This window comes from Amblyomma mixtum, chromosome 2 (genome assembly GCF_055824585.1).
Source record: "Amblyomma mixtum isolate Tamu chromosome 2, ASM5582458v1, whole genome shotgun sequence".
NCBI classification, from domain to species: Eukaryota; Metazoa; Arthropoda; class Arachnida; order Ixodida; family Ixodidae; genus Amblyomma; species Amblyomma mixtum.
In genome coordinates this window covers 133,159,017-133,447,374 of record NC_143013.1, presented here as the reverse complement: position 1 = coordinate 133,447,374, position 288,358 = coordinate 133,159,017, and the positions used below count along the sequence as shown (strand labels likewise).

The 288,358-nt window shown below is 47.7% G+C and overlaps 1 protein-coding gene and 1 pseudogene across 1 annotated transcript; one reads left to right on the top strand and one right to left on the bottom strand.

Moving 5' to 3' along the window:
* The first annotated feature begins 73,619 nt into the window (after window positions 1-73,619).
* LOC149360949 (uncharacterized) lies at window positions 73,620-270,613 on the top strand. Its single transcript, XM_089569426.1, has 7 exons — window positions 73,620-73,727; window positions 203,643-203,787; window positions 225,723-225,822; window positions 246,213-246,298; window positions 252,630-252,734; window positions 254,672-254,725; window positions 270,351-270,613. The coding sequence occupies exons 1-7, from the start codon at window positions 73,708-73,710 to the stop codon at window positions 270,498-270,500; spliced, it is 660 nt and encodes a 219-aa protein (XP_089425552.1). The 5' UTR covers window positions 73,620-73,707; the 3' UTR covers window positions 270,501-270,613.
* On the bottom strand, window positions 84,568-92,457 carry LOC149360950 (uncharacterized; annotated as a pseudogene).
* Window positions 270,614-288,358: the final 17,745 nt, after the last annotated feature.

Genomic DNA, 288,358 nt, shown 5'->3' with positions numbered 1-288,358 from the left:
ATTACCTCATTTTACATCATGGTGCTCCCGCCAACCCCTTACCAACCGCGGCCGCGCCAGTCACTCCAAAGTTGTCAGTGGCATACCCCATTCCTGCTCCACCAAACAAGTAGACCACCGCCGTCACCACTCAACAAACGGCCACACTCTCGCCGGTATGATTGCAATGTACGCTTCATCAGACCATCTTGACTGACACATATCTCTCCCATATGTTACATTCGCTTTTAACTCCTCCCGCCGTGACGCTGCCAGTTGTTCAACTTTCTAGCTTTGTTACGGCCACTAGCCTCAATGATCTCTGCAGACCCTGCTTCCTAAATCTGGTTGACCGCCTTCTGAATACAGCCGCGACGCAGTTACATGTTCTGGTTGACCACGCCCTCAAACTCGCCCGCTCCCGGCGGGCGAGTTTGTGGCCTTGGGCGAGCTTCGCGGGCCTCACAGAAGGAATACTACTACCGCCGTCACCGCATGATGTCTTTCTCCCCTGACTTCAATGTCTTCCTTTGAAAGCCATGTCGTACCATCGAAGACACCAAAAACCTCTATTCCGCGATGCTGGCCTGTACACTGTGCCCCATCAGGCCACCCACCATCACCTATGAGATCACACCGACATTTATGGAGACCGCCTTACTTCACGCTCAACATTATATCGTGCATGTCTCGTGTCTTAACCTTACCACTCGCCCTGTCCTGAAACTTCATAATTGGCATCGTATCACTGGCCACGTAACAATATATATCTACGAGCGTCAAGAATGCTGGCGGCACCTGAACGTACACTGTCGAAGTGACGTCCAACGGGAGGTATGATCTGTCTCGGAATTGGAGTGGGCTGGTCCACCCGGATCCGCCAGGACCACATTGGTCTGTAAAGCGAGTGTGTATGAGCGATTGCTTTGAGCACCAAATACTTCGCAAACCTCATTTGAGAACCAGTAGTCCACAGGAGGAAATAGACTTCGGGGGACGCACGTAAGTGGCGGAAGCAATAATGAAGGGAAAGGAATCGTACCCTGAGGAGGCAGAGAAGTGGCCAGATAGGTTATGTAAGGAAATTTTCTGCAACAGTGTAACCCCGGATGGTGCAAGACAGCGCTCAAGGAAGATGAGTCCTTCCTTGGAGTCACGAGAGATGATGAAGATGACTAAAGAGGATCAGTTCTATAAAGTTTGTGGGTAAAACGCGTTCAATCTTTTCTACTCCATTCGCTTGAGAAAGATGCGCTAGATCGGTGCCTAATTTGTTCATCTAAATCGAATACACCTTAAAACGCTTGCGCCGAAACGCACACGCACCTTCCGCATGCACCGAACAGCGCCCTCTGGATGCAGCCGTGAGCCTGCTTCGTAGCGTCTTCCGGAAGGCACGCCCTGCGGCAGGCGGACGCAGAGGAGAACCGGTTGGCACCCTTGGCGCACACGTGCGCGCTGTCGTCGGTGGCCGCCGTGCAGAGGCCCTCGCTGCGCTTGTAGTAGAAGCGGGAGCGGTGAGGCCGCGCGCAGTACGTGTACCACACGGGGCCGCAGCGGCTCCCGTGAAGCTGCGCCCGAATGCCGAGCGTGGAACACGTCAGCGCAACCAGCGATCATTTGTTGCATAACTCGCACACGGCCGGGAAGTGCGATCCCATTTCAGATTTCATCGATACTGGCTGGTGTGCCTCATAGACGGCGGGACATGAGCGGAATTAACCAACCTACGTCAATCCGATTGAGCAATGATCATTATAGAAACATTTCTTGGCGCATCTGCGCATTTACTACGGTTAAGCAACGAATAACAAGCTCAACGACAGCTTTTTAGCAGGCTGTTTGGATAGGGGTGTCTACTACGAATATCCACTCAAGTAGGCAAGTGGCCGTCGGGTAGCATCGGTGCTAAGCTGAAAGGTCGTGTCTGACCCTGCTGTAAGTAAACTGCGATTTCTTCAACATATTTTTTGCTGTGGTCTAAGATCAAAAATCAAAGACTATTAGGCAATAATGGCAAGCCGGTACACAAAGCACTGATTTACGCGAATGACAGTGAGGAAATAGTAGTTCAGTGCTTGTGCACTTCTTCAAATCATCTCTAAGGGAGAGTTCGTAACGCGTGAAAGCTTTTCTGACAAAAAAAATGTTTCGGAGTCAAATACACCGCTTTTACAAGCCAAAATAAGCACAAATCTTGGATCTCGTTTACACTCGCTGCACACGAACGCAGTTGGAAAGTGCATAACATTTCTTGCAGTTATATAAAGCTAACAATATTAATTACAATATTAGATACTAATCATTAGTGGTATCAGATATGGGAGCACAATATGCTAGAGGACAAAGCAAGCTGTAGTGAGGACAATTTCATAAGCCCGCAAATCCCCGTCAAGCATCATTCTAGTCACATACAAAGCGAAACTCCTTCCCAATCAAATATTTCTCCCCGTCCTGAAATGCGAAAAATAATGGCGTCTGCATGTCCCACTCTTCCTTGTCTCGCGCGGTTCATCGCAATACCACAACATTGCCTCTCTTGCTTCCAAAAATCGGTTACGTCGATCGTTTCCAGTGCATGCCTTTTTCACTGAGGTCAGTACTCCTAAATAGGTACAGGTGCGGACATGATTAAGCTGAGAACGCTATATCGTATTAATTGCAATCAGAAGGGTAGCGGATCGGGCTAGTTGTTGCAGATTTGACATTTTCAGAAGCGCTAAAACAACAAGGACGCAGAGGGAACAGACAGGGAAGCGCTCGTCCCTGTCTGTTCCCTCTGCGTCCTTGTTGTTTTAGCGCTTCTGAAAATGTCTAATTGCAATCATACCGTCTCTGTCGGGCATGCAGGAATATTTTTTTTTCATGAGCGGGCGCACTCGCGTCCACTACCAGCTTTGGCATACAAGAGCTCTCAGAGTTAAAATTAGGCCTCGCCTGAAAAAAGAAGGTAACAGCATGCTCCGTTTACTGTTGTCCGCACCCACGCTGTCCCCTCCTAAGAAAGAACCAGCTACTAGTGTGTCTGCAGCTAGAGAGCCAGTGAAACAGCTTCGTTACGCACTTACCCGGCCTCGGTGCAAACGCGGTGTGTGGTGGAGGCCCGAGGCCCGAGCGCTGGATGCCGCAGAGACCGCCGCGGTGTGCGCCACACGGTATTCTCCAGTGGGGCCACCGTCGCGCAAGAAGGGCCTGGCGTACCTGTAGGAGAGCTCGAGGACGACCGCCGAGGCGCTCAGCGTAAAGCCCAGAGCGAGGATGCAGAGAAAAATTCTGAGGCTCCATGGACCCAGCTGCACGCCGCTCGGCGTGCCGACGTCCACGCGAGCCCGGCGTTCGTGACTGCAGCGTGGCGAAAGCGCGCTGGACAGGTGCGTCGAGCGGCTGTTCTTTGCGGCTGTTTTGGGCGTCGGGAGGAACGTCTCCGATGAGGCAGCCAGCATGACCGGCTCTTCTTCTTCTGCTGTCTACAGCCAGCCACGAGCCCACGTGGCTGTACCTTGCTCTTCACCATTTTCTTTTACCGCGATAGCAGCGCGGGAACCTTTTTCTGGCAGATATTAGCTTGGCCCCGGTTTACTGTCTTCTCTTGGCTCTCCTCACTGAACCCCGGCTTATCCCCCATCGTGGGTATGTTCCATGCCACTGAAACAACAGCGCCAATCTTTCTACCGCGTGGAAGGCGTAGATGGCGGACGGCGTTACTGATCCTGTTTCAATCCTACGAAATCATGAATCACCGAAGCGCATTATTTCTGCACACACGAAGGTTATTTGATTTGGTTCTGCATGCAGCGATTCTATTTTCCCTTGAGATTGCTAGAATCAGTCGTTCTGAAATTTGTGCAAACTTTCTTCCCTGGTCACCTCACGAAAGCGCACATCGGCGAGATGACTACTGGATCTCGTTCCCCGACACGTCGAGTGCTACAAGGTAGTGTTCCCTCGCCACTTCGCTTGGACGATGCTTTTACAGGCCCACAGAGCAGCGTGCCTTCATGCGAGACTTCACAGTAATAAACGTGATGCATATCAACCACGTGGCTTCATCGATTAGCAGATAACAGCACATCATAGAGCTCCATTAGTATTACATCCTGCCCTGCACACAACTGCGGACTGCTTGCGTGAAATGGGGCACGAAATGTTGCTCGCAAAGAGAGCTGCAATCCCCTAAAAGAGAACGCGTTCAACGATCTGCGCGCAACTCACCTGAGATGTGTCAGTGTCTTGACCACAACAGCATCGATACTTAGGTGTCACCACGATGTCTGCATTCCAGCGCCTGCACTGATATTAATACGACGTTAATATGGAACTAGCTGCTCTTACGGCGTGGAACTACGATTGTATTCGGACGTCTCTGCAAGTGTTCTAGTCATTGCTTATGGCAGGAGCTTTGTAACGTTGACTTGCTGAACGTACCGCCTGACCAGATGGTTGAGTAGAATGATGTAGCGCTTTCCATCTGGCAACCCTGTGATGAGCTTTCTCCGGTCAAACGGGCCCAAGCAACCGAAGCCGCCGAAGGAGTCCTGGACTAGGGACTCCAGCCATGAAGACTCCCGAGGCCCTAGGACCAGATCACAAACGTTTCGTATCTCCCTCTCTCTTGGCTTACTGAACGGAGTAAGTCAATATCTTTGCTTTCGAGTCACGGAAACTAGGCCACAGCCAGCATGGGCTCAGGCGATGAGCCCCGGGTGGACATGTTCTCTTCGTGCAGCTGCTTCGTCACCCTTTCCAGACACGGTAGGAATGGCGGCGTGGTCTTCTTTGAAGAAACGGCTAGGTAAACATGTAGTAGCGTAATGTCTAAGATGAGAGACCTCGCCCGTACCACTAAAGTATCGCATCGCGGGTGAGCAAGAAGCCATTTGAAAAAAGAAAAAATCAGGACGTAGTGCTTAAGAGAAACTTACAAACAAAACATATAAAAGCTGAAAGGGCTAGGTGTGGAGGTGTTAATGAGTTAGGGTAAGACCTATCTTTTGGATGTAATTTAGGGAATGTTTTGGTATCGTTTTTTCAATGAGAAATAAAAGTAGGGCCTACCTGTGTGCATGCCAGGCCTATAACCAGGCAGACCTCTCCATTATCCATTAAAGTCTCTTTCCTTCCTTCCTTTTCCGTTACTTTATCCTCTCTCGACTGAGCCAAAAACCATGTAACGCAATTAAAATGCTAATTTTTATAACTTTTCTCTCGAGGACTTGATGTAAGGCCTCTTTGACTGCTGTTTCTGTAAATAACATCACTTTGCCTACCTTTGCCTACACATGCCTACCTTTGGTTCAGTATTCGCCCACATGCTTATATAAAGTATAAAGAATAAGCCCTCGGCCTTGTATCGTTTTAAAGATAATGGTACTATCGTAACAAAAACCTTCTTTGGACATAAATGACTAAAGAAAAAGTAACTTTATGAAGATGTTTTTCGCTTTGTCAACATTTACTGACTGTTTGTTTCCTTCAGCGCATTCAGTGAGTACCGATAATCGCAATGCCATGCAAGCGTTCCTACAAAGGCACGCAGTTTGTGTGTTTAGGAGATACCCTCTTAGCCAGAAGTACTGGTTGCATGCCTTGTAGCCCATTTGCCGCTTGAAGACGTCGAAGTCTACATACCGCCCACATAGTACAGCCACTTTTGGGGTGAGGGTATTTCCTGTTTTTCTGGCCCTTTCGAACAATATTTGGGAGCGTATATTAGGTGGGCCATCGTACTGAAGGCCACTCGGTTATAGCCTACCCTAACTTGTGTTTCACTTGTGCCACATCTGTTTCAATATTTTCTACAGCCCGTGAAGGAGTAAGAACATAGATTTTTTTGCAGTGAAATTCAGTTTTGGAATGTCGCTGTCAAAAACTTCGACGAAAAGAAAAATTGAAGAAGAAAAGTGGTATTTTCAACCTCGATGTGAAGAGTGGTATATCATCACTTTGCCGAGAGACAAGGTGATATGTTTAATCTGCCGTCATACTGCGTCTGTGCCGAGGGACTACAACGTGGGATGCCGCTTTATGTTCTGTCATCATAACAAGCTCGGCGCGTTAATACGAAAGATGCTTGACGACAAGGATCAACTGGAGGCGTCACTAGGAGAACAGCAAGAATTTTTACAAAAGCCTGCCAAACAAAAAAAAAGGCGTCACTAGGAGCACAGCAAGAATTTTTAAAAAAGCCTGCCAAAACAAAAAAGCAGTAGTAGAAACGGTTACAGCAAGCTTCAATATTATCTAACTGCCAAATCTTCCAAACCTTTCCCCCATGGTTTATTTGTGAAAAGCTGCATACTTTAAGCCGCAGGCGTTGTCTGTTTCAGCAGGACAAAGGAGTTTAAAAAATATGCCTTTTAGCCAATACGCTTGAGGAAAGAATAACTGAGATAGGCCACGATGCTGATAGCGCCTTAATGAGCCGGTGTCGGGATTTCGAAGCCTTTTCTCTCGCCACTGACGAAAGCACTGACATTACAGATTTAACGCCTAGGGTGCCGTAATCATTAGGGCGCTGTCTAAATCTCAACGTAACAGGACATTATCCCGATGAAAGGCACCACTACAAGATAGTACAACACTTCGGTGTTTGAAGGATTTGTTGAAGGTAATGGCTTGCAGTGGAAGTGGATGGTACGTGCGACAACCGGCGGTGCTCCAACAATGATCGGTAGCAGGAGCGGTCCTGTGGGCCGTTTGCGAACGAAGCTTGACAGGCTCGGGGTCCCAGATTAGTTTATGGCGGTGCACTGAATGTTACACGAAGGAACGCTATGCAGCAAGCCGCTGAATTTCAAATCTCTCATGGACTTTGTGTTCGTTGCAATAAACTTCATTTGTTCAAGAGCGATCAACCACCCAAGTTCACCTCTCTGTTACAAGAGAAGGAACGCAATCATGAGGAGATGCAATACCGCATGGACGGGGCTGGTTGAGCCGCCGAAAAGTGCTGAGGAGATTTCGTGACCTCAGAGACGAAATCGACAGATTCTTGACGGTGAAAAATAAGCCAATGGCTGACCTCTCAAATCACAAGTGGTTTCTTTCCCTTCCATTTCTCAAAGTCATATGTGATCACCTGTACATCTTGAACCTAAAACTTCAGGTAAAGCAGAAACACATAACGATGACAAGACAGGACGTTTGTCCATTTCAGACCAAATTACAACTCTGGCAGCGTCCGATAAAAGTGAATAATCTGGACCACTTTCTAACTCTCAAGTCACCTGGAAGAGTTGCCCAAGACTCTTGCGATGTCTTCGCAGATTTGCTCCGCAGTCTTGAGGAAGAATTCAAAATTCACTTTCAAGACATCCGAAGCCTCGTCCAACAGTTGGAAGTTTTCACTGCGACCTTCCCTGTGCGAGTCGACGGTGTAGTGCCTGAGTTACATATGGAGCTTACTGAACTTCAAGCAAGCAGCACATCACGACCGAAGTTTAAAGACGTAGGCACCAAGCGACAATGTCCTTGCCATGCTCAAAAGCACATGCTTGTGCCAGCCCCTCTTTCTTCTATTGAAACTGAACAAATCTGCTCTGCGTTCAAGGATGACAGACAACCACCAAAAGAAACCATGCGAATAACCTCTACACAAGAAGCAGCTCCGGATATTGCTTCCCTTATCGCTGCTAAGCGTTGTCACACCTCAAGCGAGCAGCAGGCTTAGAACTGAATAGTAACTACTGCGATTAAAACATAAAACCTCTTCTTTCCAAGGCTAATTATAACCGTAGTTTCTTTTATTTAACACACTCCAAGAATGAACAAACCAATTTGCCCGCGGCTCTTAGTCCCCAGCCGCTGCTGAACAGCTACACATGGCGGCGGTCAGACCTGTGACGCCGCAGAGAGTGCTATTATCTTCCTTGTGATGCGGTCTTAGTTTCTCTTATAAGTAAGTATAGAAGCTAAAAGAGTTTTGGAGCTTGGGGACAGTTGCGTTAGCACTCCTTTCCTCGCGTTATCTGGCAAAGAGCTGGCGTTCTTGGCAAGGCGAAAGACTAGATGATTTGCTTCACCTTCGGCATGCGCAAAACGTGTTTTTGTTTTTCTGTCGCGCATCAAGCCATGTATATATATTTTTACACTTCTGCACATAAATATCAGTTGTCAGTCAGCACTGTGTTTGTGTCTTGTGTCTCCTCTTCTTCGTCTGCGTCCTTGGCGCTGTTTTTCTGATGAGCAACCAGCTAGCCCGCACTTCAACGCTTATATATCTACAATGCGCTTTTTCCTTTCAGGAGAATCCGTTTTTGGGAGAAATGGTTCATGACGAAGGGAAAGTAAATGCGCAAAAAGGACGATCACGAGAATAGTCTCCCGTCTTCCTGTCCTGTCTCTTCTCTCGTGATCGTCCTTTTTGCGCACTTGCCTTCCCTTCGCTCTTTCCTGTCACACATGTACTATCGTAGTCCAGTATTGTCAGCTGCAAAGAAAGCCCCCATGATTAAACTACAATCCTAGCCAACAAAAAAGGAAAGTTACGAATACTGTCAAAATTTCTGCTCTGAGATCAGGCAACCGAAGCTGTGAGATGCCTATGAAAGATAGAAGGAGAATGTGGTCTTTGTAATTTATCTTTGCTATGTTTGTTCCACGACGGGTGGGTGAGCGGGATGGCGATTGTGCGATGGTCATGTGGCTGAGTGCCCTGAATATTTAGTACTCCACTTCGAAGTACACAGCATTTAATAAGTGCTTGTGTCGTTTACAAATACTACGTTCTCTTTATTTCTCTACTTAAGCATCTGAAGTTCAATAAAACGTATTTCCTGTTTATTGCCGAGTCATGGCACCACACATAATTGAAGCGCATAAGCAAGATTCCTTCTAGGGTTCTGTAATAATTACAAGCTACGCGCCTTTTATTTTAGCTTGCCATTTAATAAATACAAACCCTAAGAATGAAAGATGTTTGATCCTTTTCGCGAATGTAGCTAAGTGGCAACCTTGGGTCCTAAAGCAATTTAGTACCTTGTCTATTGTTCTTAATGTCTGCTTTCATGTCGTATTGTTCGTTCTCCCTACATTTTTCACATCTGTAATTTCGTTTTGCAGCTGTATTTAATAGTTACTCTCGACAAACGCAGTGTTATTTTCATCTCTGTTCGATACAAATATTGCTTTCTGGAAATTCTTTAAACTGAAATCAATGGCAAGAGTATTTGGTATTGTTTCACTTCTGATTTATTTAGGGCCAGATGGGATGTTAGGTAACAAAAAACAAATTCAATAAAGGATCAGGAACACGTCTCTGTCACCTAGCCAACGTTGTGACAAGAGCACTTGTTTTCCTCTGGGACGCGTACGGTCGATTGCCAAGTCATTGTTTTAATCTTCAACGTCAATCCCTTTTAACGGCTTTTAACTGAGGGACTCTTCAAAGACATTTTTTGAAAACTAATGAGGATATCAAATAAAAATGTTTTAGTTTTAAGAATAAAACTACGGCGTGCATCTCGTGGTCCCTGCGAGAAGCCTCATTTTTGTCACCAGTTCTGTAGCTGCCTTTCGCTCTCTCCTACCACGGAGGAGTTCATGAATTTTCTGCAATTTCTAAAACACGAGGTTTCTCTCAAGTTAATCAAGCTTCACCTTCATTTCCTTTCTGATCTCATTTTCCGCTCTTCGGTAATCGTCTACGGCCGAACTTCAGTTGACTGTAATAGAGGCAGCGCGCTCTGTCGGCGCCAATATCGTTCCTTGGCAGGTCGCTGACAGATGACAGACACCGATCACAGGAACTATAAAGGATAAAGGAACTATAATGAATGCGACGTACACGGTCCCGATGCAGCCGACAGCCTTGCAGTGGACACCTCGTAATCGCCAGCGACACCTACAATGGGCCCAGGACAAGCTTAGCCACGCGCGGTGTCGTCTCCTCGCTGCAGGACTGCGGATGAGATCAGTACTGCCACTCTCCTCTTTCGCGGATTATCCGTTCCTGTTTTCCGGTTCGCCTTTCTTTTTGTCGTATATCTTCCCATCTTCCTTCTATTCCGCCCGAAAGAACGGAAAGGTCAGCCTTGAAGCCCTTATTGAGCCGGCCAGCTTTTCCCTGATGCCCACAGACGGACTCTCGGGGGTCGATGATAGCGCGCATCCCATCGGCACCCGGCGGAAGGAAGTCCGCAGCATTGAAAGGAATTCATTCTCCGTAGCTTGAGTCCAAGAGTCAGTCCATTGGCTTAAATTCTACTTGCTACAAATTTCAATATTTCCAGTCGCTTCGGATTGTCCAGGAAATCAAGAACGCTCAATTTTTATTGCGTTAGTGCTTTCAGCGTAACGCCTTCGACCACGGCAGCCAAAATTGTCATTCCGAAAGAAACATGCGGGCTGGCACGACAAACACGTTTTTCAACTTCGATGACAACTTCGCCGTACTGACCAATACACATTTATTGAACAACGGAGTGTTCCCTTGCAAGCTGTAGGTACGTACAAGCTGTCGAAGAGCCTCCTTTTTAAAACTAATTATAGCGTAAGCTTTGACCTGTGGCAACAACACTCACAGGGCTTTTACGGTTGCAGTCACACACAGTCACTTAGCAAAAATCCGCTGGGTCCCGTTAGTGGCTGTAGGGCAAAGAAGTGGGTCTGCAAAAATTCAAAAACTGCAGATCCAAAACAAAGCTTGCTGATAGAATATTCGTATTTGATGCGAAAGCTCAGGGACCTATTCATTTCCACCATTAGATTAGAATCGAAAACATAGGTGCTCTGGCACCTATGTCATTCAAACATTCGAGGCAAATAGGATACCCGAGGATGGATTCAATAAGCGCTTAGGTTCTGTTCTTCTCATCGAAAGTGCCAGCGTCTGTGTGTAAAGTTCCGATAGCATAACATTTTTATATAGTATATTTTTCACATGACATTACATTTTTGGATGACAGCGCATGGAATGCCCTCTCTGTTTTGTATAACAATTTCTGTTGCAAACACAATTATGTTACTCCAAAGTCAAATATTTTTTCTGCACTGCGTCGCGATATTGCGATTGCGAAAAGGTAGTCGCACTGTTCAAGGAAGTAAGGATTATGTTTTAACCTCTCCCCTTACTAATCTGAACCACGCCTTTAGAGTAAGATTTTCAAGTTCTTCCTTCAGCTAAGGATATGAAGGAAAGAAAACTCCCTCAAATGAATGCACCTAGCTCCGCTCTTAAATATTCGACATTCATTTCAATACTCTAAACTAACTATTCGTGTTCGATTTGTATTCTAGATATTTATGTTCAGCAGCTCCAAAATGAAAACTGACACACGATTTAGTGTGGTTAGGTAAAATGCGATACAGCTGCCCTCACTGTGGTTTTCCCTTACTACAATAAAAAACTTTCACACTTTCTTTGACGAGAATGATTATATTCCAAACAATATGTTTGGCTTTAGAGAATCCTTATCCACACAAGATGTATTGTTAAAGCTTAAATACGAAATTATTGATCCGGACGACAAATTCTGCAACAAAAGTATTTTAGCGCTAGGCCGTAAGTGTGCATTCTCTAATAGAAGAAAGTCCAATATTCTAGACAACTCAAAACAGAGTGTGAAGAATGGACATTTACTCGTATTTACATCAAGTGCTTTTTACAAAACACACAAGCCAACATTAGAATTGCAGATTTTTTGTCCCAGCCAATCCAATGAACACCAAGTGTGCGCCTCAAAGAGGAGTTCTCTCCCCGTTTCTCTTTCACATTGCCCTCATAGAATTCCAGGCCCAACTTGAAGAATTAGGGGTTATTCCGAACGAAATCTATGCAGACGATATCATAACTTGGGCAACCAAGGGTAATTCAGGAAAACTGGAGGAGGTGCTTCAATATCAGCCGCCAGAGTTCAAAATAATGCCGAGGAGTGTGGCTTACGCTCCTCTACTGAAAAACCAGAACTTGTTATATTACATAGAGGGGAAGATGAACCAGTAGAAAACAAAGTACACGACACGGTTCCTCCAGAGGTGAAGACGATGTGAATCCTAGAAATATCAGCCACTTGTTAGAGAGGCAATGCAGCAATGAATAATAAGGTTCCTACGACATGCAAGCAAATAATTCGAATGATCTCTCACACAATTACTAGGAAAAGAACGATTATAGAAAAAGATTGTCTTCACCAAATTCATACTTTTATAATCAGCAGAACGTGCGTGTAGCTGAATGCCTTCGCCTCAGGAAGTCCGATTTAAATATATTTGATGTAACGATGAGAAACGCGCATAAAAAACACAAAATGAAACATCCTCATAACGACTCTTCTAACATCTAACCGCCCTACCACACCAGAACAACTCAAATTGCCCCGAAAGAGTGCAGCTCTAGTTTTAAGGCGAAACATGCATGCGGAGCATCGCTCGGCAAAGAGGGTTGCCAGGCAAGGCGATGAATCAGAGCTCCAATAACTTAGAAGCGCGCCGTATTTGCAGGAAAAAGCACAGCACAAAAAAACAGGACTAAAGAAGTGAACAGACACAGCGTCTGGGCTACTCGGTACACTTCGCAGGAAAAGTCACAGCGCAAAATAGACAGGACTAAAGAAATGGACAGACACAGTGCCCGTGTCTGTCCACTCCTTTAGTCCTGTCTATTTTACTCTGTGCCTTTTCTTGCGAAATGTACCGAGAAGCCCAGACCCTTTAGGGCCTTCTTCGTAGATACCGCGGGCCCCATGGAAGTGATCTGAGAGATCTCGGCAATCCACCAGGGACATGTAGTCAATAGATCAGATTATCTGTCGAAGGAGGAGAAAATGGAGAGGTGAAAGAGCTAGCGATTGCGTTGGCGGCCTCACATCTTACATTATCATACATCAACACAGATTCAGGGACTGCCTGCAGAAACTATACGTGGGGAAGAATTGCACCACTGGCCTGTATAATCCTAGCACAATGCGGACTTTTCGCATTCAATAAACAGCTGTTCTGGGTATCAGGCCACCAGGGGGTAGATTAAAACGAGTGTACACACAACGCCGCCCGAGCATTTCTCCACTGCGATCCCTCCTTCTCCCTCCATGGAGATAGTTACTCCTTTCAGCCTTTGATAACCTATGCCGCAGACCTATATCATATTCTATGGGTCTGCCAGGTTAATAATTCTATAGATTTAGTAGAACAGCCAATGTGGGAAGGCAGCCCTGGAAGGCTCGAACCTCGAGGATCAACGAGCCCTCGTCGAAAGAGGACGAACGGCGGGCTTTGCCAATGGAATCCTGGAATGAGGACCCGACCATCTTCCCCTAATTCTCCCGCCCCATTTTCTTCGCTAAACGTTTTCATTATCATCCTCTCAGATAAAGCTAGATCAGTTCATTAAAAGTGTTAGCATCTCTGTGAAAAGTTCCGGAAACCTTTTTACACAATATATAATCCACGTCACATGATATTTTTGGATGACTGCGCATGGTATGTCATCTCAGACTAGCAAAAAAAGGTAGTCACATCGTTCAGGTAAGCAAAGATTATGTTTTAACCAGGGTGTCGACCCGGAATTCGGGTTCGGTTCAGGTTCACGCCTGTCGGGCTCTTTTCCGGGTTCGACAACGGAGCGGTTCGAACCAGTTCGGACTTGATCGAACTTCTTCTAAAAAAAGTAACACAAAAATTCTGAGTGCAGATAAGTTTTATCAAACTTGTTGTGCTGTTTACTTTCATTTCGCATTTTCGCACGTAAGGAGACTGAAGTGCGCCTTTATTTTGTTTTTCAAAACTACAAACAATCCCTTACTAGCAGCTGTGCTTAATAGGCAGCTAAGTGCGCATCTTTTCCGGACATGTTCGTGACAGAATTTCGTTCTCACTCATCGATTTTCCTTATAATACCTTATGGCTTCTTCAGAAGGCAGATGACAAAGGTTCTGATCGGTTATGACTTCCTCTACTCATATGTATGCAGACTTACCTGTAACCTTTCTTGACATTATTGTACTAAAGCGAGTTCAGCTGATGTGGATTAAATCGCCACATAAACGGTCGCTACACTGCGAACGTGGCCCTTACGAGTTAAGACGTGCCTTCGCATCAAGGGGGCGTTTGTGCCGTGGTCATTGAAGTGCGAGAAACGAGGAACTATAGTGAGCGATGAAATGATATTTCTTTTTGGTCGTGACGCATTGTTCTTTTGGGATGTATTTCAGCACACGCTTAATAAAGACATTGAGATCACGCCTTACACTATTAGATTTCTGCCTCTGATGAAAGGCTCCGAATTCAGTGTGGAACTTTCCATATTAGCAGGAGTGCTTAGCGTGTGAAAAAACCGCTTGATGACTAAACACGTAACGCGGTCAGAGAACAGTGCATTTTAGCACAGGAGGTATATGCTGAGCAAGTTCAACCTCCTGACTGATTGCTTTTTCTCGACGTATGTGCCTTCTGGAATTTTGATCTGTGGACGGAGTAATACTCCGTGATTGCGGCGGTGACGTGATGGTGACGTGAGGCGTCGTATGCAGAGATCGCTGAAATCGAAGCGGTCAAGTACCGCACGAGGAGAATCAGGGAGGAGGTACCGGATATTCCATGCAACAATAATAAAAAATTGATAGGGGATTAGACCTTATATTCATAGGGCCTTATATAAATTGATAGGGGCTTAAACCGAGTAGACCTGCGAAAGCTGGTGCTCATTCTTCAGTTAGAGGGGGTACTTAGGGGTGTGGCATGATATCTTCAGTCGGTTAATGCCCATGTATGCTGAACTGGTAAATCCTACTTAAGATTCATAAGATCCGTATACCATTGCCAGCACAGTGGCGTAGCGGTTAAGCGATGCGCCACTGCACTGGCAGGTGGCTGTTTCTACCCCAGCCACCCGTCGGGATTTTGCGACCCATGTTGCTCTTCCCTAGCAACCTCTCGCGCAGATGGCACGACGCTCGTCCGAACTTATAACCCGAGCTTACGCGAGTTAATCGTGTAAGCTTGGGTGTAAGCTCACCTCTTTTACGAAGTCAGCTGCAGTCACTGAAGGAGTTCTAACCAGGCCGTCTAACAGCTGCTCCTTAACCCCTTTCATCAGGAAGCTCACCTTCCTCTCCCCCGGCATGCCTAGGTCCGCACTTCGGAAGAGTCCCTTCATTTTCTCGACATTTATTTTCACGCTCTCGTTGGGGAGTTGATTTCGGGCCTGCAAAAGCACGCCAGTCTTCTCCTTACGTAACGTGCTGTCCTTGATGACTTGGAGGAACTCTGTTTTGAACGTATCCCACGTTCGATGGTCAGATTCATTGTTTATAAACCAGGTCCTCGCGTAGTCTTTGGGGGCGAAATAAACATGACGCACCTCGCAGTCGGCGCCCCAACAACTGCAGATGGCCACCCGGTCGTACTGGTCCAGCCAGTTTTCGGCGTCCTCGTGGGGTTGACCGTGGAAATGGGGTGTCTCTCGCTGTTGGTGGAGCAGGACCGGCGGGACTGTAGGTGGAAGATTCATTGTGGTAGCACTGGCCCTTCGTGATGGATTAGAAGCAGGAAGCAGTCCAAATTGGGGAGGTAGGCCTCGCAATCGGCGATTGCCCTGGTGGACTGGCGTGTGTACCTTAGGCATTTGTCCGGGGCTTGAACTGCGGCTTGAAGGAGGCGTACGGTACCTTACCGACGTACCCAGCACCTGCACCAACACAACGGCTTTTTTTCAGGTACCTATCCCGGCCGCGGCGGTCGAATTTCTTTGGAGGAGAAATTCTAGAGGCCCGTGTACTGTGCGATGTCAGTGCGCGTTAAAGAACCCCAGGTGGTCGAAATTTCCGGAGCCCTCCACTACGGCGTCTCTCATAGCCTTAGTCGCTTTGGGACGTTAAACACCATAAACCAAACCAAACCTATCTAGTGGTAGTCCACGAAAACAAGAGGGATGATTTTCCACTCTCCGCTTTTCTGCCCGCAAAACCATCGCCTGTCATCCTCTCTTCATCTTCCATCTCCAACTTGCGTTTCCCTCTAGATTTTGTTCTCTCCATTTTGCCACCTGCCAACGTTCTAGGTGGCAACCGAGGCCTTCGCCAGGACACATAACGACTTTTTCGCTAGTGACCCGTCCAGTGCGCTATCTGCCAACCGTGGCAGGTGACGGCTGGCTGGCTTGATCCGCCATCGGTACGGCGCTTTTCGTAGGGCCGGACTCATTTTCATGCACTACTCATATTCCGCAAGCACACATTCTAGCAACGGCCGGTCTGACTCATGTACACCTTGTTGTAAGATACAGGAGTGACATTCCTGACGCCGCACTTGGACTGAACAGATTAGAAGGCGCGCCGTTTACCGCATGTTTTCTGCTGGCTGCCGATATTGCCGTCTTCTACACACAATCTAACGAACGCGTTCAGGCATTTTAGGTGCTTTGAAAAGAACCCTAATATCCAACCGGGAGCCAACGTTCTCGGCGTTTTAGCGTTCCTAACGATGTCATTCCCTTGTGCGCTTACTAAATAGCGTCATTTGCTCTGTGCCATTCTTTTCATGTTAGTCGCAGCTGGCATATATTCTTTTATGTTAGCTGTGTACGGACTTCACAGGGTTCGTGGTAGCAGCCGGTTCCCCTGTCTTCTGCTACCGCAGACTCCTCCCTTTATTGCTCAAATTGCAGGCACAAGCATTCTCACCACCGGTTCTCATGTTGCTTAATGTTACAGCTTTTGCTCGGTTCCCACAGAATGATTTGTGCTCGGCTGCCATATTAAACTCCGTAGACGTAGTCGTCGCCTTTACCACTGCTGTAATCGGGTTATAGAGGCGTCAAAGGGTCGCCCGTAGCTTTGGGTCTCATCGCGCTCATTCTACAAGGGGTCGCACCGTACTTTATGTATTCGGTAATCGTGGGCGGTCAAGAATTTATTTCAAAGTTTTGGAAGGCGTAGTGCAGCGTCAAAGCGTTGGCAGTGGTGGCGCATAATTTGCGCGCTGAACAATGCAGAATTTCTAAATAGGTCAGTATGCAAGCTTTATTTGACGGCGCCAGAATTACGAGAGCCGAGCTTGTAGAAAGCGCTGATCCCGGTTTTATTAGAGCGCAGCCATAAGAACCCATCGATTATATACATCTCGGGTGAGAGAAGCCACCGCTTCATGCTATGGCTTTTTGGATTCGAGAGGGAAAGTAAATTATAGTACTCGCACCGCAGAGCACTATAATTTGCCGCTATCTGGGGCCCCTTCACATATCTTTCTAGCAATGGAGTAATAGAAAAAGAGTTACCTTCCTGGGGACTTTTTCGTCTTCACCGTCGCGAAACAATTCCACGACACACGCCACTAACGGTTCTTTATGCATATGAAATACAATATTGGCACGACAGGCAAACAGGCGCTGCGGTCATTATTTGTCATGTAGTCCGAACACGACCAGTTCGCCACATTAGACAGGTGAAGGATGGCAGGCAGGCATGCGACGAAAGCATCGAAAGCAAATTGTTCATCGAGCGACCTGGTGCCAACACACTTGTGGCACCAGCTTGCTTTATGAACACTAGGCCGCCGCCTGGTGGTGGAAAACACTTATGTACAGATACCCTTCAGGAGGTTATGCATGAGCTGACCCAGAGGGGGTCAGCCCTTACAAGTACTAGGTGGAGGTCCCTAGATCGGGACCCCAGTGGCGTCGGCCGCCGCCCGGGCTCGCGCGACCAAGGCCCGTTGGGCATGCAGGTCAGAGCAGCCGAGCAGGGTCGCCTCCCAGTCCTCCCGGGCTGGGTTGTGGTGAGTGGGAATAGCAGGGTTGGAGGGCAGGCCCACATCATGTGGTAGATGTCCGAAGACTTCTCCGCCATCCAAGAGCCAGGGAAAGGCGTCATGCTAACAAATTATACGACGTTCCAGCAGGACCCCTCGTCTTATCTATGCGTCCATAGAAATTATACAGCCAACCAGGTCGACTTAGACATGCAATTCGAATATTCGAATATTCCTATGTAATGGTGGCCCTCCTCCCACTCCACAAGCAGGACCCACCGTTACACATACTCAATGTATACTGCAATCCGAAATTACCGAATATATCATTCGCGGACCTCTTTAACCGCACGCTGAGAGTTGCGGGTCGGGACCCCTCCTGATTGTGGGCGATTTTAACCCTCCCGCTCGGATGTGGGGTTACTGACGTGAATCGAAGCTGGGACGCAAGTTGGCGGAGCTTGGGTCAACGCTGGGCCTCGGTCTTCGCACTGACCCCGTCCACCCAACTCGTATAGGCAACTCGGTGACTACGGATACATGTCCGGACTTGACCTTCACCCGCAACATTCAGTATGAAGACTGCGCCAACACCGAGGAAACCCTCGGCAGCGAGCATTGCCCCCTGAACTCTATGATTACGGCCCATCCTTTGGCGCGACCAACAACACAAGCCCGACTGCCAGATTGGACCAAGTTCAGGCAAAATTATAACACTGCCACACCCATACATGAGCAAGGCTACCAGTCTTGGCCAGAACAATTGGACTCCGGCCTACACTCCTCCGAAACACAATTCAGCTCTCAGAAGCAGTCTAGGATGTGGACAGCCGCTTGCTCCACCTCTGGGACGCCCGGCATTGCTTCGTCCGTCTGTGGCGCCGGCAAAAGCACAACCGGAAACTTAAAGCTTGCATCGCCGAGCTCACTCAACTAGCGTCTGAGTATGCGGCCCAACTCACCGACTCCAACTGCGACGGCTCGATGCAATACGGCCGTGAGGCAAATGTCAAGCCGAAACACGTGGCGACTCTTTCGCGCCTTAATTCACCCAACGCAGACACGCACGGAAACTCAAAAACACCTGCAAAGAGCAATACCCAGCTTTCAGGGCAACACAACAATTTTCGCACAAGCTCCGGGACCAGTGCTTGTGCACCACCCAGGACCTATGCGGGCCGGCGTACTCTTATGCATGCTCTGAGAACGTTTAGCTGGATCAACCGTTCCAGCTCCATGTCCTGAGGGCGGCCCTGGCAAAAATGAAACGTGGCACTGCTCCGGGTCGCGACAAAATTACAGTCAAATTGTTAGCCAACCTCCCCGACCCGGCATACCTGTCTTTATTGAAATACATTAACTCAATATGGCTTGGGAGAGAGCCACTCCCCATCGACTGGAAGTCCGCCCTGGTCACCTTCATTCCTAAAGCTGGCAAGGCCATCAACACGGACAACCTCCTCCCCATATATCTGACTTCCTGTGTGGGCAAACTCATGGACGCTATGGTACGCGAAAGTTTGACCGAGTTAATGGAATCCAAACACCTTTTTCGCTGAAGCCATGTTCGGGTTTCGCCCACACAGATGTGCACAGGATGCCCTGCTACAACTCAATTGGGCTGTCCTCGACCCCGCCGAATGCCTGCACAATGCCAAGGTCGTACTCGCCTTGGATTTGAAGGGAGCATTCGACAACTTTACCCGCGAGATCATTCTCACCCACCTCTCTCAAACTAACTGCGGCAGAAACGCCTTCCTATACATTCGGCAATTTTTGACCGACTGACGATCTTACATTCGAATCCAGGATAAGGCACATGGCCCTTTTCACTTACCAACCAGGGGTTTCGCCCACACAGATGTGCAGAGGATGTCCTGCTACAACGCAATCGGGCTGTCCTCGACCCCGCCGAATGCCTGCACAATGCCAAGGTCGTACTCGCCTTGGATTTGAAGGGAGCATTCGACAGCTTTACCCGCGAGATCATTCTCACCCACCTCTCTCAAACTAACTGCGGCAGAAACGCCTTCCTATACATTCGGCAATTTTTGACCGACTGACGATCTTACATTCGAATCCAGGATAAGGCACATGGCCCTTTTCACTTACCAACCAGGGGTTTCGCCCACACAGATGTGCAGAGGATGTCCTGCTACAACTCAATCGGGCTGTCCTCGACCCCGCCGAATGCCTGCACAATGCCAAGGTCGTACTCGCCTTGGATTTGAAGGGAGCATTCGACAACTTCACCCGCGAGATCATTCTCACCCACCTCTCTCAAACTAACTGCGGCAGAAACGCCTTCCTATACATTCGGCAATTTTTGACCGACTGACGATCTTACATTCGAATCCAGGATAAGGCACATGGCCCTTTTCACTTACCAACCAGGGGTTTCGCCCACACAGATGTGCAGAGGATGTCCTGCTACAACGCAATCGGGCTGTCCTCGACCCCGCCGAATGCCTGCACAATGCCAAGGTCGTACTCGCCTTGGATTTGAAGGGAGCATTCGACAGCTTTACCCGCGAGATCATTCTCACCCACCTCTCTCAAACTAACTGCGGCAGAAACGCCTTCCTATACATTCGGCAATTTTTGACCGACTGACGATCTTACATTCGAATCCAGGATAAGGCACATGGCCCTTTTCACTTACCAACCAGGGGTTTCGCCCACACAGATGTGCAGAGGATGTCCTGCTACAACTCAATCGGGCTGTCCTCGACCCCGCCGAATGCCTGCACAATGCCAAGGTCGTACTCGCCTTGGATTTGAAGGGAGCATTCGACAACTTTACCCGCGAGATCATTCTCACCCACCTCTCTCAAACTAACTGCGGCAGAAACGCCTTCCTGTACATTCGGCAATTTTTGACCGACTGACGATCTTACATTCGAATCCAGGATAAGGCACATGGCCCTTTTCACTTACCAACCAGGGGTTTCGCCCACACAGATGTGCAGAGGATGTCCTGCTACAACTCAATCGGGCTGTCCTCGACCCCGCCGAATGCCTGCACAATGCCAAGGTCGTACTCGCCTTGGATTTGAAGGGAGCATTCGACAACTTTAGCCGCGAGATCATTCTCACCTACCTCTCTCAAACTAACTGCGGCACAAACGCCTTCCTATACATTCGGCAATTTTTGACCGGCTGACGATCTTACATTCGAATCCAGGATAAGGCACATGGCCCTTTTCACTTACGAACCAGGGGTTTCGCCCACACAGATGTGCACAGGATGTCCTGCTACAACTCAATCGGGCTGTCCTCGACCCCGTCGAATGCCTGCACAATGCCAAGGTCGTACTAGTTTTGGATTTGAAGGGAGCATTCCACAACTTTACCCACGATATCATTCTCACCCACCTCTCTCAAACCAACTGGGGCAGAGGCGCCTTCCAATACATTCGACAATTTTTGACCGACATATGATCTTACATTCGAATCCAGTATAAGGCACATGACCCTTTTCACTTACCAACCAGGGGTACACCACAAGGCGGGGTGCTCTCTCCCTTGTTGTTCAATCTGGCTATGATGCATCTACCGGCCAAGCTGGGCGCAGTCGCCGGTGTGCAGCATGCGCTGTACGCCGATGACATCACCCTGTGAGCCACACAGGGTTTCCTCGGAGACATTGAGGCCAACCTGCTGGAGGCGGCGACCATAGCGGACTGTTATGCTCGCCGCTGCGGCCTCCAATGCTCTCCAATGTCTGAATTTGTGCACAAAAGCCCCTCACCAAAGTGCGCAGCCAAAATTTCATTGTATCTTGAGACAGGTCCAATCCTTGAAACCATCGAAATCCGGGTACTCGGGCTTTTTATACATCAAGACAGATGGTCAGAAACAATCTTGGCCAAACTCCGTCAGGTGGGGAACCAGGTAGTGGACCAGGTGGGCCGCTTGGTCCGTCGGGTTTATAACAAGCGCGGGGGGTTACGATGTAAGGACGCCTTGAGGCCGGCGCATGCATTTGTAACCAGTCGAATTCTATATTCGACTCCATTCCTCCATCTGCGGAAGCAAGACGAGTCATCCTCCGCAAAATTATTAAGCGGGCTGTGGACGTCCCCGCGAACACCTCCAACAAGCGCCTCCTGGGGCTGGGCATAGTGAACACATTTGATGAGCTCTGGGAAGCCCACTTCACCAACCAATACACACGTCTCGAAGACATCGTCGGGTCGCTGCCTCCTAGCCCGACTACACATCCAACACACCACTTTCATGAAAGAGCGCGTACGTATTCCATCCCAGTGAAGATGCGCCCTCCACGTGCGCCCTCTTCCCGCGAACATGAACCGTGACGACCATAATGGCCGGCGCCTGGCGCGGGCGGGAGCCCTGGCCCACGACTATGGATCGAAACCCGGCGTATTCTGCGTGGATGCATCCGGCCCCCACCATGGGCGATGGTACACGGCCGCAGTCGTCCACCAGTCCAAAACAGTGAACGGCCTTAGTTTCCAAGCCCGTGACATAGCACACGCAGAGTAGGTCTCCATTGCGTTGGCTACATCTGATCCTACTTCAAAAACAATTATGTCCGACTCGCGAGGGGCCTGTCGGAACGACGAGAACGGCTGGGTACCGTATCTAGCCTACCGCATTCTCTACAACAGCGTCTACACTGGGGACCCCACTCACCGGCGTATCGTTTGGGTTCCTGCTCGCATGGGCCTTGAGGGAAACGAGGCAGCTGACGCCGCCGCCCGCGCGCTCTCTCACCGGACATTCTCCCCCCCCCCCCACCCCCCACCGACATTCCCCCCGTCCATGGGCCCCTGGCCCGTGAAAGGCGCAGACTGCGCAGCCATCAGCGTTGTCCGCGAGGTCTCTATGTCGTGCTGTCCCTACCTCGATGGACTCCTCGTCGCAAGCTCATCCGGTTCAAAGCATGAAGCTCACCTGCGCGCCCTCTTCCCCCAGCTTGATGATTACGGCCACGTAATCAACCCGAACAAGTTCCTATTCGGCGCCGCTACACTAGTGTTCCTAAGGAATCTTATCCCTAATCTTATCTTATCAAGGGAATTCAAGATTTTCCACCACCGACTTCACTCAAGAGCTTCTAGAATTCTGGGCCTTAACTTTCAACGCCACTTTCATGCTGTGCGCAAACTTCCTGATGTCTTTGACCGGCCTTTTGTCTATCAAAGATCCGACTGCTCTACTTGAATGAGCTGACGACATGCACCTTCATTCACTGCTACCAAGAAGGCACTCGCAGACGCCACCATGCTCATATATCCCGTTCCTGATGCTCCACTTCGTATTGTCACCGATGCATTCCGCATTGCAGTCAGCGCAGTTCTTCGGCAGCACGTCTCTGGTTTTTAGCTGCTTGTTAGCTGACACCACCTGAAAAATACAGCACCTTCTGTCGAAGGCTCCTCGTAACGTGCAAGGTCGTCCACTTCCGTCTCGAACACCGCTCACTGCGGCCAGCGCTCCGCGGACAGCCTCTCTCAGGCGCCTGGGGAACTAGAGGGCAGGCGCAGAGACAGCTGTAGGTGGGGCCTCGGCGGCGTCGTCTGCAATAGCGTGGTGGTTCCGCTGAGATCGCCGAACCGCGCTATCTTTGCGGTGATGTTCCCTTGAGTTTTGCTATGCGCACGTAAATCGAGAGCCGACCGCAGTGCTTGACTGCGCGTGGCTCTGTGCAGCATTTAAGATAGCGGTGGCTTTTGTCCCTGGTGTTTTCGTTGTTGTTACCGTGCAATCAAGCAATTAAGGGCTCTCATGGGTAAATCTTGCGCCATTCGTGAGTCAAAGCTCTTTGCGGTGCCTGCACTGCTGTCTCAGCTACCTCGTGCTGGACAGCCGAATATTTCCGCAACGCAGACGATTGTTTCGAGTTGATGCGCGCCCATCTGTGAGCTGACGAGCTCGAAGCTTGGCGCATCAAAGTCAGCGGTAGGTGGGGCGTGATATTGCACCTTTAAAAAATGAAACCTGAATGCAAAATGGCGTGAATTTGGCCAGTTTCAGAGAAAATCTTTGAAAACGTTTGGGTCTTACCAGAACCGCTGCCCTCGTGCGCAAGGGAATTTGCTTAGCGTATACGCCGCCCAAACTTCTGCCCATCAGCAAAACTGTTTCTTCTTGCCATTCATACAAAAACGTCAAAAAACGTTATAATCGAGCTTTCCGGTCGTTTCATACCGGGTAACCAGTGCACCGAAGAAAAAGAGCCGCGGTGAAATCTTTAACACGCTTTATGGTTTGGTTTATGTGATTAAAATTCCAAGACGACTCAGACTATGAGAGGTGCTGTGTTGACAGTTTCCGGAATTTTGACTGCGTGGGGTTCTTTAACGTCCACTGACATCGCGCAGCACACGGCTTTCTAGCATTCCCCTGCATCAAGGGAGCAGTTGAGCACCAGAACCACGGAGCCAGCGCGGCCGCTGTTTAACACGCTCTAGCATCCCGATGAGTATGCATTGGATCGCCGGGAGCAGTTAGTCGCATATAATTTGACTCCGAATCTAATGCAGTCAGCTCACCTTGTGGAGTCGAGCGGAGTGTAACTCTTTTTCTCGAGTCATTCAGTGATTGGAATATCTGGAGGTCATCTCGTTTTATCGCTGAGCGAGCGAAGGCATGTGTATCGGCAGTGCTTCACGCTTTTCTCGGCTTAACTGTTAAGCACATGCTGAGGCCGCCTTCTTTCTGTCAAATACGAATTTCGCATCATAAGTGACTCGGCTTTGGGTGCATTCTGTTCTTCCTGTGGTCTCGAGTCAAATGCAATTTTTCTTATACATTCGTTGCTTCCAACGTTTGTAAGTGAATGGTACCAGTCGTACAATCATGGCCCTATTCGCTTCATCATCTGCATTTAGCAGCGGTAAGAATCTTGTCTCCTTTTATTGTTGCTACACGATAGCAGGGCAACATTTCATCAGTAGTACTGCAGTCCTTTCTTGGCTCGCAACTGACTATAAGTGCCGAGAGTGCCGGAGGAATAACGGAGGCGTATCATAGACTTATGTTTAAGAGAATACTCTCAGCGGGCAATTTCTGCTATGACAAACCGTCCTCTTCCAAACCTCAATCCCATTATTCAGGCGTACTGGAACGAAGGGCGCATTCAAGATGCCCCTCGACAGCCCCGTCGCCGAGTAACTACAGAAGACAAGGCGATTATGGCAGCCATAGCCGACCGACCGACCTCTTCCGTCCGGGTATACTGCAGGCTGAGCTCGGACTTAGCCGCGTTTCGGCTGCAATGGTCAAGCGCCGCCTCTATGCCGCAGGACTGAAACATAGAACGGCTGCTAGGAAGCCACTTCTGCGTGCGGACAACAAGGCGAAGCGGCTCCAGTTCGCTCAAGAACGGGCTGACTGGTCCGTAGCTGATTGAAAGCGTGTGGTTTTCACTGATCAGTCTTCATTCACGACAAGGTGAGATCAAAGAGTTTGGCGCCCCGTCAACACGCGGTATGTAGCAGCGGTCGTAAAGGAGTAAATTATTTGTCTTTGTATGAATTTACGCGCCACATCTTGCGGTGCTAGTTAGCTGTGATGGTATTTTTAAATTCATTGTAACACCTTCTATTCTGAAGTGGAGCCGTGGTGCAGATAACTGTGTAGTTATCTGCAACAATGCAAGCGTGGGAGTTGGCGAAAGATCTCGGCCACAGTGGTGACATATGAAACTAATGGCCCTTTTCTGAACTCTTTCAGTACTATTACCATGTTAATTTCCAAGGATCTTTATATAACGAAAACAGATTAAAGGATGGTACGGACCGCTGGCGTATAATAATATAAACTTAGCATCTCATCCGGCTTCAATAATAGTTTAGAGTAACAAAACTGCACAAGTTCTTTGCCTCAGATAAATTCAGTATGCTTCGGCCAATATGAGCAAGCAGCCCAAATAATGCAAAGATGTTTCCTTCTTTAGTTAGTGGATGGTGTGGATGATATCGAGCATGGCATTTAGTTCTTTCAGCTAAACGGACACTCGGAACAACGCTATCGCTTTTCGCTTCTAGTAAAAAAATCTATTCCCATGCCTCTTTCTGGGCGGGTATCACCGAAAAACATAATTTTGCAGACGTGATGACGACGGCGATGGCACCAGAAGCGGGATCAAAAGCGAGGAATTAGAAGCGCATGCCGATGTTTGGTGGGCTAGCGTCTTCCAGCCAGCAGCTCGTTGGCTCGGTGTGCCCACTGCTCTAACTGTAACCTTTCGGAACCCACAGTTTAGTGGAGGTGCTGGCTGTTCAGTCGTTCTTCACGCACGATCTGATAGTTTTCGTCAACGCTGGCTACGGTGGTCACATTCGCCAGCCGTCCAAATTTTGGCGCTATGCGACGTGTCTTCAGAGCCCCAAACGTGCGGATGTGTGAGGTTGGAGGCAGTCTGTAAACATCATTGGCAATGCCCTTCAGGAAATGACCAACCATATCTTCCTCAAACATTTGGGACTTGATTGTATCGAGCAGTCTGAGGACGTCCTCGATGTATGTAGTGAATGTTTAGCCGGCTAGCAGTGCCCTGTGAACAAGAGTTTGCTCAGCGCTCTTCTTGCGCTCGACGGAGTCGCCGAAACACTGTTTAAATTTAGCGACAGAGCACCCCAACGTGGTCAGCGTATCATAATGATTTTCGAACCAGATCAGGGCTTTGTTTGTTAGTAAGAAAGCCACGTTGCCTAGTTGAGTGGCAAAGTACCACCGGTTATAACGGCTCTCCCGTTGGTAATGGCTAAGCCGGTCGTCGACATCCTCGCCCGCTGCTCCAGAGAAGGACCGCGGCTCCCGGTATGCTTGGGAAGGTCCGCTGAGAATCGGGGGAGGCCATTCGGCAGCGGTGTTCAGACGAGTGATGGCGTGCCTCCTTAAGCGAATACAAGTGCACGTCACGCCTTCTGGGCTGTTCGTGGAGAAGCAGCTTCCGGTTTTGCTCCGGCGGGCGCCGCCGAATGGGGAAGGGACCGTTGGTTCGGGCCGGTATGTTCAGTCCCTTTAACAAAGCACGACGCCTTTGAGAGAGTACAGATAGTGAGTAAATACAATGAGTGTTTGTACTCCAGTACTTACTCATAATATCACCAAGGCTAAAGAAAGAAATCACCTGTACTTCATTTTTGAACAGGTGTATGCCCCGATTCATCCAAAGAGTACCCGAAAGCGGGCGGAGCTCAGTGGCTGTCTGGGGGGCAATTACAAAGGACGGCCTCGGGCCCTTCGTCAGGATTCACGGCCGATTCACAGCCGAGAGCTATTGCTATATCCTTGACGATGTCGCGTTGTCGTTCCTTGTCGGTTAAGCGTCTCCGCAACCGGATTTCATCCTTCAGCAAGATCGCTCTCCCATCCACATTTCGAGGTTGGCTTTCTTTCCTGCATCAGCGTGGAGTTGTCGTGCTGGAATGGCCACCGCAATCTCTGGACCTGATCATTATTGAAAACATTATTGAACATTATTGTTTTGTTAACATCAAAACAGCGTTGTGCTTCCCCAACCTACACGGCCCATCTGCAGACAACCTGTGGTCTGCAGTTCAAGAGTGCTGAGAGGACCTCAGGGCAATCGCTGAGCTGTGCGACGCATTGTTTGCATCTCTGTCGGGAAGGATGAGGGCCATGATCGAAGCTGACGGAGATGCAACCCGCTTCTAAGCAATCAGTAGTAGTGCCTAAGACATAGCACTAGCGCTCTTAAACGGGTGTTGCTGATGTCTAACAGTCTTTCGCAGGGCTCTTCCCTATCTTTTCTTTTTGGAGACTACCGCCTGGTTCGTTCAGTTTAACAAAGAGTGCAGGACAGTGACCAAAAGGCGAGACACAAGCGCCTAGTGTTATTCTCTTTCATACCCTCTGTTAAACACTGTTGAGTTGAGTTGACATGTTGTAAGCTACAGGTGAGATTAGTCTTGCGGTGTCTGCCGCCAATTGTTCCACCGTAGCGACACTTACGTAAATAAATCACAATCAGGCACCGACCTCACTAACACAAGATTAGTCACACCATGTGGACACTTGGTCCGTGTCCAGTAAGAACTTAATGAAGACGTGAAACCTCCTTTCTACATAATCGGTTCCAGTGCGGGAAAACAATGTCCTGTAGGGAACTATGAAGGACTCCTGCCTTCTGGAGGTAACTTAATAACGCGCACCTTTCTGTGTTGTAAAGTGTACAGCACATTACGTAATGTTCTATATTACCGCACACATCACACCTCTTTCGAAGACGCGGAGAGTTTGTAAATCAGAGCTCATTTTCTGTTCTTTTTTTTACAGTTCCGTCATTTTTGGCCCCGCATATAAAAGTAAACACGTCCGTACTGTTCAATGAAATTTTCTTATTGCAGTACGTTGTAGCCGGTGCGCTCTATAATAGTTTCGTAAAACAGATGATGACACAGACAAAACAGATGGTATGTCCAATCTTTTCAAAGGCTAACAACAACAACAATGACTCATGACAAAGAAGAATATGGCCCTGCGCCTCAGCCGCATTGCTATCGCCACGAATGTCTGTACCCGACCTGGCTGCCCTCGGGCTGTTTTCGCCGCGGTTCATGTCCTCCCAACTCCTTTCAACAAACCCCACCTTACAGCTTTTTTACATGCTTTGCGTCTATCTCTAATACACCATGAATTTTATCATCGGCTTTGTGATGCCCAACTTTGAGCTGATGAAAAGAATCGTGTGAGACGCGGAAATATTCTGGCTGTTCGGCAGGAAGTAGCTGTCCAGAATGTGTCCAGTGTCCAGCACAACAAAGAGCTTTGTCTCATGCATGTAGCAATTTTTAACCACGAGAAATTTTACTTAAGTGATCGTATGAAAAAATAACGAAATAATGGCTGGTTTTTAACTTGGTTAAACCTGGTTAGAAGTGCGAAAGCACTGGCTTAACATGAACCAACCTGATTGAAATAGGAGTTCAACTGGTAATTTGAAGGTCAGCATCGTTTTTGGCATGGTCAATTATGGTGGACATCAATTTTGGTCCTAATCAGACAAGTCAAATTTCGCCAATGGCCCGAGCCAAGTTAGAATGTCAACGTTGTGTTGGGCACGTTCAGTTATAGCCGGAAATCGATTTTGGTCGAAATCTGACAAGCTCAAATTTGGGGGGTGGCATGCGCCTAACTTTGGCAATTCCGCGCGCCAAATTTGATGGTCACCCTCATGTTGAGCACGGTAGGTTTGTGGGTGGCCGGCCCCAATTTGGAGATAATTATGCGTTATGCTTATTTTAACTTGACGTGGCGTCGCTATTGCTAGACAACAGCACAAGAAAGAACGAAAACAAGAACGAAAGATTGACAAGAACCGTGAACTGTGTTGATGAGCGTATAAGTGCTTTCGCACTAACACGAGGAGCAGAGGCCACCGCTACCTTACATGCCTCACAGAGCCACGCGCAGTCAAGCACTGTGGTCGACTCTCGATTTGCGTGCGCATAGCAAAAATTGAGGTAACTTCACCGGAAAGCTAGCGCAGTTGGGCGAGCTCGGCGTACCTACAGCTGTCACTACGCCTGCGGGCTAGTTCCCCAGGCGCCCGAGAGAGGCGCTCCGCGGAGCGCTGGCTGAAGTGAAAAAAAAAGAAAAAAATGAAACGACGAACAAATAGCTTTAATAGTAACCGACACAGACGAAGCAATCGAGAAATGCGCCATGGAAAAGTGGGATTGTAATCACTTAGAACTACTCATCAGTGTTATAATGAAACAAGTAAAAGGAGCAAACCACTGGAGAGGAAAGAGAAAGCCACAAAGCTGGTTGAATATGGAAATTAAGGAGGCCATCGAACAACGACCGGTTGCGTCAAGGGTACACAGAGAAGCAGAAAGGACGCAGTTATCTGAAGAGGAAATAGGCCAAAAATGGGAATCTTACTGACAAAAGAACACACCAAGTTCAGGTCCTCGTCTAGGGTAAAATAAAGCAGTCTTCAAATCACTGGCTGGCTGAAGTTCGCGATGCAAATAAGTGGGACCAAGAGAATTCTGGAACCATATAAGCTGGCTGGGTAAAGCGAATCAAACAAAGGAGGAGCAGATTCAAGATGTTACGGAAAATGTTTAGAGAGAGACGACGCTGTGAACTGCACATAACGTTAGTTATAGCTGCGTCATTTAGGAACAAATATATGGTATTCTCCCCAAATAAGGAAGCAACACAGGGCAGCACAATAGAGAACAGCTTAGAACTGACTAGTCTTAACAGGGAAAAGGCGGAAGCAAAATTCCTAAATCCACATCGGCAGGGACACAAGAAATTATAATTAAGCTGATTAATGAACTTAGCCCAAAAAGCAAGGAAATGCTGATAAAAGCATTGGAGACAGTCATAACAATAAGCAAATTCCGCACAGCTGGAGTCACAGTAAAATGAATTTGATTTATAAAGGGAAAGGAAATAAGATGAACATAAAATTCTTCCGACCGATTACGATAACATCTGTTATACACAGGATGGCATTAAAGGCGGTGAAACTAAAAATTAAGTCATGGGTAGAAAGTAATAGGCTACTAGGAGAACTTCAGAACGAGTTCAGAAGGGGCAGGCGCTTAGATAATAGCCTGTTCTTGCTTACAGAATGCATAGAAATAGCTAAGCCCGAAAGCAGACCTCTGTATTTAGCCTTCCTGGATATAAAAGGTGCATACGACAACTTGAACAGGGAACTTCTGTGGAACATATTAAAAGGTGAAGGTATCAGTCTTGAGGTAACTTATTTTCTACAGGAAATCTACCGTGACAATAAAGCTGAAATTACATGGGATGGAATAAAAAGTACCACAACTGTCGAGTGCACAAAGGATTAAGGCAAGGTTGTCCTCTATCACTGCTGCTGTTCATGCTTTATATGGTAAATATGGAACAAAGGCTACAAGGAAGTAATCTGGGTTATCATCTGTCGTACAGACTAGGCGGAACGGTCGTTGAGCAACGTCCACCGCGTTTAATGTATGCGGACGGTATTCTACTGTTAGCAGATAGCCAGGAAGATTTGCAAACTCTGGTTAATTGTTGTGGAGATGAAGGAGACGCTCTATGTTTCAGTATGAGAGCAACTCAATGAGGTGTGATAATTTTCAACGATACAACTGATCAGGTGCTTGCAATAAAAGGCCATGAAATACCCAGAGTGGCCGAATACAAATACCTCGGGATTTGGCTAAACCAAGGGAACATATACACGGAAAAGCACGAACAGTCTCTTAGGGCACAAAGGCGAAGAGATAGCGGGATAATTAAACATAGGGCATTATGGGGGTACAACAAATATGAAGTGCTGAGAGATATTTGGAAAGGAATAGAGGTAGTGGGACTTACTTTCATTTCATCAAAAAATAGGGAACAGTCTTTCTCGATATCCTCCATTCCTTCTGCTTGGATCTTAAGTAAGTCGACCCCTCAGTTAGGATCTCCAGCGTAAACTTCAGACCCTGGAGGCGAAGCGCAAGAGTCCTGCTGGACGGAAGTAGGTATCCAAGTCTCCTTACTGTTACGTAACCCGAAGTACCGCAGGAGAATATAATTTGAAGTGCTTGCCGGATTGTTTCTGCAGAACATGTGTTCCCCTGGTTACTGTTTCGTGAGAGCGCTTCCATTTGAACTTTGTTAAAAAACTTCAAATTGTATTTGGAAAGCAATAATGGTATCGGAGCTTACTTTCGGGAATGCGGGTCTGTGCTTAAGGGCAGAAGTTCAGTACAGATTAGAACCAGAGAACTGTTGGAAGATTAGCACTAGGTGCCCGTGGCAGAAGCACAAACGAGGCAACACAGGGGTGCATGGGCTGGGCATCGACTGAAGCACGGGAAGCTAAGAGTAAAATACTATATGTATAACGCCTGAGGAAATTGGACGATAAGAGGTGGGCAGCTAAGGTATTTAAATACTCATACAGAAAAAGCGTTGACTCAGAGTGGCGGAAAAGAACTAGGAAACTAACTAGTAAGTATGCCGGACACGAGGACGGAGAAAGAAAGAGCATTAAACGACAGGTTAAAAAGGCGGAAGTTAAAATTTGGATTAATTCAATGGAAAAGAAGCATAGTGTAGAACTATATCGATACTGTAAAAGACAGATCAGGAAGGAATTGTTCTATGATAACTCAAGAGGCAGTGCACTACTCTTTGAAGCTATGTCAGGGTGTCGCAGAACGCGCCGCTACAGAAAGAAAATTAACCGAGATGATGACACATGTGCAGTGTGTGGTAGATCTGTAGAAGCAATTGAACACCTCATACTCAAATGTGATGCTGTCCATCGGGATGTCGATGCAGGCGCAGTCACTCTTCCTGAGGCCCTAGGGTTTAGAGATAACAATGGTTGTAAGTAAATCAAAGGCAGAAGCAAGCAAAAAGCGATTGGAAGACTGGTGGCTGAAAATCAGGGAGGTGACATAATGCTAGAAGTGTAGGAGACCGTAGTTAATGAAAATGGCGAACTTTAACGACAATTTACACCACAGTTAAACAAAAATAAAGAAAAAAGCCGAGTATGATCGCCATCGCCACCATCCCGTTTCAAACGGGACGCTCCTATCTTCCATCTATCCATTAATCCGCCATCCAGCGTCTACTGACAACCCGCTGTGCTTCAATTCGATGGCCTCTAATCGCTTAATGCACTAAGGAGCCCTTACTTTCCGGCTCTCTCCTGCCGCGCTCAGTCGGCGGTAGTGAGACCATTGGCTCTTTCCTTTTTGAGTTTTCACAGAGCAACGGAAGGTCCCAATAACGTCGCTGCGGCCCATCGATCGTCTCTGCTCCAAGTACGGCAACCGCTACAACAATAAACAGGCTCATCGACGTCGCACTGTTTCTCCGTCGCTTATTGTTCCTTCGGCTGCTGCATTGTGCTGCGACGGTATTAAGCAACACGCCTTTCGCCGAGGGCGCACCGAAAAGCTTCGCTCTGCTCAGGCAGCGTCCACAAAAGAGTTCTTTATGTTCCCGCCAACAGCGTGGCGTGCTCATCTAGGCAACAGATACTCATCTGAATTATTAAGTGCACCGCGAGAACTTGACACGACAGCGGCTCGATATAATATCTGTACTGTTCCTTCTTAGTCAAAAACCTTGACATCTTGTCTACCAGCATGTAGTCCCGCTTGTTTTTTGGTTTTAGAAACATGGATTCGGTTTATAAAACGGTATATGCTACATGGATTCAGCGCCACATGGTTCACAACTCACAACCGCAGTACACGAGGAGTTCCGTGATTTCATCATTTCCTTTTCTCGCATTGGCGATCAAAACCTTTATTCCGTCGTTGAAACCAAGTGCGGCAAGCCGACGTCTCTTACAGCTGCCTAAATTCATAGTTCTGGCTGCTTCTCTATGCATTCCGAACAGGAGAACAGGATGTTGGCAGTGTTTTCCGAAATACTAGTCACTAAAAAAGCAAAACTACAAGACTCGTAACTGAAAGATCACCTTCTTTAGTGAACGCTTTCAATTAACATCACAGCCCGTGGTGGCTCAGTGGTTATGGTGCTCGGCTGCTGGCCCAAAAGACGCGGATCCGACCCCGGCCGCGGCGGTTGAATTTCAATGGAGATGATGTCTATGCGATGTCAGTGCACGTTAAGGAACACCAGGTGTCTGAAATTTCCGGATCCCTTCACTACGGCATCCCTCATAGCCTTAGACACTTTGGTACGCTAAACCCCCATAAACCGTTAGCGGGGACTCGAAATACGAGAACTGAAAACGAAAGCAAGTCACTACGTACGAAAGCAGTGAACAATATGTAGTCCTGTAACCCGTGATTGTATTCATTTTTTGTTATCTGTGCTTGTTCCATTCCCCTCAATAATGCCCGCAGGGCCATGAGGGTATTTGAAATAAATAAATAAATAAGTAAGCTTCCCGAAAGCAAACTCTGTATACCGCGACCTGCCGGTGCCGAAGGCCATAGCGATAATACCGAGGCCATGAAATAAAGCGCTCTGAGAAAGCGCGCTTCCCGAGCGTAGTGCTGCCTACAATGAAGAAACAAATGTTTGTCGAAGTTGAGCTTGACGTCCCTCCTCTCGATTTTCTTCATCTGAAGCAGCTATAAAAAGAAAGAAAAAAAACTCCACAGATCGTTGGCTGGCGTAGCCTCTTGCCGTAATGAGTGCGTGTTTCTTATTTTAAACGCTCGATAAGAAATCCAACATCAAACAAGGCGCACGCAAAAGGGGACATAGAGAAGAAGTAGACTGGACGAACGCGAGCGCGACTTGTGGCTGTTGTGAATTTTAATGCCCTACTTCGGCTAAGCACGTGCGCTCTCTTCTAAGAGCGTGAAGTAAACAGCGTGAAAACAAAACGTGACCACAGTTGTTCGCTGAGTTGAAAGTGAACTCAAAATCTTACTTTTATCTTAGGGTTCCACTCTCGGAATCTCACTGCATTTTTAATTTGTGGCGGGGCGCCTGTCAGCAAGTGTAAATCAAAGCTAGATGGGTGGGTCTCTATCTTGAAAACGGAATCCAAATTTCACTTTTATTTTAGGAATCCACTTTCGTCGGATTATGTTTTGCGCTTTTACGTCATATGCCTAAAGGACAGCGGGCGTGCTCATCGGAAGCGCAGTTTTCTCATTCTCATCAATTAGCAGCACTCGTGTTCGTCCGGTCGTTTCCTAGCACTCTACCGCGTTGTGCGCCATGTTCGTGATGGCCTACCGACGAGCCCCGCATTCTGCGCTGCTAATCAAGAAGTCCCCCACAACCAGATTTCTCAGTTTAATGCAAAAGTTGCAACAGTCGCTCACCATAGAAAGCATGAAGAAAAGTGAGCAGAGTCAGGCTCTTTTTTGCGCATTTATTTCTTTATTTACATATTTATTCGCAAAATGCTCGGGCCGAATACATTATAGCGGGGGCGGATGAATATATGTAATAAATAATGAAATTATAAACGCACGTATTACTAACTCCACATGTACAAGATGCAAAGTTGCTTGGGAACTGTAGCAAAAACAAGTAAAAGTCGCGTTGGGTAGAGTCGGTGACAGAAAGAAAACGCAAGACTTAAAAGTTCACTAGTCTTGAAAAAAGCAAAATGGTAAAATGGTCAAGAAGTATTGTTAAATACTTCAGCAGCATACCAAATAATTGAAGGTACTCTTGAAGAGAACGGGTTCTTCGTTGTTTATTAATAATGAAGAACATTTATTCATCACAGCTCAACATTGCGGAAAAAATGAATCGGCGGATGTCGCAGCTTTGCAATGCGATTTGTGACCTTTGTTTTGGTGGTAATAGCCAATAGAGAAATATGTGGCTGGATGAATCAAAAATGACAGGAGACGCGGTAACTACCTGCGGCTAGCAAGTGGCTGAATGTTTAGGTTTAGAGCTGCTTTTCTTTGTGTGGCACTGGCAGCATTTTTATAGTTAGCTAATACAAAACGGACTGATCAATTATTGATGGGTGTAGCGTTTGAGTTAAAGCTGTGGGATGATCCCTCATTGACGACGAATATTCTAAACTTGGTTGAGCAAAAGTTGTATACAGTTGCATTTTCAGTTCAAATGATGGAAGACAAAAATTACGTTCCACACATCCTAAAGTTCTGTTGCTTTGGATGTTATGAATTCTGTGTTTCATTCTCAGACATTTTCCTAGTTATCTGACCACCAACGTAGCAATCTAAAGTTACGGATTCTAAAAGAAGGTTGCTTACGACTCCTCGACATTAACATTACCTTTGCGATCGCCTTTGTACCAACCGAAATAAACAATACATCTAACGGCTTTCTTACTATTCTTTATGAGGGTTTCACAAGTTTGCACACACTCGTGCGACGGACAAAGGAGCGGGTGTAGCTGTATTTATAATGAACGCTTGAACGGTGAAGTAATGGAAAGTTTGCTTCAGCCAATCCGAGATATTCGCCTCACGACTGTCACTACCAGGAATCGCTTTGGTGGTTTTATCGATTTATCGTCCTCCGTGTTTCTTGCCAAGCTTGATTCTACCGCCTTCCCTCTTCCGTTGCAACAATTGAAAAATTTTGGTTATTTCAGTCTGCCGTGCGCAATATAGACCATGCGAGTTCTTCTTAACATTGTATAAAACCTACCTCTTTCCTGTGTGTTCATATATTATTTAATTTCACCACTGTGTACGCTCAAACGGTATCGCGAATTTCATTGTGTTATATTAAGTGTTATGGGACTTTGTTTAGATCATTTTTAACCAAACTTAACTGTCACTTACAGTATTACTTGTATGTTTTTGTTGCTGTGCATATCTTTTGTTTGTTTATTGATTAAAATCCACTCCCCTCTGTAATGTTTTTACCCGGAGGGTAATAATAAATAAAATAAATAATTTTTGCCGCTTGAAGAACACTTCGTCTTACCCGGTGTTATAAACATTAATACCCTTTTTCCTTCATCACGTTTATGGTCCGGTTATCTAATCGTATTGTATCGGTGGTATATAGAACTCACAGTTCTCCAAGCTACACGTGAAGAGATCTTGTAAAATAGTCTGATTGTATCGTTTATTTATCACGTCAGTGCTTTGTAGACATAATATGGCAACAAATTTGGTTGTTATTTTACAAAAAAAAAACTCGCTAATAATTTGTTTGTTTGTTGCTGCCTCGCACGGTCATTTTTCCAACCTTATGCTCAAAAATTAAAATGGAAAACAAATTTTGGTTGCAGACCGTACGGTCAATGCAAAAATTGAAATCACAGTGCGATTGGCAAGAATCTTTTTCTTTTTCGAGATGTTTGCCGTTAAGCATAATGATAGAAAGGGATAAAAAGGTAGAAAAAGTTATGTAAACATGCCTCGCTTAAAAAGTAGCAAAAGTTCTCGATAAAGCGATTATCATGTGTCCACTTGCGATAGTCGCCTGCAACGTGTCATCGCAGTCTTACCTTCCTTAGGAAGCGTCGTCTCACGCAGGCTGTAGCCAGGCAAGTCCACAGCAAGTGTTTTTCGTCACACTGGTCTGGCGCAGCACCACAGTGGGGGCACCTGTCAGTCACTTCTAAACGTTTGTCACGCCACCGGTGACGCACAGACGCAGTCAGAGCAGCTCCTGCCTGAATCCGGCGCAGAAATACCTCCTCCTCCCGAGTGAGACTACGGGGGAGAGGGTACAAACACGGAGGAATTAGAGCGCGGGTTCGCTGACGCAAAGCCTGTTTCTCGGAAACAAGGGACAGGAACGGATCTGGAGGAAGAGAGGAAGGTGGCGGGATGTCTGATGAGTCAAGGTGTGTCATTGTATCCGCATGAATATTATGCGGATCCTGGGCATGGCCGCGAATCCAGTGTATACGCACAGGACAGGGGTATTTCGTGCAAAGTTGATGAATGGATTGTGTAATTTTCAGTGTGCACTGGACAGCCTTAAGCTGCTTAAGGGCGGCAAGGGATCAGTGTAAATGTGAACAATATCGAATGCGGGTACGAGTATAATGGAACGAATTGCACTGTGTATCGCTTGAAGCTCCAAGGCAAGGGGGGGGGGGGGAGTATCCGCGCTATGTGTAACGCGAGACTTAAGATGAGGATGGGAGGGACTGTAAACTGCGGTAACTCCCCTGCAGTGGTGTGTGTGATGCCTCAGTGCATATTATGCACCCTGAAGGTAGATACGCGGCAGATATCGGCGTCGAAGCAGAGGAGTGATTGTTTGGGAGTTGACAGTATTACCATGGAGGAAAAATCGGCAAATGATGAAGCTGAAGCGACATCTTGCGTGCTTTGTTTGCTTCACGCTGGTCGGTGATTTCACTTAATGTATCAAGTTGAGCGTACTCTTGCAGAATGGGTATGGGTGTGACACGAAGGAAGATAAGTTATGGCACGCATAGCCCCCCGATTGATTGATTCAAGGGAGTCCCACTGTCGACGGATGAGGTATAAAAGTGGGCCTGGTACACTATCCGCGGCTGGAGGATGGAGCGCACGAGCTGATGGGCAGTATCAAAACTCGCTCCGCCGATTTACGGGTGGCGTTTAGCCACCGGGTCCCAAATCCAGATGTATGAGAACATGCACATTCTCTACCTGTGGAATTTGAGAATTATCTGTCGTGAAGCTCAAAGGGGCTACTTTCCGTAAGCCAGGTCTGTTTCCAATGCGAACGGAATGATTTATTACACGATAGGTTTAGTTTATGGCGTTTGACGTCCCAAAGCGACTCTGGCTATGAGAGACGCATTACACGATAGGGTCAAACCCAAAAGGGTTAGTCGTGATGTTAAGGCATCCAGCGCTTTCTGGAGTGCCGACTGTTGCACAGTCGGCAAAGACGCGCACAGAAGGCACTTTCTCTAGGGCTCGTGCAAGAGGTATAAAAGTTACCTTAAATAGCTTGGGGGCGAGGACGGAGCCCTGGGGTACACCGCGGTTTGGGGTAAAGTGACCAAAAGGCTTCCCATGGATACGTACACTGAAGGTTCTGGTCGGTAAAAATGAGTAAATTGAGAGGAGAAACCGGTGCGGGATACCGAGAACTTGAAGGATGCCGAGATTGGCAGAGTGAAGGACAATGTGATATGCCTTTTTGATGTCAGTAGCGATCACCGTACGAACAAGATGACTATGGGGATAATTTCAATTCAATTCAATTTATTCTCCAGTTATACACCGGAACGTTAAGTACGTTAATTACGACTGGTTAATTACGTCCGCAATCAAAACAGCAAGACCGTCTAACGTTCCAATTTGAGGGCGGAATCCAATTTGGGATTCTGGATAACAGTCATTCGATTCCAGCCCCCATGACAAGCGAGCTGCTAGAATATGTTCATAGAGCTTGCAGATGGGAGTAAGTGAAATAGGGCGGAGGGCCGAAAGAGCAACTGGTGGCTGGCCTGATTTGGGTATTGGTACAACGATAGAATGTTTCCACTCTCCAGGAATAACTCCAGAATGCCACACCTCATTGAATGTATCAAGGAGGGACTGTAGAGCAGGGCCTTCCAAATTGCGAAACAGCGAGTTAGGTACCGCGTCGTGTCCTGGCGATGTATGAAGGCCAGCAATTCTGCCATGGTAAAATCGGTAGTAACCTCATCGGGGGCTCAGAAATCAATTATATGAGAGAAGGGGTAGGAAGGCGGTCATGATGTGGGAAAAACTGACAGGCTGCCTGTTGCGCAAATGACGCTTCATCCACATTCAGAGCCAAGCGAATGCTTTCGGTATAATCAGCTACTTCAGAAGAGCGCTCCATGGCGTGCAATACCCGCAAAAGATGTCTATTACCTTGTGTAGAAGAGAGGCGGGCACTCCATGCAGCCCAGCGTTGCCTGCTAAGTTGCTTTGAGTAGCGCCGCGCACGTGCAGTAGACCGATCAAGAGCTGGAAGAGCTGAAGGGTCATCTGGATTACGAGAAGCATACTGATCCGCCCGGCGACGAAGAGCCCAGAGATTAAGAAGGCGCGTGTCCGGGTTCGGATCATCCTCATTTACACTAGTGGAGAATGTGTGAGTTGACAAAACAGCCATGAGTGTAGATAGAACAGTAGATGGGTTCAAGGTAGACAACTGATTATCTGTGCGTACGGAAACCCATGATGCAAAGCGCACGCTCGCGGCGTATTTTCCGGAGACGCGAAGGTGTGGTGGAGATTAAAATAGCGCTGTGATCATTGCCCTAGACTTCTTAAACCCCGTGCTCTCCTTAAATATGCATGAGCTATTTCTCTAAGTTTTGAACGACTTCAGGTATGCCGTCCACACGAACTGTCCATATTAAACAATGTAACGCTGGCGTGCACTGCAGTTCTTCCCCGCCGAAGCTCGGGTTCTTGCCTACAAATCAATTGTTCTCCGAATACTAGATTATGCGGTTGCAATTTGGGATATGTTCGCGAAAACAAATATTCATAAAATTGTAAAAATCCAAAAATAGCAGTCCGTTTTCTTTACAATAGTTACGGACGTACATCAGTGACTAACCTTTTGCATAAGACTGGTTTGATACAATTAACCGAAAGAAATCGCGTCTCTCGTCTCAGATTTTTGTACCAATATGTCTACGGTCATTTAAAGATTAACCTTGGTGAATAATATCTTTCTCTTCAGAGTAAAACACTAGGCAGCAACACAATCTGACAATTTACCCCATTTAGCCATCGTAACAATTGCTTCAAATGTTCTTTTTTCCCAAGAACAGTAACAGACTGGAATCGACTTCCCAACTACGAAATTTTACAGAAATCTATGGCATCATTTACTAGAAGTCTAAGTTTTCCTTAATTTCGGCTTTGTTGTTGCATTTCGTCACCTTTCATTTCGTCACTTGTTCACGTCACGTGTTTCATTTCGTATCGTCCCGTGTTGCATTTCGTCACTTTTGACACATGCGCTACGTATTATTTTCTCTGTTTATTGCCGATGAGCGGTTATTCAGTATTATGACTTTTATATCTGAACTTTTTGCCTGAGCTTCGGCACTACATTTGTTCTTGTAATTTTCCTTTTTTTTCATTCATGTACCCACCGCGCTAAAATCTCTTGTGGGATTCCAGTATTTATAAATAAATAAATTAAGAACCTGTATACAGAAGCATATGCACGTTCTGGGTATATGAAAAAAGTTGCGCGTCACATGACGATGATCCGCGAAATCCATGTTTAAATACGCAAAAAACTTCATGTCTTGTATGAAGTTCACAAGGTAAGTAAATTCAGGGTACTGATGTATGTTGCATGGATCGGTAATTCATGAAACTGGACCCATTCATTACAAGGAAATTGTTAGTCCTGACCTGAAAGAAGCGCGTTCGATCCCAGCCGTAGAGGTCGCATTTCGATGGAGGCTAAATTCTGGAGGCCCGTGTGCCGTGCGATATCAGTGCACGTTAAAGAACCCCAGGTGGTAGAAATTATCCGGAGCACTCCACTGCGTCCTTACCGCGGGCCGACATCTCCGCCTTTCCTTTCATTAAATCACTTTCTCTCTCTCTCTCTTGCAGAGCGAAGACCACTTGGGACATTCTATAGAATAACTGCAGATTGGGCTAGTTGGTGTAGATTCATAGTGATGGTTCAACAGCGCAAACACACACAGACCAAGAAGGAGAGAAGACACACACAGCGCTGAACTTACAACTGATTTTTTATTAGGAAGAAGCATGTCATAATATACACACACGAAAACAACACACATGAAAAAACAGCGCACATGCGCAATGTCAACAATCTCATGGTACTAAAAAAGGTAAAAACCGCTTTAAAAGCACGTGTGTATCCACAGAACCACTATCCACTGTGTAGCATTTTCATTTCCCTTACAGATAATGTTACAGACGGCGCACTCACGCACCCTTTATCTTTCCTGTTAATGTGAAAGGCTTCAGCAATTTCCCTAGTGCGCTGGTCAGAATGACGAAACAACACATCAGTATCACCAAAAAACGGCGTGCATTTGCATGTGAAACAATGCTTTGCTAGGTTTGTTTCCTTGTTCTTTAAAGAATTAGCGTGCTCCATGAGCCGCACATTAATACAGCGGCCAGTCTGGCCGATGTAGGTTAGGCCGCAGGACAAGGGGATCTGATAAACTACGCCAGTCTTACAGGGAACATATCTTGTCACATGATTGATGTTGCAAGCATCTCTTCTGCGCCCCTCACGCCTTTTTTGAACCGCCGCTCCCACTCTTTCTAGCTTGTTAGGAGCAGAAAACAGAACTTCTACCCCATGCTTGCTCCACACTTTCTTAATCCGGTGCGACAGCGCGTGGACATACGGCATAACCACTATCTTTCTTCTTCCTTCTTTCGATCCCTTCTGCTGCCCAGACGTGTTTGCAGGCGATTTCAGTGCACGGAGGACTTTGCCTGCACTCGAGACGAGCACTGAATCCGGGAAACCAGCTTCCCTACATCTGTTTGCCTGGGCTAAAAGACTAGACATCATTTTATGACCACAGGATTTCTTCACTGCCATGCCTAAGCATCCCGTAACAATACCACTTTTTACGATCTTAGAATGAAAGGACTTGTAATTTAAAAGGGGCTTTTCACTCCTAGGCGAATACTGCCAATAGACATGATTGGGTTCGAAAGACAACTTTAAATCAAGGAATTGCAAGTCTGTTTCTTGAGGGACTTCATGTGTGAACGTCAGTCCCGACCCATTACGTGCAAAAACATCAAGGACATTTGACACAAATTCCGGATTCACGGACCTAGCTAGCACTAAGAAATCGTCCACGTAACGGAAAATGCGTATGCAGCATCCGGCCAAATCACTCTCAATTTTAATATTTCTTGTATTTCTTGTACATGGGCGTCTTTTATGTGTTACAATTTGGACTTGTCCAACCCAGCGGTTCTTTCTCCGCTTATAGCTGTGTGTATCTGCCGAGCTCGCAGCGCTTCGTGGCACTGTCGGCAAGACATTTGCCCTCAGGATGTACAGGCGCTTTGTGGTTGGCTAATGCCGTCTACGGGACACACCAAGAGAGTTTGCAAGATTCTTCGAAGCGAATGGATGCGCCAGGCAAGATTCTTCAAGGATGTGTTGTGGACAAGATGTGCCAGCGGAACGCCTCGCCATAACCAGCGTGTTTTTCGTGATTGGTGTAGGACCACAGACCAGCTTACTGAATTCTTGTGGAACTTGGTCCGCCCTTCTCTTCCAAAAGCCAAGAGGAATTTGTCAGCCGGAGGGAAGCTTTTGGTACTGGGAGACGTCGCCGTGGATCCCAAGCATGCAGAAACTTTACGCCTAGGACCCAAGTTTTGCCTAGAATCTGGCATGAGAACTGTTGAAAGGTTGGCGCTTGCACGAGATGTGTCTTCCAAAGCCCCAGCTGAAGACAGATCTAAGTGTGAGTCTGAGTGCATTGATGCCGTTTCTAGATGCGCTAGCTCGAAAGGGAAGTTTAAGCAGTTTCGCTCATTAGTCAACTATCTCTGCGATAATCGATTGCGCACTGTCCAGTCAGATAAAGAAGGCTTTTTCGTACTAATGTCGGAGGACCAGTTTTCTGAGAAGGCCCGTGAAGCGGTTATGAAGAACTTCAAAAGTGTTGCTAGGAATCCTGCCCAGTGCAAGCAGAAGGCGGTGACTTTACTTAAGAAGTTAAAGTTAGAAGGTATAGCTAAGAAAGTGAAGGAAAGTGAACGCTCGGTGCTAGAAATTTTCTTTAGTGCTAAGACGCACAAACCTAACGTTCCTTTCCGGGCAATCATCTCGGAGCACAATTCATGGCAGTTGGCTGTGTCTACCTATCTTTGTCGTCACTTGTCGTCACTTCGCGTGAAGGATCCGTTTCTCGTACCCAATTCTGAGGCAGTTGCTGAATTCCTCCGAAATGAGAGCCCGGCACAATGCGCTGGTTTTAGCGTGGATGTGGTTGATTTGTTTTATTCTCTTCCGCACTTTCAAATTATCCAGTATGTTCAGCAATGTATTACGGAGGACAACGATGAATGCCTGTTCCAAAATGAGTGGGGAATTACAATGGCATCCTTTTTAGAACTGTTATCTTACTACTTAAGTAACACGTTTGTTGAGTGGGATGGTCAACTTTATATGCAAAAATCAGGTGTATGCATAGGTGCCAAGGTAGCACCCGTTCTAAGCAACATTTATCTAAGCCGGGTTGATATGAAAATTGAGAGTGATTTGGCCGGATGCTGCATACGCATTTTCCGTTACGTGGACGATTTCTTAGTGCTAGCTAGGTCCGTGAATCCGGAATTTGTGTCAAATGTCCTTGATGTTTTTGCACGTAATGGCTCGGTACTGACGTTCACACATGAAGTCCCTCAAGAAACAGACTTGCAATTCCTTGATTTAAAGTTGTCTTTCGAACCCAATCACGTCTGTTGGCAGTATTCGCCTAGGAGTGAAAAGCCCCTTTTAAATTACAAGTCCTTTCATTCTAAGATCGTAAAAAGTGGTATTGTTACGGGATGCTTAGGCATGACAGTGAAGAAATCTTGTGGTCATAAAATGATGTCTAGTCTTTTAGCCGAGGCAAACAGATGTAGGGAAGCTGGTTTCCCGGATTCAGTGCTCGTCTCGACTGCAGGCAAAGTCCTCCGTGCACTGAAATCGCCTGCAAACACGTCTGGGCAGCAGAAGGGATCGAAAGAAGGAAGAAGAAAGATAGTGGTTATGCCGTATGTCCACGCGCTGTCGCACCGGATTAAGAAAGTGTGGAGCAAGCATGGGGTAGAAGTTCTGTTTTCTGCTCCTAAAAAGCTAGAAAGAGTGGGAGCGGCGGTTCAAAGAAGGCGTGAGGGGCGCAGAAGAGATGCTTGCAACATCAATCATGTGACAAGATATGTTCCCTGTAAGACTGGCGTAGTTTATCAGATCCCCTTGTCCTGCGGCCTAACCTACATCGGCCAGACTGGCCGCTGTATTAATGTGCGGCTCATGGAGCACGCTAATTCTTTAAAGAACAAGGAAACAAACCTAGCAAAGCATTGTTTCACATGCAAATGCAGGCCGTTTTTTGGTGACACTGATGTGTTGTTTCGTCATTCTGACCAGCGCACTAGGGAAATTGCTGAAGCCTTTCACATTAACAGGAAAGATAAAGGGTGCGTGAGTGCGCCATCTGTAACATTATCTGTAAGGGAAATGAAAATGCTACACAGTGGATAGTGGTTCTGTGGATACACACGTGCTTTTAAAGCGGTTTTTACCTTTTTTAGTACAATGAGATTGTTGACATTGCGCATGTGCGCTGTTTTTTCATGTGTGTTGTTTTCGTGTGTGTATATTATGACATGCTTCTTCCTAATAAAAAATCAGTTGTAAGTTCAGCGCTGTGTGTGTCTTCTCTCCTTCTTGGTCTGTGTGTGTTTGCGCTGTTGAACCATCACTACGGGACATTCTAGCAGCGACACGGATGGAACAGGGCCGTGTTGTTTGCTGGTAAAAAAATTTTTCAGCGCTTATTCATTTATTTCCGATGTCTGCTATAGTTGAATTTTCCTTACGCGAGAAAAATTATAAAGCAGTGCTTTCTTTTTTATTATTGCTCCTATTGCTCGGAACATCTCGAAACAAAGGAATGCCAGCGCTCAGATCTTTTGTGCTGTTCAATAGTTAGCCACTACTACTGTTTTTTGTTTGCGCGAAGTGAGAGAAAGCTCACTTGTAAACAGAGTTTAACCAGTGTCACCACAGTGCTAAGCAGAAGTAACTCCGAACGCGCACGACTGGCCGCGTTGAAGGGCATAAGCGAAGTTAAAAAGTATAATGAACGATTTATCGTCGTTAGGCCATATGCTAATCAGGTGCGCTAGCCCTTCCGCTCTCACTTCGGTTTCGGTTTTTGCATCCGTTGCGCACGGATGGAAGTCGGTGAAGAAGACGACATCCAAAGCACAGCGTCAGAGGCGACAGTTAACACGCGGGATGTTCGGCTATGGCGATGCCGCAGGGGTCTAATGCGGTGGCCAATGAAGCCAATAAGATCGCTCCGCTGCGGGTTCAAAATCCACTCGCGACATAACGTGTGTTACTTTAATTTAGTGCATTTGAGGTCATACTTGGTCAGACAGACAGCGGGGAATTTGGTGTGCGGGGGCCTATTGCTAGCACACTAAAAAAAGCGCCAAAATTCAGGGGGCACTTTGACTATCTAAAGCTTGCGAAGAGAAAGCCTTTGCGCGCAACTTTGGCTGCTACTGTTGATGCATCTGTGAAGGCGTCCGTCGCATCCGATTGATGCAAGGCGTCTGGCGAGAGAGCAGTACGCGCGACAGCAGCGCCACCTTATCACATGCGCAGTAAGGCACCAATGAGACGATTTGGATTGGCTAGTCATGACTAATCAGTCGTGACCCATGACTAACTAGTCATGCTTGCTTAATGACTAACTAGTCATGATTAGTTAACCACTAACTAGTCATGACTGGGTAACTAATTAATCATGACCAGTTAGTCATTAACCAATCATGATTAGTTAGCAATTTTCCAATCAAGACTAGTTAGACATCAACAAATTAGTAATGACTAACTAGTCATAACTGGTCAATGACTAGTTAGTCATGAGTAATTAGTTGATGGCTAACTAATCATGACTGAATAATTGCTAACTAATTATGATTGGTTAATGAATAACTAGTCATGATTAATTAGTTGATAACATGGGCCGAGTGTCGAACGCGGGACTATGAGAGGATCAAGCCCGTTTAACGTGCGTTGCCTCTCGCGCCGCACATGGGCTTGTTTTGCATTTCGCCACCATCGACACTCGGCTGCCTCGGCACGCTGTAGTAAATAAATTTATATGCACATGACACGATTACTGAAATTACATGTGACTAGTAATGACTATACTTCGTCTCACAAGATGTTTGCAGCACTACGGAAGGTAGAGCTCTCTCGTCCAATCAGGGCTGCAGAAACGCAGAAAATAGTCCCTCGAATGTTTGAGGAGTGTATGACTATTAATCAAAACAATAAGCATTGCAACTAAAAACATGATTTGGGCAAGTATATTTAAATGGTAGGGAGTGTTTCAATCACTAGTGAAATTACCAGACAAAGCCCGTACGGACACAGCTCTGCGGAGGCCTGCTGCGAGGTAGTGATGCGTCGCCACTTTCCAACATGGCATCGGTCGAGTCTGTTGTGTCTCCTGTGTGCTCTACACAGACAGTGCGCTGTTTCCCCAAGCAGGCGAAGCAGGTGGCTTTAAATGCTCTTGAAGCGCTTCGCGTCGAGTGCGGGGGCAGTTGGAGTACAAATGCGCTCATCAAGAGGACGGCAAAACTCACGCAGGTGAGCGAGCGAACGCTTTACAAGTGGACAACGGAGACGTTGAACGCGGGCCGAGTGTTGAACGCGGGACGATGAGATGATCGAGCCCGTTTAACGTGCGTTGCCTCTCGCGCAGCACATGGGCTTGTTTTGCATTTCGCCACCATCGACACTCGGCTGCCTCGGCACGCTGGAGTAAATAAATTTATATGCACATGACACGATTACTGAAATTTACTGCGACTTGACAACAGACGAACTGATGAGAACAGGTTGCGACAAAAAAAAAACAGTGGGGCTAGTCCCTTTGGAACGGGCGTCCGCCTGTCCAAAAACAAACCAAAAAAAGAATAAAAAGACATCACGCGCCACCTGCTAGAGGTAGAAAGAAGCCACCTGGACATCAGGTGGATCGAGCCACAGGCGCGTAGGAACACACTAATGTAGTGCGCGCCATCCTGATTGGACGAGAGAGCTGTACCTTTCGTATAGTGCTGCAAACATCTTGTGAGACGGAGTATAGTTATGGTTTTCGCTTCAGATGTGACGGACGGACGGAGAGAGTCATGGCCGCAAGTATGTCCCATTAAAGGCTTTCGCCTTAAAATCCAGCGGCGGACTGCACAGTCGCGGCGCTCTTAGTGCAGCGTTAACAACTGACACACGGCTTATTTGCACGAGTCCTTTCGCCCGCTAAACTACACAGCACCGCTGGCATGGGCTGTTCCAGCTATCAGCGAGAAAGGGCAGTCGTGTGTGCCAGAAGACGATCCGCATCTGCTCGGGTTTCTTTTGCCGCTCGCAGCAGGAAATTTTACATCTCATAAAAACCACTGGAGAAGAACATTCAATCTATAGCTCGGCGGGCAGCCGTCTATTTCAAGATCGCCTTTGGCTGTCTGCCTTCGACTCCGAAAACATATCTCTACGTTATAGGAGCAACATTATTAGAGAAGAGCACATTAATTTAGGGCACTTCGGGTCTTCGAAGACACACTACGCAATAAACTCGGGCTTTGCTTTTCGTCTCCATAGAAACGCAGCCAGCGTAACGATGAATTCAGTCCACGAACCCGTGATCACTAAAAAAAGTGCCATCGGGGCGGTTTCGAGGGCATTTAATATTTATAGATCGCGGGCGGTAAAAAGTGATTGATTAAAAACCCAGAGGCAAAGCTAGGTTTATTGCGCGTGTATGCAGCCAATCTCATTCGGTTTTTGGAACTTAGGGGCTATTCACTGACAAGGTCACTGTTCAAAAAGCTGAGCAGTCGGAACCGCCTTAGCTTGTCTTCGTTTTGTGTTTTCCAAACCAATTTCCCAATTTCATCAAGTGTTATTGCGATTTCAGCGCCTTTTCTGGCCAATTTTTGACTTCTGCAGAAGATTACCTTCACACAGCGAGCAGTTTACCTCTTGAGCTGCTGCTGGAAAGGCCCCGAGCCAGAGTCGGGCCTCATGTCGAGCTCGGCGGGCCGCGTGCCCGGGCTCAGTAGAGTGATAATGTGGTGGACCCGGGCTCGGTCCGGGATCAGGCTTTAAGTCTAGGGCTTGGGCCTCGAAATTCTGCCTGTGCAGTGTCCTAATTTGAAAGTGCTGTATGTAGGACGCCTTGGCTGTCTTTCGTACACGTAATTCAAGACAGCGCCATCAATCAAGTCGACAGCATAACAGCTGTATTTCCGATTATAGTCATTGCCACTGTGACAGAGAAGCTTCTGGTGATGATAAATTTCGATTGTGTACGGGCAGCTTTCGCAAAACAGCGTCATGGCACAGGGTAACTTCGCCCATGCGAGATTGGGCCAACAGTCCTTTTCCAGAGCAATTCATCCCACATAAGCCGAGCGCCAGGCCAGAGGAAAGTTCCCACCCATTGAATCCCCGCTGGATACACAGCGACGATAGGCGTTGAATCAGAACTTCCTTGCTGGCTAGTTGGTTTATTTCAAAAAAAGGTAGAACTGCGCTAATAAGGCTGGAGACAGAAACGAAAACGAGAACTGCGCACGTGGTATCGTTTTCGCTTCTGTCTCCAGCCTTATTCGGGCAGTTCTACCTTTTTACTAAGGATTGAACCCAGCAACTCCCGCATGCGACGGGAGTGCTCAAAACACTAGGTCACAGCTGAGGTGGCAGAAGGGCTTTTACGAAGGCCGATGCTTAGGTCATACCAGGGTGATGGCCGTCCTGACGAAATAAGGCAAGTGGTGTTGCCCCACGCTCCCAATATTTCCCAGAGTTTAAATAATGTGGTAAACTGCTGCAATATGCCGGTTGTGTTTTGCAGCTCGTGGAAGTTAACCTGATTGCGCCCCCGTGCCATGTCCGAAGGGAAGCATGTACCGCGGCCGCGTGAAGCGTGATGCTACTCCATACCTCAGATCCTTGTCGGTATTTGTTTATGAATTCCCCTGATCAATGGGAAGGTATACATTGGGCAAGCGAGCCGTTGCAAACATAACCGACTAAGAAGCGCCAGCTTTTAATCAGGAATAAAGCAAGGTCAAGTTTACGCCTGCATTGAAGCGCATTCCTTGAGGCTACGCACAGCAAGCCGTGTCCGCCTTTGCAGGGTAAACCAAAAGTTTTAAGAAGCCAGGACCAGGCGGCACGTGAACTTTGCGTGGCGTTTTTCGTAAGAACGAAAGAATAAATGTGCGAGCGCTCCATCAATCAATTTCTATCAGAACGGATGCAGCTTTTTGGTCTGCGCTTACTCTTTGATTTGGCAGTTTAAGGGTATATAAGAATGTTTGTTCTTCCGAATAAAATCAGTCGCAAGTCTTCACTTGTTGTGTACTTTTCACATCCATGTTTGTGTTGCAAAGTTACTTTTGCGAGAATCGATGATGCATTTCACCAGATTTATATACAGGAACTATGTTTCCTGTCTTCCAGTCATTGGGTAGCGACGCAGAATGGTGGCACTGGGTAAAAATGCGCTGAACAATTTGGAGCTCTATTGCTCTTATTTTTTTTAACTTTATATTAATTAGATGTACTCCGAAGGAAGAACAAAGTTTTAGTTCAGAGATGATAGATTCGATACCAGCAGAGTACGATGGGTGTATTTAGAATAATTCGACTGTGAGCGTTCAGTAAGCTGATCGCTTCTTGAAGACAACGAAAATTATTGAATGAAAGTGTTAGTGAAGAGTGAAGCTCACTACTCCCTGGGTACTGCGTCATCTGATGTGAGTTAAAGTGATATAATTTGTGTCCTTTCTTTCTTTATTCTGTTCCAGAAATTATGGGAGTTCTTTTAACTTTTTTTGGAAGGATAATCTTAAAAACGAGAATTTTGCAATCTTTACAGCCCATGAGTAACAAGGGAAAGCTGCATTGTGTGCTGACCAACGGGCAGGGTTTAGTTTGCTTTGTTCCTTTCTCTTAGAAAGTCCATTGTGGTACATTGGCTTTGTGGTTATGCAAAGCACGCAAAGACGGATATAATTATTAGTCAAGTTTAAGTTTTGTGGTTGAATAAGGTGCAGTTTTGTAGCCCTGACTTCAAAAAATAGCAGGGTGTAAATGTCAGTAAGTGATGCCAATCCTTGAAGTTGTCTTTCCTCCGATTCGTAATGATGTTGAAGAAGTTACATAAAGAAGAACTCGAAAACATTGCAGTATAATGTAAAACATCGTAATCGCTCAGCAGAGGCAAATGTGTTACTGTTGATATAATCGGGTGGTGACATTAAAACGAAATCTCGGAGGGATGGCAACCGATTTGTGACATGTGTGGGTGATGTTAAAAGTATGAATAAGCCAATGCCTGCGCAGGTGTTGAAAACAAAATTGCTGTTCTACTCCATGCGAGCTACTACAACAGAGTTTTCCATTTCAAGACGCTGGTCGCTCAGCTGACAAGTGACAACCTCTTATTTGAACGAGCATTAGCGCTCTTTGCGCGGATGAAACGCAAGTGTACAACGTTAGCTCTTACTAAAACAAATATCGGGCACACGAGAAGGCGTAATCTTGGCCGTAGACCTCAAGGGGGCCTTCGACAACATCGGCCGCAATGCCATTCTCACAGAACTCTCGGCAACAAACTGTGGGGAAAGGATCTTCGCATACGTAAAGGCCTTCCTGTCTAACAGAACAGCAACGATCGGCATCAACAACATTAGGTCAGAAAAGAAAACGACGCCAAACAGAGGGACGCCACAAGGATCCATCATCTCACCTTTGCTCTTTAACATAGCAATGATTGGATTAACTAGGAGACTGAAAAAATTACCGACAATTACGTTACTTCCTAATGCGAAATTTGAGCGCAGCAAATAAGCTGTTTCACCTTTTCGATAGATTGAGGCAAAGAAATCGAGCAACACATGTATGCGCTATCACAGAATTTTTTTTTATTTTTCACACGTATTCCTTTAACAAAGACTCCACTAACAGTTCTTGACAGTCATGAAGGAAGCTTTGTGGTCGGAGAAATAGAGTGATATATGTTCGAATTGGTACACCAATGCTTGATTCTCAAAGACGAGATCTATACAAGTGCCTCGCGAGGTTGTCACAGCCGTGGGACGCGTTACGAGCGAGAGGAACGGGATGTTCTCCCGCATAAGTGTTAGGAAATTGCTGTTTGTCTTTATGTCAACATTAAAGTCCCCCACTACTAACATCGGTGTGGATCGATGGACGGTTAATGCGAGTTGCAGGAAGTGCACGACGTCTTTCGTGAGTGCGGTAGGGGCGAAGTAGGCAGCTACTACCAGCAAGCCGTTGGGCAACTTTGCGGCGCACAGTTCGCCAACTTCATGTGACGTGCCAAACATTTCGACTGGTATTGCAGAGAGACCTGTGCGCAAGTAGATAGCGACTCCCGCCGCTCTGTTGTGGTCTCTGCGAGCACCACAGCAGTATAGGAAATCTACGATTTCGAGAGGCTCTTCGGGATCCATCCAGGTTTCAGCAAAGCAAAGTACAGAGGAATGGCGCAGAATGTGATCGTGGTGTACGTCCTTGGCATGTGCGGCAAGGGAGCGTACGTTAAGAATGTGGTTGTGAATGATGAATCAAGTGCTGCCAGCGAATGACGCGTCCATTGGCTGTCTGCGTGTGTTACTGATGTGTGGTTAACATGTTAAGCTTCGCCTGTAAGAGTGGAACGCGACAGCGTCTTGCAACGCTGCCAGGGAGTCCACAGAACGCCATCGCCAATTCGGCTGTACGCCTTGCTGGACGGTAAATTTATTTTTTTTTTTTGAGGAAAGGAAATGTACCTCTCTCGCATATCTGGGTGGACACCTGCACCTCCCCGTAAGGGAAAGGGGAAAGATGGGAGTGAACGAAGACGCCGTATTAGCTAGACGCGCCTTTGTTCATTCCGAACCATTCAGCTGGCATTACGGAGTGGCTAGCGTGCTCGTATCGCACTCCGGAGACCCTGGTTCGATTCCCCAACTCGACCAATTTCGTTCTCGGTTTTATTGATTTATGCGGTCTAACTAGAAAGGTTAATTAGGCTATTTCATATTTATATTATTGTATTTCTATCCATCGTGTTCTGTCATTAACCTGTCAATTGTTGGAACTGTCTAGGATGTTCGACACAACGTATATGAAACGAGCAACGTCTTACTGAGTGGGGAAGTGCGTGGTATGTGGAGGGAACGCGGCTTCGTACTTATCTGTTTTTTTTCAGCAGCGTCTCCTTCCGCGGACGCTGTTGTCGCTGCGGCGCGCGTCTTTCTTTTCTTTTCTTCTGACCTCTTCATTCTCCTCTATATTAATTAGGCTAATTGATTAATTAAGCAATTAACTAAACTCAGTCCAACTTAGTTGCAGCATCACTATACGATCCCTTTGATTGGTTGCATGGTTACTAGCCAAAGTACAATTGGCCCCATTTGAAATTCGCGCACTGTGACGTCACGAGCATTTCGACCAATTGAAAAGCGTGACATTGGGGGCGGAGCTGGTTACGAGGCCGACGCCGACGCCGACGACGACGCGAAACCCAGGAACGGACGCCAAAGAGCTGCGCTCTAAAACATCAAAGATGTAGAACATTCAGTTTATGCGGACGACATCACAGTGTGGACGACAAAACGATCGACGGGAAACAAGCAAGAAATACTGCAAAGAGCGGCGGATGAGATCGGTCAATTTGCTTTATTTAGCGGGATGCAGTGCTCCCCAGAAAAATCAGAATTTATTAGACTTCACAAAAATAAAGAGGACAGGGGAACGATAGAATTAGAGATAGATGAACAACCCGTAAGGACAAATAAGCTTCGCATCTTGGGAATGTGGCTGCAGGAGAAAGGCAAACAGGACCATACCATCCAGCTCTTGGAACACTCCACGAAACAGATATGCAGGATGTTAAGCCGGAATACGAACAAGAGAAAAGGGGTGAAGGAGCGAGATGCGTTACGGATCACTTCTGCGCTCATCATACCGAGGATGACGTACGCGCTTCCGTACCTACAACCTAATAAAGGGGAAAAGAACAAAATGGAAACATGCATCAGAAGGGCGTATAAGCAAGCCTTAGGCGTCATGACCTGCGCCTCGACAGAGAAGCTGATGAACATGGGGGTGTACGGCAAATATGAGGAGCACAGCGAAACCATGCTCAGATTTCAAATGGAAAGACTTAAAAGAACAGCCGCTGGCCGCGCACTACTGATCAAGCTAGGATACCCGGCAGAAGACGAGGGCGAAGACAAGACAGACATTGACAGCCAAATTAGGAGCACTTTCTTGGTTAAACCAGTGCCCAGAAACATGGACCCGAAGAACCACGAAGGAAGACGGGCGGCGAGATCATTGGAGTTGGACAGGTTCCTAAAGAAGAAACAGATGGTTCTGTATGTTGACGCGTCCAAGTACAGAACGAAGGAAAACGCTAGGGCGGTAGCAGTAGTGAACGCCAATGGGAATATAGTTACTGGTGCATCAGTGCGCACAAGGACAACACAAGCAGCGGAAGAGATCGCCATAGCTCTAGCCCTGACTGAAGCCAATCGGCAGGGACTGAGTTACTGGATAGCCACGGATTCTCAGGCTGCTGCAAGGGCGTACAGAGATGGAAGGATCAGCCGAAAAGCCGCGAGTATCCTTTTCGAACAAAAACAACACAGACATGGATCAAACAGCACAAACATTCAACACACCATCATTTGGGTCCCTGACACTGGGGTTGAGGGAAATCTCATGGCAGACACCGTTGTCCGAGGGTTCACGAACCGGAGGGCGGGTTTGCCGGTGGAACCCTTCAGCACGCCAGAATCTTACGGGGAGGCAATGAAGGCGTTGTTGGGAGCACGCAAGAAGTACTCGGCTCCGGCGGATATCCTCGACAGAGAGCAGGCCACCACGCTCAGACGACTACAAACAGACACCTACCCAAGCAGAGCCATGTATCACAAAATGTGGCCGAGCAGATACGCGAAAGAGTGCGTGTGGTGTGGGGGCTACGCCACAACGTACCACGCCACCTGGGGCTGCGAAAAAAGCCCTTTAATACCAAAGGTAAATAGCCCTAGTCTAGAGCAGTGGGAGGCCCTCCTGGCTGACTCCGACCCGAGCACTCAGCTTATGCTGGTGACGAGGGCCAAGGCAGCGGCGGAGGCCAACGGTATCCTGGACTACGGAAGACCGACCACTGTAGCTTCACATCTATCTATCCCCATCCCCCTACTCCCTAACTCTTCCTTTTGAAAAAAAAAAATAAATGTTTTTACTACTACTACTCACGCATTCGGCAGTAGCAGTCTTCGCCTCCAAACAACGACTCTTGCACAGAAAATGATCTCGAGTTCAGTGGGAGAAGTCAAGGAGCGCAGCGTCTTGGCATAAAGGATTCGGCGGGTCGTCTGTATTAATGTGGACGATATTGCGGCTCTTGGAGATAGTGCGGTGCTCACCGTATTTAGTGGCTCCGGCTGGAATTCACCACCGACCCTCCGTGAGACACCCAGCCACTTATCGAAGCGATACACGTTGTGCATACCGCTTTTGTCGTTGGCTGTATTTTAACAGTCACTGATGACCTTCTATTAAGGCGGAAGCCTTTAATGTCTCATCGTTGTAAGCAGCAGTTGTCGACAGAAATGTTACGCTTTTCAATTGGTCGAAACGGTCGTGACGTCACAGTGCGCGAATTTCAAACGGGGCCAACTGTACTTTGGCTAGTAACCATGGAACCAATTGAAGGGATCGTATAGTGATCCTCCAAGTAAGTGTGACTGAGCTTAGTTAATTGCTTAATTACACAATTAGCCTAATGAACTTCTCTAGTCAGGCCATATAAATAAATAAAACCGAGACGGAAATTGGTCGCGCTCGGGAATCGAACCCCGGTCTTCGGAGTGTGAGACGAGCATGCTAACCACTCGGCCATGCCAGCTTTTTTTTTCTTTATTGCCTGTCTTTGGCTCATGACATTGCACAACAAAAATACACATAACGCTATATACATACGACACTGTCGTGGTCAGCCAGCACGAGACTAGGCTTCGTCAGCTTAAAATTTCGGCCATGCCAGCTCGACGGTTCGGAATGAACAAAGGCGCGTCTAGGGAAAGGCGCGCTCACTCCCATCCTCCTCCCTTCCCTTCCGGCGAGGTTTAGGTGTCCACCGAGATATGAGAGACAGATACATTTCCTTTCCTGAAAAACCAATTTACCGACGAGCGAGGCGTAGAACCGAATGGGCGATGGCGTTCTATGGACTCCCTGGCAGCGTTGCAAGACGCTGTCGTGTTCCACTCTTAGAGGCGAAGCTTAACATCTTAACCACACATCAGTGACCGCACTTTAGGTCAAAAAAAGTGCCCCCCCCCCCCCCTTAATTCTGACAGGTGTCCACCGAGATACTTGAGACAGTTACTGAGTAATTTCCTTTCCTCAAATACAATTTCCATTTTCTTCATTACGGGCCCTCTTTGTCTTTCTTCTTTCACTCCCACTTCCTCCCTTCCTCTATGGTGCGGTACAGGTGTCCACCGAGAAGACAAAGAATTACTGCGCCATTTCCTTTCCTCAAAAAGCGCTGCGTTCAAAGGGCAACGCATCGCGCCGAACGGGTGGTGGCGTTCCGTGGACTCCCTGGCAACGCTACAACACACTGTCGCGTTCCACTCCTAAAGGCGAAGCTTAAGCGTCATTAATTAGCAGTTAATTAGTATTCAGGCATTAATCAATAATTAACCATTAATTAGTAATTTGTGATTACTTAGTAATTAGTACTCAATTATATGTGACGCCACCAGGGCCACAGCAGCAGTCAAAGTGGTGCGGAAAACGCTTTCGCCTCTGCGCACTTTAGACAAAGTGCCCCTGAATCTTTTCATCTGACAACAAGGTCTAATGACGTGTTCTCTTCGTCACCAAGTTCTTCGAAGCGAAGCAGACATCTCAGCCTATCTTTCTTGACGAGAACTTCTGCGTGCAATCCGTGAGAACAGCCCAAATGGACGCCCACACGGTCGCCTTCAAGAAGGACGAATAAAGAAAACCGGCCAAGAGAGCTCGGGCGAGGAAGAGCCCGTGTGTGCGCAGCTGAAGACTCACGCTGGCGGCCATCTCCGGTGCGGCGCAGCGGCAAGGGGAAGTCTGCGCAATCAGTGGGGCCCGCAGCAACTGGAGCTCCGAAGAAATGCACCCAGAAAAGACCCAGCTGTACGTCTGAATTCGCCGCGGTACCACAGGTGCGGAACGCGGGAACGCGCTTCGATTACGACAGCGTTTAAGGTGATGCCTGCACTCAGCGGTTCAACTGCAGCAATGGTCGTCTTTGTGAGCTGTTAGCGCCTGCTTTAGCGAGAACAGCACTGGAGAGTGCAAGTACAATAAAACAAACATATACAAAAGGTATATTGTTATGCGAAGAAGACAACAGAATGGAAAGGGCGCCGAGTTTGCTTCTGTATGGTTTGCGAACTGTTGCCTTTAGATATACGAAACGGGCGGGAAAGATGAGACGGAGGGAACAAAGAGAGCCCTATCCGTGTAGGGCACCATCGCGTGACTGATGTGTCTATAGCAACCTGGTTACGGCCGACGCCTTCAGCAAAAACGTACCACAGCAATGCGCCACGCACATTTTAGGCCAACTGCAACAACATGAGGGAGAACCCCGGGAAGACAGAGCAAAGTGAAGAACGCAAACAATGGAAGAGGAAGCCTAAATCGCGTTAGGCGCCCACAACACATCGGACAAGCGTATTGTTCGCTTATTCTTCAGGAGTGTAGCAAACAGCTGTGCGAAAGTGTGACAGCTGTGTAGAGCACGAAAACCGGTCATTTTCGATGTTCCGACGAACTGCTTTGCTCAATGCAATGGCGCACTATACACAGCATACACAGAATTATGTCGTGACAAGCATGGTTAACATTTCTTTGGGATCGCACAATGTTCTCCGTAGTCATGTGTGCAGCCTAGGGAAGGGTGTCGTTGAAATGCAGCCAGGGTTTCAGAATGAGTTTCCCACCGTTAATTATTACAGCAATTTATTTGCCATGATACACTCTGACTCAGCATTCCTTGTCAGACCATGTGTTCCTCTGAAAAGACGGTATTTGTTGACCATTTCATGCGTACCAACCTTCTAAAAAAATGCACATAAATGAAAAACAGTTCTTTTTTTTTTAACAACGTTGAAATTCGGGCTTGTTGGTTCATACTTCGGAGCAATAGCGCAAACAGGACAAGGAACAAAAGAACGAGTAGACACACACAGCGCTGTGTGTGTATACTCGTTCTTTTGTCCCTTGTCCTGTTTGCTCTATTGCTCCGAAGTTCTTTTTTGCTTCTTGAAGTTAACAATGAGAAACTCCGGTAATAGAACGGAACTTCGCGATGGTAGAATTGGTTAAACTTTAAAAGAAGCCACATGGCGTCATTGTAAACCAAACTCACGACATCCGTATGTGGCGCGCGGTGCTCTGCAAACCAAGCGACGACGAAAGCTGCCCAACTTTCCACTTTTGAGTTTATTTCTTTCGCCTAGAGCCTAACCGTCAGAACATTCACCAGCGGCACCAGCTACCATAGCGCAACCCCCAGACTATACAACAGCTTAGCAAGGGTATCGGTGCTCGTACTCTTGAGGTCGTAGATAGGCTAAAGGAGTTTGCCGGTGAATAAAGTTTTCCAATCCAATCCAATCCCGCACAGCTGCCACCTTCCCCGCTCGATCATGTTCTCCGGGGCACTTGCGGCATGACAGGACGCTGCACGACCACTACTGTAGTTGAGGGCGCGGCTTTTGAACACTCTAAACTCAGACTCCGCGAAATACAATTAAAAAAAAAGTAGTTCGGTGGCTCAATGCTTTGGCACCTAGCTGCTGCTGCCAACGTCGCGGGTTTGATCCCGGTGCGGAGGTTTTATTTAGATGGAGGCACAATGCAGAAACGGCTGCGTCCTCTGCGATGTCAGCGCACGTTAAAGAATCTTAGGTAGTTTGTATTAATCCGGAGTCCATTCCTACGGCACTCCTCACTGCACATCCGTCGCTTCGAGAAGTTAAACCCCACAATTCGGAATTTAATATCAATAAAATCCGCAGAACTAAGCATCTCGGCTTAGCACATCAGCGAGGGCTGATTAATGAGCTTAAAAATACGGTGAAGAAGGTGGGCGGTACGGTAGACTGCGAGCCCTGGGCACCTTCCTTTTGCTGTGAATCGGCCATAGTTTTAGCAGAAATGCAGTTCCTCACCTGGTTGCGAGCTGTGACGTCATGATGTGCGCCGCGCCATCTGCGGCCGACCTTGGCTTCATAACCTGCGGCGCCTCGGCACGGGCTGTACGTGGAATCACCCGGGAAGGCTTTTGTAAAATATTTGTTTTAACGCAATAGCTTTATAGGTCCCGTTGTCCAGAATATGCGGTGTCGGCGATGTCGGCGCTGTGAGCAAAGAATCACGAACATGACTCCGCCAGGTGGTCCCAGAGAGCAACGTAGAAGGAAGGTGGGCCACTTAGGTCACGTGATTACGTGACCTTGCAGCGTCGTCACAACCTGACCTCGGGATAGAGCCGCCGCGGTGGCTCAGTGGTTTTATATATAGTGGCTGGCTTGTTGGTTACACATCTTGACAGCAACAGCACGGTCGGAACGCGGACAAGAAAGACTGACACAAACACCGCGCCTATGTTTGTGTCAGTCTTTCTTGTCCGCGTTCCGACTGCGCTGTTGTTGTGGAGCTCAGTGGTTATGGTGCTCGGCTGCTGGCCCGAAAGACGCGGATTCGATTCCAGCCGTGGCGGTCGAATTTCAATGGAGGCGAAATTCTAAAGAGCCCCGTGTGTACTGTGCGATGTCAGTGCACGTTAAAGAACCCCAGGTGGTCGAAATGTCCGGAGCCCTCCACTACGGCGTCCCTCATAGCCTGAGTCGCTTTGGGGCGTTAAACCCTATAACAACCAACCAACCATCGGATAGAGTGGCCGATGGCAGTTAAGTTAATTATTGGTGGCGCAGGAAGAGCTACCTGGGCCTCATAAGGCCCACCGCTGGGAGCACCTGTCATCGCAGAGGAGTGGCGCATCGCTTAAACGCTGCACCACTGCGCCACGAGGTTTATGAGGACTCCCAGGGATCTATGCATGTAAAGCAGAGAACGACCCTCTGCACATATGGGAATTAACCCACTACGCTGTCGTGTCACACCCTTAAGGCGGAGCTTAAGTGACCCCCCCCCCTCAATGTTTTTTAGATCACTACATGCGAGCACTTCGACTCTAGAGTGGAAACACGCCGATGTCGTAGCTAAACACAAAAAAGGGCTTCGCAATATTATTAACATTTACCGCCAAGTGTCTAATTAGTGTCACTTGTAATGTAAGATTAGGTGTGCGGAAGAGATTAAGGAGTTTGCGGGACAGGGTGGCCGCGGCTGGCAAAAGACAGTTTTAATTGGAGAGACATGGCACAAACCTTTGCCATCCGGTCAGACTGATCGTGATAATGATCTAATGTTCCCGAACGCATGTTTTGCGCTAACCTCACGCAGCACCTGAGGAAATACCCTTCATTAAGTCCTGTGGGCCTACCCGACGGGCCTGTTTGGCCTATAGGTAGTGGTAACGTGTAGTAATTATTTGGGAATCGAACCCGATGGTCAGGGGTTCGCTTCCCACTAATTACCCGAATTTCCTTTACACCGCAATTCCTTCCCTTTATATACTTTTATATTCTAATGACGTCAGAGTAATGTTGCGAACTTCTAATCACCAGTTTTTTAATGTTTTAATCATTTTTCAAATCTACGGGTTCATCTGTGACGTAGCCATCTTTTCGGCTAATCCGGAGTATCGCTGACGCCTATGTCCACGCCGGATTTTCTGTAGATCTGGAGCCTTAAGCTGTCGCGTAAAATGCTGCAACCATACTGCAAGACCGCTAACCGCGAGGCGACGGCCTCGTACGACGGACTGCTCATCTCTGTATCGGCCATATCTTAGATTTTATGACGTAAACCTCACTTGACCCACTGGGCGAAAACCCTTCTTTTGTGTACGGGGCTGAGTTCTGATCGCTCTATCGGCAATGTCTTGGAAGATTTTAAGGCGTTAGCCTTACTTGACCCAGTGAGCGACTGATCTGTGCGTGCGTGCGTGCATGTGCGTTTGAGCGTGTGCGCGCGCGTGTGCGTGTGCGAGCGGGCTTGTGTACGCACGTGCTTGTGTGCGTGTGCGTTTGTGTGTGTGTGAGCGTGTGTGTGATCGTGTGTACGTGTGCGTGCGCGTGTGCGTGAGTGTGTGTGTCCGTGTTAGTATGTGTGTGAGTGTGCGCGTGCGCGTGTGCGTGTGTGCGTACGTGTGTGCGTGTGTGTGTGCGTGTGTGTATGGGCGTGTTTGCGTGGGCGTGCATGAAGGTGTGTGTGTTCGTGTGTTGAGCGTGCGTGTTTCTATATATATATGTGTGTGAGCGTGCGTGTGCGTGTGTGTGTGTGTGTGTGTGTGTGCGTGAACGCGCGTGTGTGTGTGAGCATGCGTGTGTGTTTGTTTGTGTGTGTGAGCGTGCGTGTGCGTGTCTACGTGAGCGCGCGTGTGTGTGTGTGTGTGTGTGAGCATGCGTGTGTGTGTGTGTGTGTTTGTGTGTGTGAGCGTGCGTGTGCGTGTGTACGTGAGCGTGTGTGTTTGTGTGTATGTATGTGTGTGTTAGTGTGTACGTGTGCGTGTGCATGTTTGTGTCTGTGTGCGTGTGTGTTAGTGTGTGTGTATGAGCGTGTGTACGTGTGCGTGCGTGTGTGTGTTTGTGTGTATATATGTGCGTGTGTGTGTGTGAGCGTGCATGTTCGTGTGGATGTGTGTGTGTGTGCGTGTGTGTGTGTTTGTGTATGAGCGTGTGTGCGTGTGTTAGCGTGTGTTAGCGTGCGTGTGTGTGTGAGCGTGTGTGTGTGTGTGTGTGTGCGTGTGCGTGTGTTTGTGTGTGTGTGCGTGTGTGTGTGTGTTAGTGTGTGTGTGAGCGAGCGCGCGTGTGTGTGAGAGCGTGTGTGTGTGTGTGTGCCTTAGTGTGTGTGTGAGCGTGTGTGTGCGTGTGTGTGCGTGTGTGTGTGTGTGTGTGTGTGTGTGTGTGTGTTATTGTGTGAGTGAGCGTGTGTGTGTGTGTGTGTGTGTGTGTGTGTGTGTGTGTGTGTGTGTGTGTGTGTGTGTGTGTGTGTGTGTGTGTGTGTGTGTGTGTGTGTGTGTGTCTCCGTCTCTACTTTGCCACTGTAATACCATAAATTGATGTTGCAGGAACAGCGGTAAATGAATTATAAATAAACAAGCAATAGCTCTACTTGTAATACTAGCCACGAAAGTAAAACGTTCGACAACCGACGCCGTAGCCCAAATGGTAGAGTAGTAGTAGTAGTAGTAGTAGTAGTAGTAGTAGTAGTAGTAGTAGTAGTAGTAGTAGTAGTAGTAGTAGTAGTAGTAGTAGTAGTAGTAGTAGTAGTAGTAGTGGTAGTAGTAGTAGTAGTAGTAGTAGTAGTAGTAGTAGTAGTAGTAGTAGTAGTAGTAGTAGTAGTAGTGGTAGTAGTAGTAGTAGTAGTAGTAGTAGTAGTAGTAGTAGTAGTAGTAGTAGTAGTATCATTAGTAGTCCAAACTTTTATTGTCCAATGGAGAAAGGCAACTCAACCCCTCTGCACGCGGCCAGCCGAGCAGGGGTAGCACCGTACACGACATGCGAAGGCCGTGGTTTTGGATCTCACCGGGGCGATGCGTCTGTCCTTTCTTCTGCATTTGTGAAAGTGCTCGGCGTCTAAAATTATAAAGCTACACTTCCCGGCCCTTGTGTGTAAAGATTTCCACAAGTATTTTAGTGGCACAGAATATCAAATCTCGTAAAGCAATTCATAGATAACAGAAACAATAGTAATATATCGCACTCGCATAGTTTTCAAGAAGGCATTTTTTCTAACTGTATATTTTCATCTCAAATCCTTAAGTATGGAAGCCGGGGGAAGAACACGAGAGCGCTATATAGAATAAATATATAGAACCATCGAGAAGGCCAAAGGTTCGAACAAGAGGCCTAATGTTTATGCAGTGCTTTCGATTAACACCATGGAACTGCTGCATCCAGTCAGTAAGCCTCTTTGTTTGCATTGTTTCGTCTTTAACCACACGGTAGTTCCTGAGGCGGCCACAAACGCATACTTTGTAGCACGCTACATAACGCCAATCTTCGCCTGCGCTTAACCCCCGCTGGTCTGCACAGGTTTCATGAGCCACAAAACATTCCCTGAGTACTGACGGTGGCGCCAAATCCTTTAGCTGATGCAACCGACATCTGGCTAGTTGCCGCTTTACTGCCTCAGTGGACACCGCAATGAGCTACATGAGGCATGATTTGAACCAGGGGCCCTTTTCGTATTCCTGTTCCCTCGACAACTGACTAGACAAAGAATTCCTCTTTTTTTCTTTGCTCCCCTGCTCACCGATGCCCATTGCCATCAGCGGCAGCCGCTGAGTCAAACGCTAGGGAACGGCTTCTTCCTTAAAGGAAAAGAGCTGCTTCTACTAGGTAGCGGTTCCTGTTGCATCAGCTCTCGGTAAATGGCGAACACGAGAGTTGTTCGCGAAGACTAAGCAATAGAATGCGAAATTCGTATCTTTGTTAGAATTCCAAGGATTCAAGTAAGTGCCGACGAAAACGACTCGTGAAATAACTGGCTATGCCTAACGTAAACAGCAGCGCATAGCATTGTGTGGCATAGAGGAGAAAAGAAAACGCAAATTAAATCAACTGCCATGCATGTCGCAGTCCGAAGTACAGTTAGTAATGAAAAGCCTTCCATACCTTGCAAAGGCTTTCTCATGGGTTGCCTGGCAATCAGTTGTATATTTCTAACGTGTCTGATACAGTATACCCTTATTGTTATTCTTGTTGCTCATTGTATCTCATTCATTTAACGTATTTTTGGTTCCTATATTGTTTACTGCGATTAGGAAACATCACTGCTGAATGCATATGCTCTATTTTATGTAATTGGGTCATATAATTCCTTATAGTATATTTTGTCTTCATGCTTTCTTTTGCTGTCTATATTGTTACTTGTTTCTTCAGCTTCATGTCATCAGTCCCAGTGCGTTTTCTCCTGTTGATAAAAGGAGTGGCCATCTCTTCGTATGTTCGCGTAAATAGAAAAAAGAATGTTTTGTAATGGGTTTTTCGGGTACAACGCACAAAGCACAGTTCGACACAAAGCACAAAGCGCGGAACGGCGTTCACCGACAGGCACTGGTTCCAACGGCACCAACAGGAAGCGCGCGCTCGCCGAGAGCAGTCCCGCTGCCGCGCGGACACTTCTTCTTCATCACAATGGCCCCCGGCGAAGGAGGAGCCATCCTGGCTACTCACGGCGTGGTACACATCACGGGTTCGTGGTAGGGCTTGAGGCGGCTGATGTGGACGGTTTCACGGCCACGGCGGCGGTGGTCAGAGGAGGGTGTCAAAGGTTCCACAACGTAGTTCACGGGGGAACTCTGACAGACAACACGGTAGGGGCCGTGATATTTGGTGAGGAACTTGGACGACAGGCCAGGAGGACCAGAAGGGACCCAGAGCCAAACAAGGGAGCCGGCGGGTAGGTGGGCAAAGGGTTGGCCAGAATCACGCCGTTCTTTCTGACGATGTTGGTCGTCAGACGTGAGGGATCGGGCTAGTTGGCGGCATTCTTCGGCGTACTTGGCGATTTCAGAAGCAGGCGAGCAGTCAGATGCGTCAGGATGGTAGGGGAGAATGGTGTCAATCAAGCAGGTAGGTTCGCGTCCATAAAGGAGGAAGAATGGCGAAAACCCTGTAGTAGACTGGACGGCGGTATTGTAGGCGTACGTCACAAATGGGAGTACGAGGTCCCAGTTAGAGTGGTCGGGAGTGACATACATAGTGAGCATGTCACCGAGCGTCCGATTAAACCTTTCGGTCAGCCCGTTCGTCTGAGGATGGTACGCCGTGCTTGTTCTGTGAACTACGCGACATTCTTGTAGAAGCGCCTGAACAACGTCGGATAAAAACACGCGGCCGCGATCGCTGAGAAGCTCGCGGGGAGCACCGTGGCGAAGAACGAGGTTGCGAAGAATGAAGAAAGCGACTTCTCTGGCTGTAGCCGTCGAAAGAGCGGACGTCTCGGCATAGCGCGTAAGATGGTCGACAGCGACGACAATCCAGCGGTGACCAGAAGTAGAAGGCGGCAGAGGCCCATAAAGGTCGATGCCCGCACGATCAAACGGACGGGCAGGACAAGGTAAAGACTGCAATGGCCCGGAAAGGCGCTGCGGTGGTGACTTGCGGCGTTGGCAGTCAAGGCATGAGCGAATATACTTTCGTAGAAAGGTATACATGCCGCGCCAGTAGTACCGGTGCCGAAGGCGCGTGTATGTTTTTAAGAGACCAGCATGGGCGTTCTGGGGTTCGGCATGAAAAGATGTGCAGACTTCAGCACGTAAGTGGCGAGGTATGACAAGCAGCCATTTTCGACCTTCTGGCATAATTCCGGCGATAAAGAAGACCGTCTTGCAAAGTGAAATGGCGGGCTTGACGTCGAAGCGAGCGGGAGGGCGCTGACGTAGTGCGGCCGGAGAGGAGGTGCACGAGAGAGGTTATCCAGGCGTCTTTGCGCTGCTCCAGATGCATGTTTGGAGGGCGTAACGAAGAGAGCACGGGGTCAATGCTAGAGATTGTCGCATCGTTGGCAAGTAGCGGTGAGCGGGAGAGGGCATCGGCGTCAGAGTGCTTGCGTCCGGAACGGTAGATGACTCGAATGTCGTACTCCTGAAGTCGCAGTGCCCAACGACCAAGTCGGCCGGATGGATCCTTCAAGGACGACAGCCAGCATAAAGCATGGTGGTCGGTGACTACGTCGAAGGGGCGGCCGTAGAGATATGGTCGAAATTTGGTTATTGCCCACAAAATGGCCAAACATTCTTTTTCGGACACGGAGTAATTGATCTCGGCTTTAGAAAGTGTGCAGCTGGCATAGGCGACGACATATTCATGAAACCCAGGCTTCCGTTGTGCCAGCACAGCACCAATGCCAATGCCACTAGCATCCGTGTGGATCTCGGTCGGAGCGTCCGGGTCGTAATGGCGAAGTATGGTTGGTGAAGTAAGGAGCCGGCGCATTGTAGCGAAAGCATCATCACATTTGGAGCACCACGACGATAAGGAATTTTGGGCTTGAAGTCGCGTCAAAGGTGAAATGATGGTGGCGAAATTCCGGATGAAGCGGCGAAAATATGAGCATAGACCGATGAAACTCCGCAGTTCTTTGGGCGTGGACGGCTTCGGAAATTCGGCGACCGCACGAAGTTTTGCGGGATCCGGAAGGATGCCGTGTTTAGAGACGACGTGACCGAGGATGGTCAGTTGGCGAACTCCGAAATGGCAAAGCACAGTTCGACACAAAGCACAAAGCGCGGAACGGCGTTCACCGACAGGCACTGGTTCCAACGGCACCAACAGGAAGCGCGCGCTCGCCGAGTGCAGTCCCGCTGCCGCGCGGGCACTTCTTCATCACAGTTTACATGACAGTGTTCTATGAGCACCAATAGCGTTTTTTCTTTGCGCGCCCCTTCACCCTACGGCCATTCCTCTTGATATGCAGTTCCACCATTTTCTTCCCACTTTTGCATAAACCTTGCGTATTGCCAGCTGCTCCCCCTTTTAAATGCTTGTCAAGAAAGTAGTGCACTTTAAACAAGAATCAACCCAAATATGAGTTTAAATGGTTGGCGTCACCATTTAAACTCTCTATGCGGAAGCGTTTACCCCATGAATATAGTGTAAAAATGTATAAAATGACCTATTTTACTCCTTACACTCAATAATGAACAATAAAGGAGGATTCTCCTCCTTATAACTCCCATTTTTAAATGGAGTTTCTTGATCTGAATGCACCTGAAGTCTCCAATGGAGTAAAAAAAAACATTTTGTGCCATCCGCCCCGCCATCTAGCGTCTCGCCTGCTTCTGGTCAGTCGTCTGATAATGGCGGTGAGTGACGACCCCTTGGTTACCATCGTCGCTTGATCTCTACTCACAACTGCTCCTTCACGGGCGCCTGCCGCCGTACAAGATATCGGCTTGTCGCCGTTTTCCGCTACAGTAAGCTACATAATTTAATAATTTAACTGCCCCTTTGAAGCCTACAGTGCTCTAACCATACCTGACGTTCCTTTGTTAGTGCCGCCCTCACCCCCCCCCCCCCTTACAGCCTCCGCTTAGCTTATTTCTCGCAGCTTTTTTCTGTGTGGTTCAAGCGGTGTGTGGCAGCATATTATAATGCGTTGTATGAATGTGTAACTGTGATAAAACATAGTTTTAACATTGAGCTTTAGATTGAGCAGATGAATTTACATTTTTCCTGAGTCATATTCAAAAGCCAAGCTTTAAAGAAGTGAATATGAGAGTAAGCACCGCCATGCCAAACTACCTTCAGGGTGTTTCATTTTCATCGAATTCTGTTCTGGTTTTTAGCCAAATAGAGCGTTGTGAAAACTACCGCGCGACTCCTTTTCAGTTTTGAACTAATCATTCTAATTTTACATTCCTTTATCTACGAACATTCATAACCAAACGAGCTCGTGCAGCAAAAGCAGACGGCAAGCAGACGACTCCTACCGCCTCCGCCTACGCTGCCGCTGGGCTTGCAGACGGCGGAAAGAACGCGTGACGCGGGGTCACTATAGCGTAGCGCTGGTTCCCAAGTTAGGTTGCCGGCAGCCCCCGCAGCTACTGCCTGATTCCGCTGCTGGCACTGCTGCAAGAATGAGCCTGAATGAGGATAAATAAATGTGGCGCCATCTTTGGGCTCTATTTCGGGGGGTAGTAAAATATTCGCTCCTTTGCATTCCTAAGTACCTCCCTTGTAAAAGGGAGTAAATAAATACTCCATTTATATGGAGTAAACAAAAATTCTTTCTGGGTGTGCGCTAGAGGACCAGCCATTTACTACCATTTGGACGTTTTTTTTTATTGTTAACAGCGCATGGCACGCGCCTTCCCATCTCAAAACATGCTCTTTCTCCGTAATAATTGGCTCAACCAGCACTCTGTTGAGTCATGTAAATGCTGCAAATCAAGGCAGTGTGGTGTTGATCGCCATAGTTCTCTGGTACCTTTCCCTGGATGTTTTTTTTTTTTAGCTCCAAATTATTTCGATACCATTCAATACGGCACGACTGATAGCCTATAGTGTTGCTCTACTACGTAACAAATCCAAGCACTTAACCTCAGCGCTTTTCTGTGTCCAGTATATACTACAGCCTCGTCACGAGGACTTTATGACACGTCAATTGCGATAACTGTCTCACTCTGACGGTTACCATCAATGCGCTGTGAGAGATGGGACGAAGAGAGACAGAGAGAAAACTTTTAATTAGATAGATTAATTCACAGGAGCCGGGTGGTCGGGGTCCCTAGTCCAGGGCTCCGGTGGCGGATGCTGATATGCGGACTATCTGGATGATCCAGGCTTGCTGGTCCACGTTGTCGCTAGTCAGGGCCTCCTCCCACTGCTCGTTTGTCGGGTGTGGCACTATTAACTTTGTGTCCGGTTTGTCCTCGTATACCCAAGATGTATGGTAGAGCGTGGGGCTTGCTCCGCACCAAGGACAGTAACTTGGCTATTGTGTCGGTCTGGTCTTGTTCGAAATGTGAATACTTGGATATGTGTTTGTTTGTATTCTCCTCCAGTCAGTGGCATGCCAGGAGGACAGTTGTTTGCGTGGCGGTGAGAAATGTCTTCTTTATAGCCTAAGGTCTTCTAGCCTGTCACCATACAGTCCTAGGATGGGGCGGGGTAGGGATCCACCCAGTTTGTGAGAGCTTGTGATAGATAATTCGATACCTCGTTTCCGCATAGGCCTTCGTGGCCAGATGTCCATGTTATTCTGTGTGAGTGTGAGAGTGTACTTAATTGTGTGCTCGCACTCCCCTGAGGTTTTTCAGGTACTCCCTGCAGGCTTGTTGGGAGTCCGTCACTACGTGTGATGACTTCCTCTGTTGGTCTTGAGTATTGATGGTGATGGCAATGGCCAGTGATAATGCTTCGGCAGGATCTTTGGCACAGATTGAAGCCCTGGTGATTGGCCCCCTATGGTTGTCGACCGGAGCAGTTGCGAACTTGCCTCGTTCGGCATAGGCCCCGATGTCCACATGTACTGCTTCCGCAGTTTTTTTTTTTTTTTTTTTTTGCTGTGCTTTGACACTGGCTCTCCTTCTACCCTTCTACCGCTCGTGATGCATGTGTCTGGGTGTCGGGTTTACATAGATCTTCTCTCTTGCAGGTGTCGGAATTTGGGACTTGCTCTCTAGTTTGTAGTGCCTACCGTAGCCCCAGTTTCGTCTGGATATCCCTACCCGCTTGTGTTGTGGTTAGGCGTTTTTTTTTTGTTTTTTCTTTACCCTCCAGAACCGCCTCCCTGAGCCCATCGAAGGTGTTGTGGGATGAAGAGGTGGAAAGAACAAGAGCCGGTGCTTACCACGCACGGTACAAGCTGTGCTCGTTGCCTCCCACTTGTGCTCGTGGCATTGCAACGACTGGTGTGTCTGGAGGCGCAGACTGCCCCTGTTTGCAAGGCGCGTCCGGTGCAAAATATCTCTCGCGCCCCTAATGCTTGTCACGCACTTACCTTCGTACCGAATTCTAGCGACTTTCTACCGGGTTTAGGAAAAATTATATCATCATCACTATCTTTTATTCCCAACTTATTATTCAGAAATTACAAAACACTTTCAGTACCATTAGCAAAAGATTGTTGACAGGTCCGACAAAAAAAAATAGAATGCAGCCAACAAATTGAAAGCGCAAAAAAACATGTCATCGCGTGAAATGCGAATAAAACTATCGGTGCATTTTTGGCGGCGCCATATTAAAGGATAGACAAATATTCAGCAGGGATGGCAAAAAAAACAACAAAAAAACTGTTTTTTTCTCCAGCAAGCACACCAAAAACATAAATGCCACATTAAATTTTCCGTTACATCCGAATAGAAAGCATGAAATGCGGTGTCACGCAATACACAAATAAACCAAAGAAGGGGTGCAAAAAAAAGGTGATTATTCTAAATGGTACAAAACCGCAAAACAGCGTTCTGCGTTGTGTTATGAGCAAAGTCACAAGTGTGACGGTGCGATGGAGAAAAGCTAAATACAGAAACTTTGTAACCTGTGAACTGTGAACTGTGAACGAAGGAAAAGAACCGGCTTTGCGAGCTCGGCGTTCACTGATCTTCCTACATTGCAGGTATCGTAAGACGAGTAGTTTTCAGCGTGTCGGAGGCACACTTTGAGTGCAAGAGATTATAGTAATGGTTTGGGGTCAATTTCGACCACCAGGGCTATCTCTAACGCGCGCTTACATTGCGCAGAACGGAAGAGTTTTTGCATTTAGCCTCCACCCTGACCGGGATTCGGTCCCGTGACTTTGGGCTTAGTAGCCAATCGCAAACGAACCCTTGCAACGGTTGGCGCTATGTTTTCGCACTGAACGGAATATGGCACGCCAAAAAATTAATTTACTTAATTATATATAGCCCAGCTAAAATAACGACCCTTTTGCAATTACCACCGACCAAAACTTAAATTTGGTCACTCTATAGCATGTTCATTTCCATTCCTTCTGTCTTCACTGTGTAAAATTTAGATTCTATTTTCTTACCGTGACCTTTAATACATTCCACCTCCTTCGCTGACATGCAGACCACGTCAGTTAAAGCTTTTGCAAGTGGAAATAGTGATATTGCTTTCCAGTACTAATCCTACCAAGAACCGCGCTAACGACTTCTGCTGAAGTCATCCTGCACATTCAGTGCTCTCAGTGTTAACAGACAAACGATGAAGGCATGAGGCTGCCTGCGGTCTTACTAATGTTTAGCTATTCGAATGCCTTCAAAAGATAGCAGTGAGACAAGCATTCCTTTTTCCATAGAATTTTACCTAAATACTAAGCAGAAAAACGGGCTCACCAATTTTATATGATTCGCGAGCATCGTTCCAAAGCTCTTGAAGTGCTTCGTTTTTCCAAATGCAGACATAAGGTTTCAGCTCTAATAGAACTCAGTTTCATCCAAGCGCTATCCAGTGAATTTTTTACGCATGTTATTCAAGCCCAAACTCGCACTGAACGCAACACGACACTTAACAATTTTTTTTTATTTTTTTTTATTTACGCTCCTTTTATCATATTCACAACTTTGCATAAAGGCTATTTTGGCTGCGCGAACTGTAAGTGGTTGAAATAACTAGGGGGCTAATTCTTCAATATGACGACTTAAGGAATGCGATGGTTTGCTCTCTTACATTTCATTATTTGTTTTTTTTTTCTCGTTGGCAGTGTCGCTTGTCGTATTAGTCAAATGGATCATTAATATGCAATAAATCTTATTCATAATCCGTTCCCCTTTTTTTGAACAAGAACATTTTTTTTTATTTCATATTTACAGTGCAATTCATGGTTGCAGTGTATATATATACAGCAGGAGGCTCAAAAGGTGAAACTGCAGATAGGCCCGCTTATAGCTTCATGAACAGAGTACAATTAACAGAGTGCTATTCAGAAGAATCCTAGATGAAAAACAAACTGCAAAAGGCAAAAAAAATGCGCAGTAAATGATTGTGATACAGAATTTGCAAGAACAAGACCTTATGAGCATATTAGATATCAAAGGATTCAAACTTGTGGCATTTTTAATTTTTTTTCCACTTGTACAATGACATTAGTGATTTTAGTGAAGGGCGCAAGTTATTCAAGTGCAAATGGAAAACAAACATGTCGGTCGCTTGTCGTAATTAGTCCGTGCTTTATGCAATAAGAAATTGTTCGACAAAGCGAGACGTGTCATATTATTGTTAGTAATTATACTTTCAGGGATGAAATATTTATTGATGATTTAAAAAAGAAAACCAGGACCTGGTATTGTGTATTTATTCAAGGGGCAGGATATGCAGTGAAAGGAACAAAGGTGCAGATGGTTTGATAAAAGAAGAGGAAGGGATGATTCTAGGCGCTTATTTTTGCGCATTAATAAGTCCAGAAAGATGTGTTCTGTAAGCTATAGCTCCTGAAGAGCTATCGCTGTTCTTTAATCTTTGAAACGCCATTCGCCCCGAGGCTTCTGATGCGGGCGTATTTTCTATCATGAATTAATGAATAAAGGTAATGTACGGAAGTCACGCCTCTTCTTAAAAAATTAAATTCTCTTTTCTCCAACGAAAACCAATTACGGTGACACAAGCTCTAAGAGTGCGCTTTCGCTACATGGCCTCAGAGATATGTGGCACTGCTGGCCATCCGCCTTCCGACAGTCCTGATTCCACATGGGATAGATAAACGGAGAAAATAGTAAACGTTAACCTCAACGACAGAATTTATCCTTTGTGCAGTTATTGGGTGGTGTTAACAGATGCTTGAGACAAATAGCAGAAACTTTAGAGAAGTCCGCTCGCCCCTTTCCCGTCCTTTCCATGGCCGTCAGCGACGCATAAAGAGCGTTTCTGACGAGCAGTAGCTCTCGTACACCGCCAGCCGTGGTTTTATCCAAATATTAACCCCCGGATTGCAATCAGAATCTCAGCAGTTTTGGCAGCTGTTTTTTGGTGAAACCTCACATGAAGCGCTACCGGAGTGATTCTCGTTGGTTAGTTATATACCTTGTTTTTCAGCTTGAGGGTAGAAGCAGGTAAAAACAGGGATAATTAATAAGGGCAGTCTTGCGCGGTGCAGGAATAGGTGGAAGGCCTTGAGAGGGAGCCACTACGCACCTACATGAGTTGCAATAGGGGATATTCAAAATTCTGCAAGCGCGCTTTCCCGCGTAACTATGTTGGCCGAGACAAGATGGCTGACCATGTGTTTCTAGCTGAGACAAAGCAAGGAGGACTAGGTCTTGTTTGATTCTCCCAAAATACGTTTTTTGCATTCTATCCGCACAATTAGCCCCTGTCGTGTTGCCCAGGCAGTTTTCGTATATAGAAGTCGGCTACCTTGCCTTTGGCAACATAATAATAAGCTCTATTGTGATACATTCCAGCGGCTAAAAAGACACGGACGAAGGTAGACGAGACAGGACGAACGCCTGTCTCGTCTACCTTCGTCCGTCTTTTTAGCCGCTGGAATGTATCACAATAGTACTACCAACCAACTAGCCCAACTTTCTACGCTTAATAATAAGCTCACTTGCGGAATTTTGAATAACTGCCTAGTGCGTCTTGCCTTGGGCCTGGGGCGTTTGATTATTCTTTTTTTTACTTCCGCTAGACCGTCCTGAAGCAGTAGTGAAAGAGAGACACGTCACCTCCACTAACAACTGAGTTTGACGCCGATGTTGATGTCCCCACACACTGAAGTCCGCCCACGTCGGTCATCCGCGGTACGAAGTGTAGAAAAGGTGCGGAATGCAGCATTTATAATCGCCTTTAACATTTCTAATAAAAGTAAAAGTGACAGCGCTCCGGCAGCGGGTGGCCAGTAAATGAATTACGTGCACTGGAGAGGTTGCTTTGCCTGCAAACTTCTCGAAAGCGCATGTATATTGGAGCGATGTATCCAAAATTTGTTGGGTCACAGCGCCAAAGTTAACTGTGCTCTAGAAATTCTGAACTCTAATATCGATATTACTTACAGTAGGCTACACGCCTCTCGATAATTAAGGAGTCTAACAGTAAGCGTTAAAAAGCTAAGTATTCAGTATTAGTTACCGAGCCTGCTGTTAGCACGTCTTATCTGTATTCTCATATACTACACCGCTGACAATGCAGTGCCGAAAAAGTACTCTTCTAACTCAAAAAGTTTATTTTGAAAAATTTTGTAAAGTCTTAGGTGAAACACACTGTGTGGCTCAGCACGTCCAAGTCCGTCCTACAGAATTCAAAACGACTAATTTTGTTTTCTGATGATTATGGTCTTACTTCGCCTCCTTATCAGCAGTTTGCTAACAAACTTGGTGACCGACTTTTTAACTTCACGCATGCCTTTTTATTTCCTTCCCTTCTGTCAATGATGCCTGTACCTAAACGCGATCAGTTAAGCAGAATAGTGCAACACCAATTTTTTCACGCCGCCAAACATGTCTTTTCATGAGCAGCAAGCTCCATATTTTCTGAAACGATATGACCAGCACGAGCCAAGTCCGACGAAGAGGGAGTGGACATAGAGGAGGTCGATGCTGCGTGCCCTCTCTGTTTTCTCGTGCTCCCTATCTCTGTTTTTCTCCTTTTATCACTCAGTCTGCGCCACGGCAGCACTGAAGTAGTAGCGCACCACACTGCACCAGCAGTCGTCCGTCACTCTCCAGAAATTCGTACAGTCCGCTCCGGTATCGTAAGCGAGGCATCGCACACAAATCAGGAATCGACTCGTACACGTAAACTGTTTCATACTGACAGAAGCATGCATCTTTGAACGAAAAACGCTTCTAAAATCTACTGAGCTGTATTACTGCTCCCTTATTGTCGTTTGTTTCCGTCTATGCGATCGACGAGCCAGAGTTCTGTATCTCCGTGCCACATCTTTTCGGGTACCATTTGTTGCCCGCTTATCTATGAAGTGGGTCCAAACAGTTGACGCGCCTCATTTTTCCCGCCTTTCCGACCGCTGCTCTCCTCCTCCGGCTCAGCCCCGTGGCCGAAAGCGAACCGCAGACGGCTCAAACCGCGCGGCGTCGAACGCGGGTGCGGCCGCCAGAGAGCGGGGTCCATCGACGGGCGGCGCGCAAGAAAAGAACGCCCATCGATCGCGCATGCGCCGCTCTTTTCGTGGTGCGCGTTGTTTACGTCCTCCCCCTCGCGTATCCCTCTCTCGAGGGGGGGGAAAAAGAAATCGTTGCGGCTGCTGAGCCCGGGTGCACAGTCGGATCACGCCATGCCCACCGGAGACAGCATGTGAGTGGCGCTCTTTCACAAGCACGGCGCTTCTCCGCCACGCGCGCAGCCGCTGCCGCACCGCGACCACTCGCGCTGAAGTCGCCATGTGGGTTTCCTGACGTCACACTGATAGCGCTGGTGCCGGTGGAGCGTTCGAATCCCCCGAGGTTCGTCCGGACTTGCACTGTCGGGAACAAAATCTCCGAGACAGGCCAGAACAAAGAGACGCGCATTGGCTTCTTCGTTGCCAGTGGCTCAAGACGACACTTGTGGAGCTAAAGCCGCCCTCGCCTTGCCTAAAGAAGCGCGAGTTAAATGAGACCTTCTTTGGCACACATCGCACCTATTGGTCAAATGTTTAGGGGAAATCCCCAAGCTGAAGTAAAATTTTTCTTTAGCTCCGAAGTTTCTGTGAAAGCTGTTTAACTTTCCTTTGTAGCCGATTATCTGCGCTTGGGTGGATGCCAATGAGTAATTACTTCCTTATTACATCGCACCTATGCTCCCGAATCGCCAAACATGCGTCCTGGAGGCTTTGTCCCGGATTGTACCCAAGTCCTGTTCGTCGTCTATCATTACCGCGATAACATAGGATTTTGTTCCATTTACATTCTTTTTTTTTTCTTTTTGATGTATCTCAGTGGTGCAATACACGCCGCGCCTCTTGCTATCAGCACAGTCTTCCAGTCGAGGTTTCACGCAATCACAGTGGAATAGAATGTTTGGAAAATGGGCTATGCCAACCCGCTGCAGGGTTTTTACCGCAGTTGTTTGTAGTCGCAAATTAGCCGCGTCGTGCACCACTGAAAGTTTCACAATGGCATTCAGCAGGCTGCAGCAGAGTTAACACAGCCCTGCACAGTCCTTGCAAATGCTTCTGTGGAAGCAACTTCTGCAACGCACCTTCACAAATGCACCTTCTTCAATTTCCGTGCCCCACTTCGTTCACTTTCTCCGTCCTCTTAACGGTTTCTGCATCCATGCATGCAGTGAACTTTGAGCTGGCAGCCTGAACCGCTACACGTAAATGTGAATGAGAACAATACGACGCCGAGCGCGCTTAGAATGACCCACTTGAGCCAACTCAACTCGCCTGTCGCTTGCACGCTTTCCACTACTACACATAAATCAACGCAATTTACATAGCTGTAAATATTAATCATTGCTGTATTACTGCTTTTCTTCACCGCACTTCACTCCAAACCTGCGGCTGATCGGTAACATTTAAATAATCACTACAGACTTGGAAACCACGTAAATGTGCGGGGAAGCCCCCGCACATTCACGTCTGTCGCGCACTCCCCTCGTGTCAAGGAAGTAATCAGTAGTAGGAGCTTTAGCTGTTACCCGAACAAAGGCAGATCACAACACGGAATTGTAACGGCAAAAATTTCAATACCTGTACTTGTTTAATGCAGTGAAACATAAAACTGTTGATTTCGTCCGCTGTTGCGATAGGTTAGTAAAATAATGAGCTGCTGTTGCCAACTGCTGCTTATGTGAGTTGCATCCTGCTTTGTTCTGCTTCTTACATTGTTTCGTCTCGTTAAGCCATTGTTGTCAGCGCTCCTCACTGCATAGTGCAGTTAAATGCAGCCCATCCGTCAAGGCTTGCTTTCACCTCAACCAAATCATCGTAGAAGCTCGTCAAACGATGCCATGCACTCCTTGACCCTGTGACAGTTGACCTAATGAGGCATTGTGCAGAAGGTGTTTCTCCAACAAATTTTAACCTAGCTTTCGGATGTTATGCACCAATAGCAAAGTTATTCGAAAACAGGAAAAAAATAGGCTTTTCACTTATAATTATTTTCCTGAATTTTCTTGTGCCGCATGCAAGAGCCACAAAATGTTTTGACACTTTTTATCTCGATTTGCATGCCATCTGTCCATTGACTCGTTTACAAATCCTGCGTAACAAAACGTTTATTGACACGGACGTGTTTGCATAATTGTTGTTTTCGTGCCTGGTTTCAAATGTTTTTAAGTGGTCATTCTGATGTATCTGACCTATTGTGCGATCGTTTAGGCCACTTGGCTGTTGAGGCACACTCAAATAAACATATCTAAACAAAATGCCAAACAAATTATGTGGTAACAATTATTTTATTGCTCCAACTTTGTTCCGTTTGATAATGGAAGGATCTGTGCAGCGACGACCTCGCACCAATGACTTAGACAACAGGAATGCAACGTTATTACGCAGCTCACATCGTCACCGGGTAACCGCTAAACTGTGATCGCATATAATATCGGCATTAAAAAACTGCAGGCGACACTGAAGCTTCGCTTTAAGGGTATGCGCTATTTTCTGCCACAAAAAGTGAAACTTGCTTCCGTTTTAAACTACTGTTTCACGGTATGGGGAACTACCACACTCTCAAACTTAAACAGGTTACATGTAATCCAAAAACGAGCCATAAGAGCATTGCAAGCATCCCCCGCGACGTTACGACAAAACCCCTTTTTAATGCCTTCCACATAACTCAATTCAATTCAATTCATTTATTTCACCACATATTTACATGGTTGGAGCTCTCGGGCAAAAAGCTGTTCGGGGCAGCTTGACGAGGCCCAAGAGACCGTTACAAGGTACAGCAGTGCCGACATATGGTTAAAATATAACAAAAGAAAAAAAAACAATATTATATTCATTATTATATACCAGGAAAAACACGGCTAGTGTTACAATATAAAAACTGACTGTGTACTGAAACATAATACATGTTCAAAAACACAGTCGTAAACGACATAATTACGCAGACATCAGTATTTGATAACAAAACACAATGTGATAATGGACTGACATTTTAGGATTTTATTGTGCGTTTAGAAATCGTTCCCGCAAGTCGCTTCTTGTGGGCCTAGCATCACATTTATACTTGTTTAGCAGTGAGGGGAGGTTATGTTTTAATGACTGGTTCTTATAATTTGTTCGGAAACGAGGAACGTGCCAGTTTTCTGAGTTTCGTGTAGATACTATTGGTTCGTGGCGTTGAAGTGAAGCGGTGGCAATTAAAAAGTCACGAAATGTATTAGACAAAGGGAAGTATGTACGCAAAATCCGGAAGTCATATAATGAAAAGACAGGAATGAGCTTATAGGTTGCGAAAAGCAGGTCAGTATGTGCTAAGTGTTCGTGATTCCCGATGTATCGTGTAATTCTTTTCTGTATTGTAAATATTTTTTGTTTATTTCTATTGGTTGTAGTGCTCCAGACAAGGTTGCAGTAGTTAATATGTTAAGCAAATAAGGCATGGTATATTTGGAGCTTAACGCGTGTCGGAAGGAAAGTGCGGCAACGCGAGACCACTCCAGCTACTGCGGAGATTTTTTTGCATATATTAGCAACATGCATGTCCCAGCTTAACGTGCTGCTAAATGTAACTCCAAGTATTTTAAGTGATTCTACGATATCAATGTTCTGTGCTTCATAGGTTATGACATGATTAGATTGAAACGTCTTATTTTTCACTCTGAATACCATTATTTTAGTTTTGATGGGGTTTATTTTGAGTCCATTGGATTGTGACCAGGAGGATAAATTAATAAAAAAGTCTTCACACTGCTTAATTAACACGTCCGCATCCGGGCCAGCCGTAAGTATAGAACAGTCGTCAGCGTATATGACAAATTTTGCTGATTCACTAATGAGGACAATGTCACTAATAAAAATATTAAACAAGAGGGGTCCTAAGAGGCTTCCTTGAGGTACACCCTTACTAACTGGCAGAAAACTTGATTGGTGTTTTCCCATACATACCATTTGTGTTCTGTTCATTAAGTACGACTTCATTAGTTCAAGAGGTGTTCCGCGAATTCCATACCGGGATAGTTTTGTTATGAGGACGTTGTGGTTAAGACAATCAAATGCTTTTGTGAAATCTACAAAGAGGCCAAGTGTAAAGTAATTTTTCTCAACATTATCTAGAACAAATTCCTTAATTGTCAGTAGCGCAGTTTTGGTCGATTTCCCGGCTCTAAAGCCATGTAATTCTTTGTGGAAAATATTTCGGGCTGTAAAATACTTTAAAAGACGAGCAAACATAATTTTTTCTGCTCCTTTCGAAAAAACTGAAATAATACTTATTGGTCTGTAATTAGTTGGGGTGTTTCTGTCACCACCTTTGTATATGATGGAAACTCTGGATCGCTTCATTTCATCGGGAAAAATTCCAGTTTCAAAAATTAAATTAAAGATATGCACAAGCACCGGCAGAAGTAAATCTAAAACATATTTTATGGGCTTGATTTGTAAGTTGTCGCAGTCTAAAGCAGCAGAATTATTTAGCTGACTGAATGCTGTGTACACTTCCGTTAAGTTAGCTGGCTCGAGGAAAAAGCTGTCAGTTGTGTTGAAGGCAATGTCCTGTTGCTGTGTTGCGGGGTGTATTGTATGACCTATACTGACGAAGTGTTGGTTAAAGTAATCAGCGAGCGACCGGCCAGTATATTCCTGCCCGTCAACAACGATGCTGTCAGAGTGGGAGTGTGAACCACTTCGGCCCAAAACTTTGTTTACGACATTCCAGGCAATGTTACGGTGTTTGCTTGAAACATTAGAGAACAGCTGTTGATAATAAGCGAACTTAGCCCGCCTTAGGTCGGCATTAAGTTTATTTCTGAACTTCCTGAAATTTTGAAGTGATTCTGCAGTGCGCGTGCGCAAAAAAGAGCGGTATAGACTGTTTTTATGGTTTATCATCCGCATGTGATATTTCGTCAGCCATGGTTTCTTTATTTTCTTCGATGGCTTACCAACTTTAAAGGGAAAGTGCTTTGCGTATATATGTGCAAATGTTTTGACAAAAACCGAATACGCCTCTGTCGCGTTTGTTTTCTCAAGTACAAAAGAGCAGTCACAAGCATTTATCTCACTTCTAAATGATTCCATTGCGTCGGGTGTTATGTACTGAAAAGAGAACACTTCCGCAGAAGAATGTTTTTTGGCTTTCGTGTGTTTGGAATAAAACATGAATACAGGGCAATGATCACTCACATCGGACGCGACTGTACCGGCATACTGAACAGCCGTTTCGATATTCGGGATAATTAAATCTAGTGTAGACGCGGTTGATAATGTGATTCGAGTGGCCGTGGAAATTATGTTCCAATACACGATCTATACAATGTCAACTTAATAAAACGATATAGGAGAAGTAATACCTACCGTAATTTTCTTGAAACTTTCTCTCAACTAACACCTAGAGAACACACTCATGCCATAAGGAACCGCGATAAATGGTTCATTCCCCAAATACGTACTAACTATGGACGTCAAATGTTCAGCTACCACTTACCATTATTGCTAAACGATTTGTGTTATTCTTACAAACCAGTATTTTTGCATCTTATTTCTTTTGCTGTTTTTGTCTCTTTCTATCTTTTTTATTTATTTTTTCCGAGTCAGTTGTGTCTCCCTTATTTTTCCTCAAACGCAATTGTTTTTGTTAGTTGCCGCCAATATATGCAATCAAACAAACCTTGAAACCTTGTACGGGGGCGCAGGCGCGCAATCAAGCTCCAGTGACAGCGTTTTGTCTGCGCCCCTAACATCTGGATGATGTAAATAAAGATTTGATTTGATTTGATTTGACTCGTTAGCGCAACAGGTTAATGCCCACATAAGCAGCACCGGCCTTTATCTAATTGACATTCATTGTTCCCTCGAAGTCCTCATACCACTCCTGGTGCAGCGGTTAAGCGATGCGCCTCTGCCCTGCGATGAGAGGCTGCACGGCCACTTGTGGGCCTTGTGCGACCCAGGCTGCCCTTCTTGCGGCCAATAAGTATTTTACTTCCACTTGCCACGGTACACAGTTTGCACACAGTCCGGTGGGCAAGTTGTGATGACGTCACAATATCACGTGACCAACGTGGCCCACCTGCCTCCTATGTTGCTCCTCTGGGTATTTTTCTTGGCTTTTTCGCTCACGGTCGAAGACGCCGCATTTACAGCGACACGACCTTCGCGCTAATACATGCACAGGCCTGGGTAAGAAAACCTACAACTGAAACCCGAAAGCGATATACTTTCGTGCAACGCTGACACCATGTCAGACGGCAAATGCAGTCTGCAATTATAAAAGCTCATGCCACAAAAACTAGCTCCGAACACATTGTACAGAGCTGCAGCGATCTAAGCAGGCATAGCTACCGAGAGATCTAACTGTGCTGCGGAGCGCAAGTTCGCCACCAAGAAAGAAACATACGAAGAAATCGAAGGCTAAGAATTTATTCAGACAAAGCATGGTACAGTTTCCTAGGGCCTAGGCCAAAAGGCAAATGGATGCCGGACAGAGTCTGCGCCTTTCTTTTTCCCATTCGAGAGCACAAGACATTCAGCGCATAAAATAAACATAAAACGAGATGGAAATACAGAGTAGTTGCAGAGTCGAAACTGCAGTATTTCATATTGAACATTTATGTACAATTGGACAAATAGTCTGAGAAACAACAGAATAAAAACTAAAAGAGTGATTATGCCTTGAGGGGCAACAGATACATAGTGTTGCTATTTTTGAAAGCTTTCAATGACTTGCTTTCCTGAATAATGTTTACAGCAGGATGGTGATTGTTTAAAACACTGGAAATCCTGTATCTAACTTTCTGGGTGCCGTAGTTCGTCAGTTTGTAAGTATTTTTTTCTTTATTATACTTAAGATATACATGACAAAAGGCGGTAGGATCGGAATGCACTTGTAGGTAAGTAGCTAACGCTACGTTTTCGTTTAAAACATTCCACAATGTAAGCAATTCGTGTTTTCTAAACAGTGGAGCAGTATGGCTATGGTGCATTACCTATTAGTCGCCAAAATTTCTTTTGCAATAATGATATGTTTTCTATGCCTGTTTTAGGTGCTGTGCCCCAAACAAGAAGACCGTAGTGGAAACGCGAACGTAGTAGTGTGCCGTATAGTTGTTTCTTTAGCCAGATGGGCAAAAGGTCTTTTAATTTATACATGATACCAATGGACGTAGAGATACCAAAGCGAACATTTTCAATGTGAAGTGACCAGTCTAGATGTTCGTGATACGTGACGCCAAGAAATTTATGCGATATTGCACGTTCGATAAATTTATCGCGAAATTGAATTAGTATTTCTTGTTTGATACACTTCTTACGTGCGCGGAATATAATGCACTTAGTTTTTTTAGTGTTTAACTCTAGTTCATTAGTGTGCAGCCACATGGATAAATTTACCAGCCATATATTGGTTTCTACTTGGAGGACTTCCAGAAATTGTCCGCAGATGAATGCATTGGTATCTTCAGCGCACAGTATTATTTTTTTTCGAAGAGGGCACGTTAATTACACCATTTATATAATGCAGAAATAGCAGTGGCCCAAGGATTGATCCTGGCTGAAATCCATAATGTACCTCTGCATTCGTGATATTCGTGTACTGGTGACGATTTGAGAGGTAATTCTTTATTAATGTGAGAGCCGTTCATCTAATGCCTTATTTATATAATTTGTACAATAAAATGGGGTGCTTAATGGATTCGAATGCCTTTTTGAAGTCCAGAAAAACACCTACTGTATATATTTTCTGCTCAAAATTGTCTATTATCCTATCCTTAATTTTTATTACTGCCATTTCAGTAGATTTCTCTTTCTGAAATCCATATTGCTGCTCGGCGATGATGTCGTTTAGCTTGCAGAAGTTTAGTAGTCTGATGTGTGTAACTTCTTCAACTACTTTCGAGAGGATTGGTAGTACCGAAATTGCTCTATAATTAATGATATCATTCATATCGCCTCCCATGCGTATGACGGAGACTTTTGTAATTTTTAATTTTTCTGAAAATATTCCACTACTCAAAATCAGATTGCATACATGCGTAAGTGGCTGACTAATCATGTGATTGATGAATTTTATAGGTTGAACTTTAATGTCATCAGGACCACGTGCACTGCTACTTTTTAAGTTTTTGATTAATGTGCAGATTCCTAATTGTGTAGTTGGAAACATGAACATTAAGCTTTCGATGTTGTATGTGAGATACGTTGTAAAATCACAGTTACTTGCCTGAGATTTACATGAAGCCCCTGTTATGAGAAAGTGCTCATTAAGTTTGTCAGCAAGCGACGCCCCTGTGTAAAGCACACCATTTATAACGAGTTCAAAGATGCCGTCTCTTTCGTTTTTGGACATTAGCTTGTTTACTGTATTCCATACCTGTTGAGGGTTGCAGATATCAGTAAACTTATGTTCGTAATAACTAGTCCTAGCTTTTTTAATAACATAGATCGACTTGTTACGAATTCGTTTATACTCAGTCGAACAGTCCGTTTTTTTTTTCATTATGACAAAAGTGGAAAATAAATAGTCTGTCATGTTTTCTAATTCTTTTCAGAAGGTCGGCATTTATCCATGGCTTTTTGGCTTTTTTACACTTTTTGAATTTTACTTTAGGGAAGGCTTGATTGTAGAGCTCGGTAAAACTTTTAATAAAGACGTCATATGCTGGAACGGGGTCAGACAATGAAAAACATCTTCCCAGTTTGTTTCTACTACTAACTTTCTAAATATTGTGGTCTTAGCTTCATTAATGACTTTGTATGTAATGGTTGCATATGTTTTGGAATGACTATGGGCTGTGAAGTCGGGTTTAAAGAACATGAAAATAGGTAAATGGTCACTAACATCAGCTATTAGTGCACCTGCTTGCCCATAGACTTTTCTGTAGTTTGTAAAACACACATCTAGTAAAGTACGGCACATACCTGCCACTCGTTGATATATCTATTATATTTTCACAACCAAACGAGAGAAAAATATCAAGTACTCTTGGCTGATTAGATTCAAGCTATAAGACATCGATATTGAAATGGCCACAGATAACTACAGGGGACTTAAACTGCATGCACTGTTCTAACATATTTTCAATAAATACTAAAATAAATGGCCTGTGATCCAGAAGGCGGCCTAATACAAGGGCAAATATGGTACCAACACATTTTAGCATGAGACACTCAAAGTGCTGATTTATTACACAAAACTCTTTTATGAGGATGGAATTTAGGTAGTCCATTTTATAAATAGCCACAGCTCCCCCTCTCTTATCATTATGTGAAATTGATACGCATCTCTATTCTGGAAACTGTATAACATCATAATCGTTCGTGAACCAAGTTTCAGCGAAAACTAAAAATTCAATTTCGGGTTACTGCAGTTAGGAGCATTTCCACGGAGTCGTGTTTATTCCGAAGGCTTTGCGCATTGAGATGGAATAAGGAAAGCTTATTTTTTTCTCGTTGACGCTTGGAGTGTTTGAACGCATCAGCATCATGATAAGAATATATGAGCGCGGCTGTCATTTTCAAGGGTGCCGCTATTAGTTACCGCGATGTGCGTACGGCCCGTTACTCAATGTATCTTATCGAGATCGTTTTTCGTCCTAATTCTGATAACTCGGCTGCGGGGGCCGCGACGGACAAACATTTTTCCATTCTTTAACCAGGTAAACTCACACTCTTTTACTTTCGCCATTTTCTTCACTTTCTAGAAGAGCCTCTTGTTGTGTGCTGTCAGGTTTTAATTAAATATTTTAGATTTCGCTTCCTTTAGCTGTCAATTTTTTGCAAGCCATGCGTGTCTTGTTCAACGGAATACGAAGCGTAGGCAACTGCCACGTCTGAAGCGTACAAGAACAGGTGTAACCTTGTTGGAACTCTCCCTCACCTCACTGTCACTACTAGCCCTTTCGTTGACAGTGCTCTCCTTGATAGACCGTGAAAGCAATCGATGAACAGCCTCAACATCTGCCTCGGAAGGCAGCGGAAGTTCGAGCTCAGTGGCCAAGACATTAAGCTTTTCCGCTAGGTTTTCATTATCAGAATGGGGCAGCCCAAGTATTTCTAAATTCTGATGTCTGCCGTACTACTCTAGATCGTTGACTTGATGCCTTAATTCCTGGCTTTACCAGAACCTCGAGTTTTTCCACTCGCTTTCCGAGAGCAAATATGTCATCATCCTGTTGATTCATTTTTGACAAAACTGCGTCGTATTTTGTGGACATTTCCTGCATAGTTTCGCCTTTATGGTTTGCCTTGTACATTAGTTTCTTTTTACTTAATATTTTGTATCTGATGTTGTATTAATTAGATCGTTTTGCACATTTCGTTGTTCTTTGCCCCCTTACTCAATGCCCTTCTGGGCCTGCAGGGTATTATGAATAAATATGATACCATCCACAGTGGCCTTTATCTCGCCTAGTGTGTCATATTTTTTTTACTTAATCTCAAGTACTTCTGTGCGCACGAGACGAATATCAGCAATTTCACTTGCCAGATGCATTTCCGTTTTCTCGCTTGTTTTCTTACCACTAGGGCTGCTTCGAGCCTTAGCTGTTTTATATGTTGGGCATTTCCATGCTTTTTTTTGTATGTGGCTTCATTTAGCCCAAAAGCATTTGTTGGCCGAGTTGGTGTTTTCGATGATCCATAACTACAGCGCAAACGACAGGACAGAGATGAAGAAGGGACACCACACAGCGCTGTGTGGTGTCCCTTCTTCATCTCTGTCCTGTCGTTTGCGCTGTAGTTATGGTTCATCTACCCCAGAACATGTGCCAATATGATACATATGACAACACTCTGAGCACGTTAGAAACACTTCATCCTCAGAAAGCTGTTCGTTGCATGCGAGAGATGTGTCAGCCATTGTTCGATCCTCACGACAGACCGAGCAGTCAGCAGCAGCGGCTACCAGAAAAGATTTGCTAAAGATGCATTTCAGGAAAAACAATAAAAAAAGTAACCAACCAGCAATATAAGGTGATCGTATTAGGGTCCGGATAGCAGCTTCTAGAAAAATTTATTGAAAAAACGAAATACGTAGCTTACAAAGACTCATATAAGAGTCGAGGGAACAGAGGACACGGGCCGTGCTGAAACAGTGTGGTACAAGAGGAATAAGTCTCGAAATTAGAATTTACAAAAATATGCAATCACTTTGTATGAAAGTCATTGATACAAACTGAAATGAAGGGAAACGAAATGAAATAACAGGATAGCAGCGCCTGCGTTGCCGCTGCTGCTGAATGCTTGTGAATCAGGTCCCCGGTGGCGAGCTGCATTTATAGCTGTTGGGTGGTGGCGTCAGGAGCTGCGTTGATATTAGCAGCCAGTTTCCCAGCCACGTTTCCGATAACCAGTCATTCTTCGGTAGCTCATCCGAGCTAGGCGTACGGAATCGGCTCCTGCAATTTAAGGTGCTAGCTGGCAGCAGTACTGATGATGACACCACGTGCTGGCGTTTGCACTGATGTCGGGTATGCAAGAACGATTCCGATGCCCTATTATGCTACATTCGCCCGCACATCACAGCTCGCAGTAAAACAGCCGCTTTCCGGAAGCGGTAACAACATAACAACGCCCCGGACTGCAGGGCGCCGTGCTATGCGCGACCGCTCACGCGTTTGTCTGCGCGTGAGCATGGGTATTGAGAACACGGTTTCTTTCTTTCGTCGCGAAGAGCCGGAGTGCGACGCCTACAGCTTCTGCAGGCACTTTGTAGCTAATCTTGTTTTGCTTCTGCCGGTATCTAGTCGGTCCGTCGCAAGAGAAACCTCGCAACGCAGCAAGCAAAAACTGAGCGGCGGCCGCGCGTCACGCGAGGTGGCTCTGGGATATGCGCTGCTTCTGCGAACCGCTTAGGGCTGATCGTGCGCTCGGGCACGAAGGATTGCTTCACTGTGCGACCTTTGAAATAAACGAACACTTTTTTTTTTTCAGAGCATCAAGGCTATTTGGACCCCTTTTTCCATTTAGGTTTAATGGTGTTTAACGTCTCAAAGTGACTCAGGCTGCGAGGGGCGCCATAGTGAAGGGCTCCGGAAATTTCGACTACCTGGGGTTCTTTGACGTGCACTGGCATCGCACAGTACACGGGCCTCTAGAGTTTCGCCTCCATCGAAATTCGACCGCCACGGCCGGGATCGAACCCGCGTCTTTCGGGTGAGCAGCCGAGCGCCATAACCACTGAGCCACCGCGGCGGGCGGAAGACTTTTTCCAGAACGTTCTCCGAGCTTCAGGTTTTTTCCTCACATTCAACTCCGCGTAAGATAACCGCCTGGCATTCTACATGACCTATATTGTGGGACCAGTGATGTCTACTCCTAAAATGACTCCTGAAAAATTACCCCTTTAACAATCACTTCATTTATACTGTAAATCACATTTAATGCGAAGCAAATGTAAAAGCCAGGAATAACAACATCACCGTCTGACAGTCCCTTGGTACTTTAAGACGCCACAAGATGATTCCGACTCAACTACCGATCAGATGGACGCAATTTCTGCGCAAGCTGACGGTTTTGCGCATCTTTGTGTCGTGAGTGGCATCATCGCAAAATTAGAAAAACGTAAGCCAACATTACTGTCATGCTGTTACCGCATTATTGGCGGTGCGAAGTACAGTGCCGAAAAATCAGAACAATTAAAACGACCGGCCTGGAGTCTGAGCCATTAACTACGCAAGCAGATATAACAGACGTAGAGGCAGCTAACTGCATCATCATCAGCCTGACTACACCCACTGCAGGGCAAAGGCCTCTCCCATGTCTCTCCAATTAACCTTGTCCTTTGGCAGTTGCGGCCAGTTTATCCCCGCAAACTTCTTAATCTCATCTGCGCACCTAATTTTCTGCCGCCCCCTGCAACGTTTGCCTTCTCTTGGAACCCACTCCGTTACCCTTAAGGACCAGCGGTTATCTTTCCTTCGCATTCCATGCCCTGCCCAAGCCCATTTCTTCCTCTTTATTTCTACTAGGATGTCATTAACCCGTGTTTGTTCTCTCACCCACTCCGCTCTCTTCCGATCTTTTAACGTTACACCTATCATTTTCCATTCCATAGCTCGCTGCGTTGTCCTTAACTGAGCTAACTGCATACGAAGATATAAAGCTCTCGCAGTCATTACAGGACTGTGCTCACAACGGTTCACAACCCCGGCGGAGACAATTCTCCTTGTGCGCGAACAGCTCAACACTCACTGTGGAGATCACCTGCTTATTGGGGAAACATCAGCTATCATGGCCTGCCGCATTTGGGATCCCCAAAATACTTCCGGCAGGCCGACTTCACATTATGGTTTCGTCTGCAGTGGCAGAATCAGTGACCGTTAGAATAGCCTTTAGACGTGCTCCTTTACGTAAACCTTCAGGTGTCGTAATTCTCATTGACAACAGCGAACCCTCTTGGTCAAATTCAGCCGTCGTGTCGTTAATCTGGTTGAGCACACTAAAGCATAAGATATTTACGGCGTGCTTACAGTGGCTTCCTCTCCTGCCATCCGGTTCTCTCGCGCGAGACGCTCGGACACGCGTACCATCATTGAGAGTTTCAAAGGACGATACTTTCGCAAAGCATCTTCGGACAACAGCTCCCTTCACTTCGATGCCCTCGGCGCGCCTACCTTGTGAGGTGCAGGCTCTGCTGGGACAGAAAGCCACTTTCTTGAACTGTCTGCGAACCGACTCTGCCTTTGTGGGTGCAGAAAATCTGTTGTGGCGTGTCACCTGCGTGCTCCGGCTGTGCAGTTGTGAACGACTCGTCTCTTGTCCTAGCGTTTTTCAGGAATTCACAGGAACAGCTGGTGAGCGCGTTGTTTTAGCGTCGTAGCAGTAGCAGCAGGAGGCATATCCGGACAATGGTAACCGCAGAAAAGCAGGAAGGTTATAATAGTATTACTGGGGGGTAGCGCAGCACCAGACGGGACAGGCCTCAGTCAGCAGGCACACCGAGCTAAATCACTCCAGCACAAACTGCCACGTCCTCGTCGTCGACGTCCACTGCCGAACGTCCAAAACAACGTCGTCTTCGCCTAGCAACTATGCACCGTAACACTACCCCCCCCCCTCCTCCGCCGGGCGGAAGGAAGCACAGTCCCTGGGCGTCCTAAGGTGGTGGGTTTGGATGGTAGAGCTTAAGACGGGCGACGTGTACGAGCTGTGTGGAGGGGGCCGCACGAGGAGTGTAGGGTTGCAGGGGCGCGATCTCGTAGGTCACATCGCTCAGTTGCCGCAAGACGCGGTAAGGACCCACGTAACGAGGCAGCAACTTCTCACACAGGCCCACATGACGCGCAGAAAGCCAGAGGAGTACGAGGGAGTCGGGAGGGTAATGGGCGTCACGGTGATGAAAGTCGTACCGTCGTTTTTGAGCGAGTTGTGAAGCGTCGAGGCGATCTCGAGCGATTTGGCGGGCGGCGTCAGCGCGGGCAATGGCGTCACAAGCGTAACTGCTGGTACAAGGGTCGTCAGGCAGGAGGCTGTCGAAGGGTAGCAACGGGTCACGGCCAAAGAGCAGGTAGAAGGGGGAGTAGCTGGTGGTGTCATGGCGTGTGGAATTGTAGGCGAACGTCACGAAAGGTAAACTGACGTCCCAGTCACGATGGTGCTCTGAGACATACATAGACAGCATGTCCGTCAGGGTGCGGTTAAGACGCTCAGTAAGGTCGTTGGCCTGAGGATGGTAGGCCGTCGTGAACTTGTGGCGGGTAGAGCATGAGCGCAGAAGGTCGTGGACAACTTTAGAAAGAAAGCAGGGGCCGCGATCCATAAGCAGTTGACGAGGAGCGCCATGAAGTAGGACGACGTCATGGAGAAGAAAGTCGGCGACATCGGAGGCACAGCTGGTAGGGGTAGCACGCGTGATAGCGTACCGGGTAGTGTAATCGGTCGCAACGGCAATCCACTTGTTCCCGGATGTTGATGGGGGGAAAGGACCAAGCAGGTCGAGACCAACTCGGAAAAATGGGTCAGTCGGGATGTCGATGGGCTGAAGCTGGCCACTGGGCGGAAGTGGGGGCGTTTTCCGGCGCTGGCATTGATCGCAAGCAGCAACATAACCGCGGACAGAGCGGTAAAGGCCAGGCCAGAAGAACCGCCTGCGCATGCTGTTGTACGCGCGTGAAACGCCTAGGTGCCCTGCAGTAGGAGCGTCATGAAGTTGGGCAAGTACTGTGGAGCGGAGATGGGTCGGGACGACGAGCAAGAGGTCGGCGCCATCTGGGTGCATATTGCGTCGGTACAAAGTATCGTGATGCAGCACGAACATTCGTAGAACAGCATCGGAAGGGTCGCTGAGGATCGAGGCGGTCGACTATGAGGCGCAGAGATGGATCACGGCGCTGCTCGTCACCATTGTTTAGAAAGTCTAAACAATGGGGAAGGGAACCTAGTTTGGGGGAAGGGAACGTTGTCAAGCCGCAATATTGCGGCTTTTTTTTCCCTCCTCCTCAGCCATGTGATTTTCTTTACATGTCTCGAATAAATTTGACTCGATACGGACAGTACACAGTCGTCGGTATCACGGGTGTGGGAATCAGGAGGATCGACTTGATGGCGGGACAGACAGTCAGCGTCTTGGTGCAGCTGGCCGGACTTGTGGACAACATTAAATGTGCATTCTTGCAAACGCAAGGCCCAGCAACCCAGACGGCCTGTAGGGTCTTTAAGAGAGGACAGCCAACACAAAGCATGGTGGTCCGTAACTACGCAGAAGGGCCTTCCAAACAAATAAGGGCGGAATTTCGTTAACGCCCAAACAAAAGCAAAGCACTCCCGCTCCGTAATGGAGTAGTTACGTTCGGAAGGACAGAGCAGGCGGCTGGCGTAAGCAATCACACGAAAGTGCTCGTGTTGGCGCTGCGCAAGAACGGCGCTAATACCATGGCCACTGGCGTCTGTGCGAAGTTCCGTAGGCGCAGATTGGTCGAAATGGGCCAGCTCAGGTGGAGCAGTGAGGGCCGCAACAAGTGCCGTGAAGGAGCGAGCTTGGTCAAGGCCCCAGGAGAAAGGGACATCCTTCTTCAGGAGGGTGGTAAGGTAACGGGCCGTGTCGGCGAAGTTCGGGATAAACCGGCGAAAATATAAGCAGAGCCCGAGGAAACTGCGCACATCGCTCGACGAACGGGGAGTGGGGAACTCACGAACGGCACGAACTTTGTCAGGGTCGGGCTTTACAACAGACGCATCAACCAAGTGGCCGAGGACCTTAATCTGGCGCTGGCCAAAGGTGCACTTCTTGGAGTTCAGTTGGAGACCAGCGCGACGGAAGACCGCAAGGATAGTAGCAAGGCGGCGTATGTGGCTTTCGAACGTGGAGGAGAAAACGACAACGTCATCTAGGTAGCACAAGCCCGTTGTCCATTTGAAGCCAAGCAGAAGCGAGTCCATCATGCGCTCGAAGGTGGCAGGAGCGTTGCAGAGGCCGAAAGGCATAACTTTGAATTGGTACAGGCCATCGGGGGTGATAAAGGCAGTCTTCTCACGATCCCGTTCGTCAACAGCGATTTGCCAGTAGCCTGAACGGAGATCAATAGACGAAAAGTAGCTGGCACCATGTAGACAGCCGAGGGCGTCATCAATTCTCGGAAGAGGATAGACGTCTTTCTTCGTTACTTGATTAAGATGACGATACTCGACACAGAAGCGCCAGCTGCCATCTTTCTTTTTGACCAACACCACAGGGGATGCCCAAGGGCTGCTAGAAGGCTCGATAATGTTGTTCGCCAGCATCTTGTCCACCTCTGTTTGGATGACATGGAGCTCAGGAAGAGAGACACGATAGGGCCTTCTGTGTATAGGGCTGGCATCGCCCGTATTGATGCGATGGGTCACGACAGAAGTTTGGCCAAGAGGACGGTTCCCGAAATCGAAGACATCACTGTAGGAAGCTAAAAGGGCGCGGAGGACGTTGGCGTGATCAGGTGGCAAATCCGCCGTGATCATTGCAAAAGTAGGGTCCGGGCGTGAAGCGGCCGAGCGGGGAAGAGCATGGAGACCAACGTTAGGCTGAGTTGTTAGAGCAGAAACTGTACATTCAGCCAATGGAACCAGTTCAGCGAGTGCGATGCCACAGGGTAAAACTTGGGGAGAGAGACTGAAGTTCAGAATCGGAAGGTAGGTGCGGTTGCCGGTGATGGTCAGGACTGTGTGTGGAAGGATGACGTTACGCTGGAGGACAACGTCCTCGATTGGGTACGTGACGTAGACACCATCAGGAACGGCGGGAAATGGGGACATAGGGACATAGACTGCAGCGTCACGCGGCAAGCGAGTAAATTCAGCGGCACGTAAGCGAGGCGGCTTGGTATCTGCACTTTCGGAGCAGAGCGGCAAGTCCAAACGAAGAAGGCCAGTGGCGCAATCAATTAGAGCCGCGTGCGTCGTTAAAAAGTCGATGCCGAGGATCACATCGTGGGGGCAATGGTCGAGGACAGTGAACGCGACAGGTGTTGTACGACCGGCAATGCAAACACGCGCAGTGCACAGTCCAACAACGGCAGCAGCACTTCCGTCGGCGACGCGAACGGCTGAGGAAACGGCAGGTGTCACAACCTTCTTCAGACGACGGCGAAACGAGGAGCTCAGGACAGAAATTTGGGCGCCAGTGTCAATAATAGCGGTAACTGGTGCACCGTCCACGCAGATATCGAGAACGTTGCGGCGAGGAACGAGGGTCAGGAGAGGATTTTCGGACCGGGTCATCAATGCAGCATCACCTCCGGGAGCTGCATTGGTTAGTTTTCCGAGTGAGAGCCAGGTAAGGGTGGAGTGGACGGGCGTCGAAATTGCGGAGAACGAGAGCGGCGGATCTGAGGGGAAGGCGAGCGGCTGGACCTTCGCGGGGTCGAAGTGTCGAAAGCGTGTAGAGAATCAGCACGGGAAGACGTCTGGCGTGGTTCGAAGCCGGCACGGCGATCATAATTGGAACTAGGTCCGTAGTCTGCACGACGATCGTAAGTGGAACGAAGGTGAGGTGGTGAAAACCAACGGCTGCGGCAGTGACGGGAAATGTGGCCGACACGCGAACAGGTGAAGCAGATTGGGCGGTCGTCCGGGGTGCGCCAATCCGCAGGATTCCGGTAGCGGTAGCGTGGTAGTATGGTCGGAGTCGGTGAAGCAGCAGCAACTAGTGGAGGGGTGTTTGGCAAACAGGGCGACGCAGACGACAGAACAGAATTGAGGCCCACGTTCGCAAACTCCTGGCGAACGACGGCCTGGATCAGCGCAATCGTAGAGTCGACCGGTTGAGGGGCGAAGGTGACGGGACTCATAGCTTCCAGTTCTCTGCGTACAATTCTAGTTAAATTGGCAGGATGGGACGGTTGTCGCAGTGTTGGCAGTTCTTCGCAGGAGGATGTCGCCGCCGTGTTCGGAAGGCGATCAAAACGAGAAGCAATACGGCGGTGCTTTGCCTGCTCGAATTGCCGGCATACCTGGAGGACGGAGTCGACCGTTGCACAATCTTTACACAGAAGAAGGTTGAATGCATCATCAGCAATCCCTTTCAGGATATGGCCCACCTTGTCGGTCTCTGGCATGGCGCTGTCTACTTTTCGGCACAGAGCGAGGACGTCCTGGATGTACGAGAGGTATGACGCCGTAGACGACTGTGCTCGAGAAGCAAGGTCTTTTTTAGCGCCCAGCTTGCGTCCAATTGGTTTGCCAAATAAGTCTCGGAGCTTTTCTTTGCAGTTGTCCCAAAAAGTGAGGTCTTCCTGATGCGTCTCAAACCAGACGCGCGGCCGTGCCCGCCAGGTAGAAAATAACGTTAGCAAGCATGAAAGTCGCGTCCCAGCGGTTGTGCTTACTGACTCGCTCATACATGGCTAGCCAGTCCTCGATATCGACGTCATCGGTGCCACAAAAGGTGCCCCGGTCGCGAGGCTGCGCCACGACAACGGACGGCGCTGGTGGTGATGCTGCGGCCGGAGGTGGGTTGGACGGCATAGTGATGGATCGAAGCTGACGACCGCTGCGGAGGTCCAGGGCAGGGTCCCGGTGTGACACCCAGCACCTCCACCAAATATTACGGGTGGGGGGGAGGGGGGGGTGTTAGCCCAGCAGCAGACGGGACAGGCCTCTGTCAGAAGGCACACCGAGCTAAATCACTCCAGCACAAACTGCCACGTCCTCGTCGTCGTCCCCTGCCGAACGTCCAAAACAACGTTGTCTTCGCCTAGCAACTATGCACCGTAACAATAGGAGGAGGCGGTTTGGTGAGAGCGGAGGAATAGGAGGAATAAGCGGCCGGAGAGAACAACCCGGAGAATAGTTACTATGGAAGGAGCAGCGTATGGCGAAAGCGGAGCATGTGTTACTGAAAGGGGGTTACCGGGAAAGGCGAGAGCGGAGGGATGCACAACAGGGGGGCTGATTACCGCTTGAACAAACCAGAGCATGCGTGCCGTGGTAGGAAGAGTGAAAGTGTGTGTAGCGAAAGGGGCGGAATGTGGCAGTCTTTCTGCAGCGGCTGCTGCGAAACGCGCCGCCTGACAGGAGGTTCAGCGGCGGTGGCGCCGCACGCCTGGAGCGGCAGACTGGGGACGAGTGCTATTCGTAGAACGATCATGTGTGGATAACTAAAGAGAGTGCTCTATAGCTACATACATATATTCATGTCAACCTCAAATTATTGAGGCGAAAGCTTTCAATGGCTCATACCCGCGGCCAAGGGGACCTCCGGTGTTATGGTGTCTTCCCCGAATAACGCGGCAACTAATCAAGATAGGAAAAAGTTAATGGTAGCATCAGATAGAGGCAATGTAACCCCAACGCCAAGCTTGATGGCTGTAGAGTGATTAGTTAATTCAGTATCGCCAATTATAGCGAAAAAACAAAGAAAACAACCAAATGCGTCGGTATAGCGCGGACGTCGATATAGCGACGGGAGAGGGGGACGTCACACTTGAGGTCGTCATGGTAATGGCGCGCGCGCTGGTGGCGCCACCTGCGCGCGCGCGCATCCCAAGACGCCGCGCAGCTCTCGAGGGAGTCGGTTGCGCGCAACTCTCTCCTCCTAGTGTGTCACCGCACAAATTTACGCTATAATCGCGGTCGGCAAGGCCAAAGGCTTTCGCCTTGCCGCACTTTAGATAGGCAAAGTGCTGCCATAATTTTTTAACTTACTATCGCGCGAAGAGAAAATACCTCAACAGCTGGCGCTGAATCTCGCGCGCCACATTGTCGCAGCCCTGTCGCTTTTTTACAAAGGAAGCTGTCATAACTTTGTTTTAACGATAGAGCCCTACATTCTACCGCATAATTTACAGCGTCCGCCGTAAGACCTCTAATCAGTGAATTAATTGAAATGAACTAAATTCCTTTATTTAATTGGCAGCGACCTGCAGCCGCGCCCTTCTCTCTCCTCCCTTTGCCACCTCCCCCTATAAGTGGAGAGGGGATTATTATCACTCTACCTTTAGGGTAGGTGATAGAAAGGGGGAGTGGGGAGAGAAGAGAGGGAGGTGACGGCGAGACTAGTGTCTGGGGAAGCTTGGCAAGAGAGGAGAAATGCCATTCGGAAGATGGCCGCCACGGGAATAACACACACGGTGGCGGCCGTGGAACGAGGAGGTTATGAGGGTGGTTCCAGGGCATAATGCCGGGCTATATGGCTAAACCAAAGCTATAGCAGCTTTCCCTGATTCATTCATTAAGCCCGTCAGCGTAGCTCTACAAACTTCTAAAGCGATAGCGTTAAGGCTCCCGCGCTATGGGGAAAGCGTCGTCGCCGTCGGCGTTGTGAGTGGAAAATCCCCGGAGAAGCAGCCTAGGTGGTCCACCTAGGTCACGTGACCTCGTGACGTCATCACAGCCTGCCCACCGGATAGTGAGCAGACTCACCACAGTGGCAGGTGGCAGTTGAGTTCATGATTTCGCCAAAGGTTGTTCGGGAAGAGCAGCCTGGGTTGCACAAGGCCCACCGGTGGCAGCGGTGGCAGCGGTGGCATAAAATTTAATTTTATTCCTGTGGTCTCGCGCAGTATTTCCCATCTACTTGCTGCTCCCTAGTGCTCTTCCTTATAGCGGCCTGCGATTCTTGCTGCCTCTTAAATGGTATTTCGCTTTGCTACTTGAAGCTGCAAAACGTTGTCCTGTTGAGAATGCAGCCACAAACAGCCTGCGTTCCAAGCAGAAGTGCAGCTCCACTCTCAGCCAGGAAGTAATAAGTTCCATGTGCATTAGGCTGTCCGCGTTTCTTCGCAAGCTTTTTAACGAAATATGTTTTTTTCCGTGGCAGCGTTCCTCTTTGATGCTCGTGTTGCACGCGTGCGCAGTGCAGCCTGAGTGTTTTGTGAGTCTCATCATCATCATCAGCCTCACTACGCCCGCTACGTCTCTCCAATTAAACCTGTCCTTTTCCAGTTACGGCCACCGTATTCCCGCAAATTTCTTGATCTCATCCGCTCACCTAACTTTCTGCCGCCCCCTGCTACGCTTGCCTTCTCTTGGTATCCACTCCTTTACCCTTAAGGACCCGCGGTTATCCTGCCTTCGCATTACATGCCCTGCCCAAGCCCACTTCTTTCTCTTGATTTCGACCAGGATGTCATTAACCCGCGTTTGTTCCCTCACCCACTCCGCCCGATTCCGATCTCTTAACGTTACACGTATCATTTTCCTTTCCATAGCTCGCTGCGTTGTTCTTAACTTAAGCTGAACCCTCTTTGTTAGCCTCCACGTTTCTGCCCCATAGGTGAATACCGGTAGGATACAGCTGTTGTATACTTTTCTCTTGAGGGGCATTGAAAAACTGCCATTCATGATCTGAGAGAACCTGCCATATGCACTCCACCCCATTCATATTCCTCTAGTTATTACCCTTCATGATCCGTATCAGCGGTCACTACCTGCCCTAAATAGACATATTCTCTTACTACTTCCAGCACCTCGCCACCAGTTGCGAACTGCTGTTCTCTTGCTAGGCTGTTGAATATTACTTTGGTTTTCTGCATGTCTTCACGGGCCCAAGTCTGGAACAAACACCTCTCCCGACCAGAGAAATCTCGACTCGGGAATCGCTCAGTAATGCCGGGCCGACTGGCAAAGTGGATTGCGTAACTTAGCCGCGTGGGCACCGCGCGGTGTTAGCACGGGCTTTCGCTATTTGGCACGTCCCCATCCCAGTTTTAACTGACACTGTGATGCCAGAACTCCTGCCTCCATGATTTGAGATAGTTAGATGTACCCAATGTGCGAGTGGAGATTTGTAGCGGTCTGCGTAAACAGTTGTCATGGCAACGGTATGTAGGCCTATATTGTTGCAAAAGCAACACAACGCGAATCGCCAAGCCATTTCGCGGAGGTGACGAAAGGCCATACTGCGCATGTGCGAGGAGCACTGAAGTCACACGGCGCAGAGCTCGCGCGCCGCCGCCGTCGCTGCTCAGGTGACTCCGAGGTGCCACCGCGCTCGCCAGTTGCGCATGCGCAATAGCGGCGCATAGCTAGCGTGTCGGGGCCGCCGCCGCTGCCACGCTCTCCATCGCCTCTGTGTCTCTCCTGGTTGCTTTCGCAATTCTCCGGATTTAACCAGAGCTAAACCACTGCCTATTTTTTCTTTGTAGCGGCTACGTATAGGGATACTGAGTCGAAATTATGAAAAATTCCAAATTCTTACCATCAGTTTTCTCGAGCACGCATTGCTTGTTTAACGTATTTTCTCGCGGTTAGCGTTATTTTTGTGCACACAGGAGGGAGTGAAATGACGAGGAGAGGAAGAGTTGCCTTAGTTGAGAGCTCCGGAATACTTTCGAGCACCCGGGGATCTTTAAGACGCACCGACGTCGCACAGAACACGGGCCCCTACCGCGTTTTGCCTCCATCGAAACGCGGTCGCCGTGGCTGGCCGGGTTCGGAACGGAGTCTTCGGGCTCAGCAGCCGAGCTCTATGAGCCACAACGGCGGACATGGCGTCATCACTTGGTACACGAATGACATACAGTCCCGTGCTCGGCAGTTGAATCGGAAGCTCCTAGTGTCATTGGAGACAGCTATCGTCATACATTCCCTTTCTGGAAATGAAATGCGAGTGCTTGTCTATACACCGCCCTAACAGCAGTTTCAGCGGCTTCGCTCACCGCAATACCCACAGCGAAAACAGACATGAAGTCAAGATTTTGAGCCGATGAAAAATGTAAGCACTCGCTATCAAACAGCAGCCAGCTAACGTGCAATGGCACGACGTGAAACAGGCTGCGGTTTTGTGCGCATGTGCGGCGCTGTAATTGCGTTGTCGGTCATCCATTCGCGGGCACTTCTCCTAGTGGCAACTGACGCATGTGTAATGCGTTAGCATTGGGAGGGTCTATGCAAGCGAAAATGGCCACCACCGTCACACGTGACGCAGTGCGAACCTTCTGACGTCGCCACAACCTGCCCACCGTGGGGCAGGTCGCAGCCTGCCCCAACGTTTCAGGTGGCAGTTGAATTCATTGATTGGCCCCGAGAGGTTGCAGGGGAACAGCAGCCTGGATCTCACAAGCCTCACCGGTGGCCGTGTTCACAACAGCCACCTGCGGGGCAGGGGCGCACCGCTTAACAGCGGTACCACTAGGCAGGAGCTGCACGATGACTGCCCGCGATCTATGCATGTAACGTAGAGAATGGACAGTTCCGCATATACGGGTATTAACCCATTAAAGCGATAGCGCGATACCCTTGAGGTGCAGGTACGACAGAACCAGAAGCAACAGAAAATGCCAACGCATTCAAACGATCCGCCGACGATCGCCTAACAGTTCTTCTTTTCGTTTCTTTCTTTCCATAGGCTCGCCTTCTAAATTATAAACACAGTAATGTAAAAACGCCCGCTTCCCGACCGTCTGTGACTATTCTTACAGTTTATTTTGCGCGTATCATTTGTTAGTCACGTTTTTTTTTTCGGTCGTCGGGGCGGGAATATTGGCGGCAAAACAGAAGCGCCATCATAATCAAATGACGCACTATGTCTCCCGCGACGTCTGCGCCATGTTCCTGTGCTGGTCCGATATCCGATAGACACATAGGCATTGTCTATCGTGCTTCTGGTAATAGAGCTGGTATCGAATGCGCACCGGACGCTGCTTACACGTTTCGTGATCGAGATCCGAAAACGGCATTGGCCCTAGCAGGCACATTTCGGGCCTTTTGTTATTTCCTCCCCATAAAATATATATGAAGTTCTCTCGAAGAAAGAATGGAGGCAAGAAAGAAAGAAAGAAAGAAAGAAAGAAAGAAAGAAAGAAAGAAAGAAAGGAAGAAAGGAAGGAAGGAAGGAAGGAAATAAAGGAAGAAAGAAAGAAGGAAGGAAAGAAAGGAAGAAAGAAAGACAGAAAGAAAGAAAGAAAGGAAGAAAGAAGGGAAGAAAGAGAGGGAGAGAGAAAGGAAGAAAGAAAGAAAGAGTGAAAGAAAGGAAGAAAGAAAGAAAGAAGGAAAGAAAGAAAGGCAGGAAGAAAGGAAGAAAGAAAGAAAGAAAGTAAGAAAGAAATAAAGGAAGAAATGATGAAAGAAAGAAAGAAAGAAGGAAAGGAAGGAAGAAAGAAAGTAGGAAAGCAAGAAACAAAGAAAGAAAGCAAGAAAGAAAGAAAGGAAGAAAGAAAGAAAGAGAGAAAGAAAGAAAGAAAGAAAGAAAGAGAGAAAGAAAGAAAGGAAGAAAGAAAGAAAGAAAGAAAAAAAGAAAGAAAGAAAGAAAGAAAGAAAGAAGGAAAGAAAGGAACGAAGGAAGAAGGCAAGAAAGAAAGAAAGAAAGGAGGGAAGAAGGAAAGAAAGAAGGAAAGGGAGAAAGAAAGAAACAAATAAAGAGAGAAAGAAAGAAAGGAAGAAAGAAAGAAAGAAAGAAAGAAAGAAAGAAGGAAAGAAAGAAAGAAGGAAAGGAAGAAGGAAAGAAAGAAAGGAATAAAGAGAAAAAGGAAGAAAGAAAGAAAGAAAGAAAGAAAGAAAGAAAGAAAGAAAGAAAGAAAGAAAGAAAGAAAGAAAGGAAGGAAGGAAGGAAGAAAGAAAGGAAGAAAGAAAGAAAGAAAGAAAGAAGGAAAGAAGGAAAGAAGGAAAAGAAGAAAGAAAGAAAGAAAGAAGGAAAGAAAGAAGGAAAGAAGGAAGGAAAGAAAGAAAGAAAGAAAGAAAGCAAGAAAGAAATAAAGAAAGAAAGAAACCGGATGCTATCTAGGCCTATTCGAGAGCAATTGAAATTGCGGGGACGATGCCGACGTCGATGACGCCATTTCATTTTATTTCCTGAAATGTCCCATGCCTGGGGTATTACATAAAGGGTGATAACTAATAAAGAAAACGTTCTTAGAATTGTGCATAATTTGTTACATTTTTATTGAACTTGGATGAGCAGGTTATGGTGGCAATGTCGCCTGGATGGCCGTTCCAGTCTGCAGCTGTGCGGGGAAAAAAGTAATTGGCGAAGGTGACAGTGCGCGAGAGTGGACAGGCCACATCGAAATGATGACTGGTGCGGAGTGATATGCGTGCTGGGGGAAGAAAGATATAAGAAGCGGTGTGCATGGTGCTATTGAAGATTTTATGAAATAAAGATAAGCTGGAAGTGCGACGACGGAGTGATAAGGACGGTAAACCGGATGCCGTTTTCAAGGCAGAAACGCTAATGTCAAAAGCACAGGATGCGTGAATAAACATGGCCGCGCGATTTTGGACGGCCTCATGAGAATTAATGAGATAAGCTTGATGAGGATTCCAAACTGGTAATGCGAATTCCATCTTTGACAGAACGTCGCCGAACGTCGTCCATACCGCTCTAAATTTAAACTGCCTGCAAAATCTTTCTGTGTGAAAATGGCGGAGTACCTTCTAACCAATCATTGTTTTCAGAAGTACTATTTAATGTATCTGCAACTTGCATGCGATGTGAATGATGCCGATTCGCCTGAAATGAAGGAATCATCGGCAAGTTTAGTTTAGTTTAGTTTATGGGGTTTAACGTCCCAAAGCGACTAAGGCTATGAGAGACGCTGTAGTGAAGGGCTCCGGAAATTTCGACCACCTGGGGATCTTTAACGTGCACTGACATCGCACAGTACACGGGCCTCTAGAATTTCTCCTCCATAGAAATTCTAGCCGCCGCGGCCGGGATCGAACCCGCGTCTTTCGGGTCAGCAGCCGAGCACCATAACCGCTGGGCCACCGCGGCGGCTCATCGGCAAGTGTAGCACCCTCACATAAAATTTAGGAGGCACTTTGACGATCTAAAGTTGTCGATGCGAAAGCCTTGCCGCAAAGGAAACGACGACACACGAGGCGGCTATGGGGCGACTTGGATTGGCTAGTCATGACTAATTAGTAATAGCCCATGACTAACTATTCATGATTGGCTAAAGACCAACTAGTCATGAACTAGTAAGTTATGACTAGTTAACGACTAGTTAGTCAGTACTCATTAGTTCACTAACCAGTCATGTCTGGTTGATGACTAACCGACCATGACTAATTATTTGATCACTAACTAGTCATGACTGGTTAATAACTAACCAGTCATGGCTAACCAATCATGACCGACCAGTCATGAATAACTAGTCATGACTGCTCAATGACTAACCAGTAATAACTAACCAGTCGTGACTGGTTAATGACTAGTTAGTCATGACTTGTGACTAGTAATGAGTAGTTACGACTTTCACTTCAGATGTAACGGACAGACGAACAGATCATGGCTGCGAATATGAGCGCTGAAAGGCTTTCGCCTCAAAAAGCTACCAGCTCCCTACGTACTTATTGGTGTACAAGCATCTCGAAGGGTTGAAAGCGCAAGCCAGTTTTAAAGGAATAAGTGATGCGGCGCGCAAGTTTGGCGTAGAAACGAGTGACCTTCCAGTAATCACGTCGGCAATTCTGTAGCGTCGCTGGTACCTGCGCCGCCAACAAAGAAGGCGAAGACCTGCGCCGTCATCAACCCTCGAGGAAATCATAACTACCTGTCCCACTTCTTCAATAAACCGAGGAGGTCTGCAACCACCGCCCGAGTCACACAGCAATGGCACCATTGTAGTGTAGACATGGACTTAATTTCCTACCCGTTCCCCACAAGGTGGCTCTCCTCTCAACTCCAGAAGTGGCAACGTTCTTTCTTCCTGGCTACCACAACGCGCACTAGGCTGTCCAAGGGACATACCACATTTTCTTGTAAGCAGCAACTTTTCATACTGATTTTGCAGGCATCGGCTGAAACTGTGCCCAGACTGTAAATCCTGTGCAACCATACTAGCATGTGAGCATAGAAAATTACGGAATGCTGTTTTCGACGAAGCTGTTCTTCTTTTACGCTAGATGTACGCTAAGCGAGAATTTGTTTTTGTACTGGAACTATTTTCGTGTTATTTCTTTATTAATGGAGATATATACACCCGCCGTCAATTAAACATTTTATTTCATTAATACCTCTCTATGCATCATGGAACATAGACGATCAGTCTAATTATAATTCCTCATATTGCGCAGTGCAACACCATTAATCCTTAGGCAATACAGTTTGGACGCAGTGAAATGAAATTTCTGCTACAAAGCTTGCTCCTATAAACGTCTGACGACACGCAAATGGAATAGCCGATTCTTGAGTGGTCCTTTATTTTTGCTGCGAACTATGTTATTCCTTACTGAGAGGAATAATCGATTATATATTCTCATGAAGCGAGTTGGCATGGGCGAGGATGACGATTTTCGAAAATATTGAGGGATGCCTGGTCTTTCTGAGCTCAGGTCATTTCTCCTCGCACTTCATGACCGGCCGAAAACAGTGCCAGAAGCGGACGTATTACCAGCCCGCCACACCGTCGCCGCCTTTCTCCTACCCTCTCCTTTTCGAATGGAGGCGACATAGTCCCGGTTCGTAACAACCGCCAAACATTAATTTACTAAACGTTGCTTCGATATGCCCTGAATTCACCGCAAGCACTGAACATCTCTTAAATGGTAAAACAGATCGAGCCCCTCCGTGTTACCCCGTGCACGTCCCGACTCAACAATCACCCTGCTCTTCGTAGCATCGCGGGAGTTACAACGCGACATTGCCGCCGACGCCGACTAACAGGCAATCTATTATTAGAGTTTCTTTATTAATAAAATGAAAATGAAAGGAAAATCTGTTGGTAGCCGCGGCATTGGCCATCGAAACCTGAAGCACCTGAGCTGCGACCAGCATGAGTAAACGAAGAGGGAGAGGACAGGAGGAGGGAAAGAAAGGGGAAGCGATATGGAGATAGGATAGGTAACACAAGCAAGGTAATTTTGACGATCTGATATCGTTTTTTCACGGAAAAACTGCTTGAGCGTTTTTACACCCATCAGAATGTTCTTCCTACTGTAATGTTCTGAACAGGGTGTATAGCTTAACGAAATATTGAACGTAAATTTTAAATCCCCCTGCCTACTTGGCACAAAATGGACTCAGTAGCCTCTGTGCGATAAGACACCAATCACCACCGTTATTACCGCCATCTCAAACTGCAACGTATTCGCTCCCGTTGCACTTTCCGCCAGCGTCGCCGAAGCCCTTGGGGCGAATTATGGATTCTCACGAGAGTGCCAGAGCTTCATCATGCCTTCAGTGTTTTCATGATCATCATCAATGGTGCCAGGGGAGAAATCTCGCTTTTGTTGCACGGCGGCCAGTTGAGGCGAGGCGTGCAATCCTGTAGGTCACGTCACTGGGGCGAGTAATAACGACTTCTGGCCGTCGTAGCGCAGCAATAGTTTCTGATGAAGACCGCGTGGAGTGAGCGTTCGCCATAGCCAGACCACATCGCCCTAGGCGTATCGGTGACGTGCCGATGGCGCTCATCGTGGCGCGCCTGAGGCGTTCTTACGAAGGTATATTGTCCGCAGGCGGGCGATACGCCGAGCTACTGCGGCAAAACACACGGTTTGCACGATGCACGAGTCGTGGTTGGCGGGAAAGGCAGGATGGCGTCCAGGGTGTGCGTGGCTGCCGGACGTACAGAAGAAAAAAAAGGGCTGTACCCCGTCGTCTCATGGGTTGCAGTGTTGAAAGTGTAGGTAATAAAAGGCAGTACGGCGTCCCAGTTCTTGTGATCCGAGGCCTCATACATCGAAAGCATGTTGATTAGAGTTTCGTTGATGCGTTCAGTCAAGCAATTAGTTTTGTGGGTGATAAAGCGTGGAGAGGCTGAGGAAAGCTGTTGTGCACAGACGCAGAAACGCCTCCATGACGACCGCAATGCAATGAGGGCATCGGTTCCTTATTCCAGCTCGCAGTAGTACATGGCGTAAAATAACAGTGCGGAGTACAAGGAGCGAGACTTGGTACACGGTGGCCGATGGGCAGACGAGTAAAATGATCGACACAGGCGGCGGTCCTGCAATTGACTTCGGAAAACTGCTCCTCCCAGTCAGAATTCCACGCTACATAATGCCCAGGACGCAACGACCTGCCGCTCATTCCAAAAAGCGTTGAAATTTGGCCGCACAGAAATATGGCTTTGCGTCCCAGCAAGGGCTTAAACCCCAGATTCATCACACTGAAACGGTTGAAAGTTATCAAACAAAGTCGATGCAGGCACAATACTGTAGGCAACCTGGAATATCAATCCAGTAAGGAACTCTGTACTGAAAATAAAATTATTATCGATTTACATAGTTATGCCGAATGGAATTGGGTGCGCTAGCAGTTCGGTTTTCACTTCGGTTTCGGTGTTCAGACCCAGTGTTCACGGATTGCAGTTCTTCGGATAGCGATAATGGGTGAATGTCCATATATGCGGTACTGGTCATTCTCTGCATTCATAGATCCCTGGGCGCCTTTCTATCCCTCCAGGCGCAGTGGTGCAGCGGTCAAGCGACGCGTCACTGCCCTCCGATGGAAGGTGCTGCCATCGGTGGAACCTGGGTTGGGTTGCGATCCAGGTTGCTCTTCCTGAGCGGCCTCTCACGATTAATTGAGCTGCGGCCTAATACGCTGGTCCGGCTGCTCACCTGGCGCTGGGCTGCTGACCCGAAAGACGCGGGTTCGATCCCGGCCGCGTCGGTCCAAGTTTGATGGAGGCGAAATTCTAGAGGCCCGTGTATTATGCGATATCAGTGCACGCTAAAGAGCCCCAGGTGGTCGAAAGACGCGCCTTAAAGAGTAAAATCCAATTTTTCTGAAGTCCTCTCCTCGATGAGACTTTGGGTGCACATTGAGGCAGAGAAGTGAGCAAGCAGCTGGTCACGTGATAACTTTCTTTTAAGGCCAATAAATCAACCTACGTAAATCGTAACTTGACGGAAACAGCACTACTAGCGGTTTTTCGAGGCGATCTACAACTTTTTCATTAACACTTTCGTCCTGAAGTCAATAATTAAAAAGTTAGCTAAATAAACTTAACTAATTAATTAACTTTGAAGAGCGAAAAAAATACTCGAGACTAGGCCACGCAACTATGCGCAACCCTCAGTTGGTTTCACTGGACTATGGACTAGGACACCTTGCCTCTTTTAAAAGTTTGGTTACATTTAGCTGGGACACCCGGTATATATATATATATATATATATATATATATATATATATATAGGTTGCGAAAACGTGAAGTACTAGACTGCTTATAAGAATATATAGCGAAGTATACGCTTCGTTAAAGGAAACAAATTTATTCAACTCGACGTTTCGATCGGAAGACCGATCTTCTTCAGGAAGATCGGTCTTCCGATCGAAACGTCGAGTTGAATAAATTTGTTTTCTTTAACGAAGCGTATACTTCGCTATATATATATATATATATATATATATATATATATATATATAAACGTAATTCGGTTGACACAAGGTAGAACAACAACTTTATTCTAACGTTTCGACCAGGGTCTGGCCTTCGTCAGAGGGATCACTCTGACGAAGGCCAGACCCTGGTCGAAACGTTAGAATAAAGTTTACCGTGTGTCAACCGAATTACGGTTATGTTCCACCGGATCCATCTGATCTTCACCCCCTTCTTACATATATATATATATATATATATATATATATATATATATATATATATATATATATATATATATATATATATATATATATATATATATATATATATATACACACATGGTCTGTTCTGAAAGTAGTAGGACTGGTTTTTTTCCTGGGCGAACGGGCGGACGAGAGGTGGTCTGCGCGTGCAGGATCGTTGAAGGGGGATATTGGGAATGCTGGGAAAAATCGGCAGTCTGCTCTCGGCCGTTGAAGAGAGGAGGTCGCTTGTACTGTGAACCCCTGTCGAAACGTCTCGTCACGCAGAATCATCGAGCGTTTACTGGATCAACGATACGCGATGAAATTTTGAGCAAGTCTTGGTAAAACGGGCAAATAGACTCACAAAATGATTAAGGAGGCCTACGGTGACGCTTCCATGGGTAGATCAGATGTTTTTTGAGTGGCACAAGCTGTTCCGAGAAGGTAAGGAAAGAGTAGAGGAAGACGACCGCTCCAGACGCCCTTCGACCAGCAAGACCAACGAAAATGTGTAGCGAGTGAAACATTTACTTAGCAGTGATCGTAGAATGAGTATCAAATCAAATCAAAACAAATCAAAGGTTTATTTTGCACTTCATACAAAGAAATGCAGGGCACAGGGACAAAAAAGCTTGTCAGAAGACAGCTTGACAGGGCCCTTGCGCCCTTACAAATTGCTGGCGTACAGTGCAACAAAAAGCATCACTAAGGACTGAAATAACATGACATAATTACCACAATCAAAACAAATTAGGTACACAAAAGAACTACTACAAATATTAAGTTGTTTTGACCTTGAGGAGTGATCAGTTGCAGACACATTTATTAAAAATTCAACAGATACGTCTTAAGTTCGGCCGGTTTCATGCTGTATACATTTACATTTTTTGAGATTAACTCATTTAGAAGCCTGCTTGTACGATTTTCAATGCTGTTCCACCCCTGACTCGTCCTAGAAAACGGAACCAACCATGATTCCTGGTTCCGAAGAGAATATTGCACGTCAGGAGGCCGTTTCAGATTAAATAGCGATAGATATGCCTTATTATTGAATTTCAGGCATGACTTATATCGCGTTATCAGTCGGTAGCTGTACAAGTTAGTGAGCGGTAAAACGTTGTACGCTTGAAAAAGAGGCATTGATGGTGCGTCCCAAGAAGCTCCCGCAACTTGCCGGAGAGCTTTTTTCTGTAATATGTGGATTCTATTAATATTTACCTTTGATGTTGTACTCCAAACTAAAGAGCAGTAGTCTATTTGGGATGAAAAAAGGCAATTATATACCTGAAGTTTAAGCCTTGCAGGTAAGACATGACGGCAGTTACACAGTACTCCAACTACTTTCGCCAAATTAGCAAGGACATAGTTCACATGCGAGTTACATACCAAATGTTCATTAAATATGACACCGAGCACCTTAGTCTCTGGTACAGGTGCAATCTTGTCTGACCCAATATAGAGGTTAAATCTGCAAATTATGCGTTTTCGGGCCACAGTAAAAAGGATTGCCTTAGTCTTTTTAGTGTTAATATGCAGTGAGTTTGCTTGGCTCCGATGGTGTAACGCCTCAAGGGTGGCATTGGCTGCATCATGAAGATCGTCAAGGCTGTCAGACCTTATAAATACGCTCGTGTCGTCTGCATAGATAATGAAGGAAGCATGGTCTGTGATGTTTATGTTGTGTCCCCTTATTGCTTTTGTGTGTGTGCGCCCCCGCATCCTCCTCCTAACGACCACTCGCATCCTCCTCCTAACGACCACTCGCATCCTCCTCCTAACGACCACTCGCATCCTCCTCCTAACGACCACTTGCCCCTCGTCGCACGCTGTCGCCAGATGCCCCCCCATGGTGCGCCCCCGCATCCTCCTCCTGTTTTGGGAAGCCACTCCCTCCCGTGGACGCTTCTCCGCTCCCTCCTTTCTTCGGGCGGCCAGTTCGGCTCCTGCCTCGGTCGACGCTGGTCGCACCCTCATCGGCTTTAAATAAACGAAGTCTTAAAGTACCGTGTGCGTCTTTCGCTGCATTCAACACAGCGACCGGACACGACAGTGGCGACGAGAAAGTGGATTCGACCCGCGCTACGCAACGCTATTGACAAGCCATGGCTACGCGAGGGTTTCCCAATCAGATACCAGAGTTCAACGGCTCATCGTGGTCATCGTGGGTTGGACGCCTTCAGTTCTACTTTGAAGCTAACAACATCACAGACCCAGCCTTGAAGAGGGCCAACCTGCTGACGCTGTGCGGGGAGCAGACCTACGATACTGTCTGCGCCCTTATTCAGCCAAGCACACCAGCGGCAGTGTCTTACGACGACATCGTAAAAGCGCTGCAAAAGCACTACGACCCAAGGCCATCCGAGGTCTACAGCCGGGCTCGCTTCCAACGACGAGATCAACTGGGAGGAGAAACTGTGAGCGCCTACGTAGCCGCGCTCAAGAAGCTCGCTGCCGACTGCAATTTTGGAACGCTGTCGACAACAGCTACCGGGCAGGAGGGAGACGCAGCTTCTTCTGCTAACACCACCATGCTTCCCTTGGACGTGATGTTACGCGACAGATTTGTGTGCGGACTGAGTGACGAGTCACTGCAGCAGCGCCTGTTCGCTGAGAAGGACCTCACATTCAGCAAAGCTTACGACATCGCCGTTCGAGCGGAGAGCGCCGGTCACCAGCAGAGAGGGATTCGCCGGAACACCGAGCCGGTACACCAGACAAGCAACCAGGTGCGCAAGCCTTCTGTTGTTGTAAAATCGGTCAAAAAGGCACAACGCTGCTGGCGGTGTGACGACCAACACAACCCCCAGGGATGTCGATTCCAGTCAGCCACGTGTAATTTTTGCCACAAGCGAGGGCATATCGAAAGAGCATGCATTACGAAACGGAGACTTGCCAAGATAAAGTCACCTTCCCAGCCTAATCACAGCGTCAACGCCTCAGAGAATACGCCGCTATCTGATCTCCATGGAACAACATCAGCAACACCATCTGTGTTGTACGACCTGAACACCATGAATCTCGGCACGCGACCGAAGATTTTTACAGAAGTAAGCGTACATCACCAGCTGATTAAGTTCGAGGTGGACTCCGGCGCAGCCTGTACTCTGATCAGTGAGGACACGTTCCGAACTTCATGGCCATCTGACGCACCCGCCCTGCAACAAGACGACACGCACCTGCGAACGTGGTCAGGACAGAATCTGCCACTATTGGGCTCTGCCAACGTGCAGGTTAACTACAACGACCAGACCCATACGCTACCTCTGCTTGTTGTGAAGGGCACAGGATCAAGCCTTCTAGGGAGAAACTGGTTTTCTCCACTAGGCGTGATGATATGCGGCATACACCAGACGCCGAGCCAGAACATGGTTGAGCAACTGCAAGAGAAATACGAAAGAGTATTCTCGGAAGAGATTCCAGGAAACGAAGGGCCCCCGGTCACACTGGAGTTGTTGGACAACGCGCAACCCAAATTTCTGAAGGCCAGGCCGGTGCCGTTTGCTCTCCGAGATTCAGTTGAAAAAGAGTTGGACAAACTGGAGCAGCAAGGTGTCATCGAGCCGACGCAGCATTCAGAATGGGCCACACCACTTGTCGTAGTTCGCAAGAAGAACGGAACCATACGCCTCTGCGGAGACTACCGGAGCACCGTCAATCTTGCGACTAAAGCGTCCGCTTACCCGCTACCGACACCTGAAGAAGTATTCAGTGTACTACGTGGCGCAAGAGTCTTCAGCACATTGGACCTCACCCAGGCGTATCAGCAGCTGAAGGTGAGCGAGTCAACTGCTGAATTATTGGCAATTAACACACTGAAAGGCTTGTACAAAGTCAAGCGACTGCCTTTTGGCGTAGCTGCAGCCCCGGCCATATTTCAAAAATTCATGGAGACAGTGCTTCAGGGCATCCCAGGAGTTTGTGTCTACCTTGACGATGTCATCATCAGTGGCACTTCCACTGAAGAGCATGCAGTGCGCCTAGAGCTCGTTCTCGAAAGGCTAGCAAACGCTAATTTGTGCATAAGCAAATCGAAGTGCTGTTTTGCGGTGCCAGAGGTGCAATTTCTGGGACACCGAATTGATGCGGAAGGCATTCACCCTACCGAGGACAAAGTGCGAGCGATCACAGAAGCACGAGCTCCAACAAACAAGCAGGAGCTACAGGCTTTTCTCGGACTCTTGACGTTCTACGACCGGTTCTTGGAACAAAGAGCTACCGTGGCCAACGACTTATACCAACTCCTTCGGAAAGATGTGACATGGACATGGTCGCCACGCCATCAGCAGTCATTCGATGCCCTGAAAGACCTGATTCGAAGATGTACAGTCCTCCGCCACTACGACGAAAGGAAGCCTCTGCTTTTGGCTTGCGACGCATCACCGTACGGAGTCGGCGCGGTTCTATCGCAAACTGACGAGCAAGGAAGGGAAGCTCCCATCGCCTTCGCCTCACGTACGTTGTCGCAAGCAGAACGCAACTACGCGCAACTTGACAAAGAAGGGCTAGCCATCGTCTACGCGGCGACACATTTTCACCAGTACATTGCCGGCCGGAAGGTGACCTTTATAACCGATCACCGACCGCTATTGGGCATTCTGGGACCACAAAGGCCTATGCCACCAACTTTGTCTCCGCGAATGACACGTTGGTGCATCAAACTCTCAGCGTACGACTACGCTCTGGTCTACCGCAATGGGAGTAAACATCAAAACGCCGATGCGCTAAGCCGTCTGCCACTAGACGCAACTGTTGACGAACCATTTCCACCAGGAGACGTTCTGATGTTCGAAGCACTGCCAGAACCTCCGCTTACAGCAGGCACAGTTGCAGCATCTACGCAGAAGTGCGCAGCTCTCCGGCTAGTTTACACAGCTGTTCAACAAGGCAACGTGCATAAACTCAAAGGGGACAACTTCGACGCTTACCGCAGGCGAGCTACAGAGTTGAGCACCCATCGCGGCTGCATCATATTTGGGTCCCGAGTTGTGATGCCGAGAGAACTACGCGCACAAGCTATGTCTCTCATCCACGCCGGACATCGGGGCATCGTTGCAATGAAAAAGTGTGCCAGAAGCTACATGTGGTGGCCTGGCATTGACAACGACATCGAAACAGTGGTGCGAGAATGCAAGCCTTGCCAGAGCAGCCGGAGCGCCCCGCCGAAAGCTCCTGTCCCAGAATGGGAAAAGCCAGACACACCATGGCACACACTGCACATTGATTTTGCAGGACCAATTGAGGGCTGCACTTTCCTTGTGGTCGTAGATGCCTACACAAAGTGGCTTGAGATAAGGCAAATGGGACAGACGACTTCGGCAGCAGTCATTGACAACCTCCGATCACTATTTGCAACGTTCGGCCTGCCGCGCAAGGTAGTGTCGGACAACGGAACACCGTTTGTGTCTGCGGAGATCCTCAAGTTTTATCGCGACAACGGGATCTCATCAGTTACATCGGCCCCCTACCACCCAGCGACAAACGGACAAGCCGAGCGCTACGTAGCCGAGCTAAAACGCGCCCTTGAAAGAGATCAGACAGGCTCGCTGCAGCGCCGCCTTGCGCGCTTTCTCTTCAAGCAGCACACGACGGTTCAGAGCACAACAGGCGAGACCCCCTCGAAAATGATGTTCGAGCGTGAAATGCGAACCCAGCTCACAGCCATCCTCCCCGAGCCAAAGGCAGAGACGTTCCGGGAAGAAAAAGCAATTCCGCGCTGCGGCACGCTTAATGAGGGGCAGCGCGTCCTCGCCCGACAGTTTCTGAAAAAGCCACGCTGGGAGGAAGCTACAATTGTCAGACGCATAGGCCTGCGCTCTTGGCTCGTCAACATACATGGCACAGTAGCACGCCGACATCTCAACCAGCTGCGTAGATTTACGACGCCGTCTGAGAGCTGTCCGCCAGCGGAGAGAACACGTGCACCATCTTCCCACATAGCCTGGCACCTCTTCCCGGAAGAAGAGACTTCGCCCAGGACAGACCTAGGAGACACAGCGAACAACAGCCAGCCTACAAGTGTTTCTCCCCCGAGCGCACAAAGCCAGCGCGCCTCCACGCGTGAGCGCCGACCCCCTGCACGATACCAGGCAACTTTCTAAGGGGGAAGGAAGTGTTGTGTCCCCTGATTGCTTTTGTGTGTGTGCGCCCCCGCATCCTCCTCCTAACGACCACTCGCATCCTCCTCCTAACGACCACTCGCATCCTCCTCCTAACGACCACTCGCATCCTCCTCCTAACGACCACTTGCCCCTCGTCGCACGCTGTCGCCAGATGCCCCCCCATGGTGCGCCCCCGCATCCTCCTCCTGTTTTGGGAAGCCACTCCCTCCCGTGGACGCTTCTCCGCTCCCTCCTTTCTTCGGGCGGCCAGTTCGGCTCCTGCCTCGGTCGACGCTGGTCGCACCCTCATCGGCTTTAAATAAACGAAGTCTTAAAGTACCGTGTGCGTCTTTCGCTGCATTCAACACAGCGACCGGACACGACAGTTTACAATATCATTTATATATAAATTGAATAACAAAGGTCCTAAGACACTACCTTGTGGAACACCGGCTTTCAGGAATTCCGGAGTAGAATAGTCCTCATTTATTACGACGGATTGTTGCCTGTTTGTGAGATAAGATTTCAGGAGATTTATTGATACTCCCCGAAAACCATAGTGTTCTAGTTTCGCTAAAAGTGTTTCATGATTCAAAGAGTCAAAGGCTTTTGAGAAGTCTACAAAAATACCAATAATTAGCTCCTTTGCTTCTAAAGATTTTATTATGATTTCCTTTTGTGTTAATAAAGCAAGTTCGGTCGACATTCCTTTTCGAAAACCAAACTGGCATGGGGATATTAAACTGTGTTTTTCGCAAAAGGAATTCATTCTAGTGCAAATAATTTTTTCTAGTCCTTTGGAAAAGGCAGGGAGGACCGAAATTGGCCTATAATTTGAAAAGTTGTTCTTATCACCTGATTTGTATATCACTACGACCTTTGCACGCTTCATGTCTTCTGGAAATATGCCGGATGTCATGGACAGGTTAAAAATGTGGTCAAGAACCGACAAAATGTGTTCTAAAACGAACTTCACTGGTTTTATTTTGAGACCGTCAATGTCTCTAGATTTACTGTTTTTTGATCCGAGAAACGCTGTGCAAATTTCACTACTTGTCGTTGGAGAGAAGAAAGCGCTGTCTTTGTTGGAGGCGCATAAGTACGGAAGGTAGGACATATTATGTTTGCTATCTGCTAGGTTAACGAAATAGGAATTAAAGGCATCTGCTAGAGGCTTTCCTGTAAGAGTATTGCCGTCGCACTGTATTTCTAGAATTGGTTTGCTGGATTTACTTCGATTTAAGAGCAGGTTTAACGTGCTCCACAATTCGTCAGCATGAGCAATGTGAGCTCTTGCGAACAGATTGTTGAAGTACGCACGCTTGGCATTTCGGAGAACGTTCGTGACAGTATTTCTAAATTTTTTAAACTGAACCAGGTCTTCTTTTTTTCTAGATTTGAAAAATTTGGCGTACATGTAGGTTTTCTTGCGTATCATTTCAAGGCACTCGCGCGTAATTCATGGCTTACGTATCTTTTTGCACTTTTTTATTCTTTTCAGGTTTAGGTTTAGGTTTATGGGGTTTAACGTCCCAAAGCGACTGAGGCTATGAGAGACGCCGTAGTGAAGGTCTCCGGAAATTTCGACCACCTGGGGTTGTTTACCGTGCACTGACATCGCACAGTACACGGGCCTCTAGAATTTCTCCTCCAAAAAATTCTAGCCGCCGCGGCCGGGATCGAACCCGCGTCTTTTGGGTCAGCAGCCGAGCACCATAACCGCTGAGCCACCGCGGCGGCTCTTATTCTTTTCAGGGGAAAGACTTTGAATATATGTCAGTGAAAATTGGCATAAACTTCCTGTAAGCGTCATTTACGCAGTTGCAATTGTATACCGGTGCGCAGTCTGCCATAGAAAGCTCGTACTTATATTTGTCAAGAGTATTTGGGGTTATATCTCGTATAAGGAAAGTGTCTGAAGCGGCCAGTGTTTTTTTTTGGTGCAGTTTGTTTTCCAGAACATGTATATCGGTAAATGGTCGCTAAGAGAAGTCTCTATAACACCACACTCTGTATCTAGGTAGCATTGAGTTATGAACATGTCAATGAGGCTCTCAGAGTCTGTTGTAATACGTGTCGGTTCGGTAATGACATTTCTGAAGTTATTTGATTCCAGCAACAACAATAATTCACTAGATGGGCTTCCTTGCTGTAGTATATTGATGTTCAGATCACCTCCTATAACAAGTGCCAGTTTGTTTTCATTCGCATAACTTAAAAGTTTTTCCATAAATTGGAAGAAGCTGCCTTCGTTGCCATTTGGAGGACGATAAAGAACAACGAACAAACTATTTCCACAGTGCACCGACAAGGCTTCATAGTTTACACACGAAATACTAAAAGCTGGAAATATGCTTGCTGAATGGGAATTTTCAATCAGCATCGCCACACCACCACCGCGTCTATTCTGCCTGTTTAGGAAGAAACTCGAATACCCCGGCAGGTTTAGCACATCGTACTCGGATGTATACCAGGTTTCTGTCATCATCAGGACGTGGAACCTAAAAGATAAAGCTGATAGAAAGGCTCTCAGTTCGTCGGGCTTATTCTTCGCTGACTGCATGTTGCAGTGAAAAAAACTGATGTGCTTGCCAACCCCGGGGTAGACGAAATCTTGTTGCTTAATCATTGCAATTCTTTAAGCAATGAGGTAGATACATTGATACATGACTGGAGTTCAGGCATCTTATGAACACATGTATGGTAATCTCGGGACAGCGTGTGGCAACGTTGGAAAGCAAGATGTGCTGAGAAGAAAAAAGTACTACAGCGCTTATTTCGGTGCAAAGAACAAAGGCTCCAGTGTCAATGCATGTATCAAAAAATGCACATTGTTTGCTTGGCTTGATAACGTAAAACGAGTGGTCGCAAGTATACACGTACAAATGAAAATGGGAAGAACGGGCACAGCACTGACAATGCTTATCAAGAGTCGAAGTTGGTGTCAGATAAAAGGTCAGGAGTAAAACAGCTAGGTGCGTTTTACAGTTCACTCTGTTGTAGGTCGCGTCGCTGGCGACTTTGGTACACAAGACGAAGAAAATAAAGCTTCAGGAGGAACTTACAATCTTATCTACGTCAGCTGAGCTGGTAATCCTGATTGACGGAAATTGGTCACTTTCTCGAGCGTAAATTTTGCCATTACGCACCCACACATACTTCCAATGTGCTTCACGTTTGCGCGCCGTTGCGAGGCCCAGGAGCCGTTTCAATTCTGGGCAAAGATGTTCATTCACGAACACCAGCTCTTCTGTTTCGAAACCGAGGTCAGAGCAGTTTAGCCTCAGACGCCGACACTTTTCCAGAAGGCTGTCTCGCAGTTGCCTACGGGCGAACTGAACGATTATGTTTGTCTTGTCAGAGTTCATGATCGGCACGCGGTGAATGACTTCAATGTCAGCAGGAAGCACTGGTACATTAACTTTTTCACCAATTTTTGCGACCAATTCGTGAAGGTTCTCTTCCGCTTTGCGTGGAATGCCCTTTATTTCCACGTTCTTGATTCGAGAATATTGCTCTACTCCAAGGATCCTATCCTCGTGCGTTTTCACCTTACGAGCTAGTTCTTCACACATCGTCTCTAGTTTAGTATTAGCAACTTTCAGCTCCTTGTTTTCAGCTTTAATTTCCTCGTGTTCCGCACTCATGAAGCTTAAACTCTGTTTTATTTCTCTCATTTCCTTCCTAAGTTCTCTTTCGAAGCTCTCCTTAAAATCTTTTAACTCCGCTCGTAGCTCACGTTTCACTTCGTCAACCAATGCAGCTATTTCTTTAGACACCATAGTTCAGGAACAAAATCACAAATTGGCAGCAGTGGCAGCAAAAAAAAAAGAAGAAGCTCGAAATTCGCACAAACCTCCGTGTAAGGGGCGTACTGTAAGTTCGATCGGAGCCTCTTGCTGCCACTGCTGCCACTGCCGCCAAATGCCGGTTTCCGGTGATGCTCGATGTTTTATACCGACGCTGCGATGAAGGGACCAATGGCAGGTGATTCTAGGCAGTCACGAGGCAACCCGTGAAAAGTGCGTCGTGTGTCCGGCGCAGATATGGCACCGTGATATGGCACAGTAGATCTTGAACACCGACAGCCAGCTTCGGTTGAAAGTCGTGTTGCCGGGAATCCTGCGTGTAAGGGGCGTACTGTAAGTTCGATCGGAGCCTCTTGCTGCCACTGCCGCCAAAAAAATGATTGCTGATGACTTGAGCATGCCTCAAACCCAAGTTTTTGAGATCGTGACAGAAACCTTATCCATGAGGGAAGCGTACGCGAAGTTGGTGCCGGGAGTGTTGTCAGAGGAGGAAAAGGCCAACCGGTGGAATTTCTTCATCATGTGAATGAAGACCCCGATTTTTTGGCCAGCACAAGGCGGCAACGCTGCCTCAGCCCCCCTACAGTCTCGACTTGGCCCCGGCAGACTTTTTTCTATTCCCTAGAATAAAATCGACGCTCAAGGGGAAACATTACGGATCGGTAGAGGTGGTTCAACAGGCCGTGATGAGGGAGTTAAACAGCACTCCGCTCAATGCGTTCCTGGAGGCGTACGAAAACTGTGAAACTCATTGGCAGCAGCGTGTAGGTGCGGAAGGGTGCTACCTTGAAAAATTGTAATCGTCTGCACTATTCTCTTGAATAAATTTTGTTTAAAAAAATGAGTCCTACTACTTTCAGAACAGACCATGTATATATATATATATATACAGGCGCGAACGCTTTGGCAGCAGTAGCACGTGTACCAAGTCAGTCCCCGATGGCGTTTAACCAGCCCCACATCCACCAGATTCGCAATTCAAATCCTTCGTCTTCGCTCGTGAGTGTCATTTGACCCCTGAGCAGATGAAGCCCGCCGGGCGAGTTATGTTGTGTCCCGAGAGTGGCATGGATTCAGGCGAGTGACATGTGAGAGTTCAGTTTTGGCGGATCGGCGACCAGTTGCGGTGGGGCGCTCATTCTGGTATGTGAAGTCATTAATTCTGGCCACAACTACATAAGGCCCATCGAAGTGGGCCAGTAACTTTTGGTGCAAGCCGCGGCGCCGGACTGGGCGCCAAAGCCAGACACTATCGCCCGGAGCGTAGACAACATACCGGCGATGGCTATCGTCATTAAAGCGCTTTTGAGAAGCAACGGATCGCAGGCGGACAATCCGACGAGCTTCTTCAGCTAAAGATAGGGTTTCGGCGATACAGAGGTTGTCACTAGGATAAAATGGTAGGATAGTCTCCAGGGTGTTGCGAGGCGGGCGAGCGTAATAAGGGTAGTATGGACTGTATTTGCTATTTTCATGGGCGGAGATATTGAAGGCGTATGGGATGAAGGGGAGTATGGTGTCCCAGTTCTTACGGTCAGAGTCCACATACATGGCAAGCATGTTGGTGAGTGTTCTGTTTATGCGTTCTGTCAAACCGTTCGTCTGTGGGTGAAACGGCTTTGAGCGCCTGTGCACGTAACCGCGCAAAACGTAGCAGCTCTTCAACGATATCAACGAGTCACTCATTACCACTCGCAGTGGTTCATGCCGTAGGAGGACAGAGTTCAGACGAAATTGCGACACTTGATGCGCGGTAGCCGATGGCAGAGCAGCCGTTTCACAATAACGTGTCAGGTAGTCCACACAGCCCACAATCCAGTGATTGCCATTTGGAGATTTGGGAACAGGTCCAAACAGATCAATCCCAACCTGTTCGAAAGGACTGCCGGGAGGCGTCACAGGGTGAAGTAGGCCAGGTGGAGCGGAGGTAGGGCGTCTGTGGCGCTGACACTGCGTACAACCGGCCACACATCGTTCTGTCGTGGAACGCATTTTCGGCCAGTAAAACCGCTCTAGAGCTCGATGGAGCGCACGAGCCGATCCAAGATATCTGGAGGCAGGGTCTTTGTGCATGACACGCCGAATTAAGGAGCACAGAGTTGTTGGAACGACGAGCAGGTATCGTGTGCCCACAAGCGAGTAGTTCTTTTTCCCATCAGACTGTCGCGTATACAAAAACGACCTGTTGCTCACTGGTTGTGCACGGAGGCTAACAGTGGTTGTACAGCACGATCTTCACGCTGCTCAGTTTTACCATGAAGCGAAAGCCAGCGTCTCGGTTCCGCAGACGGCCGTCTCACCGGTCCAATTTCACTTGATTAGCAGGTCATGCGGCGTGTACAAAACCACGGTCCCGCCTACGCGAGATGTCGTCAAGCCAGCGGTGACGACACGCGGCCAATCGGGCGCGGCGGCCGGCCAGGACGCTGACCGGTTACAAAGCGAACCGTCTCGTGGATTCGGCCCCTGACTGCGATCAAACTGACCACTGGGACAGGTGGCAGTTAAATTAATCACTGGTCGCGAGAAGTTCCTCGGGAAAAGCAACCTGGGCCGCACAAGCCACAACGATGGCAATACCTGCCATCGCAGGGTGCGTACGAGGCGTCTGCGAAAAATGTGTCAAATCGCTTGGGGTGATATTTTCAGAAAAGTTTTCCTAGAATGATTACGTGAAGTTTTTTACATCAAAACTGAGTAGGCCTGTAGGGATGTTAAACCGCTGCCGTCTTTCCTTCCAACAGCTGTGAAGCTGCAGTGTTATATAAGACCTTTTTTTATTCCTATAATGTTATTGAGTTTACTGCGATGCAAAACCAATCCGACAAATATGAAGAAAACCTGTCTTGAAGAAAAAAGCCATCCGTCCAGTTCAAGATCAATCATTCTTGGAGCATACAGCGCCATTTTTTTCCTGAAAATAACGTTGTTAAGGAGCAAGATATGTGCTAAAACTACCTTGCACTTACGAAAGGGCTCTTAAAGTTCCTTCAGATATACTTGCAGGTTTAGTTCAACTAAAAGCGCCTTTGATAAACTGTTATTTTTTTCTTTATCAGTCGTTTTGGTTGGTCCCATCATCACGAACTAATTATGGTACAATGATGACTGCGCTAGGGTATAGTACTCCCTTATTATGAGTATAGTACTCCCTTATTAATGATGACTGAACATACTTTACGGCCGCCGCGGTGGCTCCGGGTTTATGGTGCTCGACTGCTGACTCGAAAGACGCGTGTTCGATTCAGGCCGCCGCGGTTGCATTTCGATGGAGGCGAAATTCTAGAGGACCGTGTACTGTGGACGTCCGTGTACGTTGAAGATCCCCAGGTGGTCGAAATTATCCGTAGCCCTCCACTACGACGTCCCTCATAGCCTGAGTCGTTTTCGCAAGTTAAACCCCATAAAACCATAAAACATACGTTACCAAAAATACTGAACCATTGTGAAGCGCAACAAATTAATAATGTTCCACTATCCCACAAAAGTACTACTGAGTTGTACATATTTTCGCTTTATTGGAATTTTGTTTTTTGTTTTCAAACACACTTTTTTCCAGCTCTGGTGCGACATTGGCAGTGCGTGCAGTGTGTCTGGCGTTGTTATTTATACGACCACGGTACGTCCTCTGAGTGGTTTCCGGGCTCATAATTAGGGTGCCTTGCGTCGCGTCGGCTGAAAGTCTGCACTGTGTTTGTGTAGCGCTTGTTTCTCGTTCTTCTGCTGTCGTTTTCTCGCCCAGTTTTTGCAACTTACCAAATCTGCACCAACCATCCTGCCGGAAAATGCTGCTACATTAATATTCGCGATTTTTCAGCGGACAAAGTACTAACAGCTGGCATATTAAAAGTTATCAGAATAATTTTTGGTCGCAAGAGTGCACTTGAAGCTCTTCATAGAACGGCTCTGAAGCCTCCGTAGCTCCGGGATCTTCAAAAAGAAATAAGAACAGAAAGCAGCTAGTGCGGCAGCTCATTAAGGAGAGTTTCGATTCTGTAAATGTCGCTAAAATATTCACGAAGTCCCATTAGAAACCAGCACAGCAGCAGTTCCTTGCAAGAAGGTGCTTTTTTCCCGGTTCTGTGAACATAACGTTTTTAAAGCATTTTTCTTGCGAAATGTAAAAGAGAAAAACCTACAGAGAATGTATACTACATTTGAATCGGAGCGAAACCACGGATTTGTGCTGCGTAGAAGATGACTGTGAGCAGGTAGTGCCGCGGGACGGAGCAGGTGGAAGTTCACGAAGACGACGCTGTCCAATGCACAGCGCGAGAGTGCGGTGCAGTTTAACACGAGGTGTTGTTGTTTGCCATCTTTTCAAAGGGCCCCGCCGCGGTGGCTCAGTGGTTACGGCGCTCGGCTGCTGACCCGAAAGATGCGGGTTCGATCCCGGCCGCGGCGGCTGAATTTCTTGAAGGCGAAATTCTAGAGGCCCGTGTACTGTGCGATGTCAGTGCACGTTAAAGAACCCCAGGTGGTCGAAATTTCCGGAGCCCTTCACTACGGCGTCTCATAGCCTCAGTCGCTTTGGGACGTTAAAACCCCAATAAACCAAACCATTCTTTTCAAAGGCTAACAGCAACAACAACAACACGAGGCGTGTTCGCTGCGGTGTGTTAGGCGAATGTGCATTTCTTCTGCTGCAAAACATTCTTCGTTAAACTGCACACATCTACGTTGCCTGTGAAGGCTAAGGAGATGCTTGCGCCATGGACGGTGAATTGCCGCCTGTGCAGTACACCAGAGACAATTGGCCATTGTTTTATTCTGTGCATTGATGCTGTGCTCTTCTGGGACATATTACAACGAACAATTAAGACAGAAATTGACATCACACCCTACAGCATCCATTTTCTGTCTGTGGAGAAAAACTGAGTTGTGCTATATGATCTATTTATGTTGCTGGAATCTGTGGAAGAGTCGCATGGTGGACCGCCACGACGAATCACCACAGTCGTCGAAATCTTTGTTTCGTGAACGATGCGCCTTGGTTCGGCGAGTATATGCTGCGCTGCAAGAGGCGCCTGGCTCGCTCACCGATCTGGGTGCATGTGCGTGCCTCCCAGACTTTTGATGGTCTGGAAGGTGGGGTAATGTAGCGGTGTGGTGGCCAGGTGTTTTGTGGCGTAAGCATGCTTACATTTTTCTTTTAGGCACTATTTCCAAGCAACACAGAAAAAAAGTGCTGCGATAGCCTAGTGGTCTCGCTGAGCGGCCCTTAAAGGAGATCTGTTCGCTCAGCCGCGGGTTCGACTCCCAGTCATGGATTTTGGTTCAATTTCTTTTTCATGGTTTGACCTCTAACTAAGATGAAGGTCAAATTTACACGGTCCGCGATTGAAGCCCGAGGTCCCGTAGTGAAGCTTTCGCTTTTAAAAAAAAATCCTTCTTTTTCTCTTGCGGCTTTCCGGTGCCCTGCAACGCGCAGCAGCCGAAAATTCTTCACGCAAGACAATGCGCGCCGTGGCAATGAGTACTGCGCCAGGCGGGACAGCGGGCCCATTATTGGAATAGAAGGCTGCCGAAAAAAGCTTCACAGTAACCTGGACCACAGCTGACGGGTGGTCACTCCGTTGCGGCCAACAAGCTCAAAGAAAACGCAGTAAAAGGCGGCAGGTATGATGAGGAAAGCGCCGCATTTCTGGATCAAGACGGCTTACACTCATTCGACTGCGCCGCCACTTGCGGCTTTGTAATGAATTGCCGATGCCCGCTTAAATCACAAAAAGAAAGTTAACAGAAACGAGGCGTGCGTAGGCTGCGCCTCTGCCTAGAAACCGTGTGAAACTTGTCGCAGGGCACGGGCAGTTTTGATTCAGAGTTTCACAACCGGAGAGCGTAGACAAACCTGCCCTAAAGGAACCCTGCACACCGCAGTTCGATGGTGGCGAAATGCAAGGCACCCGTGCACTGCGCGATGCCAGTACAAAGTAAAGAACACCAAGTGGTCGAAATTATGATTGTTAAAAATGTCGCTCGAAGGAGTCCCTAACTCAGAATTCTGTTAGACTAAGCAACTACGGCGGCCCTGTTTAGGAGCCATTTCTGCGCTCAAAACCTGCGTTAAGCAGGGCGGCCCCCACTAGTTGAAATTAATCTGAACTACGGCACCCCCTTCTCTCTTAATTCTTTCTTTCCCTCTTCTTCACTTTCTTTAAGGCGTGGTTGCGGTGTCCACATAGAATTAAGACAGCTACAGCCACTAGCCTTGCCTCGAAGCTAGCTGCCTTTCCTTGCCCCAAAACAAATCTTTTTCACCGCCATTTTGTCTCCTTGTCCTCGCCTCATGGCCCTTTTACCGCCAGCTGCGCCGCACGGCATCTCCAGTGCGGGGCGCTGGAGCACTAGGATACTCTTTGGAGCTCATCTTTATGGCTCTGTTGAACTCGGGAGTCCGCTGCATATAAAAAGAAGTGTTTTATTGTTTTTCCACAGCTTATTCTTTATTAGAACACCACTTCCGCATGTTTTGTTTAAGTAGTCGTTGTTTTAAGCGCACATACGACAGATTCAAACACACTTATCAGAGATTAGCCTCAGATTTAACCATTGATTCGGGGCGCTAGGCTCCGAATCTGGCCTTTACTGCGACGAGAGTGTGTGAGATCTCATCGACGAGAGTGTGTTTCGCGGCGATAAAATGAAAGCAAAGAGGTTGACGTCAGTGACAAAATATATTACGCAACCAGGGCAGAGGTTATTCCTTAAAATCAAGTTTAAAATCAGGATTTATCCGAATAAATGATGCCATTAGGACATTAACTAATGTCTTCAGTTTAGCGTTTTTCCTAAGAAATACGTTACGTCGCTTGACACTTGCTTAGTCGGAGTCGCCTCCCAGTGGTGAGAACGCGAAGGAAGCTCGAGCCCTACGCTACTTTTCCGGTCCAATCAGACGCTCTAGAACAGCAATGGCGCCAAGGGAGGCGATAATGTGGCGTTCGCCAACCTGAAGGCTGCCCGAGTGCTTCGTTCAGACAGTGGCCAAGAGGACATTGTTTGACAGTGCCGCCCGCATGGGCCCCCCTCGCCGTAGAAAATATGAAGTTCTCACCGCTCCATATTTAGCCGTTGAAGCACCACGCAATTTCACGCCCCCCCCCCCCCCCCCCCGACCTCTCCCTCCGGTTACTCACCGCCACCTCACCGCAAATGTCACAGTGGCATCCCTGTTCGGGAAATGTTCTTACAGATTTATGGCAAATTTACTCCTTTTGAAAAGACCACTTAAAATTCAGTGACCGCTACAAGGCCAAATTGAATTTAGATGCGAAATAAAAGGATCCTGGAAATTTCGTCCTTCCAAAATCTTCAATTTCTTCTTTCTACCATGTCCCTCTGGCCTTGTAACCGGTATAATAACACAGGCTAGCGTTTAATCCGACAGGAGCTGATGTCTTCCATCCAAATATGAGACAAAATTTTTCCCCCGGCTTTCTTGCGTCTCAAAAGGGCATCTTTTAAAAAACAAAGCAGCAACGGCTTGAATTTAGAATGCTGATATTTTGAGCTTTCATTGCTTCATCCGGTCCATCTGCGAAAATTTGCTATTTGTCCTTCGTTACAAAGCGGCTGATTTTTTAAAATTCATTACATTTATAAACTGGATGTTCTGCGTTTGTGCCTATTCTTCATCGGCCTGAAGTGTATATTTACTTATGGCAGCGAAAGTTGCCGCTCCCAGCTTTACGCACGCAATCCGCAGTGCCGATGCTCCATCGTATTATGAAAAATACCCAGGGAGCTCATCTCAACAATTTTGCTCGTTTCCCGGCAAATTGAAGAAGGAGACGAATAACCGTTTATTCCGTTCATTATTTTTCGCTTCTCCACCACCTAGTTGTGGTTCTTCGCCTTAGTTATCTAAGCTTCTCTTAAAATTGGAGCTCAGTGCGCGTTCAGGTTATGCAGCGTATCGAAACTGCTACAGTTATGCGCTAATGGTCATACGTCATTTGAATGGGTCAAGAAAGTTCTGGCATTAAACGCTACGAAGCTCTCATCCCAAACACCGCCCTGCCATCGCAACGACTTTGGGTGCGACATCGTTGCACAAATTGTTTCGGAGCTCGAAGTACTAATTTCCTGCAGCTGTTAATGACATGAAGCTGCGATATTTTCTGTTTAGTTACATGCAAAACTTTTTTTTCAGCATTTCGCTTTTTAAATGCCTTTCTTCTCGCCGTTCCTACGGACATCACAATTCTTTATTTTTTTATGGAGATGAATCACTGCTGATGCAGTCTGCTTGTTTCGTTGGTTCTATTGCGGTGCGTCACAATCTGACGCACATTGCGCACACGGCTGTTTTCATGATCACCTTGCCCACTCCTGCATTGGCTACGAATCGGTGACAGCATTCCAGTATGAATAACAAACAAAACAAAGATAAAACGCTAAACTCTGCACGGACGAAGACGAAGACACGCAAAAATTGACGCGACGTCCACCCTTTCGCTGATGCGGATTTCGGTGGCAGCTGGGGTAGGGCGAGATGCTCAAGCCAATCGAAGTGTACAGCAACTCTGGGGAAAGGGGTAGGGAGTGTGTCCGTCACGCACGCTCGCTTACCTATCTGTCCATATCGTGGGCTTTGGCCCAGAGGTGCAATGGATATGACGAGTGTGCCAGCGAAATTGCCTGTAACTGCGTAAGGGAGTAACACAGACAGGAGCGCCAACTCCGCTGAGAATGGGGGTCAGTTCTGCTACAACGGAAAATGCTTGATGGGGCATCTGAAGGGTAGCGCTGCCATTTGGTCCGCAGAACGCTGCCGCGGCGGCGCCACTTCTGCTATTAAGGCGAAAGACTTTGATGCCTCATCGTTGTCGACAGAAGGTTGTCAGCAGAAGCTTGTCAGCAGAGGTGTCACGCTTTTGACGGGTGTCCACCGATATATGTAAGACAGTTACTGCGTAATTTTCTTTCCTCAAATACAATTTTCATTTTCTTCATTACGACCCCTCTTTCCCTTTCTTCTTTCACTCCCACTTCCTCCCTTCCTCTACAAAGGGATGACGGGTGTCCACAGACATGAGAGAATTACTGCGCCATTTCCTTTCCTCAAAAAAGCATTGCGTTCAAAGGGCAAGTCATCACGCCGAACGGGCGGTGGGGTTAGGTGGACTCCCTGGCAGCGCTACAACACGCTGTCGCGTTCCACTCCTAAAGGCGAAGCTTAAGCGTCCTTAATTAGCAGTTAATCAATATTTAGGCATTAATAAATAATTATTCATTAATTAGTTTTTGTGATTACTTAGTACTTAATCATTCATTATGTGTGACGGCATCCAGTGGTGACGTCACCAGTGCCACAGAGGCAGTCAAAGTGGCGCGGAAAACGCTTTCGCCTCTACGCACTTCAGACAGTCAAAGTGCCCCCTGAATTTTTTCCGGGGTCTGTGGTTCCAAACCATGTTTCGAATGCTTTCTCCCTGCAAGCAAGCGCATGCGCCATGGCATGCACCTCGACACCAGGAGTGTTTCGTCAGGTCGCGCCTTCACGTAGAACGGCGAGGTTCTGAACAAGGGGGAAAGCGGGTATGGCGCTCTTAGTTTTGCTCACCATAGTGCGCAGGGATTACGAGCAATGGACGCCTGGCAGCAAAAAGTGGCCTGGCTATAGACGCTTTACAGCGGTGTATCATGGGGGCTGCCATCATTGATCACGTGATCACGCCGCCATTACGCGCCTCCTGACCGCTCGGCGCGGGCCTCGTCGGGAAGGCTGCTGCTTCGGATGGTTCGGTTCCGACATACAGTGCTTCGGCTGGTACCGTCATAAAGGAGTGGAAATACGACACTACGGCTTGACCAAAGCTGCGAAGTGCATGTGAGGCCTTCATTTGATCACTTCTCAAAGTCCGCTGGCTTGCGTACCTACGCAATACGCAGAGCTCGCGCTTGCGTTCTGCGCATGCGCACTACGGTACCCGCAAGCTCCTTGCGTACGTTAAGCCCTTGCGGACGCACAGCTATAACTGCCTTTTTCCACGGCTCCGTCGAGGCGTACACGCCGGCGAATTACGAGGCCCGTAATGTCGCCGTGTTGCCTGTGGCGCCATCTGGTCTCAAACGGAAGAACTGCGTGCTGCAGACGGTCTATACGTCGTGTATCTGATCGCGTTGGCCTCGTTGTCTCACGGCATCTCAATAAGCAAGCAAGCGTTATTTTATTGCGAAAGAATCAACAGCCCCGTGCAGCCGCGGTGGCTCAGTGGTTATGGCGCTCGACTGCTGACCCGAAAAACGCTGGTTCGATCCCGTCCGCCGCGGTCGAATTTCGGTGGAGATGAAATCCTAGAGGCCCGTGTACTGTGCGGTATGTCAGTGCACGTTAAAGCGATGTCAGTATACGTTAACTCATCTAGCGCATTGTGAAGTCCCAATGCCAGACGTTCCTTTGGGGTTTCGGTATGAGGACCTGAGCCGATTTGGGGGCTGTGGGGATGAAGACATCTATTTAATTCTTCCTTGCTGTGAAAGGCGGAGGTATGGGAGACTGTACGTGATCCTTCTGATCACGAAGGCCTGGACGATGCGTGTGAGATCAGCTTCCTTCATTTCCTTATGACAGCTGGCGATACGTTTGATGAGGCGAAGTATTTCTGATACAGTACTGGTAAGCTTGGCTAGTCTTATAGAATTCTTTCGATTGCTTTGAATGAAGATATCCAGCACTGCGATGGCAGGAACTTGAAAGACAAGCTCTTCTCGTGCATAGAGTTGAATGTCTTTAGCTGAGATATGTCTGCTGAGATATGTCTGAGCTGAGATATGTCTGCTTTAGCTTGGCTAATAGGGTCGCACTGTCGTCTTCATGTTGATGGAGGAGGCAGAGAAGGTTGTGGCGCTGAGCCGTTTTGCCGCTGGTAGGAGCTAAAACATAAGGAATTGCCACGTGGATTAATTAGCCCAGATCTAAATATGTTTATCGCCTCGGTGCCTATGAGTTCGGTCGTCGGATGGATTCCCTAAGCACGTGGCCGAATCAGAGCGCTATGGAGTGGGAATACTTGCAGCCATCTCAGAGCACTACGTACCTCCACGAAGCGTCTGCAGTCAATGGAGAATTTTTTCATGTATTTACTATCAGTGGGTAGGCATCACAGAGGGTAGTGAGTGAAAAAAAAAAATAAAGCACAACACGAAAGAAGTGCAGCACCCATAGAGTTTCTTACTATTACCTAGAGGGAAAGCTGGCAAGCCGTCTATGGGAGTTTGCATGGAGACCCCACGTGACCACCTCAGCCACCATGGGCGCTCAAAGCATCATGGGGCGGTGAGCTACTTGTTGCGGAACTGTAACTTTTGGCCAAAAAATAATAAAAAATAAAGCTGTATGATAGCTGCAAACGTCCTAACATTCAATATCTTGTCTAATGATTGCAACAAACGAGCAGAAAAGCATTTAAGTGCAAAGTTTGCCTAAAATAAGACATGACTAGCTTTCCTATTGGCCAAGTGATGAACACTAAAAAAACTAATATTTCGTAATTAACAGGCGCACTTTTAAAAGTAAATATGTTTTCAAAAAAAATGTTGTTGTTTAGATACTTTAAGAGGTTTTTTAATGGCATTTCGGAAGAGTAAAACCTTTTATTGGCGTCGTGTGTCGTCGCGTCTTCACTACTATGGCTTTTGCACACTGCGTTCGCGCGAAAGTCGTCTGCGCACACACGAACTACGTTTTCGGAATGAAACGCCTTAGTACTGCCACTCTGTGTTCCCGAAAAACTACGACTGTTCCGCAACAAGTAGCTCACCGCCCCATGATGCTTTGAGCGTCCATGTTGGCTGAAGTGCAGCGCCGCCAGCTTTCCCTCTAGGTAGTAGTAAGAAACTCTATGGCAGCACCGCTCCAACATATAATCAGTGGCATCGTTGTTAAAGAGGTCGGCATTTGTAATGGAGGCGATGGAGGCGGGGAGGTGTTTTCATTACATGGATGTCTTGGGGATGAATGAGCCGGAATGTAAGTTGGTGCGGCTGCGATTAGGGTTTTGAGTGCCCTAGCTGAACTGCTGAAACAGTGTAGGCCGCTGAGACACCCTGTGTCCTTTTGTCCGGGTACTTTTATTTTTATTTGCAGAAGCGGCGCTTCTATTCGACCTTCGAAACAATCATATCGATCCAGTGGTGACGGCTCCTGTTCTTCACTGACTCTGCACAGCTGATTCCAAGAGAAGAGAAACGTAGCAGGGGGCGGCAGAAAGTTAGGTGGGCGGATGAGACTTATAAGTTTGCGAGGATACGGTGGCCGCAACTGGCAAAGGACAGGGTTCATTGGAGAGACATGGGGGAGGCCTTTGCCCTGCAGCCATCAGCATCATGATTATTACAGCAAAGTATTTCCTCTCAGTAAACATTGATCCTCTAGCTCTTTCTAGCTGCGTCGACAATTTTCCGGCCGAAAAACACACATTTATTGATTAAAAATTGCGTTTGATAATCTTGCAGCCAGTCAGTTCAAACTTGTGACGTCCTTACCTAGAAGGATCGGTTGCTACCATCTTGGAGTAAATGACGATGTAGCTTAGGGTCTGGGATCTGCGCCGAAGAATTTCTGTCGACGCATGCATTTTACTTGCGAAGCGGGCTTGTTATAGCGACACCTGTGTTTTGTTTTTTTGCACTTTCTACCTTATAAAACTTCCTACAACGAGACTATAAAATGGCAATTCTGTGATTGCAACGCGATGCCCTACTAATGTAGGGCAGTTTCCATCTGTCCCGAGTGTCTTTTTAAGGAACTCGCTGCATTTAGAAGGGAAATATTACAGTATAATATTTCTCCCCTATCCTGTTGAAAACGAATGAATTGAATAAATTATGCTCAGATATTGAGAATAAATCCCTCAACGGCATGTCACTCATCGAAGGTTACACGAAGATATCACCCTCGCAATAAACGTCTCATGTCCTTGACGTAACTCGCTTCTGAACGCATTCAGAAAGATTGGGGTAAGGGAGGGGGAGCTTACTTTACGAGCAAACAGGCCGCTGCTATTTGCACGCTGTCCTCACGAAGCGGGGAGATCTCAACTTCTTTGGGGGCCCGTTTTAATCTTTCCAACATTTATTAGGCCCTATTCGTTCAGTTAGCAAACAAGCAAGCCGAAACGGCCGACAGCTGCTTTGTGGTCGCGAACGGGTACCCGGCAAACTTCGAATGCGCCTTCTTTCAGAACTTGACGTGGCCGTCTTGGTTCAATTCGCGTTAATGAATGTCACCTGAGAGACTTATTCGGGCTGTCCGCCCTGGACGCTGTGCAAGCGGAATCGATTGCAGCGCTGTTTGTCGGGACTCGTTTCCACTTTTATTGCGGACAGACTGTCTATCATCATGAATGGTTAAACTACTCAGAATGCAAGCACAAGCAGCTGTCGCATTTTTTTTTACTTCTATTCTGGCACAAGCGCTTAATAGGCTGCTTCAGGCAATACAAACAAACAACACTCGGCACTCCTCGAAACTACGTGGTACATTAACCGCTATAATTTGCTGATGCCTGTCACATTCGGCATTGATACTTCCCGAACATCTCTGTTAGATGTCTAAGGAAACGCGGCACTCTCTGAGGCGTCGTTAGACATTGAATCACCACGAGTCTTTAGCAAGGCTGTCACCTTATCTGTTCTCGCACGAATTGGACAAAGAGAGGCAGTGATTTGTACCACTACTTTTTGGGGTGTCATGCTTCCGCATCTGTGCCATTAGTTGGAGTTGCTTTTAATGTGAATGCCAGCTGCATGCAGGATCGTCCGCTTATAATAAACTCTACATTTATGCTCTATATGCCGCGCACTTGCGAACTAAAGAGAAAGAGCAGACATCACCGGGAGGCCCATGGTTTCAGGCCTCTTGCAAGTGCGCAATACTGTGGACGTCCTGCTTGCGTGACGCAATTCGAAGCTAGGATTTAACTTCATCGCGTGTTCCTGTGCACACCTTAAAAGCGACTTACACAGCACATCACTTGGTAGCTATCAGCGCTGACGTCACAAGCAGTGAATCCAGTGGTGAAGGGCCGCAGCGACGAAGCAGGCAAAAATAGTACTCGCCGCGGTGGTTCACCGCCCATGAGTTGAGCTCCTGAGAATAAGACCGGGGATCGAACCTTGCATGCGGCGGCTGCACTCGGATGGATCAGGAACGCAAAAGGCGACCGCGTGCTCTGCGCGATGTCAGTGCACATTAAAGAATTCCGCAAGGTAGATCAGCAGCTCCACAATACGGCGACTCTTTCACTTTTAATTTTACTCCTTCCATTCTGGCGCAGTTCAGGTGTCCGCACTGCCAGACAGTTAGTGCACCTTTAACTTTCTTATGATCGCGCACACAAAACATCGTCACAAATAATTTGCCCCTGGCTGCCGGAGCCTGTTTGCTAGTCTTTAAAGGGCCACTGACCAGGGTCCGGACATTTTTGAAAAACAAGCCCACTGCATAGATGAGGCATCGAAAATAACCTCTGCAAAATACTAGAGCCATGCGCGCCCCGAAAAGCTGCGAAAATTCAAATCAAAGCCCGTTCGTTCTTTCCTTCCTTCAAAAACGGGCCCGGCCCACTACTCTGCACCCTGCTGACGTCAAGGGGGGCTACTTTCGCTAAAGGCACTCCATTGGTGCATCGTTCTGACTGACGGGAGAAGGTTGGGCGTAGCCTTGGCGTCGCGTCGTCTGCACAAGGCTTTCCGCAGCGCCTTCTGTTCTGGCTCATGCCTACAAACCCGCATGAAGGAACAAAAAAAAAACTGCGGAGGGAGCGTGCGGCGACAGCCTTGAACCCTAGCCATAAAAAGCAAAAAAATAGTAAAACTGAGGGAGTTGGTTCGCCCCCTCCCCTCCCCCCCCGCCGTGATCACGTCACGAGACGCTCTGCGTGCGCGCTCCCTTCTCAGTTTCTTTTCTTCTACGCGAGCCCCCCAAAACAAGGTTTTAATTAGTAGTGCAGCAGAGCCTTTCCCTCGCTCGCCCACATGACCGCTCCGCACACACACCCCTTATCTTTCGTGCATCTTGCGTACGCCTTGACTCCAATGAATGACATATGCTTTGGAGCGGAGAAAAGACACAAACACACAGAACACAAACACGCATGGAGAAAAGCAAACGGCCGGTTGCCGGGTCCGCGCTTCGCCGTGTGTTTCGAACACAACCGATTTCCGCCCCTCCGCTCGTGAAACGGTGGGGAGGCCTAAAGAAAATGAAAAGGTGGCTCGTTAACTGGGAATGACAAACAGATGTATGAAAGGATGCGCTCGCTAACAAGTCTAGGTGGTCGAGCCGATCGCGCCTCTCGATCGTTCAGTGTGCGGAGAAAATGCAAAAACCAAGAAAAGAATTCTATTGAAGGCGGGGCCATGACGTCGCCCTGTGACGCACTCCACAGACACCACGCCTCCGGCTTACACCGGAGAACGAAGGGGTGATTTTGCCTTGCCGAGCCTACTCGACGAGGAGCGGGAGAGAAGAATTTCGAGGAGGGAATGGAAGGAGAGGAGGCTCGCTCAAAGAGAGGTAGAGAGTGTCTGCTGCGCTGGGGTGGGCACGGGGCCTTTAAAGTGGCACTAATAAATTTAACTTCGATTATCGCTTAATGTTGTGGGCAAGCCACCATAATTTAATATATGAGCTCTGATTCGAGCTCGAAATATTTTATTTGGTTTCAAAGCGAAAAGATTACCACAATCCTTGAAGTCAGGCCTGGCACTTCACGCGATGGCACATGGTTTGGTTTAGGTTTTCTTTATTAGGGCTTAACGTCCCAAAGCGACTCAGGCTATGAGGGACGTCGTAGTGGAGGGCTCCTAATCCACACATACATGGCGTCTAAGTCGCATTTTCATATTTCAGGTAGCTCATGCTTCCCTTGTGTTTGCAAAATGATTACCGTTTTAGTTTTCTTACTGAGAGCATCCGCTGCGCGAGCACTTTCGAGCTGCCCGCGTGAGGGCTGGAGGTGGCCAGAGTTCCACCCAGGCAGTCCAGCAATGCTTGAAAGCCGTGGAATCCTTGGGCGTGCGTTGTTTCACCACGTCACGGAGGGTTAGCCGCAGCGCAGTTCGTGGTATTTAGAACGTTAGCTGAGAAGGTTCCGTTTAATTCAGTAGTTTGTGCTCACCATTCTTTTTTTACTTGAAGAGCAAAGCGAAGCGCACAGCCCAGCAGGGATGTCTTTTCAAACGCCCAGAGCAGCCAAAGGACGCTGTGCCTTTAGTTGGCTTTCCACCTTTGCGCGCCTCGAGGGAGTCAAAGCCGTTTGTTCCACATCACGCATTACTATCTCTCTGCCTCGCCTTGGTGCACTGTCATTTCACATGCGGCATTCTTGCACGGGGTAATACCTAGCGCTGCCACATACCTGCTTTCCAGCATATACGAAATCAAGCCATCCGCATCTTGACAAACACCCCTTTGCACTCTAACATTATTTTTATTCTTCATGAAAATAACATCTTATGTATTCATCAATTATTTTTTCATCGTCTTGGCGTTCTTCTTTTTCTATTCATGAACGATCAACTACCTTAAATAATAATTGATCACAGCCTACTAAACAATCTTAATACTACTAGCTTTGCGATAATTGACAATTTTCTACTATCAAACGTATTGGGTACAAATGACTTTTTCCTTTGCCACCACTAAAATTGTTGAATACTTTGCCGTTATCACTGAAATCATGTACGCCCTTTTGTATATTCATAAAATGGATAAAAACTTTTATTTTGGAAGTTTAAAAGTTTTTATAATTTTGTTGCCTTTTTGCGTTCTTTCCGTTATTCTGTACTAATTATCTATCCTAATATTCCTGGTACAATTGCTGACCGCACCGTTTTTGTTCTATTTTTATGTGTGTTACCCGTTCGAGGTCCCGGCAAAGTCAACGAACTACGGAAGTCTGTTGTGCATATCCCTGTGCATGTTTTTCTTTACGCGTATTCAATTCGATTTGATTTCATTCGACATAAAGGCTCGCCCTTTTCTGATTAGTGTCTTGGCGAAATTTTTGCATATGCAGCACCCAGTTGGAGAATACGTGCAATACGCACTTTACGTCAGATCGCCAACTTTGCACTTTGTTTGTGGGACTGTATACGTTCGGTGTCGCGTCATGCAGTATTCCTGCGGGAATGATGGAGCTGTGACACTGTCACGCGGCGACTGATTAGGTCTCGCTTCGCAGGCGAGTACAACGGTGTAATGCTTTGTGCGAGCGTAGGATGTTCGTGCGTTGTCAGAAGGACCTTGCGCTACATTTCTGCGCCATCATCCAGAAAGCTGAAAGACGATAATGGGTCATGATGAAGTTTAGCGCCAAAAACGAGGACAAAGTAGGAGTGAAGACACAACACGAGCGCTTTTTCGCAACTAAAACTTTAATGGAAGAACACATAACATATATACCCATCTCGTGAAGTAAATCAAAAAGAAGAAACATACATGATATGGTCAAGATAAACCTTAGAGGGCGATACATCTGAAGAGTGCTGAGGGTGCAAAAGGTACATAAAGGGTGCAAAAACAGGAAACTTCATGGTCACAATCACAATCACGAAGGCGAAACCAAAATACCAAAAAAAACCAAAAAAACCAAAAAAGGGGGAAAGGAAAAGATATTAATTCCACGTGTGATCCAGGTATGCCAGCTCTTTTTCTGTTAACGAAATGGACGGTGCGCTTATGCATGAATTTCCCTGTCGCGAAATATAAAAAGCCTCGGTAATTTCGCGCTGGAGGCGTTCTCTATGATGTGACAGAATTTCAGCCTGCGCATAAAGTGGATTGCATTTTTTCTTGCACACTGGGCCACATTCCGGCACACAATCCGGCTTGCACTCCTTACATTCTTGGCAATGGTCAACCAAATGCGAGGACTTCGACCCAGAGAGCGATTTCTCGTGTTCTTTTAGCCGCACGTTTACACAACGCCCTGTCTGACCTATGTAGGTCTTGCCACAGGAGACGGGCAGTTCATATACCACACCCGTTTTGCACGGGTTTTTTTGGTTTTTTTTTGGTATTTTGGTTTCGCCTTCGTGATTGTGATTGTGACCATGAAGTTTCCTGTTTTTGCACCCTTTATGTACCTTTTGCACCCTCAGCACTCTTCAGATGTATCGCCCTCTAAGGTTTATCTTGACCATATCATGTATGTTTCTTCTTTTTGATTTACTTCACGAGATGGGTATATATGTTATGTGTTCTTCCATTAAAGTTTTAGTTGCGAAAAAGCGCTCGTGTTGTGTCTTCACTCCTACTTTGTCCTCGTTTTTGGCGCTAAACTTCATCATGAATAAGATTCAACTCGCCCAACTTTCCACCTTACTACGATAATGGGTATATCGATATCGTCTGAGAAAAACGGACCCTTTTTTTGAATTCACTGTTCGAATAACTTCAGCCCTTGCCCCTCGTACATGCACGGGGGGGGGGGGGGGGGGGGGGGGGGGGGGGGCGGGGTTGTTCGGGAACCGGCGAGCTGTCTCGTCGGCCTCCTGGGTGTCTTGGCTGTCTTCGTCATACTGCAGCGCAACATTCTAGCGCGTGAGCGTTAAGATGATGATGCTGTCCTCTGGCTTAATGGCAAGAGCTCGTGAGGCGGAAAATTGGGCGTCGTCGGCGTCGCCACGTTCGCACTTGGGCATTTTTGCGGCGAAGGCAAGCGAAATCCGCTACCGCCGAAATGCTGCCTCGTTCACACTTCCCTTCCACCACGTCGCCGCTTGTCGGCTGCGTGTGGTGTGCGGGTCACACTCATCCGCACACATCGTAAAAACATAGCTGTGTAAACAGCCGCACCAGTAACTAACAGCAAGGTTGATGCTCCTAAAACCTTCCAAAAATTGCGAGACATCGCTTCTTGCTGCTTGACGGAAACGAGCACGCTTGAGTGCATTGACCCATGCGGCGACGGCTGTCTGGAGGATACAATTATCCACAAAAAAAACAGTATCAGCCAGGTCGTCAAGTGCAGCACTTCCAGATGATGTGAAATTACCGGAAAGTCTAATCAATCCTGGGCCTACGACGAAGAATACTTTTTTGAGGTTGTGCCATGTAATGATATTTGTGGTGCACGGTAATGAATTCCCTGCTGTGTAACTTAACGCGCAACACTCCCATTGCCGATGGCGTTCCGCTGGAGCGGAAAAATCCATTATCCGATCAGTTTTAGGAAACGTCTTTATGCTTCAGAGAGAGCGTGCTTGAGATTTCCTCCAAATACCGGCGGCAGTGAATATCTACAGTTGTGGACCCTCAGATGTAATCAAAACCTGCCTGACAATCACCTCAATACAATCGTTCGCTCATGTTCTGACCAGCGTCGTACATATCGCAGCAGATTGCTTTGGTTCACTAGCGAATCACTACCGCACATCTCGGAGTATCTTCACAAGAACGACCACCAGCCGGCGCCGATGCCACCTGCCGGCTGCTCCGACAACGCTTCATCCAACCGCGTGTTCCGCGGCAATTAGGCCGCGACTCAGTTTGTGAGAGAGTAAAGGCTTTTCGCAAGGCCCGTACTGGCCGCGTTTAGTGCCTGTTTTCGGGCCCTGACACGAAACCGTTCTCGCTGCCGCCGCGTTCAGGCACTTCGTTTCGCCTTGTTGGGCTTCGCCTATTACGGCCCCAAAATCAATGCTAGCCGTGCGTTTTTCACCCGTTGGGCATCCTATTTTTGACCGGCTCGGGTCGATAGGCGTCTCCTCCGCGAGTCTGTGTCAGCATAGTGTCAGGCCGAGCCGTCAGCGACGACAGCAGATCCTCGCACGCTGACATGTTACACAACAAGCTTTGCAGCCTCTAAAGCACTGAACAGAGAGACTATACGCGAAGAGCAAAAGCGGCAAGTAATTTGCAAGGCGGTGACAGCGGCCCATCCCTAGAACGAGTGACAGACAGAGGAAAACAAGCCACTGGTTGCCCCAGAGCCTATAAGACAAGCAGAATAGAATGCAAAAATCTCAGCAGCAGACTCTCAGCTGCTATGTAGCAGGGCTGAGATAGTAGTGGCGGTGTTAGGAGTAACAAGATTTAAAATTGACGTCTCTAAGCTCTGTTCTTGACACGTCGTTCCCGAATGTAAACAGAATCCAATGACGTTTCGCTCTTTCGGGAAGCGATTTTCCGGCGCAGCTTCATGGAAAAGAACTCGGGTATAGGATTTGGAGCAAGCAAGGAACAGACGTAACAAGAGCGGCGCGTTCGATCAGGATCGACCTAAGTAAATGTTTTGCTATCTCAAATAGAGAGAAAGGAATTTTAATGAGAGGAAAGGTGGAGAGGTCGGCCGGTGGTAGCATGACCCTGGCCTGCTACTCCACTGTGCTGTCTCAGGTACAGAAAGCGAGTGGGCGTTAGTAACAAAACAGAAACCGAAGGTCAAAAGTCGCATGCCGCACCACTTCATGCACTACTACCTACGTGCAGAGGTGAACACCGTCGGCTAGAGCGCTCGGGAGGTGCTCTGCAGAGGTAAGGAAGTGAAATTTTGAAGCAGGTGCACACTTTCAGCGATAGCACTTGCGCTCGAGCGCATTTGGATAGGCATACAAACCGTGAATACGCATGCACCTTGCCCCTAGAAGAGCAGCTGCGCTACAATTACACTTCAGCGGGTGTGCAGCACACCTCTCGAGCACCGTAGACAAGCGTGCTCACCTGTGTACGTTCACTCCCCACGTCGCTCTGGTTGGATTCAATGTCGCTTACTACGTACGACAGCAAACCAAGCGCCTTTGGAAGACAAGCACCTCTAGGTCGGACCCGAGCCAGGCTGTCCAGTTAGGCTGAGAAAGTGCGACAAAACAGGAGGTCACAGCGCAAGTGTAAACAGCACTGCTCTAGGCTGGCGGAAAGGGGCGGACCGGAGAGGCAGGTGTGATCGGAACTGAGACGTAAAGCGGGCGGAGGTGTTTGTTTTGTAACCACTTCAATCAATTAAATCTTTATTTAAGTCCTACATGAACATGGATAATGCGGAAAAAAGGTGGTGTTTTAAGCAGCTTGACGAGTTCCCATTCCCCGTCAAGTACAAGAACAACAGAGGCGTACAGAATGGAAATAAATAGATACAAAAACATCCTTTGAATTACAGAATAACACACATACTCGCACTCTCCTGAAGCAAATTACAAAACACTTATGAGTCACAAGCCAGAGTTACATGAGATAACAAAAGGATGCACAGGCAGAGCAAAGAAAAATGCAAAACACAAAACAACGAACATCGAATTATAATATTTACGTGACGCACTTTTGAGATACAAAAACATTTTGTGGACCTCACGAGCAGAAAGAGTTATTATATCAGTACCTAGTTGATGGCAGCTGTTTAGAGTTTTCGGAACTAAATAACGCAACATGCCGTCGCCGTAATTGGTTCTATTTTCTTCCAGTATTCTGGATGTCGTGTCGGATATGTGTGTAAATTGAGGCGGATGTCAGCTAGTCGTGCTAAAAGATTAGTATTACATTTTCTTTCATTTTTCAGTGCCTTCCACAGGCGATAACTATGAAAATTGCTCATTTTAATTAAATCAAACTTCTGTATTAAATGAGCTGCAGGATGATCTTTAGCAGCATTTGATAATATTTGTACCATTTTATTTTGGAGTCGCCCTAGCTTCTCAATATTTGTGGATGTAGTGGTGCCCCATATTAGAAAACAGTATGAAATATGCAATAAAAAGAGTAAATGGTAAATTATAAGCCTTGAAAGGATGGGAAGAACATCTTTATGTCGGTACAGCATACCAATTGTTCGTGCTAATTTGGATAGTATCAGATCTATATGTGCGTCCCAAAGCATATGTTCACTGAATATTACGTGTAAGGTTTTGAAGTTGTGAACTGCTTTGATGCGATTGCCATTTAAATAGAGAGAGAAATTCTCTGTGAGCTGTCGGCCGTTTGCTCGGAACATAATCTTGCTATGGTTGATAAGCAATCCGTTGCAGGTGCACGAGTCCTGGAGCTTTATCAGAATCTCATTTACTCGGATAATTAATTTGTCAATGTTATCGTCAATCACAAATGATGTGTCGTCTGCAAAGATAATGAACTTTATAGTTTGTTAGTTTAGTTTATGGGGTTTAACGTACGTCCCAAAGCGACGCAGGCTATGAGAGACGCCGTAGTGAAGAGCTCCGGAAATTTCCACCACCTGGGGTTCTTTAACGAGCACTGACATCGCACAGTACACGGGCCTCTAGAATTTCTCCTCCAAAAAAATTCAACCGCCGCAGCCGGGATCGAACCCGCGTCTTTCGGGTCAGAAGCCGAGCACCATAACCACTGAGCCACCGCGGCGGCAATGAACTTAATAGAAGGGTCAATATTAACGATATCACTAATACACATGTTAAACAAATATAGGCCTAATATACTCCCGTGGGAATATCTCGTTAAGAGGGTTTATTAGACTGTGTAAAATTATTTATAGTTGCATACTGATGGCGGTGACTGAGATATCTTTGCAGAATATTAAGAGCTGTGCCACGGAAACCATTGTGTTGTAATTTTTCTGCGAGTAAGTCACGGTTGAGTCAGTCGAAATCCTTGGTAAAATCGATAAAGATCCCTATGACGAAGTTACTATATATGTTGAAATGCATACTCTTTTTGGTCAAGAAGATCCAATTCGGTGGAGCGCTTTTTACGGAAGCCGATTGGGATTCTGCGTGTGTGTGTGTGTGTGTGTGTCTGCGTGTGTGTGTGTGTGTGTGTGTGTGTGTGTGTGTGTGTGTGTGTGTGTGTGTGTGTGTGTGTGTGTGTGTGTGTGTGTGTGTGTGTGTGTGTGTGTGTGTGTGTGTGTGTGTGTGTGTGTGTGTGTGTGTGTGTGTGTGTGTGCGTGCGTGTGTGTGCATGCGTGCATGTGTGTGTGTGCGTGTGTGCGTGCGTGCGTGCGTGCGTGCGCGCGCGTGTGCGTGTGTACTACATAACCTATCACTGGTCTGTCATGGGGGCGTTCACCTTTGATTTGATACCGGATTGTACAGTTATCCAGTTGGTCACCGTAGAGACCTGGAATAGGCAGACTGCGCGCATTGCGGTGTCATCCATACAAAAAATCACTCCCTTGTCGACACACGCATTCTCCCCGCACACCTCTGTGAATGCGACAGGCTAGTTGTTCACGCGCCACAAACATTGCTCCTGACTTAAGCTGAATGCATCCGTCGACAACGGCTCCTTGTCAAAGGCGTATGTGTCTCCTGAAGTTCCCAATGACAAGACATTACGTTGCATGCGTCCGTCTGAACGCAATCCCTCACTGCAAATGAACGTAAGAAGCAGCTTTAGGAAAAGAAATTCGGCGACCGTGTTCATCACGCACTGGTCTCAAACGCCGAAAAGCTTCCTCACCGTCGGATCAGCATTAAAGCAGAGGCACGCATTGAGAACAGCTTGCGTTTTTCACAGCCATCGCACGCACCGCTGCAGTGCGTCGTGCCCCTCGAGTCTGGCCAACCAAGCAGCGTTACCACACGAGCGGATGTTGAGCCTGAATAGGGAAGCCCTCAGTATACCGCTAGGGGCCAGAGTTCCTCCCCGAAGGGGTCGTAATCTCGCGTGTTCTCCTTTCAAGCGGACTGCCCCGTGTTAGCGACGCGACAGGGACAGATGTCCCTCTCCATGGCCATGCCAAGCGAACAGGTGACGTGACGTGAAATCGGCGGCAAACGGCGAATCCTTGCGTGCAGCTGGCCTCCGGCATTTCGGTCCTCCCACTTGGCAAACAGGCCTGCAAAGTGCGCACGTCATCGATTCACTCGTCAGCGAGCGAGCCGCTGTCAACATCTCTGCCCCGACTGATTGCGCACCTAGTGCCCACCAGCGCTGCCTTACCGGATATCGACCAGCCGTACCTTGGGCACAAGTGTCGCGTGTTAGGATGCGCAGCCAATTTCAAAAATGCGCAGTCCGGCGCGTTTGCTGCTCAGCCTTGTTGCGCGGCTCGTTTTGCAGCGCCACTGTTCCGAACCGCTCGAAGGGGAAAGAAGCTCTTCTTGCATTGGTCCGGAGCCTAGCACTTCTATGAGTGCCGGCAGAGCTCAACTGCGTGCCTTAAAAGCAAACCCCTTCGGCTGTATATTTTTGACAGAGGCTGTACCATAGCGTAGTTCCCATAATACACCGTGTTTTCTCTTCACTACTTACCAGATCAAAGTTTTTTTTTCTATTGTGTTTGTGTCCACAGCTTTATAAGTTCTCCCGTAAGTCCCTGCGTTAGTACAGCGGGTAAGCCCTCACCCTTACGCGTGCCCGCAAAGGCGCGTTCCATTATTGCGCGCGAGAGAGAAACAGTGACGCGAAGCAACCGTTTTTGATGGACTCGTCGCTCCGGCGACTCTCCGGAGGCGATGACCTGCGTCTAGCCATTTGTGACCGAGCAGGCGACAGTGAGCTGGCGGCTGGCGTGCCGGCGCCACTAGTCGCCGTCATTTGGTCCGTCCAGCACAGCGTCTCTCTCACGGGTCTCAAAGAAAGGTCCCGCTTGTTTTATCTTGTTAAAGCAGCATCCCCGACAAAGTCGGAAGGAAAGCTAAAACAACACAAGCGCTCACTTTAAATCAGTTAAATTTTGTAGCAACCATGAAAATAAAAGTGCACAATGAAAGAGGAAGAAAACTTCAGTTTATAGATCGCGTTTTCGGGGCGCCCAGGTGTAATGACTGCGTCCGACGATTGTTATCCCTAGTATAGTTGTAATGACCTTTTTATACGTTTGAGTAAAACTGCCTGCTATATTTGTCTCATGAGTCAGCGACACAGATCCGAAGGAAGGGAGAGGTTTTGCTGTCTCTGCTTTGGGAAACTGAGTGAATGCCATTAGTATGTGAGGATAAGTAGGAGGCTAGTTCATTTCAAATTGTGCATGTTGGGGGATGGCCCTCCGGACATCGATACGTTGTATGCTGCCTGAGCTCATGGTCGAAGCTGTAACGCTCTGCTTAGTGCTTGTTGGAGTAGTGGCCCTTTCCTGCGGAGCAATTTGTGGCTGAAGACGATCGTGCACTGGAGACATTGCAGTCCATTGAGCGGACTGTGTTTCTTCACACGTGGCGTCGTATCCCACTCACTGCGAAGGCTCGGTCATGCTCGCACAGCCCAGCGAGACTGCTTTTCCGTTTCCTAGCCCATCCGTATGATCTAACATCCAGATATTCCCCACTCTCCGCAGTTGTACTCGTTTAAAGTATTGGCTGCTGTCGGTGTTATACGTCGTTATCGATGATGCTACTGCAGGCCTCCTGTGAATCCATAAATATGGTGAGAGGCGGAATGTCTTTATCTAGCGATAGCTCCTGTGAACAGGGCTTTGCAACTTTCGCAACGTGACGACAAACAATACTGCCGCTAATTCTGCTCTGTTTCGCCATTTCCTCTGTTCATTGCTGCCGACACGCGGTCCTCTAACCCTTCGACGCGCCATTTATTTTATTTTGTCGAAATTAAATATTTTTGCACACTAAATAGTGTAGTCAGGCCTTAAGAAAGACAATTTGTTAGTTTTCCAGTGCAAACACTAGGGGTTGCTTTTTTGCAGGGGTGTGGAAAATTTCGTACGAAGTGTCCTAATTCGTGAAAATAGCAACATCAAAATGCGCGACTTGTCAAATTAACGCCCGAAGAATCATGGAAGTAAGTTCTATTTCTATGGTATACATTACGCATGAAATTAGGGAAAAAATAATGTTACTATGGATAGTAAAATATGCCTGCACCAAAATGGCGGACGACGGGCTACCAAGCTAAATGTTTCACGAAATAATATTTGCTGCGTTCATATATGGCATAAAAAAAAACTAGTTTATTTGCGAGATGAAGGATGTGAAATGCACCTGAAGTAAATAAATCACTGCTAGGTGCAGCCCATTCTCAGAAAAAGTTGCGAATTCGCTTCGCACAGAGTTGTGTATACATAGCACGTTAAAGGGTAAATTCTGCTTGCCATGTAGGACTCGGTCACATTCCTCTATTTATTACAGCGCGCAGTAGTTCCTACAAACACTCGAGATTGTTTACGATGCTTCAGGACTTTATCTCAAAAGTTCTTCCCCGTGCCAGCAATGAGCGTGCTGATAGCGACGGGCACTCTTTTCTCCGACGTCCGCAGAGCAGATCTACTGCTATCACCGCCACCGAGCTGTTCCCGGGCATAGGTTCAACCAGAGAACAGTGTGAGTTCCATCTCAATGCCATCCTTGCCTTTGCTGTCACCCAGCCACGCGGCAGTATGTCGTTGGTTTCACCCGTCTTCATGGTATCACTTTTTTAAAGTTTCTGTCACCATTTATGCGACAGACTATGTATATGTAGACATTTCCCCTATTGTTGCGATCTAACTTTCAATTTGTGTTTACGCTTCGTCTCTCTCCATCACCCGGTTCATGGCCAGCGTGTTTGTCTTGTCTGCTATTGCTATACCACATTTGTCATCAGTAAGATTTGCGCCTGAAAAGAAAGTGATAGTTTTCCTGAGGTCTTTTAACAAGTTTTCGGTACCACAGCGTTTCTTTCTTATTTCCTATCTTTAGTTGAGGACACGGATATAGGACAGACAAATATTTGTGGCGTAAGAAAATGGTAGAAATAGTCGTCGTGCAAACGTTTCCAACTAAATAAGCAGTGCCCTAGCACTTGCCATTCGCGGTTTCTTAGAGCCTTTGGTGTCTGGCTGCTGAGCCGTGCGTCGCCATTTCGATCCCGGCCTCAGTTCTTGGATTTCGAAGGACGCGGATTGCTGAAGAGCCCGTATGCTAAGGTTACAGTGGCGTGTGAAGAACCCCAGGTGGTGGAAATTACGCCCTAGCCCTCCATGGACCACAGCGTTGTTCAGTCGCGCAAAGTGAGTCCTTTAGTGAATAGCCACTTCACACTTCCATCGCTAATAGCAAGCTTCTCTTTTCCCCTTGGCGTGTTGATCGCTGCGCTGACGGCTATGTCTGCCGCCTCGTAATGCGCGCGTTTTGGCGGCTGTTTACACGTAGTGGGTCGCCGAAAAGAGGCACAGGGGGCGCCTTGCTCCCTGGACACGCTGTAAAATTAAAGCGGAATTTTTTCATAAATAGTGGCGCAGTCGTACAAAAACGACTTCTCCGTTCTTTCTGTCCAGTCTTCGCTACGTCTAAAAATTATTAATGCGAGTTCATAAGACAAATACCACTGTGCGAAGAAGCACAGCTAGTTCTCTCTACTAAGCATAAGGAGTACCTTATTCTGGTTGACTAGGCAACATGGTGGCTCAGTGGTAATGGTGTTCGGCTGTTGACCCGAAAGACTCGGGTTCAATACCGGCCACGGTGGTCGCATTTCGGTGGAGGCGAAATGCTAGAGGTTCGTGTGCTGTGCGATATCAGTGCGCGTTAAATAACCCCAGATGGTGGAAATTTCCGGAGCCCTACATTGAGGCATCCCTCGTAGCCTCAGTCGCATTGGGAAGTTCAATCCCATAAACCATAAACCATATTCCGGTTCACTAAGTTTCTAAAAAAATATATTTGTAGGCCAGACTTGCAGCTGTGCCACGACTGATTGAAGGACCATGATAAAAGTGCGCACAGGGCCATTGCTGCTTTAACTTACAAATTGTAAATTGTGGGCTTTAAAGGGACACTGGGGACAGCGCTCTCAATTTTTTTTTTTTTTTAGTAAAATCTGATAGTTCAGCATTTCGTGACTTTGTTGTCGCTTCTCCGGCAGCGAAAGGTGCATTAATTGCTAAGAGATTTGGATTCCAATTTTAAAAATTTTTCCCCGCCGCTACAATTCAAGCTCGGGACTCTCTGAGGGTGAAATAAGAGAAAAGTAACGAAAAGTGGCGGAAACGAGGACTCCATTATTGCTGGTGGCGAGCCCTGCGCTCCCGCCCAGCAGCAGCCGAAATAAAATCTACTGCTGGCCGGACCAACGTTTATAGATACTCTACAGACGTTGGGCCGGACGTTGAAGGACCCTTCCAGCCGTCGTCGCTTCGTTTACGTTTGCACCAGCGTTACGATCGATCCTGTCTCCGATTCTGAGAAAGACGTTCTCGCAAAGAACTGCTGCCTGCACTTCAGCGACCTCAACCACACACAGCGTGCGATGCTTTTGAGGGCTGAGGCGGCCTGTCTGGCAAGACAGTCCGATCGCCGAGGAGTCTTCAACGTCGCTGTCATCGCCGAGCAACTGTGACCTCTGATGTGTAGAGACTGGTACATGTGCGCATATTTAAATTCTGAAATAATAGTCATCGAAGGGCTGGTTATGCGGCTGATCTTCTTAGTACGTTTGGTTCGGTTTATGAGGGTTTAACGTCCCAAAGTGACTGAGGCTATGAGGGCCGCCGTAGCGAAGGGCTCCGGAAATTTCGACCACCTGGCCTTCTTGGTGCGCTGACGAAGCGAACACGCCAAGTGGTGCGTTTGCTAACATGGAGGCACGTCGGAAATCAGCTATCCACAGCTTTTTTCCTTGTCGGAGGCGAGTGCCTTTGCGTCAGCTTCCTCTCAGCAGACTTAGAGATGCACTTGGAGGTCCTTTGCTGCTCCGCACTCGTAAATTAAGGCTCGTCAGAAACGAAACCACGCGGGAGCGTGAAGTGCATAGCCGCGAGGGCCGCGAGGCACGCCATGTCATATCGACACTCAGCTGGCCGCCTTTAGTGGCGCCAGTTACAGGTTTTCTTTGGCTTCCAACAATCGGGTTGCTTTTTTTCTCAAAGTACAACTCAGCTTCTCCTTGCTTTGCGCGTTTCATACTTGAATCCCGACCATGGTCAAACCAAGCACACACACCGAAGACCAGAAATGTATGTCTGTGTCTAGCTGCTTATAGCCATGAGATGCCCGTATGGTATGGTGCTAGCTAATCACCAGCAGCCACGTGACCGATGGCCATGTCCACTTGACCTTTGACCTTGACCTTTAAAGCTGAGATTCGCATCACCTCATGTGACGTTATAGATGACGTAGCAATGACGTCACACCATTCTTCGCTATAAATACCGCCGGCTTTGCTTTCGCTTGTCTACTAGGTTCAGCCGGGTTTAACCTCGGCTAATTTTTTTTGCCTTCCTCTTGGGCCAAAATGCACGAGCGGTATCGATCAAACGCTTAACCTTCAGGCACATTTGTCCGCCTCAGAGATGCGTGAAATTTTTTGGCGTGTTTCGTCATCGCGCTTGTACTTGCGAGATTGGCTTGTTTCGGCGATGCACGTAATTTAGTTTTTTATCTTTTCTACCTTACAAGAGCTCTCTTTTCAGTAAGATCGGTGTTTTTGTGAACAGAAGCTGGTATTCTATCGATACAAGCCAACTTCAGTTTCTGGTCGGTGTCCCTCTAACGCCCTGAAGCGACACATGGGCTATGTGGAACACCGCGGTGAAGGGCTAGGTGTTAAGTTACGCAACCTGGGGTTCTTTAACGTGCGCTAATACTACGCAGCACATGGGTGCCTTTTACATTTCGCCTCCATTCAAACGCGGCTGGTACTGAACCGAGATTCTCCGCCTTTTCATATGCGCGTCGTAACCACTCAGCCACCACTCCGGGTGTTCAGAATCAGTATTTATTTCCGTATGAAATTGTTGTGTACAGCCCATCACAAAGAAGGATGTCCTGATATCAGTGGCTACAATGGGACCTCCGAATTAAATGTATCAGATGAAACATGGGCAAGCCTGAGCGGCATATATAAAAACTGAGCATATACAAAGTACACGTTATAATGCAGGCATAGAAAGAAAATAAAAGCTATCAAAAAGAAAAACACATGCCATGTATACAGAAGTAGTCAATCTGGTAACATAATGAAATTTTCAAAGGTGTGCCAAGGAGAGAATGCTGTACATAATACTAAAGATTAAAAAAAGAAATAAAAAAATCACACTCATAGTTCTTCGCTAAGAATTGATCGTTAACGCGTGCTTTAGAGTGAGTTAACATTTCTTACTTCTGTTGGTAAAGGGCTCCAGGCACTAACTTATCAGAAATGAGTGTACTGTTTCCCGCAATTAGTTCTTTTTCCAGGAAGGTCGAGGTTGTTATTACGTGCAAACCGGGTTATGTTGCCGTCTACAAGATACCAATGCGGGAGCAGAGGGAGAGAGATCTGGTTGTTGACAATTTTTTATATGAGAATAGCAAGAGTGCCTAAAAAGCTGTGATACTGAAAGGACGCTATGTCTGTGAAGAAGAAATGCAGCAATGGTGTAAAAAGAGCTGCAGGTAAGTATTCCACTTGCTTGACTGCATTTTCTGCAGGACCCAAAAGCAGTAGTATATTTGGTTTCTTAGCACACTATACCGTAACTGATCTGCGGGCGTACAAATGCATAATGCAAGAATATTAATGCACTATTAAGAATTCTCGCCGTACCATAGCCTATTTTTTTATTTTTATTGGTTATGTGTTCGTGACAGATCAGATTGCTGTCCAAATACAAGCACAGAAAAAATGAGAGATCGTCAATTCCTATGAGATGCTGACCAATGGAGACGGCAGGAACGAATATTGACTGCTGCTGACATGAGCTGAATACAACAAGTTTAGTTTCGCTTGAACTGATGGACAGATTATGTTGATTGCACCAAAGCAGAACGTTGTCCAGGTCGTGGTCAAGTTTTCATGCGATATTAGTAATGCTTGTGTCTGAGTTATAGATTGTTGTGTCATCGGTACATAATATGCCATTGGAGGAACGGAGACAATTTGGTAATGTATTAATATAAATGAAGAGAAACATGGTGCCCAGAACGGAGCCCTATGGTACGCCTGATTAAGTAAATACATCATCAGAGTTAACAACTGAAATGCAGGCAGTCGGGTAACTACTGAGCAGGCAATTTGCTAACTATAATAACGGAGGACTGGTTATGCCAATTTCTTTCCAGTTTAGTGAACAAAATTAGGTTTTTAAATATTGTCAAAAGCTTTCTACAAGTCTAAAAAGACCACTGCTGCAAATTTTTCTTCGTGTACTGCGATTCTTAATTTGTCTGTTAATGTTATGAGAGCAAGTTCAGGGGAAACGTCTGAACAAAAACAATACAGACATGACGATAAAACATAAATTTTATCAAAGTACTTCACGAGGCGATTTGAAATCAGGTTTTCGTTAACTTTGTTCATACATGCAAAGTGGGCAATAATTAGTCAGTAAGAGAGGATTGCCCTTTTTAAAGACAGGAATAGTCTTTCCGTGTTTTACTTCATTAGGAAAAATTCCGGTTTTATGCCTCAGGCTCACTATTTGTATTTAATACAAATAGTGAACCTGATGCATAAAACATCACTAATGGTATGTGCAATGATTTTAATATGAAGAGGATGACTAATGTCCAGGCCAGGACTCGGTATTTTAAGATTACAGATTATGTAAATTATTTGCAGGGTTGTGGTTTAAAATCGGAAAAGAGTGCGGGAGGCGAATGGGCGATGGATTTTGGAGCATATCACTGGGGGCTTGTTACTCTCATTAGAGAAACAGTGAGAGAAACAGAAACTCATGCTGCCAACAAGCAGCTTTTACCTTGGCCTCTTCCACTTCCTTGTAAATGGACACAAATAAAAGCAGTTGCAATTTATATTGATTTGCTATACTAGACGCCTTTATGCTGTTAAACTTCGCATAGGGGCGCACTGCCAAGATTTTTGGGCTGTACTTGGTAATGCAATGGATGTAGAAGAGTAAGTAAGTTCTATCAAAAGTCGATACCCGAGATTCCGACGGTGGCACAGACGGCTAGCTTCTAGGGTTAGAGCCTCAACGTCACCTCCACCTCAACAAAAGACGAAAAGGAAAGCGTGCTGCAAACGGCGCAATGGTTGAACCAGTGACATTGCTTAAGTACACGACCTGCACGTGACAATTCTTTTTGATGACACAGAGGACAAATTGAAGTTGGCCTGTGTTAATTGAATACCGAGTTCTAATGGCGAATAGGCGTCTTTGACTTGAAATGAGTTTTTATGATGTATAAAAGGCAAAAAGAGGGCACAAAAGAGCATACAAGGCCGCTGTCGCTGGCCGTTTGCACCATCCAGCTTCGGTGACGCAAGTTTTACGCAGATTCTTTTGGGCAAGGTTACTGTTTACACCGCCGTTCGGTTCCGCTAAGGACCACAGAGTCCGTTTCGGCCTTGAGTGAACGAATTTGAATGAAGCGGCGGGAAAACAGATGTTCCATTTTAGAATGCGCTTTTCTCAGTAAAATTACCGGGTCACCTAAGGAACTTACGTGCGAGTAATACGAGAGCATACCATTTGTATTCCAATTGTATTTCATTTTCATTCTAATTACATTCCAGTCACATTCTAATTCTTTTCTTTTCCTTTGGAGTTGTTACAGTTGTTAGCACTAGTGCTAACTATTACTGGTCAAAATTTCGTACTTCCCTCCTTTGACAACGTTACTCCGTTTTCGATTAACCGCGAATTTTGCAACGCCGCCACTTTTTGGCTGACGCCGCGTTTTCGTGGCGATGGTCGATCCAGCGTTTCCGCGTTAATAAGTGCATCTTTTGCTGCCCAACCAACCTGAACATTGCCATAAGGATGCATGGAGCCAATTTTTACTGAGAACGAACATTAGAAAGAATGCCCCCCCCCCCCCCCCCCCCCCCCCGATGCTCCGATCGATGTTTGGTTTTTCCATCGGTACGGTCCTATGTACATGCAAATGAGCGTTGTGGCTGCGCTTTAATCGATGTCTGTCCGACTTGAACTCCACCATCAGGAACTCATTAACCTGCACTGAAGTATTCGTTCAAGAGCCTTCATGCACTTGGACTCCATCGAAATATTGTACCGGAGCAATGGCCCATTGGTATGATACAATGGTACAATGTGCGATAAAATGGGCGCATACTTTCCCCTGAAATGCTTATAAAACGGGCTTTTGATCCAACCTTGTATAGACAAACATATCTTGTGCCATGGCGTTGCTCAGCCGAAGCTGTCTTAGCGCCATTACGAACTCGTAATAATCATCATCGCCTACTGATAAGTTGCCGTTTTGAACCCCTGAGCTTGCGCTCAACTGGGCGCCATAGCCACTGAGCTGTCGCAACGGGTTTCCTATGCGCTCAGTCTAATATTTTTTCGTGGCACGCGTAAACTGGGTCGAAACGCGTCCTTGGGGCATCTTGTTCCTCTTCCGAGGTAATCGTCGCTTTTTGTGCTCTTTGTTGCCCTGTGCTATTAATATTCGCCGGCGCTAGAAGTCCGCTCACGTGCATCCGATCTACTTGGACAGCCATATCACGGCTCACCGCTCGCACGCTAAGGTAGTCTAGTGCATTCCGACCAATGGGAGAGCGAACGCCTGATTTTCATGCAGCCGAAGGCCTCTCCTAAGCTCCGAGTGCGAGGTGCGGCACTTCTTAAATTCCTTTACAGTAAAGGAGTCATTTCCCATTACCTATTTCAAGCCCCCTGCATAAGGATAACTTGCTTTCCTTCTAGATTGGTAACTATATTTTTCCTTTTGTCATCCGAATCCGCATAACAATACAATATAATCTTCATTGTGCCAAGGTGAACAAGTGCAAATGGAAAGCCTGCTACAGCCTCATAACGGAATGTAGCATGAGAAAAAAATTTAATTTTTTATCTGTATATTTTTACCTGTACTAGTTTATGATAACATAGAACGTTCCACCGGAATTACGGCTTATAACTTTCTGTTCCTCTAATTCAGAGAAAGAAGCTCATTCGTCAGCATGGTCGTGACATTTCCACCAGCATTACATAGTGCCTCCGAAAAATAAAAGGCAGTTGCGCTCGAAAGAAAAATGGCCGAGCCGGGACTCAAACCGCGACCCCTCGGGTCGTGAGGCGGGCGCACTCCGCCTCCGCTACTCAGGAACTTTTTTTTTCTTTCTTGGTATTGCCGCCCCTGAGAAACTGGCGGACCGTTCGTCCAGTGTGGTTTTTATTTATTTTTATTTATTTCAAAATACTGCAGGCCAGCGTTGGCCCAAGCAGGAGGGGCCTAAGATAACACAAATTACAACACCACGTGAAAACATTTCATGTGACACACAGCAAAAATGGAACTTAAAAGATGAACATAGCAACGATAAAGAGAAATACATGCTTAAAATTGAATACAGGAGAGTCACTTCCTTTTTACTGAAGCAAAAATGTTTTTAGTGCCTGTTCTATCTCAGGAGAGTTAAAAATCGATTCAGGGAGTGCGTTCCAATCTGCTATTGTTTGAGGGAAGAAACTGAGCTTAAATGAGTTCGTTTTAGCAAAAAGAGGCTGTAAGGAGTGCTCCCTTGTATGGCGGGTCCTTCGAGCCGTGGAATGCTTGATGAATGAAGGGGGAGACATGTTAAGCTTGCCTGAGATAATTTTATGAAGGAAAGATATACGGTTAAGTTTTCTGCGTGTACGAAGCAATGGAATGCTATTGTCTTTCATGAGCTGTGTTGGGGAGTCAGACCTTCTATATTTATTAAAAATGAAACGTACTGCCTTCCTTTGGATGAGCTCTAGTTGATAAATATGTTTCTTGGTGTGCGGGTCCCAAATTTCAGAAGAGTACTCAAGTTTGGACCTGACAAAAGTTTTGTAAGCCAGAAGCTTAATACCTCTAGGAGTATGTTTTAATTTGCGTCTCAAGAAAGCTGAGAAAAAGCGGCTGAACAGATCTCAGAAATATGAGTACCCCAGGTTAATCGGTTGTTAAGAGTAATTCCTAGATACTTGTACTGTGAGACCTCTCGGATGTGACTGTGGTGAAGGCAATATTGGTAATTACTAACATTCTTTTTCTCGTAACTCGGAGAAGCGCACTCTTATCAATGTTTAAATCCATGTCCCATTCTTCACACCAGTGACATATTTTAAGCAAAGAATCTTGAAGCAATTGATGATCTGCAATTGAGGTTATTTCTTTGTATACAGCGCAGTCATCCGCGAACAACCTTATTGACACAGACGGAGGAATGGTGTCTATTGAATCATTTATATATATTAAAAACAACAAAGGTCCTAACACACTGCCCTGAGGAACACCGGAAGTAACAGGAAGCGATTCAGAAAGAGTACCATTCACATCAACACACTGAGTTCTACCGCCTAAGTAAGCTCTGACCCATTTGATAAGATACAACGGAATACCAAGTAACTGCAGTTTATAAAGGAGCTTTGCATGTGGTACCTTATCAAAAGCTTTCGCCATATCCAAAAAAAGAACATCGATCTGTCCCGAGTTGTCCAGCACTCTAAGAAAATCATCAATAGTAGTAACTAGTTGAGTGATGGTCGACATTCCCTTCCTGAATCCGTGCTGAAAAGGTGACAGAATGTTTCTTTCATTTAAAAAGTCAATTATAAAGTGGGCCACGATGTGCTCTAGAAGCTTACAGGATGTAGAGATAATTGAGACCGGTCGGTAATTAGTCACGAGTAACTTGTCACCTTTTTTATGAATCGGCACAACACGAGCCTTCTTCCAATCTTCTGGCACATCACTGGTTTGTAAAGATAAAGTGAATAGTTTAGCCAAATGCTCCGAGATCTGGAGCGCGTAACGCTTTAAAAAGGCATTTGGAATGTCGTCTAGACCATGGCTCTTCCGAATATTTATTTTACGCAGCAAAGAGAGAACCCCTTCTGTAGAAATAACGGGAACTTCGTTAGGATCGAAGGATTGTTTGGGTGCATCAACAACCATATCTGAAGGTCTCCCGAAAACACTTTGAAAGTACCTGTTAAAGAGTTCAGCTATTTCCTTTATATCAGTGACGAGGTTCCCATCCTCAGTTCTAATTTCTTTGAAGGTTTCCTTTTGTTGACCAAGGTATCGCCAAAATTTGCGCGGATCTGTTCTTATGAAAGAAGGAAGGGTGACCTTAAAGTAATGGGATTTGGATGTAGACAGTGCCTGTGCTAATTCACGTTTTAATTTCTGCAAACACTGAGAAGATGAGGAGTGATGTCGCCTAAGACGTTTAAGTCGCCGCTTCATATGAATAATATCACGACTCACCCAGGGGTTTCGACGCTTGTTTCTAATTTTTCGCCGAGGTACAAAATTTGTGGTAGAAAATAAAATGCCCTTCTTGAGGCGTTCCCATAAGCTATGGGTGTCACACTCGTTGGTACACATCAACACATCATCCAAATAATCAATAATAGAAGTTTCGTCAGAGCGATCAAAATCATGGACATAGGCAACAGACAAATTTCGGGTAATCTTAACGTGATCAGTAGGACAAGAAAAAACAACATATGGTGATCCGAAATGCCAGGTTCAACTCTTATTTCACCTTTAGAGAACAAATCACTTACAAAAAATAAATCCAACAGAGCATTTTTACGTGTACAGTCACGCACAATTTGGTTAAGGTTTAAGGCTAACATAACGTCCATAATTACATCACTTGAAGCACAGGTCCCATAAGCTAAACTCTCCCAGTCCAAGCCTGGTAGATTGAAATCCCCCGTCATAATCACATTATTTTCACTCTTGGCTAACAGGTGATCATATAAGCTGTCAAGAAATGCGATTTCAGTACCAGGAGCGCGGTAAACTGCACATAATAAAAAGGTCAAACCCGAACACGACACATTTAAAAATAGACTCTCATGATCAGGAATTTGGTCAAGGACAGTGACACGCAAAAAGGGCTTAACAATTACTGCGACACCCCCGCCCCTTGAACCACGATCCCTTCTAAAGATTTGATAGCCAGGGGGAATAATCTCTTCATTACTTATTTTATCATGCAACCATATTTCTGAAAGAACAAGAATGTGTGGGTCATAAGAAAGTAGTAGTAGTTCAAGGGCGTCAGTTTTGTTCTTAATACTTCTGGCGTTGAGGGACAACACGCGCAGATCATGTGCTTGGGCCTGCAACCGCTATCTATCAGAAGCCTCGCCTCCTCTGATAGGTGCAGGAACACGTGTATTCGATGCATCGTCCCAAACGTAGTAGGTGTTATCAATTCGCAGTTTATCATGCAAAAGGGAAACCTTCCTGCCGCTGTCACCTTCATTTTTTGCACTCAGCCAGAGTAATTTGCGCCTTTTAACTGTCTCCTGCAGAATAGTCGTTTTGGATAGACACTCCGGACCCTTTTAGCTTCCCAACATTGCTCCAAACCTGTTGTTTTTCAATGTAATCCTGGAAGTATAAGATAACTGGTGAATTCGAACCTCGGCGACCTAACCTGTGAATGCGGGCAACAGAAGAACACGTAAGTCCAAGTTTATCGTAGAAAACTTCATCGATCACCTTTCGGCGCAATATTTCTTCAGTCTCGTTTTCTTCTTTTTTAATGCCAAACACAATCAAATTGCTTCTGCGACTTTATCCTCTTAGGAGCTTTATGGGACCGCCTCGTGCCGCATTGTTAACAACGCTATCACATTACGCTCTTAAGGCCACTTCAGCTTCCCCAGAATTTTTAGACTGATCTGTGAGGCAGCTGGCACAACGCACAACGGAAAGGCAAAGCAAGTCTCGAGGAAAGAGGGTCTCCGTCATGCTCTTGCCACATGCAACGCGCGTCTGCGGGACTGCGCCGTGTCGGCAGCATCAAAGGAGGAATAGTTGGTTCTGCTTTTTGTCGCGACCATGTTTTAGTCGACAGTAGTGTTCATTACTGCAGTGGAACAATCACAGCGCCGCCTACAACAGCCGCGCCCAACAACAAAGTATCTGCTAAAGCAACCGACAAAAGGCTATTTGAGCAGCTGGGCATGGTTAGTTTGTGGGCTAAGCGTTGATGCGGTGTTACCTGATCCCATGACCACCCTCTGCACATGCCTCGCGCTACCTTTGTTGTCTTCGGCTACGTTTGCCGTCAAGGTCACCCCTTATCACGTGACGACTTTTCTCCGCGATTAGGTGAGCTCCCGAGCGCACGCGGTCCGCGCCCGGTTCATCTCTGTGTATGTATTTCTTTCCCTGTCTTGTCCTTTTTTCACTATGTTTCTTTCTGCACGTAAAGCATTCGTTTAACATAGCGGGGCATGCGGTAGTAGGAACCCGCCAAACGCTTTTAACCGCCTCACAGACGCTCTCTGGGGGTCTGTAAGTTAAGAACTAGCATAGGCAGTAAGTGACAAGAATCGCGCCGTACAAAATATCTATATAACACGATGCACAACAGAGGTCGGAACAAATTTGAAATGACGAAATAACCGAAGCATTGAGATACAAGTAGTGTGTTCTCATAAGAGCATTTAATGGTGAACTACGAAAAATGCGTGTTCAAACTGTTCCATTCGTGATCACACCAAGCAATTCTGGACAAAAACATATTTGAGCGCGAAGCCGTTTATGAACACAATTTTTTCATAAAACGTAAAATTTCTCTGTAACAATGAATATATCCATAGATCACCCGACAGCAGTCTTGTCTTTTTTCTATTACTGTTTTTGCTATAGTCAAAAGCGTTCCTTACTTGTTATTATGGCAGTCTTAACTGCTCGATGTGATCGATGGAAGCACTTTAAAAGAAATATTTTGCTTAAGATCACAAGAATGGACCATTATCTTCAATATTAAGGCGAAAGCCCTTAATGGCTCATGCTCGCGGTGTCCGTCCGTGCTCTGGAATCGTGCCAACTGTGGCTTCTCCTCCGCGCAGCGGCGCTAACTTCTCCCCTCCTCAGCCACCGGCGCGCCGTTGGGGGGCGCAGCTGTGCATAGCAACCGTGACGTCACACAGTAACGCTAAAACGAGCGCGCGCGCGTCGGCGGTGGCAGCTGCGCCGCCGCTCCTTCGCCAGGCGTCTCGTTGCAGTCGAGTGAGTGAGACGCACGGCTCCGAAGCGGGCCAGTGATTCCGCGCCAAGCGGTTCGGAGAAAGCGGCAGTGGGGTGACCACAAGGCCAGGCACACTTTAGAATTTCCAAAGTGTCTTCCGCAATTTTTTTTCCATAATGGTATCTCATAATTTTCAAGATTTCAAAATTTCTCTCTGAGAATGTTGTACATATGAGTGCGCGGAAAGAATGAATTCCTGAAAGTGACAGTAAGGAATGCAAACTACGCGTTTAGTGTGCTTGCGAGGTCATACGCGTTTGCCTCGTTTGGGATTTTCATATGTGTCTTGAAGCACCCACTTTTAATGATTGAATAAGAGTTGGTAGGTGCTTTTCAGGTGCGCAAGCTTGGCTCCTTTCTGAAGAGTTAGCAGTCTTGTGTGTTTGAGTAATTGTGTCAGGGAGTCGGTTAACCTCTGCTTGTTAAATGTGCATTTGAGGGCCTTTCTGTACCTCTCTACTCAAAGTTTTTCAATAAGCTTGCCAGTGCAATGAAACCAAATGGCATTTGCGTACTCTAGGACTGGTCTGCATGTTTTATGTGCAAGCGACTTTATTCCATATTGTTGTAGTTTGAGGATTCTATTAAGGAAAAATAACTTATTTAGTGCGGTTGATCTGGCTTTGCTAACATGATAATTCCATCTGAAGTGAGAGGTTAGTAATCTGCCTAAATATTTATATTCGTAGACAGACGCCAGAAGTATGCTGTTTAAATTGAGAAGGCGATTTATGTTTGTTCCTTATTACAGGTAATAGAACCGATTCGTTAATGTTAAAGTCGCCTGCCATTCTTCACACCACTTAGAAGCTGCTGTTAAAGTACCATTTAAAGGTATATGGTCAGTGACAGAGTTCATTTCCTGATAAAGTATGCAATCATCGACAAAAAGTTTAATACAGTGGAATACTGGCAGGCAGGTCGCGTATTAAAACTGAGAATAATGGGGCTATAATATTTCCTGGTGGTACACTTCATGCTGAATTAGCTGTCGCGGACTTCTCGTTGTTAATTACCACAAACTTCGTACGGCCAGTGAGGTAGTCGGTAATCCAATTTAAAATTTAAAATTGGGTCCGTTTGCAAGTTAGGTCAAATTTCGTAATACTTTTTGCGCGTGATACGCGGTGGGAGGCATTCGAAAAGCCTAAGAGAATGAGGTCCACCTGTTTTCGGTGATCAATAACAATATACAAGTAATACTTTAGTTCACTTAGTTGAGTAACTGTGAGAAGTCATTCACGAGGGTGACGCACAAAACGTGTTACTGTTTGTTTTTCTACTAGTTTAGCTGTCATGTGCTGTTGAAGGCAATGTGCTAAAGTTTCAGGGATCACATTTGCTTCCAGATCGGTATATTAGCTTTACTTTCGCTATTTTAAATTCTTTGGGATGAGTGGGGAACGATAAAAAGTAGTTAAAGAATATTATAAAAAAAACTTACAACTCATTCGGCAATATCTGCACAGGAATACACTAAAGATGTTTCAGGCCCCGGTTCTTCCTTTGTGTCCAAATTTAGCAACAGATTTAAAGGTGCACTGAAGAGGAATCTGAACTTGTCTTTTTGCCGCGGGAACTCGATCTACACGTTCCGAGCTGTCTTAGAAACTTCGATTTATTGCACTGTATGGCCGATTTCCGTAATTAAATCGAATTAACGTCCGGCTCCCGCCTTTTTTTTTAAATTTTCCCACGTACGGTGGGCGGAGTCGTCCAACACGTGGAGCGCCTTTCACCCAGTCCCGTGGCAGCTTGCCGCTCTGCCATCGGCGGAGTAATACGTAGTAGTCCGTAGTAGCAAATAGTCCGCGCGTATCTTTATTTCTGCGGGCTTATTTTGCGGCTATATTATCTGCAAATAAAACTATTTATTTACGGAAACCTAAAAAACAAAATAAAGTAAAAATAAAGGCCTGAGCCGGACGTTAATTCGATTTAATTAGGAAAATCGGCCACACAGGGCAATAGTTCGCAGTTTCTAAGAATGCTTGGAACGTGCAGATCGAGTTCCCGCGGCAAAAAGACAAGTTCAGAATCCTCTTCAGTGCACCTTTAAGATTCCAGCTTCAGTTAAAGGCTTAAGCTGCTTGCTGTACAAGGGCTAACGCGAGGCTGATTAACTCGCGGCCGATTTCGGTCGTCTGCAGCGAAAATGGAAGAAAAGTAACTCTCTCTTTATGCACAAAATAAAAGTTGTAGAGATTTAATGTAGTTAAACCTAGCGGATGCGCGGAAGCAGGTGCTCATTCTTCAATTGGAGGAGAGACCTAAGCTCCGCCTTAAAGGTATGAAGCGGTAGCTTTAGTGGGTTAATGCTCACATAATGTAGAATTAGTCATTTTCTGCTTAACATCCATCCATTCCTGGGGGTCCTCATACCACTCCTGGCGCAGTGGTTAAGCAATGTGCCACTGCGCTGGCAGTGGCGTACACGGTCGGGATTGTGCGACCCGTGTTGCTCTTCCCGAGCAACCTCGCGACCGATCATTAACTGCGACCTGCCAGGCAGGTTGTGATGACGACACGAGGTTATGTGTCTTAAGTAGTGCGATGCCCTCCTCCCACTGGATTCAGCTGGCGCGACGCTGCTCCGAACTAACCCGAGTAAACGGGGATTAGTTCGGAGCACAAGACAAGACAAGGAAGCAGACAATACTCTTCGTCGGAATTTGTACGTGTGAAATAGTGCTTCCGCACTAATACTAGTCAATACTGGACTGACCTCCGGTGTATGGTGAATAGTGCACAGCGACTAATGAGTCGAGCACTGCACGGTGTGCATTCTGAGGTTCTAGCCCGGCCTGAGTCAGAGACGGCTCAAAGCCGTACCTCGGCCCAGGCCAGTCGGTCGCTGTAATGTCCATCGTTAGTGGTAATACACAACTGAGAAGATGCGAAGCGCCTTCTGGTAGATACGACGGTATTTTGCTTGCCGATAGCTGAGACAGCCGAAGCGTGCATGCGGTGCTAAGTACATTAGCAGGCGAACGCAACTCGTTAGAATAGAAACTTGGGACAAAACGCACCTAGGCGCAAACGATTTCACGACACAGAAAGAGACGAGGAGACAACGGACAGGCGTGAAATTATGTCGTGAAATCGTGTCGTGAAATCATTAGCGCCTAGGTGGGTTTTGTCCCAAGTTTCAAGATGAAAAACCAACTAGCCCGTCAACATGCCTTACTCGTTCAAATAAGCCACGTGAAAAGCGTTGCAGAGCGCCGCTGTAGTGCACTCTACTGCTGCATCTTGACATTTTTCTTTTTAACTTCTCTTGTATTGGAGGCAAACAGCGCAACGACGCAGACAGAGTATGTAGTTAACAGGGCCAGGCTTGCGCGTCCGAACTTACTTGGACACTGCACAGTGATTAAGGCTGATCAAACGGGCTTTACAGAAGAGCTTTTTCTTCTTGCACGTGCAAAAAGAGAGTGGCAGTGGTGAAGTTCGCGGTGCTGTACTTTGTTTTGCCGCATCCGGTTCGCGTTAGTGGGATGCCCATTACGTTCTTTCTCTTGTGCCCTCCGCACAACTGCAGAGAAGGGGGTGAGTCACACTCGCTACCCATCGGGATAAGGGGACACCGGATAGCGGAGGATTACGGGAAAGGTCAAACTCCCTCCAGGGACGGATACATTAGGTCGCATCCTGTTGTGCACGTGCTTGCGGCGAGGCGGATCCGCGTCACAGTGCGTGGCTTTTGTCCCATGTCTGCAGCGGCGTGCGTTGACAGCTTCAAGCGCGGTCAACAGGATATTGCCACGCTAGCTGCAGGCATGAGGAGTGACGATGCTGAACAGATATTTTGAAGTGACTTTCCTTGAACTTGGGTCAACCGGACGTTGAAATAATCTGCATCGTGGGAAAGTGAGAGTGTTCGCGAAGCTCGCAGCAGGAAAGCATAATTCTCCAAAATCGTGATGGTAGAAAGTGTACATATGTGTACAGTGTAGCGATGAGTTACCTTCTTTCCCCAATCATTGATTGGTTGTGTTGTCCTTTCCGAATTGTTGATTGGTGATGTTTCCCTTTCCCCAATAATTTATTGGGTGGATGTTTGTGCAGTTACCTGATTGGTTATTCTCCCCACCGAGGGCGGGGACATAGGGTTTAAAACCAGCTGTTTCGGTAGGACCGAGGGCTGGTTTCGTCTCGTAGAACTACGAGTCAGTCAAGTGTAAATATGTTTTCTCCTTGCTTGTTCCTTCATTTGTGTTATTAATTGTTATTAAAAGTTAACCTCTTCAGAAGTGTCCTCTAGCAATGTGATTGAGCGTTTCGAATTTGCAAGACGTCAAACATCCTTCAAAAATCATTATAAACCCAATTTCCCTATACAAGATCCACAGAGGGACTTCAACTGTAGTAATTGTTAATTAATAAACCAGTAAAAAGATTTTAGCGCCGCGATTCCTTCATTTCCGAGAGATTTGAGGGAGACAGTAAAAAAAATCGAGTAATTTTCGTATTTTTTTACATGAGGGAAACTCAACTGTAGCAGACATCAAGAATAAGTAAATAAGCGCCGAGTGGTTTTTTCTCCTGCCGACACCATGGCCCTATTCCATCCTTGTCGCTCAAGTTTACTTCACCCTGCAATAGACAATCAGAAGCCTTACACGGCCCCTTTGTACACTTGCCCGAGCCCGGCTCAAGCCAGTGCAGTGCTGTACTACTCAAGAGCACAGACCTTTGGGCTAGTTGGTTCATAGCAAACATGTACAAGCGCTAAAAAACACGGACAAAGAAGAGACTTGGACAACACGAGCGCTTACTTTCAACTGAAGGTTTATTGATACACAAGCACAATTTTATACACCTTGCTGCATGACGTCAAACTGATAGGCCTGCCGACATCACGTGGCTGCTCCCAAAAACATTATTTCCTTTTTAGTCAGTGTGACAGATGGTGCGCTGACGCAGGATGGACCGGCTTTTCTAATCAAATCTGCCTCTATTATCTCTCTCACATCCTGACAACTATGTTTTGCCACAATCTTGCATGCGCTGAAGACAGGTTTACATGGTTTCTTATTCTTTACAGCACAATCATGACAATGTTCAGAAAGATTACCGTCTCTATAATTTCCTACCTTCCTCCTGTGTTCTAGTAATCTTTCGTTCAGACATCGGCCAGTTTGACCGATGTACCTAGAGCCACACGATAGAGGAATGTCATAGACCACACCAGAAACACATGGTACAAAAGGATCCCGGTGCTTGATACCGCATGGTTCTTTAGGCTTTAGAAAAGGATTAGTCAACTTGACTAGTTTTTCCAACTTCTCAGGCGCCGAGAACACTACTCTGACGTCACTGCGTTTCGCAATCTTCTTTAGGCGATGGGAGGTGTTGTGCAAATAGGGGATGACTACCGTTCTGTTTCCATTTGCTTCGATCTGGTTCTTGTCTTTTCTCTTTACGGTTTTTAACATTCCTTCAGATACAGATACAATGAGGCTTGTCGGATACCCAGCTGACTGAAGACGCGTCACTTGCTTTTGGAAACCATGGCTCAGTGAATGGCAACACGATTTTTTTAGTGCATTATTTAGGCATTGCTTAGCGATTGCTCTCTTAACAAGTTTTGTATGAGATGAATGAAACGGTAAGAGGGGTTTTTTAGCTCTTGGATGGTACTCCCAACACGTAGATTTGTCAGTGAGAATTAGCTTCGCAAGCCGAATGCCGTGGGCGTGCGTTGTCCTTTTGCATCCGGAACAAGCTTCTACCAGATGACGTCAGAATGTCTTTTGGTGGTTTTATACCATCAGTTGGGCATGCTACGAGGATATGCAAAATTCTGAGATCAGAGTGGCGGCGTCAAGCACGCCTGTACAGGGATCTACTCTACACGAGTCTTCAGGATACCACAAAGTACACAGGAAGGAGTGGAGACCTGCGTTCCATCTTCGTGTCAGTGGACCGCTTCACTGAGTGTTTGTGGCAACAGGAGCTGAAGAAACTTCGAGCCGCCCAACCAAAACGGCCTTCCTCGACGAGGTGTGAAGTCAAGTCCTTTGGCCAAGTTCATCTACCAGACAACATGGATCGCATCCTCGGTCTTGGACCCAAGTTCGCCGTTGAGCCAAAGTTGAGTGCCCCGGAACAGTTGTCCCTTGTTCGACGTGTTTCACGTTCTGCTGATGTCAGTGAAGCCGAAAGGTGCATTTCGGAGGGGGTTGACGTGCTAAATCGCGGTAGGAGTGCAATTCCACGTGTTTCGCTAAGTCGTTTAGCTTCAAATTTGAGAAGGGATAATCTGTCCGTTCTTCCTTCTGATAAAGAAGGTGGGTTTGTTGTGTTGACAAGAGATCAGTTTGGAAAGAAGGCCATGGAAGCCGTACTGTCAGTCATGCAAAAGGCGCAAGCGGTATCTGGGAAGAAACTACGGTTGGCAGGCAAAGCTCTGTGTAAGAAACTTAACCTTGAAAGATTAGCGAAAAACATCGAAAAAAGCAATGCTGTTTTTTTGCAGTTCCTGTTCACCGCTAAAACACACAAAGTGGAGTGTCCCCTAAGGGTGATTGTATCGGAAAATGGCACGTGGCAAAAATCAGTCGCAGTCTTCCTGCAGAGCAAACTAAATCTTTTAACGATTGACGATCCCTTTCAAATTCGGTCCTCTGAAAAAGTTTTGGAGTTCTTGGAGGAGAATCATGACAAAGGTTTTCTGGCCTGCTCTTTTGACGTAAAGGATTTATACTATTCCGTGCCACAGGAAAAACTCCTCAGATGTGTGGAAGAGTGTATTGATTGTTTTGGGTCAATAGCTTTTCAAAACGCAGCAGGTTTGTCCGTAGAAGGTTTTCTGGAATTGCTTTCATTTTATCTCAGGTCAACTTACATTGAATGGAATGACCAGGTTTTCATTCAAAAGCAAGGGGTTTGTATAGGCTCTTGTATTGCCCCAGTTCTTAGCGATATAGTTTTAGCTCATTGTGACAGAGTCGTTTCTGACCGCCTGAAGGTTTTTAACAATGTGACTGTTTTTAGATACGTCGATGATTTTTTAATTTTATTACAAGAGTGCAGTGATTTCTCGACCACTGTCAGTAAGCTTTTAGCCCTTTTTGGTGAGTGTTTTAATCCTTTAGTACTGACGCATGAAATTCCAAAAGATGGTATTTTACAGTTTTTAGATTTGAAGCTAATTCTCACTGACAAATCTACGTGTTGGGAGTACCATCCAAGAGCTAACAAACCCCTCTTACCGTTTCATTCATCTCATACAAAACTTGTTAAGAGAGCAATCGCTAAGCAATGCCTAAATAATGCACTAAAAAAATCGTGTTGCCATTCACTGAGCCATGGTTTCCAAAAGCAAGTGACGCGTCTTCAGTCAGCTGGGTATCCGACAAGCCTCATTGTATCTGTATCTGAAGGAATGTTAAAAACCGTAAAGAGAAAAGACAAGAACCAGATCGAAGCAAATGGAAACAGAACGGTAGTCATCCCCTATTTGCACAACACCTCCCATCGCCTAAAGAAGATTGCGAAACGCAGTGACGTCAGAGTAGTGTTCTCGGCGCCTGAGAAGTTGGAAAAACTAGTCAAGTTGACTAATCCTTTTCTAAAGCCTAAAGAACCATGCGGTATCAAGCACCGGGATCCTTTTGTACCATGTGTTTCTGGTGTGGTCTATGACATTCCTCTATCGTGTGGCTCTAGGTACATCGGTCAAACTGGCCGATGTCTGAACGAAAGATTACTAGAACACAGGAGGAAGGTAGGAAATTATAGAGACGGTAATCTTTCTGAACATTGTCATGATTGTGCTGTAAAGAATAAGAAACCATGTAAACCTGTCTTCAGCGCATGCAAGATTGTGGCAAAACATAGTTGTCAGGATGTGAGAGAGATAATAGAGGCAGATTTGATTAGAAAAGCCGGTCCATCCTGCGTCAGCGCACCATCTGTCACACTGACTAAAAAGGAAATAATGTTTTTGGGAGCAGCCACGTGATGTCGGCAGGCCTATCAGTTTGACGTCATGCAGCAAGGTGTATAAAATTGTGCTTGTGTATCAATAAACCTTCAGTTGAAAGTAAGCGCTCGTGTTGTCCAAGTCTCTTCTTTGTCCGTGTTTTTTAGCGCTTGTACATGTTTGCTGTACTACTCAGCGCCAAAGTAATGCACTCCATTGAAATGCACACCCTTTTTCTCCGCAAACTGCTCGGCCAGCAAAGTGAGAGGCGTCTTGGTGGCCCGATTTTTCTTGGCGGCAGTGGTCCTTGTGGTTGCCCTCAATGAACACGGACGGAATTTGTTTTTTTTTTTTTACTGCCCTGCTAATGTGATCCTCTAAAGTATCCGTGGTGTCGGTGCATTTGTGTGCACGCATGTGACGCCTTCCTGCCCCATAAGCACCATCCTGCGAAAACAGCCTCCATTGCGTGCACATCCGGGCACCCATGGGTAAAAAATGCATGTCTCACCTGGCGCCTCCGCGCACCTGAAGCAGATTCATTAGCGGAACGAACAAAAAAACGACGACGAAATCAAACTCAAAGACGCAATAGGAAGGCGATGAATCTAAAAGCGAAATGCTGACAAGGCAGATTTGTCGCACCGTGTTATATGATCGCCTGCGCATTTTTTTCTTCAGTATTCAGTGAGCGTGCACTAGAAATATGTTTATAAACGGGGATGGGGCATACAGAGAAAGTTCGCAGGAGGTTTGTAGACCAGTACCCCTCAGAAAGCTGCGAAGTTTGGTAAAGGATCGATTGCGTGAGATTGCTGTCCCTGTTGAATATGCGCAATCTATAAAAAAAATTTCAGTTAGCTAAAAGCAAACGTAGAAGAAAGTGTACGTCTTTTCCTACACATTTTAAACTTTCATCAACGTGTCACTTTCTCTTGTTTTTCCTAACGTTCTTGTTGCTCGCTTTGTTATCCTGTGTTCAGCAGTGCTTTCGTGCTGTCGTCCTCTGTTTGTTTTGCTTAGCTATTATCCATGTATCTGCCTTGTATCATTGCCGAGAATGTTTTTACTAGTACATGGTGAATTGTTTGTCTTATTAATAACAGAATTGTTAATTTAGTTTTCAGTCATTACTGTTTATGTTCCGAATTACAAATTTGCAACTGACGATGCCAACTATCATTTCTACATGTCAGTACGCGCATGACTTGTTAAGGGGCACAGACCCCGTCAAGCTGTCTTCTTCAGCTTTTTGTCTGTGCTCCAGACCTCTGTAGAGATGTGGAATAAAGATGAATGAATGAATGAATGAATGAATGAATGAATGAATGAATGAATGAATGAATGAATGAATGAATGAATGAATGAATGAATGAATGAATGAATGAATGAATGAATGAATTATTCAGTGCTTGCTTTTTGTAGTCGACTTCGCGGTTCTCTCGCAAGCCCTCCTGCCTAATGAAGCGTGTCCGCACAGAAGCCGCCGCTCGGAACGTCCACAACATGTGATGCGCGTCACACAAATCCGGCGAAGCGTCACAGCAACGGCAGTTGTCAGCCAATCGCAGCTGACATGCGCAGTGTGCTTGTCGCAGGCTAGCATCGTCGTCGTTTTCCCAAGCGTCGCCGAGAATTTTTTCTTCTACAACGATGTCACGTGAAAGTCTCGCAACAGCAGGGAAAAGGACGAGGGCAAAGGTTAAGCAATGGGGGGGGGGGCGGGGGGGGGGAGGTGCAAGAGCGCACATTTGTTACCACCCACCAAACTAAAAAAACATGCGGCGCAGCGTAGACAGCAACAATGCACAAACTATTCGCCATGGACAAACCAGTACCAGCAGCAGGCATCCGTATACAGCAAAGCGGAAATTGCAAGTCCGGACGTGCTCCTGACAGCGAGAAAGAGCCCAATGTGTGGGTATGGGGCCTCTGTCCTGTTCTCTTATTTGCTATCCGCTGCAGCAACCTGCAAGCCACGACAACGTTCCATTCCCCTGTGTGTCTTAGCCCGACGCGATGGCTCAGTGACGGTGGCGTTCGGCTGCTGAGCACGTTATCCGGTTCGGTTTGGGCCGCGGCAACAGCATTACATTGGAGGTGCAGTGCGCAAACTCCCGTGTACTTGGATTCCGGTGTACATACACATACACATACATATATTCCTTACTTCTCTAAAAGAGAAAAAGGCCCCTAGGCAAAAAGTTACTTCAGAGTAGCTTGACTAGGCCCGGGGCCCATTACAATGCAGCAGGGCATACAGAATTCGGACATAATAAAGCACAGGGTCAATTTGACTAAGCACTGCAATTTCGAACGCAAAGGAGACGAAACATGCAAGGGTTTTTTTTACCAATTAAATCAATAACAAGCAAGAAGAACAATAAATGAAATCATAATCAGACATCTAGAACACAACAAACTCTAGATGCCCGAAATGTATTCGCGGCCCTCTACTACGGCTGGCCTCATAGCCCACTAATGACGTTTTTGCAAGCCCTAATTCATCAGTCAACATATACTAATCAATCACTACTGCGCATGCGCTGTGCTTTTCTCAGTGTCATAATACTATTTAACGAGGAAAAGATTCTCTCAATGTAGATGCGTACCTAAGATACGACGCCAAGTTAAATCATGCAGGATTGAACAGGGCCATAGAAAAAAAGGAGCGCCGTGGCGTGCTTTTCAACCACCTTTCACTGACACTTTGCCATCGCTTGAGACGCAACAACTAGCATAGTACAGCACACGGGCTTTTTTGCGTTTTGCCTCCATCCAAATGCTGCTGCCTCTGGTGGGATTCGATCCCACGACCTTGTGCTCAGCATCTTAGGCTTGTTGTGGTATGAGGACTGCCCACGATCTATACATGTAAAGTAGGGGTGTGCGAATATTCGAAATTTTCGAATATAATTCGAATATTATATTTTTAGTATTCGTATTCGATTGGAAATCCAAGTATTCGTGTTGTTTCGAATATTCGACACGACGCTGCTATTCGTATCTAGCCGAATATTCTATTGCGAGCACTGGCGTTCATTGCGGTCCGCAAGTCCTATCGACAGAGACATAACAACATGGCGGCGCCCATAGCAATGCGTAACGTTGGGCCATGCAGTAGCTGACTGCGCACGAAATACCTCGCAACACGTGCCAGTTCAGTGCCTATTGAGAGGGCATTTTCTGTGGCTCGAGAAGTCGTTCCAGCTAGAAGGGAACTACTTCTGCCTGACCATGTGGAGCAGCCGGTTTTCCTTCACGACAACCTTTTATGTTCATCCCAGCAACGTGCTTTCGTGCTTACGGCAAGCTAGCCTTGATCAATACTGTGCACTAGCCATCTTCTCTGATATTTCCACTCTTCTAAAAACAATGTTCGGGAACTTTGATACTTTTTGCGCAGCCACACACACCTTTAGTGCTCATTTCATCACTGATAGTTGAACTGTGATGTTCTTAGGTGCTCAGATAAGTGTTTTGTAGTGGTTAAATGCGTCTGTCCTTGATTATTAGATATTCGAATCGATATTCGGAACCAAGTATTCGTATTCGATTCGTATTCAAAAAATTTGATATTCGCACGCCGCTAATGTAAAGCAAAGAATGGACATTCCCGCATATATGTGCATTTAGGACCTTGCCGGAAAAGAGACGCCAGGAGGATATCAGGCTGCAGAAGGGACCCTATGACGTTATCGCGTCACACCCTTAAGGCGGAGCTGAATTCTCCCTCCCCCCCCCCCCCCCCCCTGCCCCCAAGTTTTTGTTGTTGTTGTTGTTGTTGTTGTTGTTGTTGTTGTTGGGTTTGTCTGCACTCCACTCGGTCCCTCTTGACGCGGGCGAGAGGGATGCGTCGACCTCTTTTTAAGTAATTAGTTCTGCGAAACCGCTTCATCCTTCTTCAACCGCCACATGCTACAGTAAGTGACCTTCTATAGCAAGCGCTAAAATTAGCTCATGGCCAAGTTCCCGACGCTCTGGTATTGAATTCAGGAGGCCAATATTTCGTTTCCGTCTCACTTACCACCATGTACATTCCTGGCTTTCTTAGCCGAAGACCGGTGACCGAGTGTCTTTATGAAGAGGCTGAAAGCGAGAACCGACCCCCGCTATGAAAGATGATGAAACCGTACTGGTCGCCTCAACACAAGGACACGAACACGCTCCTCCCTTCCATTCTGCCAGCTTGAACGGCCACTTCTGGCCGGCGTGGCGCGCTTTCCGGGCTTGTGCGCACACGGTTTGCCTTTTTACCCTTTGTTAAGTCCTTCTTTCGCCCGTTGCCGTAAGGGTGGGAAGCCGGGTTTTCCGCTGTGGTCGGCCTTCGTGTTTTTTTTTTCCCTCACTCTCCTTCCTTTCCGACCAGCCTCCTTAAGAGGAATGTCCATCGAAAGAAACAAACAAGGCGACGCAATTTCGTTTTACGAGTCTTAAAATAAAAACCACAATTCTGTCTCGTCGCTTCGATGTCCATTCACTTTGCTGCGCTGGCCACTGCGTTCGTGTTTCTTTATGTTTGCGTCCAAATTATTTCACGGCTTTGTTCAACCTTGCTCGTAACTAAGTGACTCAACCCAATCCTGTCACTTTTCTCAATAGTTTCCTTCTTGCGGCCCTTAACATTATTAATGACATGAAGCGTTCCTTACTGAAGAACCGTGTTCAAGGACAAAAATTCTATTGTGCAGCCGCCGAACCTCCCCTAGTAAATTGCACTTCAAGGCTGTCACGCGCGTATTCTCCGCGCTCCAACTCATTTATTTCGGCGGTCGGACAAAAGAAAAGCCCTCTGGAGTGCACGGCCCGTGTCTCGGTGCTTGTGTCAGCCCTAATGCAATTTACACAAAGGCGGGGTCGCGAACCAGTTTGTCGCCATATGAAAGCGGAGTAAGAAGAAAAAAATATCGAGCAACTTACGGATCTGGAAGATACAGCCTAAGATTTAGCCGGTGGGCATGATTTGGGGAACGCTATTGTGATCAGGGAAGAACGAAAGAAGCCTAGTGGGGTGGCGCTGAAGTAGCTGCAGGCGGGCCTCTGCCGCCGAGAACATCGGCTCTCCCTTCGCGAGAGGGTGGATTTGGCCTCGCCTCCGGATTCCGCAGCTTTGCACCCCGCTGGAATTACAGGGGCTGCACGGAAGTCGCTCGAACCCCGGCAGAGCTTACGGAGCTCCGCGCCGCAGTGCAGAAATGAGGCTGGAGCTCGCCAGTTCCAGGTCCCAGGAGACGGACGAGCCCCAGCGGTTGGAAGAGATGAAGCCGAAATAATCTGTCAGACTATGCGCCGTGTTCGGAGCTTTACGCCCTCAAAATATACCTGCGTGAAAAATGTGACGGTGTCGGCACTAAGGCGCAGCACAAAAGGTCACAGACGCGTGAAGAAATTAACTGTGCCCGCTGAGCTAGAACAACCCTACTTAGGCTAAGCTTGATGAACTCCGTCTATTTTCAAGTGCAAAGTTTTAATACGGAAAGCGTAACGAGGAGGGTGTAGGGAGCTTTGCGTACCAGTGGTGCACTTGCGAACTTTCACTCATACGATCACATTTTCGCTCAAGGCAAACGTCAACTCGATGTCATTCAATCAATTCCTGACAAGGCCTTTCCAAGAGTCCATCCTGCCTATTTGCACAGTGTTTCACTTAAGACTTTACACAATCATTAAATATAGGCTTTTTGAGTTAGAAGACCACTGTTCTCGGTATAGCGCTGTAAGTGAGAAAGTACATCACAATACAGCTAAGATGTGCTAACTAAAAGGGAGGTTAACAAACACTGGATAGTTAACTTTTTAACTATCACAGTTAGGCGCATTAATGACCGAGAGGCGTGTAGCCCTCTGTAAGTAATATCTCCATATCAGTTTTAAGAATTCCGGAAACAGGATAACCATCGGCGCTGTGGCCTAACAAATTTCGGGTACTCGGACGAGTTCCGTGCACTGGAGAGGTTGCTTTGCCTGACAGGTTCTCGAAAGCACATGCATCTTGGCGCGATGTAGGCAAAATTTGTTGGGCCGCAGCGCCGAGGGTATCAGTGTTTTCGAAGTCCTAAACACCGATATGGATATTGCTTACAGTGGACTACACGCCTTTCGGTCATTAAAGGGATACTGAGGCGGTTTTCGGATCAGCTAATTTTTTACGGTTTTGAAGTAGTGTCATAGCTGATCACGTCTGTGAAATTATTTTTTCGATTTTGGCTAAAACAGTGGCGCAATCACCAATTAAAAACGCGATGTTCAAATCTCCCGCGCCCCGCGCGAGCGCAGGAGAGGAGAACAGCGGAGAGGGAAACCTCGTCCATGTCGGCCATCGTGACGTCACGTTGAGGAGCCGGGGATACTTCGGCGCACCCGAGCGAGCTTTCAGCGCGCGTTGTTTCTCGTGCTGCGTGCGTTGTGACGTACAAAGCTTGTCAGCCGACCTTGAGAATCATATTCAACACGAGGTACTACTCTGCGCTCGTGTCCATGAACAAATACGGCCGAAATTGTGTCGTCTTCCACTGTTTTTCGCAAAATCATACGCTCGCAGCGGAAGCGCTCGCTGCTGTGACGAAGAATTCAAGCCGACCAAAGCAAGCAAAGCAAGCACTCGAAGCACTTTTGTAAGAGCGGCTACATGCAGAGCTTGTCCCTAATGTGACCTCTTGAGATTTGTCGAAAAGGCGCGGCTGAACCATGACACAGTTCCTTCGATTTTCTCGCGCAGGAGAGGCGTGTCACCATTCCGAAGAAGCGCCTCTTCTAAAAGTAGAAACATGCTCACTTAGCCCCTGTAAAAACCTTATAGAGGCTCATGCATGTGTCGCTCTCCTCAGTTTAGGTGCGGCCAGACCACTTGAGACGTGCTCAGCAAGGCTCGGTTAGTGATTTTATACTCGGTTCGACGTGTCCAAGCAAGCAAGCAGAGCAGAGCAAAGCACAATAAAGCAAAGCAAGCACCGAAGCTCTTCATATGAGGCATCTCGTTTAATCGTAGCTAAGCGATCAAAATGAAAGCGTTCGACGTTCTGATTTCGAATGCAAATTTATGAGAGAAATGAATGCCAACCGAGTTTTTGCAAAAACACACCGCAACCTTACTCGGTTTCTGCATGAAGTTGTGGCAGCGGGCGAGTTGCAGCTAGCTTGGCTTTTAAACACACATATAGTTGGCCACTACTTCACTGAACCTAAACTGCAAATCTAGGAAGGGCGAACGTTTCCGAGGCAGCGATTAATATTTTCTGGCATCTGCTGAATGCGTCACTATCCTGTGGTCACATGCCTCGCAGTGCTTGGCCGTTGCGCTTCGCTAATTTTGACATCAACTTTGTGCTGCTTCATCGTTTCCTTGAAATACTTCCTTGCCCCAACCTGCAACGCCGAGTACTGAGAATAGGATTTTTTGTACTCAGCGCTTTGGGCCTTTTCTTTAGGATGACGCTCTATTGACTTGACTATTGTTTGCACCCCTTCCTTTCCGAGAATACGAGCCGAGGTTGTGCTGGCACCTTTTACGCATGGTCTGCATCGCGTCTTTGACGCTGGCGTATGCTTGTGCTAGGCGTAGAGTTTTTTGCTTGTGTCTTGCTTTCAGGTGATACGTGGAATGTACAAACTGTGGTATCCTTTTCTTTGGAGTTCAGTAAAAAAAATAGTCGCCGTATTCGCTTTTACAACGCCACGGAAAGCTGCGATCTGCACTCAACGCATCGCCGGATCCGCATCGGCAGCTTCTCCGGTCCTCAAAGTGACGTCATGACCTCTCTTGACCAATCGCGGGCGGCGCCGCTCCGCGTGGCGTGCCCCGCGGCACAGGCTGCATATTTCGGCTAAAAAAGGCAATTCGCGCTTGTTTTTGCCTTATTTGGATGCGATATTCCAGTATACAGCATAAAAAACTATAGGACGCCGCTGCCAGCCTGATTTTCAAAAAAGTGCTTCAGTCTCCCTTTAAGGCGCCTAACAGTAATAGTTCAAAAGTTAACTACACAATGTTAGTTAACCAGCCTGCTAGTTAGTACGTCTTAGCTAAATTCTGATGTACTTCACCCTTATAATGTTGTGCCGAAAAAAGCGCTATTCTAACCCAGAAATACCCTGTAGAGTGCATATTGTTACGTAAATGTAGGCACACAAGAAGTAGTCACTGAGGGATGCTGACAGCAGCTCACAGCAGCTCAATCGAACCACTGCCGGCCAACGGCGCACAGATCACACTTCGTCCTCTTCGCGCTCCGTGCACGAGCCCAGCACTGTCTTCTTCGTTGTCCACTGACACAACTCCCGGCGGCGAAAGCATCGTCCCGATGCTAAGTGGAAGACGGAGCAGGTGCACGGTATGGCTTGAGGCGAACCACGTGAACAACGTCAGTGGTAGGGGGGGTGGATGACGACGGAGGGTCGAGGGGGGCAATCTCATAAGTCACGTCGGTCACCTGACGGAGCACGCGATAAGGGCCCTTATACTGATGTAGGAGTTTTTCTGAAAGGCCGACACGGCGAGAGGGATACCAAACGAGGACGAGTGATCCTGGCGTGTAGTGGACTGGGCGATGTCGGCGGTCGTAAACTGACTTCTGGTAGGCCTGGGAGGCGGTGAGACGGTCGCGGGCGATTTCGCGGGCCGAGGTTGCTTGAGCGATGGCGTCACGTGCGTACTCCGTGGTCGAGGCCGAAGAAAGCGGCAGGAGTGTATCCAGTGGCAACGCAGGATGCCGGCCATACAAAAGACAGAAAGGCGAATAGCCCGTGGTGTCATGCCGCGATGAATTATAAGCAAATGTTACATAGGGCAAGGCAATGTCCCAATCACGATGGTCGGGTGCGACGCACATGGATAGCATGTCAGTGAGGGTCCTATTCAGGCGCTCGGTAAGCCCGTTCGTTTGAGGATGGTACGCTGTAGTGAGTTTATGCTGCGTGGAACAGGACCGGAGTATGTCGTCAACTACCCGGGACAAAAAGTAGCGGCCGCGGTCCGTCAGCAATTGGCGTGGGGCACTGTGATGAAGGATGACATTTTGCAACAGGAAATCGGCGACATCGGTGGCGCAACTGGTTGGTAAGGCACGTGTGATAGCGTACCGAGTGGCGTAGTCAGTCGCGACGGCGATCCAACGGTTGCCGGAACTGGACGTAGGAAAAGGTCCGAGGAGGTCTAGTCCGACACGATGAAAGGGTTCCAGAGGTACGTCGATAGGCTGCAGAAGGCCGGCAGGCAAAGTGGAGGGCCGCTTCCTTCGTTGACAGAGGTCACAGCTGGCAACGTAACGGCGAACACTACGGTAAAGGCCGGGCCAAAAGAAGCGGCGTCGGACCCGATCGTACGTGCGGGAGACACCGAGGTGTCCCGCGGTGGGCAGGTCGTGTAGTTCCGCGAGGACAGACGAGCGGAGACGCTGAGGAAGGACGAGCAGGAGCGGGGGGCCGTCAGGGCGAAGGTTGCGGCGGTAGAGGATGTCATCCTGAAGGACAAAGAGTTGGAGCGAAGGATCGGGGTTGGCACAGGTGAGGCGGTCAATAAGGGGACGCAAGGAGGAATCTTGCCGTTGCTCGGCCGCGATGTTAAGCAGATCAGAGATAGCGAATAAGCACGGGCCTAGGTCATTGTCTCCAGGATCTGGCGGCTCCACAGGGTGACGAGACAGGCAGTCAGCGTCTTGATGTAGGCGCCCGGACTTGTAAACAACGGTGTAAGAGTACTCTTGCAGGCGCAATGCCCAACGACCAAGCCGGCCTGTGGGGTCCTTCAGCGAAGAAAGCCAGCAAAGAGCGTGGTGGTCCGTCACAACTGAGAAAAGGCGGCCAAACAGGTAGGGTCGAAATTTAGCGACCGCCCAAACAAGGGCGAGGCACTCGCGCTCCGTTATGGAGTAATTGCGCTCGGCGGTGGAAAGAAGACGGCTGGCGTACGCAATGACACGGTCTTGACCTTGGTGACGTTGGGCGAGCACAGCGCCGATACCATATCCGCTGGCGTCTGTGCGAACTTCAGTGGGTGCCGACGGGTCGAAATGGGCCAATATAGGAGGGGAAGTGAGCAATTGGATTAAGGAAGAAAAGGCCTCTCCTTGGGCAGGGCCCCAGGTAAAAGGGCTGTTTTTCTTAAGGAGGTCGGTGAGGGGACGTGCGATGCCAGCAAAATTTTTGATGAAACGTCGGAAATAAGAGCACAGGCTTACAAAGCTGCGTACGTCCCTGGACGATTGCGGAAGAGGGAAGTCTTTGACAGCTTGAACTTTAGCAGGGTCCGGGCGGACACCCGAGGCATCGACCAGATGTCCAAGGATGGTCAGTTGGCGACGAGCGAATTGGCATTTCGACGAGTTGAGCTGCAGCCCGGCTTTACGGAAGACCGAAAGAATGCTCGTCAGTCGTTCGAGGTGCGTGGAAAATGAGGGCGAAAAAACCACGACGTCGTCTAGGTGACACAGGCATGTAACCCATTTAAATCCTCGAAGCAAGGAGTCCATCATTCTCTCGAAGGTAGCTGGCGCATTGCAGAGACCGAACGGCATAACTTTGAACTGATATAAGCCGTCTGGTGTGACGAATGCAGTCTTTTCACGGTCTTGGTCATCCACAGCAATTTGCCAATAGCCGGATCGAAGGTCGATGGAAGAGAAAAATTTGGCTCCGTGACGGCAATCCAAAGCGTCGTCAATTCTGGGGAGAGGATACACGTCCTTTTTCGTGATGCGGTTAAGGTGCCGGTAATCAACGCAAAAGCACCAGCTCCCGTCTTTCTTTTTAACTAGAACAACTGGTGAGGCCCAAGGACTCGACGATGGCTCTATAATGTCTTTGGTAAGCATTTTGTCCACCTCCTGCTGAATGATGTTCCGTTCTGTACTGGAGACCCTATACGGACGTCTGTGGATAGGAGCGGCGTCACCGGTGTTAATGCGATGCGTAACCACAGAGGTCCGAGCCAAAGGGCGGTTGTCGAAGTCAATGTCGTGAAATGAGGAAAGAAGACACCTGAGGTCGTGAGTTTGTGCTGGTAAGAGGTCAGGGGCAATCATTTTTGCGTATTGGTCAGATGGTGGTACGTCGGACGCGGAGCATTTCGGCGAGGGAGGTTCACAGCCGGTGACAGCTGACACAACGCAGTCGGAAGCAGGGCACAGCGTGGCGAGCGACATGCCTTGGGGAAGCGGCTGAACGTGCGATGAAAAGTTGAGGATCGGAAGGGACACTCTATTGGCAAACATAGTGACCACTGTATGTGCGAGGGCAACACTCCGTGTGAGAGTTACATCAAGGGCTGGAGTAACGATGTATTGGCCATCGGGAACTGGTGGGACGGAAGAGAATGATACGTAAGTGACGGCTTCGGGGTTCAGGCGGACAAAATCCACGGTACATAGGCGATGGACAACTGGAGCCAGTGGATCCTCGTTAAAAGGTAGGGCGAGCTGAACGACACTTGTGGCGCAATCAATGAGGGCAGAATGTTCGGAAAGAAAGTCAAGGCCAAGGATGAGGTCATGAGGGCAGTGTTCGAGGACAGTGAAGAGAACCGAAGTATGGCGGCCGGCGATTGACACACGGGCTGTGCACATTCCAACGACAGCGGAAGTACCGCCATCGGCGAGACGAACAACAGCGGAGTGGGCAGGAGTGAGCACTTTCCTTAGGCGACGGCGTAGAGAGGCATTCACAACGGAGACGTGCGCTCCCGTGTCGATGAGAGCGGTAACAGGGATCCCGTCCACGTCTACGCTAAGTATATTCCGTCGGGCTTGTAGAGTCAAAGGAGGATTTCCAAAGTCGGTCGTCGGAGCAGCATCACCTCCAGACGCTGCAGCCATCAGTTTTCCGAACGGGATAGAGCATACGGGCCAGGAGATGATGGGCGTCGAGTTTGGGGCGACGGAGATCGACGACGGTAAGGAGACGACGAGCGGTTAGTTGGAGGGGCCTGAGCGTCGGAGCTTGCGAGCTGTGGTTCATGGGGCGACGACGAGCGGCGGGGATAGAAAGAATCAGGATAGCGGCGGTAGGTCGATGACGGACGGCTTCGGCAGTGTCGGGAGATGTGATCAACTCGGGAGCAGTTAAAACAAATGGGCCTGTCGTCAGGTGTTCTCCACTCATCCGGGTTGCGGCTGCGGCGAGTGTGGTACGGATGTCGGGCACCGAGCACGGGAGACACATTGCGAGCATCTGGGCAACTAATGGAGCATACAGGTCGGATCCCGAGATTGGCGAATTCTTGTCGGACAACAGCCTGTATAAGGGATACTGCAGGGGCACTGTCCGGTACCGATAATTGGGAAATTGTGGGAAACACTGCCTCTAGTTCTCGGCGTACAAGTCGTGTCAGGCTGTCGGATGTTGGCAGGGAGCACGGTTGGGATGAGTCTACGCAGGACGACGTTGCCGCCGTGTTCGGCAACCGCGTGAACTGAGGGGAAATACGGCGGCTCTTCTCTTGTTCAAAGCGGCGGCATTCTTTTAAGATGGCGTCAACCGTTCCACAGTCCTTGTACACCAGCAAGTTAAAGGCGTCGTCTGCAATTACTTTGAGAACGTGACCTACTTTGTCACTCACTGACATGGCGGAATCAACTTTCATGCAGAGGGCTAAAATGTCCTGAATATAAGACACATATGACTCTGTTGAGGATTGTGCGCGGCATGCAAGCTCCTTCTTCGCAGCCAGCTGACGTCCGAATGGCTTACCGAACAATTCGGTGAGCTTCTGCTTGCACAGGTCCCAACTGGTCAGTTCTTCCTCGTGTGTCTCGAACCAGACCCTTGCAGTGCCCGTCAAGTAGAAAATGACGTTGGCCAACTTCATCGTGGGATCCCACCGGTTGTGTGTGCTCACTCGCTCGTACAGCGAGAGCCAGTCTTCAACGTCCACGCCATCGGTACCGCAGAATGTGCCCGGGTCTCGAGGGTGGGCTAGGACGACAGTTGGCGTGGCAGGCGCGTCGGTAGCTATCTCGACGGATCGGCTCGTCGGCTCGTCGGCTCGTCGGGTCAGCGGCATGGCGGCTCGGACCCAGCACCTCCACCAAGAGATGTTACGTAAATGTAGGCACACAAGAAGTAGTCACTGAGGGATGCTGAAAGCAGCTCACAGCAGCTCAGGCAAACCACTGCCGGCCAACGGCGCACAGATCACACTTCTTCCTCTTCGCGCTCCGTGCACGAGCCCAGCACTGTCTTCATCGTTGTCCACTGACAATATTTCAGTCAACCGAATCAAGTTTCATTTCCTTGCGAACCAAAGAGGGAGCAAACACGGAACGTTCTTTCAAGTGGCTTAACATGGCGGGTGTCTCTGTACATGGAGTAGAAAGCACCACCAGCCGAAGTTAACTATTAAACACCAGTAGGTGTAAGATTTGTGCAGTGGTACTTGCAAGCATTTAAACGAAGGTTTCTTTTCGTGGTATGGATTATGAAGTACATGAAATTAAACATTTAATGAAGCCGAGAAAATCTGTTAGTGGTTTCTTTTTCCACCTGAACATTTGATCTTTTGCAAACAATGGCGATGAATGAGCACTTCTGCTCGATACTTTCGAAGTGTCACTCAAAATAATAATGTCGACGGAAACGTGGTACACACCGGCATCAATTGTGCTTCACTGTTCTGGCGCTCAGTGCTTCTACCAAAACCGCAAAGGTAAACGAGGATGAGGCGTCGCGATTCTGCTTAAGGAAACAACATCTTGTGAAATAGTCGTAGAATCACTGCCATAAAGGCTGATTACGAAGTAATCACCCTGCGATTTCGAACAAACATTTCTGTGTTATGTACAGGCCACCATCTGGTGACATTTCTTGAAAATATTCTTAGCTGTGCATCCGAACGATCTCTAGATATGGTTCTAGACGGCGGTATCACCACGATTATGCTTGCAACTAAACAGTCGCAAAAAGAACTCCAGTCTTTAATTGGCATCAATGATTTGTTTAGCGCAATAACAAAGCCGACGCGAGTTACTTTAGAAAGTGCATCCTTACAAGATATAGTCACTACAAATTCTGACACCAATTTAACAATGCAGATGCTGTCTACACCGACATTAGTGATAATTTCGGAATAGTCATGTTAGTTGATAAGCCTGGATATAGTATTAAAAAGAATTGAGTAATTTTCACAGAGTCTATAAATAATCAACGTCTTGAATCTTTTTCTTGACTACTAGCCGACAGTCTCGGAACGACATTTTCGAGGCGAAACGTAGTGATGCCGCTCACAATAATTTATTACTTTATTCACGACCATCTGTGACGCGAATTCTCCACTAAAAAAAGTGACCGTGCCATCTAGGGCGCGGAAACAATAGATAAGGTCTGAACTGCTCCAAATGATTGAGCATAAGAATTGCTTCTACGCACAGGTTGTAAAATCAAGAGATTAAAACTTGCTTCAGTTCAAAAGGCACAGAAATAATCTTGAGTCTAAAATAAAAATAGCTCGAGGTGCCAACTGCTTTGAAGTCCCGCTGAGCAAGCACCGGGTGTTATCTGGCGGAAATTCAATTCATTGCGGCTACAAAATGCCCCTGATACTCTTGATAACTTCCAACATGAGAGAACACGACGTTTTCTCACTCACTTAGCTTACGCCTTTAACAACTTTTTCGTTCAACAGGGTTGTCAGAGTCAGATAAACAGTAGCCAAAATTACCCTGAATTCTTACCACTTTTTTTTGCTCCGCAAACGACGCAGAGGATTTCTCGTGCATGAACACCAATCAAAACAGCAAGTCAGTTTATGCAACTGGTATTTAAATAGCGTCAATGAAACATGCTCAAGTAATACGCCCGGTAATTACCGGCAGTTATTATCTGATATTATCTACTGCTCTATTTCCAAAGGCATTGCAAATTGCTCGAGTGATACTGGTCTTCAAAAGTGGTGACAAAAAGTTGATTAAAAACTACCGTCCAATATCTATTTTACCAGTATTCTGAAAAGGAATAAAGAAATTAATGCATAGTAGGGTACTATCATTTCTAAGAAACATAGTCTGCGTCTTGATTTTCAGCGCGGTTTTCGAAAGATAAGTCCAGAGAAACAGCACTAATGACCTAAAAATAAATAATAACTGACAGGGTTCAAAAGAAAGGGAGAGTTCCAGGCATATGCGTAGATTTTACGAAGGCTTTTCATTCAATAAACCATAGTATTCTACGACATAAATTAGACCACTACGGTGTCCTCGGAACAGCTCAAGCCCTTCTGAAATCCTGCTTCTCACACAGAATACAATATGTAGAACTTAAAAATCCACAACGAAAACAGCGTAAACTTCACGACGGACGCACAAAGGGGAGACGAGGCGCTGACTAACAACTGAAATTTTATTGCTCTGACACATCGGTAAGATCGCCGTGATATCTAACGCACACGGAATTTAACATTTCCTGAGAAAGATCGGGAAAAAAGTAGGAATAGATATAGTATTTTCAGCCCCAGATAGTCTGTCAAGCCTGTGCAAGCGTGCAAATCAGATGGGTCGCAGATACGTTGGCTGCACCACGAATCATCGCGATAAGTTTGTTTCCTCTGCTCAAGGCGTAGTTTGCAATTCCCTTGTCTTGTGATCATGTTGACGTAGGCCAAACCGGCAGATGCCTTAACAAAAGGCTGTCAGAGCACAACTAATATGTAAGCACACGAATCTAAATGTAAATTTAGATTCGTAGATTTAGATTAATGTAAATGCACTCCTCACTGGAGTGACACGAGCGTGCTGAGAAGGTGCAGTGATCAAATCACGCGAGAAATAATTGAAGCCAAAAAAATCGCGAGCCTAAAAGAAGGCTGTGTCAGCACCCCATCCGTGGCCCTTCTGGATAACGAATTTCGTTTCCTTGCGACAGCTCAGCTGTCGTGACTTCCTGCTCGTTTCCTGCTGCGATTGTCTGTTATTCATGTCTTACCCTTCTTGTTGTTTTTGATGCCTTGTGTATATTTGCCGATGTGTCAAGGCAATAAAATTTCAGTTGTTCGTCAGCACCTGTGTCTCGTCTCCCCTTTCTGCGTCCTTCGTGAAGTTTGGGCTGTTTTCGTGTGATGGAATACAGACTAGCTCGTGATGTGTTCTTCAAGTTTAAAAATTCACTTTCTTCAATACAAAAACATCATAGGGGGAGTCCCACAACGAAGCGTTTTTAAGCCACTTTTATTCTTAATTCATTTAAATTTGGTTTGGTTGGTTTATGGGGTTTAACGTCCCAAAGCGACTAAGGCTATGAGAGACGCCGTAGTGGAGGGCTCCGGAAATTTCGACCACCTGGGGTTCTTCAACGTGCACTGACATCGCACAGTACACGGACGTCCAGCATTTCGCCTCCACCGAAATGCGATCGCCGCGGGCGGGATTGAACCCGCGTCTTTCGGGTCAGCAGCCGAGCACCATAACCACTGAGCCACCGCGGTGGCTGGCCTGTTTTGCTCTGCCTGTTTTGCTAAATCAGCTAAATCAAAGAATGCTGGACTCCTCTCACATTCAAATCATGAACAGTGTTAAACGATTTTTCTTCGCAAGTTCAAGTTTTTTTATTTTTTATTCAGAGGTTACCCCGCAGCGCCCATAGGCGTTACAGCATTGAAAAAAATACATCCTCGTGGGTACAGCACACCTGCATTTCACTGAGTCGATTCCATTCGCCAATTGTTTTAACAAAAAAGGAGTTTGCGTAAGTGCCAGTCCTTGAGTGATACTCACGAATTTTGAGACTATGGTCTGTGCGCCTGGAAACATAGTGAGGCTCTTTCAGATAGGTTCCTTTATTGATACCGGTTTTATTATGAAATATTGTGTATAAGAGTTTAAGACTTAGTTTCCTTCGGCGAGAGGCAAGTAGTTCCCAGTTGAGCTCATTCTTCATGGCACCTACGCTATCCCGCCTTCGGAATCGTCCTAAGACAAACCAGGCTGCACGGTTTTGGATTCGTTCAATGTGCTCAGTGAGACTCTTGTTCGAAGGGTCCCAAACCGCACAGCCATACTCCAAAATAGGTCTGACGCAACTCAGATAAGCTGTGTTTTTTTAAATTGACATGTGAACATCGCAAATTGCGTTGTATAAAATTCAGTGCTCTACTTGCCCTGCGCACCAAGTCATCAATGTGCGCGTTCCAGGAACAATCAGATGCCAGCGTTATGCCTAAATACTTATTCACAGCCTCTTTACGCATTAGTTCGTTGTTAATCATGTATCGAGAATCAGTTGGTTTTTTCTTTCTAGTAAAACAAACATGAATGCACTTTTTGACGTTTAAAGTCATTTTCCAAGTGGAACACCATGATTCAATTCTTGTTAGGTCTGTTTGCAAGCATGAAATATCGTTGTCAGTAGCAATTTTTCTGTACACAACGCAGTCATCAGCAAATAACCGCACAGAAGATGAAATTCCATCAGAAATGTCGTTTACATAAACCAAGAACAAGAGTGGTCCCAAAACCGAGCCTTGTGGAACGCCCGATGTAACATTTACGTAGCCTGAACGTTTCCCATTTAAAACAACACATTGTCGCCGCTGAAACAAATAATCTTGAATCCATTTAAGTACAGAAGAGTGAATATTTAATAAATGAAGCTTGTTAACAAGGAGTGAGTGTGACACTGTATCAAAAGCCTTGTGAAAATCTAAAAAAGCACAGTCAATTTGTCCCCCCGCGTCAACACCTGAGGCTAAGTCGTGATAAAACTCGACCAACTGGGTCGTGCAAGACAACCCCTTGCGAAACCCATGCTGTTCTTCAATTAACAATTTGTTTTGAGCTATGTGTCTCATTATCTCTGTATATAGGATATGTTCAAGAATCTTACATGCTATTGATGTTAGTGATATGGGTCGATAATTACCGACTTCTTTTTTGGGACCACCCTTGTTAACAGGAACCACATGAGCAATTTTCCAGTCATCCGGTAAATTGCCTGTTGCCAACGATTTGTTGTAAATCAAATAGAGATAACGTGAAATTGATACCGAGCACATTTTAAGAATACGTGGTGAAATACCATCAGGCCCAATAGCTTTACTTTCGTCAACATTTTCTAACAGCCTCTGAATACCACCTACACTAATTTCTACTGACTGCATTGGAGGGACATTGCTCACAGGCGGTACAGTGTTTAAGTCGTGTATCGGTAAATATACAGATTGAAAGTAGTCATTAAGACACGTTGCCTTGTCTTCATTGTCGGAGAGGACCTGACCATTATAAACTAATTCACTGATTCCTAGTGATTCAGACTGATATTGCACCCGCTTTGGCAAAGAATACTCTTATTTCTGTGTCCGCCCCCTGTAGCGTGTTGCCGTTTCTGTTCGTACTGTAATGCACAGCGCTGCTCTTGACATAATGTTTCCTATTTCCTTGTTTCTATACTTTGTTCTTGTGTGAAGAAACCATATTCTGTTTGGCTTTCTCTGGTCTACTGCTAACTTATAAAGAGGGACAGGACCTCTGCCAAGTTTGCGAGTTTTTAGTCCTGTCTCCTTCTCTATTTGAGAGAAAATAAAAGATTGATTTATTAGTTGATTCATTAATTTCTTGAATAATTGATAATTTGATTTACTGAGTGAAAATAATTTTCCCCGTATACTCTATTAAAATAAAGAGACAAGAATTTTTCACATCACAAGTGAAGCATGACGGAGAGAAATGGTAGCAATACGGTGTTGCACGAAGACGAAACACTACAGTCAAGAGATGGAATAATATGTCTTTCTTTAAAAACAAAACATAAAAAGATACGTTTCGATGTCATAATGCCGAGCCTAATGAAGAGCATAAGTATAAGCTTGTTTGAGAAAGAACTTATATACATAACCATAGTGTTAAATCGCTTCTGCAGTTCCGGCATGGTTTATGACTATGGTTTTTTTTCGCGCACTTGCTATAAGGCATAATTTGGGTTCACTGTAGGAAATTATGTAAGGAATTTTTGCGAAGGAATCGGAGAACCTTAGGCGACAACTCTTGTTCTTAGCTCTAATACTATTCCATTGAGGTAAAAGCTACTAATAAAACACATTTGTAAAAGCCAAACAATTGTTTGCAGAAAATACGTACGGCCTGATTTTAAAATTCAGAACCTCTACAGAAGAGCGAGATGTTCGTTTTCTTGATCGCTGTGCCAAATACCAAAATGAGATACGTTGGCTGCAAGAGGAAAGGAGAATTGTGCAATACTACTTCTTGCGCTCGGGCGATTCGTGCCGTCCAAGCAAGGATGTGTTTTCAGTCCAAACACGCTGCCACTACATGATGATGTGAAACGTTGGTAAGCAGCTCGCACAAGAGATAAATTGTTTTTATACTGGTCCACTTCATGTGAGATCCATCGTGCCCAAAATTTTGCAGCGTACCATATCTAGTCAACATCTTAATTTTTTTGAATAATAACGACTTCACCTGTGCGCAGCATGCTTTTCATAAGCATTTTTAGTGCTAAACCCAGACAGTTGTTTTCACTGCTGATTTACGTTTATCTCTGAATCGCTTGTATGTAGCATATTACATACTTTTAGTTTTTCTCTAATTCTTTTAACAACGTTAATAATTTACCATTACTCTTTAAACTCAGCCGGCTTGAACTTTATTAGTCCTTACCTATATTAATGATTATCTGTGAACATTTCCTCTAAAGTTTGCATGTTTCCGGACGCCACATTTACTGGCAAATATTGGATTGTACCCACACAACGTGTCTTCAAACTGATTTGCATAACATTAATAATCGGTGGTGCTCTTGCCAAATGGAATTAAATATTTGCTAATGCAAAACTATGCCTGTGCCTCATGGGTCATTATTTTGCCCTCCCGGACTAGTTTTTCGAAGAAGTATAAACGGCATGAGCCAGAAGCAAAGGTGAAACGGTGTTTCAGCTTTCATGGGAGAGCAGGAAAGTCGTTTCACTACATTTCGTACACGCCGTTGATTGACGCGATAGAGTTAGACGCCTCGTTCAGCGGAGTACCCGTCGTAGTCGGCGTCACCGCTGCGTACAAAAAAGCCGGATTGGTGGAGAGAGTCGGAACGTCACGCGTGGAGCTGTAGAATGAAAACTCGTCGAAACATTGGAAAACTCGTGATTATCATGACTCAGACGTCATTACAAAATGTTAGTGTAAGAGTAAAATGCGGTTAAAAGGAAAAGGCGGTTGAGTAGTCGTGGAGCGAACCTCGCACCCTTAGGTTGCAAGTCAGAAACTCTAACCCTAGGCCACGCAGGCATTTTTCAGAGCGGAAGCTCTACTTCACGGCCAAAGCTGCAAAAGCTGGCCCATCGATGAAACCTTGACCTTCACCTAGAATAAATAAATGATATATACGAGGTCTGTTAGAAAAGTATCCGACTTTTTTTTTTGCGAACACCTGATGGATATGAAACAAGCGCGCTTGCATCACGTGACCTTGAACCTTCGTGCGCATGCACGAATTTTTTCCCGCCTGCCGATAGCGTCAGTCGCTGGGACGCAGCATTTGAGTGAGGCGGTGCGCAGTGCTCTCGTCGGTTTTTTGTTGCAAGGAAAATGGCAGAGTGACAGGAGCAGCGCTACTGCATCAAATTTTGCCATAAACTGGGCGACAGCCAAGTGGAAACCATTCGGAATATTCAGACGGCTTTCGGTGGCGATGCTATGAGCAGCACACAGATTAAGCAGTGGTACAATTGATTTAAAGATGGCCGCACATCGGTGGAGAGCGAGCCACGCTCCAATCGGCCATCAACATGCCGAAATGATCAGGTCATTGCCGAACTGAACGCTGTGGTGATGCGGGACCGTCGCGTGACTATCCGAGAAATTGAGGAAGAGGTGGACATGAGAAATATTTCCGCACATTCCATTATCACCGAAGATTTGGTCATGGAGAGAGTTGCGGCGAAATTCGTGCCGACGCTGCTCACGGTGGAGCAAAAGCAGCTTCGTGTTGAAGTCTCACAGGTCATGCTGGATTCCGCAAACAGTGACCCCGACTTCATCAACATCATAATAACTGGTGACGAGTCTTGGGTGTACAGGTACGACCCGGAAACCAGATCCCAGTCGTCACAGTGGAAGCATTCCACGTCACCAAGACTTCAGAAGGCCCGCCAAGTGCGCAGCAATGTGAAAGTGATGCTGACTGCTTTCTTTGACACCCTCTGTGTGGCAGACCACGAGTACGCACTCCACAGGGTCAAACAATGACCAAAGAGTGCTACAGGGATGTCCTTTGTTGCCTACGTGATGCTGTGCGGCGCAAGAACCCGGAGTTGAGGTCAACAGGAAAGTGGCGCATCCATCACGACAATGCTCCTGCACATGCCTCGCACTTGATTCAGACTTTTTTGACGAAAAACCAGACTTCTGTAGTTCAACAGACTCTTTACTCTCCTGATATGGCCCCTGCGATTTCTGGCTGGTTCCCAAAATCAAAAGGCCATTGAAAGGAGCGCGATTTCAGACAAGGAAGAACATTATGGCTGCAACGACCGCTGAGCTAAACTCCATTCCGAAAGGGGCCTTTTCGGAATACTTCCCAAAATGGCAGCACCGCTGGGAGAACTGTGTGGAGTCCCAAGTAGACTACTTTGAAGATGACTAGGTTTCGAACGCTCCAGTTATGCAAGTTCTTTTTCTACGGCCAAAGGTCGGATACTTTTCTAACAGACCTCGTATACTGCCGTGGCTGCGCGGCCGCGCGGACAGATTAGCTTCGCTGGGAAGTACATGAGAGCACTATGCTGTTGCAGCAGCCGATCTCACCTCCTCTTAAACTGTAGCACACTTTCACGCTCTGCATAGCATATCATCGCCTTCATCAACTTCCACCTCCGGCGCGAACAGATCAGGTCAGCTTAACATCGATCAGCGCTTAAGCTGAGTCTAATATTGTCGCCAGACATGCCGACGACTCAGCAAAACAAAACCATGAGCCAATCACATGCTTTCGCACGCCTGCTCGGTATAACTACGCTAAAACCCTTCCATTTAATTTTTTCCTTTATTGCATGGAAGTACAACAACAATGACAGGCTTCTAGCCTTACTAAACCAGGCCTCACCCGACCAGCCCGCTGTACGTACTCACGCCAGAATCATGCTACCACTCTGCCCGCACATCATAGTTCCGGGACACACACGCACGCATCGTGGAAAGCCAGCCAGACAGGAAGTCCGCCTTGTGCAGCATATAAACACCATACCAAAGCACACTGTTCTCTGAACAAGGACTGTGCGTGGCGGCCTATCATGCAGCTCTTCGAAGCAAAACAGTCACATGAGCACAAAAAGATCACATGAAACCTTAAAACTTTCCGCTGCAGGCAACAATCATACAGTAAAGGGCGTGATCTCAATGTATTTTTTGAGAGTTCGTTGAATATTGTCCCAAAAAAAACTTGGCATCACCACAAAACACAGAGTCATCTATTGTCTCTGGCTGCTGGCAGTTCACTGACCATGGCACAAACGTACCCTTAACACCAAACCACATTTCGACAGGGCGTGTGAACCTTAAAAAAGAAAGTCCTTGCAGCCGATTGAAACGTCCATTGCACCCGCTTTAATCCACTGTTGTCTAGAAAGAAGAGGTAAGGCTTCCAATACGTTGGTACAGGAAATAACTTCTCAACCAGAACTTTTGTCACTTGTCTTCCGGAAGGACTCCAAAGGTACTGTAAGGAAAAACATGCAGTGAGGAAATAAATTGTGTTGGCAACTTCGTTTAGAAAACCCCACAAAGACGCCCACGTCAATGAGAAGTGGGTGCGAATAGATTATACAAAATGACACTTAATCATCTGTTCACCCAGCTAGGAGGGAGTTATGATTTGGCGTTTTAAATAATAAACGTCCTGAAAGAAACTTACGGACAAAGAAGTCTGAAGACCAGCTCCACCAGACTCCAGACGGAGAAAGAAATTCATTTGACCAATAGGCTCCGACTGAAGGAGTCACGCAAAAGTTGCAAAAATCTATAGACATCGCCTGTACTTCTTTCCTTGCACAATGCAACACATGCATTACGTAGATGAGCTCCGAAACCAAGAAGATATTGCAAACTTGTGCTCTTTCAAATGCAGGCAGCTCCCTACCCAACCAAGTCATGGTATGTCGCCTGACGGAGGAGCTCTTCAGAATCCCACTAAGGCCCACATTTGCGATACTTATTATTCGGAGCTCCCAAACACTGTCAGCATTCGGAGTCCCGCCCGATGTTTCCAAAACCGCTTGGTTTTGTCCCCCGTTGTCCTAGCCAAAACCCCTTTAATTTGTCAGAGTTAAGAGCCGCACCCTGGCCCCCACAAAATCGCTGTTACATGCCAAATCTCAAGCACATTCTTTTTATCGTAACAGAAAAGAGCAGCGTCATGAGCATAAGCCAAAATTTTGATTTCTGTTGCGAGAGCGAGAAGTCATGAACTGCTGTGTTTTTGATGCACTAAGGCATATAGGGCTAAAGATATAAAGCAAATAACAAAGGCGAAAGCGGGCAGCCTTTCCCGATCGATGATTTGAATGGAATATGTTTGGTCAGCTTTTTGATCAGTGATGAGTCATGTAGTGTACGCTTTATAACATATTGCCGCGTCTACAACAATAGCCGCTCGGCGGCTGTTCGGCACGCAGCTCGTGCGCCACGCGGTTCGCTGCTGAAGAAGACGAAGCTCGACGTTCCATCCTGGCCGTCTCGGTGTGCGCTGGCATCATCTCGGTGTTGGCGTTCCTCTGCCGTCTGGACGCGGCGCTACCTGTACCAACTGCTACGTGACACTGGTGGAGGTTGCGGGCTCGACGTCCCATGTCCAACACCTCTTCAGACAGCCGCTCATCGAGTCCCGACCAGCTACCCCTTGTCTGCACGCCCGTTCACCGCAGCAGCCGCCGCCTCCTGGGACTGGTCCCAGAGTTTGGTCTACTCCCAAAAGAGGCACGCACTCATCGACCTGGTGAGCATACCACCATGGCTCAGGCTAGCGCTTCACACTTGACGCTCCAGCAACCGCGCGTGCCAGCCAGCTTCCATGGCGTCACTTTCGAAGACGTTGAAGACTGGCTTGACCAGTTTGAGCGGGTTGCCGATTTCAACCAATGGAGCCCTGCGCATAAGCTGCGGAACGTGTATTTCGCCCTCGAAGACGGAGCCAAGATTTGGTTCGAGAACAGGGAGGCCGATCTCCAAAGCTGGGATACCTTCCGCCAGCAGGTCCGGGACACCTTTGCTAGCACGGACCGCCGGGATCGTGCGCGGCGCCTCCTGGACGCTCGCGTCCAAAAGCCTAATGAGACAGTTGCCATGTTCGCCGAGGACGTGACCCGTCTTTGTCGGCGCGCTGACCCAGATATGGCGGAATCCGTGAAGCTCCGCCACCTGATGCAAGGTGTGAAGGACCAACTCTTCGCTGGTTTGGTCCGGAATCCCCCGCAGACGGTAGCCGACTTCATCAAAGAGGCGACCGCCATTGAGCGGGCCTTGCATCAACGCTGCCGCCGAAATGACTCCTTGTGCGGTGAGCCAAGCGCCAGTGCGGCTTCTTTGAGCGTGTCCAGCGACAATGCGTCGCTGCGTGAGCTCATACGCGCCGTGGTCCGTGAAGAGCTGCAGAAACTGACCCTTGCCTCGTCTGACCCGACGGCTGCGGCTCTTACCGAGGTTGTGCGCGACGAGATTCGTCAAGCATTTTCACCGCCTCCTCCAGTCATGCCGGAGCCACGCCCCATGAGCTACGCCGCGGCTCTCCGTTACGAGTTGCCACCTGTGCAACGCTTGCCGTACCACCCACCGCCGCCAACCGCTCCGCCACCGTCATTCTACCAGCGGCCTCAGCGAGGACCTGCCATGCGTCCACCGGCCCGGAAGGCGGCTGTTTGGCGCACTTCTCATCAGCAGCCGCTCTGTTACCATTGCGGGGAAGCCGGCCACCTGTATCGCCGTTGCCCATACCGTGAAATCGGCCTCCGGGGTTTCCCACGTGACGCTCCTTGTCCCCGTTTCGGTGAGCGACCCCACGAAATAGAGGAGTACCTTGCTGCCCATGACACCACCTCTAACCGCCGACCCCGATCTCCGTCTCCCGCACGCGTCACGTCGCCCAGCCGCCAGGCTTTCTCAGATGGACTGCGGGGCCGGTCTCCAAGCCCGCGCCGGGGAAACTGAAAGCGGCGACCTCAGGGGGGAAGGTTGCTGACAGCGGATATAACGAAGACCCCCGAACGCCGCCGGAGCGCGATGCCGAGATCCCGATGCCGCCGCAGCACGATTCTGTGAACCCGAGTTTCCCTGACACCGATGCAGTTAGCGCCGACCTCCGCATTCACGTTGACGGGCACCCAGTGACTGCTTTAGTCGATACAGGCGCGGACTTTTCGATCATGAGCAAACACCTCGCGGATCGCCTCAGCAAGGTAAAGACAGCCTGGGATGGACCTCAAATTCGTACTGCTGGCGGTCACCTCATGAAGCCTGTCGGAAGATGCACTGCTCGAGTCACCATTGCCAATTCTGCTTTTGTTGGCATTTTTGTTGTTCTGCCGCACTGCTGCAAAGACCTGATCCTCGGAATGGACTTCTTGCGTGAGCATGGTGCTATCATAAACCTTCCTGATCGTCTGGTAACATTTTCGACCCCTGGAACGATTCCAGCCGACACCGAACCACGCAGAGTGGCCCTGCGCATAATCGACGCCGGTGTGACCGTCCCTCCGCGATCCTGTGCCCTCGTTACCGTCATTTGTGACGACGTGTGCAGTGCTGACGGCGTAGCAAAACAGAACACTGCGCTTGTGCTCTCCCATGGGGTCTGCATCGCCAGAGGTATCGTCACGCTACGGAACGGCCTAGCAGATGTCCTTCTAACGAATTTCGGGACCGAACGGCAACACATCGCCAAGGGCACTGCGGTCGCATACTTCGAGGGCATCGCCGAAATTAACGACTGCCTTGCCCTCCAGAGCGAAACGTCCAATTCTTGCACACCTCAGCTGATCCTCGACGTGAACCCAGGCTTACCCCCAGCCGATAGGGAGAGCCTAGTCGGCCTACTGCATCAGTTCCAAGAGTGTTTCTCGTCTACGTCGGCAGTCAAACAGACGCCTCTCGCTAAGCACCGCATCATTACGGACTCCAGTACCCGACCAATTCGGCAAAACCCATACCGTGTCTCACTGCGGGAGCGTGAAGCCATAGCTGAACAAGTCAAAGAGATGCTGCAGGATGGTGTTATTCAGCCGTCGAGGAGCCCATGAGCTTCGCCTGTGGTTTTGGTTAAGAAGAAGGATGGTAGTCTGCGATTTTGCGTTGACTACCGGAAGCTTAACCAGGTTACCAAGAAAGACGTCTACCCGTTACCACGCATTGACGACTCTCTTGACCGGTTGCGGCACGCGCGCTACTTTTCTTCGCTGGACTTAAAAAGTGGTTACTGGCAGATCGAAGTTGACGAGCGGGATCGCGAGAAGACAGCGTTCGTGACGCCGGATGGCCTTTATGAGTTCAAGGTCCTTCCTTTCGGTTTGTGTTCAGCTCCAGCAACATTTCAGAGAATGATGGACGCTGTTTTGTCGGGCCTGAAATGGCAGACGTGCTTGGTATACCTGGACGACGTTGTTGTATTTTCGCCAACGTTCGAAGAACACCTCCAGCGCCTCTTGACCGTGCTACAGGCTATACGATCTGCCGGCCTGACGTTGAAGCCCGAGAAATGCCACTTTGGTTATGAGGAGCTCCTTTTCCTGGGCCATGTCGTCAGCCATCGTGGAGTCCGGCCGGATCCTGCCAAAACAGCTGCCGTCGCCAACTTTCCCACTCCTTCGGACAAGAAAACGGTCCGGCGTTTTTTGGGCCTTAGCGCGTATTACCGGCGGTTCATTGCCAACTTTTCCCGACTTGCTGCACCGTTGACGCATCTTACAAGAGAGGACGTCCCATTCACGTGGACAGAACAGCAGCAGCAGGCATTTGATGAATTACGGCGACGCTTGCAAACCACGCCTGTCCTTGGTCATTTCGATTCTCGTGCGGAGACTCTCGTCCACACAGATGCCAGCAACGTGGGTCTCGGTGCTGTACTCGTCCAGTGGCAGGACGGCGCTGAGCGCGTAATAGCATACGCCAGCCGCACTCTGTCTCGTGCCGAATCTAATTATTCCACGACCGAAAAAGAATGCCTTGCCGTGGTATGGGCTGTGACAAAATTTCGACCTTACCTGTACGGCCGACATTTTCAAGTTGTAACCGACCACCACTCTCTCTGCTGGTTGACGAACTTACGGGATCCCTCTGGCCGCCTCGCGCGTTGGAGCTTACGCCTTCAGGAGTTTGACATGTCCATCGTCTATAAATCAGGGCGCCAGCACAACGATGCCGACTGCTTGTCCAGATATCCAGTCGAGGCTGCGCGCGACGACGACGAACCGGACTTTCCTCTCATCGCAGCCGTAGACGCAGCGACTATTTCCAGTCAGCAACGTGAGGACCCGGCGCTGAAACCTCTCATCGACTTCCTGGAAGCCCCTACCGAGGAGGTTCCCCAGCCCTTCGCAAGAACCCAGTCCTCCTTTTGTCTGCGCAACAACGTGCTGTACAAAGCCAACTTTTCTCCAACCGGAAGCGACTACCTCCTCGTCGTTCCAGCGAATCTCCGTGAAGAAATCTTGCAGGCGTGTCACGACGAGCCCACCGCAGGTCACCTCGGCTACGCCCGCACTCTGGCTCGGATCAAAAAGAGCTACTACTGGCCTAAGCTTGCGGCGACTGTACGACACTATGTGCGCACGTGCCGTAATTGTCAACGACGAAAAACACCCCCTGTCAAGCCAGCTGGACTTTTACATCCCGTTCAAGTGCCCAGACTCCCGTTTGAGCAAGTTGGCATGGACCTTCTCGGCCCTTTTCCAACTTCATCTTCGGGAAACCGGTGGATTATCGTCGCTACTGATTACCTTACGCGCTACGCTGAAACCAAGGCCCTCCAGCGCGGCACAGCAGCCGAGGCTGCGAAATTTTTCGTGGAACGCATCGTCCTCCGGCATGGCGCTCCAGCACTAATTATCACGGATAGAGGCACCGCTTTCACTGCCAAACTCTTGGAATCCCTCATGCGGCTGAGTGGCACTACTCACAGGAAAACAACCGCCTACCATCCCCAGACGAATGGCCTGACCGAGCGCCTCAACAAAACTCTCGTCGACATGCTGTCCATGTATGTTGACGTTGAGCATCGATCTTGGGACAATATCCTGCCATATATTACTTTCGCGTATAACACGGCTCAACAGGAAACCACGCGGAGGACGCCCTTCTGTCTGTTGTACGGCCGCGAAGTGTCGACAATGTTGGAAGCAATGCTGCCCCATGATGGCCGCGACCCCGACGTTGGCGCCGAGGAGTTCACGCTTCGCGCAGAAGAAGCTCGACAACTTGCAAGAGTGCGCATCCTGAACCAACAAGACCGTGACGCCCGACGTTACAACCGCCGCCACAGACTGATGACGTTCGCCCCGGACGACAAAGTGTGGGTATGGACCCCCATTCGACGCCGTGGCCTTTCCGAAAAACTGCTCAAGCAGTATTTCGGCCCCTACCGAGTTCTCCGTCAGCTAAGCGACGTAACCTATGGAGTCCTCCCTGATGGGGCTTCCCGGACTACTCGCCGTCAGCAGAGACCAGAGATTGTTCATGTAGTGCGGATGAAGCCCTATTTTTCGCGAGACATTCAGTGACTAAGTGCTGTGCGTTACTCTGTTGTTTTTTTGTTTCTTTCTCCCTATTTTCTTGTTAAAGCATCGGGCCGATGCTCTTTCCGAGAGGGAGGGTAATGCCGCGTCTACAACAATAGCCGCTCGGCGGCTGTTCGGCACGCAGCTCGTGCGCCACGCGGTTCGCTGCTGAAGAAGACGAAGCTCGACGTTCCATCCTGGCCGTCTCGGTGTGCGCTGGCATCATCTCGGTGTTGGCGTTCCTCTGCCGTCTGCACGCGGCGCTACCTGTACCAACTGCTACGTGACAATATTTTTATACCTTTAAGAATGATTTATTCGTTAATTGGGGTTTAACGTCCCAAAGCGACTAAGGCTATGGGGACGCCGTAGTGAAGGGCTCCGGAAATTTCGACCACCTGGGGTTCTTTAACGTGCACCTACATCGCACAGTACACGGGCCTCTAGAATTTCGCCTCCATCGAAATTCGATTGCCTCGGCAAGGATCGAACCTACGTCTTTCGGGTCAGCAGCCGAGCGCCATAACCACTGAGCCACCGCGGCGGTATAACTTTAAGGAAGCCATAAGCAATGTTTGCCTTCTTCAGGACCGCAAACAAAACATCGTTAAGTGCCTCATCTAAAGCTTTTGCGAGATCAATCTGAACAACAGCCGCTTCGCTAACCTCACCTTAGACTGTCTCCAACACTGAACGTGCGTGTGGATATGTGGATAGGGTTTTGGATACTACGGTCTTTCATCTCACAAACTTGGTGCGACCTTAATAAATCTAATGCCACAAGCTGCACAGCAGAAGAGAGAACCTTCGAAAATTACAATCCACGCTGCATGAGTATACCGGACGATACCCTTCAAGAGTTTTCGACCGATCGGCATCTGTGCTTTCCGGGATAAGTAGGGCGTGAGCAGTATAGAACATGGGAGGTAAGCATCCAACACCATAAGCAGCACTGAAAAATTCCAAGGAAGGCGCTAGGTAACGCATTCCCGCTTTATAGAACTCACTACTTCTACCATCCGGGCCGGAGACATCCGACCATGTAGAGCATGCAGAAAAGGCCGATTTTACCTCCACTAAAGTAATGGGCTTCTCGTAAAATGCATCCTGCTCAGATTTAATTCAAGGAAACGCTTCTTTAAAATGCCTTTTTTCTTTAATCCATTAGCCTTAACGTTAACCCATTAATCTGGTTATTACGATTCCTAAAGAGCCGCATATAATAGTACAAAAAAAAGCACCAAGAATACAGGGCGTGTCAGTGTACGCATCGCTTCCGTATCGAATTTCTAAAACCTCCTTGGAAAAGGCGCACTGCCTGTCATCATTATACGCGCGGTGAGATGGTTTTTCATTAACGAACCTTCGTGTCTGTGGCCTACTCAAGACACCTTGGTATTTTGCAGCGCTAAACTGAGGTATTGTGCTTTAGCAGTGTTGATGCCATCAAGAAACAATCTCAAGGCAATTCATTCCAATTCATGCAGTTCATTTAGGGTGTGCCCCTATTCACGAAGGGAAGACGCTTCGTGATGATGCGTCAGTAGTGAAATGTTAACTTCCTGGTTAGATAGTTCCCATCTTTGAAAGATCGCTAGATCTGCACGAACCCAAGTATCTTGAAGCAAGCAGCTACAGTGCGCTGAAAAGTTTTATCCGAGAGGAGGCAATTATTTAGCTTCCATATCCCCCGTCGTGGTTGTAGTATACGCTGAGTATACCTTCCTTTCTAAGCCTACACCATGCAGTTGCCGCTGGAAAATATCGGCATCGCGCAATGACCATGCGCAGTAAGTAAAGGGACAACACAAACGTAGACTCTGTCCAGTCAAGCATTTGAAGAGGATTGCAAATGCGTGAAATATATGCTATCGGTTTTTAGCCGGCCAGTGTCAACAAGGCTGCGTTCAGAAAGTCAGCAAGAACAGGAGAACTGAGATCGTAACGTCCGTGATACATTTATTGATCCTCACTGTTAGAATCATAATTGAAATCTCCGAGCAGTAAAATTTTTCCGATTCATGGGCAGGAGGTTTGCCAATGACAAGAAAAACACTTCTCTACCTCGCTTCTTTCCGGGCGCGTACACAATAGCCACTGCTGACCTGAAATGGCGAAGTCACAACACAATAGCCGCCCCTCATCATTATTGCAATACGTCAGGAGGGTAGTACTCATATACAGTATATTACTCCAAAACAACATGAACCCTCCAAAAAGCCTTTCGAATAGCTGGTGAGAATATTATACTCACGCACAGAGAGTTCGAGAGCAGTTTTCGTCTCCTAATAAGTAGGTAGTTTAGTTTCCTGAATTGCAACTACATCCACGCTACATCTTTGAAGCAGGTGCTGCGACTACCACTGCCGCAGCCGATTCCGTATGCCTCTATAACGTCAATGGTAGCTACTTAAAAACTGTTGGCCCCCGCCTTTTGTGCCAGTGCCGTATGCATTTAACTCCGTCCGCCGTCACTGCACTCTTTTTTTTTTTTTGGAACGCATCCTTGGTTTGCCCTCCGCATCAGATACCTTGCACGGACCTCCGCTGGTACCCGGCTCCTTATCCGCGGGAGGCTTCCAAGGCGCGCTGCTGTCCGTGGAGACCTCCTAGTTGGCGAAGGCTTCTGATCACGAGGTTTGGAACACCACATCACTTGCAGCTCGACAGTCAGCCTACACCTTTTTTAAGACATCAGTGGCTGACTCCAGACGCAGTGCACTGCACTCCAGTGACGGACCATGGAGAGAGCAGCCTGGACGCACATCTACTGACTCGACTCCACATCCACTGACTGGAGATCAGGTGTGCCATGCTGAAGCGGGTCAGAGTTCGGAGGCTTGGCCTCGGGAGGTTTAGAAGGTGGCGGCTTGATGTCTTGTGAATGGTCAGCGGGCATTTCTTTGCATGAAACCACCGTGCTGCCCACAACGTCCGAAATATCCTTTATGTGCTCCGACACTACATCATTTTCCTTGGACCAGTGGCTTCACGAAACGTATCGGCATTGATCACGACACAGCCATCCGTTACGTGACTGCCAATCGAACGTGTCCAATCCTGCTGCACCGAACACATACAACCACCAAAGCCTGAATCCTGAACAGATTAAAGGTGTGGGGAATGTTTGAAGATGATGCCTCATCTTTCGGCGTGATCTAAACTTCACGGTCTGCTGTTTCAATTTTTTTCGATACCCGGGCAGCGCAACTTTTCGCGCTCCACCGCGTTGACCTGATACAGTTTATTACACAGCGTAACCTTATTTCATTTGATGCTACTATTTCGCTATTTTTGTTTTTTACTTTATTGGGAAGTTTTCTTTTGGAACTATTTGTTTTACATTTTCAGTTAGCAGTTTTCTAATGTTTGCAAGCTATGTATTGTACTTTGTTTTTTTTTACTAAATAATGTATTTGATGTGTGCGTTACCGTTGCCTTGCAAAAGAGGCACAGACCCCTTCAAGCCCTTAACTGGCTTTTGACTGCGTTCAGCTGCATAATTAATGTTGAAATAAAGATTTGATTTAATCTAAGCATAAGGCGGTGCCAAATCAGTCCGATCACTTCCTATTCCCTATCCTAGAACAGTGCGCTTATCTCAAACAAAATCAACCCTTAACCTTCCGCTGCTCTCTGCACGCTGTAAGATATCGTTCTTGTCTCTAGTGAACAAAATACATTACCATAATCATCACAGGTGATCGCTTTCCTTTTAGTCATCACCCTACCTTTTGTCCAGAAATGATCACATTGAAAACGTTGTTACTCTAGGTCTAGGACTAGTCAAGGCAGAAGCTCGGGCAAGTTGGTACAACATTCTAAAGAAACGTAAACCAGCGCAAAACACAGGACGGAGGCAGGAAACGACGCACAACACGCTGACTAGCAACTCAACTTTAATCCGCCAGGAGCGAAATATATACCCAGAAATAGAAAAGGAAAGATAATAAAGCAAAAGAAAACACACAACATGACCGAGAACTCGATGTAAGACATACATCATTATCGCATCAACAGGAGAGAGAGGTTATTTCTTTCTCGATCAGGTGAACAGATGGTTTTCGGACGTAATTCTGGCCCCTCTGCTGAACTATCAGTGCCTCGAAAACTTCCCCCTCTTTTTTTATTTTGTACCAGTTGATCACGCTCGTGCGGTGCAGGAAAGACCTGCAAGTTTTTGAGTGACAGTAATTACAGTGTACACCTAGACTGCTGTCTGTGCCCGTTTTACGTGATCTCGCGTGCTCGCTTAATCTCTTGTTGAGACAACGACCCGTTTGCCCTACGTATGTTTTACTAAGAGAACTTCTTGCTGGGCTAGTTGGTGATTCATTGTCAAACTAAAGGCGCCAAAAACCACAGAGCGCCTGTCCCGTTTTCTTGTCTTGTGTGTGTGTGTGTGGTTTTTGGCGCCTTTAGTATGTTTTACCACAAGGCACGAGTAGTGGAACATCATACACGACACCACACTGGCAATCGGTACATCGTTCCCGGTGGTTCATGTCACATGCCGGTCATAAGGGTCCATCATTGTCCACACACCGGCACACGGCACTCAGTTTCTTCGCGGCAGAAAAAAAAATGGCGGGGGCTTAGCTTTGGTTAAGCCTGGTAGGTTGCGAAAGCAAAAGCGCAGCGCCTCCAACTGAAGGAACGCACGGCGAACAGTTTCCCTACCTCGCGTGGATTTGCAGACAGCCTTGGGAACAACTGCAACCACCTGCAGACTCCGTGGGAACGCCACCCGCGCTGCCTACGCGACATAGATGGCGTCCCCCTCATCCTCAAGCTCATCACATGACGGGGACGTGCCCACTGGTGACAGAGTGCGTGATGAGTGCTGAGATGAACGTTTCGGAACACGCCTTCCTTGGCAGGCCCAGCCTCCATCCAGGGATTTTAGGGAAGGAAGACCATATAAAACTCGGCAGCGAGTGCGGCCGAGAGACCCCCGCTCGCGAAGAAGTTCGCTTCTCACCGAGACTCCCGTCTCCTAAGACGTCCTCCTTAACTGAGAGGCGCTCAGTTGGTCTTTACTTGTACATAATGTGAACATGTGTCTAAAGCTTCCTTACCGTCCAGGTAACCACGTCTCCGATCTTCCTCGTCCCTTCTTCGAACCGACCACGCTGCCCCGATCCCAACAGACGCCAGCGCGTCCCGCATACTTTTTGATCCGATGTGAAAGCTTGTGAACATATTGTTATGCCACGTGGCGGCTTACTGAGGAGTTCCAGGAAGAAGAGGGAGGCGCGCACAGACTGATGTGGGCTCTGAGCCGTTCGTGGCCAGCTTTGTTCCGCCGAGCTCTCAACTCCATTAAACCCATTTCATCCGCTACATGTGGTGCTAGGTGCCGGGCAAAAACGTCCTGGATTCGCCAGTACCCCGTCGCAGTAGCCGTGCAGCAGGTTTGCCACTTTTACCGCCCTCAATAGTTCCTTTCAATGGCTACCACGCAAACTACGCAGAGCCAGGAACAGCGGGCTGAAGAACCGACAACCTTGCCCCATCAGCGAGAGCCGCGCACGTTCCACGGCGTGAACAAAAATGACGTGGAATAATGGCTCCGGCATTCTGAAATGTGAATATAGTATGACGGCTGTTTTAGATGTTGGAAGAGCAAGTCGATCGGCTCTCCTCCCCTTCCGCTCTTTCCTTTAGAAGGGACACTGCCACATTCAGGTCCACGAAGCTGGGGAAACCCATGTCTTGTTGTCTCTCCACCTGCGACTGCGCACTTGCGTACACCTCGTGTGGGCTCGACCTGCCAAAGCCGTTCTTGAGTGCCGCTTTTGCGATTTCACGCTTCACAGGCTTCACAAGCTGCTTCACAAGTTGGACCAATAATATTGAACAACTACAAAGAAGAAGAAGTCAGGGGTTTCATGCGTCTTTTTTCGTGTTGTTTTCAAAGTTGTTCTTGTTGTTCAAGTGTGTTAGCTATGTTTCGTTCAAAATTACCTTTCAAAGATAGCGAAGTGAGGAATAGTGGCACATGGAAAAAAAGGCAGTGAGGTTAACCAGGCTCGGTTGGCTGTCCTGCACGTAGGAGGAGGATAAAAGGAGGGAAAGAGAAGAGGAGAGAAGAGCACGCACGCAGCGAGTCTGTAGTGTGGCTCTCTAGCTTGTCGGATGGCGAGAAGTAAAAACTAGGATACTATTGGCGTCTTTATTTAAGGTCAGAAACAAGAATAGAGCTTAAAAAGAAACCAGGAATACAGCTTCGCGAGCTCTGCTCACCTGTTTGAATAGTATAGAAATTTCCACAAGAGATTATACGTGCAGCCATTTTGCGTGCACAGTCAGTGCTTCTACTATGCCGGTCACGTGAGGCGTATATTTTATTCCATTTCACGAATTACTTATAAGCTGCTACAAGTCGACAGCACGCCGTTTCGCGATAAATTTGCAAACAAAACACCCTGCCGCAGTAAGTCCTCCAAACTTTCAGGTGTTTTGTCGAAGTTTAATGAAAGCACTACGAGGGCACTGCAGCCGTCGGATTGCAATGCTTTCCCCATCCTCAAGTTCTTCACCGTTCGTCTTCCAGCATTCATCAGGCTGTCACCAAATTTTCTTTTCTTTTACTCCTTCGCTCCCTATGCTCGTGCGTACACAATGGCAGTGGAGGTCCCATTCAGTTCGTCGCTCTTCATCAGAGTGTTTCTAAAACCGCCGCTGCTCCAAATGCGACTTTCCACTCGAATGGCTTCTTTGTTCTGTCACAGGCAACTGCGTCGAGGGCATCTGCTTTTTTTTGCATTTTTCGCCGCACCGTACAGGCTGTCGACACAAGAGAGCACATGAAGGCTCGTGCCAAGAGCGTCTGCGGCGCTTCATACCCTAATGAGGCACTTTAAATGGCGAAGACGACTAGTGAATGAAAACGGGGAACGGGGGGAGGGGGATAGTTCTTGAAACAGCGCGCGATTGAACAGCGTTCAAAGTCGGTCACTGGAAAGAAGGAATGCGGAAGAAATCCGAGCGAGAATCGTACAAACATGGAAGACAGAAAAAGGCGACTGACTTCTTTTAGTGATGCGCTTACCATCAAAGCTAAAGCCTAGATGAGAGAGGAGAGAAGACATCAAAGAATTTCTCAAGGACAACTAGATCAAAATCGGGCACCACCATCTATGCCAGTTTCTTAAAAAGCACTTCATCCACTGCCGGAATGCCGGGAAGAGGACGTTTCCCATTTTGCTTTGGGTATTAATGGGCCTGAAAAGTGGATTCGGCCATTACAATACGACTCTTCTCGCGGCACAGGTCCAAGAAATGCTGTGAAAATTCCCATAGCAGCCTTACACTACTTCAGTTAAATTTATTGAATTGAAAAGCGGACTATTAAAGTAACTTCATCTACGCACAGAGGAGAGCATCGCGACGCAACTACCGATTGCTTAGCAGTATTAACATTTCCGGCCAGCAATAGCCAGGCCAAATCCAAAACTTTGTCTTCCCAGTATCTCCATTATCTTCCATCGCTTCTTCATGACGGATGAAGTGCAGTGCTGCCTGCTCTCCTTCTAAGTAATATTGAGAAACCATGTGTGTGGCATGGCAAGTGCCGGTAGTTACTCGGCGAGCTGAATGTTGCCCTGCAAAAAATAGCCTATTCGCCCTCCAAGAAAGCGCATAAGCTGCAACGACAAGAGACCGAGTGCTTCGCAGCTGAGGATCCGCAGTTTTTATTTTATATCGCAGCTGCGCGAACCTTTACCTCTCTTCTGCGCAATGTGCCGTAAAAAAAAAAAAAGTTCCGCTTCTTTGCGGTATCCTGGAAAGTTTAGAACTTCTTTCTGGGTGAGTTGATGCAAGGCTATTGTTAAAAACGATTTGCGCATAGATAAAAGGCGATGACTGCGTTAGTGACTATTCTATTAAATGCGGAAAAATCATTCTGCGCAGATTGTGTTGATATGTGCGCTAGCTTGATTTGCCCTCTCTGCCTCTTTTTAGGCACAGGTGTACACTGCCATTCACGGTTTCGCCTTATATAATCGCTTATATATGGCGTTCACTGGTTACCAGTAAGCATTGGACTCAATGGAAACCTCAGCAGTTCTGCAGGCATTGCGGAATCAAGCTTCAGGAGACTGTAATGTGAAAATACAAGAAGATATCTTCTATAACGACTGGCCACCTACCCCAGTCCTTCATAAAGTCAGCAATAAAATTCCAATAAGGAAGCGTGTCAGACAAGGAGACACGATCTCGCCAATGCTATTCACCGCCTGTTTACAGGAGATGTTCCGAGGCCTGGATCCGGATCACACCTTAAACAGCGCGAAGGACGGAACCTTGAGCCATTAGCTGGAAGAAGAAAGGCTGCCCGGCTGCGTTTTTATTTCACTCTTTGTATTTACAGAAGCTAGGCGTTCAGCCACAGGACTACTTCGAAAGGGACACAACCAGACCTTCAAGACATAAACATAGTCATAGCATCAGGCCAATATTTGCCCGCACGAATCTCTACAAATATTCATTCTTCCCAAAAACAATATCCGAATGGAATTCTCTGCCTCATGACTCACCTCTCCTGCCTTCAACCATTTGAGAACCTACATATCTGAGTGTATGGTTGTAAATGTTTATCATTCATTAGCAGTGCATAGTGTGCTTCGTTGCCTATGTGCCTGTGTTTGGGGCATGTACATTCACATAGTGTATTTGCTTTGTAACCTTGTTTATTTTTGTTATTATATTTTCTTGTCATGATTTCTAACTTCACCATTGTTGCTGATCCTAAGGCATTGTATTTACTAACAAATGTATGTACCCTCTCCTGCTTGGACCGATTCGGTCTGTAGTATTTTGTAAATAAATAAGTAAATAAATAACAAAAGAAAGAGAAAACAGCAAGCACTTGTGTTGTCTCCTTTTTTCCCTTCTTTCGCGATGTTTCAAGTATGAACCTTCACCAACAAGCCCAGTTCGCCACACTTGTGCTGGATTAGAAACAGTTGGGGATAAGAGTTAATGGAGAATACCTAAGTAATTTGAGATTCGCTGATCACACTGCCTCGTTAAGTCACTCAGGACAAGAACTGCAAAGTATGGTCAATGTGTCAAGAAAAAAAAATCTCATGCTAAGCCGGGATCAAGGCAACTGGCGCACAGCTTGAAGAAGGTTGCTGGCCGGTTCGACGTTCCTGACTTTTTCTCCCCGCCCGAAAAGCTGAGCGGGTTATGCTCGCGGATCGGCCAGAAGAGGATAGCCATGTGCGAAAAGAGGCACGGCAAGCATTTCGTTTCCTGTGCCGTCGGAGTGGTGCACGAAATCCCAATGACGTGTGGGGGAGTCTATATAGGTCAGACGGGTCGCTGCGTCGACGACAGGGCATGGGAGCATGAAAAATCGTTAGAAAACGGAGGCAGGTCGAATTTTTTCCTACATTGTAAAGATTGCAAGTGTGTGCCAGTGCTTAACGGATTAAGGATTCTGGGCAGGAGTCGCGATCAGGTGGCACGTGAAATTCTTTAGACTTTTATGATCAAAAAGAAGGGAAGCACTCGTGTTAACGACTCTTCGGTATCCCTCCGTAGAAATGAAGTATATCCTTTCTTGATAGTTTTTTTGTGACGTCATGTACTGTGCGAATTTTCAACCCTGCATTTCTAGCAGCCCTGTGTTGTTGGTTTAGGTGGGTTGTTAATTTTGTTATTGGTTTTGTCTTTTCCTTTTTGTTGTTTTTCTGGTTGTGACTTAATATGTTTGACTCTGCTTTTGCTGCGATTGTCGTTTATTTTTTTTTACTTTTTTATTTTTGTTTTTCGGTTTCTGACTGCTTTTGCTTCTCATGTATGGCTGCTTTTGCTACGATTGTTTGACACTGCTTTTGCTAAGAAATGGCCTCCTCTTCTAATTTCTTTTATCAGATTCTGTTAGTTTATCCACGGGGCTTAAAGGTTTCTTGTCAGTTATCCTGATGTTGCTGCTTATTTTTCTAATTTTTGGATTCAGAGCGGTAATGCAATGAGTCTCATGCTTCGGCTGAATGTTTAAATATGCCACCTTTCCGTGTAATAAACAGTCACTAGAGTGCGCATGCAGTGGTGTCCCTTTCTTGTTAGTCTCCTTGTTGCGCCAGTGTTCATTTAAGCTGCAAACTAGTTGGAGGTCTGCACAGGGGATGTATTCACATTCTGAGTCATTCGCTTAGAGTTCGAACGACGAATCTTTTCTGTTGCCGTCTACTTTTTTGGGCAAGTGAGAGATGCGATGTTGTGGTCGTCAGTTTTGCAGAGGCCACATCGGTAAGCCGCTATGATTCCAGATGCAGGTTCCACTAGATCTGTGAAAGAGCAGGATCTAGGCATGTGACCAGGTCGGAAGCAACTGTAGCAGTAGGCGACAATGGGTTTGTGTGGCCGTGGCCGTACAATGTACCAATAGTAGTACAAGCAGGCTGGCGGGGTTGGTGGGCCTTGCAGGGTGACGATGCAAGCGCGCCCCTTTCCCATATAACGTGCTTGGATCACCCTATGGGTGGGACAATAAAGCTCACGCTGAAGGACGGCCGGTCGTGATTAATATCGACGTTGTAGACAACACAGAGTAGTAAGCCGGATCCGTCAACCACGTACACCTGCACCGGCACCGAGACCTCGCTGGTAACTGTAATGCACTGTAGCGTTTGCAGACGTTCCACGGCAGCCAGTCGGGAGCTACACAGCAGTGGTGCTGGACTTCTTTCTGGCCGTAAAGCCGCGAACACCTTTGTGTTCCGAGACACGCATCCAGATTCGCCTGCAGAATCTTGTTCGGTATTTCTGTAAGGCTTTTCGTTGACAGAGATTTGATAGTCGCTTTGTAAGTCAGCGATCCGTGGGTAGACACAACCGTGCGGTATGTCCTTAAGCCGGAACACTTGCCTTGGGAGCCGCCGCTGGCCGAAGAGGAGCCCGGTGCACCGTCTCCCGAAAGGCGCATTTGGGAAGAGTGGAGGCCCGATGGCTCGAATGGAGGGGCTGATGACAGGTCCATTGGAGTGCTCGGGTTCTCATGTAGAGCGGGTGGAGGTGGACCCCGAAGTATAGGCTGAGGATCCAGATCCGAGTTCCGTCCAGAGGACAAATCACTCACTGGCGGGCGCGCATCTGGAAAAGACGGGGCAGGCGCCATAGCTGATAAAACAAGAGCATGATTTTGAAGGTCTGTCCCATGCTCAGGAGGAATTTGTACTGCCGCAAATGCCGTTGAGGCAAGCGGCGCCAGCGAAGCTACCTCCGCCAGCACGTTACCAGAGACACTAGGCCTAGCCTCGATGCGCAGTTCAGCTCCAGGAATGACAGCGTGACATTTGCTGTATGCCCTGCAACCAGATAGCGACTCGGTGTCCGAAGCCTCCTCGGATGGCGTGAGTCAAGTTCTTTTGCTATAGGAAACGAATTTAGGCGGAAGGCACCCTGGCACCCTGGCCAATCCCCCGCCGTGGGTATGTGCCATTCAGCCCGAGGACATCATCATCATCATCAAACTCGCAATGATGGGGGTGCCAGGTTTTCCTTTTCGGTACAACAGAGAAGCTCAATTCTTGGAATGATCATCTGACAGGGGAATTGCCTTTAATATGGTGCTAGACATTAAAAAGAATAAAAAATATAGGAGGACGCTTAAGCTTCACCTAAGAGCAGCCGCGAGACCTTTTTCTTGAAAATTAAAAGTTGAATTTCTTTTCTTTTATTTTTTAGTTACAGTAACATCAATATACATACCCCAATACAGTTTACTGTCACACACACCACAACGTGTTCACTTGGAGCCCCTCTAACACGCTTGAATCAACCAGACTTCACCAGAGTGGCACTGACTATTAGCGCCGCGTTGCTCATTGCCTTTTTTCTGGTTCTTTGTTGCTTAGATGGGGCGTGCTATGACGTATTAGCTATGTGCTCCGAACTAGCTATCTTCTTTTCGTTGCTTATTTCTGTTGTTGTGCCATTGTTTCGCTAATGTTTGTAGATAGCTCATGTACATAAAACATCGCATCATCGTAATACATACCATGCTGAAGAAAAAAAAAGGTCTTCGTGGCATATGTCTAGCGTGCCCGCCTGGCAGGCAGAGTGCCTTTGTTCGAACCCCAATGTCAGCGAATTTCTTTTTTCATTTCAAACTTCTGGGAATATTTCCGCTGCATTTCATACGCGTTCCTGTCAATACTAGGTCACGGTGACTGCTTTTCCAACGAGCTGCATACGCTGTCACGTAATAAAGCATTCTGGCTCGTGCCACTCCAATCGATGTTGCCGGAATACTTTGAACACCAGGACGTTCTAACGCCGCACCATGCAACCGTCGGTTCTAGCCTGAATTCTTTTGCCAAATTAAAATATAAATTCTAACCTAATTCCCCAGTCCGGCACGCATTATTGCTATCGTAGAGAATGACCTGCAAGAAGGACCAGTATTAACGCGATCGCTTTAAGTGCTCCGTGTCCCAGAAAAGTTTGTGTCGCCGTCGGGGGCGTTGGCCGTGAGCTAGAAATGAAAGACAAATCCCCAGCGAAGCCGCCTAGGGGACGTTACCTCGTGACGTCATCACGTCCTGGCTACCGGATTGTGACTAAACTGCCAACCGTGGCAGATGGCAGGAGGGTTAGTCGCGAGAGCTTGCTTGGGAAGAGCATCCTGGGTCTCAAAAACCCCACCGGTCGCATCATGTGCCATCGCAGGGCAGTGGCGCATCGCTTTACCGCTGTACCACTGCGCCAGGAGGGGTACGAGGCCTCCCAGGGATCTGTGAATGTAACGTTCGGAGCGACCAATTCCACGTATGTGGGCATTAACCCATTAACCCTATCGTGTCATATCCTTCAGGCGAAGCTTAAAGGGTCCCCGAAAATGGTGCACGAGGTTGGCTATAATATGCATGTACTATGTGGAGTATAGGCCACCGAGCGTTCATGCCACGTACAATACCTCAAAAGCTAGCCGATCCTTCACAACATATTTTCAGAAATTCGCGCTTCTACGCCTCGGGACGACCAGCGGTGCCGGGCTTTCGCCCGAATCCGAGCGCAACGCGCCATGCAACGCTCGTTTCGTCAGCAGCGGAGAGCTATCATTGGTTCGCCGCGCCAACTCTTTTTGGCATCACGTAACATACAAGCTCCGCCCACCAGGGAACTCCCATGCGCAACGGCAGCCGGCGGACGAGCCGAGTGAGTGAGGCCGGTGGAGGAGCGCCGACATTTCACTCTGCAAAGGTGACGAGAGCAGAGGGAAAGGGGCGAAAACGCGGAAATTCAAATATTAACGACAGATAACTTCCAGATAACAGACAACAGCTTCCACAAAACGCATTAAAAAAAATTCTTGCTGGAGAATATTTGCTAAGCGGTGTCCTTTAACGTCATAGGCACACTGCTACTTCATTGACAGCCCCTTTCAGAATCCCTTGAAGAGTCCTCTACAATTTTTTTCTCCCTCCTTCCTTCTCTCCTGACATCATTGAAGCGGCCGCGTTTCGATGGAGGGGCTCGGCTTTTTACACTTTGAAGAAAGGTGAACCCGGCTTCTCTGCGGCGGCAATCTCTCTTTTTAAACCTCCTCCTTAAACGCCTTCAGGTTTTTGTCTGTCTTCAGTGGAGTATTAGTAGGGAAGTAGCAATGCAGCGCGTTCAGAACGACAGCCTGCTTTGTCTTCTGTAGGCTCTGGGTTGAGTGACTGCAGCCCAGGTGTTGGTGAAGCCGTGTGAGCGAGGGTGAAGAGCTGACGCGGCCGAGTTAAGCACAGCATTCTTGGGCATGACTGCACTCACAAGCGAACAAAATGTTTTCGCGCGGTAAATATGTAGCGTCACTGCGGTGAACACGCAGCAACCGAGTGATTCAAGTGCCCCGCCTCTGGGCGCAGGTGCCGATGCGTGGACGAGGCGTCGTGGAGCAGCCAGTCGCTGAGTGCCAGCGCCTCGCCGCACCGCCAGTCGCCCATCATGTCCTCCTGCTGCTTCTGCTGCGACACGCGCAACGGGTCGCTGGCCACCGCCGTCGCGTCCATCGTGAGTTGCGCTCTGCACGGCGCATGCACCCTCAGCGCAAAGTGACCTGCACAACTAAGGTTCAACATTCTGCAGACACTATTGCGAGGCAGTAGTTTGAAAAACAGCGGGAGTTTATTTTCAAAGAAAAGCATACAGGTTGAAGGTTGAAGGTTTATTTCCGCAACTAGGTGTTGCGAGGGCAGCCAGCGAAAAACAGCTTGAGAGGTCCTGGCTTCCTCTTACAGTGCAGCATTGACGGCGGCGGAGTGCGACATCAAACACAATGTTAGGAGAAAAAACATGTAAGTTCGGTACAGAGAATGAGACATGTACGTTCAGTACGTAGTACATCCTGTTTGTAAAGGAAAAAAGAACTACATTAGATCAAACAGCCTATAAAATTCAGCCTAACCTCACGCTCTTTGGCCTGCGCATTAAAGGAGAGCGGCGAGACAGGAAAAAGATTATTAGATCCAAGCTTACTACAAGCTTAGCGCGTTAATCAGCGAAAGATGATTGGTATTAGCGGCCTAGAGGTCTGCAGTGGGCTGCCACGGTGACTCAGTGGTTATGGCGCTCGACTGCTACGTGGGTTAGATCCCGACCGCGGTGGTCACACTTCGATGAAGGCACCTCTTTCTTCGATGAAGGCACCTCTTTCTTCCATTCTTCTCTCACTCAGTCCATTAACCCTTTCCTTGCAGCGTGGTTCATGTGTCTGCCGAGATGTGAGACAGATAGTACGTCATTTTCTTTCCTCAAAAACCAAATTCAATTTCAGTTCAAATTTTAAAGGCCCGTGTGCTGTGCGATGTCAGTGCACATTAAAGAACCCCAGGTGGTTAAAATTCCCGGAGTCCTTCACTACGGCGTCCCTCATAGCCTGAGTCCCATTGGGACGTTGAACCCACATAAACCTTTCTGAGGGAAGGAAAGGAACGCGTAACAAGCTTTCTCGGTCAGTGTACACCTCAATCGCTCTTGAACTACTTGGCGGGTGTGTTCAATTAAGGTGTAAAGCGTTACACGGCTGCCGTCGTACTCCCTAAATGTCTTCTGGTTTATAGTTTATGGTGGTTTACCGTCCCAAAGTGGTTCAGGCTATGAAAGACGCCGTAGTGAAAGTTTCGACCACATGGTGTTCTTTAACGTGCACTGACATCGCACAGCACACCGGCCTCTGGAATTCCGCCTCTATCGAAATTCGACCGCCGCGGCCGAGATCGACTTCGCGTCTTTCGGGTCAGCAGCCGAGCGCCGTAACCACTACTCAGCGGCTTGCACAAAGCTATTACAGCACTCGCCATTAAAGAAGGATATGGTTGGAGGCCATGCTTTTAAATGCACCTCCCACATTCCAATGCTGTAACTTGTTAAAGGTGAAACCCAGCATTCCTTGAAACCAAGGCCAGCATAAGAAGTTTTATAGTGCACTAGCGCTAAGGCATTCAACTCGGCAAAACCCGTTGTCTGCGTCGGAAGCCAGCTAAACCTTCAGAAATAAAATGAAAAATAAATATGTAGCACCTGAGAAATTATGATGTGCAAATGCGAGAGCAAGTGTAAGTGGCGCACTGGATCAGTGGACACGTTAACCGCGCTGTGAGTAGACGGTGACTTGCACCTATGAACTGAGGCAGTTATGCGCCTCTGCTTTTCTCAAAGCCAGCGCATAGTTTAGTCTACGTTGAATTTGAGGAAAAAAAAGAGAGAACTATAAAGCAATCCTGGACAAAATCATTTTGTTCAGGAAAAGTAAAAACAGCGCTAAATTTTACACAAACCACCCAGAAAGACGGACAGGACGGGCGTTGACTCCAACTATGTTTATTGAAAGCCACATGTAGCATATATATAAACCCAAGGAGGTGAACGCATGCGCATTTCTTTTATGGCAAAAACACACACACATGGACGAAAATTTCTCATAATAGCGTATTTTTTAGCAATCAATACTCACTTCCTCGTAGGGAGATAGAAGTGGTGCTGACGCACATGCCACCACTCTATTTGATAAAAAAGGCTTCTGCCAGTTCGCGAGCCTATCTTTACTTCTAGCTAGAATTATAATCTCGTCAGGTCGTGGTGCGTAGTTCTTTTTATTTTCATCAATGCAAGAGTGGCAATGTGCGGGTAGGTTTTTTTGCCATGTGGGAAATGCGCATGCGTTCACCTTCTTCGGGCTATATATATGCTACATGTGACTTTCAATAAACTTAGTTGGAGTCAGCGCCCGCCCTGTCCGTCTTTCTGTGTGGTTTGTGTAGAATTTAGCGCTGTTTTTACTTTTTCTGAACACAATGTCACACCAACAAGCCCAGTAAAAGGTACTGTTAAGCAAAATCATTTCTGACCGGGAAACCATTTCTGAACCCAATTTTTTCGTGTAATGTATGATCTCACTATAACAGTCAATATATCCGCAGATCACCCAACGACTGCCTTCAATTTTTTTTTTCCTATTAACAATTTTGCGATCGTCAAAAGCGTTCCTCATTGGTTCTTTGTGGGAGTCTTAACTGTTCGATGTGGTCGATGAAAGCACTTTAACAGAAAGATTTTTGTGCATACCAGAAGAATGCGTCATTACATCTTCAATATTTCCTTAAAACTATCTTACAATTTTCCAGTTTAGACATTTTTGCCCGAAATTGTTGGACATGGAAAAGAAGAACGGAAAGAAAGGGAGGTCAACTAGGCGACGCCCCGTATGCTACCCTACAATGAGAAGGGGAACGGAAGGAGAGAAAGAAAGGGGAGCTAGGAATAGGAGATCATTTTGATGTGTCCGTAGTGCGCAACTAACAGGGTACACGGCTCAAGCTGTGCAAAGGGCCGTGAGTGGTGCAATGACGAGCCGAGATCAGGAAGGCGAATGTCGCAGCCGTTACAAGCTGGCCGTTATCCGGTGCTCGGTTATATAGGCCCCCCCGGCCAGCCCGACTGGCGCGGGAAAAGATAAGGGCGCGCCTTGTGCCGAGTGGCACGAGTGACGCAGCTTAGGCTGGCGCACGTCTTATCGTAACGCGATGCATGCTGGAAATCTATAACCTTCAACTCAACCCTGAGTTCTTTAAGAACTTCAAAAGCGCCTTCGTAGCTCTCCTCTGCGATGAAGGTTTAGTGCAAGGACACAGAATCCTGGATTTTCGAAGGGGACGAGGATTCAAGCGGCGGGGCCTTGCAGCCAGGAGGACACGCTGACGCTCAAACCGAGGACAGTCACAAAGTTGGTGCTGGATTGTCTAATCGCGGCCGCTGGAGAGACTGCCATTACGATTAAGTGGGAGTAGGCATTTGTAAACATCACTCCCAGCCACAAGCGACGCAACTGCGTAGAATCGTAGCCGGAGAGGCCGTACGTTAGACTGAGTTGAAAGAAGGGGTTGAGGCGGTGCTATCGGCATGCCGAGTTTCCAGGGGTAGACAATGCTGCTAAGTCAAGTTTTGGCCAGGCGGTCGCCGATGTCTCGATGCATCGGATCTTGTCAGTGATATCCGGACAATGTTGGCATTGCCTTGGGCTGATCGAGCGGCACCGTCAGCTAAGTCGTTTCAGACAATGTCACTGTGTCCTGGTAGTCATTGGAAGATGATGTCATTACCCTCTTCCAACGCCCGGTGTTGTAGATGTCTTATCTCCGCTACTACTTGCTCGTGGTCGCCATGGCCTAATGGAGAATTGAGACATCGTAGGAAAGCTTTGTTTGTGGACAGATGTACTGCGCAGCCGTGCGAGGAGTGGCCAATTTTGTCCCGGCAGAGATTTTCCGATGCGAAATTGGCTGTTTGATTCGGGCCTGTCTCGCAGGAATGACCACGGCGCAAGCTGAACTAGTAGATACTACCGAGCCATCCGTATATACTTGAGTACGGTCACTATATTCGGCGTGGAGTAAGGACGGTGTCCGATGCTGAAGGGCCGGCATCGATAAGTCCGATTTCGTCGCTATCCCCGGAATGGAAGGCGCATGTATGGCTCCCGCAGACACCACAGCGCCGAGGATGGTTGTGCGCCGGAGTGAACAGTGATGGAACGGGCAACTGGTGGGCTGCTATAACCTTTAAAGGCGCAACGTGCGGTCTCTGCACCGGCACTGACGCAAGGTGACCCTGGGGAGTCCTTGTTAGACGACATATGTGGATACGCAGTGCCATCATCATCAGCCTGACTACGCCCACTGCAGGGCAAAGGCCTATCCCATGTCTCTCCAATTAACCCTGTCCTTTGCCAGCTGCTACCACCATATCCCCGCAAACTTCTTAATGTCATCTGCCCACCTAACTTTCTGCCGCCTCCTGCTACGTTTCCTTTATCTTCGAATGTGGTCAATTACTCTTAAGGACCAGCGGTTATCAATAGAAATGGTTGCAACCGTTGATATACTAGGAGGGAGACGCAGGCATGTGCGAAGGCCCTGACGTTGTACAGTGTGGAGGGTGCACAAATTCACAATTACATTCACTTTATTTCGGGTGTCTCACAGTGCAGAAAAAAAATGCGAGGACAAGGACTAAAAGCTGTTATGTAAGCAGCTTGACTGAGGCCCTTGGCCCTCTTGATGGTAGTAGAGAGCGGTTACAATCATAAATTGAAACGTAAAGGCATGCAATATTTCTACTTAATATCAATACGCGTAAAATTGAATTATCTCCTATTTACTGATCATAAATATTCACATTAATTTTTGCAGAAATTGCCGCACTACAGTAGAAAAATATGGGAAAATCATACTTCATACACATACGCACTAAAGCGCTGTACCCAGACAGTACACACATACATATCAAAAAATGTATACACTATACACAGAAAGTGTATGCAGCATGTACATAACTCATGAATAAAACCGAAAATGAACAAATACATTTGTACATTTTTTTCTTCATTCTGGAATGCACATCATTAATGTATTACTTCATACTCTTAAGTTTCTAAAATATTTAGCGAATGCGGGTCTTGATGATGTTTTTATGTATGTCCATGGCTTTAAATCTGTTTAATAATGCTGGCAAGCGGTGTTCTAATCTATTAAAACCGTTATTAGTAGGCGAAAAGGGGACTAGCCAAGTATTTTTATGTCTCATGTTGTAGGGAACTTCCAAAAATTATTTGAGATTGCACAACGAGAGAAAGCATGGATTTGATTTTGTCATCGAGTTTTTACACTTCATATTTAAGTTGAACTCGTATATATGTAGTGCAGGAAGTATATTAAATGTTTTCCATTGTCATTACCTCTGCGCCTCGGCCGCTCATCGCGGAGTCTCGGCCTCCATCGCAGGAGGTACCCCGGTTCTAGCGATTCGGCTCGCCTGGGGTCGGCTGGTAGCGCAGCTCGGCACATTAATCCGCCTGCACGGTCTTGATCTCCTGTGCTCCTGTGCTAATACCTCGAGGTTTGTAAAATCATGGCCCCGCAAATACGGCTTCAAGAGTGGATGGCACTGCCTGATCACAAGCGCGACCTGATCTCGGTCGGTTGCCGTCTGATCTGCCCTCGTCTAGAGCTCCTGAATTGCGCGTATGTACTCGAGGAGCCTGTCCTCTGGGTGTTGGGTACGCAACGCAAGCTCCTCCAGCATCCAGCGCTCGTAGTCTGCCGGCAGGAACTGGTGGTGGTGGTGAAAACATTTATTAAGAAGGGACAGGAGGTATGTTTGGATCAGCCCGTAAGGGACAGTTTCTCACAAGCACTAGGTGGAGGTCCCTAGTATGGCACCCCAGTGGCGGTGGCCGCCGCCCGGGCGCGCCCGACTAAGGCTTGTTGGGCCTGTAAGTCGTGGCAGCCGAGCAGTGCGCCCCCCCCCCCCCCCAGTCCTCCCGGGTTGGGTTGGCGATGGGAGGGTTGGAGAGGCAGGCCCACACCATGTGATAGGTGTCAGAAGACACTGCACTACAGTGTGGGCAGGTGCCGTTAAAGGAGGGGTCGAAATGTTTTAGTGCTGCCGGGCACAGAAATGTATTGGTGACAAGGCGGAGACGGAGCCGCTCATCCGCCTTCTTCAGGCCTTTACATGGGCGAGGGTAAAGGCAATGACTATTTTGATAGTAAGTAGTAATATCTTTGAATGTATAGAGCGGATTAAAATCGGGTTCCTGATCGGGTATCTTAAGAATAGCGCGTATCTTAAGAATAGTTCGAAAAAGAAGGCATATATTTTTAAAATACCAGAGAACTAAGAGTAATTATCACTTTGATAATCGGCGTGCAGTAACCCGCGAATACAAGCAAAATATAAAGGAAGTTAAGAGGCGCTATTTTGAAGATGTCGGCAGTAAAATAAAAACTAATGCTAAGGCGTTCTGGCAACATATGAAAGGCTAAGGAGCACAGCCAGCCGGCATCACCGAAATCATCTTCAATAATCAGTCATTATTAGACGACACTGAGGAGGCTATTTGTATAAATAACTACTTTCGTTCAGTATATTTACCAAAACAAATCTTTAGTCCATTATCCTACATAAGTTCAGTCCCGGCTACGAATTCAGTAGAGCTAAATGTGAATGAAATCAGAGCACTACTAAAAAACATTAATGATGGTAAGGCAGTTGGACCTGATGGAATTTCTTATAGAATCCTAAACAGATGTGCTGAACCGATTTCTGTTTATCTCTATGTAATCTACACCAAGTCTCTCTCTTCTGATACCCTTCCAGACGACTGGAAATGTGCACATGTTGTTCCCATTCATAAAGGTTGTTCAAGAAAGGATGTAGTTAACTATAGACCAATTTCTCTTACGTCCATACCCTGTAAAGTTTTGGAGCACATTCTATACACAGAGATAATAACACAGTTATTAACAAACAACTTAATGGCTTCACAACAACATGGTTTCCGTAAGGGGTTATCTTACACAACACAGCTGATTTAATTTTATCATGGCCTCGCATCATATATGGACAACAGCGGACAAATAGATTGCCTTTTCCTGGACTTTCACAAATCGTTTGATACTGTTTCCCACTCTTTACTTTTAAGTAAACTTGACACACTGAATATTGAACGTACAGTTCTCACCAGGATCGAAAACTATCTATCGACTCGCCCTCAATGCATGCTATTGAATGGTAAGCAATCTAGTTTTGTCGACGTTACATCGGGTGTCCCACAAGGCTCAGTTCTGGGCCACTTCTGTTTTTAGTTTACATAAATGATATCTGTGGAGGGTTCGGGTCTGATATACGGTTGTTTGCCGGTGATTGTGCTTTATACAGAAGAATTAGCAATGGATGGGATGTTGCCCAGTTACAAAGTGATTTATCATGTGTTCTTGAATGGTGCTCGAGATGTCAAATGCAGTTGAACAGCAAAAAGTTTGTTCATATCACCTTCGCACGTAAAAAAACGAACTTAACACCTCAGTACACCATCAACAACAATACAGTGATGCAAAAATCGCAGTATAAATATTTGGGTGTGACATTCTCGGCCGGTTGTTCTTGGAATGCTCATATTGACACGGTGGTCGCGAAGGCTGCAAAGACCCTAAACATTTTAGTACGAAATCTGGGTCACGTGCCGCCTCGCCTAAAATCAACTGCTTTTGTCACGTACGTTCGACCCATGCTCGAATACGCATTAGCGGTGTGGGACACATGGCAAATAACATTGTGCAATAAGCTTGAAAAAATTCACAACAGAGCCGCAAGGTTCGTCCTACGTCGATACTTCAGAGGTGATAGCTGCACCGACATGAAGAACGAATTAGGGTGGGAAAGCCTTTCTTCTCGAAGAAGGAAATTGCGCCTTAAACTGCTGTATCAAATATTTCATGATAAAACCGGCATTCAAAAGGAAATTATTTACACACCCCCATTATGTCTCTGCTCGTATTGATCATTGCTTTAAGATTTTGGAATACCGTTCGAGAACTAATATGTATGCAAATTCATTTTTGTGCGTTCTATCAGTGAATGGAATCGCCTTTCAGGTAAGCAAGTGTGCTGTATGAAAGAAGATGTGTTTTTTTCATCATTGTAACCCCCCCTGCTGTAACGCCTTCGGCTAAGTGGGGTAAAAACTGAATAAAGAATACAGAAATAAAGGGTGAGGAGGAGAAAACAGCCCGGTGAGAGAGCGCGCGGGCGGCTGCGTCTGCTGCCCCGTTTCCTGCCAACCCCTGATGAGCAGGGGCCCATATGAGGTAACGGTGTGCGGGGTCCGTATCCCGTATGCAATTTTGGTATATTCGATAGGCTAGGAAGGGAGTGCAGCCTTGTTCGACGTTCCGACAGGCCCCTCGCGAGTCGGTGATTATGTATTTTGAATCGGAATGTGAGGTCGCGAGAGCAATCGCGACCTCTTCTGCTTGTGTTGCACTGCTGGCTCTGAAGGTGAGGCCGTTAACTGTGTTGCTGTTGTGAACCATCGCGACCGTGTACCATCCCCCGTGGTGAGGACCGGAGGCGTCCACGTATTATACACCTGTTTTGTTGCCATAATGTCGGGCTAGGGCTTCCGCTCATGCCAAACGTCGACCATTATGGTCTTCATGTGACATGTTGGCTGGAAGAAGCCGCACGTGGAGGGCACGTCTCCACAGTTCTGGGATGGGAAACATGCCTTCCATTGCAGGGGTGAGTTGGATATGGAGTCGAGCAAGAAGGCGGCGACCCGACTCCGTTAGCGACAAGCGCGTGTACTGGTTTGTAAGGTGCGCCTCCCGGAGCTCCCGGAAAGTATTCACCACCCCAAGAGTCATAAGCCGGCTGTTTGAAGTAGTGATGGGGAGGTCAAGGGCACGCTTAATAATTTTGCGAAGGATGACCTCAAGCGCATCCTCCTCTTGCTTCCGTAGGTGGAGATAAGGAGTCGAATAGAGAATTCGACTGGTTAAAAAGGCATTTGCCAGCCGCAAGGCATCCTTACTTCGTAACCCCCCGCGTTTGTTGGAAACCCGGCTGACCATGCGGCCTACCTGGTTCCTCACCTTACGGAGTTTGGCCAATGTAGTGTCTGGCCATCTGTGTTTGTGGATGTAGAGTCCTAGTACCCGTACCTCGTCACTTTCGCGTATGAAACCACTCTCAAGAGAAAGAGAGATTTTAGTTGTGCACTTCTGTGAGAAGAACTCTAGTTTGGGCTAGTTGGTTCATGATTCAGGAGGAAAACGGCGCAAAAAAACGGGCACAAAAGAGACAAACACGACAGGACCAGCGCAAACTTGCAACTGAATTTTATTTCACACCAAACCCGCCTTTATGTAGGCCAACACGCCATAACATCCGTGTAATCACGCACAGGCAGTAGAAAAGATCACTGTAAGATAACTAACACATGAAGCGCGATATCAACCACGAAACATACTATCACGGCTAAAAAAAACAACAAATGTATAGCAAACAACACTAAAGCGGTCATGGCCAAGCAACTCTTAAACACCAAAAAATGATACACACTCATGAGTGATACGAGATGACAACAAGAAACGTGGAAAAAAAGGTGAAGAATGAAGTGTTAACACCAAAGTAGTGTCAAAGGTAAAAAAAAAAAAAGTTGAAATGGATGAAGAGTGCAAACTTTAAAATTGGAAACGAACAACCAGCAGCCACATGAACGATAACCGATGACCAACAAGAAACATGAAAAAGGATGAATGCGGAGCTCAGACCAAGGTCAGCGTCAAAGGTGTAAAAAAACGAGAACATAAATCCGCGAAAAGAACCGCACATCGTCCAAAAAATTGTCAAAAAAATTGCACCCAATGCCAAAGGGAAGAGCGTGCACAACAAAACAAAACGAAGAGCCTACAAAAAACTTTCTAGAAAAGTGTACTCCTCGTTGCTAAGCGTAACGGATGGCTTGCTGACGCATCTGCTCCCTTCTTTCCTGATGTAAAAGGCTTCGACCACCTCTCTCTCAAATCTGTCCTTCCCACTCCTCAAAAAAATAGTTTTCTCGAACTCCGGACGGCAACCCCTGCAGGCTTTGCAGTGATCCACTAAAAAGCTTCCTTCGTTATTCCGCAGATTCCGGCAGTGCTCGCTGGCGAGCTCATTAAAACAAGTTCACACGGTGCAGGACGCGGGTTGTTTACCAGATTCCCTTAAGTTGCGGTTTCAGCTACATTGGCCAAACTGGTCGGTGTTTTAATGAGCGCGCCAGCGAGCGCTGCCGGAATATGCGGAATAACTAAGGAAGCTTCCTAGTGGATCATTGCAAAGCCTGCAGGGGTTGCCGTCCGGAGTTCGAGAAAACTATTTTTTTGAGGAGTGGGAAGGACACATTTGAGAGAGAGGTGGTCGAAGCCTTTTACATCAGGAAAGAAGGGAGCAGATGCGTCAGCAAGCCATCCATTACGCTTAGCAACGAGGAGTACACTTTTCTAGAAAGTTTTTTGTAGGTTCTTCGGTTTGTTTTGTTGTGCACGCTCTTCCCTTTGGCATTGGGTGCAATTTTTTTGACAATTTTTTTGACGATGTGCGGTTCTTTGCGCGGATTTATGTTCTCGTTTTTTTTTACACCTCTCACGCCGACATTGGTCTGAGCTCCGCGTTCACCCTTTTTCATGTTTCTTGTTGGTCATCGGTTATCATTCATGTGGCTGCTGGTTGTTCGTTTCCAATTTTAAGGTTTGCACTCTTTATCCTTTTCAACTTTTTTTTTTTTACCTTTGACACTACTTTGGTGTTAACACTTCATTCTTCACCTTTTTTTCCACGTTCCTTGTTGGTCATCTCGTATCACTCATGAGTGTGCATCATTTTTGGTGTTTAAGAGTTCCTTGGCCATGACCGCTTTAGTGTTGTTTGCTATACATTTGTTGGGTTTTTTTTTTTTAGCCATGATAGTATGATACGTGGTTGCTATCGCCCTTCATGTGTTAGTTATCTTAGAGTGATCTTTTCTACTGCCTGTGCGTGATTACACGGATGTTACGGCGTGTTGGCTTACATAAAGGCGGGTTTGGTGCGAAATAAAATTCAGTTGCAAGTTGGCGCTGGTCCTGTCATGTTTGTCTCTTTCGTCCCCGTTTTTTTGCGCCGTTTTCCTCCTGAACTTCTGTGAGCGGCGGAGGTGCACAAATTCTGATTTTTGAGGGGAACATTGAAGACCGCAGCGGCTGGCGCAGCGGTCTACTATTGTCGCCGCTGTTTGCAGGCTGGTTTCAGTGTTTCCTGTGCTGCCCTGCGTGACCCATAGGGTGATGTCATCGGCGTACAGAGCGTGCTGCACGCCGGCGACACCATCCAGCTGTGCCGGCAGGTGCATCATAGCCAGATTGAAGAGCAGTGGGGAAAGTACCGCCCCTTGGGGTGGGGGGGGGGGGGGGGGGGGGTTCCCCGCGTGCCGAGTAGGTAAGGACCATGCTCTCTGTCTTGGATGTGGATGTAGGATTCACGATCCATTAAAAATTGGCTTATGTATTGGAATGTGTTGAGGGCACAGTCGGTCTGGCTTAGGTTAGTGAGTATGATCTCGTGTGTTACATTGTCAACTGCCCCTTTAAGATCCAAGGCGAGTACTACCCGGTCATTATGGGGCCATTCGAGGGGGTCAAGGACTTCCCGATTAAGTTGCAGGATTACATCCTATGCGGATCTGTGTGGGCGGAATCCGAACATGGTGCTCGCAAAGACGTGTTTGTGTTCAAGATATGCAGATAACCGATCCCGCATCATCGTCTCCATTATTTTGCCCACACAAGAGGTGAAAGAGGGGGGCGAAGGTTATCTGTGTCAACTGGTTTGCCTGCTTGAGGAATAAAAGTGACCAGAGGCATTTTCCAGTCAATTGGCAGGGGGGTGTCCCCGCGCCAAATTTCATTGATGTAGTAGAGGAGTGACTGGTATGCCAAGTCGGGCAGGTTCGTCAAAAGCCTGACGGTGACCTTATCCCGTCCTGGCGCAGTGACCCGTTTCATTTTGGCGAGAGCCGCCCGCAGATCATGGAGCTGGAAAGGTTGATCCAGCTCTGTGTTCTCCTTGCCTGCATAACAGCACGCAGATCCACGGGGGTCTTGGGCTGTATACAGATACTGGTCCCGAAGTTTCTGTGCCAGTTGAGTTGTGTTGCCAGGGAAAGCGTGCATGGCTCGCTGCAAATGTTTTTGTGTTTCGGTTCGTGTTTGGGTTGGGTAGATTAGGGCTCGAAAGAAGCGCCACGTGTTGCGGCTGGACATCTGTCGCAGGAACTGGGCGCGGAAGCGTTTTTTGAAGTCCGCCATCGACTGTGAGGTCGTCTGGCAGCGCCTCCATCGTGCCGCGCTCTCGGCGAGTGCTACAGGCAGGACCTGCCCTAGCATCACGTCATATGGGGCACCCAGAGCCGTCTGGTATCCTCGAGTTGTTGCAAAAACTCTAGGACTGATTTTGTGTCTGTGCGCCCAAAAAAAGAGAGGACCTCCAAAATATATCTGCGGACACGATGCTGTCGCTGATGCTACCGCTGCTGCGGGCTGGTTGGCGCCAGCCACCGAAACGACCTGACGGGCTAATGCGGCAAACGTCTCCGTTACTTGCCCTATTAGAGCCACCGCGTAGGGAATTTGCGCGGGCTCTGTCGCGTTCCTCGCCTTACTCCCGGCTGCCCCGGCATCCAAGGCCGCTGCTGAGATATCCTTCTTGGGAGGCATAATTAAGTTCAAATTGAGGGGACAAAGACGAGGTTCTACGCTGTGAGCGACTTTTTCCAGCACTCGTCAGCTGTGCGGTCGCACCGGCTATCGGCTCACGGCGACAACCGAACGGACAAAGGCATTCATGTACCAAAAAAAATCTATCTGCAACCACACGAAATATGCAATAGAAAACGCCCGAAATCTACTGAAACAACAAAAATTATCTAACGAAATAGAAAATACTGTTGAGAAGTGACTACCCCGCGGACATTCCACCTGGCCTACGCGCTAACCCTAGCGGTCCGGCGTGGCCTCAAAGAGCGCCTGCCACGAGTCTGTCTGCACGTTCCAAAATAGCCAGAGAAATCGTCCACATTGGTGCTAATTAAAGCCTCACGTTCGGCTCTAATATTTGTGGGCGATTCCTCTTCCCGAAGACGCCCAGACAGCGAGTCGTGCCAGGTCTTAGGAAAAAAGTGATTTATTCTCACATGGTGTCGCGGCAGGGGGGTCAGGTGTCGTCGTTGCAGGGGGTCTCCGGAACAGGAATCAAGAGGCCACCTCGGCGGACGCGCCCCCCTTAAATAGCCTCCACTATGTAGCCCTGTTCCCCTTCCCCACTCGGGAAAGGAAGGGTGGCCGAGGGTACCCGCGGGGAGAGGCGCGAGATTTGAGTGAGCGACCCCCGAGCGGGCCCTAGAAGCTTCCGCTTGTAGGGTTTATGGCTTATGCTGGTTTATCGACCCGAAGAAAGCTATCTCGCCTGTCTCTTTTTCATAAAATATACTAGCATAACACAACCTTGCGCTATCTTTGGGTTCAGCCACCGTCATACATTTCAACTCGCCGTGACCACAGCAGAAAAGGTACATATTCCACACTCAAATATGCTTGCATATTCATACTCGTTTATTCCTCGGACAAGCAATGACTGGAATAACGCATCAGGATCACTAGGAAGCATATCTGAAATTGAGAACTTTAAATCTGCATTACAAAGTTTATTTTCACAGCTGGTGCTCATATCATGGCTTTCATAGATGGCGTTCATATTCCCATTATGGCTGTTTGTTTATTAGGTACTGTATACCTTGTTTTATGTTTGTTTTCGTTGTCATATTTTTCTGAATTTATTAACACCGTTCCCGATTTCGAAATTTACCGTTCGTACCTTTGTTCTTTTTCATTCTTTTTGTGTGCTTACTTTTGATTTTGTACTGGTTTTACAGATTGTGTATATATTTTACTACTTTTTTGTGCACAATGTGTATGCCTCTGCATCCGCCCCTCCCCTCTATAATGTACGCTTGTACCCTCAGGGTATAATAAATAAATAAACGACCCAAATCTATTTTGGGCTATGAGGGACGCCGTAGTGAAGGGCTGCGTAAATTTCAACCACCTCGGGTGCATTAACGTGCACTGACATCGCACAGCACACGGGCCTCCAGATTTTTGCCCCCATCGAAATTCGAATGTCGCGGCCGGCATCGCAGCCGCGTCTCTCGGGTCAGCAGCCGAGCGACATAACCACTGAGCCACCGCGGCGGGAGCATCTGCTAGTAGTTTGCATCCACTGTTTTGTTGCAGTTTGTAACACAGCGCATGGTGATCTCGGCAGTGTGGCTGGCTGTTGTACGAAGGTGCTTGCATAGGAAATGATGGCAAGCTACTCGCCATCAACCGATTATTCCAGCGCGAAAGAACGACGACACGAAAGAGAACAAACAACACTGGACAGCTCCCGTCCTGTGCTGTGTGTTCTCTCTAGTGTCCTCGTTCCTTCACGCTGGAATAATCGGTTGATGGCAATAAGACCAAATTCATGATTCAGCTTTGCAAACGTGTAAGGACCAAGACGTCGTTGGTCCAACTGCCAAAACTTGCTATCGGTTTTTCAGTGGATCCATGCTTCGAGGTCGAAGTGTGGAATGTCGGTTTAGCAATCCGCACACTAAAAGCTTGTAGTGTAGCATAATATAGCTTTTGCTTTGGTTGCAACGTGGTCAAAGAAGGTTTGAAAAGAAAGGTAGTTATATGCTATTGTCCTTTATAGTCATATGTCACAAAATTCAGTGCATTTTTCAAAAAAAAAAAAACAGCGCCACTAGCCTTGTGTGTGTGGCTGCCCCCTCCACCACCGTTCGCCGACGCGACGCAAGGGGAATTGCGCCAGCCTTGACGTCGAACCTTTTCGAATGTCGGAGACGTTTCTACTCGATGTTGGCGGAGAGGGCGTAGCCTTGCGTGTGCTAAGAGATGGCCCCTCCCCCTTCACTCGCGCGTCGGCGGCGGCGCCGCACTAGAAATATCTCGAAGAATCTCGCAGCCAGTCTCAGCGCCTGACCAATGGGGACGCGCACTCGGCACGAGGAGGAGAAGGAGACTGCACAGCCGATACTGTGTGTATGTACGCGCCCGCCTTGGCGCGAAGAACAGACAGACTTACGAATTGGAAAAACAGCGCAATCAAAGACAAGACACAAGAGAAGGACAAAACACAGCGCTGGTGTTTTGTCCTTCTCTTGTGTCTCGTCTTTGATTGCGCTGTTTTTCCAATTCGTAAAACATGTACCAACCAGCCCGTATTTGCCCTCTTCTGGAACAGACAGACGTACAGCAAGCCTATATAAGAAGGACGTTGACCGCTGTCGACTAGCCCGAGCTGCCGTTTAAGCTTCAGTGAAGCGCGCCAGCTCGACTCCCGGGGCAACACCACTCGCCCAACCGCGGTTCAACGAGGCAGCGCGCGCCAATCTGCAGGACGGCACCGTCGTGAATCTCTGGTCGTCGGAGTGTCACAGTGCCCGGTGAACAAAACTGTGTTTTGTTTGTTTACCTCTCTCTTGTGTTAGTGCACTTTAGGATCAATAATTTTTTTGTATTGTAATCTCTCTCGAGTGTAACGTTGCAAGACTTGTATTGTTTTGTTAATCACTTTGTATGTGCTTGCACTACTGATTGTGAAATCCTCTGTATCCTCTCACTGCTGTATATAGTTCGCTTTGTTTGTGAATCTCTGGCTCCGACCCATTCTCTGGCTTGCGACCGGCGAAAGCTGGGAACCAAACGACCAAAAACCTCTTGTTACTTGGTAGCTGGCCTCCGCTGAGCTTGCCACGGTGAGCCGAGGGCATCTCTTTTGAGTCCGAGACTGCTACCCCCGCACGCTCTAAGGGTGTCTGGGAACGCACGCTAAAGTGCGCGAAGCGGTGACACCATATGCTACTGTTCTTCCGTGCTGCTCTTTACAGTCTTTTCCCATTCTCACTCGCTCCAAAGAGTTAGTCGCAGATTGTTGTTCACGGGTGTCGCGCTGGCTTGAAAGAAGCGCATAACAAAAAAAAAGGTAAACGTGCACACAGCCTTCGTCTACGAAAGTCAAGGCGCATTTTCCGTCATAACACCCAGTGAAAGGACCAATAAAGCAGGGCGCCTTCATTGTGCGTGCTCTTACTGATTCGTTGCACGCAGACGGAAGCCACCGCCGATGGTCGAGCCCATGCTTTGATTTGCTCACACCCTGCCGAAGGCGGGATAATTGCATCTGAGCTCGGGTGCTACCTTTCCACGCCCCGATTGCCATGCCCATTTACTTTTCCGTCTGTCCTTACATTCGGGGAAATGGGCTCCGTATTCGTGCGACCGTAACGGGCGCCTCTGTCTATCCAGTGTGGTTTTTCTCCGCCGACCAAGTTGTCCTTCCCGCACCACACGCTCGCGCCTGTCACGATGGAACTGCACCCAGACTGCAGCGTCGCCTGAGCGGCCGTTCGCCTTACACTTACACTCCTCCCTTACGCGGACGTCACTTACACCTGCTTCTTCTGCTGCGGCCAGGCGCGGCGCACACTCTAGGCGGAGGTTTCGAACTGGGCAACGAACTTCCCATCTTGTGAAGGAGTAGCGACTCTAACACAGAGGGCTTATTTCGTCTGGGCAGATGTGAGAGCGACGATAGTGACTAAAAGCTTTTGAGGAATTTCAATAGACCTTCGTCTTGGCTAGTTGACTGACTGAGACCCACTATCTTATGTCGGATGGTTCAGTGCTCTAGTTATTGGGAAACGAAGTTGGGAGGGAGGTTTTTACTAGTTGGTACATATCGTTTGGAAAAAGTTAGCGCAAACAAAATATAAATCGCATCAGAGAGGACGGCCACAAGCGTCTTTACCGTTCAGCCAGGTTTCGCAGTACGAACTGCGCATGGACAAAATACCACGAGGTCGAAAAATCATATCTCTCCGCTATTCGTTACGCTAAATATACGTTTTTCCACTCAGACGTACCCAATCTGTTAAAAAGTAACCCGAGAAAATTTTGGCAAGTCATAAACCCACATCATGAAACTGAGATAACACTCTCAGATGAGTCAGGTGTGGTCTTCACTGAAGCCGAGTGTGCCACCATCTTCAATGCTGCGTTCGCATCTGTATTTACTAACGAGACTGAAAGGCCTTTTACAATACTACATTCCCAGGTAGGTTGTCCTATGCCACCAGTCATTTTCTTGTCATCAGGTATTTCGTCCTTAATGGAAACTATGAAGCTTTCATCTTCATCCGGTATTGACAATGTTAACTCCAGGCTCCTGAAAAATACCACGGATATTTCTGCTGAATTTCTATGCTTACTTTTCTCACATTCACTCTCATCAGGACGAATGCCAGACAACTGGAAAGGTGGTAAGGTCGTTCCAGTCTTCAAATCAGGCAAGAAAGATTCACCTCTTAATTACCGACCCATTTCTCTTACAAGCGTACCCGCCAAACTCATGTAACAAGTCATTTACACAAACATCATGAGTTTCCTCGACTCTAACAACTTTTTTCATCTGTCACAACACGGTTTTAGAAAAGGTCACTCATGTGAAACACAGCTCGCTATTTCTCTTCATGATTTGCATGCTAATCTTGACACTAATCTGCAGACCGATGCCATCTTCCTAGATTATGCGAAAGCGTTCGACAAGGTACCACACGAACGATTACTACTGAAACTGTCGTACTTGCACTTGCCTAACGATATTTTAAAATGGATAGAAGAATTCCTCGCTAATCGCACGCTGTTGGTCACTATTAACGACCACAATTCTAACTGCATTCCTGTAACATCTGGTGTCCCTCAAGGCTCTGTACTCGGCCCACTTCTCTTTTTAATTTATATTAATGACTTGCCAAGCAACATAAACTAAAATTCGCATGTTCGCACATGACTGCGTCATTTACCGCTCAGTCACTACCATTAATGACCAAAATTCTCTCCAGGAGGACCTTAACCACATTCAGGAATGGTGTGACGTTTGGTTAATGGAACTTAACCCACATAAGTGTAAACGCATGTCTTTTCACCGCCGCCATAATCCCCTTTATTTCCCATACATGATTAGTAACGTCCCTGCACAGACTTGTCTATCATATAAGTATTTAGGTGTCACCTTGCGTAATGACTTGTCCTGGAGTGCACACATCACAAATGTTATCTCATCTGCTAATAGAACACTAGATGTTTTAGACGTCATCTCCGCCATGCCCGCGATCATGTAAAATTGCTAGCGTACAAAACACTTGTCAGATCAAAATTAGAATATGCCTCACCTATTTGGAGCCCGCATCATGCGTACCTCATCAACGCACTTGAAGCAGTACAAAACAGAGCAGCCAGATTCATTCAATCTTCATATTCCTACGACATCAGTGTGTCAGGGTTGAAAGATAAATCAGGGTTATCACTCCTCTCAGTTCGTCGTCGCATCGCCAGCCTTTGTTTATTCTACAAATTTTACCACAGTTTACTTTCCTCCCCGCCCTACATCTCATCGCACATCTCATCGCACTTGTCATCCTTTCCAAGTTTCTCGACCACGTGCCCACACGGTTACTTTTGCAGCCTCATTTTTCCCCCGTACCATTGTGGACTGGAACGACCTTCCCAGAGACATTGCAGTCGTCATGTTCTCCGCGGCCTTCGCTGATAATCTTCATGCTCATTTGTCATCGTGTTAACACTTGCCGCCAACGAATATTGTACCCACCCCTTATGTAATGCCCCTCAAAGGGCCTTTAAGGAAAATAAATGAAATGAAATGAAATGAAATAACGTCGCCCCCTCTACTGTGATTCGTCCTTTGTTCGCGCTCAACTCTTTTCTGATCGTCTGAAACCCGCGCTGATCTTCTTGGCAGGGAAGTGCGAAAAAGCACTGGCGTGTTATCTACAGCGATTAGACATCACAAGACGTCGTCAATTTAGTGAACTCGCAGGCACCCATAAACGCAGCACTGGTGTCGTCAGCAAAATGATCCGAGTCTTCTCAAGAATCCTGCCTGTTAGTTTGGCGTGTGGGGACCTGACATGTTCATCGACTGTCAGGCGCAATTATTCAGCACATAGGAAAACAAAATCAAGTCACTACGATTCGAATGCAGCACTTGAAAACCTAGTGCAGGCAACAATCAGCGGGTCGTTAGATGACTGTAGTGAACACTGAAACTGATCCGAAATATTGTCAGACCATTTTCAGTTTGCCAACGCGGTATTTGTACCAGCTAAGAGCCCAATATCATTGCTTTGATATGCGATTTCTTTTGGCCCAATGTGTCCCGCATTATCTGATTGGGCACCCGCCGCTGACACAGCGCTGCGACCATGACCGCACATGATGCGCAGTCGGAAGCTGGGAGAGTGACACTATGTCCCTTAGTGATTAGCGCAGAGGGCACAGCAAAGAAAGCAAGGAGTGAAGCAAAGTTTAATAAAAACTTCACATTCGATTGTAGGGCAGAGGATCGGACATTACTGGCAACATATGGATGCAGGAGCATACAGAAATCGAGTTAACACACGAGAAAACACAGAACTGCCTGTTGCCTATTACGCGTTCCGATTTACTTACGACATGGCCGATGTGCGTGTCCCATTGCATATTTTCCTGAAATCTAGCAGGAAATGGAAATACGAAAATATCTCTTGCCACATATTGGTAACCGACCTGTGGGGTTTTTTTTTATTATTATTAGTCAGTACAACCCTAAATGTCCTCAGTTTAGGGTATTACATAAGGTGAACCGTGAGCACACCAACATAAAACAAAAAAGGAAAATGCAACGAGGTAAAAAAATATGTACACAGATGCTAAGCTATGAGGTCAACGTACATTAGAGCTGCCTTCAAAGTACATTCAAGAGAACAAGTACAGCGCTTGATGTTAGCGTTAGGTTTTTGACACACTCTACTGCCAGTCGCTGCACGCGCCCTTGATTTGGCTCTTCTGGATCCACAAAAATTCCGCTCTGCGTTCTTGGAGTGCCACACCCTTAAAACCGGTCTTTGTTTTTAATAGTGAAATGACCATTTAAGGAAATTCAACTGAGCTCTGAAATGCGCATGAGACGCCAATGTCATGCAACTCTAACAGTTCCTTCCTTGTCATGGTGATGTAATCAGTCGTCTTAATGTGACAACAAAATCTGGCAACTATGTGTTGTGTTCTCAACTGTGGTGGCAACTCGGTGGGCAAAATCGAGAGTAGTCTTCGTCTAGACTGTGTATAATTCCGTTGATCTCGACCTGCTTCATCCGCTGCTGTAGCTCGAATGCAGAACTGTTGTTACTGAGGGGAGTGTTACGCTTTCTAAGCTCGTTTTGTCCACATCCAGAAGTGCGAAATTTCAGCGCAGCTCTTCTACCATGACTTTTACAAATTCAGCATTTTGTTCCAAATTATCCGTCTGCTTTTTTTTTTTTTTTATGGCGGGAATGTCGATTACGGAGGAGCAGAATTTTGTCACCAGTGTGTTTAGGAGGTTACGGGAAAGCTTAACTCCTCTACCCAGTTTGAATACAAGTTGATCAATTTTTTACGAATTCGCCAGTAGTAGGCATGGTTCAGTAATTACATAGAATATGCACGTCACAAAGTATGCGACTGATTTGAACAAGACAGTAGTAAAAATAGCGAGCTAGTCACCATCATCATTATCATCAGCCTGACTACTCCCACTATTTGGCTATTATGGGCAGGTAAAAAATACAGTGAATATACGAAGGCTAGCCGCCACTACAAAGGCAACGACTGAGACGGCACATGCTGCGCTGTCGCCGCTGCTGTCAATCATGTAATTATTTAGGCTCACCTGCTTAATCCAAGGAGGAATGGCAGCGGACGTCATTATGGGAAACGGTCGTTAAAAGCCAGAACTGTCTAGTCGGACACTTTCCCAGCAGGCGCCGCTGATGTCTTTGTTAGTACGACTGCTTTCAGAGATCCTTCCTAGCGGTTTCGCGCACCTGAGTTATCGTTACGACGACGACGATCAAAAGAGAGCATGTTTGAAATCTGTTTCCGCATCACTCATAAATCGAGTCTTTTTTTTTTCATTTTTCTGTTCGCTTTTTTCAAGACAACCTCCGGCGCTAGCGGCTTGCGGTTCTGATGGAACGCTGTGGTCGTCTGTTTCGTTGTCATTAGCTTGTTGTGGGACGGCAGAATGCGGCAGGCACACCATGATTTTCTTCTTTGAGAAACACGGTTAGAACACAGGTGCAGAATATGAGAAAGAAAGAACTTCTTATTTCGTCCTTCCTCTCGAGTGTTGTTGTGCCATTAATGCCCAGGTATATCTGTTGTCCACGCTTTCTATTTCCTTTTTGCGCGGTGCGTTCAAACTCTGTACAGTATATGCCACACTTAGAGGGAACAAGGCCACCGCTCTTCTCTCTGAGCTGTCGTGTTCCGTCTAATTATGACAAACACTGTACATTGCGAGTGAAATAACAGAATATTTAAGCTATCAATACAAACGCTTTTGAAAGTTAGTACGAATAAAACAGTTTTTACTCACGTTGTTAAGGGCGAGCACAGTAAGATTTTGAGCCTTTGCATGCATTTTCGTTAGTCCTGGTGAGGGGAAAAAGTTTGGGGTAGACAGGGCTTACAGTGTTATTATGCTGAATACTTGTCGTTCTGGGTAGTTCATAACTTTTCTTTAGAATTGCTATCCGCAACCAGTGCGAAATGTTTACATTCACCAATGTGCAATGTGCTCAGATGAATTTCTCATCTTCACGAGCGTGCCATCCCGTTCTAGTCGCCAGGAATGAACAGGAAAGTTAGGTTGGCGCTTTTTTAATGGTTTAGACTCTCGAACTGTAACTACCGAGAAACACAAAAGGAAAAATATTTTACAGCGGCAGCGCAAAGCACCAAGTAAAATTTTATTGATTTCTTCCTGAGCGCAGGGAAAAGCCATAGCAGCCGCGAAGTGCATGAGCTCAGCCTTTTGATATCAGTGTTCCTCGAAGTTTCTTGATGTCTTATACTGCGCCCTTTGGGTGTTCTGAAATGCACGACTTGCGCTGACGCCGGAATTCTCCCCCTTCGCAGCTGACGCGTGGCCTGACCATCCTGGGCTACTACCTCATGGTGACCGCACCGCGCTACGAGAACACGCGGCTCCACAAGAAGGACGAGAAGGCGCTCATCAGTGAGTGTGCCGCCCTCCGCATGAGGGTGCTCCGGCCACGTAGAGCAGGCAGGGTCGGTAGTGAGCATTCGTACCGTCAGGGCACGTGTTTGGGTGGTCCTCGAGCATGGAGGAAGTAAAGAACTAAGGAGAGGCCCTGACGTCACTTTTTGTGAAGCCGCCTTCCAACCGGAAGTTGGCTCGGCTCTCCTCACTATTTTCTTTCTCCACCGAGCTACGGGGCGGGGTTCGCGCGCGGCTCGCAAGCGCTTCGTAAAAGAAAGGTATCAAAAAAACCGCGCCGCTCGCCGCTACACTCCTACACCTCCCTCCCCGTAAACACGCACCTAAACACAAACCGGCGCACAGGTGCGGTGAACCTTTTCCGACGCCAGGCGAAGAAAGACGACATTGCGCGCCGCTTATAGCTCAGCTCACCATCCTTCTCGAGCTACCGTACACCCGCCGTGTGGCCTTCGAAACGCCGCTCAGCATCGCCGAGAGCGGCTTCATGTTTCTGTACTGTTTGGTGAGGTGCGAAAGTTCGCTTATCAAAACAATCAACGCTTCTTCGCGTGTCGAAGCGCGGTTCCGGAGTGCCACCTTTTCGCGAGATTCATTTCAATGCATCGATCGCTCCGCGTAAAGACACCAAGGTTGACGAACAAAATATCAAATGAGCGGTTATTTGCTGCATTTAAAATCAATCTTAGATGCGTGCGTAACGTCACGACGCCAGGCATGTAGACTTTAACACGCAAGGCCGAACACACCGTGCCGAAAGCCCGTCCACCGCCACCGAGAAACACTCGGGCCCCTAGCAACAACGACGCTAACGACGCCGTAAGCCGTTGCTAGTGGCCCGAGTTTTCTTAGCAACAACGACAACGTTGCTAGTGGCCCGACTTTTTAAGCCTAAATTTTGACGTCACTTCCGCCACATTCTCGTCAATGCATTGGGAATACGAAGGGCCTCTCCTTAGTTTTCCTTCCTCCATGTCCTCGAGTCCGTGTTTGAAGACGTAGAGTACGTCTTCTTTTCGATGTGGACTGAAAACAACGGTAATGACATCCCAACTCAGAATCACAGACATCTATATTTTATTTTTATTTTTCTGGTATGATCGGCTACAGGCCTGTTAGCAAATTAAAAAATTGTTTCTTCTTCTAGCGACTAGAGCACATATACCGAAAACAAAAACTTCCTAAAACTAAGAAAGTACTTTTTTTTCTCGTTCGCCATACGACCGTATGACTTCGAGATTTGTGATAGCAGTGAGATATGGTCAAATTCATATTCACCGTGGTGTTTAGACTGCAGCGGTGTTTACATAGCTACGTGCATAGCCTCCTTTATACTTTCTGTGCCTGTCAACTCCGCGCTCCGCGGCCGTCGTCGCCGCTCCTCCTCCCTTGAGAAGTTACGCCGCTGGCTGCCGAGAGATGGCGACACCGACGTTGGGGCAACCTCGCGAGGCGAGTGCCGGGTGCGCTGTGTTGCACAGCAGCCCGGATAGCCACGTGCTGTTGGTCTGTCGTTGTTATGTGGGCTGTTTTGCAGTGTTTGCAGTTGTGCAGTGCTTTTTTAAAGCTTTGATTATTGCCACGTCTTGAAAACCATCCGCACTCAGTTCCTTGCACGCGACCTTGGAAAGAAAGGAGAGGTTTCGTCATCTCACTTGAAGAAACTCTACGAGATGTAAGAAAGATTGGATTGTAAAACCTGTGAGGAGTCTAACCAGAAAACATGTTTTTTCGAACAATATTGAATAAATGAACGTCTAACGAGCTGTCCAAGTTTTTTTCTCCAGACGTTATCATCTATTCTGGAGTTTTCGAAAGAGCACGCAGGACAGAGCTGCCATACATCATTTGCCTATGCGGAATCAACAATACTGATTATGAAGAGCATCCATCGATGGATGGATGCACGACACCAGCAACAAGTGCCAACATATCAAGCAAAATTTCCCTGACGTCAGGCACTTTGACGACAAAAAATTATTCTAGGCTGGAATGGCTGGAAGTTACATTTCCGCTATATATCGACCAACTAAAGAAAGATGCAACTTATCCTCGTGCCTTTTTCACAGCCGAAACGCACGAGGCCCTTGCGCTCACTACTTACTCGACTGCTTGCTGCATTCGCTATCTGTTAGCTGAGGAGAAGTTCTTTTTTGTACTAAAGCGGAAATTCAACAGTGACCCAATTGAAGCGCTGTTTGGAACCCTGAGGCGGTCACTGGGATGCAACGACCAACTTGACGTGCGGTCGGTATTCTCAGGACTAGAAAAAGTCTTGAGAACGGGAATTGCCGCGACATCTGAACACAGCAACGTACTATATCATAAGAGTCACCACAGCACTGGACTTAGGACTGCAGGGCTATGTGCACTTGGGAGGAGCGATGAGCTTCCAGAGGCTGCTTTGGAAGTCTTGGGACGCTTAGACGTGCAGCATGTCCCTGCTTCTCTACCTACATTACAGCTGTCGGCCACGTTCTATGTAGGTGGCTACATCGCTCGTGTGATAAGTGTACATATTGAATGTGAGCAGTGTTGTTTACTCACAACCAAGCCACCTACTAGTAACCCATTCGAGCAGTTCACCCGAGAACAGGACCGTGGTGGGCTGCTTTACCCATCTGAAGAATTACTCTGTCTTAGGCTGCGGCTGTTTGTGGAGACAAGCTTAAAAGAAAACCCATGACTTCAAAATCCATTGAAAAACCGGACCGATGCAGCTGTTACAGCCATCTGTAAATCAAGGTTGCTGAAGTGCCTTGTCAGTGACGGCAGTCACCGTGAACATTTTTCTCTACTTGTGGCAACTAGATTCGTCAGACCACTGCTGGTGAACTACCCCATCTTCGATAACAGACAAGAATGTATAAGCCGCTGTTTCGGCAGAAGCCACTCTCACGAAAAGTCATGAAGCTGTAAAAGTAGTAACTCTTGCAGCACAGCTGCTGTTGTGAAATGTGTAAATAAATGCTGGTGCCTTTCTTCTTAAATTTTGTCTTAGCGCAGCGTCGACTAGGATTGTAACTGTTCTATTACCATTGACGCTAGCGGAGCAGTCATGCGGTTCTTCTAGCCATGTCCACATATCTTGAAACTGCATCACATAACATGTCATAGCGTTGGTGCTACCGGCTAACAACTAACGTGATCACTTGGTATGCTTAGAGGATGTCGGCCTTACAAGTAAATATAATGAACATGTACGATTCATGCTTAGTAGCAGTTATCCCGCGAGCGAATAACAGCGCTCCCATCCTCGCGCCGGCATTCGCACCGGTGCGCCTCGACACCTACGTCAGTGGCGCCCTCAGAGGGGGGAGCGGCAGCGCCGCGCAACTTTACCCGACGGCGCCGCTCCATAGTTCGCGCGGCGCGTTGACAGGCACAGAGTATAAAGGAGGCTATGCTACGTGGTGTTTAGCCCGCACACCTATAGCTTTTGATGGTAAAATTATTCCAGCAAGGCAGCAAGTTTAACAAGCAGGTTACATGTCGGAAGTGCGAACGGGTAACGAATTCGGAAGAAGCCTAGTTGAAAAGATCTAGGCAGCAGACGACAAAGAATATGTTTGCACATCGTGTGTGCTGAATACGTGATTGGAACCCATGACACGTGTAAGGACTCTCAGAGCTATAGTCAGTAGCTGTCAAAAAGCAGAACTTAAGTGAAGGCTGGATGTAGCAGAGAAAAACAAACATATAGCAGTGTGGTGGCGTTATGCGGGGTTTCACGACTAAATGACGTATTGGCTACGTGGAACGCCGCAGTGGAGGCGCCAGATTAACTTAGGCCACCTGGGTGTCTTTTACGTGCGCTGACAGCGCACAGCACGCGAGCATTTTAGCATTTCGCCTACTCGAAATGCGGCCGCCGCGTCCGAAATTCAAACAAGAGTATGTCAGAAAGTGTCCACTGTCGGGGCCACCAAATGGCAAAGACAAAAGAGGCAGGGTTTCCTGGACAGAGACAAGCAGCAGGAAGAAGTTATGAGTGAGGGCGAGACTTTGCAAGAGCTCATCGCAGAGAGCTGCTCGAGAAGGTGCGGCGCAGCGATAATGGAGATGATGGAAGGAGATAGGATGGTCGCACTGAACATGATGCCAGGTAGGACGGCAAACGTAGGACGAAAAAAAGCACTAAAGTAAATTGTCATACAATGCAGCAAGGTGGAACCTTGCTGTGTATGGCTGAACTATGTGTTAGACGAACGTGACAGCAGAGTAAAACGCCAGGATAACAATGAAATTTTTGGAACTAGCTAGCAAAATTGCGCTCACAGCAAACGGCAAGTGCTGTGATTTCTTCTTAGGTTTTTTTATGAGTTTGACATTATTCTCTTGATTCATTGCAGCTGAATTCGCGTTCTCCTTTTCTTTCCTTTTATAATGCATGGTAACATTGGTCCAATATTTTCCAGCGTCCTTTTTGTACGCATTCAACTGTGAAGGTACAACAAACTCACTCCTGTAAAACTCCCGACAGAGTTTGTTGGAAAAAAGGGCAAAAAAAGACAATGACAACACCGCAGATCTTGGCTGACAGTTGTGTCCTGATTGTCTTCTTTGCGCTGTTTCCAAGCAACAAAAGCCAACTAGCACAAACCAAGCTTTCTTTTCGTTAAAAGATTGGCAGTATCTTGAGCTAAATCAATAAAAATGTTCATTGGGACGGCAAGACCAACAAAATAGTCAGTGGGAAGAATAAGAAAAAAAACAAAAAAATCTGGGTAATTTTTATGCATTCAATTCCGTGATCTTGTCTCCCATTTTTGTGTTATCTTTTGTAATGTTTGACTTATTACGAAAAGTACATTCATTAGCTTGCAAACAGTTTACCCTCTTCTCTTATCCCACCTTACTTAACCCTAGCAAATTCACCGCCGGGGTTATGTTCCATGTCTGTAAGGCGATAACAACAACAGGATCATCTACATAAACATGCAAGTAGCAAAAAGAAAGCGATATGATTCGAAACTAAAGAACATCTTTGTGAGACGCACCTCTGGGATTTCGACAGATTCATTGTCTGCCGAAAGTTACATGTGGGAAGTAGAGCAGAAAAACAACGAAAAAGAAATTCAGGGAGTTTATTTGCTGACACTTCAAGAGAGGAATTGGCAGAGAGTAAAACCAAAGTGTAAAAGCAAGACCTCAGTGTCGGGCACAGTTTTTGGACAAGGGGCCTGACTCCTAATAGTCTGTTGATGGTATGGGAGTAATTGTAAGTTTGAAAAGTAAGACCTTATGTAGTGCCTTAACTATGATATAAAGCAGTTTACGGACAAGGGCATGGAAGCTCTGGATGAATTGGCAAAAGAGAACGACAAGTTACTCCTGAAACTTTGTGAGCACCACAGTCTCTTTATCCTGAACAGAGAGGCAATAAAAAATCATATTGCAATTCCGAAACAGAGAGTTGAGTACATGCCAAACCCGCTAATAAGGAAATAGACGAAGGAGGAGCGTACTGGTTAGCAAGCGGTCGTTAACTTACTGGTCTTCGAAAGATTACTGTGGAAACACTAAGTGGAAAAATAAATTTAAACGACCAGCAATTAGCGCTAATGCAGCAAGCATCGAAGAAGAAATGACTGACTTCTATGTAGGATTATATTGCTGCGAATATTTGTAGTATTTGTTGCTCATTCTTCAAAGCTTCCGGCACGCTGCTTTATCGCTTTGTGATGCAAGACGCGACCAGATTTATCTCGATTGATCGCATCCAGGCGGAGCCGATTCTGCGTTGTGCCAGAATGTTCTAGTAACTTTGCGCGCTTTAGCTCGAAAGTTAGCTATCAGCTTCAAAAAGAGCCCGGCCGAAAGCGGCGGGCATTCTGTTCGACGATCGCCGAGTACGCTTGTTCTTACGCCCCCGCCGGGTGAGTCAGTTCTTTGCGGGCGGAAGTCAGCCCGAATAAAGAGCTTTGTTTGGAAGCCATTCTCGCCGTCTTCCTGCTCGCCGGACTGCAGTCACCACTACGTGGCATCTGGTGGAGGCGCTGACCTGTCATCCTGCTATGCCCCTCACGATGGAACCTGGTGCACATCCAACGCCCGTCGTGCTTCGCCAGCCCCGTGATCCACCGACTTTCCATAGAGAACCAAACAATGTCGAAGGCTGGCTGGAGTACGACCGTGCAGCAGCGCTGAACACCTGGCATGACAGCGCCAAGCTTCGAAACTTCTATTTTGCATTGCACGGTCCTGCCACAAACGTGGTTTGAAAACCACGAATCATCCCACACGACCTCAGCGACCTTCAAGAAGCAGCTAGTGGGTACATTTAACAACGTCGTGCGGAAAGAAAGAACGGAGGTCCTGCTACAGTCCCGAATTCAAGTGCCAAACGAGACTGCGTGTGGAAGAAATGAAACGCATTTTTAGGCGTGCCAACCCTGACATGACAGAAGAAAAGGAGCTCACCTCCCTGATGCATGGCGTAAAGGAGCAACTGCTCGCCGGCCTGATCTGGAATCCTCCAAAAACCATCGCCGAGTTTGTAGTCGAAGCTTCTACCCTCTAAAAGACCCCTGATGCATACTGGTCCTGACGCCTGATGGTCAAGCCATGCCCTACGCCGCCGCACTACGCAGTCCTGCTCCCCGACGAGACACCCCAAGCCCTCTGCGACAGAAACCAGCTCTACAAGTACGACGGTCCCTAGCTACCGCATGCCCACCTAACGAGCAACGCAACGGCTCTAGGAAATGCGACGAGTGGAGGACCCCCAACAACCGGCCACTGTGTTTCCATTGTGGCCATGCCGGCACATACTTCGCCACTGCCCGTACAGCCGCATTGGCCTACGGGGTTTTGCCATCGACGCCCCACGACCGCTCGCCGGCCAGAGACAACGGGAAATCGAAGACTACCTGCGCAGAAAGGAGTACGTGTCGTCAAGCCGTCTGTCCCGCTCCCCGTCGCCGTCCACCGCATGATTTGCATCTCCAAGCCGCAGCTACGCCGCGGCTGTCCGAGGAAGGTCCCCTAGCCTCCGTAGGGGAAACTAAACAAAGCAACCTGTGGAGGTCAGGTTGCTTGCCGAGGAAACGACGAAGATCCTCCCGCCGCTCCGCCGTATGAAGACGCTGCACCCACTACGCCTATGCCGCATACAAACAGGGGCTCAACCAAGACGCTATCCGACTTCACAATGACGCCGACTCCCTGTCACGAGCCCCTATAAATGCATCACCGCCGGACAACAATGAGAACGCCTTCCTGGGACCCCTCAGGTAGAGCTGTTTTCCACAGCAGCAATGCTCATACCCCGACCTAAAAACGCCTCGTCGACTACTTGGAAAGCAAGGTTTCTCACCCCCCGCCTCGTTCAAGCGAGGATTGTCTTCGTTCTGTGTACAGAATGATGCTCGTGAAGAACTTCGCAGCGAACAAAACAGCCTATCTCCTTGTTGTACCTGCAAGTCTGCACGATGAAGTTCTTCAGGCTTCACACGACGAGCCAACAGCTGGATATCTCGGGTTTTCTAGCACCCTCCGCCGCATTCAAGACAAGTATTACTTGCCCTGACTGTCTGCCGATTGCGCACACTATGTGACCACAAGTTGTCAATGACGTCAGTCTGAAGCATTATTATGTACGCTAAAGGACGCTGTGTTTCCACCCTTGGTGTTTATTTTTACACAGTTCGTTTTATTCGGCTGTAGTCGCCTTATGTTTTAAAGCATACGATCGATGCGTCTTTGAGAAATGAGTAATGCCGCGAATCTTTGTAGTGTTTGTTTTTTCATTCTTCAAATCTTCAAAGTTGTTTTATTTTGACTGCAGAGAGAGGTGGCGCACGGCCGCAACGGTGTCATTCTTCCAAAGTAGAAGGCAAGGTGCAGATTTCCGCACCGATGTCACCTATGTGACAGATCTTCGTGACTCGATCGGTTACATGAAGCAGCCACTAGCAGGTCGCCTTCAGTGGGTGGCCTAAATGCTTTTTGCGAAGTCGCAAGGCTGGCGGTTTAGCGAGCGTGAGTTGTGTGACGGCGGTCGTACCAGAAACCTTGCGCATGATAATGAACGCTTTTCGTAGTGACTACGGCTGGTCTGTGACATATCGTCTGAATCGTGGCAACATCGGATGTGAGCGCGACAACTAGCAGAGACGGCTTCTCGTAAAAGGTGAGGTAAGGTCGTAGCGATAAGAACCACATTCCGTAACTGGCGAATGGGCGTCAGAGGGGCAGCTAGTAATGGGAGGACTGGGGAAAAAAGGCGAGAACATTGAAAGAAAGTTTCTCTTGTTTTTCCCCAGTAATGGAAAAGAGGAAAAGAATGGGCTTTCTAGACAGCACCTAAATGAGGTATTGCACAATTATACCCGCTCTCCACATTCAGACTGTGATCGACAGCTGTGTAAAAAAATAAAAGCAAGGGCGCTTCATTAATTTGTGTGTGCAAGTGCGCGCCCGCGCGCGCGCGTGTGTGTGTGCGTGTGTGTGTGTGTGTGTGTGTGTGTGTGTGTGTGTGTGTGTGTGTGTGCGCGCGCGTGCGTGTGTGTGTGCGTGTGCGTGTGCGTGTGCGTGTGCGTGTGTGTGTGTGTGTGTGTGTGTGTGTGTGTGTGTGTGTGTGTGTGTGTGTGTGTGTGTGTGTGTGTGTGTGTGTGTGTGTGTGTGCGCGCGCGCGTGGGGGGGGGGGGGCGTGCGCGTGCGTGCGTGTTTTAATGTGCCAAAGCGCTTAAGGCTCTGAGGGGTGCTGTAGTGGAGGGCTCCGGATAGTTTCGACCGCCTGGGGTGGCGATGGTCTGCACGGCCGGGTCCTCCGAGCGCAGCAGGGTCTCCCAGTCCTCCCAGGTCTTCAGGTTCTCTAGGTTCCGCGGGGGAGGGCCCGCCGGGCAGAGGGAAAGGATGTGGAGGGAAGAAGCGAAGGGTTCTGGGCATAGGGCGCATGCCGGAGTAGGGAAGGAGGGATGATAGTGGGCTAGGGTAAGGGCCGAGGGGAGAGTGTGTGCCTGTAATCTGCGCCAGAGTGTTGCGTGTCTGTTATCTAGGGAGGGGTGGGGCGGAGGGTAGAGCTGGCGTGAGGCTCTGTATACCTGGGTCAGCTCACTGAATGAGTGCATGCGCTCCTTCGTGAATCCCGCATCCGAGGACACCTGAGCCCGGCTTAAAGAACCTCGGGCTAAAAGGTTGGCGGCCTCGTTTCCGGGATTCCCGGAGTGCGCAGGCACCCATATCAGCTCCACTTGGCGGGGCGGGGGTGCATCGGGCGAGTTCAGTATGCCAAAAGCAGGGACATGGATTCGGCCTCGAGCAAAATTTAGAATCGCAGTTTTTGAATCACTGAAAATGTACCGGGCTTCCGTGCGGGTGGTTGCGAGTGCAATGGCGGCTTCCTCTGCAGCATCTGAGGAGGTGTCGAGAGGGAGAGGTAGTGTGATGAGGGCAGATAAAGAGGAGTCCACCACAGCTGCTGTCGCTTCATCACCCGTGCAGGCAGCGTCCACCCATACGGCGTCCGGCTCGGAGCCGTACGCTCGATGGAGTGCCCTCGCACGGGCTCTGCGGCGCTGCTCATAGTGGGACGGGTGCATGTTCCTCGGGAGCGGCCTGATGAGGAGCTCCCGGTGAAGGGATCGTGGGATGGCGAGGAGGGTTGGGTCGTTGGCAGGTATTCTGATTGCGAGGGAGTCCAGGATATACCGACCTGTGGAGGTTTTTGTGAGCCTGATGTATTGGGCCTGTCGGTGGGCCTCCACCAGCTCCCCGATCGTGTTGTGGAGGCCCAAGCCTAGTAATCTGTCTGTGGGTGTGTTGAGAGGAAGATGAAGTGCTACTTTGAATGCCTTGCGAATCAAAGCATCCAAAGCGTTTATGTCATGTTTGGATGGTTGTAAGTATGGGGTAGTGTACAGCACACAGCTGTGGACAAAGGCATGAATGAGTCTACATAGGTCACGCTCCTTCATGCCTCTGTGATGTCCCGAAACCCTGCGGATGAGGTGCGATATCGCGCCTACAACCTGCTTGAGTTTCTTCAGAGTGGTAGTGTTTTTGGCATCGTTCTGGATGTGCAGGCCCAATACACGGAGGGTACCAACCTCAGGTACCGGGTCATCATTCAGTTCAATGGCAGTTCGAATGCAACCCTTCAAAGCTCGGAGGCTTAGGCCAGGGTCGCCTGTTAGAAACGAAGCCGTCCCACATGTGTATACCGTTTGTGTCGGCGTCTCATCAAACTTTTTTCTGGCACTGCAGAGCAATTTGCTGCACAGACTTTATAAGAGGTACACTTATCGGCTTTTCCGTCAGGTTTCTTTTCCACTGGTGCAGTCAACTTTGAGCGTCATACTCCCAGATCCCACAGCTTCACTAGATTGATATTGTCTTCTATAGAGACGTAACCAGACGGGATAGTTGGAACACCGTCGTGTAGAGACTGAACAGATGACCCTCCAGTGTCCACTTCTGGGACCTTCCATTGTTGCTCCACATGCGCCCTCCTAGTCGCACCATGGCTGTGAATGATGCAATCGACACTGCACGCAAGGAGGTGACAGCATATGGAAAGCCAAAGCACCAGGAATAGAGCGTACTCGTATACCGGGTGTTGCACCTAAGGCGCTCTGCAATTTTTAACAATAGGCTTTCCGAGTTAGGATAGCGCTCTCTTCGGCATAGCATTGTCTGCGCTGTAGCGCAATGGAATACACCTAAGGCGTGCTTACTAGTAGGTTAGTTAAGTAATATTTAGTAAACTTTTAACCGTTATTGTTAGTCTCACTGTTTACTGCGAAGCGGTCAGCCCACCGTAGATAATATGCATATGAGTTGTCTTTTTTTGCAGCGAAAGCTCCACTCCTTGCGCACAAACCTTGCAGACCATGTTGCAGCGCAGATATTAACTTCAAGCGGCCTCAGTTGAAAATAAAACAGGAGAAAATAGTTATGTAAGTGGGAATCGAACCCGGGCCGCCGGTATGCGAGATTAGGACACTTCCACTCCACCACGACTGTTTTTTTTTTCTTTCATACGCCGCCACGAGTGTTTTTTTGTTTTTGGCATGGTATTTATTATACGTGTTTATATGCTGGAACGGGCTATATACCTTATTTACAAAGTAATCAGCCAGTAGCCGAGCAAGCAGAATGGAAACACCACACCACACACCTAAAACACGCGTCTTAACACAACATAACTAAAACGGTGGCAAGGAAAGACAAGACATCAATAACGGGAACCAGTCCGGTCGATAGTCACTGTCTTCGTAAGTGCCTTTCAGCTGGTGCACCATCTGGCCGTAATGTGTGGGGGAGGAGACGACTGGCTCAGCATGCCGGTCCAACATGCGCGTTTTCCGCAGGCTGTGCAGTCCGAGAAAAAAAATCATATCAAATGGTTCGTGGTCATGTTGGGTGGCCATTAGGTAAGCACACTGTGAGAATTCAGAACAGTCTTTCTTCATTGTTCTTTTGTACAATGTCTCAAAATAATAACTCGTCTATGATGGTTTCAGGTGCATCACATAGGCGACAATCAACAAAAGAAACAAATATTTTTTCTTTGAAGCAACTCTTTAAAGGTAGAACTTCGGCTTGCAGTTAAAAGAAAAACGTTTAATGCCAGACGAAATCGGCATTTTAAGTACTTGTCTCAGCACATTATGACCAATACAACTACAGTAGACAAAGCGATACAATGGAGGCGGAAAGAGCATAGATATTAATTTTTGTTCAATTTTTTAAGTGAAACAGAGAATAAGTACTCACAACAAGGTACCATGTGGGCTAGTTGGTGTACTTCAGACATAACCTCACCAGCGAAAGAACGAGACACAAGGAGAAGAACACAGGACAACGCTGGAACTGGCGTTGTACTGTGTTCTTCTTCTCCTGGTGTCTCGTACTTTCGCTGGAAGAACTCACAAGAATAGCAAACTGCCAGAAAACGCACTGGGTCATAAACTTCCTTCCTAAAACCAAATAATATGGGTCCCTCGGTAAAATTACAAGATACCACTAAGTTGGGAAGAAGATTCACGAAGTTAGTTTGCAGGGATGCTCTGGTAATTGGATGGGAGCTGTCACAGAAAAAGAAGAAACGTGCAACTAACTGTCGCACATATAAATGTGCCAAACCTATAGTCCGCCAGCAGAAACATGCCTGAATAGGTTATCGCGCCGCATCGGCTTAAAACTGGAGGACCATATGAACGTCGCACATGTTTGGTGAAAGTTTTGTATGCAGTGGCAAAGGAGTAGCTGCAAAACGTAATAATTTTTTGTTGTCAAAAACATGTTCCCGGCCTGGGCTGGACTAAAAATTAATAGGCGGTGCGGAACAAATTCTGAGCACACCTCTGAAGGGCCGGGACCCGCTCCCTCTAGTAATGCCCACTAAAACTTGAATGCACGAAGGGGAACTCCAAGGGGTTTTTTTTAGGAGGGGGGGGGGGGGGGGGGTGGAGACACGAGATCATTGAATTCCAACATAAGCTTGCATTGGTCCCTATCAACCAAACCACAGACCTGAACATTTAGAGCAATCGATTTGAGCACCAGAATCAATGTCAAACTGCTTAATAGTGGTCATTGTTTTGTTGTTACTGGGTTTATCAATGCAGAAAAACGAAAATTCTTCAGCGTACGCAAGCACTTTATTGCCAAAGACAAAATGGCTCTAGGTACAGGGCAAAGAGTAGCAGTGACATACGACCGCTTTGCTTCACGGATGACCGAATTGGTGCTGGCTCTCAAAGGTGACCGTTAACAATCAAGTGAGTGGAGCAGTTCTCGTAGCAAAGTTGCACCCCTTTAGTACAGTTGATCCAGCATTGACACACCTGGGAAGGGAAAACAGAAACGAATGGCGGGCACGATTAAATGCCTTCGCACGGTCAATCTGCAGTAAAGCAAGCTGTTCATAACAGCCGGAGCAAGATTCCAGAGTTGTACGGGCAATATGTCTGTTAAGGCGGAGGCTTGGGCGGAGGCTTGGTTGCGGAGGCTTGGTTGTTCTTCCTTTGTCCCGTGTCTAGCGCTGTTTTACTTACTTAATATGTATGTTGCTAATTAGTATGGGGCGGCTTTTCAAACCGCACGCCTGGTGAGGCCCAATGACATGGGTGTAAGGGATCGGTAGTGTACGCGGGGTCATCGGAACGCGGCTGGGGGCGCTCAAAGCGAAGCGTCTCCTTTCTCGGAACGCGGCCGCTCGCGAATGCGCCGGGAAATAAGGGTGTCCCCCCGCCCCGCGGTACCGATTCGCGCACGTGCTGGCACGAATGTATATTTGTGTTTGTTTTTATTTTATTTTGTGGTAGAAAGGGTGGTCTACCTTGTAGAAGCCGAGGGCTGGACATGCCCTTGAAGAGCCAATCATGTTAAGAGTGCAACATGATTGGAAGCTACCAAATGTGGGCCGGGCCTCTAGCTCTTTAAAACCGGGCCCCGGAGCGGGAATCGGGGTTCTGGGCTAAGGTCAGGTGCTATGCATCTTCGGCTATGCCGAGTAGGGGCCTCCCCTAGTGTTAGCCAGTTCCACCTTTTTGCTGTTGTGTATCTCTTTGTTGTTTATTTGTCTCTAGTGCCTGAACTTGTATCTAACGTAAATTGTTGTTTAATTTGTCTCTAGTGCCTGAACTTGTATCTAATGTAAATTGTTGTACATAAACTTCAAGTATTCGCCTTACCCCTGCGTCTCAACTCATCGCGAGACCGTCTATGACGGGGCACCCTTGGTGCGAAGGAACGCTTCAGTCTTCGAGTTAAACCAACCGTCTCTGGCGGGACACCTCTGGTGCGAGGAAGATAAAGAACCTGCGAAATTTACTATGGGTGTTGCAGACGATTTGATAGAACCTTCGCGAAAATTTTATAGTCCACATTTTCCAACGTGTTAGGCCTGTAGCCGTCCACTGAGCGAAACTTTTCTTTGTCAGTGCTCTTTGGAATTAAGACTATGTGATTCTGAGTAAACCACTGAGGAAGGACCTCCACATCTAAACTTAAAGCGAAAATCTGGAGGAGGACTGGGCTCAGCATAGATTTAAAAGCTTTGTGATACTCGCATGAGATGCCATCAGGACGACGGGTTTTGGAGGGAGATAATTGATCAATTTCATCTTATATTCCTTCCAACGTAACGGGGCCATTGATAATAGCACAGTCATCATCTGACAAAGGGGTTATAAGAGCTGTGAAGTTAGCTAGTAGGCCCGAATTATGAGCCGCAGGAGCGTCCCTGAACACCGCCGTATAATAGTTGACAAACACAGATTACATGATATGAACTGGTTACAAGGGTGACATTGGACATCATTCCAGGTATCGGCTTGGCAGTAGCGTGACGGTATTCGTCAAGTAGAGCTTGTCGCTTAGGATATTCACAGTGCAAAGCAAGATTCGTACGAGATCGAACTCTGACACCCCTGTTGCTTTCTGCGTCGTGTTTTTGTAGGTCGCACTTTACACTAGAAATTTCGTCTAAATATATTCATGGTGTCTCACATTCCTACTTATAGAGGTTATACGAACTCTTGTGCAGTGTCCCCTTCTGAAATTTCCTGTAAATAAAATTCGCTGTGGCTTAGCTTGGTTAAGCCCGGTAATTGCGAAAGCAATATCCGTACCTACGCCATGGTTAAGCTGGTAGTGTAGCTGGTGGTGGTGCTTGTGGTAAGACTTGTGGTGATGCATCGGTTATACAATTCAATCCAATCCATTCCAATACAATACAATGTAATCTAATCTAATCTAATCCAATCCAATTCAATCCAGTCCAGTCCAGTGCAATGCAATCTAATCTAATCTAATCCAATCTAATGCAATCAAGGTCAAATGAAGGTCAATGGTGGTCACCGCCGCGGCACGGCAAAGGCGTGAAAGTGCAAGTAGTATTGCTTTCGCAATAAAAGACCTAAGAGACCCAATTTCAATAGCCACCGCTCGCACCTCCTGTTAAGATGCCTCACGTGCAGCAAACAATGGCATGGCACCAATCAAACATAACTTCAGTTGTGAGCGTATTCTAACGGCAAACTCCTGGTCGTTTACAAGCGAAGAATTTAACTTCCAAACTTCCACTGTGGCCTAAATTTCGAACAATAATTTCTCTCGGGCTAAACAACCACCATACAATGATCTGAAAATGAAACCTGCACAGTTTCGCAGAACAGACGGCGGGAAACGAGCGAGGAAAACGCATATATCCTGTCCAGGCGTGCTTGGGACCACCCATGGACGTGCGTGAATAGGCTAGTTACATGGAATGAGGCTCCTGTATCAATGAGTTCTGCGTTATCTATAACATACAACACTTCGCCACTCCTGCCTCTGTGAGCACTAGGCTCGGCTAGGTCATTCAGGCGACATACACAATTAAAGTCTCCGATTAGCACAACGTGCCGATCACAGTCGAGGTGGTTAGCCATGCCTCTAAGCATATCGACACGCTCCGCTGCACTGTTAGACTCATAAACATTGATCAGTATCCATGGTTTCCTGCGGAGTAGAAAATCGCAGCTTATTGCCCGCCCTTCGGAGTCGGTAAACTAAGACAACACAGAATAAGGAAGAAGAGCCTTGCGCAGAAACAAAAACCAACCCGCCGCCAAACCAACAGCAGGCGTCACGAGAACATTATAACCAGAGAAGAAGAGCCCTAGTGCCCTATCTGTCTCCTGCTCACTCTCAATCTTCGTCTCCTGGACGGCGACAAAATCAAGCCGCCTGCTGCTGAAAAGTCTGCGAAGTTGCACCTGTTTCTGGTGAGACCTGAGGGCCGGCTTGCATGAAACAAATAAGACCGGCTTATTTCCAGTCTAATCTTATTCGCGGTCTAAAAGCTCTCTCGGTTTTGAAGAAAGGAAAGGCGCATAGCTGGTTCATTTTGTCAGTGGGCACCTCAAATGCACCACGAACTCGAACTGAAAGTTCGGTAACTCAATGTTTTAGTCGGCGTTCGTGCGCATTTGAGGCACTCACCGACAAAGTGAACCATCTATGCGCTTTCCTTTCTTCAAAACCGAGAGAGCTTTTAGACCGCGAATAAGATTAGACTGGAAATAATCCGGTCTTATTTGTTTCGTGCAAGCCGGCCCTAATGCCACTCAGATTCAGCCTTGAAAACACCAGCTCTTCAGAGGTCGCCATAACCACACATATGTGAACTAGAGTTGCATTTGTCGACCCGGAGACGGTGATGTCGCCTCCAGACCCCCGCCAGGACTACGGAACAGCGCACGTCGGTACTTCCCCGTGTATTTCGACGCGAGTCGATGGCGCACGACGCACGGCGTATTTGAAGAGGCTCTTCTGTAGGAGGGAGGGTCCCAGTTGCAGGCAGCGTAGTCTGACCGGCAAGCTGTTCCTCAGCACTGGCCACGGGGGCTAGAGTAACCAAAGCGGCACCTCTGGGAGAATTATAGTGGGTGGCAGGCTCCACACCGGGCACCGGATTCGGTGTCTTGCACAAGGCAGCGCTGCATGGTTTTCCGCTTTCTCCTCACTTTCTTTGGAGCCAATCTGGGAAGCAATTGACGTGTTAGCTGTGTAAGACTCGTCCTCAGCAGCGACTAGAAGGTCACCAACCGCATCAAGCACTTCCGTGGCGTCCATAACGCCCTCTTGTAGAGCGTCGTCGGGAGGCCGCACACGCTGCCGCAGCTTAACCACACAAGTCACGACGCACTATTCTGCGGTGTGGCCGAAACTGTGGCAGTCCTCACAGCGCGGCGTAAGGCGATGCCCACGAATGTGGCCAACAGGGTTGCATCGGAGGCACAGCAGTGGTCTGCCCGGGATTGAAACGAGGTTCTGTATGCCGTACAGAGTCAGCAGATGTGGGACGTTGCTAACGCCTACTCCTTAGCGAGAGACAGAACATCATCTCGGCTCAGTTTCCTCAACTGTTCCACGTCCTCCACTTTCTAGTTTTCCTTGGAGATCGAAGTCACCTTCCCGTACGCCTGGAGTGCCTCACCTATGAAGGCATCTTCTAAGCGCTCTGTGAGCGACAGAACTTTTAATTTCACCACTTTTGGTTCTCTTCGAGTTATGTACTGAAGGGTTCATAGACAGATTAATTTTGAGCGTGTAATTTACAGATGTTCCAATTAGGCGAGTAGCGAAGTTATCCAGAACGCACCCAACGTTACAGACGCCAAGCCGCGTCTCGTTGCCCGATATACAACAGCTTTCGCTCTCTAACCATGTTCAGCAGTGTTTAAATCATAGCTCACTTTCTTTAAATTTCCAGAACGCGCTTACCCTCGGCACTGTGCCCCCACGAATTTTGGCTGTTTCGACGAGTTAAGAGTACTGGAGGGACTGCTTCTGCAAGCTTTACGAAAGCGCGTGTATTTTGGTGCGATGTAGCAAAATTTGTTGCAGCCACAGCGCTGAGGGTAACAGCGTTTTCTAAATTCTAAAAACTCAGAGGTTATTATTATTCACGGTGGGCTGCATGCCGCTACAGTAATAAATATATTAACAAGAACCCACAAAAAAGTCTTTCCGCCAACAAACTTCAGGCGCATCTGTATATATATATTACCTACATATTCTAGCTTCAGCATCTTCCCAAACTTTCCAGTATTTTAGGAGAAAAACTTGCTTTCACGGTCGTTTTCTTTTTTTGGCATCCAAATTTTCGGGAAGTTTTACGCTTCTAACTGTAGCCACGGACGGGAATTCGACGTCCATAATCTTGTCAGCCGGTATTTAAACATTCTGATGTATCTGTCTACGATACGCTGACAATGGCATGCATCTGCTGAGGACGACAGCATGCTCTTGCCGTGCACACGATCACTATTGGCGTGCCTTCCCAGCAAGAAAATGAGAGCGCTGCACAAAGTATGCCACATACCGTTTGTGAACGGCGCCGAGATGATTTTTGCTCGCCTACAGGTTAGGGGATGCTAGGACAGCGCACATATTTCAATACGAAAATCAAACACTCTATACCTGTGGCTTTTCGGCCCCGCTTGGTAAACCCCTTCGGAATCGCGAAAAGCATTTTGCTTGTTTGTTTGTCTCTTTGTTTGTTTGTTTGTTTGTTTGTTTGTTTGTTTGTTTGTTTGTTTGTTTGTTTGTTTGTTTGTTTGTTTATGGATTTATGGTTATGGATTTCAGATGGTTCAGTCTAGCATTCCACAGATTTTAAATAAATACCTCCTCACAACAGAGAAATTGCGCGCACTTTCTAAACTTGACTTGTATTCACTTTTTGTATAATGCTTGCTAATACTTTGCTGTTTATTCCAATTCCTTGTGTAATAGAGTTGTTTGCATTTGATGTCTGCTGTTTGCAAGCTAGCTTCGCAGTCGTGATATTTGTTGCGTTAGTCTGTGCTACTCACCTTTGTCAAAGCGTCCGCTGTCAGTTATTGGGAGGTGGGGCTAGTCAAGCTACTAATGTGTAGCTTTTTTCCCACCTTCCCTACCACATCTCATGTATCAATTTTTGTTTTGTGGTAAAAATAAACTTCAAACCTTAGCTGTCAGTAAATTAAAAAGTGATGACGTCATTAACATGGCTAGCACGTCGTAGCTCAAAATTAATTAACTGAAATTATTTCCGGAGCCCTTCCCTACAGCTTCCCTTATAACCTGAGTCGCTTTGGGACTTTAAACCTTATAAACCATAAAACTAATTAAAGTGAATTAAAATAATGACTAAAAATAATTAATAAAGACTGATTAGGCATCGGCATTGTGTAGTATGTCGTAACCCGGAATTAATTAAATATGATTAATTAATTAAAAGTAAAATTTAATGACAATTATTAACAAGAACTGATGACCTCATCAACGTCGTAATATGTCGTAACCGGAAATGTACTGACCATGCGCGTGACGTCGCCTATGAAGCATCACGACAGTCCATATATGGAGCGCCGACCGCCGCTCCGACTCCAACGTCGATTCTGTCCGGCCTGTGCATTACAGACTAGTTGTCACGGCGCTAGAATTGGCACCGAGACACGTCTGTAATGTTCCTCACTTTCAACAACAGGAGCAGCAACACAGGCGGAAATGGCTTTTGCCTCATCGCACTTTACCAAGAGCAAAGTGCCTATAGTGCTAAGGTCTAACTGGTCACTTAAAGACTGAATCTTTACTGTGATATCAGTGAAGAAATTTTTAATAAAAATCTGAAATAAAAGCATCAATACTCTGCCCTCGGGTACTCGTGACCAAACCGGCTTGGATTGGGCTTACTTTTATTTATCTGGACATATTGCCCACAAGAGTTAAGGTATGATGTAAACCACTTAGAAATAATTGCATTTATAAATAGCTTCAGTTTTTATTAAGAGTTAGGAACGGATACATTATCAAGCACTTTGGCAAAGTCTAAAAAATTAAGTCTGTCCTCGGTTATTCATTGTTTGAAAAAGATGACGAATGAACGATTTGAACATGCTGTGTTATTGTGGACAAGCCCTTACGAAAACGATGTTGTGCTGGCGATAACAAGTTTTAAGTTTAAAGGCAAGGTAATTTCTGAAATGTTTATATCTCTGAAAGCAGTTTGTAGCAGGTTCTTGTAAGAGAAATGGGCCCGTAGTTACCTATGTCTAGTGTGTTCTCGCTTTTGTGAACTGAAATTAATTTCGCTTCTTTCCAGGCTGCAGGAAATACGGAAATATATAGGAAGGGAAGGAAGTATTTAGCGGTCTACTGGGCATATCTACATAAAAACTCATTCGGGATGCCGTCGATAACGGCGTATTGCTTAGTTTTAATTCGAAGAAAGTTCAGAACTCCTTCCTCATTGTCCACGAGGTCTGACGCTGAATGGCGATCGGAGGAGTGCTAAAAATATAGAAGTACCCCTTCTTCTCTGTTGGAAAGGGAAGAAAAATTAAGCTGAAATTTTTAATGCGTTCTTGGGTGATTCTTTCATCCTCAGCTTTATGCTGTTTATTTGTAGGGTTTGCGTACCTCCGAAACTTACCAGGTGCTCCACAACGGAAATTCTTTTCTGTTATGTTAAAGAATATATCCTTTGATTTCTTACTAAGACCATTCAATTCTTTCCTCATGTAATGAAGGCGTATCATGTTCTGGACATTTACATCTCGAGAACACTTTTTTTAATCCCCCGCTTGAGATTATTAATTTCGCTGCTAATCCGGCGTGTCTTTTTTCTTTTCCAGTTTTAGCAAACCTCGGGGGAAAATTGCGCAATGTATTGCCTCGTCAGCTTAGAAAAGAACTCCCACAGAACATCACTGACGGCATTTGATTAAAAAATAGACACGAAATTATCAAACGACCTTTCAGAGTAATCCCAAGTAAACTCACCTTACCTGCAACTCGAAAGTTTACGCCTAAACCTTGCAAATGCAAAAATTTGCGTTTAGAATCCTCGTAAATGTTGCGGCAGTGTTCAGTGCCTCACGCCTCTTGTTCCTGGGTCATTTCAGATCCCCACTACGTCGCGATAGCCATGATAACGGAAAGCTGCATAGAAATTTTCTTCTCCATCATCCTTCTCATCGGCGTAATAAAGGTAAGCATACACGTCTATCTCTCTGCCAGCCAGCCGACCCTATTTGCAACTCACTAGAGTGCCTCAATGGCATCCAGGCGCCCTACAACTCCCGATCACTGCTTGCCACCTAGCGGCCTACGCGAGAAACCGCCTATTCAGTCCCAGCTTCGTAACGCGCCTCAGTTGCCTGTTACTCGTGTGCTTAAAACGTCGTTTATGTAGTTGACTCATCGTGAAACTGTCCCGCGAAGTACAAAAAACGAAAAAGTGAACGTCGAAAGAGTTGAGCTGCGCTCCATTTTGTGTGCCTTTTCGTCTTTACAGTGCCATTTTGCTGTTTCCATTCGGAACCGGGGAAACGTTATTGATTAAATACTGAGCACTGGAAAAAAATGGTAACCGCGACCGTGGTAATCTATTCGAACCATTTCACTCAAGACAGCTTCTTTCTTCCCGGTAATCATCCAGTTACCTTGTTATCACTGATTTAATATCGCATGAACGTCCTGTGATCGCGGTTCCGTTTTGTCGGCGAACAGCATCGACAACCGAACCTGTCCTCAAGCTTTCGTATTCACTTTCTTGGTCATCAACCAGTGAAAGCCGGGAGGCAGAAAAGGCGTTGTATGCAAAAGTGTTACAATAATGCCGCTTCTTCGTGACGCGCGACATTGTCGACATAGTCGATGCATAGGAGACATCAAAACACTCTCGCTAATGCTGCCATGCATCCGCGTTTCGGTTAATGTGGTCCTATGGGAAAACAACGGAATGTTTCTTCCTCCCAAAGGAACAGAGCGTGACTGTCATGAATGTGGCCGGAGCTTCACTGTAAACTTCCTTTATCCGATCATAGTAGTCTGCTCGCCAGATTACACTTGTTATCGACTAGCCTCGCAATACTGAGGAGGGGCAAAGTTCTGTTCTTGCTGCTGCATTTCAACGCGAACGCAGCTCCACGGGAAGGCCGAGTCTGACAGGTTCTGGTGTTCATGCATTGGTCAATATTTAGAACATATTCAAACAAATGGGTGCGGCCATGATTCTCGAATGTCTTGGAAGGTTAAATTCACAATTAGTGAAAAATACCTTAAGACTCAGTTGCCAGAGGCACGGAGGTCATAGAAAATGCAATTTTGTAATATTTATGTAAACGCTTTGCCATAAGTCTTTCAACACAGACATATTTAGGGTACTCACCCCTAATGATAAAAAATTATGATGGCACAAGACGAAGTAGGAAATAACCACTTTCAGTTTCGGAACTCTCTAACACCAAAGTACCGTAACCCTGCTAAGTGGCCAGGAGCTGTTGGATTGCCTTCTGCTTTTTATAAAACGAGAGTGCAAGACTAGCCCCCTTTTAATGAAGGTTTTCGACAAAGCTATTGGTGTCAAGCTCCTCCATCATTACTTCACAATGCAGCTGCTACGCGCTGCTGTAAAATAATCATTAAGCGATGCCGAATGTTGGTGTAACATATAACTTGAACGTTCTGTGGTCACGGGACTGCGATGTAAACGTCACGTCACCTCCACGTCCTGTTTCGTCTCCCTGTAAGAGGGTGAGCTTCCAGATCCATCACTCCTACGTCCCGCCGCGGTGGCTCAGTGGTTATGGTGCTCGGCTGCTGACCCGAAAGACGCGGGTTCGAACCCTGCCGCGGCGGCTGAATTTCGAGGAAGGCGAAATTCTGGAGGCCCGTGTACTGTGCGATGTCAGTGCACGTTAAAGAACACCCGGTGGTCGAAATTTCCGGAGCCCTTCACTACGGCCTCTCTCATAGCCTCAGTCGCTTTGGGACGTTAAACCCCAATAAACCAAAACAAACCAAGCCATCCCTCCTACATATATGGCTGCCAAAGTATAGGCAAAACCAAGCAGATGGTAGCCGATCTCTGGCGTGCACGTCGGCAGAGATGGGAGTCAGTTACCCGGAGCCACTGCCGATGGCTGTGGTAACCCAGGAGGCGCACTGCCACACGAACTTTTGGCCACCCCCTTCTATCCGCGTAGACCACTTAAGCACCCAGTTCAGCGATAACAAGGCCGTCATTGTCACGTTGAAGGAAGAGCCTCCCAACTTGCCCCTTAACTTCCCCACAACTTCTCCCACTCTAACGGCTGTCACACGTCGCACTGCCTCCAACGAGAAGGAAGACAGCGGAGAGGAGCGTGGAAGTGGACGGTTTGGAGGCAGCTCAGAGTATATTCGCGCTACAACAATCGAAACCGTCCTCAGTTTTATTTTTATTTTTTTTTTGCTGCCTCACATTTTGCTCATTTTAATGCAGATCACACAGTAAAGGTAAGGTAAGTTACATCAGACCGATTAGCGTCTGATTATAGTGTTGGTTGTAGAAACAGAGACATACCCAACAATTCTGGACAAAAGCATTTTTGAATGGGAGAGAGTGTATGAGCGCAATTTTTTCATATATTGTTAGATTTCACAAAATAAATATATCTGCAGATCTCCCTACGGCAGGCTTGCATTTTTTGGCTATTAACGTTTTTTCTGTCGTCAAAAGCGTTCCCTATTGGGCAATATTAACTGCTCTATGCGAACCATGGCAACACTGTAAAAGAAAGATTTTGCTACATATCGGAAGAATGGATCATTACCTTCAATATTCCTATACCAGCACCTTACAATTTTCTAATATTCAAAATTTTTCTCCAAGAATGTTAGACATGGACCAAAGCAGAGGCAGGATGGTTACCCAAGCAATGACCGGTCGGCTACCCTGCAACGTAGGGAGGTTAATTGGTTGGTTTATTGATTTATTGGTGTTTAAAGTTCCAAAGCAACTCAGGCTATGAGGGACGCCATAGTGAAGGGCTCCGGAAATTGGGACCACCTGGAGTTCTTTAACGTGAACTCACATCGCACAGCACACGGGCCTCTAGAATTTCGCCTTCATCGAAGTTCGACCGCCGCGGCTGGAATCGAACCCGCGTCTTTCGGGCCAGCAGTCGAGCGCCGTAACCACTGAGCCACCGCGGCGGGTCGGGAGGTTAATTAAGTGGGCTAGAGTGAAGAACGAAAGTCTATGATAGAATTCTTATGAAGGTGCTGGCGAAACGGCTGCAGAGTGTGATGAGAGATATTGTTACGGATTCACAGAAGACCCACAAAGGGCGAGAAAGAGGAAGGAATGGAGAAGAAGTTGAAGTGGTTTGGGCCGTTCGACCCGGTCTAGCGGCTCCTGTATTTCCTGCTGGCCGTATGTCCCTACCCTGTTGAACAGGCTAGAAAACCTCGGTCGTGACGTTACAGCCGTAGCGATATTTTAGGTAGTCATCAGGCACGCGGCATGTCTCAGTATCTTTACGAAAATGCAGAAAGCGTGCATCGGACATCACGCCTACGCATGCCACTACGCTTCCGATACACTAGTGGAAAGCTTTTTGACATTGTAAAAATAGCGCACAAGGAACACGAGGGACGGAAAGGAAACGACGCAGACAAGCGCTACCTCCAGCGCTAACGTTATCCAACTTTGCCAACTTTCGGCTTTACTTATTGAAAGCTTTTCGACGTCTCCCTAGCAATGTTCGTATTTCCCTGCTGTTAACATTGTAGCAATGCTGAATGGTGGCTCCATTGTGCAATGCATATTCAAAAGGTTTACAACCAGCCAAAAAGTGCGCAAACACTATACAGAATAGCACAGGAGAGAACTGTTCAGACTTAATCGTGTGCTATTCTCGGTCGTGTGTTCGTCTTTTTTAGCTGGTTGGAACCCTATTGAACATGTTGACATTGGAGCGGTTATTAGCTGCCATTTAAATATGCCGTATGTTATTTCCCTACGCACCTCGTGTAAAGAAGGTTGAGAACCGAATTCAGATTGAACGGCACTCGAGCTCTTTCTCTAACATACCCTGGACCACAAACCACCCATGTACAAGGTAGTCAATTCCCTAACTTAAACACCCAGTGGCATGGCTGCACTCTGAAGAGCGTTAGTTCGTCCGTTGCATGCGTGCATCAGGCAGAAGTTGCAGGCGACAAGCACCAGCTCTGGGTTCATCTGCGCCTTCGCCGCTTGCTTTGACCCCCGTCCATGTCGGACGCAATGGCCATCCAAGGAGTGCCGCCACACCTCTCGCGTGTTCATGCTTCTCGAAGTGGATGACCCTTACTGTGATGTGCCTCTCGAATTCTATTGCGACTGTGAGTCCTTACTGGCCGAGTAAGACTGATGCAAAAATTTCAAGGACTGAATGTTCATTATTTTGGCATGCCATGAATTTGCAATGTTTTCTTGGTTAGCAAATTGGAGTATGGAATGCATGGAATGTGTTTCCATTATTTGATCGGTGTCCCTCCTAGGTGCGGACGTGCCCAACCAAGCTTTTTTGGCGGGCCACGGAGGTAGTCTTGGTTTATGTCTTATATTTTTCCAGTGGTTAGTCAACCATTTTCTCTTCTTTATGAATACTAGAGACCGCTTTCCGGGCTGTTAATTACGTAAGGCTAAACAGAGCGTTGACTGATACACGTCACAGTTATTCTAGAAGCAATTCGTGGCTGCCCGAAAGAAGTTACATAGAACTGCCACTTTCTGGTCACGCGCTTTTCCGGTTTAGCTTCGTGAAATGATTTGAAAAAAAGCTGTACAATGATATAGTCAATTTTCCCACCAGCATTGTCATCATCATCATCATCAGCCTGACTACTCCCACTGCAGGGCAAAGGCCTCTCCTATGTCTCTCTAACCCTGTCCTTCGCCAGTTCCGGCCACTGAATCCCCGCAAAATTCTTAATCTCATCCGCCCACCTAACTTTCTGCCGCCCCCTGCTACGCTTGCCTTCTCCTGGAATCCACTCCGTTACCCTTAAGGACCAGCGGTTATCTTGCCTTCGCATTACATGCCCTGCCCAAGCCCATTTCATTCTCTGAATTTCCACTATGATGTCATTTAACCCGCGTTTGTTCCCTCACCCACTCCACCCGCTTCCTATCTCTTAACGTTACACCTATCATTTTTCTTTCCATACCACGCTGCGCTGTCCTTAACTTAAGCTGAACTCTCTTTGTTAGCCTCCACGTTTCTGCCCCATAGGTGAGTACCGGTAAGATACACCTGTTGCATACTTTTCTCTTGAGGGATATTGGTAAACTGCCATTCATGATCTGAGAGAACCTGCCATATGCGCTCTACCTGAATCTTATTCTTCTAGTTGTTTCTAGTGTCGGGACAAAAGTTTTCAGGACGCATAAACGGCAACCGAAGCTGATATATTTGTTGTTAGCTGGTGCTTCCGGGTGGTAGTTAAGCATCGGACATACGTGCTCTAATCTGCTCCTGTGAAATCTGATTGTGTAGGCAGACGCGGCGCCTATGTATTTAGAACGTTTTTTCCTTCGTTGTGGAGACTTTCGTCTTTATAGTAGAGGCCAGGTCACATGTCACCAAGCTGCAACTTTTGGAAGGCGTTAAAGACCTAATTAAGTGTTAGGGTGCGGGGAGGTTTCAAAATTCTGTCGAGGTTTCCATAGGAAATTTTGTGTCTTTAATTAAGGTGCATCTTTCGTCTGCATTTATTCATTGTAATGACGGTTTATACGTGCAAAAAACAGTGTTTTCATCGGCTCCTGCATTGCTTCTTTGCTCAGTGAAACATTTTTGGCTAAATTTGACAAGAGCTTTGCAGTGTGCTTGACCGAAGAATAAGAAATCGTTGATGAGGGATTTAGGTATGTTGATGAATTTTTTTCTTTTTTATTCTGTGCGAGAGGCCTCAGTTGGGAAAAAAGTGTCCGTCGGAGTCGGTGTGAAGCCCCCGCCTGCCTGGTGGTGTTTAGGGGGATTTCCCTCTCTCCACTTGCCACCTTTCAGCCGTCGCCCTCCTCTTCTGCACTCGTAGGGGAGAAGAGGCCCGATGAAGAATGATGCAGCAGAAATGAAAAGGACGAAGTAGAGCGTGACTCGGACAACAGCAGGCCTACGTGCGAAATATGCAGCCTCCCGGAGAACTATCTGTGCAGAAATGAGGCTTGCTGGAGCTATCCCTTCTCGCATTGCTCGGGAAAAGCAACCTGTGTCTCACGAGCCTCACCGGTGGCTCTGTTCGGAACAGACAGCTGCCAGTGCAGAGGGGCATCACTTCACCACTGCGCCGCGAGCTAAAAGTGCCACAAATTTCGCGTAGCTACGTAGTCTCAATTGGAAAAGAATCAAAACTGAAATTGATCGGGGAGTGAAAGACCACTGACGCCGAATTGGAATATAATCAGAAATGGAATGGATAAGAAAGTGAAAGGACAATGCTGTCCCATTTTATCCGCATCAATCCATTTAATCGCCTTTGATTTGTTTGTTCCTGTTCTTTCGCAGGCCAACCACCGCTGGTTATTGCCGTGGATCGTGTGGTGCTTCTTCAACATCGTGTACATTTTTGTCATCGCCGTCATGCAGGTGCTCGCCGCTGTGTTCGCTTCGGTACGCCGTTTTTGTTTCATTTGTTCACACATTAACCTGCATTAAACTGTGGAAACGTTATCAAACACGGGAAGCTGACGGGGCGCCCGATTTTGTCTTGAGAGCGTAAACGGTGCATGTGACTGCCCTGAAAACTAGCGTGTCTGCTGTCGAGGCCCCGCAGTGTCACCGCAGGCACCTTCGGTGGTCATATTAGAAAGGACCCGACCTTAAAGACGACTGTGGTTATCGCGATTTGTAGCAAGCGCCTTCGCATCTTCTATTGTGCCTTCTGCGTCTTCGCCCGAGTGACCGCATGTAAAAGTCGCCTTACTAGACGCATCTGAGCACAGTGCACACGGCGTTAAAATACTCCACCTTCAGCCGGTAACTGATTCTACTGTACTTATCTCGTGAGAAAAGTTATGGTATTGAGCCGCGTTACTGGGGACAGCAGTTTCACATTTGGTACAATCCCTGCATCCTGCTAACAACCCCAGCAACCTAGAGGCCACAATTTTTGTATGACGACAAGCACGCGCTGCTTTTCACGAGCCGCCTTGCTTTTTCTCACTGAGATTAATGACGAAATGAACATTAAAGTTTTACTCCCTTCTGCGGGCGTCTTATTGGGGATCCCTCGAGAGAGAAGAAATTAAACGTGGGTTCTGTTAAATATATGCTACTCAATAACACACGACCAAATTTCAGCGCCCAGTCAGCCGACTCACGAGCACCGTGCACAATAAATATATAATAGCCTTAATGCGGGTCACCTTGTCGTCTTCCATGGCTTTTAACAGTGGCAGGATATGCAGTGACGTTCCGTTCCTTCACCGAAAAATTCTCTACTTCGGGCCCTCTTTCGTTGCAGCACTTTAGATATCCAGCAATTTGGGGAAAAAAAGAGAAAATTTTCGTTCCTAAAATTCTCTGAAAACCCATCATGATTCTCTTGTCACCAAATATTGCTGCTAGATATCTCCGAAAGAAAGAAAACTCCTGGAATGGAACTTCACTGTGGATACGCTGCACAAGTCCAGGAGTTAACTTCCATACCTGGCAATACGGACTACTTACTGTTGCAAATATTAGCAGATTCCAAAGTATATTTTCACGCGGCAGCGGAGTTCAGGCGATTACCAAATGGGAATAGATTGTAAGCCTTAGAACAAAGGTATTGCGCCTACTAACGTAGTTTATTAGTTTCGCTCGCACTCTTGTCCCCGTTATTTTCTCCTCCAATTAATAACCGCAGAAACTCCCACATGTAGCCTCATTGTTATCGAATCATTTCTTGGTTTTTGAGGTGACAATCTGCTCCAGATGCCAATCATAAGTATTGTTAGGGCATAAATCTGCAGCGAGACTTATGTCGGGCGAGCCCGATAGAGCCCAAAATTACAAACCCGTCAGTCGAGCAGTGGGAGGAGCTTTTGTCCAGCTCCGACCCGCAAGATCAGCTTGCGCTGGTTGAGCGGGCCGAGGAGACAACAAGAACCAATGGGATCCTGTAGCTAGGAACTGCACCTGCAGCTCAAGACCCCAACCCCTAAACCCCGTCCCATTTTGCTGAATAAAGTTTTATACTGCTACTTGCAAAGCATATCCTGCCTCCATTATAGAGTGGGCAATACCACCGTCTCATAAAGGGTAATCTGCATTCTGTGTGTACAGAAGCATAACTCCGAAATGAGCCCTCTAGTATTAACGGAATATTTCTGATGCAGTGGAGAACACAGCGCTAATAGAGAAACACACATAGCACAGGTATAGGCAATGCAATGTAAAGCTTCAGTTGATCAGTGATCTGTGAGTATGAGCCGCAGGCCGAAAAAGAAATGCACCGTTGCGTTTCCACGAATGTGGACATGGGCGACCGCACAGTAAACTCTGCAAGTTTTGGTGCGTTCCTCACGAGCATTCTCATCTGCTGTCTCGTACCTTCCTCCTTGCAGTCGACACACGCCCTGGGCAGCGCCATGGGATCCTGGATCGGATTCTTTGTTTCTGTGAGTGTACTGCCGTTGCTGTCGTCAATGCCGCGTTTGCTTCTGCACAGTTCCCGCTGTGCGTAAATAGCAATACATCTGGAGACTAGTTTCAGAAGTTAGTCAGAGGCTGACTAAACTCACAGTTTTACCGAAATGACTAAACATACTCAGTGAAAACTCAGCGTCTATATAGGCCTCCTTCTCATCCAGTTCTGTGACGAGAGTCAGCAAGCGCACTTTCGAGGTGCAGGGCATCACGACCGCGCCAGCGGCGTCGGCGTTGAGCGGGCCTCCAAACATTCTTGGCCTCACAGGGATCCCCTGTATAACTCACGCGAAAAGGCAGCCGCCAACAAGGCCAGCCGCTCGTGAAAAAGGATTTACGCACACACGGAAGAAGCGCAAGTTGAGATTTTGAAAAATAGATCTGTGCTCCCGGCCCCTCAGCCATCAGCTTTCGTCCGCCGACAGCCGCATATGACCCGACGCGCCCTCCGCCGGCGGCATGGCGCGCCGGATGAATATTGGACGTCCCCTGCTGGGCATTAATAATGGAGCGGTCGCCCGCATTCCGCCCCGGGTTTATCACTAGCGCAAGGCAGTGCTTTGGCAGCTAGGTCGGAGCAGGGCGACGCTGCGGTTCCTGATTTGGCGGGAGGTGGAGGTCTTCGGCGACTTGCGAAAAGTTCCATCTACGCGCCATGCCTGTGCTGTAAAATTAAACTAGAAAAAGAACTTAGCAGAAAACGACAATTCACGGAAGTACAACTATGTCGAAGTCTTTCCTACTCTGTTCTCTTTTATTTTTAGAGCTTACTCGAACAGAATTACCGCGTTTTCTTTTTTAAGTTGGGCGCTGTTTCTGCGTTCTCAAATTACACGGGAAAAAGAACTCTACAGAAATGAGGGCTCGCATGGTAGCGTATGTATACCGTGGTACGAGCATCTCCTGCTTTGTTCTGTTTTTCTTGATTTCCGAATTTACTTCGACAGAATTGCTGCGTTTGTTAGACCAGTGAGTTGAGTTATATTTATGAAATGCCAGAGCGCTGTACGACAAAGTCGCCACGAAAGAAATAGGAAGCTCGAACTTTGAAACTAATAAATCTCCAACTAATTTATCGAAGAAACGGTGCGCGTTGCCATGTTATGAGCCCCGCCCAGCAAGCAGATTCTGTTGTGTCTCCGTCAAGCATCAGTACATGGAACTACGGTATAAATGTAAGCCTCTCGGGTGCCTGGCAGATGGGACTGAATTCAGGGAGTATAGCATAAGTTGGTCTTCTACTGTGTAGCCACCGAAAAACCTCCAACTGCCAAATAGAAGTTCGGAATTGTGCGCACTGAGAAACACCATAATTACTTATCGTAGTTTGAAGCAGTACCAGATCTCCTTTGCATCGTTGTGACTCTAGGTCTTCATTAGGATCACTAGCGAGTTCTCTGTGCTCTTTTTGCACTGCGCAGTCTTACCAGTTTATGGGCTTTTTTTTTTCTTTTACACTCCATTGCCTGCTTTTGAGACCCGAAAACCTTGGCAAATTAATATTTAATCCGGCAAGTCAATGCAATTTGTTTCTGATTTCTGCAGGCAGTTGGACTTCCGACGCAAGCTTAACCAGCTTTTCTCAGACATACCTGGAGGGAAAAGTGCATGGCTCCACCGTATATGCTAGTTTCTTAAAGGGCAACTCCGGGGATTTTAATACTAGAGCACTTAGGTTGTCGTCTCGCAAAAACCACCGGCTTTTTCTCTGACGAAATTCCATGATTGTGCGAGAGCGTCGTGGCGTCATCAACACCGTTAAATTTGAAAAATTTCAGTACTGCGATGGTCGAGTACCTTCCATTGGATTACCACATGATATGATACATGAGCAGTTCGCCATTGGTAGCGAGGTGCTGGAAGTAGTAAGAGAATATGTCTACTTAGGGCAGGTAGTGACCGCAGATCCGGATCATGAGAGGGAAATAACTAGAAGAATAAGGATGGGGTGGAGCGCATATGGCAGGTTCTCTCAGATCATGAATGGTAGCTTACCAATATCCGTGAAGAGAAAAGTATACAACAGCTGTATCCTACCGGTACTCACCTATGGGGCAGAAACGTGGAGGCTAACAAAGAGGGTTCAGCTTAATTCAAGGACAACGCAGCGAGCTATGGAAAGGAAAATGAGAGGTGTAACGTTAAGAGATCGAAAGCGGGCGGAGTGGGAGAGGGAACAAACGCGGGTCAATGACATCTTAGTTGAAATCAAGAGGAAGAAATGGGCTTGGGCAGGGCATGTAATGCGAAGGCAAGATAACCGCCGGTCCTTAAGGGTTACGGAGTGGATTCCAAGAGAAAGCAAACGTAGCAGGGGACGGCAGAAAGTTAGGTGGGCGGATGAGATTAAGAAGTTTGCGGGGATACAGTGGCGGCAACTGACAAAGGACAGGGTTAATTGGAGAGACATGGGAGAGGTCTTTGCCCTGCAGTGGGTGTAGTCAGGTTGATGATGATGATGATACTAACCCGACCCACTCTTCCACCTCAAACCACCCACTAATCCCCACTAATCTACATTAATCAATTTCCTGGGGTAGGCCTGCTTCCAAAATTTGCGAGGACACTTTGGAAACTAAGGTGTTGAGAGGCGAAAGCCGAGGACACTATGCCGTGACGACTTCCGATGTATGTGACGTCACACCGTTCGCGTGGCTACATTGATACGCAAATTACGCATCTTTCGGGGATCTTAAGTTTTAATTACGCTTAATTACACATTTTTCCATCTAATTTGACACAAATTTGACGTTTTTCCGACCATTCTGTGCCAATTTTCACTATGCCGTGACGACTTCCGATGGATTGGACGTCACACCGTTCCCGTGGCTATATCGACGTGCGCACTATTTCGATGCAGTTTTGACATTTTTACCTATTAGAAATTAACTAATTATTCTACAGTCATCGAACTTGGCTTATAAGCTCATTTTTTCCTCCTCTATTTTACGCAACTATTCTTTTTCTCATATCTTGTTCAGTTCCCGAGTTAACACGAGTTAACACGCTGCGAAAGGTGTTACCCCCTCTGCTAACGGACGGCAGTATGAGCCATTAAAGGCTTTCGCCTGAAAATTTAACTGGTCTTTTTGGAACATTTGAGGGTGGATCAACTTCGAAACGATGTGCCATTTTCTTTAAGAATGTGATTCAGAGTTCATAATCACATCACATTCCTTAGAGCCCGCCCTCTAAAACCAGGAAAGCTCAACTCGGTGTCGACCATATGATGACGCCCCGCCAGACGAATCTATGACGTCACGGATACTGTCACAATTCCTATGGTGTGCGCATTAATTGGCAAAAGTGGCGACTGTAAGTGGCAGCTTGAGTCATTATTTGTCCTAAATGGCCATTTTCCGCCATTCTCACTGCCCTGTACAGATTAAATTCTCTTGGTAGAGCGTTTATAACTTAGCAGTATTAGCAAATATCATTGTTCGGTATTAGGCTCGTGTGGAAATTAGCAAAAAGCATTCTATTGATGTTTTCCTCGGAAAAAGTTGTACTGTCATGAGTGAATCCACGCTTTCGGCCCTACGCTAGCCAAGCCAAATACGAAACCTCATCTTCCCGACCTGCCCTTGATGGATTAAGTGCAGCGCCCCCAGCTGTCCCTCTAAGTATGGACAAGACACTCTAGGAGTAGGCCTAACACTTAGAAACCAGACTACCTCCCTTGCTTTCACGGTATTCACGTGCTAAAAATGAGTTGCTTCACTTTTCCCAGGTGGTCAAGAGCGCCAGCGATCACCTCAACAACATAAACTACAACACAGGATATTTCACCGCACGACTCAGGCGCGAGCGGTATGGTGTGTTGCTGGGCGAGTTAGTTGAGGTACACCTTGAGAAAAACAGCGCTTGCAGACAAAGGACCAGAACAAGAAGGACACACAACTGCGCTGCGCATTGTGTTCCTTCTCCTTCTGGTCCTTTGTCTGCAAGCGCTGTTTTGCTCAAGGCGAGCGGTATTTGAACAATAAATTCGGCAAGATTATTGACGTCACCACTGCTGGAAACGAGAACTGGACAGCAGGGATAAAGTTTTGCCGAGCTGGCAGATTCAGCGCTTGCGCTGCTGCTTGCCCTCGCTGCGCAGGTTTGTGTGTGCGGGTCCAGGTGCCAGTCACAGCAGGCTCCAAGCGCGGTCCATGCGCTATTATGCGGCTGCGCATGCGTGGTGTCTTCTGACAGTCAGCACCCGCGCGGTCGGACGGCAACTGCATTGCTCCGCAGTCCTTCGCTCGCGCACTCTGTGCTTTAGGGTAAACACAGAGCCCCGATATAGCGACTGTCATTGACCCGTCCAGCGGAATACCGCTAGCGCAAAGCACGTGCGCACTACCTCCAGTGTGAATGGAATATTGAGGCAGCCTGTTACTGTAAACGGAGTGGACTCCAAGAGGAGGCAACCGGAGCAAGGTCCAGCAGAGAGTCAGGTGGGCGAATGAGATTAGGGTGTGTGCGGCGATAAAGGTGGCCTCAACTGGCGCTGAGCAAGGCTTATTGTAAATCTTTCGGAGAGAGGAATTTGCCTTGCAGAGGACACGTGAATGGGGATCATGATTATCAGTATACCCCCCCCCCCCCCCCCCCCCCCCGGCCATGTCACATCACGGCTTCCAAAGAGGGAGACTTGCATGCACTAACTCATCTTGTTTGGCACTGTGGGTGTGAGTGCTGTCGCCGCGGCGGAAGTTCACCAAACGACGCACAGACAACTATCGAGGCGTTCACCACCCTTAGGCGCGTCTAATCACGCCGCAGTTCTGACGTTTCCAGCGCTTGTCTTTTAAACCGCGCTGGAAACATGGCAAAGAACAAAGGAGCGCGGACTTCTCAGCCTAGTGTAGCCTTCCATTCAGAGAGTTAAACGCGGAGAACCGTTTCTAACACAGCTTTCACGGATAAGACAGCAACGCAAACAAAAGCGCGAAAGGGAACGGCCGACTTCGTCACCGACCGCTCGTGTATGAAATGGTCGTCGCCAGATTCTTACGCACCTACTTTAAGCAGCAATATTTGCTTCAAGGGGCACATCAGCGTCCACGTCTACGTCCGTACTGCGGTGTTCCATCACGTTTCACTTAACGACACGCTGAAATTTCAGGAAGTGAGCTGCTCCACCGGCTCGCCAACGACGTCACGCACCCGGCACCTGCAATCACCTGGCCTTTCCCACCGACGTGGGATAAAACTTTTAGTGCAAACACAGCATAAACAGCTGCATTGACACCGTCAGTGAGGCCCACCAATAACTGCCTTGCCCCCACCCAGCTTCAACCGCTTTACACCCCCCATCTCTCTGTATGCTCCGGAACACATCCTCGCCCGCTCTACTACCTATATCGCCTACAAGCTGCCCCAGCCTGCCCTAACTGCTCTGAACTTTGCGCATAACTAGAGTATTACCTCTTCACATGCCCAGTAGGCATATTCCCCCCCCCCCCTTCCTTTCCTTACCAACCCCATCCTCCTGGACTGCGTGGTTGGCCTCCTACCAGTTTGAAGATCAACTGTCGCTGGTGGAACAAGCTAGAACAAAGTGTCCAAATTTTTGGCGACTAGAACAAAGTTGCCAAATGAAGTGCTTTCTCTCTTTCTCGTTCTGTCTCTACCATGCCTAGGCGACGGAAGCCAACAGTCACCGAAACCAAGCAGCATAGGGGATGTCTTTTTTTTTAATTTGCAGTTTTTCATCAATGTGCAATTAATAAAAGCAGAAGAACAAACAACCATATGCCACCGGTGGGATCCGAACCCATGACTACCTAATTTCGCGTCCGGTGATCTACCAATGGGGCTACGGCGACGGCTGTCCAATCTTCTGCTTTCAGGGATATAGATGTGTTGTGTAAGCGAACATTGAGAGTGTTCACCCGTGCCACCATCGTCCATAGCGGCTGACGTACTGCGTCTTGTATTACCGCAAGTGCCAGTAGAAACATGGTTGAACAGTGAGGGCGGAAGCTGGGCGAGAACCCTCTTATGTTTTTTTCTCTGCTTTTATTAATCTCCCATTGACGAAAAACTGCACATTAAAAATTAAAAAAATACATCGCCCATGCTTCTTGCTTTCGGTCACTGTTGGCTTCCGTCATATATGCCATAACGAGCACCTCTTTCCATTACTTTGTCTACCCTACCCACGAATCAACGTTCTTACCTGCCAAAACAGCAAAGCCTTTGCCCCATCGGTGATGTGGACACGTTGCGTTTGATGAAGGCGCACTACTACGTAGTTTGCGTCGTCTTTTGACCCGTCGGCGAAACAACCACAGCGGGTTAAGGGTACAACACTTTCTTGCAGCGTCTTCGCTAGCAAAGACCGTCGAACCGCGGGGACCATGCCAGACTGCTGCCTGCGCGCCTATAACTTGCAGAAGACGGCTATCGGTCCCGGAATTTTGTTCAAAACCAGCAGTCGTACGAGACTGCAGAAAATTTAAACAACGCTTGCGCCGACGACCACGTAACTCCGTATGTTATATGAGGGCAATCTTTCCACCTTCGGCTGCAGCTATTAAGGTAAGCATTCATGTGGTCACTGAGGCCTGCCGCGCTGCTATGTGTCTCCTTCGCTCCGGTGGTCTCGATCAAACGGCGGCCGTACAGGAGCGTCAATTGCTGTTCTTGTCTTAGCCGAACGTAGCGACCTACTTTTTTCCTGGACAGCGTCGCGTGTGCCCCCGCGTCGTTAGGGGAGCCCAGGGGCTAGCGGCAGCTGCTCCGGACGCGCCGTTGGGAAGCGTGGCACTTAGCCACAGCCGCCCTGTATTGCGGACGCCATGCTTGTGCTTCCTGGAAATCAATCCGCTTGTCTACGTGACTCATATACATGGGCAAGTTGAGAAGGCGTAGGTCTTCGTGCCGCCCTTCTTTTTTTGTCGAAAATTGTTCGCCCAGCGCTGTGCTCGTGCAGCCACGCAGTTCTTCGCCTGTCTCCTGCCCTTCAGCGTGACTCGCTTAATTCGCTCGAAACCGGTTAATGACTCGCTCGATTGCGGTCGTTCTTTCTGTCGTGGAAGAGAGGAGAGTTTGGTGCTCGTGCTAACGGGAAAACGCTTTGCTGCACTTGCTCGCGCATGTCGTGACATTTGTGCATGTCGTGACAGGCCGCACGTGTAGCTACCGTCAGAACAGTACCGCTTCTTGCGCCCATTTGATATAGTACTGAGCGTCTGTGAGTACGTAGTAGCAGGGTGCGACTTTGCTTTGCGTCAGTGATCCGTTTGGCACAGGCTAGGCTGTACCACATGTGGGGTTCATTCCATCCCAAACCGAACGGTGCCGTCCTTCCCATTTGCGAAAACCGTACGAATGCTACGCCAGGGCGATCCCCAAACCGCTTCATCGGGGCGCCTTCTCGCGCCAAAGGGGGATTCTGTAACTCACGAGAGGGTTCCACAAGTGCAAGGCGACGAGACTATCTTTATCAGAAAAGAGTCCACAGATCACAGGTCACGTACGTTGGAGCAAAACTGACTTAAAAATCTTTGCCGATGACTAAAGGTTCAGAAACAGTAGAGCACAAAAAATATCAAGATTCAGAATTGTGTCCTTTTCACAATGAGCAGGCAGTTCTACACAAGCTTTCAAGATGAGAAAAAAAAAATCAGAAAGTATTACGTCTTTTCACAGCAGGTCCATATTGCCACGTATCATTGCAGTGTGTGTTCGTTCACGCTCAAGGCAGCAGGAAAGGGTCGTTATCACTTTTGTTCGTGGCGCGAGAAGCGACCAGACTAATCTCGATTGATCGCAGCCATGAACGGCTGCATCTAGGTTTTTCCAGATTACCGTAGATGATCTTGACCTGTTATCTGGAAGTTTCCTTGCCGGCTTTAAATTGAGCGATGCCGCGAGCGGCGGACATTCGTAGTTCGACGACCGCCGAGCACGCCTGTTGCTGCCCGAGCTCGTCCAGAACCAGCGAAGTTTTTTCGGCGCTGGCTTGCTGAGAAGTTTTGACAAGTGCAGGCGGGCCTCGGATCCACTGCGACCCCGAGGATCCGCAACCAGCCTCCCAGCCCAGGCGCCGTGCCTTTGCCGGTGCTCGGGCAACTTCCTGGCCTTCAAGCAGCAGCCCAGTCGGCCGCCCGTGACGTCATGGGAGGCCCGGGACCTGCTGCCCCTCCGGTGTTCCGTGCGCCGCCCCCAAAGGCGCACTGTTTTTCGTTCACAGTTACATCCGACGCGACAGCTGACGACATCGTCGACGGCATCGAGTTGGTTGTCGGCCCGAAAGGGCTAGAGAGCCTCCAGCACCATGGAGGCATGAAGTTCTGCGTCGCCATGGCCTCGGCTGCGGCGGCGGAGAAGATGCTCGTGGAAGGCGCCTTCAACGTGAACGGCACTTCCGTCCCAGTAGCCTGCGTGGGTCCTGCCGTGGTCCACGTGACGGCTTTTCGTGTGCCGCTGTTCGTGGGAGACGCGGCGCTGGCAGCGGCACTGAGCTCTTTCGGCAAGGTGCTGGACATCACCCACCCCGTCCTCAAGGGCCGTCGTCACGTCGGCAACGGGACGCGCGTGGTCCGGATCGAGATGAAGCAGGCGGTGCCGAACTTCTTGACCGTCCAGGGCCACCGCGTCATGTTTGCCTACCGAGGCGTCCGGAAGGTGTGTTCCCGCTGCGGGCAGAACGGCCACATCGGCGCGGCGTGTCGAACGCCGCGGTGCGCTCGCTGCGAGGTGTTCGGCCACGACACGGCCGGATGCGGAGCGGCTTGCAGGCGCTGCGGTGGAAGCCACGCCACAGCGGACTGCCTGCGGCCACGGTCCTATGCGGCGGCCGCCGCCTCGAGGAAGGAACCGAGTAAGGACAACGTGGCCGCAGAAACGCGGAGCCCACCAACCGTCCGGACGCCTGTTGCCGACGAGCACCCAACGACCAGCCGCCCGAGGGAGCCCGAACCCGCCCCCGCGACGGAGGTGCCCGTGAAGGAGCAGCTCGAGGGGACGCCTTCAAACGAGGTGGAGCCGTTCGGTGCTGTTTTCGCGGAACCCTTGCCGCCGCTACTCCGCACAGCTTCCTTCAACACCGAGAGCAGCAGCGGCGATGAGTCGAGCGTGGCGTCGGGCGACCTGGTGGACGTACCGGACAAAGTCACGCCGCTTCGCCTGACAGGCGACTTGACGTGCGGCCAGGTGTCAGGAACGACGACTCCTGGAGGTGCGGACGACGCGCGCTTCCCGTCACCAGCCAGCCACACCCTCCCATCGGCGACCCTGGCGTCGGCATCGGCTTCAGCTGCGAGCGTCGCCAAGACCACGCAGCAACCGGTGAGCGAGGCCACAAGCGCCGACGGCCCCGAAAACATGGACTTTTCCCGACCAGACTTCAAACGTGCCCACCCCCAATCATCGGAATCCGAAGGGACTGTTAACGAACGTTCTAGCAAGAAAGTGCCGCGCGCGCCAAGCGCCGCCCATGGCAGCGCTCTTTAGGTTGTATGCTATGCCGTCGGTGCTCTTGGCAGTCATGGCGGTTGTGCATCTCCTCTCCCTGAATGTTCGGGGATTTCAATCCGTAGACAGACAGAGAGAGGTGATGCACTTTGCCAGGGCTAGGGGCGTCGACATCCTGTTTTTACAGGAATGCAACTTCCGTACTTCACTTGATGTGCTGAATTTCACCACCCGGTTTTCTGTTTTTGCTTATTTTTCGTTGACTGATTTTCATATGTGCGGTGTTGGTGTCGTTTTTGTAAACCCCTGCCTGCGCGCGGGTGCTCATTGCACTTTCGGGCTGGACGGCCGCACTCTTGCGGTCGACTTCACACTAAACCAGCGGCGGGTACGTGCGTTGGTTGTATATGCGCCAGCACGGCGGACTAATAGTTCTGATTTTTTTGAGCGCCTCGACTCATTCCTCCTTGATCCCTACCCCACTTTCATCGTCGGTGACTTCAATTGTGTACTTAACATCGACCGTGACGTCCGCGGACAGGGTCACGGTCGCCGTTATTGCGGTGCCCCCGCGCTCCGCGATCTCGTGACTCAGTTCCGCTTGTCTGATGCGTGGGTGCAGCTTCACGGGGATGCCTTTGGAGCGACGTTTGAGAGAGCACAGTCAGCGAGTCGGATAGACAAATTCTATTTTCCACCAGAGCTCGCTTCTTTTGTCGTTAGCTGCGAAGTTCTCGCGTTCCCTGCAGGCACGCCGGTGATTTCCGATCACCACCCCTTGTCAGTCAGGCTCGACTTTGGTGAGGACACCCCACGTACTGTTACGTGGCGCATGGACACGAGCCTACTGGCGGACCCGGAAAGCGTGGCGTCGCTGCGTACGGCGTTGGCAGCATCGTGCAGGAGCTTCGTTGCGACTGATTCATGGGACACACTCAAGGCTCGTTGGCAAGCAACCCTGGTGGCGGCCGGTCCAGACCGCAGACGCCGGGTAACTCATGCACTGAATGACACCCTCAAGCGCATCCATATAGTGCAAAGGGGAGCACCCTTAACCTTTGCCATGAGCGATTACCTGAGTCTACTTAAAGCACGTTACCACGTGTTGCTCTGCCAGTCATCACGGGCAGCTAGTCGTGCACACCAGCTCGGGCGGCCGATATCAGACCCGGCTGTGCTACGACACGTACGCGCAGGCACGGCAGAGGAATTCGCTCCCGCTACTGTGCCTTTCGTGACACTCCCAGACGGCACCCAAAGCAAAACCACGGCCGATATCTGCACGATCTTCGCAAGCCACTTTTCGAACCTGTTCTCTACGGACAGTTGGCTACATCTTCAAGATGGTTATGACGGGCTTCTACAAAGTTTTTTTGGAAACTTGCCACGAGTAGCTGAAGAGTTGCATGAAAACCTTTGCGCACCAGCCACAAGCCAAGAGCTGCACGCCATCCTGCAGAGTATGAATGCAGCCTCTGCCCCCGGTCCAGACGGCATTCCAACAAGTTTTTATTCAAACTTTTTTTACGAGATCCAAGGAGCGCTCCTGAAGATGGTCAACGGCTTCCTCGCGGATGGGTTACGTCCAAACTCTTTCCGCGAATGTCGCATCATACTCATTCCGAAAGCGGGCGGTGACCCCTCCGACCCGCAAGCATGGCGGCCCATAAGCCTCTTAAACGCAGATTACAAAATAGTTACATCTTTACTGAACACAAGAATGCGGACCATCCTACCTCACCTAATCCACCGGGCTCAAACCAGCAGCGTGCCTGACCGCTCTGTGTTTGATGCATTGGCACTCACTAGAGACCTGTTCACATTTGCCAGCAGGACGGGCTTCAGCGGGTGCTTTGTTTCACTAGACCAGGCGAAAGCATTCGATCGGGTGGAACACTCGTATCTGTTCGGAGTCCTTGAAGCCTTCGGATTCCCTCCGCAAATTGTCAGCAGGCTGCGCTTACTTTACGCAGACCTGAATGCTCGTCTCTCCGTAAACGGCCACCAGAGCGCTCCCTTCTCAGTCACCAGGGGCATAAGGCAAGGATGCCCTCTCTCCCCAACATTCTTCGTGTTGTGCCTGGATCCACTCATCGGGCGCATTAACGACAGCCCATCCATACGCGGCTTCCCTCTGCCTGGCCAGGGCCAAATCAAGGTATCGGCCTAGGCCGATGACGTGTCGCTTTTCCTCAAGGACGAGGATAGCTACGCCGCTTTTTCGCGGCTGTTTCTCGAGTACAGCGAGATATCTGGGGCCCTATTGAACAGGGGAAAAAGCAAGGCACTAAGGTTTGGCACCTTCACACCGAACCTTGCGGGCGAGGTGGAGTGGGTGCAGGGAGTGAAAGTCCTGGGAGTAGTATTCCTCGCCAGCGGAGAAGTAGCCCGCGAAACCTGGACTAACCTCCGCACGAACGCTGAGAAACGCCTCTCGGTGGCGTCAACTTTCCGCCTTTCAATGGCAGAGCGCTGCTATATAGTTAAGTCCACAATCCTAGCCGCATGTTTTTTGTCGCCCGCGTCGCAAACCCACCGCGCACGTTTGCGCGCAGGCTAACCTCGGCCTGTGGCTCTTTCGTTTGGGCGGGCAAAACCGAACTTGTGTCACGAATGTTCATGCGCCTTCCATCGTACATGGGTGGGTTTGGTATACCTTGTATCCGCACCATGTGCAATGTGCTCGCCTTGCGAGGAGTACGAGATCTTGTACGCAACCCAGACTATCCCGGGAGAACACTCCTCACATATTTTCTGGGTACAGCGCGTAACGTGTTTTTTTCACAACACGTGGTTGGCCCTACAGCCGAGCAGCCGCCGGCATTTTTCGTTAATGTGCGTCGCACACTGACGTCGTTGACTGCCAGCGTGCCCGATCTGGATGTTGATGAAACCCCACCCTCCAGAATGTGTGAAGCACTAACGGTCGCTGCGCTGACCCGCGAACAACTCCAGAAAACGAGACGGGCACGCTGGCGCCAACTGACCTCAGCTACGCTTCCTGCAGATGTCAGGGACTTCGGCTGGCTGCGAGGCTGGCGGGTCCTGCCCACAAGAGACCGCCTTGCGGCGTGGGGCGTGGCGCCCTCCGCCCGATGCCCGCAGTGCGGTCTGCTTGAAACTTTGCAGCACGCAATGTTTGAGTGTGTAGTTGCGCGCACTTTTTGGACATTAGTGCCACGCATGTTTTTAACCCGCCTGGAAGCGCGCACTAGTTCTCCCGAAGTGTTTCAAAATATGCTCTTGTGTGTCGGCATGTTCGTTTTATGGCGGCAGCGTGGAGTGGCATCCTTAAATGGGCGTCCGCAAAGAACAATGTTCCCAATGTTGCAGCGCCTGCGCACGCGCCTCTTTGAACAAGCATGCATGGACGCTCTGTCAATGAGCGAGGCTGAGTTCTTGCGCAAATGGTCGACATACTTTATCGTCCTGCGCGGCGGTCGAGTATTACTGCATTACTGACGTGCTCAGTGCTGCGTCACTGAGCATGTGCTTGACAGATCAGAGCATTAAGTTCATCTGTTTTGTTTTGTATTTTCTATGTTAAAACAGAAAAAATAAACTTCTCTTTCTACGCCGCCGCCGAGTGATTCAGTTATTTTGAGGGCGCAAGTCAGCCCAAATAAAGAGCTTCGTTTGCAAGTCTTTGTTGCTGTCTTCCTGACCGCTGGACTGCCGTCACTACAACGTGACATCTGGTGGAGGTGCTGGGTAGCCTTCCAGGTACCGGACAACCCCCTGCAAGTCGTGACGCCAGCCCTTTGAGTTATTCGCCGGAAGACCTGACTCCAGTCTACCACGCAGCCTATGGAGCCTCCAGCCATGACTTACGCCGCAGCCGTGCGCCGTCCTGTACCTCGACGACGGGACCCAAGCCCCTATCGCCCTTAGCCAGCTGCGCTGGAGCGCCGCCCTCTCGCCCCAACTCGCCCGTCCTACGAGCGTCGTACACGGCCGAGGAAATGCGTCGAGTGGAGAACACCCGACTAGCGCCGCCCACAATGCTTCCACTGCGGAGAAGCCGGTCACATTCTCCGGTACTGCCCATACAGGAGAATGGGCATCCGAGGGTTCCCTTACGACGCCCCACGACCCCGACCCGGCCAGCGACCAGCCGAAATCGAGGATTTTTCTGCGTCGGGAAGGATACTCATCGCGAGCCGCCTACCGCGTTCTCCGTCGCCATCGTCACCGCGCCAAGTATCTCCTAGCCGAGGCTACGCGGTCCGTGGACGCTTCCCCAGCCCCCGAAGGTTAAACTGAATAAAGCAGCCTCTGGAGGTGAGGTTGCTTCGGAGCGCAAGAACTAAGATCCTCCATCGACGAAAACAGAAGACCATGCCCCCTACGACAACGACGACCCCTACGACGACGACGACCCCTACGACGACGACGACCCTTACGAAGACGACGACCCCTACGACGACGACGACCCCTACGACGACGACGACCCTTACGAAGACGACGACCCCTACGACGACGACGACCCCTACGACAACGACGATCCCTACGACGACTACGATCCCTACGACGACGACTACAACGACGACAAATACGACGACAAATACGACGACAACACCGACGACAACAACGACGACGACGACGACACGGCCAGACTTGAAGCTTTTACCGCTGCCCTTACGCCATATTATGAACGCTAAAGGACTGGAAGTTTTCATTGTCCGTGTTTATTTTCATTTTAAAGCATCGAGACGATGCTTCTTTGGAAGGGGGGTAATGCCACGTATCATTGCAGTGTGTGTTCGTTCACGCTCAAGGCAGCAGGAAAGGGTCGTTATCACTTTTGTTCGTGGCGCGAGAAGCGACCAGACTAATCTCGATTGATCGCAGCCATGAAGGGCTGCATCTAGGTTTTTCCAGATTACCGTAGATGATCTTGACCTGTTATCTGGAAGTTTCCTTGCCGACTTTAAATTGAGCGATGCCGCGAGCGGCGGACATTCGTAGTTCGACGACCGCCGAGCACGCCTGTTGCTTACGCCGCCGCCGAGTGATTCAGTTCTTTTGAGGGCGCAAGTCAGCCCAAATAAAGAGCTTCGTTTGCAAGTCTTTGTTGCTGTCTTCCTGACCGCTGGACTGCCGTCACTACAACGTGACAATATATACCGGACGCAATGTACGTTATACGTTATACTTTTCAAAAACTAAAAGCATTTTTCTATGCAGTTTTTCCGGTACTACTAGCCGCCCGTTGCTTTTCAGCTTAGAATAAGCTTCCTTAGGGAGTGTGCCAGTGCAGACGTACCGAAATTACGAGTCTCGGATTTTTAACCCTCATCAATGGTAGAACACACAGTTGATAGATCTTCAGGCTGGCGCGCTATACCTAGGCACAAGGACTCGTTTCAAAAAACAGGGCAAGACACGTACGTGCGCACGTACCACCTGTCTTGTCCTGTGTTTTTTGTAACGAGTCCTTGTGCCTAAATATAGCGCGCCAACCTGAAGATGACAAACCAACTAGCCGCCGTTGCATCATTGCTTGAGTTTGTTGAGGTATTAGCGGGGTCGCAGCGGAGCACCAGACAGAGACGACCAGCGTGGCAGACTTCTAGTTCCGGACTGCCCGTGCCGGGCGTGCGCCACGAGCACGCGCTGTCCGTCTTTATTTTCCTCTAGCGCGCGCTGTAACGCCGATCTCAGCGCCGGCGCTTTATAGCGTCGCCGGGCGCTACAAGTTAATAGATGTTTTAGAACCACGAGGGTATTGCTGCAAACGATTCTTGGCGTTTGGATATAAAATTATAACCCACTCCCCCACTTTACACGCGACATTTCTTAAACTACCTATTCCTGAGGCTAAAAACAGAGTAAACGGGGACGAAGCAGAGAGAGGGACACGACGCTGTCGTGTCCCTCTCTCTGCTTCGTCCCCGTTTACTCTGTTTTTAGCCTCAGATCATGCACCAACCAGCCCAAATTTCCACCCTTTTGAAGTACCTATTCCTTTAGATATAAACATTCAGTGGACACCGTCTCAGACAGGCGAAGCCCGCATCCATGCAGGCTATTATGAAGAACTGCGCGTGTTTTTTAGTTTACACCGCGTTGCTCTCAATTTGACCGCTTGCCACTGGAATTACTGTTCTCACCGAAACCGGCCGCGTTCCGTGCGGCCCCAGGATCCTGTGTGACGCAGCCTTTCCTTCTCCCCGCTTCGGACAGGTGTACTTCCTCAAGTGCGTGCTGGCCTACTACCAGACGCTGCAGTGCGAAGCCGAGCTGAAGCCGCAGCCGGAGCCCGAGGCGACGGAGCCCCTGCGTAGCTGCCAGCCAGACGAAGAGCCACACTGCAGCAAGAACATGCACGCGTAGCCCTCCGGCCCACCAAGTCTGCGGCGGCGGGACCGAGAGCGTCCTCGACTCTCGTTGAACAACGCGGTGTGGCCCTGCGCTGGGGCTGCAGGCAGTCACCTCTTCAGAGCAACGCATTGGAGTGTTCTGCCGTCACCGTATTGCTGCATGGTATTCCTGCCTCTCTGTACCGGAAGGCGCAGGACATGCGGGGTTCTTTTTTTCTTTCGCTTTGACGTCAGGATGGTGTCAGAACGAGATGCAGCGTAAAACCCTCCTGCGCAGATGCAGCGAGACCTCGCTCGTAAGACCACCGATCGTAAGAGAACGAGAGAGAACACATCTGTTTTAACCACACACAATCCGGGTCCAAGCAGGAGCAGTAGGCATTCTTTGATCATCACTGGATATCCGCGGTGCAAGAGCTTCGCTCTTCCCGGTGCTTGCATGCCACCAGTCCACACGTACCGCACAACTTTGCCACGAAGAGCCAAGCCTCAGCACTTCTCCCCAGATGAAGCTCTCGTTCGGACATGCCACGAGTGAGTGAGCCCACACGTTAACTCCAGCCGTCTGCTGCCTTCCCTGCGTGTTACGGGGCGCCGGTACTGTTCGAGCCGCCTCGGTTGTGTATTACAGCGCGTCGAGTTCAAATAAGTATACTGACTGGCTGCAGAGAGAATAAGTTCACTATTTTGCGATCAACTCCTTGTGCACAGCCGATGATATCAGACCCTGGTTCTGCAGTGGACGCCACTCATTAGTTTCTGTTGAATGGTTGCCAGACTACTGTCTTGTTTAACAGCAGAGAGTAGCTTCTGTAAGACGCATAACACTACAAACCCCGCAGGTCCGATCCGCCGGCCTCTTTGTGTGAGGCCAGGTCCGTTTTAAGCCACCTTGGTGGGATGCAGACCGTCTTGTATAATCTGCAGCGATAATGCGTCATGGGCGAAGCAATGGCCGCGCAGTCACAAGCAGGCTTTCCAAGTTTCCTGGAAGGGAAGCCAGACGCACCGGCCGTTCGCCGTGCGTTTCTACATTCTTGCAATTGTCAGTTGGTTCTGCTACATGCTTTTTGTTTCTTTGTTTGTTTGCTTGTTTGTTTGTTTGTTTTGAGGACTCCCAGGGGTCTATGAATATAGAAAATGACTAATTCCGCATATATGAGCGTTAACCCATTAATCCCTGTCCGAATAACTTCCATCAGTGACCAATGGATCCCAACACTGTAACCGAAGCGAAAACCGAAGTCCTAACGCACCAAATTCGCAGGTGGCCTAACTACGCAAACCGATCATTTTTCTACTTCATTCGCCAATCTATTTCATCATCATCATCATCATCATTTTATTCCAACATCAACATTACAGATCCTGAGGACCGTGAACAAAAAGCCTCTAACTGGGCTTGACGGGATCCACGGCCCCTAAAAACATGGCATTGGCAACAAAACTAGGATACAAACACAACACATCAGACACGGGAGGATCTGGTACAAAATCAAGAGATAAGCAAAGACAATTACTAGATTGAGAGGGTGTTTAATGAAGTATACAATGTACGGTGCAATGAAGAAAAAGGTAGAAGGTGCAATTATTGTGGGTATGATATATTTACAAAAAAAAACCAGTATTGTGGCTATGAAACAACTCGTTTGTTTAGAAGCGACGGGAGCATATTACGTAGCATCTGGTAACCACAGCTAGTGTGTGCTCGAAGTATTTCCCGCACTTCAGTGCTGCTGGTATTCCGTGTTTTTCTTTAGGAGTGAGGTTTGCTATGCCGCCTAAAATGTTTTTATTCTGTTTAATTCCGTTAGAACAACGCTTAAGGAGCATTGTTTTATAAATGTAAGGAAGTGTAGTAATGTCTAGTTCCTTCTGATTCAGTCCTGCTTCTATTCCGATTGTGTTCCTATTCTGATCCTATTTTTATTCACTTTATATTCATAATCTCTTCTTTCATTAATTTTTTATGAGTCATTCTGAGTAATTTTTGTTTTCGCTGAGTCAGAATCAGTTTTAAAAAATTGTAGAACGGACAAATTTATACAGAAGGAGGTCCCGTAGCCTGTTACTGCACTAGGACCTCTTCTATCATTAAGTACAGCAGTAGAAATAATGAAACACAGCAACGCTAATAAGAACAATGAACATTTATGCTGTTATCGCTATCGGCAGTGGTGCAGTTAATAAAGAAAAGGTATATGCGAACAAATATAGGCTTACACAAGTAGTTCATAGTTATAGAATACGAACAAGAAACAACAGCAGAGCAAGAAGTAATCAACAAAGTAGTGCTTCGAACAGTAAAGCACAGTTCACAAATGCGCTATTCGCATTCAGTTCAGTTAATCTAATCATTTTATTGCATGATTTAGGAACCAGCTATTAAGAAGAATTAGAGTTTTTAGGTCGTTTTTTTATATTTATAAGAAAGGAGACGTCTGTAATCTTTCAAGTCCTTGACGTCTCCTTTCTTTTATGGTCTTAATCCATAAGAAAGGGGACGCCAAGGACTTCAAAAATTAAAAAAAGGTAGTTACTAAGGCAATCGCTAATAGTCAGGACATCCTTAGACTTCAGTCAACCAAATGATCAGGCAGCCTTTCGTAAAGTATACCTGACAATACACCATATTGACGCTATCAGTCAGGTGATAGAGCAATGCGTAGAGTATAACCAACTTCTATATATAGCCTTCATAGATTACAAGAAAGCATTTCACTCTGTCGAAACTTCAGCAGTCATGCAGGTATTGCGGAATCAGGGTTTAGAAGAGCCTTACGTAAAAATACAGGAAGATATCTCTAGCGGGTGCACAGCTGCCATAGGCACAGCTGCCATCATCGGCTGACTGCGCCAACTGCAGGGCGAAGGCCTTTCCGATATCTTTCGAATTAGCCCCATCATTTGGCAGCTGCGGCCACCGTATCCCCGGAAACTCCTTAAACTCATCGGACCACCTAACTTTCAGGCGCCCCCTACCACGCTTGCCTTCTCCTGGAATTTACTTCGTTACCCTTAAGGACTAGCTGTTATCTTGCCATCGCACTACATGCCCTGCACAAGCCCATTTCTTCCTCTTGATTTCGACTAGGATGTCATTAACCCGTGTTTGTTCCCTCGCCCACTCCGCCCACTTTCGGTCTCGTAGCGTTACACCTATCATTTTTCTTTCCACGGCTCGCTGCGTTGTCCACAACTTAAGCTGAACACACTTTGTTAGCCTCCAAGTTTCTTCCCCATAGGTGAGTGCCGGTAAGACACAGCTGTTGTATACCCTTCTCTTGAGGAATATTGGCAAACTGCCATTCAAACTGCCATGCCGGAGAGAACCTGCCATATGCGCTCCACCCCATGCTTATTATATGTATCAGCAGCGCGAACACCACACAGGAAGAAGAAGGAGAAGAAGGTAAAGAGCGCTGAACTTCCAACTTTTATTTGAGCAAAAATTGAACCCGCACTTTTGGAAGTTCAGCGCTCTTTACCTTCTTCTCCTTCTTCTTCCTGTGTGGTGTTCGCGCTGCTGATACATATGGATCGCAACCAACTAGCCCGACAGATGGTGTTATCCCATGCTTATTCTTCTAGTTATTTCCCTCCCATGATCCAGATCAGGGGTCACTACCTGCAATATTGGTATCCCATTAATTACCGGGAGACAGCGCAAAGGGGGCGGAGAGAGAGGGGTAGGTTGGCAGGTGGCAAGTGGCAAGTGGAGAGAGGGAAATGCTTCTAAGCACTACCCGCTGCCTGTCATGTGTCATGGATGGCAGATAGAGCCTTCACACAGACGCCGACACCGCCACCAACGCCACCGAAGCCGGGCAGTTTTTGCTTTCATGGCTATCCCAATGCTATATCACTGAAAAAGAAACCTTCCACCTTAAACAGAAAGCCAGGTGCGAGCGATCGCACTTGGAAAGGCCGGCGATTGACTTGCGTCAGTGCTCTATGCCATTTCATTTACTACAGAATAACGCAGAACATCATAAGCATGTGCGTAGTAAAGCAAATGTAATGTCAGACAAGACCTCAGAGCCCTAATTGCAGCAGCAGGGATGTATTTTCAAATTTTTTTGGAGTTACACTCACAACTTCAGTAAAACGCAACCTGCAGTACTATATCAAAAAAAAACTGCGCTTCGGTTAGACATCGTATGCAATAATTCAGAGAAAGCAGTTAAGTTCACCCTATAATAACTACCCCCGAAAAAACGCTATATGACGTTGTTAATGTTACATAACTGTCGTCAGGACCATGATGTGGCTGTAAATGCACCGTACGTCGGACACAGTTCAGTTTTAAAGATGTTCAGTAGCCCAACGTCTTGATTTAGCATCTTCACGAAGTATCCGCTCCCAGCATAGTGACCGCAAGCAGCATGATGATGATCTGTACACCCAGCTGCATATGGTGCAGCTAATGCATACAACGCTTGTTTCTTCTTCTTTTTGCCCTTGTTTCTGTTTCCTAGCACCCAGGGCACTCATGGGCATTTCGATACCGTCCCTTTCTTATTTATTTTTTTCCTTAGAGCACGAACATTTGCAGATGTAGTGTAACTCTGAGAAAGTGCTCGGCAAAACAATTCTGTATTCAGGCCTGTCATTGAACAGCCTGGTAAACTCGCTGGGCATTCGCCTCAATTATTCATTGTAGCAGAATTTTATCATGATTTCTTCTGTAGCCAGGAAAATTACAGCTGTGAAAAGTGGCTTTGTTGAGCTTCAAGTCCCGTTTGCAAATTAAGAAAGCTGAAAAGAGGGAAGCGGGCTAACAGCCTCGAGCGATCAAGGTACAGCAGATCCATTGAGATATGGCACAGATACTTCGCTCGGAGTGCCATCGACACCTCTGATGTGTACAGAAACTGAGAGGAGGCCGCCGCGGTGGCTCAGTGGCTATGGTGCTCGGCTGCTGGCCCGAAAGACGCGGGTTCGATCCCGGCCGCGGCGGCTGAATTTCTTTGGAGGAGAAATTCGAGGCCTGTGTACTGTGCGATGTCAGTGCACGTTAAAGAACCCCAGGTGGTCGAAATTTCCGGAGCCCTCCACTACGGCGTCTCTCATAGCCTTAGTCGCTTTGGGACGTTAAACCCCATAAACCAACCAACCAACCAGAAACTGAGAGGAATGCTAACAAAACTAGTTAACGAGACAGCTATATAAAATATTGAACAAGAACGAATAGACTACCGTCCACTGCTTCTAAAATATTTACTCACTAAGGCCGTTGTTAATATAGCAGTAAAGCGTTACAAAATAACTGAATCGAGCGCTGCCGTTATTGTATAAGTGTTAAGCCTAATTAGAAACGCCTCAGACGCTGTTGTTAGAGGCATGTTTTGCTTTCCCCCAGTACTTAGCGTCTTTGAAAGCAAGCAGCTGTGTAAAGCCAGCTGTTATTATCGCGCTATCTCCTGGCTGCATCTCATGTTTCTATGGTTTTCAGGCGCAGTTGAGCTATCGTGTGCCTAACACGTGCAGTGATAAAAATTGCCTAGTCCTGCAGTATGTGTTCGGCGGTATGGCTCTGTATAGTATGTTTTGTAGATCGTGCACTGTCTGGGTTGTCGAAGTATTTCTTTCGCAGGATAGAGCAAGGAGCCAGCAATGGGTTTTAACAACTGATTTGAAGATTCTCTCTGTCCACTTGGTATTTTGCCTTCCTAGTTAGTAACAGAGCACGGAACCTCTGTCGAGTGTACTTTAAATGTCTTTTATCCTTTACTGTCCTTTCACCGAAGGGTAGGAGACTTCTCTTCGCTCCAGGATACATTAGTTAATTGTATGTGGGAACATTGTCTTTGTGGCTACTATCTATCTCCAATCGTTCTGTTGGCTTGCTATAAGTCTTTTGTAGTTATTTGTAAAGGCACAAAACTGGAGTGTAGTTTCTGGCCAAGAGAGCTTTCGGTGTTCATGTAGGACACTTCATTGTGTGTTGCAGCGCATACAAATGTAATTCGGTTTTCTGGAGCTGAAGTCACTACAAAATGAGTGCTACAGCCACGCCGGTAAGGCAGTCAACCAAAAGCATCACTGACGTCCTCGTTTTTTCTTTAAGATGCAGCATAGTTGCCCCTAACGTATTGCCAGCATCTGAGTGTCAACACGTCAGTCAGACAGCCTCCACGACGGCTGAGGTTCATGCATCGCCCCTTCCTTCTGCAGCAAATAAAAAAGGAAGCACAGACTATGAGCTTACCACTTAGCCCACTTTCCTGCCTGGAGGTATCTGCACAGAGTCCACACACACATGATGCCGTCGCGTTCATCACAAAGCCCAAGCGTCGCAGATTATTTTTCCCGCCGCGTTTCTTGGCATGCTCTGCTGTGTTCGTATCGCGAGTTGAGAGAAATACCGATCCACCTTACAGAAGGGACCATGTTGCTCACCGCGTCTCGTGTAACCGGCAACCCTCATAAAATGACAAAGTACGCGATCGTGCCTTCTCAGTGTACCACATCTGACAGCACTTCCCCTTCTTCCAATGGCTCAATAAAAGTTCCACTGTACAGTTACTCCACGTGCGTGCCTCCTCTCTGGGCGGCACCTCGTGTGTCTGCTCAGCATGCGCGAACTCCGTTCTGTGTTGGCGTTTTTTTTTTATACCTCCAAGCACTGATACTCCCAGCGCCGATGCGCACTGAGAAGCTCAAGCCACAACGCTCATCTACCTCGAGCTCTCTGCGAAAATACTGGCGCAAAGGTAAGTTTGTTAATATGTCCTCTCTCTCGATGATCCAAACCGCGACATTTGCAAAGAAATGAACCGGTGACAGATTCTGCCGATTCCGAAGATTCTCAGTTCAGGCTTTCAAAAACGAAAGCCGCCAGCGTGAGAACCACAGCCTGTCTTTGTTCAAGGGTAACGGTGTTGCACTTTTCCCTCTTATTGTTCTTCAAGGCTGGCAACGTACAAAGTAGGTACTATGAGTATGAATTGTGGCCACCGAGGTCCTGCGCGCTTGGGCAGCAGCAGCCACCGCGGTTGCGATGAAACTGCCAGTGGGGGCGTGGCACAATTCATGCGCGTTGCCGGAGGGCCGAAGATGCGGGCTAGGTCGAGCGTAACGGTCTGAACGCTGCACGTATGCAGGAAGCAATAGCCACAGACGTGCGGCAGGTCATACAGAGCAAGAACGTTATAGGGATGCTGACAGCACACGCTCTGTACAACCGGATATGCAAGTCTGATCATCCGCATTCCTCATCATCATCAGTGGAAGCAGCATCCTCAGCCTGACTATGCTCACAACAGGCCTCTCCTATGCCTCTCCAATTAACCTTCTTCTGTGCCATCCCCGGCTATCTTGTCCCCGCAAACTTCCTAATCTTATCTGTGCATCTAACCTTCTGCCGCCCTCTGCTACGCTTGCCTTCTTTTGGAATCTAATCCGTTACACCTAACGACCATCGGTTATGTTGGCTTCGTATTACGTGCCCTCCCCAAGCCTATTTCTTCTTTATTTCGACTAGGATGTCCTTAAATAGCGTTTGTTCCCTGATTCACCCTACTTATTTCATCGATTACGAGGGCGATTACGGGTGTAATCGCCATCAATGTATGCCATGATAACCGCAAGGCTACTGCAGACAGTAACCACGTGTGCCGCAGCGCCACTAACACACAGAAACGTTTAGATGCTGAAATGAAATTACTTATATTAAAACGGACAAATACCGTGCCTACTCCATGAGCAGAAGGCAAACCGAGACGAAGATCCACGGTTCCGCTGTGGCCACGTCGGCTACCCCTCTTCTGGTTGATTTGTAAGTATCTCTAAACTTATCCTTCCCGCATTATGACGATTATTATCCCCGCACAGTGACAAGGCCTCGAAAGATGCTTTTGGAAAAGAAGAGTGTGCATAGCTTGTTATGGTAAATTTACTTCTTATTCTCTCGTATGGCAGTTGTGCACGCGTACGCACAATTGGCAGCGGAAAATGTATTGTTTCTAATCACGGAGTTGTGCCATTAAGGGTTCAGCCTTAAAAGAAAGGTGGCAAGTGAGCTTTAAATATTCTAATGCGTGAAGCTTGTAGTTAAAGCCCCCGAAGTGCTTGCTAGGCTAGCACTGAAACTGGTGACGCTATCACCGATAAGAGCCACGCTTAGATCAGGCTTCCGCTCAAAGCGCTGTGTTGTGCGGAGCAGTGCGATGATTATGTCGTCGACGGCCAAGTTTCAAATTTCTGCTGCTTCCACTCCTTCTCTGCCATGTATGTTCCAATGCAGCCAAACGATGAAGGGTGGTCTTTAGCTGTGGCGTAGTTTGTCTTCTTTTAAGGAAGCGTTTCTTGGTTGAAAATGTACCATAACCGTAGATTACTCCATCTGGCGACCTCTACACTCTAAAAACGCAAGGAGTAAGGAAGGAGTAAGCTCTCCTCTAGCGACCTCCTTTTTGGGGGCAGGGTATTCTGCCCAAGCCCTGGGGTATTGCCGTCACCAAGAATACGGGATATTTACGGCAGGCAACGGAAACTAATTCGCCTTTCAAAACAGGCGAAGAGCTAGAAGCTGCGAAGATTTTAGCCGAGGTTTCAACCTCCTGTACTTGCTAACCTCAGGACCTCGGTGCCACGTTTAAAAGCCTCCACCCATTGCTAAGTGTATCTTGTTAGTATGATTTGCAGTGGGAATGTGCCTCCGTTGCCAGCAGTAAGCATTCCGTATATTTAGGGATCGAAACCTACTCCCGAACATGGTCAGGATAACCTGCCCTTAACAGAGAGTGCACTATTTTATTTTTTTATTTTATTTATCACATACTGCGGACCAAATATGGTTCAAGCAGGAGAGGCACAGTACAAAACACTAAAGTACAAAACTTCGACCTTAAAAAAAGAAAAAAGAAAAAACATACATAACGACGAAACAAGTACTAAAAAAGGACGACCAACACTATACGACGCTAAACAGGCACAGGAGGAAAGAAGCAAGGACAGCTTACTCGTGTTTTACTCCCAAGCAGTCTTATTCGCAATAAGGTAGTAATTAGTCCTTAGCATCCACTTAAGCGCGGCCATACGGGTACAAAGTAAATCTTGCGGGATTCCCATAAACGCCGTACCAGCACCGTTCCCACTTCAAGTTGTTGATCAATTCGCTCTCGCCCTGCCTTCTGCTAGCCGTCCTCGTTAGCTCATTAATTGAGCTACTGTTCCGGTCACGCGGTGGTCCCTGGTGTGAACCCCGGACCAGGACGAATTTTTTTTTAACTGTGAAGTTTCTGAGAAAGCTGTATAGCTTTCCTTTGTAGCCGTATGGCTGCGCTCGGGTGGATTCCAGTGAGTAATTACTCCCTTATTACAAATCCACTCCACCTTGTGAAATTTCCCTAAAAATTGGACCAGGATTACTCCTGTTTAGAGTGTACCCGATGCGGATGCTGTCCTATGCGGAAAAGCCTGAACGGTGCTGCAGTTTTAATCAGCAATTACGTTCAAACGCTAGCACAAAAAACTTCAAGGGTCACTTAAGCTCCACCTTAAGAGTATAAGGCAATAGCGTTAACGGGTCCCTTTAGCAGCCTGCGGTCCTTTTTGGGTATCACTTTGCAGACACGTACAATGTTCTTTTTTTAACCACCACATAGCGCTTGATCTACCTTTAAGAGTACAATGCGATAGGGCTAGAGATCCCTCCTGCGCCAGTACTCCTTCTCTGTCGCCTGGAATGACCAGTTCTGCCTATATGCCGATATAAGCAGAACTAGTAATTCTCTGCTTTACATTCGTAGATTCCGGGTAGTGATCATGATACAAATGTCACAGTGGTGCAGCGGATAAGCGGTGCGCCACTTCCACGGCAGGTGGCACTTTCAAGCACAGTCACCGGTGAGCTTGTGAGATCCGAGTCACTCTTCCCTAGCAATCAATCAATAAATCAATCAATCATCTTTATTTCCTTTGAGAAGGAGGAGCACGGGACTAAAAGCTCGGAGAGCTTGACGAGGTCCCCGACCCCTTACTAGTCAGCAAACAGCAAGACGACGGCCAGTCATACATCAAAGTTACAAAACAGACACGTATCAAAGAGTATGCAACAATACACACTGAAAGTGGTAAACACAAAAGAAATGCAAACAAAAATGCAACCAATCTCGCGACGAGTCATCAATTTAGCTGCCACCTGCCACGGCGGGCAGGCTGTGATGGCGTCCGCAGGTCAGTTCACCCAGGTGGCAAGTGGGACACCTGCTTTTCTCGACACGCCAATGCCGCCGATGCCGGGTTTTCCGCTGAACGTTACCCTTAACGTTGTCGCGTTAAAGGGATGCTGAACCAAACTTTTGGAGCTGCTCTTTTACATATGAACAAGAGTTTGACTGCTAAAATTGATAAATGCGACAAGCATTTTAGCGAAAAAAGGCGGATAGCACGTTTTTTCGTGATTTATTGCCGTATCGTTGCACCTGGCGGCTGCCTGTGGAAGCTGCGACTAGACGTCATAACACCCGCGCGCCCACTGTTCCTGCAGGAGCCCGATTGCCATCGCTACTCACGGGTTTTGCCACTTTTGCGTCGGCAGCGTCGGTGGTTGGGAGCGTTATCGTTTGGTCTACCCAAACTGCAGTGCGACATCGCGCTTCGAGTGACGCGATCGGTTGCCTGTCAGATGGATGGATGGAAAAAACTTTATTGTCAATAAATTGGTGTTCTTGACCCTTACGGGTCACTGGGCGCCGTGGTCGATCCTTGGTCCAGGATGCCGCACTTGACTGCTGCCATCGTGGCTCGGCGCACAAGGAATCGTTGCGCTTCCTCGTCCTCGCTGGCCAGCAAGTGCTCCCACTGCATCACACTCGGGTTTATTCTTGGCTCTAAGTCTGCCTTAGGGCAGGTCCATGTGATATGTTCTAGTGTAGGTTTACCCTGACACCACGGACATTCGTCTGCATATTGTGTAGGGAAAATCTTGTGTAGTTTGTGAAGGTGTGGGTAGGTACCGGTTTGTAGTCTGCGCCAGTCTACCGCCTCCTCTTTGGTGAGCCTTTTGTGTGGGGCTGGGTAGCCGACGGTATCATGACGTCACGCTCTTCACCTCGCGCCGGCCGGCAGGGCTCGGCGCGCGCTCATAAATCGTCTCAAATAAAACCATCCGCTGAAAAATGTGCGAGGTGACGACTAGATTTCAGTGTAATCACATTCCGAGAATCTATTTTCAGCATGTTTGTTCAATTTTAAATTTGCTTTAGTATCGCTTAAAAACAAAAGCACTTCGCACACTTCACCTGCCAGTTCCCAACCTTGAAGGCAATCGAATGCTCAGACCTGTTCCATTGCCCTTTACTGCATAACTGCCCTTGCGCCTCAACCATTGTCGCCTAAGCCTAGACCATAAGGCCAGCCTGTCCTTTCTAGACGGAATTTATGAAATCATTGACTCATCGAACACACAGACGAATCGATCGTAATATGTGCGGCCCACCTGGAATGACCATTGCTGCTCGCTCAAGCGCATAAGCAAAGGGAACTTTCATTGCCTGTCGTGTGCGTTATTACCAAACGTGTGTACGTCACCGGACCATAATTTCGGTCGCTGTTCACATATAACCATAGCTACAAGCACCATGACGCGGCCATAGAGCGGACGCGGAATTCATTGTCTGTCCCATCGTAAGTCCTGCTCCCTTGTCGTAACCAGCTGGAGACGGCAGCGCGATGAACTGCGTGGCTCTCGAAGGGTAGACTGCGTTCTCTTTTATCTGTTTTTCTTTTCTTTGGGGCAGAGGTATAAAAGCGCGGGGGACAATCGTGATGGAAGAAGACGCGGCGACGGCCAGTTCTTCATCCTCGGAAAGAGCCACACGATGCTGGGCTGCTTCTTCGTGCTCTGCCACTTCGGTAAGAACCGCGCGTCCTCTCTGGCAGATGTGATCTTGGCGTCCTGCGCTGCTCAGAGTGAGCTTCAACAAGCCACCTCGGGATACGGTGAACTCAAGAACCCCTGAGAGACAAACAGCCGGCCGACGTCGTTCAGTTTGTTCTCTTTTCGTTACAGATGCGCTGTTTCTGTGCCTTTCATTTCTTTGCGTTAATGGAGCTCGTCTCGTCATTGCAGTTACCGCGGATGTAATTATCAAGCTCTGCGGCCGCATTCTCCCGTAGGGAACCCCCTTTCAGAATCACTTACTACGCGTGCAAGACATTTCCTGTGACTCATAACTGTCTACAGGAACCGCTCTCGCCGTCCTCTGACGCCGCGCGAGTTTTGGCTGTTATTAGTCGGCGTCCTTCGGAAAACGCGCAGCTGTTGGCCACAGGCGCTACTATCTCGGCTAGTTCTTTGAAGTACTGTCGCGATCAGAATATGATGGGGCGTAGGAAAGGGTGACAAAATGTGGTCTGTGCCCCCGAGCTGAGTACATTCGCCCATTCATCTCTCGCAGGCGTTTCTGTACCCTCACTGCTGCCTTTACGGCGATAGGAACTACAGCCAGATGCCGCTTCGATATCCAATGTCTTCCCCAGGCGTTGTGATGAGGGAAGCTGATCGCCTGTTGCCATTCGAGGGGCGGTGACTCGGCGTGGGGCAAAGGGGGCTTCCGATTATATAGTTTGTTCTTATTATTGGGCTCATTAAAGTTGTGACCCTCAATTGTCAACATGCGCACGCTGCCCGAACGGACAAGTCTCACTTGACAGGATGATCAGCTGCTCCCGGTCTCGAAGAACGGTGAAATTCCAAGGCCTCCGCGAAGGTACAGGTGGCTGGCTACAGGGTTGGGAGATTTGAGTGGCGGGTGGCGCTTATGGAGGGCGGAAGCTGATGGATGAGTGGATGATGGTGGTGCTTCCAAAGGGTGCAGGCTGCACACAATGCGGTTTTGGGGGAATGTCGCTCATACTGCTAACGGAGTAAAACATAAAAATACTCAGTTGTAACCCCCCCCATTCAGTGTCGCCGGGACGCGAAAGGCTGCATATGATTCGCCTCCTGCAACACAGCGCCTAGGGCGTACATAATACAATAGCGAGGGCGCAGAGATGCCGGTGAGGAACAAGAGTGAACGTACAGCGTTAGGTGGCAGAGAACGGAGTTTTGTCACGATTTCTTACTTCGCGCAAAACTCTGATCGCGGCAAGGCATCGTCCAACGTACATTTTCCGTCCCAAAACTTCTCCGAAGCTATGACACACATCGTGAAGGCAGGGGTCGTTTCGGCCAGCCGGGGTCGATAGTCTGCGTTTCGTCTGGACAGCCATGCTGCAGCCGAGGCGAAGTGCCGCACCCCCCGCTGCTTTATGAACAACTAGTGCACTGTAATAATTGTGCGTGGCTCCTGAAAGGTACAGCCGTTCTGTCAGAATGACGGGCGACGCGCAACTCGCTAAGACATGTACTCCTTACAGAAATGCACATTGAATTTCAGTTCAAGGAGGGCAAAAAGTTGGGCAAGTTGGTAAACATTCATGATGGGTTCCAAAGCGCGACAAGACGGAGACGAAAGGAAACGAACACACACGACAAGCGCTTACTAGCAACAAAAAACGTTTATTGCAACGCTAGGAATAAATAGTGGTCACAGAAAACGCAAAGAACCATAAAATAACAAGACAGAAAAACAGATTCGCCGTTACTCTCTAAAAACGCACTTTCCTTCTCCGACAGCAAAATTGAAGGCTCACTGACACAGCCCTTTGTCTTAGCAATATGATAGGCTTCGATGACTTCCCTAGTCTTCTGGTAATTATGCGAAAAAATCACTGTCGTTAGATCCAATTGGGCTTGGCAGGACTTATCTTGTTCCCGTGCTTACGCACATAACTTGCCAGGTGCGTACCTGTGTGTATATCGGCCAAACTGGTCGATACATTTACACGCGCCTCGCAGAACATCGCCAGGCTTTAGGAAGTGGCACAGAAGCGCACCTGGCACAGGTACGCAACGCCGCTGCACTCCTTCTTATCTGCGCGCTAACTTAGCGAAGACAGTCGCCGCGTACCGTGTTCCGCCTTAAGGGTACGACGCGATAGCTAATGGGTTAATGCCTACATATGCAGAATTTGTCTTTCTAATTTTGCAGGCATGCTGGAAATGGCTAGCATTCAGCCTGCATGTTTAATTTGAACAGGCTAAAAACGAAATGTTTATTGGTTACAGTTATATCAATCACTCTTGAAATATTCGTTGTCTTCGACAAGCTGTAGTAGCATTTATGCACTTTTGAAGAAGCTCATCATCATCATCAGCCTGACTACACCCACTGCAGGGCCAAGGCCTCTCCCATGTCTCTCCAATTAACAATGTCCTTGAAGAAGCTGGTTGTTGGTTATATTTCTATCGTTGGTAACAATGGTATCATGCTTGCTGCAAACGACGTTGGTCCGGCATGTCTTTTTTTCTACAAAACAAGGTGCATATTTTAATGCCTCCTGTTTTTCGATGCTGCCGTGATTTTATTCCCCAGTGCGTTGCTATATGCGTTCCTCATCTGAGTGCACGCATTCCCCACTCGAAGACCCTCGAGGTTTTGATCGAGTTCCTCGGTGCCCCGTTGACTCGATAGACTTTTGACTCTACGGCTATTTTAGCTGCCCATGTTAGCAGCACTCGAGTGGCATTGAGTCCAAAGACTATCGGTTAGAAGCCCTTCGAAATTTCTATATGACAGGGGTCCTATTTGCGAACTATCCCTTTGCACGATAATTCCGCGCACGCCTGTACGGTATGCGGATTATACGTACAGCAATAATAATGATTCGTGCTTTTGCAAACGCCCGCCTGCGCGAAGAGAAACTTTAGCCTCCTCCAAGCTTCCATTGGTTTTGCATGACAGACGATGATAGAAAAATAACGTGCGACGGTGGCATCGTTAGCTTCCTTACGCTGAAACACGGCATAAAATATGTGCACCGTTATTACCATCTCTTAGTTTGGTTTATTGGGGCTTAACGTCCCAAAGCGACTCAGACTATGAGGGACGCCGTAGTGAAGGGCTCCGGAATAATTTCGACCACTTGGGGTTCTTTAACGTGCACTGACATCGCACAGCACATGGACCTCTAGAATTTGACCTCCATCGAAATTCGACCGCCGCGGCCGGGATCGAACCCGCGTCTTTCGGGTCAGCAGCCGAGCGCCAGCTTTATTAATACTGGCAATTTCAGAGGAGTATCGACGTGAAGACGACACAGTGTCGAGTATCTGTACAGGAAATCAATTCTGGTTCGGTGCCTTCTATCGGTAACGGAAATACAATTTTTGAGGGTATCGCTACCGAATATATTTTTTTCAAGCATCGCGCCCAGCCTTGCTTCGAGGGAACTGGCAAGGGGCTACTCATGACCTGAGAGTGCCCGCCATATGCGCTCCCTCACAGACTTATTCGTCTAGTAACTTCGCTCTCGGGGTCTGGGTCAGCGTTTAATACCCGCCTTAATTAGATGTATTCGCTCACAACTTCAAATGATGCATCACTGTCTATCGCAAACTATCTTGGCCTTCCGAGAGCAATGACCATTAGTTCTCTATATATTAATTTCTAGGCCCACCGTAGTGTTTTGCCTAGCGACGTCCTCGATCTGTTAGTTCCCTAAGTTTACTTAAAGCGATGACAGCAGGGCATCTCACAGTACTGAGGTATTTGCTATAAATTTTTACCCCAAAATCTTCGCGACCCTGTTCTCTGTGAACCTCCAGTAAATACGCGGTGAATAGCACTGGAGAGATCGTGTCTCCTCCCAGACAACCTTCCTGATTGGGATTTTATAGCTGATTTACGGAGGACTATAGTGGCCGTGCATCGACTTTAGACATCTTCCATTATTTTTTCATCCCTCTCTTCTACACCCTGGTTCCGCAATGCCTGCACCGCAATTCAATATACCTTCATGTAATTCGGCCATGCTGTCCCGGTGGGCCCTTCATATTGCACAGGCATATTCGAGTTTTGTTCTCACGTGTATAGGATAATTTGAGAATGGAGCTAGGCCACAGTGAAATAGAACTCTTAATGAAGCCGATTGAGTTATGTAGCAATTATATATCTAAACTTCATCATTATATCCCCGCCGCGGTGGCTGTGTGGTTACGGCTCTCGGCTGCTGACCCGAAAGACGCAGTATCGGTCCCGGCCGCGGCGGCCGAATTTCGGTGAAGGCGAAATTCTAGAGGCCCGTGTGCTGTGCGATGTCAGTGCGCGTTAAAGAACCCCAGTTGGTCGAAATTTTCGGAGCCCTTCACTACGGCGTCCGTCATAGCCTGAGTTGCTTTGGGACGTTAAACCCCAATAAATCAAACAAACTTCATTATTCCAAATAAACGTTTCATTATCTGCTAAAGAAAACGTTTGCTCAAACGGTGCGTTTGTAGCTGGCGCACACATGCAGTCTCCATGTCTTCTTTGTTTTCCGCTCGAATTCATTGTGTTCACATGTGCTGAACTCTCCAGCCGTCGCTCACGGCCACGTGTCAGGTTTTTTTCCGGGAATCTTGCAAGAGTGAACTGCAGCAGGCTGCAGAAGCACGGCACAACGAGGCCTTCGCACGGCTTCAAGGCCTTCACCCAGCCACTGACTTGATCGAAATATGACGTGAGTTCGCGAGCAGTCACGCGTCTCAGAGGGCTGACGGTGCCAGCTTCCAACGGCGACGGCCGCTTTCGCTTTGTGATTTTGCAGAGTAATGTTTATTGCGTCGATTCGAGGTTCGGGGGCGCGCATTGACCCGCCGGGACTCGCCTAAATCAGGAACGTTGGCCGCCCTAATCGAGCACGGAATGCAAAGGTCACCCTTTACAACTGTCGGGCGCCCTTCTCCACATGTGTGCGGGCTGGAGGGATTCGTTGAACGCATAACGTTTAATATTGTGACGGACTAGAACACGACGAAGCGGGCAGTGGCATGGGCAGGAGCGCTCGTGCTAGGCTCGCAGACATTAAACCATATCATCGCCATCGGTCATGTAATCCTGTCTTCATCGCTTGCCGTCACGTAACAATATTAATGATTAATGAAGACGTTAATGATGAGTTCAGTTAATGATTGGTCGCGAGAGGTAGTTCGGGGAAGAGTAACATGGGTCGCACAGTCCCTACCGGTGGCTGTGCTAGAAACTGCCACCTGCCCATGCAGTGGCTTATCACTTAACCGCTGCACCACTGCGTCGGTAGTAGTATGTAGACTCGCCGCCGCCTATGAATGCTAAGTAGAGAATTACCAATTGTGAACATACGGGTATTAAACCAGTAAAGCGACCGCGTAATACCCTTAAGGAGGAGCTTAAGTTCGCCTGCAAGTGCAGATTGAACGCCTGCTTTATCACATCTACTCGGTTTAACTACTTTAAAGGGCAAATGCGTAGATTTTGTAAATCGACGAGCTTAAGGGAGCCTTACGGGTTAACCTTGCAGGTAATGCATGCGAGGTACTTTTGGGCTACCATTTGAAATGGTGGCGTAACCGCCGATTAAAACCGCCATGGCCTTCAAGCTTCTCCGCAGTGCACAGCGATAGGAAGGAGTGGGGGGGGGGGGAGGGGGGGGAGGGACGATGACGTCATCGAAGGTACCGGTATATTTCTAACGCATAAAAGCTTCCTTCCACAGAAAAAAATCTCTGCCTCTCCGTAACCGAGAGTAGAGTAAGCATGAAATGTTTACGGGCATAACACATTGCTTGTATGGTACTAGTCAAAATCTTTAAATGGGTCTCTTGTTGTGTCGAAGCGATCGCCTGCAGTAGTGCGGGCTTAGGTAGGCAGCCGCGAACCGTGGCGGCCTTATGGGGCTTCAGCCCCCCCCCCCCCCCCCCCCCCCCCCCCCGAAATTTTTTCGAACAGTCACAGACCGCAGTGTGGCCCAAGTACATATCGCGCTATCATAGCTTTGTTCTTGCCTGGATGGTATGTC

What these genes read in the sequence shown, in the direction of transcription:
- LOC149360949 (XM_089569426.1), top strand. Translation starts at nt 73,708, where the DNA reads ATGCCCACCGGAGACAGCAT. An exon ending in CCACCGCCGTCGCGTCCATC is followed by an intron (nt 203,788 to 225,722) that starts GTGAGTTGCGCT and finishes CCCCCTTCGCAG; the next exon opens with CTGACGCGTGGCCTGACCAT. An exon ending in GGATCGGATTCTTTGTTTCT is followed by an intron (nt 254,726 to 270,350) that starts GTGAGTGTACTG and finishes CGCTTCGGACAG; the next exon opens with GTGTACTTCCTCAAGTGCGT.